General features: G+C 44.2%; 1 protein-coding gene and 1 long non-coding RNA gene across 5 annotated transcripts; one reads left to right on the plus strand and one right to left on the minus strand.

Moving 5' to 3' along the window:
- Nucleotides 1-57,513: 57,513 nt before the first annotated feature.
- LOC129643180 (uncharacterized) lies at nucleotides 57,514-67,078 on the minus strand. Its single transcript, XR_008710128.1, has 2 exons — nucleotides 66,834-67,078; nucleotides 57,514-58,876 (listed from the first exon to the last, which is right to left on the minus strand). It is a non-coding gene; the product is annotated as an uncharacterized LOC129643180 (long non-coding RNA).
- IRF2 (interferon regulatory factor 2) lies at nucleotides 64,090-167,992 on the plus strand. 4 transcript variants are annotated; one of them, XM_055567427.1, is made up of 9 exons: nucleotides 64,090-64,540; nucleotides 125,184-125,279; nucleotides 133,358-133,457; nucleotides 135,132-135,308; nucleotides 135,615-135,661; nucleotides 144,379-144,496; nucleotides 155,822-155,986; nucleotides 164,334-164,380; nucleotides 165,684-167,992. In XM_055567427.1, exons 1-9 carry the CDS (start codon nucleotides 64,538-64,540, stop codon nucleotides 165,990-165,992), a joined length of 1,062 nt encoding a protein of 353 aa, XP_055423402.1. In that variant the 5' UTR covers nucleotides 64,090-64,537; the 3' UTR covers nucleotides 165,993-167,992. The 4 variants fall into 4 exon arrangements, with proteins under 4 accessions (XP_055423402.1, XP_055423405.1, XP_055423403.1 ...); XM_055567430.1 differs by lacking the exon at nucleotides 64,090-64,540 and adding an exon at nucleotides 82,329-82,526 and having other exon boundaries at nucleotides 125,188-125,279; XM_055567428.1 differs by lacking the exon at nucleotides 64,090-64,540 and adding an exon at nucleotides 82,329-82,526 and having other exon boundaries at nucleotides 165,684-167,991.
- Nucleotides 167,993-245,254: the final 77,262 nt, after the last annotated feature.

Genomic DNA, 245,254 nt, shown 5'->3' on the forward strand with positions numbered 1-245,254 from the left:
CCGACTCTTTCCCCTCTTCCCCAGCTTGGAGGACACTGGCCCAGTGGTGGGGAAGGGCAGAGAGGGAAGAGGCAGATTACCTTGTCTTTCTGTGTCACACAGAAAGACACTTTCTGTGTCACACAGAAAGACACTTTCTGTGTCACACAGAAAGACACTTTCTGTGTCACTGTGTCACACAGAAAGACACTTTCTGTGTCACACAGAAAGACACTTTCTGTGTCTGGCCTTCAGCTGTTAAGCGGCAAAACACAAGAACTTAATGTGACAAGTCTCCTTGGGGGCCACAAAGACCTGTGTCTAAAAGCTAAATGAACTGTGTGGGAGTAGGAGGTGGCAACAGAGTGAAAGGAAGTGAGGATGAGGGTTTTGTCACAAGTGCTTAGTAGTAACTCTTAGGCAGAATCTCTATGCCAAGCTCTTTTCAAACTTCATCTCCCTCAATTCTCATGAGAATCTTATGAAATAGTATTATCATCTCCATTTTGTAACTGAGGTTGAAATTTCATAACGGAAAAGATGTTGAACAGCTGGCCTAAGGTTACCCAGCCTGCAGCCGGTAGCGCCTGAACGTGAATCTTGGATTACTGCCTCCCAAGTCTTTGTTCTTTCTACTGTCCCGTTGACAACTTACTTTTCCAAAGGACACCAAGTTAAAAACGCAAGCCAAAGCATGCGCTGACGTCTAGCAGAGAGTCTGCATCCGTAAAACAAGTTGATACTGATAGCTTTGCCCTTGTGAGTGTGGACTTAAATACTCACAACCCAGAAGCTGCGAGTTACGCTTGATTCAGTGGGATTTTTTAAGACTTCAAGCCTGGGAGACAGCATCTCAAGTGACCCTTAGAGAACTGTCCCACGGAGGCGAGGAGGAAAGCCAGATTACAGAGGAGTTTTGTAATAAAAGGCAGGCAGTCCAAACATCAAAAGATTATTGTTAATTAAAGAAAACCAGATATCTCAAGTTAAGGAGTTTAGTGGTTTTCCATGTACGGGAAGATGCAGGAGTCTGGGCTCACTGACATTGTTCGCCTGATGTGCACCTGGGGCTAGTATCCGGTGTTTTCACACCTGAGTTTCCTCAGGGCTCACCGTAGGGAGTGGCTGCAGTCTGATAGCGCTAGATGGTGGGTATTCTTTGCTTCCTGAGCTCCTCTGGGCTCACTGGCTCACCATCCACGGTGGCTGATATGGCTGATGACTGTGACATCCTCTGTTTACTGATAACGGCAGGAAACATTCCATTTCTCCCGAGATACCAAATTAGCATGTGTTTGTGGATTTGGCCAAAGTGTGGAAGATAGGAAAGAATCTCTTATTGGCTGAGTGGGGGGACGTTAGCTGGAGGGAAGAGCAGATGAATACAAGATCTCAGATCCCTATGAACAATCTGAATAAATATATCAGAGGCTCACTTTTCCAGAACCTGCCCTCATAAGGACCCACAACTATAATTCAGCACATCACTTGAAGACGCCACCTTACTCAGGGGCAAAGATTCTGCCTGCCACTGCAGCAGACACGGGTTCAGTCCCTGATCCAGAAAGATCCCACATGCCATGGAGCAACTAAGCCACATGCCTCAACTATTGAGCCTGTGCTCTAGAGCCTGGAAGCCACAACTACTGAACCCTCATGCTGCAGCTCGTGAAACCCATGCGCCCTATAGCCTGTGCTCTGCAACAAGAGAAGCCACCAAAATGAGAAGCCTGCACACTGCAACTAGAGAGTAGCCCCCACTGACCACAACTAGAGAAAAGTCCACACAGCAACAAAGACCCAGCACAGTCAAAAACAAATAAATACAAAAAAAAAAAAATTTTTTTTTAAAGAAGCCAACTTAAAGGAGGGGCAACAAGTCTCAGAATAGAGGGGGAACCCTACAGAGTTGGAGAGTCAAATTTGGTTGAAAATGGGCAGATCCCTGTCCTGGGATTGTGTACCCTGGTTTTTCGAAGTCTCTTGGCAACACATTTTAAACACCATAATTTTCTTTTCTTACATTCCTTTTTGAGTTTCTATCCAGCTGCATTCTTCTTTCTGTTACTTTAGGACACAGATAGCTGCTCGAGCTGAGGGACTGAAGTCAGGAGCATCAATCATGGTGTTGCACGTGGGCGGTAGCAAACAGATGTGAGCAAGAAAACCCACAAGGGGAGTCTGGGCTCCAAGCAAGGAGTAACTGCATGAGCGTGCCGCAGAGTGGGGCACCTGGGGAGCCAAATGACGCTGTGGCTCTTAGGAACTCAAAGTGGAGGTGAGAAACAGGAAGCAGCATTGTGAAAGAACTGCAAGTTCACCGGCTTTGGGGTCAGCAAGATCCAGCCACGGAGCTTAATATCTCTGCTCATTAATTACGTGGCTTTGGCCATCTTAGTTCACCTCTGCGAACCTCAGTTTCCTCAGTCAGAAAATACTTATAACCATACAGCATCCTTGCAGTGTGGGTGGGAAGATTAGAGAGGATACACATAAAGCACACAACTTAGGGCACTCCCCCGGTGGTCCACTGGTTGAGAATTCACCTTACAATGCAGGGGAAGAGGGTTAAATTCCTGGTCAAGGAACTAGGATCTCACATGCTGCGGAGCAAGTAAGCCCAAGCATTCTCACTACTGAGCCCACGCGCCACAACTAGACGGTCCATAAGGGAAGATCCCAAGTTCTGCAACCAAGACCCGATGCAGCAAAATAAATACTAATTTTTCAAAAAGAACGCAGCTTAGGAGCCCGTAAGCAATCAGTGCTGTCTTACATCAAGGCTCATTTATTTCCTATGGGACCCTCCATGGCTTGCCTCAGATTCCTAGTGCTCACAATAGGTTGGATCACTGCCCTACTGCGTATAGGCAAGGTTTGTGCCAGTACTGTGACTTCAAGGTGAAAGCAGCTTTGCAGAAAGCTGGGGGCATGTGAATAATGTCTGGAACCTGCTGAAGTCATTTTCTACTGCTGTGAAACTATTTACCACACACTCAACATCTTACCACATGCCGGCATCTTACCACACACCAACTTCCCAGGTGGCCCTGGTGGTAAAGAACTCACCTGGCAATGCAGGAGACATGAGAGATGCATGTTTGATCCCTGGGTAGGGAAAATCCCCTGGAGAAGGAAATGGTAACCCACTCCAGTATTCTTGCCTAGGAAATCCTATGGACAGAGGAGCCTGGTGGGCTACAGTCCATAGGATCGCAAGAGTAGGACATGACTTGGTGACTAAACCAACACCACAGCATCTTAAAACAGCCCGTGTTTATTCTTGCACATTTTCTGTGGTCTGGAGTCAAGGCACAGTGGCGCGACGTCCTCAGATCGGGGTCAACCAGGCTGAAATCAAGATGCTAGTGGGCTATGCCAGCCACATAAACGTTATGGGCAGAACTCAGTCCCTTACATCTGTTTTCTGGCTGAATGTCAGCTGGACACCACCCTCAGACAACTACAAGCCACCCTGCAGTCCCTGCCATGAGAGCCTCTTTACAGGCAGTTCATGACATTCTGTTTCCTTCCAGGCCAGGAGGAAGATATCTCAGTTCAAGTATCTCCTCCTTCCAAAGAAGGCCCAGGCCCCCTTGCGAGGTGTTCACACTTGCTCAGGTGGGGCTCAGCCAGGATTATCTCCCTTTTTGATTCATTTATAGGCAACCAGTTAGAGGCCTGGGTTATTAATGCATTTGCAAGATCCCTTCCCTTCTGCCACGTGACCTAGCCTGACAGGAGTGAAATCCCACCACATTCTGAGGTCTCATCCACACTCAAAGGGTGAGAATCACACAGTGCATGGACCTCAAGGGGCAGGAATTCTACCTCCTGTGCCTGCTCGGTCACGCCCAGCTCCAAGTCAGGGCCGAGGCTGAGCCCAGATGTAACACTTGGTAGACAACTTGTGAATCAGCTTTGATTCACTTGGAAGTTCACCAGGTGATTTTTCTTCTTGTGAAATTGCTGTATTCTACAGAATCACAGCAAAAAAAAAAAGAAAAAAAAAAAAATCCCAGATACCACACCCGGAAAGAATATTGTCCTTTTGGGAAATATTTTGCCCTGGAGAAAGCCTCTAGTACCATCTCAGACACCTTCCATTCTGTTCTGCAGACATCTTGAGGTTGTAATGTACATCCACAGAAATTCAGGTCATGAGATGTACTTTTTAAAATACTCTCAAGCTAAACATGGGGAAACTAATGCTCAGACAGGATTAAATTCACCTGGTCCCCTGCTCCAGGCCTCATGCAGTGATGTCTTGACCAAAATGTCCACAGACTGGTTGCCTTGGCTATCAACAGAAGTGAAGTCGTTTAAGTGAACTCACTCAGTCGTGTCCAACTCTTTTCAACCCCATGGACTGTAGCCGACCAGGCTCCTCTGACCATGGAATTTTCCAGGCAAGAGTACTGGAGTGGGTTGCCATTTCCTTCTCCAGAGGATCTTCCCAACCCAGGGATGGAACCTGGGTCTCCCACATTGCGGGCAGGTGCTTTACCATCTGAGCCACCAGTTGAATAAGATTCCTGCAGGTAGTCTAATAAATAGGTGAACACCAGAAAATGGAAAAACTACCAGCCAGTGTAGGGTAGGTTGAGGCATTTTCCAAATAAAATTTAATGTCCTGATGACTACCACTATAGAGAATTGAAACCACCTTACACACCACAAGAGTCCAAGAGATGATAAAAATTATTTTCAAATTGATTGAAATGGAATTAATGGAGGACTATTTCTTTTGCTTAAAACCTTTTTTCCCCAAATTTGCAATGAAACAACAAATTTGTGTTAATATTAATAAGCTCCATGGGACAAGCCACATTTTGAAAGTAAGTAACTTGTCGATCTTTCAAGGTCTGCTGCTGCTGCTGCTAAGTCGCTTCAGTCGTGTCCGACTCTGTGCGACCCCATAGATGGCAGCCCACCAGGCTCCGCCGTCCCTGGGATTCTCCAGGCAAGAACACTGGAGTGGGTTGCCATTTCCTTCTCCAATGCATGAAAGTGAAAAGTGAAAGTGAAGTCGCTCAGTCGTGTCCGACTCTTTGCGACCCCATGGACTGCAGCCCACCAGGCTCCTCCATCCGTGGGGTTTTCCAGGCAAGAGTACTGGAGTGGGATGCCATCGCCTTCTCCTTTCAACATCTACTAGGATGGAAATAGCACAAATTGATCCTGCTCATTACCTCCTGTCCAGATAACTGAAACTTGATTGGTCTGCTGGTCTCTAGTACACCTCCAAATGGTTTTTATTTTATTTTATTCATTGAATATTTTCAGCTGTGCTGGGTCTTCACTGCTGCATGCAGGCTTTCTCTCATTGTGGAGCCTGGGCTTCTCATCGCAGTGGCTTCTCTTGTTGCAGAGCACAGGCTCTAGGGCACGCGGGCTTCAGTAGTTGTGGCAGATGTGCTTAGATGTTGCAGCTCCCGGGCTCTAGAGCACAGGCTCAATAGTTGTGGCGCAAGGTCTTAGCCTCTCCACTGCATGTGGGATCTTCCTGGATCAGGGATTGAACCCGTGTCTGCTGCATTGGCAGGCAGATTCTTTATCCCTGAGCCACCAGGAAAGCCCCAAATGATTTTTACATCTCTTTCAGGCTAAGCTTCTCAAGGACACCTGGAAATAATCATTTTCCCTTAAAGAAGGACTCCTTTGTGCTGAAAAACATGTGGGTTTGGGTATGAGAAAGACTTCTTGGAGTCAAAAATCCAGACCTCCAAAGTTAAATGGGAAGAGTGGGTTCTGGGTCTGTGCAAGGGAAGACCCCAGAGTCTGTCCTAGCTCCAGTGAAGGGAATGTAAAGAGCTGAGATGGTGGGGGCAGGGACTAGTTTTAGTAAGAAGTGCCAAAGGCTGAAAGCACACTAGCTTTGGAGGGATCCTCATCAGTGCTGGGGGCAGGGACCAGGGCCAGAGCCCAAGGATGTGAAGTACTCAGATTCTCATGCACAACTGCTGATAATGCAAACTCGAGCAGCCACTTGTGAAATCAGTTTAGCACTTTCATAATGTTAAATACACTCTTACTATATGAGCCGCTCATTCGACTGCTAGGTGTTTATTCAAGAGAAATAGAAATACATGTCCACCAAAAGACTTGTACGTCAGTGTTCACAGCACCTTTATTCCTAAGGGCCTAAAATGGAAACGACACAAATATCCATCAAGAGGTGAACGGATACAGAGATTGAGGAACAGTCTTCACCAATAAAAAGTAAGACTCGCAATACATACAATATGGATGAGTCTTAGAAGCATCGTTGTGAATGCAAGAAACCAGACAAGAAAATGTATACTGTAAGATTTCATTTAAATAAGGATGAGAACAGGCAAAAACCAAGCCCTCAGTGAGAAAAATCTTTGTACCTCCCCAGGGCAGAGATTAGGACAAAGAACCTGCAAAGGGGCAGAAGGAAGGTTTTAGAAAATACAGAATATTTGCCAGCTTGATGGTGGTGATGGCTGCGTAGGTGTATATATTTGTCAAAATGCATCAAAGTGCAGTCTTAAAATGAGTACATTTAAGTCTATGTAAAATAGTCATTATTATATGAATAATAAACCTAATAAGTTTTTTTTTTTTGGCCATGCCATGCAGCTTGTAGGATCTTAGTTCCCTGACCAGAAATCAAACCCAGGCCCTCGGCAGTGAAAGTGCAGAGTCCTAATCACGGGACCACCAGGAAATTCCCAAAAGGGACCACCAGGAAATTCCCAAAAGTTGATTTTTTAAACAATGACTCAGATGCAGGGTTTCTACTGGAGAAAACACTGATGAAGTTCACTGCACATCCCTAGAGACCTCTGAAATGTATGCTGTGTCTCAATTCCAATGGAATTCTTGTTTGATTGAATAAAAATACCGCAGAGACTAAGGTAGAGTCAATGCACTCCTCCTATCCCTCCTGCTAGAAAGCCTGGATATTATAAAGCAAATATAGAAAACTCAGAAAGGGGAGAGAAGGAGGAAGATGGGGGAGGGACATCAGAACCCAGAGAGTGACGTGGCAGTGAGTTTTCTTATTGTCTCATGCATCCTGGATTGAATAACAGAGAAGCTGGCAACACAGAAAGGCCAATGGTACAAATGAAAAAAATAAAAAAAAAAAAAGATAAAAGAGCTTCCAAAGAAAGGGGCAGCCTAGGAAGACAGAAAACAGAAATAACCAGCCCACTCAAGCCAACACTACAGAAAAAACCTCCCCCAACCTGAGCAGCGGGCGCCCACGCAGCAGAAACTCTTAAATTGAGTATAGTTTCCTCTTTTAAAAAAGCCCCCCCAAACCTGTTAACATTTTCAATGGCACTGGCTATGCTTTGGGGTAATTCATAGCCAATGTGGTTATGAAACCATAAGGGCACCTCCCTTGTACAGAGCTCAGATGTCCAAATGGTCCTTCTATTGACTATTGCATTGCTAGGTTGCTAACACAAGTGATTGCTATTCCCCGTTCTCAGATTGGACCTGGATTTTAAAAAATGACCACTTTTCTTTGCCAACCCTAAATTCAGGGTGGGGGTGGGGGGCAGTAATATTTAGCAGTCTGTTAGGGTGACTATGTACCCAAAATATCTTTGGCACGCCCTCAGTGGCCATGTGGGATTGCCAAAAAAATACTCCCGTTTCCCGCTAATTTAACTCACAACTTGGCACAAAGGAACAAAGAAGGGATTCTGTGAATGATGAGAGGTGAGTAACAAGCTCCACAGTTTTGCCAATGGAGCTCTACAGGAATGTCAGAACTGCCCAATTTTTCAAGCTCACAGTAAGAGAAAAACCTTACAGACAAAGAAGGCAGTTCGTCCTTCTCCTGAAAGGACATTTGTAATTATTCAGACAGTCCACTCAAACAAAATGTTATCCTTATAAATATACTCTAGTAAATTAAGTATTGTCCTTATAGATATACACTCTGGTATCTTTTCAGAGTGGAGAGAATCAGCTCACATACAAATATTTGTCAGCAAATTTTAAAATATTTTATTTCAACATTTGAAACACCTTGTCCATTAAGAGTGAGCAGGGAGACTTTTCCTGGTGGATCAGTGGCTAAGACTGCACTCCCAATGCAGGGGGCCCAGGTTCGTTCCCTGTTCACTGCCGGAAGACTAAAGATCCTGTGTGCCACAACCAAGACCACAAATAAATTTTTTTAAAAAAGAGTGAGTGGGTTTTTTACAGGATGGTGTAAACAGTTTGTAAAGCCCTATAACACCAACAATGCCTCTATTACCCAACAGGAATAGTAAAATCTCAAAAGTACATTTTGAAAATTAAACTTGCCATGATCTGTGTTAAAACTGGCCCTGCCCTTATTTCTTATAAGCATAAAATCTATAGCTTAAAAAAGACAGGCACTCTCCCCATATGACATATTAATCTGTAGCACTTGCCTTTCTAGGCACGAACATAGACAGAATAGACACAGGTGGCAGAATAGACATAGGTGGCAGAACTGACGAGTTGAGTGGCGTTGTGTTGGATTGTAACAATAGCTCTGAGGTGTGATATTTCATTCACAAGAAGGAGAGCTCTACCAACTGATCTGGAGGATCATGAAATAACACTGGTTTCATGTTTGTGTTCCTCAGTTTTCACATCGCCTAAAGGTGACTGGAAGGGGTTTTATCAAGCCCCGTTAGAGAATGTGGCTGTCCAGTCCTAAGCTCTTCTATCTTATCCCACCCGCAATAAGCAGATGTCGGTGCCATACATTTGATAACTCTAGCTATTAAAGTCTGCTTTTCTCCCTGGACACGGGTTAGCCACCCACTGCCCATCGCGTATAAAATCAGGAGTGGCGCCGTGATGTTTTCCCAAGGCTGACCTGAGACCACAAGGACAACGGCCAGACCCTTACTCCGGTCTACATCTGCCAAAGAGTAAAATAAAACCCATGTTCCAAGCTTCCTGAATTCTAAGTAATTTCATCCTGATACAATTGGGAGACTCTGGAAAATCTCCACGGAGACATTTTTCTTTTTTTCAGTCTATCTGTTGTGAACAGGAAGACAGGTCTAGTGACATCACAAGTATCAGCAGCACACGACAGGGATCATACACCGGGGTGTTTGTTTCTTGCTGCATTGCTCCACCTAAACTTTTTTGGTCAATGAGTCGTGGCAGAGAGGTAGAGGGGATCCACTCTCAAAGACCAAGTCTCACTCTCCCAGATAACGTGTCCTGAACTCGTTACTGTCACTGTGGCCTTATCTTCAGTAACTAAACACACAACAATAATTTGTTCCTTTAATCATCACACTAGTATACAAAGTACTTAAACGCTTCTACATGCAGGGTCTGCATACATACACCACAAGGAACTATGGGGAAATCCCCATACAAGAGGCCCCTCTCAACTGAGATGCTGTGTGACAGTTGAGCAATGAAAGGTGAGTGACCACACCACTGTGGTTATCTCGGTGAAAAAACAAACCCCTTCAAATGTTATGAGTAACACTTCACAGCATTTGTACTTTCCCTTTGCAAGCCTGGAGAAGGAAATGGCAATCCACTCCAGTACTCTTGCCTGGAAAATTCCATGGATGGAGGAGCCTGTGGGCTACAGTCCATGGGGTCGCAAAGAATCGGACACGACTGAGCGACTTCACTTTCTTCACCTTCTTTCTTTCCAAGCCAGTGGAAGGACACAGCGTTAACCATCATTAACATAGGAAAACACCATGCCATTCATCCTCTGGGCCCATATACAGATAAATAGGAAGATTGAAAAATAGATGACGGAAGAGTGGATAATAAAATAATTCTGAATAAACGATATCACCAGTGCTAATTCTGATTAAAAGTTTTACATTTAGTTGAATTTTTAAACTCTATTGTTTGGTGCATACACGTTTAGTGTCTCTATGTCTTCTTGGTGGATTTTTAAAAATCATTATATATTGTCCTTCATCCCTTTTCTTTTTTTCTGTTAACAATATAGAACCACTCTTGCTTTTACAATTATTGTTAACATGACATATATTTATCTTTCTACTTTCAAACTACCCATTTGGTTGGGTATGAAGTGAGTTTCTTGCAGACAGTATCTGGTTAGATCACACTTTCTTTTCTTTAAAAAAAAAACCTATTCTGCTAATCTCTACCCTTTAATTAATGTGTATAGATCTTATATTTAAGCCAGTTCTTGAAATGCTTCAGCTGAAGCCTGCCATTTAATAATTTATTTTTTGTTTGTTTCCTGTTTTTCTTTTCTTGCTTTCTTCTGTGGTGATTGGGCAATTTTTTTTAAGGTTTATCTTGTTTAATTTTTCCTTTTTTGAGTATATTCCTTTGTATAGGTTTCTTTATGGTTGTCAGGAAGCAACAGTTAGAACTGGACATGGAACAACAGACTGGTTCCAAATAGGAAAAGGAGTACGTCAAGGCTGTATATTGTCACTCTGCTTATTTAACTTATATGCAGAGTACATAATGAGAAATGCTGGAATGGAAGAAGCACAAGCTGGAATCAAGATTGCCAGGAGAAATATCAATAACCTCAGATATGCAGATGACACCACCCTTATGGCAGAAAGTGAAGAAGAACTAAAAAGCCTCTTGATGAAAGTGAAAGAGGAGAGTGAAAAAGTTGGCTTAAAGCTCAACATTCAGAAAATGAAGATCATGGCATCCGGTCCCATCACTTCATGGCAAATAGATGGGGAAACAGTGGAAACAGTGGCAGACTTTATTTTTTTGGGCTCCAAAATCACTGCAAATGGTGACTGCAGCCATGAAATTAAAAGACGCTTACTCCTTGGAAGGAAAGTTATGACCAACCTAGATAGCATATTCAAAAGCAGAGACATTACTTTGCCAACAAGGTCCGTCTAGTCAAGGCTATGGTTTTTCCTGTGGTCATGTATGGATGTGAGAGTTGGACTGTGAAGAAGGCTGAGCGCTGAAGAATTGATGCTTTTGAACTGTGGTGTTGGAGAAGACTCTTGAGAGCCCCTTGGACAGCAAGGAGATCCAACCAGTCCATTCTGAAGGAGATCAGCTCTGGGATTTCTTTGGAAGGAATGATGCTAAAGCTGAAACTCCAGTACTTTGGCCACCTCATGTGAAGAGTTGACTCATTGGAAAAGACTCTGATGCTGGGAGGGATTGGGGGCAGGAGGAGAAGGGGACAACAGAGGATGAGATGGCTGGATGGCATCACTGACTCGATGGACGTGAGTCTGAGTGAACTCTGGGAGTTGGTGATGGACAGGGAGGCCTGGCGTGCTGCGATTCATGGGGTTGCAAAGAGTCAGACACAACTGAGCGACTGAACTGAACTGAACTGAGGAATTACAATATACAGACATGACATCACAATCTATAGATATCCATGTTCAACTACAAGTGAAGTACTGAAAACTTACTTCCATTTATATCTTTTTTTACCCCTACTTTTAAAATATAATCGTTTCAAGTATTTCTTCTACATATATTGAGCATCAAAAAATGTTGTTATAATTTTTGCTTCAACTGTCACATATGATTTCAGAAACGCATGAGGACAGCTTATTATATTTACCTTTATTTTCACCCATTCCATCGTTTGTTTTTTTCTTTCTGAAGTCCCAAGCCTTCTTCTGTTGTCATTTCCCACCTGGACAACTTTCCTTCACCATTCTTTAAGGGTTGGTCTGCTAGTGACACGTCGTCTTAGTTTTCTTTCATTTGAGGATGTCTTTCTTTTTCTTTCCCAAGGATAGTTTCTCTGGACACAGAATTCACAGAGCCTCTTCCATTCTTTTGGCTGTTGAGAAAGGTTGTGTCATTTCCTGCCAACCTCCATGTTTCTGATGAGTAATCTGCTGTTATCTGAAGTGGTGTTCCCCTATAGGTAATGTGTCATTTTTCTCTGATTGCTTCTGGAGTTTTTTCTTTGCTTTTAGTTTTCAAATGTTTGATTATGAGATTGTCTTGGTGTGGATTCCTTTGATTTGTGCTTCATTCAGTTCCGTGAATTGATAGGTTTCCGTCTTTCAGTCACTATTTCTTCAAATGTTTTTTTCGGCTCCCCATTCTTTCTTCTCACCTTCTGGAACTCCAGTGACTCAAGCAGTGTAACTTTTTTGTTGCTCCACAGGTCTTTGAAGCTCTTTTAATTTTTTTTTTCAATCTATTTTCTCTGTTTTTCAGATTGAGTAATTTCTAGTCACTGTTCTTAAGTGTTTATCTTCTATCATTTCCACTCTCCTGTTGAGTCTATTCAGCAAGGTTAAAAAACAACCTTTTTGAGTTATTGTATTTTGCTTGAATTTAACAGGAAAAAAAAAAAACCTGAAATAAAAGTGAATTCAACGCTGACCTTTAGAGCAATTATTTTTTTTCACTCCACGACAATATAAAGCTATTGCCTCAATCCCTTCTCCTCAATATGGAAAATGTTAATAGGATCTCTTAGAGATTATGTCAGGTCTTCAATTTTGGTGACACTCTTGTTCTTTACCATATTAAATATGATAAAATGATCACATATTTCACTTTACATATGATGTTCCTATAAAATATTTGAAGGAATTTTAATAATACAGCAATGAAGTTTTTGTTAATTTTCATTTTTCACTTTGAGACAGCAGTGAGCATTCTTGGAAGTCCTTATGGTCTTGTGGTCCTGGACCGCGAACCTCTTCAGTCTGGTGGCTCTGGACTCATTCTGTGGGTGAGAGTCGGTTTGACACCTGGCAGAGCCTTGTCAAAGTTTCCTTTCTGTTTTATCAATCATCATCTCCTTCTGAAGTTTATAGCCTGGCATTAATTATATCCTTTTCCATGTTGGTTATGCCAAGAAAATTATGCTGTTTCTTTTGGGATACTTTATTTCATTAGGTATTGAGAGAGGTAGACTCTGTGATCCAACTTCATTCAATCTTCTTTAAGAATATAAACTGTCATTTTTGGTCCTTTCTCAGAAATACCAACACCAAGACATCATTAGCTTTTGATATTTTAGAATGTGTTTGTTATTCCCTGGCTATCACTTGTTTAGGTTAGATTTCCCCCTAAATTATTCATTAAGTGCTAATTATATTAAATGAATCCTAAATTTTGGCCTGATTCTTTCTTCTTAAATGGCTCAAAAGTGCTTCCACTTTTTAAAGCAAAGCTGGTCCAATCTGAAGCATTATTCCTTTCATCTACTAAGGATAAATATATTTCAATTTGCTTTTTACTGAAATTTGTTAATACATTTGGACCAATGCATATTGCCTCTTTCGCATACTCCATTTTGCATGACAAAGACACCCAAAGCTCCTGTCACTGTATTTTCTTTCCTTTGCCTAATACTGCTTCCCAAGTTTCTCCTGTTGGCTTCATTACCATATTTCCAGCTATTTTCTATTTAATTTGGTTTATCTCAATGTTTAAAAACATGTTTTAATCTTGTTTATTTTAAAAATTATTATTATTTTATTTTTGCTCACACCATGCAGCATGTGGGATCCTAATTTCCCTACCAGGGATTGACCCTGCACCCCCTGTGTTGGAAGCATGGAGTCTTAAGCACTGAATCACCAGGGAAGTCCTCTATTTAATTTGTAATTTGGCCTATTTTAAAAGTTTTCCGTTTCCACTGTTTTGTTCTGGCAACCTTATATCTAGCAAGTTAATTTCTCTTCTCTGATATCTCTGATGTTTGATGCTGTCAATCTATTATTACTGTAAAGAGACAATTTGTTGCTTCTACAGTGATATTGGAAACATAATAAAGTGATAAAGGTAAAGTTGTTGTTCAGTCGCTCAGTTGTGTCCAACTCTTTGTGACCCCATGGACTGTAGCACGCCAAGCTTCCCCATCCTTCATTATCTCCCAGAGTTGGCTCAAACTCATGTCCATTGACTTGATGATGCCATCCAACTATCTCATCCTCTGCCACCCCCTTCTCCTCCCCCCTTTAATCTTTCCCAGCATCAGGGTCTTTTCCACTGAGTCAGTTCTTTGCATCTGATAGCCAAAATATTGGAACTTCAGCTTCAGCATCAGTCCTTACAATGAATATTCAGGGTTGATTTCCTTTAGAGTTGACTCATTTGATCTCTTTGCTGTCCAAGGGACTCTCAAGAGTCTTCTCCAACACCATAGTTGAAGGCATCGATTCTTCAGCACTCAGCCTTCTTTATGGTCCAGCTCTCACATCCATACATGACCACTGGAAAAGCCATAGCTCTGACTAGATGGACCTTTGTTGGCAAAGTAATCTCTCTGCTTTTTAATACGCTGTCTGGCATGCTGCGATTCATGGGGTCGCAAAGAGTCAGACACGACTGAGCGACTGATCTGATCTGATCTAGGTTTGTCATAGCTTTTCTTCCAAGGAACAAGCATCTTTTAATTTCATGGCTGCAGTCACTGTCCACAGTGATTTTGGAGCCCAAGAAAATAAAGTCTGTCACTGTTTCCATCGTTTCTCCATCTATTTGCCATGAAGTGATGGGATCGGATGCCATGATCTTAGTGTTTTTGAATGTTGAGTTTTAAGCCAACTCTCCTCTTTCACGTTCATCAAAAAGCTCTTTAGTTCTTCACTTTCTGCCATTAGGGTGGTGTCATCTGCATATCTGAGGTAATTGATATTTCTCCTGGCAATCTTCATTCCAGCTTGTGCTTCATCCAGCCCTGCATTTCTCATGATGTACTCTGCATATAAGTTATATAAGCAGAGTGACAATATACAGCCTTGATGTACTCCTTTCTCAATTTGGAACCAGTCTGTTGTTCCATGTCTGGTTCTAACTGTTGCTTCTTGACCTGCATACGGGTTTCTCAGGAGGCAGGTAAGGTGGTCTGGTATTCCCATTTCTTGAAGAATTTTCCATAGTTTGTTGTGATCCACACAATCAAAGGCTTTAGTGTAGTCAACAATGAAGTAGAAGTAGATGTTTTTCTGGAATTCTCTTGCTTTGTCTATGATCCAACAGATGTTACCAATTTGATCTCTGCTTCCTCTGCCTTTTCTAAATCCAGCTTGTACATCTGGAAGTTCTCAGTTCACATACTGTTGAAGCCTAGCTTGGATTTTGAGCATTACCTTGCTAGCACGTGAAGTGAGTGCAAATGTGTGGTAGTTTGAACATTTGTTGGCGTTGCCCTTCTTTGGGATTGGAATGAAAACTGACTTTTTCGAGTCCTGTGGCCACTACTGAGTTTTCCAAATTTGCTGGTATATTGGGTGCAGAACTTTCACAGCATCATCTTTTAGGATTTGAAAGAGCTCAGCTGGAATTCCATCACCTCCACTAACTTTGTTCATTCATAGTAATGCTTCCTAAGGCCCACTTGACTTCACACTCCAGGATGTCTGGCTCTAGGTGAGTGACCACAGCATTGTGGTTATCCAGGTCATTAAAACCTTTTTTGTACAGTTCTTCCGTGTGTTCTTACCACCTCTTCTTAATATCCTCTTCTTTCAGGTCCATACTATTTCTGTCCTTCATCGAGCCCATCTTTGCATGAAATGTTCCCTTGGTATCTATAATTTTCTTGAAGAGATCTCTCATCTTTCTCATTCTATTGTTTCCCTCTTTCTTTTCATTGTTCACCTAAGCAGGCTTTCTTTTCTCTCCCTGCTATTCTTTGGAACTCTGCATTCAGTTAAAGGAAATAGGTGGTTTTAAAAACGTGACTAGTAGGCAAGTAGGTTTTTTTCTTGGGGGTGGGGGCAGTTGTTTGTTTTGTCCTCAAGGCTTTTCACAGACTACAATTAAAAGTTTATGAAAGATGGGGAAAATTATCTGGTGAAAGTTGCATCTTGTGACCTCAGGCTAACCTCAAGCAAGAGGCAACTGATTTGACAAGGACACTGTGCTTCTTAGGTGTCTGCATCTTAGAAGAGAAGCCTGGAGAGGCAGCCGTGGAAGGTTTGCTCCAAATATTAGGAGGGAAGAGAGAATCCGTGTACTCCTCCATTTACATTTTGTTGAATCGCTGTTGCTTAGAAGGAAAATATGAAAAAGATCATTATACTGTCTGTTATAGTCCACATCACACTGGGCAGTGATTTGTTGATTGTTCATTCCCGGGCAAAAACTGTGGGTTCCTTAAGCCAAGAGTTCTGTATGATTCATCTTTCTATCCCAAGAGCCTAGAGCAGTGCCTGGCCCATGGCTCATTTCAATAAATGTTTGCTGAATAATACTTAGAATATTTAAAACGTCTTTCCGTGGCCTTTTGTTGGAGGTTAAAATGTGATTTTTTCCAGGACTTGTACATAAAAGGTGTTACTCGTAATTATATGGATGCTGTTCTAATTTCTGATGAGGAGGATAAAACCTAGATGATTGTAGCACTGTTTACAATGATGGGGAATTGTCTATTCTGTATGTAAACGTCTGTTCCCTGGATTGCTAATGCCTGTGCCCCATTCTGGGTGTGCTTTCTTGCCTCCACCACTTGGGGGCAGCATAGATAATGAAATCACCTCTCTCCCCTTGCACCATGCAGGATCCCGCCACACCATCTATAATACAAAATAGCCCCTTGCTTGTAGAAAACATTGATTTTTATATGAATTTATTTCTTTATTTTCGGCTGTGCCGGGTTTTCCTTGCTGCACGCACGTTTCCTCTAGTTGGAGTGCATGGGCTTCTCATGGCGGTGGCTTCTCTTGTTGCAGTGTTGGGGCTCTGGGGTACGCAGGCTTCAGTCGTTACAGCACATGGGCTCATGAGTTGCGTTTCCCGGCTTTAAAACACAGGCTCAATAATTGTGGCACACGGGCTTCGTTGCTCCGTGGCATGTGGGATCTTCCCAGATCATGACTCGAACCCATGTCTGCTGCAATGGCAGGCAGATTCTTTTGAGTCACCAGAGAATTCCCAGAAAACGTAATTAAATAGCAATGTGCCACCATTTCAGGTTTTAGGATTCTTTTTTCCAAATCCACAGAAATCTCCAACAGATTACCTTAGGCTATAATCCAATGACAGAATCTCCTGTTTTATGTGAGGGATTAGTCTAAGGTTCCTTCCAGCTCTAAGATGACTGGTTTCCCAAGTTGATCGTCTCTCTGCCGCCCACCCCGTTTTTGGTTTTTAAATGTGGGGGTAAGTAGTAGATAAGCAGGTTCACTTTCAGGTCAAGAATGTCTGAAGCCTCAGGGCAGAAACAGGCTGTGAGGAAGAAGAGCTCCAGGACCCTAATTAGGCTTCTCATTGCATGGTGACTCTATTTTCTTTCTCTTTAAAATAATTTTCCTTTTATTGGCCATGCAGCATGGCTTGCTGGAGCCTAGCTCCCTGACCAGGAATGGAACCCATACCACCTGCCTTAGAACGTGGAATATTAACCACTGGATCACCAGGGAAGTCCCTTCTTGCGTTTTTTTTTTTTTTAATTTGCCTTTCCCCTTTTCATCCTCTTCTGATCCAGTTCAAAAAATTACCTAGAAATTAAACATGAAAAACCTCAAAGAAAAAACAAGACAACAACAAAAAGGAAGCTCAAAGAGCCAAACTCTTTGAAGGCTGCCAGGCTGCCTCCCAGAGGTCCCAAAGTCTGGGCACAAGGTTCTCCATCCAGAGCTGCTAGTAAGAGCTGGTGCTAGGGAGAGGTGGTTCTAGAGGCCCTCGCCTGGTGGGCTGCAGTCCATGGGGCCGCAAAGAATCAGACGCGACTTAGCAACTAAACAACAACAGAGGCTGGTAGTCAGTCACCCAGCCGCAGGGCGCTTTCTGCAGCGGGGCACCCCTAACAGGGCCAGGCTGTGTAAGAAGAGGGGTTGATTGGCCTTGTCAAGGAGCCTTATCCCAGGGGTACCCAGGACCTGGGTATTGTGTGTCCCATAGGAAGCCAAGCCTTAGAATCAGGCAAGGTGCCCAGGTGACAGAAAGCAGACCTTGGCCTGGCCATCGCTGTGAATGGTCTGGGACAGTATTCTCTGAAGCTTAAATCTGGGCAAACGGTCTGACAAGAGGAATGTGTTTATAAATCTCATGTCAAAAATCTGAAATGGAATTGTCCAGGAAGATTTGGAGTCTGCCATCCTCAGCTGGATGGTCGGCTGTGAAAAGGGCTGTTTGCACTTTGTCGTGTCCATTGTCATTGCCGATGTCAAAATTAGTCACAGCTTTTGGCTTCTGGTCGGCTTCCCCTCCTTGTTCATATTCCATATGCAGTTCCCTCCATTCTGCCTCCCAATAGGCCACAGTCAATTCAGGGAAATTTTAAGCTTGAAAGTGAGGCATTGCATGAGGAATTTAGACATTGAAATACAGGAAAAGAGCAAAGGGATTGCCCCCTGCAAGAAAAACAAAACCAAACAAAAGATCTCTTGAATACGTGTTTAGGTTGTAACATAAATTTGTCGAGAACACTTTACCCTTAGGAAATGCTCTTACACGGTTGTTGGTGAAGGTCATCAGCGAGATTGTGCCGATGCTACAGTTGCACTTGGAAGGGGCTGGTCCTTCTGTTTCCTGGCTTTGTCTCTTTATTCCTTTGTTGTTGTTGTTCAGTCGCTAAGTTGTGTCTGACTCTTTGTGACCTCATGGACTGCAGCACGCCAGGCCTCCCTGTTCTTCACTATCTCCTGGAGATGACTCAAATTCATGTCCACTGAGTTGGTGATGCCATCCAACCATCTCACCCTCTGTCGTCCCCTTCTCCTCCTGCCCTCAATCTTTCCCAGCATCAGGGTCTTTTCAAATGAGTCAGTTCTTTGCATCAGTTGGCCAAAGTATTGGAGCTTCAGCTTCAGCATTAGTCCCTCCAATGAATATTCAGGGTTGATTTCCTTTAGGATTGACTGGTTTGATCTCCTTGCTTTCCAAGGGACTCTCAAGAGTCTTCTCCAGCACCACAGTTTGAAAGCATTGGTGCTCAGCCTTCTTGATGGTCCAGTTCTCAAATCCATATATGACTACTGGAAAAACCATAGCTTTGACAATTCCTTTAAGTACCCCTCAATGGCACCCCACTCCAGTACTCTTGTCTGGAAAATCCCATGGACAGAGGAGCCTGGTAGGCTGCAGTCCATGGGGTCGCTAGAGTCGGACATGACTGAGCGACTTCACTTTCACTTTTCACTTTCATGCATTGGAGAAGGAAATGGCAACCCACTCCAGTGTTCTTGCCTGGAGAATCCCAGGGACGGGGGAGCCTGATGGGCTGCCATCTATGGGGTCGCACAGAGTCGGACACGACTGAAGCGACTTAGCAGCAGCAGCAGCAGCAAGGCAGAGTCTGAGGACTGTGTGTAGTTTACTTGGGTGGTGATTCCAGGAGGCAGGAGAGTGAGGAGGGGAGGAAGAAAAGCGTAAACAGGGTGGGCTGCTGAGGTTGCTGCTGGGAGCAGTGGGCTTGTTTCCATTGGGATATCAAAAGAACCTCATGGAAACCTGTTTAGAACTGTCCACCTGAAAAAAAAAAAAAAAAAACCAGCTGGGCGGCTTGAGGTTTGCCCATCTGCTCCTGACTTGGATTCATTGAGGTTTCCTCCTGGGCTGTGAAGTGCCCGGTATTTCTGAGCTGCATTTGTGTGTGTTGGAGTTGACCTTGGGGCAGGAAGTTTGGCTTGAACTTGAGCCTGAGGTAAAATGCTGGCGTACAAGGAAAGTCTGTGCTTCCATGAAACCGTCCCCTGGGGCTAGGACTGAAAGGAAAGGTCTGAGAGCTCATGAGGCCCCATTGGTTGAGCCTTTGTTTGACACGGGCAAGGAGGCCCCTGCCTGGACCTTGTGCTTTAGAAGTTGCCCCTCTGGCCATCCCCCAGCTGCACCCATTCCCATCCAGAGCTTGCACCCTCTCTTCGAGACCACATGCTGCATCCTGAGGACCCTCCTTGAACGGCTATGAGTCTGCATGGCCTCTCCTATCTTCAAAGGCAGGTTGCTTACCCAAACAGTAACCAAGGTGCTGCTGTCTAAGGCAGGCAAGAATGTGTGGATGGAGCTTGACTGGGGCTTAGGGCATCCACACAGGGATGTAAACCCCCTCATGTGAGAACAGGGCTGGGGGGACAGGGGAGGGGAGTGGCCCAGAGCTGGGGGGCCAGCTTTCCCTCGGCTACCACATACAGAACACCAAGGAGTCTGAGAATTCGAAACTCAAGCTCCATCTCTAGAGGTCATTCCTATGGGGTATCTGTCAAGGTAGGAGAATAGAGCATGTTTTATTTAACAGTTTGTTGGCTTGATTTATAACTCACAGTTATTTAGACATATGGCAAATGTGGGAGTCAAGCTCCATCACATTCCAATTTTTTGTGGCCTTGAACTAAGATGAAAATTAAAGAGTAGAGTGGAAAAGTTGGCTTAAAGCTCAACATTCAGAAAACAAAGATCATGGCATCTGGTCCCATCACTTCATGGGAAATAGATGGGGAAACAGTGGAAACAGTGTCAGACTTTATTTTTTTGGGCTCCAAAATCACTGCAGATGGTGACTGCAGCCATGAAATTAAAAGACGCTTACTCCTTGGAAGGAAAGTTATGACCAACCTAGACAGCATGTTCAAAAGCAGAGACATTACTTTGCCAACAAAGGTCCATCTAGTCAAGGCTATGGTTTTTCCAGTAGTCACATATGGATGTGAGAGTTGGACTGTGAAGAAAGCTGAGCGCCGAAGAATTGATGTTTTTGAACTGTGGTGTTGGAGAAGACTCTTGAGAGTCCCATGGACTGCAAGGAGATCCAACCAGTCCATTCTGAAGGAGATCAGCCCTGGGATTTCTTTGGAAGGACTGATGCTAAAGCTGAAACTCCAGTACTTTGGCCACCTCATGAGAAGAGTGACTCATTGGAAAAGACTCTGATGCTGGGAGGGATTGGGGGCAGGAGGAGAAGGGGACGACAGAGGATGAGATGGCTGGATGGCATCACTGACTCGATGGACGTGAGTTTGAGTGAACTCCGGGTGTTGGTGATGGACAGGGAGGCCTGACGTGCTGCGATTCATGAGGTCGCAAAGAGTCGGACATGACTGAGTGACTGGACTGAACTGAACTGAACTAAGAAACAGGAACCTTGAAAAAAAATAGGCTTTATATGCTTGGATGACTTTATGTAGAATTCCCAAGTTCATTAGCTTCTGTAATGACTCATGGTTGTTTCTAAAATAAACTTTATATTATTTTTAAAAATCCAGGGATATTATTTAGGTCAGCAATTTGAAGGCACTAGACTGAACATCTCTGTGAACCAAAGGATGTGAATGACTAAACACAGGAGAATTATCACCTGAGGGTTGAATCTCAGGATATGACAGGAGAGATTGTGCTTGTTGACTTAGGGCTGGCTGCAGGCGGGGCAGGGAAGCACCAGGAGTGATGCGTATCTGGGTCAGTTAGGGATGTGGGAAGCAAAGCAGAGAGAAACAGGCCCTGTCCCAGGCAAAGATGAAACTTACAAGAAGAGAAAACATTTTAGAAGAAGGAAAGAGATGGACTGTGAGTTTGAAGAGGGGACCGCAGAAACTGAATGGCGAAATAAACAGGCAATTTATCAGTGTAAAATTTCAGGACTTCCCTGGTGGCCCAAGGTTAAGAATCCACCTGCCAATGCAGGGGACACGGGTTCCAGCCCTGCTCCGGGAAGATTCCACATGCCATGGGGTAACTAAGCCCCTGCCCCACAACTACTGGGCCGGAGCTCTAGAGCACGAGTGCTGCAACAAGAGAAGCAACCACTGCAGTGAGAAGCCCTCGCACCGTAACTAGAAAGCTCTTATCTGAATCAGTGACATTACACTACTCAGTCTACAGATGTGTGATATTTTGGTCTAAATTGAATGAAAGTTATTAGAGATCTTTAAGATTAACCTAGTATGATATATGCAGATATGCAGATGACACTACCTTTATGGCAGAAAGTGAAGAAGAACTAAAGAGCCTCTTGATGAAAGTGAAAAAGGAGAGTGAAAAGGTTGGCTTAAAACTCAACATTCAGAAAACTAAGATCATGGCATCTGGTCCCATCACTTCATGGCAAATAGATGGGGAAACAATGGAAACAGTGACAGACTTTATTTTTTTCCGGCTCCAAAATCACTGCAGATGGTGACTGCAGCCATGAAATTAAAAGACACTTGCTCCTTGGAAGAAAAGTTATGACCAACCTAGACAGCATATTAAAAAGCAGAGACAATACTTTGCCAACAAAGGTCCATCTAGTCAAAGCTTTGGTTTTTCCAGTAGTCATGTATGGATGTGAGAGTTGGACTATAAAGAAAGCTGAGCTCCAAAGAATTGATGCTTTTGAACTGTAGTGTTGGAAAAGACTCTTGATAGTCTTTGGACAGCAAGGAGATCCAACCAGTCCATCCTAAAGGAAATCAGTCCTGAATATTCATTGGAAAGACTGATGCTGAAAGCTGAAACTCCAATACTTTGGCCACCTGATGGGAAGAATTGACTCACTTGAAAAGACCCTGATGCTGGGAAAGATTGAAGGCAGGAGGAGAAGGGGATGATGGAGGATGAGATGGTTGGATGGCATCACCGACTCAATGGACATGAGTTTGAGTAAACTCCGGGAGTTGGTGATGGACAGGGAGGCCTGGCCTGCTGCGGTTCATGGGGTCTCAAAGAGTCCGACACGACCAAGCAACTGAACTGAACTGAGTATGATATAATCAAACAGAAATAGGACTTCCCTGGTGGTCCAGTGGTTAAGAATCCACCTACCAATACAGGGGACACAGGTTCAGTCCCTGCTCTGGAAAGATCCCACATGCTATGGGGCTACCAAGCTGGTGAGCCACAACTTTCGAGCCCACGTGCCTGGACCCTTTGCTCCACAACAAGAGAAGCCATCGCAACGAGGAGCCCTTGCACTGCCACTAGAGAGCAGCCCTTTCTCGCTGCAACGAGAGGAAAGCCAGCATGCAGCAACAAAGACCCTGTGCAGCCATAAATAAATAAAAAAAAATAAATTAAAGTTAAAAAGTTCACATCAGAAGCTAGACCTGTATGTTACATCGCATTCAAAAATCAACTCAAAGTGGATTAATTAAATGTAAGACCTGAAACTGTAAAACTCCTGGAAGAAACCATAGGGGACATCTTCGGGACGTTGGTCTTGGAAGAGATTTCTTGGATATCAGTCCAGAAGCATAGGCAACAAAAGCGAAAAGCAAAAAGAAATAATGGGCTACATCAAACTAAAAGGTTCTGCCAAGCACAGAAAATAAAAACCAAGTGAAAAGGCAACCTATGAAGTGGGAGAAAATATTTGCAATCCATATATCGGAGAAGGGATTAATTTCCAAAACAGGTAAGGAACGCATATAACACAGTACAAAAACAAATAAACAAACAAATCATCTGGTTAAAAAATGGACAAAGACCAGATAAGACATTTCTCCAAAAAGGAGATACATGTAACCAACAGGTATAGGAAAAGCTGTTTAACAACACTGATCATCAGGGTAATGCCAGTCAAAACCGCAATGAGATACCACCTCACACTTCTTCAGATGGCTACAATTCAAAACAGAAAAGACAGCAAATGTTGGTGAAGATGTGGAGAAGCTGGAACCCTTGTACAAAGCTGGAGGGAATGCAAAATGTGCAGCCGCTACGGAAAACAGCATGGAAGTTCCTCAAAAAATTAAAAATAGAACCACCATGAGTCAGCAATACCACTTCTGAGTATGTATCGAGAACACTGAAAACAGGATCTGGACAAAACACTGGCACTCCTGTGTTCCTTGCAGCCCTATTCCCAGTGGCCAAGATGCAGAAACAACCTCAAGACCTATCATACCTATCAATCAACAGATGAATGGATGAAGGAAAACATCCATATGACGGACTATTACCATATTCTGCCTTTAAGAAGAAGGATATACCACAATAATATGTGACAACACGGAAGAACCTTGAAGACATTATGCTAAGTGAAATAAGCTAGTTACAAAAGAACAAATACTGCATGGTTTACTTATACGAGATATGTTGAACAGTCAGACTCATAGAAGCAAAGATTCTTTAGAATGTTGCCAGGGAACGGCTAATAGGCATATTTTCAATTATACACGATGATGCAAGTTCTAGAAATCTGCTGAACAATATTATGCTACAGATGACAATACTGTAGTGTGCTGTGAACCTAAAAATCTGTGAAGAGGGTACATCTCATGGTAACTGTTCTTATCACAACACAATTTTTTAACCAATCACATCAGTGTCATTTCCTTTCATGTTGCCAAAGCCTGGTATTCTTTTGAGAAGCTGCATATAAAGTAGGACTCTTTCTCTGAGTCGATGATGATGGTGACGACCAAGCAGTACATGCCAGTGACTGAGTGCTCCCTATGTGACAAGGTCTCTTCCGAGACCTCTGCCTATACTGTCTCTAGCTGCATTAGGTACTATTATCCTCCCCATTTTACAGATGAAGGGACTGAGGCACAGAGAGGCTCAGGCACTTGACCAAGATCCAGCAGCAAATAAATGATGGAGCCCAGATGCAAATCCAGGTAGTATCCTTCTACTATATGAAGCTTTCAGTATTTTCCTATTTTCATGTTGTTATGAACATATCTGGTTCCAAAAGGGTTTTGAAGCTACTTTAAAACTTTTTAAAAAACTTTAGTATTTCAAACGTTAACTGTTGAATAAGGGGTGAATTCGACACACATTTGATGAGGACTCTGAGAAATTTGAGGATGATGCAATAATGGACAGGTAGGAGTTAATAATAATTTATACCTAAGTCATCAAATAGATTATAACATGAGGCAGAAGATTGCAGATGTTCAAAAATAAGAGATATAAAATGCTGTGAGTATGCAAACGTGAGGAAAATGACCTCTTGGAGTTGTGAAAAGGTTAGTGGAGTGTCTAGGAAGAAGTTCCTTTGCTCCTGAGCTGGGCCTTGAAAGATGGGAAAGATTTTGACAGGAAATTGAATTTTGTGGGCCTGGCCATGTCAATACTCATATATTTTTCTGTCTACCAAGATTTATTCTTTGTGCATTTTTAAAAAGTGCCTGTTGAGCACCTATTAGGTACTCTACTTAGCAAGGCATGAAGGGTACAGGAAACTTATGGCACAGTCTCAGCTCTCAAGTAACTTACACTCTAAAACAGGACCCAGATATGCCTATAAATATAATACAGTTCGATAGACTTGTGCAACAAGTAGCCATCATCTTCCATTTATTTTATAAAAATTTAAACTGAAATATTTCCACCCTTCCCTCACCACCAAAAAAAAAAACCATTGCATAATTTAAGAGGAAGTTTCAGTTTGTAACCTTTAAATAAACTGTAGTAGCCTCTGCTGGTGAAATACTGTTTTGTAACTGTTAGACGAGTCCAGACAATTGGAAAAGAATGGCAGTATTTTAAAGCTGTGCAAAGTACTGTCCACAAATCTCACCAAAGGGAAGGAAGTTCTGTGCCAGAGGAAGAAGATGGCATCCAGACTGTTCTCTCTCTCTCTTTTTTTAATAGTAGGGATGTGCCAACATTTGATTAATATTACCATTGCTAGCATGGCTTCCCAGGTGGCGCTTGTGGTAAAGAACCCACCTGCAAATACAGGAGATGTAAGAGATGAGGGTTTGATCTCTAGGTCGGGAAGATTCCCTGGAGGAGGGCATGGCAACCACTCCAGTTCCTTGCCTGGAGAATCCCATCAACAGGTAGAGCCTTCCAGGCTACAATCCACGGGATCACAAAGAGTTGGACTGAGCAACTTAGCCTGCACACATGCACTGTTGCTACTATTTAGGTTGCTTCCAGCCATTTACAATCACAAGGAATGCTTCCATGGGTCTGTGATAAACATCCTTGCACAGGTGAACAAGAACACATATAAGACAAAATTCAAAAGTGGGACTGCTTGGCGGGGTGCGGGGGTGGGGAACACAGGCCCTTGGTTCTGACCCAGGGGCCCAAACTCCCCACAGGGCTTGTCCCTCTGGCATAGCAGTTATCAAAATTTCTGGAACCTAGCCAGTCTGATTTAGGTCTCAAGTAAGGTTCCCCAGAATCCTTTTCAGGAAAGGAAAAGGCTTCTGAACATTTGAATAGAGGCTTAACCTCACTGACAGTAACAGACTATTCTCTTAAAACTATAAGAGCCCTACAAACACCTTGCAGGCATAAAGCTCCAAATGTCTGCCAACAAATCCTTATGCTGCAAAAGTGACACCCTTGCAATCCCGTTATTCCAAACAGAAGTTTCCAATTCAGTGTCTTTCAAGACAATTTTTTATAGCTGTGTATTTTCAGATTTGTAGTGCAAACAGAGAAACGCTGGGAAGGGGACTAACCCTTGTTGAATGTCACGTGCTCTAAGGACCAGGTACTGCCCATGGCATTCGTGTTAGTTCTCTTTTATCCCACATCAATCATAGTGTGCAGACACTAACCTCTCTTTTGCAGGTGAGAAAAGTCAAACTCTGGAGGAGTTCACAATCCACACAATGTCATCAGTTTCTTTGTGTAAGGGTGGGAATTATAAGCCAGTCTGTGTGATCCCCAAGTCCCTCTCCACCACAGTCTCCATTTTACTTTGTAATCAGTGAAACTGGGATTATTCTGCCCGAAAATAATAAATAGGAGTAATAGTCTCTCTACCTCAACTTAATACCCACGGTCTGCTTTTAGTATTTGGAGGTGTCATTACATTATAAGAGCTTGCATTTATTTGAAGAGAGGACATTATGCTACTCAGTCTACAGATGTGTGATATTCTGGTGTAAACTTAATGAAAGCTATTAGGGGTCTTCAAGATTAACCTAGTGTGGGACTTTCCTGCTGGCGCAGTGGATAGGAATCTACCTGCCAATACAGGGGACATGAGTTTGATCCCTGGGCTGGGAAGATTCCACATGCTGCAGAGCAACTAAGCCTGTGAGCTTAAACGACTGAAGCCCACACTTGGCAACTACCGAAGCTGCACACCCTAGAGGCTATGCCCCGCAACTGGAGAAGCCAATGCAATGAGAAATCTGCATGCTGCAGCGAAGAGCAGCCCCTGCTCAACGCAACTAGAGAAACTGCACGCACAGCAATAAAGACCCAGTGCAACCAGAAACCAAAGAAGTAAAATTTAAAAATAAAATATTAAAAAATTAACCTAGTATAACGAAATAGAAACAACTTGAACTGCAATGGAATTGCTGCATCTGATTTTAAAACTAATCCAGATAAAGCAGATGTTCCAAAAGATCTCTATAATCTTCACCTGAATACTAATACATTTTTTGATCAAATGATATATATTTTTACATATGGAGAAATAAAACCCACCTTAAAATGCTAATGTCATTTTCTCTGCTATTTGTTGAAGCAAAAAAAAAAAATGATGCTGAACTATTGACTATTAGGCAGCAACACAATGTTTCAGGGAAACCAATTGACTTCAAAAAGTAAATAAGATTTTCAAAGATGAGTCAGTCATACATCTGCATACAGCATGGCACAGCAATTAGGGTGTGCAACTCCAGCTGTGTCAAAGCTGTGATGTGAAGACAAGGCGTGTGCAAAAGTAAGAGCATTTTTAGCTGAATCTGATCTGGAAGGCAGGAGACCTAATTTCCACAAACAATTTCTTTCTCTGTTGGTTTGTTCATTCTCCATGTTCTTCCAAAAATATATCAAACTCCCTAATTTAACAGTGTGACTTTGGCAAAAAATCACGTATATGCTTCAGAATGTTTAAAATGGTATATTTAGTTATATATATATATATATATATATATATACATACCCACAATAAAAAACTAAAAGCTTTTCTAAAATTAAAGTGTTTTTAATTAAAATAAAATAGAAGTTAATCAATACTATTTTAAAAATAAAGCTAAAATTAATTCTCCTTCAATTTCCAAATCTATGTGCCAAGTGTGCTATTTCTCCTTCGATCATTTTACTGTGAGTATCTGTTGGTGGGCTTCTGGCTAGTTAATCAAAATAACCTTGGATGAGCATCATTTCTTCTAATTCTCTTCCTCTAGCTACCAGTCACATCCTGCTGTTGCTGCTGCTGCTAAGTCGCTTCAGTCGTGTCCAACTCTGTGCGACCGCATAGACAGAAACCCACCAGGCTCCCCCGTCCCTGGGATTCTCCAGGCAAGAACACTGGAGTGGGTTGCCATTTCCTTCTCCAATGCATAAAAGTGAAAAGTGAAAGTGAAGTCGCTCAGTCGTGTCCCACTCTTGGCGACTCCATGGACTACAGCCTACCAGGCTCCTCCATCCATGGGATTTTCCAGGCAAGAGTACTGGAGTGGGGTGCCATTGCCTTCTCCGAGTCACATCCTACATCCTGCAAACCACACCATACAGCTATTAACTATAGTTCTGCTGCTGCTGCTAAGTCGCTTCAGTCGTGTCCAACTCTGTGCAACCCCACAGACAGCAGCCCACCAGGCTCCTCTGTCCCTGGGATTCTCCAGGCAAGAATGCTGGAGTGGGTTGCCATTTCCTCCTCCAAACTATAGCTCTGCCCCTCCCCAGCTTCCTCAGACCCTGTGTTTTCAGGTACTGTCTCCTGCTGCTCTAGATTTTGTCTCTATGCCGTTGGGTATCTTCATATTGGTGCTAACTGTTGACCTGGATAAGCAAGAAACACAATTAAATTGCTGTTTTCTCATTGCAGATGATCCAGGAATAGGAGAAACTTTGGGTGGCCCATATCTGTCTAATCCTTCTTATTAGCAATGTAACACATGTTCTGTGGCTTAGGAGTTCAAAGAAGGGGGATTTTCTTAATTTATCAGCTGAACCAATATTCAACAGCTTATGAAGAGTGTGCACTTGTTTGGGGTTAAAGCAGGGACAACATGAAACACTTAATGAAAAACTTGCACAAAACTTGGGCTCTTTCCAGCAGCTTCGATATGTAGGAATAACTTTTACACCATGACAACTCTAAAAATAAAACATTTTTAAACATAAAGCTGTTCTTCCAGTTGCTGTTTAAAACTTTATCCCGAGAACTGAGATGCTATTCAATAAAATGCAGCTACAAGTTTCTCAACAATAAGGTTCAATAATTGTTATATGTCTCCTGATGGATTCATTTTTTTATCTTTGAATTTATAATGATAGCTGTAAAAGTAATTGTCAATAGTATTACTATCATTTAATTTCTTTTGAAAAGACATATTTATTTATTTGGCTGCACTGGGTCTTAGCTACGGCATGCGGGACTAAGACCCTGACCAGGGATCGAACCCAGTCCCCCTGCAATGGGAGCACGGACTCTTAGCTGCTGGACCACCAGAGAAGTCCTAAGCATTTCATTTCGAATGAAATAATTTTTATGTATTAGATCTATAATTCTAATAGTATTACCAGAATTTATTTTGTGCTTTATAATGATACCGTAAACTATATTCCCAGCAGCAATTTTATGTTTCATCTTACTAACAAAATTATGTGTGTTTTAAAACTTTGACATTAAAGTATACCTTCAAAAAAATAAAATAAAATATACCTTCAGTAATTGCCACTGTAATGGTCATGTGTATAAAACTTGTGTAAGTAACTATGATCCAAGCATTTTTTTCTCAAAAAAAAAAAAAAGACTTTTAAACTTCTATCAGAGTAGAACTAAGTTTCTTTGATTAGAACTATGATTCTTAAATTGTGTACTGAAGCACTTTGGGGTGACAGAAAACCTACAGAGGCACCGTGGGTTATTTTAAGTTTCTGAGGGCCAGAGACATCTGTTGGATACCACAGAAAGTACTACTAAGCTGTTTAGACCCCACTACTTGATAAAGACAAGTGTTTAGGTATTTCTTTTCGCCTGGGGGCACCAAGTACCAGGACAGGGTGGGAAGAAATCTCTGGAATAGAATGATTAGTGAACTTGAAATATAAGATAATTGAGAATTACTTACATAGTACAACCCTATCACTTTATAAAGGAGAAAACTGAAGTACAACATGGTTAAAACCTGAGTCCTAAATACTCAGGCTTCTAGTTCCCTCATCAGACTGTTCTGTAAAAACACCTGATTATAAAGGTTTGCATGATTCTGTATATGGCAAGACTATATAGATATGCCCGAACCTGGGCACACTCAAGGAGATAGAGAGGGACAGGGGAACCTGGCATGCTGCTGTCCATGGGGTTGCAAAGAGTCAGACATGAACAACAAATATGGCAAGGTGGTAGTGAGATCTTTTTTTCTTTTGCTAAAAGATTTTATTTTGAAAGTTATTTGAAATACAAAGGGCAAAGGAGGATATCTAAGACTCAACGGACATAGATTTCAAATTTAGATTCTTTCCAACGGCCACCAATGGGCTCTGTCATGCCAGAAAGTTGCTTTCTTTGGTCATTCCTATTTCAAGCTCTCTGGAGAAATCTTTTTGCATAAGCCAGGCCATCTTTTTTTCCTTCCTTCCTCTGTTCCTTCCTTTCTTGCTCTCTCTCCCCTCCTTCCTGCCTCTTCTTCCTTCTCTCTGCCTCTTTTGCTTTCTTTCCCAGGAACCTGTGCTAGTTGGAGATGGGTATTTTCTTTAAAAAAACATCAAAGTACATCTAATATGTTCTACAAGGAGGGGCTCAGTCACACATGAAGTGGAAGGATTCTCTGGTTGCTTATCACCTTGTTGCAACCAGGAATCCACACGAGGAAATGGCAACCAGGAATGTGGTCCTTTGTGAAGTCAAAGTTGCTCTTGTTTTGCATCTTGAGTGCTAATCATTGGTTCTTCTGTTCAGGCTCACACAGCTCCTCCTCTGGACCTCGACCTTGGAAGGAGTTTCTGTAAATCTCAGCATTTTTAATGTTGATGGCAATGTCAGAAGTTACTGTAAAGTTGTTTTCATCTTCTTCTCAGTCATTTAGTTCTGTCACACATGCCATCACTGAGCAAATGTCATCTTCTTATCTATCAAATTCACTGAGAAGTTGATGAGTACGTTTTTGTGACAAACTTCTGACACTCCTGTAGGCGTGTTGGCCTCTTGATACAGGATCTATTAGTGCTGAGCAATTTAAAACCTCCCTTAACCAAAACAGTCAGAATAACAAATGAAAGAAAATTAATTATACACCCACATCCCCCAAAAAATAACCCCAAAAGAAAAAAAATGAACACAGGAATTAGATTAAACTGAGTAATTTGACATATATTTTCTCATGTCGTCATTGAGATTTGAATACTCTCAGGTACTTTCACATTCACGTCCTTGCTAGCTTGCCTGGAAGTGAAATAGGTTAATGAACGTCTTGAACTCAACATGGAGATTTTAAAAGATAAACTGCATACAACACAAGACCATGTCCACAGATGATACTTCTATATTGAAAGTTCTTGCTTGAACCCATGTCAAATTCTTCCCTGAACACACTTTGAACTTTCTTATGGCTGTTGTTACGTTTGTTCAGTCACTCAGTTGTGTCTGACCCTTTGCAATCCCATGAACCGCAGCACACCAGGCCTCCTTGTCCATCACCAGCTCCCAGAGTTCACCCAAACCCATATCCGTCGAGTCGGTGATGCCATCCAACCATCTCATCCTCTGTTGTCCCCTTCTCCTCCTGCCCTCAATCTTTCCCAGCATCAGGGTCTTTTCAAATGAGTCAGCTCTTCGCATCAGGTGGCCAAAGTATTGGAGTTTCAGCTTCAACATCAGTCTTTCCAATGAACACCCAGGACTGATCTTCTTTAGGATGGACTGGTTGGATCTCCTTGCAGTCTAAGGGACTCTCAAGAGTCTTCTCCAACACTACAGTTCAAAAGCATCAATTCTTCAGTGTTCAACCTTCTTTATGGTCCAAATCTCACATCCATACATGACTACAGGAAAAACCATAGCTTTGACAAGACGGACCTTTATTGACAGAGTAATGTCTCTGCTTTTTCATAAGCTGTCTAGGTGGACAGCTGTCTAGGTTTGTCACAGCTTTTCCTCCAAGGAACAAGCGTCTTTTAATTTCTTGGCTGCAGTCACCATCTGAGGCGATTTTGCAGCCCAAGAAAGTAAAGTCTGTCTTAGATGAGCCCAAAGTCAGAAGTTCAATGGTACAGCTTATACTAGCTCATGAGAACTGGTTGTGTACAGCCCTTCTGACTCTGCATTCAGCAAAGTCACATCAGCTGGCCATGAGAGAAGTATTCATAGTAAGTGTATTTGGTCCCTAGGGCTGCTTTAAAAAAGTTACACAAAGTACCATAATTCAGAGTTAACTATTATTATTTTATGTGTTTATTAGTTATTTACTATTTAGTATGAATTATTTTCTTAACTGGTATAAAAATGCAACTAATTAATACAATAAAGATATTATCAGCAATTTAAGCATACTGTATTCTCTTAGAGCTCTGGAGGCCAGAAGTCTGAAATCAAGGTGTCATCTTGGGCTCTGTGCCCTGATATTCTGGGCAGAATTCTTCTCTGCCTCTTCACAGCTTCCAGTGCTGGCTGTCAACCCTTGGCATTCTTTGGCTTGTAGATGCATCTCTCCAACCTGAACCTCTGTGGTCGCTGGCATTCTCCCTGGGTGTCTGTCTCTGTGCCTCTTCTCCTCTCCTTATAAGGCCACCGGTATTATTGGATTAAGGACTTCCCTGGTGGCTCAGATGATAAAGAATCTGCCAGCAATCCAGGAGACCTGGGTTAGGAAGATCCCTGGAGAAGGGAATGGTAACCCACTCCAGTATTCTTGCCTGGAGAATCATATGGACAGAGGAGCCAAAGAGTTGGACATGACTGAGCAGCTGGACTGAACTGATCCAAATTCTATGATTTATAATCTTACCCCTTAGCCAGCATATACTGTACATGGAATGTAATGTGATGTACCACATAATTTGTCCAAATTACTGCTAATAGTTTAGTGCAACTTGGACAAAGGGAATAAGGTAGGGATGAGTGGAAGAGGAAAGTGGAGATGCAGGGACACACGTGGGCAAGGATTTGAGGTGGTGCAAATCAGAGAAGTCAATAAATAGGTTAGTGGCACTAGTGGTAAAGAACCTGCCTGCCAATGCAGGAGACACAGGAGATGCAGGTTCACTAGGTTGGGAAGATCCCCTGAAGGAGGGCGCGGCAACCTATTCCAGCATTCTTGCCTGGAGAATCCCATGGACAGAGGATCCTGATAGGCTACAGTCCATAGGATCACAAAGAGTTGGACACGACTGAAGAGACTTAGCATGCATGCAGTATTATAGGCAAGGTTCTGAGCGAAGGTAATAACAGTGGGAAAATGAAAAGGAGGGAGAATAGCAAGGCCTATTTAATCAGTGGAATTTATAGAACTTAATGAATGAATTGTGGAAGAGAGAAGCTTAGGACATTTCCTGGATGATTGGCTTGGATGACTGGTTTTCATGACTGAGGTCAGTCACAGAGAGGAATGCAGGGGTGATGGTCATATTGTTAGCTAGGTATGTTGAATAAATTGGGCAAGGCTGTAGAAATGTGAAGATAGGTACTCTGTAAGTAGGTGGATACACACACAAGAAAATCAGGGTTGGAGCTATTGCGTAAGGTTCGTCAGTGGTTAGCAAAATCCAAGGGAGTGGTTGAAACTGTCCAAGAGGAGAACAAAAAGTAGCAAGAGAAGAAATCCAAGGGGGAAATACGAGGAATTTCATATACAAATAGGATGCAAATAGGATACAAATACAAATAGGATGGCAAAAGAAGGAAAAAACTTCTCTTTTAGGATGGATCAGTAAGCCATCTCCCAAATGTCCTACAATAATACTAACAGCAAGTTCACAAAAGGGTTAAAAAAGGCACTGATAACTTTCATTGATATCGTTTTGTACGTTTGGGAGCTGGCTTACTGATCCATATTAATAGTCAATTTCTTATAAAGTTCAGTTCAGTTCAGTCGCTCCGTTGTGTCTAACTCTTTGTGACCCCATGAGCTGCAGCACGCCAGGCCTCCCTGTCCATCACCAACTCCCAGAGTTCACCCAAACCCATGTCTATCGAGTCGGTGATGCCATCCAACCATCTCATCCTCTGTTGTCCCCTTCTCCTCCTGCCCTCAATCTTTCCCAGCATCAGGGTCTTTTCAAATGAGTCAGCTCTTTGCATCAGGTGGCCAAAGTATTGGAGTTTCAGCTTCAACATCAGTCTTTCCAAAGAACATCCAGGACTTGTCTCCTTTAGGATGGACTGGTTGGATCTCCTTGCAGTCTAAGGGACTCTCAAGAGTCTTCTCCAACACCACAGTTAAACATACACTTTAAAATATGACATGGCTCAGGGACTACCCTGGTGGTACAGTGGTTAAGACTCTGTGCTTGCACTGCAGGGGATGTGGGTTCAATCTCGGGAACTAGGATCCTGCATGCTGAGAGGGGCAGCCAAAAAAATTTTTTTAAGTGGCATGACTTTATTAAGGAAAAATAAGCAAATATGAATATATGTTCTTATGGAAGTAAAAAAATGAATTAGATCTGTATGTATTGGGTTTTACAATAAATCTAAAAAAACAGGATACAGAGTAGGGAGAAATGCAAATTAAATAATATCATACAGTACGTATGACACCATTATCTGAAAAACATACAATATACACACGCGTGTATGTAGATATATACACAGATATATACATAAAAACTCTTCAGAACGTGTGTGTATTTCTCTGCAGAACAGAGCACTACATAAAGGACATCTCTATTTGTAGAATCTCCCTCTATCCCCAGCAAATTTTTTCTTTCAGAATGAAGAAAATAAAGAGGGAAGCAAAAGAGGAAGGAAGGAAGGAAAAAAGAACCTAACTAAAGTAAGTAAGACAAAACTCCAAGGTATAGATTTCAGGAGGTTTAAAATTGTTTTGTATACTTTTCTTCATATTTTATATCAAAAGGGAATACTGATCTCTGGTAAACAATTCAGAAAATATACAGAAGTGCAAAAGAACAAACAAACAAAAACCCTCATCCAAAAAAATGAACTTAACATTCTTCCAGATAGTGCCATATTTCCATTAACCTGCATGTCGTACATATAATTTTTTGGTATTCTTTTTCAAAGGGGCCAGAATTTCTCAAAAATGTTCTTCTGATTCATGAGGTGAATGATATTGAAGTCCGTTCTTTCTCTGAGTCTTTCGGACTAATTAGAATTAATTCTACAGTATTTTCTCACAGCTCCATAATCCCGTTTGTAGATTCCGAGGTTTGTCCTTCGGCTCACACAGTTCACTTGAGGGATATCTCAACCCATCTCAGATCTACTGTCGAACAGAAAACGGCACTCACAGTTCCCAAACCAGGTTTCCCTATCCTTCAGACATTCGTTGAAACCATCACCGCTAACTGAACTGAGAACTCTCAGAACTGCATGCGTCTGACCTTCTAACCCGGAGAAGGCAACGGCAACCCACTCCAGTACTCTTGCCTGGAAAATCCCATGGACGGAGGAGCCTAGTAGGCTACAGTCCGTGGGGTCGTGAAGAGTCGGACACGACTGAGCAACTTCCCTTTCACTTTTCACTTTCATGCACTGGAGAAGGAAATGGCAACCCACTCCAGTGTTCTTGCCTGGAGAATCCCAGGGACAGGGGAGCCTGGTGGGCTTCCGTCTATGCGGTCGCACAGAGTCGGACACGACTGAAGCGACTTAGCAGACCTTCTAACACGCTCGGTCTGTGTAATGCAAGAGAAACTACAGTTCCCGTGGGGCTCTGCTCCTGGGGTGGGGGGCGGGGGGAGCCCGCCTCTAGGGGGGGGCCCGCCTCTACCCGTGCGCCTGCGCATTCTGAGCGTAGACTACAACTCCCAGGATGCATCATCCTGCCGCTCTCGCCGCTCTACTTCCTGCCGGGGCGTGTCCTGAGCAACAGTGGCTCCGCGAGTCCAAGAAAAGTTAAAGATGGGTGGAGTTTGTGGGCTGCGTGGGAAGCTGTTGGGCGCCGCTTATTTTTTTCGATCACACAAAACCTTTGCTGATCTACAGCAAAGTGTACTGGTGCGCGGTTGCCTAGATTTGTGGTGTGCACGGGCTTGACTTCTCAACTGGGAGAAGGGTCTTTCAGGCACCTGCACAGGTGGTCCCGGCCTGCGCTGGTCCTCGCCATCAGCTCTTCCTTGAAGCTGTCCGACATCGCTCCGAGGGCGTGGAAGAGGCTGACAATCCTGGGTTTTCTTGGAGTGGTGGATTGTTTTTTTCAATCTTTATATTTTCGCGGGAAATTAGAAGACTCCAGAGGAGACTTCAAGTCAGATATTTTTACCCCAGTAATCCACGGGCGCGCTTCTTGAAAGATTGTTCCTATAGTTTTGTAGTTTGTTTTGGTTGGGCCTGGGATTTCTATTTTCGTAATATTTCAACTCCTGATTGTTACTGTGCTCTGAAAACAGAAGCGTGGAGGAATGCCTGTATTTAAAGCGAATAGGAAGTCTCCTAAGGAATCACTTGACTAACAGTTTTAATATATATAATTAATAAATGTAATATGACAATAAATGTAATGCGTGGGAAACTACAGCCTCCACCCACCCACCCCCCAACCCCCCGCTGGAAACAGAAGCGTTCCAGTTCAAGAGTGGGGAATATCAGAGAGAAATGGGTTGAAGAGTGAATGGTGGGTGGGAGGTGAACAATTACAGGTAACCATAAATTGCTTTTTAAAAAAAATGTGTTCTTGAGGAGAAAGCTGGATTCCCAGCTCTGGTATTTATTAACTGTAATTTCATCCAGGTTAGTTTACCTCTTTGAATCTCAGTCTCCTCCTCTGTGAAATAAAGATGAATTTTCCTTTCCTCCCCATATGTTTTTGTGAAGGCAAGTTAAAGTATGTGAACATAGTTCTTAAATTCCATAATTACCCCAAAGTGAGCTGGTAATGATAGTTATGTGGCAAGTGTAATGAAAGGCCAGGGCAACTAGGAATGCTAGTTAAGAGTTGAAACTGGGGACCACGGGGTCAAGGCTGAAGAGTAAAGCAAATGAATCTGGGAAGAGCTGAGAATCGGGGAGAAGACAGATGGGTCAGTTGGCAGTATCTCTGACTTGTCGCTAAACTTAAGGAAGGTAGGAGCCACATCTGTGTTGTTCACACTGGTCTGCATGATGTCTAGCATGGTGTCCAACATATGAGGCCTTTGCTCTTGCCTTCCCTCTGCCTGGAACACTCTTACCCCATATATCAGTCAGGGTTCTCCAGAGAAACAGCCAGTAGGATGTATATATGTGTGTGTGTGTGTTTATGGTGTGCATGCACTCAGTTGTGTCTGATGCTTTGCGAGCCCATGGACTGTACCCCTCCAGGCTCCTCTGTCCATGGGTTTCTCCAGGCAAGAATACTGGAGTGGGTTGCCATTTCCTTCTCCAGGGGATCTTCCTGACCCAGGGATTGAACCTGCATCTCTTGCTTCTCCTGCATTGCCAGGTGGATTCTTTACCACTGAGTTGCCTAGGAAGATCAGAACAACCCTGTGTACTAACTATTGTTATTCTCAGTTTACAGATGAAAACACTGAGACCCAGAGACATGAGATAATCTGCCCAAAGTCACACAGCGAAGTAAAAGGGCAAAGGGAAGGCAAACTGGATCTGTGTATGCTGCTTCTTCACTACTTCTTCCACCTCATGGATATGAACTCTGAAATCCTTTCTTTTTCTTCCCTACAATCCACTGTCCTTCCACCCTTCAAAAGAGTCTGTTCAGGAATACTTCAGGATGAGACCCTCCATTTATTCCGCAAGTATTTACTGAGTGCCCACCTTCATACTAGCTTTAGTCACTCACAAAGATTTCTCGAGAGCCTACTGTGTGTTAGGTACTGGTCGGGGTGCTGAGGATACATCAGTGAAAAACCCACACATCGCTGTGCTGTGGAGCTTACATTCTATAAGGGGCAGAAAGATAGTAAACATAAATAAAATATAGGGTGATGGGTTCAAGATAATAGGTGCTAAGGGCAACATAAGAAAAGAGGAAGATAGGTGATGTAAGGCTATCTGTGTGGAGGGCTACGATTTTCAATGTTATGAAAACGCAACATTGAGCAAAGATTTTCCAGGATATGATGGTCAGCTTTATGTGTCAACTTGGCTGAACTATAGTACCCGGTTATTTAGATGAGCAACACTCATCTAGGTGTTGCCGGGAAGCTATTTTGGAGCTGTGGTTAACATCTATAAGTTGTGTGGGAGTCAACCCTCCATAATGGGTGGGGGTAGGAGGGGGAGTCTCATCCAGACATTTGAAAGGCCTTGAAAGCAAAACTGAGGTTTGGCTGAAATAGAAGTTCTGCCCCAAGACTGAAACATCAGTTCCCACCCAAGTTTCCAACCCACCTTAGAGATTTCAGACTTGCTAAGCCCCCACAACTACAGAAGCCAATTCTTTAAAAGAAATCTCTTAGTGTACCTTATGTGTGCGTGTGTGTGTGCGCGCATGCTACCATATGTGCATATATGGGTGTATACTGTACATATATAGTACATATGCATGTATGTATAATGCATACACATATATGAGATGCTGAACACACACAGGGTTGTTCCAATAATGAGGAACTTAAAATAGGTTTAGCCTAGGACCTGCCACAGTGAGCAGGTAAGAGATAGCTATTGTTAATATCATTATCATTCAGTATCAGAGTAAGGACCTTCATAAGAATCATTAAAGTAGAATAAAAGTATAAGACTTAAGGGCCTGTAAGCTTGGGATGCTAAAGTCTGAAGTGACATTAATACACAAGTTTGGGTCCTACAGAGAGTAAGGGGCATATTACATTTTAGGTCAGGGTCCTTTAATTTTTTTTAAAACAGGATGAACATCTTGTAGTGTATGTAGTCCAGAAAACAGATTAATTGACACCAAACCCTTCATTTTGCCCCAAGCTGCCATTTTAACTGTGGGGCTAATTGGTTCCAAGTCAGAGGCCCCATTCATTTGGTTCCTACCAACATTTGAGAGAAAAATGTACATTTTAACTGAGATGTTGTCTCACCAGGGTTCTTTTGTTTTCCCCTGAGGTTGTTGCTTTGGGCAACAAGAGAAATGCTAGATTCCAAAAAAGCTTTATATCTACCCTGACCCAACTCCACGGTAATTATTACCACATACAGCTATAAGCATTTTTTAAAAAAGATACAAGGAAATACACACATTGAAACCAATACACATCTTGTTGATTACCTATTGATATTATACAAACAATTTCTAGTTTTGAGCCCCTCTGATAAAACATAATAGTTTTTATGATATGTGGGTTGTGTGTTCATCAGAAAAATACTAATTTTGAAAAATATAGTGTGGACCTGGTCATTCTATGACATCATGTCTGATTTTAACTTCTTAAGAGGGAAACATTTACAGTCACAAGCCAAGTAGATTTCATGCAGAAGACAGATGAAGGCCGGATGTTTGAGGTTTTTCTTCTGGTCTTTTTGCTTCCCGTAGTATCTGACTACAGCTAGTTATAACGTTTCATGTTTGTTTAAGGAGTGGGCAGATTGTGAAAAAATAGACAGTGGGCTGCAGCATTCTGAGCTGTGTTTTGTTTCTTGATTTCTGCTTTGCTCCCTTGTTATAAGAAATAAACGAGAGTGTTTAAGAATGATAGATTCTTTCAGCAGTTCTTTTTTTAACCCCAGGTCATTTCTTCACATAGGGAAGACTATGGAATTTGGAGTAACATTTATTTTTGAGTATCATCCAATTTGGGATCGCTGACTTTGGTGGGGAACAAGGGTCACCTTGACCTTCCTTCAAGATTATAAAATAATTTCTTGTCTAAATGTTAGGGGTGGGACAAAAAGGGATCATCGTTCTGTGCTGTTTCCCAAATGAAAAAAAATGGATTTAAATGGAGCTCCTCCTTGCTTTTCTGTGTATTTTGTTTTAGACATGTTTATAATAAAGAATCAAAACAGTGCTTTCACATTTATCATTTTCAAATTAAGGGTAATTAAATGTCACTTTAATTCAATGTCAAATTAAGAAGGATTGATACAATACTGCTTCTGTTTTATGTTTTGGTTTTTTGGCCACAAGGCACATGGGATCTTACTTAGCTCCTGACCAGGGACTGAACCTGTAACCCCTGCATTGGAAAGCAGTGGTCTAAAGGTCTTAACCACTGGACAGTCAGAGAAGTCCCTGTCATAGACACAGACAAATTGATAATAGAGCAGAATGAAGATACCAGAAGTATTTCTAAATACGTATGGACAATTGATTTTCAACAAAGGTGTAAAAGGGAATGCTGTGAAGAAAGAGTGGTCTACCCAATAGTGCTGCAATTAGATGCAAAAAAAAAAACAAGAAAGAAAAAGGACTTCAATCTAAATGTTCAGTCGCTCATTTGTTTATAACTCTTTGCAACCCCATGGACTGCAGCACGCCAAGCTTCCCTGTCCTTCACTAATCTAAATATCTCACACAATATGCAAAATCAACTCAAATGGATTATAGACAAATATGAAACCTAAAACAGTGAATCTACTAGAAGAAAACATAGGATAAACATCTATGACGTTGAATTTGGCACAGATTTCTTAGCTACAACACCAAAAGAACTATGCATAAAAATTGATAAATTGTCCTTATCAAAATTAAAATTTCTGCTCTTAAAAGACACTGTTAAGGGAGAAGGGATCGTTGGGGAGTTGGGGATGGACATGTACACCCTGCTATGTTTTAAATGGATAGCTGACAAGGACCTACTATGTAGCACATAGAACTCTGTTCAGTGTTGTATGGTCATCTGGGTGGGAAGGGAGTTTAGGGAGAATGGATACATGAATAGGTATGGCTGGGTCCCTTCACTGTTCACCTGAAACTGTCTCAACATTATTTGTTAATTGGCTATACCCCAATTCAAAATAAAAAGTTAAAATCCAAGTGTAGGCACCTCAGAACCACCTTCCACATTAAAAACAAACAAACAAACAAAAAAAAACAATAAATGTATTTTTTTAAAATAAACTTTCTAAGAAATCCTTTCCAAAAAAACCCACGCTGTCAAGAGAATGAAAAGACTGGGTTAAAAATTTGTAAATTGCATCCAATGAAGAATATACATCCAGGATATTAAAAAAAAAAACTCTCAGAACTCAACAATAAGAAAACAATTTTAAAAATGGGCAAAGATTTGACTAGATGCTTCACCAAAAAAAAAAAGTTGGACACGACTGAGCAACTGAACTGAACTTCACCAAAAAATGTTTCTGGATGGCAAATAAGCACATGAAAAGATGCTCAATTTCATTAGTCAGTAGAAAAATGCAAATTAAAACCATAGTAAGAAACCACAACTGTTGGAATGGTTAAAAAAAAAAAAAAACAATAAAATCTGACTACATCCCAAGTGATGATTAGGATGTGGAACTCTGCTCTGTTGCTGGTGGGAATGTGAAATTGTACAAACACCCTGGAAACGATTTTGCATTTGGTTTGGACCAGACATTCCATTCTAGGTATTTACCCAGGATAAATGAAAGCGTATCTCTATACAAAGACTTGTACATCATTGTTTATGGCAGCTTTACTTATAATAGCCCCAGATTGGAAATAATGCTAGTGTCCATCAACAGGTAAATGGGTAATCAAACTGGGGTACAAATAAATGATATTCAGCAATAAAAAGGATAGAAACCTTTGTACATGCTGCAACATGGATGAATCTCACAAATATTGTGGTACATAAAAGAAGAAAGACAGAAAAGAGTACCTATTGAATGATTTCATTTATGAAAATTCTGGCAAATGAACACAAAGTGACAGAAAGCAAATCAGTGGTTGCCTGGGGAGTCAGGGATGGGAGGGAAGGGATAGGGTGGTATGTTTATTATCTTCAGTGTGGTACATCATACGCCCACTGTACATCATTAAATTGTACACAGGAAATACATAGAGTTTACTGTCTGCAGTTATATTGTGTGCTCGGTCACTCAGTTGTGTCTGACTCTCTGCAGCCCCATGGACTGTTGCCCACCAAGCTCCTCTGTCCATGGAGTTTCCAGGCAAGAATCCTGGAGTGGGTTGCCATTTCCTACTCCAGCAGATCTTCCCCACCCAGGGATTGAACCTGCATCTCCTGTGTCTTCTGTGTTGGTAGGAAGATTCTTTACTCCTGAGCCACCTGGGAAGCCTGTGCTGGTTATAGCTTCAATAATTTGCAACATTCTGCTGTTCTCTTTCAGGGAGTTTGGGGGTAATGGGCAGGCAAAAGAAATAGCAAACTGAGAAGAGGATATGAGATCGAGCGAGGATTTTGGTCTTTTATGAAGCTGGAATATGCCATAGCATGTTTAGATGCTGATGAGCAGAGACGACAAACAGATGCAAGAGTAAGAGGACCTGCCAGAGCCCTTGAGTGGGCAGGAAAGTCTGGGCTGGTATCCTGTGTGCGAGGGAGGCCTGGGCCTGGGAGAAGAGGACAGCTCATCCACAACGGGAGAAAAGACAGACAAGGGTGGGGCTTGCTTCATACGCCACACTGGCTCTTTGTTAGTAATGAAGACGATATCCACAATCACAGCAATGGGAATAGTCAGTAGGCGCCGTATTCATTAATAAAATGAGTCACACCAATTCAGTAGAACTTGATTTTCTCTGGTAAAATTTTCAACCAGGACACCCATGAGCATCTTGTTGGTACAGATTTCTGGGTCTCCTGCTGAAAAAGGGTGATGCCAGCAACCCTAGCTCTCCTTTGAAGCAACACTCCCTTGGTCTGAATTGGAGAAATCAGTTTGATAGAAATAATGAGAAGTCCTCTGCCTGTGTGTTCAGTATAAAATAACACTGCCATTCAAGTTTCCCAGTGTTAGGAATATTTTCATAAGCAAAACTCTCATTCTCTGACTCCTGTCCCTTGTCAGTACTATGGCCGTCATTCTTGCCACCATTACCTAAGCAGCAAAAGCAGCAGCAGCTACCATTTGTTAAGTGGCACCCAGCAGCTGAGCAGTAAAGAATCTGCCACAATGCAGGAGACACGGAGATGTGGGTTCAATCCCTGGGTCAGGAAGATCCCCTGGAGGAGGGCATGGCTCACTCCTGTATTCTTGGCTGGAGAATCCCATGGACAGAGGAGCCTGGCAGTCTACAGAGAGTTGGACATGAGCGTAGCGACTGAACAGACATGAAGTGACTGTCTCACTGCATCTTCACAGCAGCCCTGTTGGGTTGATGTGCTATAAGCCCCTGTTAATAGTCGTGAAAAATGAGTCTTACAGAGGTTAGATTATTGTCCAAGGTCACATCCCAGAAGTTTCAGGGCCAGAATTAAAATCCAAGTCCGTGTGACTCCAAAACCTTTGCTCTTAACAAGAATTGTATGCAGTACTTACCTCCGCTTCTGAATTCGAAGTCTCACTGGTGAGAGTAGATTACATGCATATTTTCCTCCAAGTCTTATTCACTGCAACCATCACCTTTGGACAATAATAAAGGAACTCAGGAGAATGAAAATAATTTAACATCCTGTCTCAGCAACTGTTTTCATTTTTGTCCATTTCCTTTTGATCCTTATCCACGTGTACATATTTCACATAGCTGTAGATGCAATTTTATATTTTGCTTTTATGGTTAATGTTATACCAGGCATTTTTCTTGTTGCTGTTTAGTCTGTAGCAGATGCATAATATTCCATTTCGTTAATGAGCCATGACTTAATTAACAAAATCCCCTGATGAACAAATCTTATTCTCAGTTTTTCAGTTTTATAAACTATGCAAACTGATTTCCCCCCATCTTTCTGTAATTTTTTTTTTAAAGAATAAATTCCCCACCCCCTCAAGAAAAATAAAGAATTCCCAAGAGTGAGATTACCAAACAAGAATTTGAACATGTTTATGACTTTGGTACTTTGAAAGAGAGTGAAATTAGGAAAGTTTGTACCTTGGATGATGGTAGAAAATTCTCATCACTGGCACGAAGAGATGAATAGTTTAATTATTGTTCAGGAAGACCAGAACTGAAGACAAATGGGGAGTGACTGCTCAAGGGTACAGGGTTTCTTTTTGGGGTGATGAAATGTTCTCGAATTAGATAGTGTTGATGGTTGCATGACTTTGAAAATATGCTAAAAGCAATTCACATGTATACTTGAGAAGGGTGAATTTTTATGGTATGTAAATGTTATCTCAATATAGGGTTGCAAAGACTTCAGTCAGACATGACTGAAGCGATCTAGCAAAAAATTAAAGGCAGAGTTTCAGATTTTCCAAGTAATAGTTTCAGCCCTTGTTCAATTGCTCTCAGAGTGTCCTGTATTTGTTTTTATATCTGGGAACAGCATCTCATAGTGCTTAGAAGCATCACCACTTAGCAGCTTCATGACCCTTGCTGAGTGCTGGAGGTTGCGTCCTCTGGAAGCCCACACGGAGATAGAGATTGGGGTGTAGGATGTTTATGAAGGATCGGGACTTATGAAGGCAGGGCAGAAGCAGGGCTGGCTGGAGAAAAGGATGGAAGTGAGCTGCAGGTCTGACATAGCCTCACCCAACCCCGACTATCAATGTCTTGCACTGGGCTGAAATGGCCAGGCCGTTTTACAGGGACCTTGTGCTAAAGTTTGGTACGTGTTGCCCTGGAAGGGTAGGCTCGCAGGCCAGGTGTGCACCGCACCTGTGGCTGACCCTGAAGGAGCTGATGGCAGAAGGCTGACCTCTCTGTTCCTCGAAGGTGGGCAACATAACCAGGCCTCTGGGTGCAACATCTCTGTGTCTATCACAGGAAGTTGCTTTAATCTCCTTTGCCTCCATTTCCTCACCTGTAAAACTGAGATAATATCTACCTGCTAGGATTGTTAGATAATTAAACACGGTAACACACTGCTTGCTGGGCACTTCAGTGAATAAAGAACCTGCCTGCCAATGCAGTAGATGTAGGTTCGATCCCTGAGTCAGGAAGATCTCCTGGAGGAGGAAACGGCAACCCACTCCTGTATTCTTGCGTGGGCAGAGGAGCCTGGTGGGCTACAGTTCATGGAGTCGCAAAGAGCTGGACACGAGTTAGTGACTAGACAACAGCAGCCCACAGGGAACACTAAGAATAGTGCTTGTCATATGAGAAAATTTCAAAAAAGACTAGCTGCTACTCTTGTGTATCATTCTACCATTATTTATAATACTTAAACTTTAATACTATACTACTTAACATATAATAAAGATATTATGCAATACAAGCTTATAGTACTAATTAATTATTAAATATAATATATAAATACTGTATATATAGTATTAGTTACTATCATTATTAATGAATAATACAGTCAGTTTTGAAGAATTGTAGAGTACATACTGAGAAGTTTTGGAAGACTTTTTAAATTTTTACTATTTTTTATGCTAAAGATTTTTTTGATGTGGACCATTTATAAAGTCTTTATTGAATTTGTTACAATATTACTTTTATTTTATGTTTTGGGATATATGGGATCTCAGCTCCTCGACCAGGGATTGAACCTTATACTCTCTGAACTGGAAGGAGAAATCCCAACTCCAGGCTTCCTGGTCCATCACCGTCTCCTGGACCTTGTTCAAACTCATGGCCCTTGAGTCGGTGATGCCATCCAACCATCTTATCCTTGGTTGTCCCTTTCTCCTCCTTCCCCCAATCTTTCCCAGCATCAGGGTCTTTTCCAAGGAGTCAGCTCTTTGAATCAGGTGGCCACAAGTACTGATAAATAGTTGCTGAATAGGAGGAGCTCTCCAATGCAGGGGTTCAAAGGTGGTGGGCCTGGATGTTGCACACAGCAGGGCCTGTGCTTTGGTGGGGAGGGTAGCATGAGGCCATGGGTGCCCCGCCTGCAGTTCAGGTGAGGGGAGGGCACCAGGAGAGGAAGGTAGGCACTTGGAAAGGGAGGAGGAGGAGGAGGAGGAGGGAAAAGGGGAGACTTCGCTTTCAGTTCAGTTCAGTCACTCAGTCGTGTCCAACTCTTTGAGACCCCATGGGCTGAAGCATGCCAGGCCTCCCTGTCCATCACTGACTCCCAGAGTTTACTCAAACTCATGTCCATTGAGTCAGTGATGCCATCCAACCCATCTCGTCCTCTGTTGTCCCCTTCTCCTCCTGCCTTCAATCTTTCCCAGCATCAGGGTCTTTTCCAATGAGTCAGCTCTTCGCATCAGGTGGTCAAAGTATTGGAGTTTCAGCTTCAGCATCAGTCCTTCCAATGAATATTCAGGACTGTTTTCCTTTAAGATGGATTGGTTGGATCTCCTTGCAGTCCAAGGAATTCTCGAGTCTTCTCCAACACCACAGTTCAAAAGCATCAATTTTTTGGCACTCAGCTTTCTTTATAAAGAAAGCTTTGCTTAGTGACAGCTTTATCAAGGGCTGACCCTTGGGTACAGCTCTGCTAGAGGAGGAAAGACAGCTTACACTTTTTACTTTTCAATTTTGGATTCAATTTCGATTGTATCCACATTGCATAGGGGAAAATTTCCAAGTGTTCAAACAGCTTTGCTTTAAAAAAGAAAAAATCATCATACAGGTAAATGGACTTTGTATGAATTTTAACACGTGTAGATTCTTGTAACCAGCAGCACAGTGAGAATACAGAACGATTCTACCACCATGTAATGTTCCTGGGGATGTATCTGTGTAGTCATGCTCACTTTCGGCAGCCACTGATCTGTTCCCCATCACTATAGTTTGAGACAGCTCTGCTTTGAATCGTTTTGTCTTTTATCCTCGCAGAGTTTGCAAAGACCATGGGGTTTTTGTGTCAGAGAGAGCGGAGTCCTCCATTACTAAGTATGGGATTGGGGGAGGTTAACTTAATGAGGCATGGAAAGAAAAGGAAACATTTATAAGGTCCGGCCCAACAAGGATGTCTGTTTTTGCCAGCTTGGTATCTTGACCTTACCCAAAAGATCGGAGTAAAGTTAAGGGCTGGTGTGGTGGGGCAGAGGTTAGGCATGCCTGCTCAGTTACTTTGGTTATGTGTGACTCTTTGCAACCCCACGGACTGGAGCCCGCCAGCCTCCTCTGTCCATGGGATTCTCTAGGCAAGAAAACTGGAAAGTGAAAGAAAGTAAAAGTGAAGTCGCTCAGTTGTATCTGACTCTTTGCGACCCTATGGACTGTAGCCTACCAGGCTCCTCAGTCCATGGAATTTTCCAGGCAAGAGTTCTGGAGTGGGTTGCCATTTTCTTCTCCAAGGGGATCTTCCCAATCCAGGGATCGAAACCGGGTCTCCTGCATTGCAGGCAGACACTTTACCATCTGAGCCACCTGGGAAGCCCAAGAAAACCGGAGTGGGTTGCCATTTCCTCCTTTAGGAAGTTACTACTCTAATGAATAATATAGTCGGTTTTGCCCAGACCATGCTGAAGAGTTGTGATGCAGCATATACACCGAGAAGGCTCTGAAGATTTCTTAAAAATATAGAGTTTTAATTTTTTTTAGACCAGTTTTAAGTTCACAACAAAACTGATTCACAATGGAAAGGTTACAAGTTACTTGGGGAAAGGAGATAACGGGTTTGGCAAATGAAATGAAATGGGCAAAATGTGAAAGAACCAGCACAGGCTGTGTTTGAGAGAAAGTTTTGTTTTCCTTTGTGGGGATGGGGTTGAGACATGGAAAGAGAAAGATTGGGGGAGGTTGAATGCTGTGATCCATAGTGTTTTGGGCAGTTATATGCTGGATAAGGAGGATATTCATAGACATTTCATTGTGTATTATAAAGGAAATCTTCTATGATACTTTCAAAACATGTGTGAAGTCTTAAGTTGCTTTTCTATTATTTTTGGATAAAATTTACTTATGTCTTCTATTCTTGAGGCAGACTTTGTGTTTATTATGTTATATTCATTGTGATATATGGTTTCATAAATGTGATATATATATATACACACACACACACAGGCTTAATAGATACTGTGGGCCAGGCACTGTTGAAGTGGCCTTATCAACCTTATCTCATTTAATCCTGAAAATAACCCTAAGAGATAGGTACTGTTATCAGTATTCTATTTCATAGAAGAGGAAATCAAGATTTAGAGACGTTGAGTAATCCACTCAGAGCTATTAAACAGATTTGAATGCAGGCTTTTGAATGGCAGAAATCAGTCATCTAGCCATTATGCTATATTGCTGCCACTCAGCTTCAGATTTCTCATCTGTTAAGATAGAGAATAATTCCTAACCCATAAAATCATTCTGAGGGTTAAATGAGATCACTATAAGCTCCCTGCACACTTTATTCATGTTCTTTGATTCCAATTTCCATTACTGTGCCTTGCACAGAGAAGAGACTTCAATAACTGCACTACTCTTTCATGACTAAGCATATTCCATGCCCACTCTAGGTTTTATGCAAGACATTTGTGAGTTAATAATCATTGTGTTACCACTGGGGATATGAAGATAAATAAGACAGTCCTTGCCCTGAGAGCTCAAAGTTCTGTGGGTTAAAAACACACAGAGAGCGTTCCCAGATACTGTAGATAAGTGCAGTGAGTGGAAGTCAAGATGCATGGTCTGCCTGAGAGCTGCCTTAAAGGATAATCTGGAGTTCAGAGAGTAGGTGAGTAGGGAAAGGTGGGCTTAGGAAGGCAAGACACCTTTTGGAGAGTGGAAAACCAGTGATATTTGGTGTTTGTGGCTGAGGCATAAGATGCAGGGCAAGAAGTGGCAAGAAATGAGGTTGGGGAGGAAAGTACCCTGGGTGCCCTGCGGAAAACTTGAACTCCATCTTGTCAGTCACTGTTGCCAAACATCTTTGCCCTACTCTTTTTTTTTTTTTTTTTTTTAAACATTTTGCCATATCCATGCCCTCTGTCTTATTATTTGCTTAATATTAAAATTAGCTCTTTTTTACTTAATCTTGCCCTAAGCAATAATATCCCCCAAACCAGTTTTGTTATACTAGTTTTACTTTTCTAATAATACACTTTACAACAAATGGGTTACAATTAAAATTTTAGAAAATATCTATCCATGGATCAGTTAAAAATCATATCAAAAAAAAAAAAAAAGAAGAAGAAGAAAAAATCGTCTCAGATAGCACTGAGAGAATGAATGTGTATTGTGCTTGTTTGGGTAAGCAGTAGGGTCCTTGGAGGGTTTTTAGCAGTGGAATGATTTATTAGATTTACTTTCTTTCTGAAAAATAGAAATTTAAAAATTTTTATATAGGAGAAGAATGAGCAAATAGGCATTTCTCATTATAAAAATGTCCTTTTTAAGATTTAGGGTTTATGTTTGCATCTTTTTTCTTTGGCTCCCAGAGAAAAACTAGTTAGCCAACTTTAGCCACAATACTTCTTCTTTTTTTTTTTTTTAAATTTTATTTTATTTTTATTTATTTTTTTATTATTTTTTTAAATTTTATTTTATTTTTAAACTTTACATAACTGTATTAGTTTTGCCAAATATCAAAATGAATCCGCCACAGGTATACATGTGTTCCCCACCCTGAACCCTCCTCCCTCTTCCCTCCCCATACCATCCCTCTGGGTCATCCCAGTGCACTAGCCCCAAGCATCCAGTATAGTGCATCGAACCTGGACTGGCAACTCGTTTCATACATGATATTTTACATGTTTTAATGCCATTCTCCCAAATCTTCCCACCCTCTCCCTCTCCCACAGAGTCCATAGACTGTTCTATACATCAGTGTCTCTTTTGCTGTCTCGTACACAGGGTTATTGTTACCATCTTTCTAAATTCCATATATATGCATTAGTATACTGTATTGGTGTTTTTCTTTCTGGCTTACTTCACTCTGTATAATAGGCTCCAGTTTCATCCACCTCATTAGAACTGATTCAAATGTATTCTTTTTAATGGCTGAGTAATACTCCTTTGTGTATATGTACCACAGTTTTCTTATCCATTCATCTGCTGATGGGCATCTAGGACAATACTTCTTTTAAGAAGGTCCACATGAAACATTTGTTTATTTTTCTAAGCAAATACAAAGCACTGTATTTGCTTAGAAATTTTGCCCATCTGTACAGTTTTGGGAGCCTTTTGTTTCTGATTTTAAGAGTTTTTGTCTTTTTCTCTTACTTTCATTCAATTTTGCTTTATAATCATGCTTCCCAAGTAAAATCTACAAGACAAAGTGTTTTCAGAGAACTCTAGTTTCTACCCTTCATCTCTGCCTGGTTCCTTCAATCCATTCCATAGGGAATCATTTTGCTTATTTATTTGTGGTTTGAAAGCGAAAGTTGCTCAGTCGTGTCCGACTCTCTGCAACTCCATGGACTATATAGTCCATGGAATTCTCCAGGCCAGAATACTGGAGTGGGTAGCCTTTCCTTCCATTTGAAAACATATGTGAGATGTATCTCCACCTTGCTTTATTCACACTGTATTCTGGAGACCACTCCATAGCAATACGTAGAGATGTTTTTCATTTAGAGTGTGGCTTTGAGGAGAAAAGTAGTTCATACAAAGTAAGTTTTCTGATCACATGAAATTACTATAAGTCATAACAGAAATATTTCTAGGAAAAAACCTTCAAATATTGCATATTAATCATTACCCTTCTAAATAACCCATGGTTAAAGAAGAAATTACAAAGAAAATTTAAAAATATCATTTGAGTAAAATTTATTGACACACATATTAAATTTCTAGCTTACAGCTAAAGCAGGGCTTATACAGAAATTTATAGCATTAAATGCTTATATTAGGAAGGAAGAAAGGTTTCAAACTGTTAACCTAGACTTTCACCTTAAAAAAGTTAAAAAACAAGAACAAATTAAGCCCAAAGCAAGCAGAAGGAAAGAAATAACAAAAATAAAAACAGAAATTATTATACTAGAAAACAGGTGAAAATAAAGTAAAAGCCAGAAGCTGTTTCTTGAAAAGATCAATAAAATTGATAAACCTCTAGCCAGATTGACAAAAAAAGAACAAGTCACAAATGAGCAATTTTTCAAATGAAAGAGGGCCATCACTACAAATATTAAAATGATAATGAGGATATATGATGGTCGACTTTATGCCAGTAAGTTTGATAGTTCAGATATAGACAGCTCTTGAAAAACCCAAACCACTAAAGCCCACTCAAGAAAAAACAGATAACCTGAACAGCCTTCTACTAAAGAAACAGAATGAAAGAAATTGGATTTGTAGTTAAAAACCTCTCCACAAAGAAATTCCAGACCAGATGACTTGAATTTTATCAACCATTTAAGAAATGAATAGTATCAATTTTACACACAGTTTTTATGACCTTAGCTTAGGCAAAGATATCTTAGATAATTTAAAAGACTGGCAACACTAAGTCCTGATAAAGATACAGAGCAATTGGAACTCTTTCTTATCCACTGCGGGTTCTTATCCACTTTCTTATCCACTTATACAGCCACTTTGAAAAACAGTTTGAGAGGTTTTTATAAAGCCAAACATCCACATACATTTTCTATATGATCCATAACTTCATTCCTATGTATTTACTTATCATAGGAGAAAGGAAGAAGTATTCACACAGAGACCTGTGAATGTTTCTAGAGGTTTATTCATAGCATCATCAAAATGCAAACAACTAAAATGTCCTTCAACTGATGAATGGATAAACCAACGTGTCACTATACATCACAAAGAATACTACTCAGCCATAAAAAGGGACTGAGCTATTGATAACCACAACATGGATGAAATCAAAAGGTTTATGTTAAGTGAAAGTGGCCAGATACAAAGGTTATATATTATCTTATTTTCATAGAATTCTTTAAAAGGCAACACTCTAGAGAGAAAAATTGTTAGTGATTGCCAAACCTGGAAAGGAGATTGGCTATAAAAGGTTGAGAACTTTTTGGGGTGATGGAAATCTATTGTATTTTGATTACGGTGGTGGTTACACAACCATATACATTTGTCAAATCTCATCAAACTGTACTTAAGGGAGTGAGTTTTATTTTTATATACTTTGCCTTTATAAACTTGACTTTAAAAATATAATAAAGGTAAAAAAAGAAATGAGGGGAAAAAAGATTAAAAGGACTTCCCTGGTGGTGCATTGGCTAAGATTCCATGCTCCCAATGCAGGCAGTACAGAATGGATCGTTGGTCAGGGAACTAAAAGCTTGAATGCCACATGGTATGGCTAAAAAAAAGACACTGAAGGTGGAGAAACCAATAAGGAGACAGAAGGGATGAAGTTTAAACTAGGGCATGTGTGCATGCTCAGTTGTATCCAACTCTTTTCTGTCGGGCTCCTCTGTCCATGGGGTTCTGCAGGCAAGAATACTGGAGTGGGTTGCCATTTCCTCCTCCAGGGGATCTTCCCCAACCAGGGATCGAACCCATGACTTTTGTGTCTCCTGCATTGGCAGGCAGGTTCTTTACCACTGAGCTGCCTGGACAGACACCTTGATGAGCCTTCCACTGAGTGCTGTGTACAGATTGTCAGAGCTCCAAGTAAAAGGGTACAGCCCATATTGATCTAACTTTTAAAGCAAAGAAATACGGAAAAAATATTACAATGTAGAAAATCACTTATATTTTTAATACATTGAATATATTTGAATACATTTCTCTGGGGTCCCCACTGATAGTCCAGTGGTTAATTTTATTGGGCTGATATCCAAGCCAATTATTGTTATGGTAATTCTCTATGTCTCAGTGCTGAAACATGGTAAACACACAACAAATATTTGCTAAGTGAATCTGTTGAATATTTCCTCTTTGCCAACTTTCGGAGGCTTCTGGATTCCACGGACTGTGAACACAGGTGAGCTTAGAAGGCAAACTCAGAAATGGCTGCACAACTGAAGGCTGTTAAATTCATAATGCCTGATGGAAGGATGGGAGGGGGTGGTGCTACTTGCTACCTGGTTTCAGTGGCTTTGCACCAAACTGATTTTTTTTTTTTAACCCTTTCTTCAAAGTTTCTCTTAAATCCAGCTGCAGTTCTCTCATGCATTCATTGCTTTTTTTTTTTTTTTTTGCATTGCCAGTTGGAGCCACAGAACAAAGACCTGAACCTTCTCTGAAAATGTTTTTTTCTGTTTTAAAAATGTTCCTTTTGTGACTTTGGCAACAGAGCCTGAAAGTAGCGCAGGGAGAATAACCTTGAGCATCGCTGCTTTACGGTAGGAAACCATTTAGCTCTATTGTCACCAGTTCAGTCTGGTTTGGGCACCAAAGTATCATGTTCCTAATCACACAGGAACTTGTGAATTCAGTTCAGCATCTGGTGTGACTTCCCGAAATCACCAGTTAGGACGACTACATTCCTTTAACTCGACTGGGCAGGATGGCACATGTCCTAAAATGTGCTGGAGTCTCCTCTTAGCACCTCCTTCTCAACACCCAGAATTGAAGAGAATAGTCCTGCCTTTCTGGTCACTGTATTTTTCTGTAGACTCTAGACTCCCTGTGTGTGTTTTCTCAGCACCCTGTGCATGGAGCAGGTTGGGTTTGAATGTCACGGTTATTGAGCAAATTTGAAAATAAGTAGGAGTCAGAGTGAGAAGGGTAGCTGGTCTCCTAAGAGGAGAGAGAAGTTAACGGACTGTGGGAGGGGTGAGTCATAGCTGCTCTGAGTTTCAGAAACAGCTCAGCCCCGCCAGCTGCGGGCACTCAGCCTTTTAGCAAGTGACTCTCTCCGTACTCCCCCCATGGGCTGGAGCACGAATGAGCTTGAGGTCCTGCACAGGAAACTCCACATTTGAAAACTGTACTTTAGCATCTTGGTTCTGCTCAGGGACAGTCTTTGAAAACTGGCCATCAATCCAAGCTCCCAGCAGTGACGTAAGCGAGGCACTGCCAGGGTGACAGAGGCTGGAATACACAGAATTTCACTCTCTTTTTGTTTTTGGCATAATTAAGTAGAAGGATCTGCTGACACTGTAGACTGAAAACGAGGACATCCATAATGCTTTATCACATTTCTCGGTCCTGACAACTTTGCATGTACATTCAATACCGGCACCCTTCAATGTGTTGTTGGAAGGGGAAAGTCTGTAATAAAAAGAAGCTGAAAAAAAGGCACAGCAGTGTGGTTTGGTTTCCTGGGCACGTTCCTCAAACTAGTGATCTCATTGGAAAGGAGCTCAGGGACGTCAGAGGTGTGGGGAGTAGGAAAGGCAAGTTCCAGGTTGGGTCAACCATTCAGCATAACCATTAATCAAGAGCGGTCCTGGAGGACTCCTGGGTGTCACGGCTTTGATGCAGGAGGCCATGGCCCGTGACTGGTGAGGCTGTGAGATTGGGTTCAATGCAAGGGAGTAAATGAGGGGATGTTCCTTTCGCCTCTCCATCACCCTCTTCCATTCCTGTATACTCTTAGTGTATCTCACAAGGATCCCAAATTGTCATTCCCTTCATAGTTGCCCAATGGCTCAGGGGCTTCCCTGATGGCTCAATGGGTAAACAACCCACCTGCAATGCAGGAAACACAGGAGAGTCAGGTTCTATCCCTGGGTTGGGAAGATCCCCTGAAGAAGGAAATGGCAATCCACTCCAGTATTCTTGCCTGGGAAGTCCCATGGACAGTGGAGCCTGGAAGGCTACAGTCAGGGGGTTGCAAAGAGTCTGACACGACTAACTGACTGAGCACACACATATTGTGAAAGGCCCTTCAGCTCTTGGGAAAATGCACAAGATAAAGACATTCTACCAGCGCCTCTGAGCCACAGCTCTGACATAAGACATTTGCTCTTGGAATCCTGGTGTTTAACTCTGCAGACTCCAATTCCACCATGTCCCTAAGCTGCTCAGCACAAAGAGAACACAGATAAATACTACCGAGCTCTCACATGAGAAGCCTCAGCAAGGTTGGTTTTATCAGGCCCATAACTCATTTCCTGTGGACATTACAACACGACCAATCTCAGAGTGTCTTCAGAGTAAGGTCCTCAGGTTTGGAACAAGGAAAGAGAAGCGGTCAGCTGCAGCAACTCTGTGCAAACCCTCTTGTGTAACCTTGTATCCAAGGCCCCAAAGTTCCCCCCAGTCAAGGACATCTTGGTTCTGGGGAGGAAAAAATTTAGATGGATACACATGACAATTCAGTGGCAAAAACAAGACCTTGACATTTTGCTTATATTCTACTTTTATGACAGAAAGAAAAGCAAGGCAGAGGGGTTGAATGGATAACAGAAAACAATGAAAATCATACCCATTATTTCTTTTCCTAATTCTCGAGTCTATAATCATCACCCACATAGCCTTCTGGACAGCTAAATACCATTTAGTCTTGCACTTGGTGTTATACACATACTTTGCACAAGTATTTGGAATATGACCAAGTCTAGTATGGTCAATCCTGAACAATCTAAAAAGGAAAAAAAAAAAAAAGAAACCAGAAAGAAAAAAAGTAATAGTTAAGCAGTAAGTGGTAAAGAACCTGCCTCCTGATGCAGAAGATGTAAGAGACTCACTCGGGTTTGATCCCTGGGTGGGGAAGATCCCCTGGAAGAGGGCACGGCAACCCAACTTCAGGTTCTTGCCTGGAGTATCCCATGGACAGAGGCTATGGTCCACACGGTCACAAAGAGTCAGACATGACCGAAGCGACTCAGTTCACACCCACACGCACACAAACCGGGGCCCACTGTCTGCTCCTAAAACGTACAGATAGAAAAGGACATGCGAATGCTGCCGGAACCTCTCTGATTTCATTAAGCGCCAAGCCAGGTTTGGGTCGGCTGACCCTGCCTGTCACAGATATGCCCCATCTCCCCTTCACCCGTCTCTGGGTGCCCATCCTGGTGGGGTGTGACAACCTTCCAAGTGTGTATTTTTAGAATTTTAAGGGGGGGGGGAAAAACAACTTGAACTCAGAGTAATGGAGTTTTGCAAAGCTATAATGTTTTTAAAAGTATGCTGTTCACTAATTCATTTATTCGTTCAACAAACATGGCTTATCTACCCACTATCTCCACTGCTTATTAGACACTCACTTTTTGACCGTTGGATAACAGCGCTGAAAAATCCACAGCGTTTTCTCTCTCACTGTCCCTCGAGGGAGGGAGGGCTTTGCACCCCCATTTCACACAGGTGTTTCCTTATTCAGAAAGAGGGCGGAGGGCTGTTCCAAACATCAAACTCCGTCATCTCAAGAAACAGCATTTTTAGAGCAACTCTGTTCACTTGCTGTCCCTTTCTCCTCGCATTCAAAACTGACTCGGTAGGTCTGGAACTTAATTGGAAAAATATTTTAAATTCCACTAATCGGTGGCCCTTCACTGATTCTTGGAAGCGGAAAATATTGTGCTTTGGTCTGAGGCAGCTCCAGGGCAATGTACAACATCCAGCCTCTTGCAGCCGAGTGGTCAAACAGCTGTGGGTTATTACGGAGCTGGAGAACATTCGGTATTTGAAATGAAATCTCTACACCTGACAGCAGCTTGCAAGAGCATCTAGGCAGAAAGGAGACATGGTTCCCATGAACCAGGGCCTTTGAAACGTTACCCAGCAGGACAAAACCCTCCTGCTGGAAGGCAGGGTAAATCTGCCTGCATGGCTCAATCGTGTCCTGTGCAATCCCTAATTAAATTTACTTATTTGTGTCTCCAATTTTTTTTTTCTCCAAGCAAGCACAAGGCTTGGCTTGCCATCTGCCTACTCTTGCTTTTGAAAAGCCCAATCATGTGATGAACCCTAAGTATTAATGAAGATACTCATTAAATAAAGTAATAAATATTTAGAATATTCATCTCTGTTGAACTTTCCTACATTAGCATCAAAATGCGTAGAAGGATAAAAAGGCATGAGAATTCCAGATAGGGTTTTAATCCTAAAGCATAGAAAAACCAAATTAAGTGTATCCCCAAGGCACATTTCTCTGCCTGGGCAAAAACATAATCTTGGTCCTTAAGAATTAAACCTGACATTTCCTTTGATTTAATTAGATGCAACAAAGGAACAAAGCTACATTTAAATGAATGCCCTTTTTTTTTTTTTTTTTTGCAAATTATACGCACTGTTTTTCCTACCTTTGGGTGGCTTGCCGAGCCTTTTACAGAGTGTTCTGACCTGTATCATCTTCTCTGAATTTCTCAGCAATCTTGTGAAGGAAGCAGGTGACAAAAGTGACCATCATTTCGCAGGTGAGGAAACTGAGGCTCCAAGAGGTCTCAGGGCTGAGAACTGGCAGTGGCACTCTGCACCAGAAATAAGGATTTAATCTCTACTGCTTTCCAGAAGGCACTAAGGGTGTTTGTTAGCACAGTACAACCAATACTTGTGTGTGAGTGCCTGGGTTTAAGTATGGAGATGAAAGGTGGCTGGAAGGTTAGAAAAGAAAGGGAATATAGACAAAAGAGGGCTAAGAATTACTAGAGAAGTTATGCCAAACTGTGGCTCAGGGCAACAAAATCAGCCCCATGTGCCCAAGGGTGAAAATAGGAAACGAGAGGCTGTAATATGTGCTACAGGCCTCCCTGGTGGCTCAGCAATAAAGAAGCTGCCTGCCAATGCTGGAAGCCCGTCCTGGGTCGGGAAGACCTCCTGGAAAAGGAAATGGGGACCCACTCCAGTATTCTTGCCTGGGGAATCCCATGGACAGAGGAGCCCTCGGCTACAGTTTATGGGGTTGCAAAAGAGTTGGATACGACTGAGCGACTAAACAATAACAACAGGATGTGCTACGCTACAGTATGTGCTACGCGTCATGATTTCTCCAAAGAGGGTCCATGAGAATTCTTTGGTCGGCGCACCCTAGCTGGTCAGTATGTTATAGCCACGCGTTCTGGGAAACAAACTCACTCAGAAGGACAATGCAGATAGCAGAGTGCAGTTTATTACACCCGCGGGCCCAAGGCAGAGAATCCTCTTAGCCAAGGACCCCAACCAGTTTTTGTGAAAACCTTATATACCCTAAGTGTACGTGCTCAAACCCACCTCCCCAAATTCTCTGAAACTAGTCTGAACAAAGGAAAAGAAAGATACAATCAAAGTTAACCCATGATTCATATGCCTTAAGCCTACGTAGTTAACAGTGGACAATTAACAATAGCCCTGTGGTCATACCCCAATAAGCATAATAGAAATTATGATTCTATTCGGTTACACAGATAATTAGGGTATTCTTTTAGGCGACGGAGAGCCTAGGTACGAGCCCTGGGGCTCTTCCATGGAGGGGGGGTGAGGGTCGGTTTTCCAGTTGGTATGTCGTTTCCATAGATACTGGGCATAGAGCTCAAAGTCCACAATCCAGCCCAAGATGGAGTCCTGCTTTCAAGATGGAGCCTGTTCTGTCTGTTTCCTCCTTCACATAGGCTTTGCTTTTAGCAGATATTGTAGTCAGTACACGGAGTAACAATAAGACACTCACAACTTCAGGACCAAATGAGGAAGTACCAAAAGATAATGAGTGAAATCAGTAAATTATTGACTAAGGAGATAGAGATGCCCTAGGCTAATCAATGCCGTTATATCAGGACATCTGTACCAACTTATCTGAGGCTGGGACATAATAGGTGTTATTAACCAAGAGGAATAGGAATCAATTGTGCTTGCTTTATCTAGGGAAGGATGACTGCTAACAGGAGGGGCAAGGCTGAACACCACCCTCTCAAGGAAGGAGCTGGATGGCAGGAATTCAGCAGTGGGGGCGGGGGGTGGGGGTATGTAGAGGGAAGAAGTAACTGGCAGGCACTGAAACCCTCTATGTATTACGCAACAGGCTGCTTCATCAGGTGTTCTGGGGCCTGGGAATCCCCACGCTCTGATTTCATGATCATCACACAGCCTCTAAGGGACCTGGAAAATTAGAAGGAGCTGCTGAGATTGGGGTAAGTAGACAGAAAGATCTATTCTTCCTTATAAGGTAATAAACTAGCATTCTGCTTTAGATCTCAGGTCTTCGGGGATAGTTGATGTGAGTCTGTCCTGGATACGACCAATTCTGGGGCTTCTGCATCAGCAAACCAGAACCCTGATCCTTGAACGCGATGAGCATGCCAAGGCTCTTTGTCCATTTTGACCATCCCGTCTGGAGGAAGCCAGTCTTGTTGGATCACAGCTCTGCTGATCTGCCGTGATGACAGAGCACATGGTGATTTTTTCGTTTTGTATCAATGAATAATTTCCTTGCAGCATGACGACAGTTTTCTGGTTCAAGGGCAACTGCAGCCAAATACCTGAAGTAGAGAGAATAAGGGTGCTTGCCTTGGTGTTACCGCTAACCACTTCTTTGATATTTCAAACTATGTAGTCGTAGTCCAGGTTTCCTCATCTATACATTCAAGGGAGTTCAGTATATGATCTTTGTAATTTGCCCAAGGTCACTACACTGATCAGTGACGATTGAGCATTTACCCAGTTACACGTCTCCTACTTGACTTCTCTTCTGTGTAAATTTGGGAGTAGAGCACGAGTTGGTGAGGGCAGGGAGTGTCCCAGGGGAATAGTGAGATCGATCAAAGTGGATTTCCCTTCTCCATAACTAGCTGGAATCAGGTGAGATTACGTACAGACTTTTGTTATCTACATGAAGGCCTGATAGATCAAGAACCATTTCAGCTACAACCCAACCTCCCAACCTTCTTCATCTCACTGGAAACATACAGAGAATGATAATGATGGAAACTCATGTTTGTCTATTGCATGCTGGGGAAAATACTGCACTTGGTCACCCCAAGGATGAGGGATTCATCCATTCCGGCCCCTCCTGTCACCCATTTGGCCAAATACACTGGCTGGAATGCTGTGTTACAAGCCCTCTCTAACCAGGGTGCTACAAGGAATAAAACTAAATAAAACAATGAATGAAATAGACCAAGTTATCTTCTTTTTTTGGAATCAATCTCACCCCAAACTGGAAATACAGGTCACAGCCTCCTTCTGTCTCTCTTTATATAATGATGGTTTATTGTACAAGGGTTTCAGGTAGGAGAGAATGTGCTTCTTTGGTTTGGCGTCCTTCTTTAATGGAAGGCCACATTCTATTCTTTTGGCTTCTACAGTATTGCTTAATCTGTCATTGCTTACTTCTAATTTATCATGACTATTTTCTGAGGCTGGAAGTCTGAGATCAACTTTTTGCATGGATGGTTTCTTCTGAGGCTTCTCTGGCTTGCAGGCAGCTGCCTTCTTGCTATGTGTTCAGATGATCATTTCTTAGTGGGTGCACCTGTTGGTGTCTTGGGTCCTAATCTCCTCTTACAAAGATACCGGTCATTAGATTAGGGCCCACTCTGATTATTCTAAATTAGTTACCTCTTTAAAAGTCCTATCTCCAAATTCAGTCACATTCCGAGGGACGGAGGTTCAGGACTCCAACCTGTAAATTCGGAGTGGCACTCAACCCAGCCTGTAGCGTTTTCTGCAGTACAATAGAAATGCTACATGCTGTTTTCTTCTTGGAAATCCACAAAGCCTATTTGTATATAAAATACTATACAAAGTCTTGAAAACTATTCAGTATTCATCTTTTACCCACCCCACTGTTTCATACATTTTAAAATCAAGGATCCTAAACTGTCTTTTGTCTCATATAGATTGGCTGGTAATATTGAACAATTGGACAGTGATCCTATCTGCCAACTGGTGCCAACAGCCAGGCCAGGAAGATGCATGAGAGATGGAGGAAAGCAGTACAGACTAGAACTCGGGGCCATTTCTCATCAGCACTGTCCTGCTCTCTCCCACCTCTAAGTCTTAAACTTTGAAGGTGCTTGCTGAGTTGCTGTAAATGGATGGTGAGAGATGGTTTTGTAAGTGTACAAGAGGGTTGGCCTTTGCTACGTGGAATTGCCTCTTCCACCTGTACCCAAGGAATCTTCCAGATGCTAGGGCCTGGAGCCTCCTGGTTCACCTCTAACTGCAAGCCAGGGCAAGTGGCCTTTCACCTCGCCCCGCCTCTGCTCTCTTCTTTGTCTTCTTGTTTGTTGCAGGTGAGGAAAGGAGCAGAGCTCTGGATGCCACTGGGGTGTGACAGGCAGCTGGGCAAGCATCCATCCAAGGAAGCTGACAGCTGGTCTGAGTGGGTTGGGGATGGGTGAGAAAGGTTACCCCTGTGCAAGATCAGTGTGTTCTGCGAGATAGCGCAGGAAAGTGCCCCTGCCACACCCCAGTGCCAGAGTGTCAGCCAGCTAGCTGTGTGTACCACCTGCTCAGACCTTCCTGGCCCATACCCACTTTCTGCTTCCCACTCTTGTCTTTCCAGCCTAATCTCTCTGTTCATCCAGAGTTCTTTCTCTGGGCCCCACGTCCCTTTCTGAACAATTCCTGTGGCTCTGGCCTTGCATGAATTATCTGAGTCAGACCCCAGACTCACTCCAGTCCTCAGCCAAGCAAGGACCCTCACTGTTCCCTTGGCATCTGTGGCAGCAGATGGTTCTTTCTGTTCTTGTGGTTCTCTCATGGTGAAGCGTCTCCAGGTACCCCAGGTAGAATCTGTCAGTTTTTCATATCAGAGTTGGACCAGAAAGAAGGCTGAGCACTGAAGAACTGATGCTTTTGAACTGTGGTGCTGGAGAAGGCTCTTGAAAGTCCCTTGGACAGTAAGATTAAACCAGTCAATCCTAAAGGAAATCAACTCTGAATATTCATTGGAAGGACTGATGCTGAAGCTGAAGCTCCAATAACTTTGGCCACCTGATGTGAAGAACTGACTCATTGGAAAAGACCCTGATGCTGGGAAAGATCAAGGGCAGGAGGAGAAGGGGGCGACAGAGGATGAGATGGTTGGATAGCATCACCAATTCAATGGACATGAGTTTGAGCAAACTCCATGAGATAGTGAAGGACAGGGAAGCCTGGCGTGCTGCAGTCCATGGGGTCACAGAGAGTTGGACATGACTGAGCGACTGAACAACATATCAGCTAAGCTTTCACACTGGTAGCTTCACAGCCTAGTGAAGATGGTGAGGTGATTTTATAAGTGTGCGTCTACACAGCGACTGACCTGGCAGGTTAACACAGCGTTGACAGCTTCCCTCTGAACAGGGCACCATGGAAGTCACCTTACATGCAGGGGTTTTGCTCCTCACAATAGCCCTGAATGGTAGAATCCCAATTTTACAGTGAAAACGGGCCCCCCTTCCCCGCCCAAGAGTAGCTTCTCATAGCTAGAAAGTGTCAGAACATTCTCTTGGGCTCCTATCTCCCAACTCCAGGGCCAGGGCTCTCAAAATCAGCCTTAACAGACATCGGTTCAGTTCAGTCACTCAGTCATGTCCGACTCTTTGTGACCCCATGGACTGCAGCACACCAGGCCTCGCTGTCCATCACAAACTCCTGGAGCTTACTCAAACTCATGTCCATTGAGTTGGTGACGCCATCCAACATCTCATCCTGTCGTCCCCTTCTCCTCCCGCCTTCAATCTTTCCCAGCATCAGGGTCTTAGCAGACATAGGTTTATGTTAAAACAGCTCTGAGCCCAGCATTGTCCTCACTCTCAGTGGACTCACTGCATTTCCCTCTAAATTTCGGTTCAAAATCCCCCCACAGCCTCTGTCAGAATGCTCCCCTCGGAGTTCAGTGCTCTCAGTTCCACGAAAACCGTTCCTAACCAAGCCCCACTCACTGAATTGCTTTGGGAAATATTTTGTTTCCAAATGAAAATTGCCACTAAACGTGAGCGGAAGTATCAAGGCATTTCTCTCCCTGGCCAGCTGTGATCTGTTCCTTCTTTTTCAGAATCTCCCTTTCTCATCGCTGCCTCTGACAGACTTCCCCCTGCATCTCACATGATGTATTTGCATTTTAAGCTGGCATCCCTTAAAGACTCACACACATCTTCTTTTCATATTTTTAAGAACAAAAATAATACACCTAGGGATGATCCAATTTAAAAAAGAAAAAAAAAAGGATGTATCAATTTAACTAAGTAGGCTTCATTGTGGGGCTGTCACGGGGGTGTGTATTAGGTAACTTTGGCGTTCTCAGCTTCATGGCCTTAAGAGACAATGAATGAAGGCTTTATAGTCCTGTAAGTCATAGTTTACCAGGTAGATAAGGTAGACAAGTTGGTAAAAGCAGTTCATAGAAGAGGATCCCGGCTCTGAGTAGGCAAGTGACTGTCCGTGGTCCTGCAGCTGTTGTGGAGAGAACAGGCCTTCTGGTTGAAGAGGTGTGCGCTTTGACTCCTCCTCACACTAAGTTCCCGTCCCTTTCATCCAGAGTGGCAGACTGCGCCCGTGGACCAGAGTGATGCGATGAAGGAATGTCTCACCCCCTTTCCTGTGTTCACAAGTTACACCAGAAATTCTGGGCGGTGCTTACTGCTTTGCCGGCTGTGATCTGATGGAGCCATGGCAGGAATGACCCCAGGGAGGGGCTCTGAAGCCTCCTCTGTTGCCTGGAGTCTGGGAGATGGAGCTCATAGTCCCTTCCTCCTGCTCCCTAGGCTCTTGGTGCATAGGTGGGGAGCATCCTTCACACCGACTGCAGGAGGAATGGCCAGGTCCTTGAGCACCAAGCCTGGTCTCCAGAAAACTTCTCATTTCATTGCTGCTGTCTGATGGGAAAGAAGGAACCTTCAATCCAGTCTCTCTCCAGAGATGCTCGTATAGGTTAGAGACGTCTGCCAGGCTCCTCTGTCCATGGGATTTCTCAGGCAAGAATACTGGAGTAGGTAGCCATTTCCTCCTCCAGGGGACCTTCCTGACTCAGGGATGCAACCCACGTCTCCCATATTGTGGGCAGATTCTTTACCATCTGAGCCACCAGGGAAGCCCACATGGATGAGGGTGGCTGTGTTGCAATAAAGCCTCATTTAAAGACACAGAGAACTGACTTGCCTATCATTTTCACATATTGCAATATAGTATTCTTCTTTTGACTTTTTTGCAACCATTTTAAAAAGCTGGCTTAAAACTCAACTTTCAGAAAACTAAGATCATGGCATCCGGTCCCATCACTTCATGGCAAATATATGGGGAAACAACAGAAACAGTGACAGACTTTGTTTTCTTGGCCTCCAAAATCACCTCAGATGGTGACTGCAGCCACGAAATTAAAAGATGCTTGGCCCATGGAAGAAAAGCTATGAAAACCTAGACAGCATATTAAAAAGCTGAGACATTACTTTGCCAGCAAAGGTCCGTCTAGTCAAAGCTATGGTTTTTTCAGTAGTCCTGTATGGATGTGAGACTTGGACCATAAAGAAGTTTGAGTGCTAAAAAATGGATGCTTTTGAACTGTGGTTTTGGAGACTCTTGAGAGTCCCTTGGACTGCAAGGAGATCAAACCCGTCCTAAAGGAAATCAATCCTAAAGATTCATTAGAAGGATTGATGCTGAAACTGAAGCTCCAATACTTTGGCCACCTGATGAGAAGAGCCGGCTCACTGGAGAAGACGCTGATGCTGGGAAAGATCGATGGCAAGAGAAGGAGGGGACGACAGAGGACGAGATAGTTAGATGGCATCACTGATTCAAAGGACGTGAGTCTGAGCAGCTCTGCGAGATGGTGAAGGACAGGGAAGCCTGACGTGCTGCAGATCATGGGGTTGCAAAGAGTTGGACACAACTGAACAACTGAACAACAAAAAACGTATTAATAGAAGCCATTCTCAGCTCAGGGGCTGTACAGAAACAGGCTCCCTGGCTTTTGCCTGTGGGCTGTCGTTAGCTCAGATGTGTCTAACTCTTTGTGACCCCATGGACTGTAGCCCACCAGGCTCCTCTGTCCATGGGATTACCCAGGTAAGAATACTGGAGTGGATTGCCATTTCCTTCTCCAGGGGATCTTCCCAATCCAGGAATTGAACCTGTGTCTCCTTCATTGGCAGGTGAGTTCTTTACCTGCTGAACCATCGGAGGAGCCTGTCGTTTGCTGACCCCTGAGCTAAAGCATGGTGAGCAAATGGGGGAGAGAGTGATCCCAGATGGGGTGAGAGAGACAGAGAGAGGTACGTGTGGACCAGACCCCATGCAGGCATTTTGTAGGCCATGGAAGTGAGTGGATTTTATTCTAATTGTTCTGGGGAATGCCTGAGGCACATTAGGCAGGAGTGTGACGTGATATATTTTAATAACACTTCAGTGCATCTGAGTCCAGAGCGAACGTTCAGGAAACAAAGAAGACTGGAAAGAGATGATAAAATATTGGAATGGGAATGAGAACCCCAACCTCAGAGGTAGTGATGTATTAGGGAGGTAGGGTGTTTAAGTAGAGCACCTAGTCCATACTGTGTACCCAGTAAATGCTCCTTCCCTACACTTCCCTTCCTTCTTTGGTGATAAAAAGCCTGGGAGTATTGGTTTGGTCCAAATCTCTCATCACTCTCAGAAAAATGATTCATTCTACTAAAAATAGGTTAGATATTATCATTAAAAGTGGATGAATGGACTTCCCTGGTATTCCAGCAGGTAGGATTTCGCCTTCCAATGCAGGGGGTGTGAGCTCAATCCTTGGTTGGAGAGCTAATAACCCAGATACCTCACAACCAACAAACCAAAACATGAAACAGAAGCAATATTGCAACAAACCTTCAATAAAGACTTGAAAAATGGTCCACATTCAAAAAAAAAAAAAAAAAACACCCTAAAAAAAGTTGAGTGGACTCACGCTCAAATTTTGTTTATGACTCTGATATATGTGTAGGTGTGTTCATATTTTTGTTGAGCCACATGAAAACAGCTAAAATTTTTCTACCGATTAAGGTTTATCAAGATCACTGGCCTTACTGATGCTCTGAAAACACATTTAGTTTCAATCTATTTAATTGTCCTCATTAAAAGTATTAACGTGTAAATCAAACCATTATCCTGGTGGCCTTAAAGTTACACAGTGATGTATGTCAACTGTTTCTCAATAAAACTGGGGAAAATGTATCCAAAAGGTTTTAAAAAATTATCCTTAGGTACAGAAGAAAAAAAAAAAGTACTTGATCATTTTGCTAGAATTAACAACTAGTCTTTATGTGCCATTCTGTTCTCCCAATCTCTGGATCTCACCTGGCATTGTATTGGCATGCTGCTGCTGCTGCTGCTAAGTCGCTTCAGTCGTGTCCGACTCTGTGCGACCCCATAGACGGCAGCCCACCAGGCTCCCCTGTCCCTGGGATTCTCCATGCAAGAATACTGGAGTGGGTTGCCATTTCCTTCTCCAATGCATGAAAGTGAAAAGTGAAAGTGAAGTCGCTCAGTCGTGTCTGACTCTCAGCGACCCCATGGACTGCAGCTCACCAGGCTTCTCCATCCATGGGATTTTTGCAGGCGAGAGTACTGGAGTGGGGTGCCATTGCTTTCTCCGTGTATTGGCATAAAAAAGTACAAAACACTAACATCAGGAATTTGCCTGATATTGGAAAATTATCAACTTGGAAAAGGAGATGAATCACCCTGAACTCCATATGGAACAACATAAGACCATGAGGTTGAGATGAAGGATGATAAAACTCTAACCAATCCAGAGTCTGTCTGTGAAGCAGATAGTTGTAGAGTTAGTGATGTTATACCGATTTGACTTTATGTACTTAGAAAGGTAGAGGTGGTTGATCACAGTTATTATATATGCAGCAAAGTGTACATGTGACCATAGCTTCTGGCCTGAAAAAGTGCTGGGGAGAATCCTTCCTTGTCTCTTCCAGTTTCTGGTGGCTTCAAGTCAGTTTTCAAGACTTTTGTTTGTCTTTGTTTATATTTTCTTTCAATCTTTTTTTTTTTTTAATCTCTGTGCTTCACTATGGATAGATTGTATTGGTATCATTTCATATTCCCTGGCCTTTTGTGCCTAATCTACTGCTATTCCTATCCAGTGAATTTATTTAAATAAACTTTTGTTTGAGAAGAGTCTTGCTTTACAGGAAAATTACAAAGATAGTACAGTTTCTATATACTCTTACCCAATTTCCCCTATTGTTAACATGTTATCATGATACATTTATTAGAGCTCGTGAACCAACATAATAGCATTATGATGCTATTAACTAAAGTCGATATTTTATTCAGATTTTCTTAGTTTTTATCAATGTCCTTTTTCTCATCTAGCATGCCACCTTACATGTAGTTATCCTGCCTCCTTAGGCATCTCGGTGACGTTTTCATCATGGTTAGATGGAGCGTATTACTTTTTTTTTATTGTTGCCATAACAAATTACTACAAACTTAGAGGTTTAAACCACACAACACAAATTTATTACTTACAGTTCTGTAGGTCAGAAGTCTGACATGAGTCTCACTGGGACAAAATCAGTCACCTGGGCTGTATTCCTTTCCGGAAATTCTGGGGGATACTGTGTCCTTGCCTTTTCCAGTCTCTCGAAGCCGTCTATCAATACAGTCCCTTGGCTAGTGGTCCATTCGTGGAGCAACAAACTGAGCGACTCTCTCCAACACTTCCACCTCTGACCCTGCTACCATCACTTCTCGTCTCTGGTGACAGAGCAGTAAAAGGTCTCCACTTTTAAGAACTCTAGTGATTAGATTGGGTTCACCCAGATAATCCAGGATAATCTCTGCATCTCAAGGTCCCTATCCTTAATCTCATCTGCAAAGTCTCTTTTCCCATAAGGGTTCTTGCCTAGAGAATCCCATGAACAGAGGAGCCTGGCAGGCTACAGTCAATGGGGTTGCAAGAGTCAGACACAACTTAGCAACTAAACCACCACAATGCATTCTGGGGTTTACAATGTGGACATTTGCAGGGGGGGGGGCATTATTCTGCCTACGGCATTGGAGTTATGGGTTTTTGAGACAAAGGCCTCTGAGTCATTGTCATTATATCGTATTGAAGGTTCATGCTATCAACACGATTTATCACTGATGACGTTAAATTTGATCACTTGGATGAGGTAGTTGGTCAGGTTTCTCCACTATAACGTTACCTTTGCCTCTATTTCCATACTATTCTCTTTGGAAAGAATTCATTACATGTGTCCTGCACTTAAGGGATGAGAATTATGTTGCTCAGCTGGTAAAGAATCCACCTGCAATGCGGGAGACCTGGGTTTGATCCCCGGGTTGGGAAGATTCCCTGGAGAAGGAAAAGGCTACCCACTCCAGTGTTCTGGCCTGGAGAATTCCATGGATTGTATAGCCCATGGGGTTGCAGCAGTCAGATATGACTGAGCAACTTTCACTTTCTTTCACTTTTTATGCTCACCTTACTGTCTGGAAGGAGAAGAGAGGTCAATAAACTGCTTGGGAACTGGATGAGGGTGCAGAACCGGGGTGGAGGGTGGGGCAGGTTCAATTTAATCCTGCTGGCCCCTGCCCAGATTTTCCCATTCCTGTGCTTTTCTGGGTTCTGCCTGGAAAATTAGCTCACTTCTCATAGACATTCCTCCCACACCCTTTGCAGACACTGAGGTTTGATCTTCCTTCTCTTTGATATTCCTCTTTCAAAATCCTGTCTCCATATACCAAGAGCACAGACATCTCCCGTTTCTGAATTATGGGTATGAATTTCTGTTACCTGTTCTCCTTGATGTTTCTTGGTCAATTTTGAGAGAAAGGGGTTGGGTGGGTATGTCTTTACTCTGTCGTTCTGAAACCAGAGTCTCCCATATTTTTGTAGCAGAAAACAAGACTCGCCACATGGGGTGGATTCTTATGATTCCTTTATTTTTGTTTCATTAAAGCCTAAACTTGGAGATTAATTACATTTTAATCTAGTGGCTAATAGGAAGAAATAAACTATACAGAAAAGGGTTAAAGGTCATCAAACATCTGGATAAAATACTAGTTTGGTGCACAGGTTTTTTGCCTACATGACCACAAGCTAAAAACATCTGGACGTTAGAATTTTTTTCCTTCTTTAGTTTTCACCAGCTGTCTGGTATCATGGAATGGTCAAGGCCATGTAATTAAAATAACTTGTGAGTAGAATGCTGAGTTAATAACTTGAGGCTACTCCTCTGTATGGGGCTTCCCAGATGACACTAGTCGTAAAGAACTTGCCTGCCAATGTAGGAGGCATAAGAGATGCCGGTTCAATTCCTGGATGAGGAAGATCCCCTGAAGGAGGGCATGGCAACCCACTCCGCTATACTTGCCTGGAGAATCACAGGGACGGAGGAGCCTGGTGGGCTACAGTCCTTGGGGTCACAAAGAGTTGGATACAACTTAAGCGACTGAGCACAGACTTTTCTGTACATCCTGAATGTGGCCAAGGGCAGGTCCACAGTATTCCATCTGCCCGTCCAGTGACACACACTGGAACCTCAGAGCGTTCAAGGAATTCATGTCTGCAGGCACTGATCTGGTGACTGTCTTCCCTTTCATTCCCATGGAATCAAAGTATCGCAAGGAAATAGTTCTCAACCTATAGTTTTAGAGGCTGAGGAGCTGCCTCAGAGATCTTATTAAATGCACATATTTCTTCCACATGTTGGATGTAGGAGTGTTTCTATCCCCCCAACTCCCATATCTAATTTTTAATTGAAAACAAACAGTTTCTTAACTCTAGAAATACATTTGATGTATAATTCAACAAAATCCCTCTGTCTTAAACACCGAATTGGCTGGGACTGTAGGACCAGATGAGTTTGTTAGGTGTTCCGTGTGGGATCAGAGGACATTTTAAACTCTTTCAGAGTTTAAACTCCTGGCAAGAAATTTTAAGGCTAACGACTCAGTATTACACACTCACGGATGAATTTATTTTTAATTACTCATTGTGAACCTGTTAAGGAACAGCTCAAATTCCACCATCAGTGGAAGCCCCACCCCTTCCTTTGGGATCCTTGCTTCCTCGTTTACCACGTGGAACCGTTTCCTTTTGTGCTTGACTGATGATGTGCCATACTGACGCAATGGATGCCTATCAGTCGGTGAATTATCCTTCAGAAGAGGTACAGAGAAAACTGGACTAAGGTCCCTGCTGTTCCTGAGGCCACTGAACTGATGTCACGGAGGCACAAGCACTGTTTTGAGCAGGAACACAGACTTTGTCAAAAGGTATTCAGCGGACCAGACTCCACCAGCTGCTGGCGTCCCTCTGGTGGGCGCATCCGGCCTGCCCCGGGGCACGCCGTCTTGGTTCTGTACAGTGACGTAGGAGAATTCCTCAGGGTGACCAGAGAAGAGCCTTAACAAGAGCAGGGTCAAGCTGGCATGAAGCCACGGCCTTTAGTCCCATAGTTTTACACTTTAGGCAACTCCTGCTCTCTTTTTAGGCTGTGGAGATACACAGAAGGGATCTGAGGCCTTTCCCACAAGGGAGGGCAGCGCCTTCGGGAAGGGAAATGTCAGCCTGCTTAGGTCTCTCCGTTGTGGTTCTGTGGGGTGGCTCTGGGTTAAAGCACTCTTGCCGGAAGGGCCCTGAAGTGACGTAGACTAGTGGACCCTCAAGAAGTCTATTTATAATTCATTATCAAGGGCAGTTTCTCTCTCTTTCTCTCTCACACACATAATACCAAACAAAACAGAAATCAGAAGTCAATATACTTTTTTAAATACATTTTTAAATTTTACTTTACCTTATAATAATAATTAAAAAATTTTTGGCTGCACCCTGAAGCATGTGGGATTGTAGTTCTCTGATCGGGGATCAAACCCACACTGGCTGGATTAGAAGGTGTAATCTTAACCACTGGACCACCAGGGAAGCCCCTCAAAGGGATTTTAATCTTTCTCTTTAATCTGCTCTGTATTTCCAAATTTTCATTTTGTTTTAAGATTATCATCTTTTTCCTCAATACAAAAAGAAAAAAACCAAGTAGCCCACCTGTCCTTAAGGTGACCAACATTCACAGCTTTGTATCTGCATCTTTATCCTTTTAAATTCAAACTTTTTGTGGAGGGGTCCACTGATGTCTTTTGGGCTTCCCTGGTGACGCAGACAGTAAAGAATCCTCCTACAATGCAGGAGACATGGGTTCGATCTCTGGGTTGGGAAGATCTCCTGGAGAAGGGAAAGGCAACCCATTCCAATACTCTTGCCTGGAAAATCGCATGGACAGAGGAGCCTGGTGGGCCAGAGTTCATGGGGTGGCAGAGTCAGACACAACTGAGCAACTAATACTACTACCACTGTTGTCTTTGCACAAAAGGATATCAAACTATGAACATTTCATTGCATCATGATCATCATTCTTTACAATACATCTTGGCCCCTACCCATAAAAACAGATATTCTTAATTTTTTCTTTTTTATTGGTGCCTAATATCTCACTGAATAGATCAACCTTAGTTTATTCAATCATTCAGTTACCAACAGACATTCAAGTTCTTCCTGATTTTGTCATGACAAATAAGTCTGCATTGCTCTATTTTCTACTGTCATCATTCAGTTCAGTTCAGTCCCTTAGTCGTGTCCAACTCTATGTGACCCCATGCACTGCAGTATGCCAGGCTTCCCTGTCCATCACCAACTGCCGGAGTGTACTCAAACTCATGTCCATCAAGTCGGTGATGCCATCCAATCATCTCATCATCTGTTGTCCCGTTCTCCTTCCACCTTCAATCTTTGCCAGCATCAGGGTCTTTTCAAATGAGTCAGCTCTTCCCATTAGGTGGCCAAAGTATTGGAGTTTCAGCTTCAGCATCAGTCCTTCCAATGAACATTCAGGGCTGATTTCCTTTAGGATGGACTGGTTGGATCTCCTTGCAGTCCAAGGGACTCTCAAGAGTCTTCTCCAACACCACAGTTCAAAAGCATCAATTCTTTGGCGCTCAGCTTTCTTTGTAGTCCAATTCTCACATCCATGTATGACTACTGGAAAAACCATAGCTCTGACTAGACAGACCTTTGTTGGCAAAGTAATGTCTCTGCTTTTTAATATGCTGTCTAGATTGGTCATAACTTTCCTGCCAAGGATCAAGCGTCTTTTAATTTCATGGCTGCGGTCACCATCTGCAGAGATTTTGGAGCCCAAGAAAATAAAGACTATCACTGTTTCCATTGTTTCTTCACCTGTTTGCCAACAAGTGATGGGACCAGATGCCATGGTCTTAGTTTTCTGAATGTTGAGCTTTAAGCCAACTTTTTCACTCTCCTCTTTCACTTTCATCAAGAGGCTCTTTAGTTCTTTGCTTTCTGCCATAAGGATGGTGTCATCTGCATATCTGAGGTTATTGATATTTCTCCCCACAATCTTGATTCCAGCTTGTGCTTCATCCAGTTCAGCATTTCTCATGATGTACTCTGCATATAAGTTAAATAAACAGGGTGACAATATACAGCCTTGATGTACTCCTTTCCTTATTTGGAACCAGTCCGTTGTTCCATGTTCAGTTCTAACTGTTGCTTCCTGACCTACATACAGATTTCTCAAGAGGCAGGTCAGGTGGTCTGGTATTCCCATCTCTTTCAGAATTTTCCACAGTTTGTTGTGATCCACACACTCAAAGGCTTTGGCATAGTCAATAAAGCAGAAGTAGATGTTTTTCTGGAACTCTCTTGCCTTTTCAATGATCCAACGGATGTTGGCAATTTGATCTCTGGGTCCTCTGGCTTTTCTAAATCCAGCTTGCACATCTGGAAGTTCACAGTTCACATACTGTTGAAGCCTGGCTTGGAGAATTATGAGGATTACTTCGCTAGCATGTGAAATGAGTGCAATTGTATGGTAGTTTCAGCATTCCTACTGTCATATATGTATTATTATATTAGATATATTATATCTAATGTAATACATTAGATATAATATATAATATAGATATAATAATATATTAGATATAATACATATATGTATTTACATATATAACAATACATATCCGTATAATGTAATAATACATATATGTGTGCATGCACATATAATAATACATATATGTATATATGTATTTACATATATAAACAATATATATTATTTATATTAGAAAATATAATTTAGAATATAAAAAATAGATAAGTACTATTAAGTCAAGAAACAGATGCTGAGTGAACAGATTAAAAAATGTATTAAAATATTACCTGGGAGTGGGGCCACATATAATCTGTGTCTTGAAATAATCATCTTTCCATTGTGGGTCCCATCTCCCAGCTGCAAATGCCCCAAGGTCAAGACCCAGGTTTCTTTCTTTCCCGTCTCCTCCAGACTGTTAAGGACGCCCCTGCAGAGGGCCGGCAGTCCCAGGCCCACACAACCCACTGAGCCCTCACAGTATCTTTTGAGAACAGCTGTCTAGATTTCAGAATGAAAGTTTCCCATGTGTACAATGTTATAAAATGGTGTATTCCTAGGCCAGCCCACGAACTCTTATTTTAACCCATCATGAATGAAAACTGTATACTTATACCATCATAATTTCTTCTTACTTCTGAGGGAAAAGTATTCCGAAGTGAGTTTCCACAATGCAGAGAACCCGCCTCTCCTCTGCGCACATGTGTATGTGTGTGTATGTGTGTGAGAGAAAGAAAGATAAACATCCTTCCCATCACTGCCTTCAGATGAGCTGTTTTCTCTGCCTTCTGATAATCCTATTGTATGTGGCAATAAAGCAAGCAAAATAGGAACTACGATGACTAAAGCTGAAAGTGCCAGAAAGAGGAAAGGCAAAGAAGGAAAAAAAGGTAACATAAAATTATGGTATTTTTCTTAGAATCCTAATTCATATTGAGATGTAAGAATATGAATTTGATTGCTGAGCATCTAAGCATCTAGTAATATTCTTACATCCAAGTGAAATGAAACTTTACAAGTAGGAAAGATTCTTTAGTTGTTATAGATTTCTCTTAAGTCAGTCTTTTTCAAACAGCATATTTAAAACATGATATGAATCAAAGCAAAAGCTTATTCAAATATTAATAATGATCATGGAATATATCACTTATTAATAGCCATTGATCTGGACACATGGTAATTTATGTTTGGTTTTATATGTTTCTTTGGAGAGTCATTAAAAATGAATATTTTGATAAAATTAAAGACTAGAAGAAACTATATAGCATTTATAGGAAAAAATTATCTAGACAGATTTAAAAATTCTTATAAGGATGCAGTGTAAGATATAAGATGTATGCTGCTGCTGCTAAGTCGCTTCAGTCGTGTCTGACTCTGTGCGACCCCATAGACGGCAGCCCACCAGGCTCCCCTGTCCCTGGGGTTCTCCAGGCAAGAACACTGGAGTGGGTTGCCATTTCCTTCTCCAATAAGATGTATAAACCAGTGCTTTCCTTTTTGAATTCCAGGAGAAGAAACTAGCTAAAACAAGTCATTTGCATAAAAATCATAAGCATATCAAGAAATAATTTTCTGAAATAATCTATAAAATATATTAACATTTTTACATTAATAAAAGCAAAATCTATCCTCAAAAATGTTAATTTTTCAGCAAAAAAAAATCACTCAGTTCTGTTACTCAAAGACAACAACTATTAATGTTTTGATATAGTTCCTTTTTTGCCTTATATATATGAACATCTTTGGGGTGACCTTACTGTAAATATGAAACTTTGTTTTCCTTTTACCCTCAATGGAGCATAAATTTCCTACTATTATGTTTAAGTTCATCATAAGCAAAAATACCATTAAGAGTGTATGTGTGGTAAATACTTGTAAGCATTGTGGTAGATGAGAGGGTTAGGGTAGTGTTCCTCTAATTTCTCAATGAGGGAAAAGGCTTGGTCAAAAGTGTCATAAAACATGACATAGGGGCATGGTTAAGGGGGCTTCTCAGGCGCCTCAGTGGTAAAGGATCCACCTGTCAATACAGGAGACACAAGAGACACTGGTTTGATCCCTGGGTCACGAAGATCCCCTGGAGAAGGAAACAGCAACCCACTCCAGTATTCTTACTTGGAAAATTCCATGGACAGAGGAGCCTGGAGGGCTACAGTCCATGGGGTTGCAAAGAGTTGGACATGATGGAGCATGCACACCAGCCACCCAGCCAGTGGTTAAGACTCCACACTTCCAATCCCTGGTGGGGAAACTAAGATCCCATATGCTGTACAGTATGTCCAAAAGATAAAAATAAAACATAAAAAAAACCCCAACATGACATCAACCCTACACATTGTGAAACAAGGAAGGGGTCATGATTCTGTTAGTTTTACACCCCTGAAAAGATGAAAAGTTCTTGTCAAGATAGTAACTAAAAACAAGGAAAATATGGAGACAATCTGAGTAAGTCAGTTGAGGATGAACCTAACGATTGGTCCCTCCTATGGGCTGGCTCTGCCTGGCTACCCAGCAGGAACTCACCCATCTACCCTCCTTCCAGTTTCTGTTCCTTGGTCTTCATATTTCTGTCTCTCCTTCAGTCTTAACGATCCTCACTCACACTTTGCTGTGTCTTCTTTCTTATCTCCAGGTATAGGAAAATGAAGCTGAACTAACAGCCAGTATTTGAGACTTCGGTCTTTTTTTCCTTTTTTTTAAAAAAAAAGCAACAGAAGCTTTTCCCCAAATGAAATCTTCAAAACTTCCTCAAAACTTCAATATGTAAAACAGGAAAGAAAGTGACTTTTTTTTTTGGTTGTCAGGAGATGAAATCCAGTATCCACAGTTAGATACTGAGAAAATATGTGATGGGCTATTTAAACCAATATTTGCTTTCAAATTACACAACATCCAAGGCAAATCGAGAAGTTTTACCTAGAACTTCTGCTAACAAAAATTCAGTTTTTTGATAGCAAAAAAAAAAAAAAAAAAAAAGAAGTTTTTGAAGCTGAAAGCTTTGCTTTTGGACAACAGAAACTCATCTCTATCCCCCTCCCTGTACCCGCCCACCCCTCACCACACACACACATCCTAACTATTCATTACTCACAAGGGGTTTCTGATGGAAAAAAAATTCTGAAAATTTTTCAAAGTCAAAAAAAGAAAAAAATATTCAAAACCATTAAATTTTGGGATAAATATTGATTTTTGTGGTGACATAATCTCTGAGAATTATCATTGTTCACTCCAAACAGTCTGAGGAAAATAGTGTGTGCCAGGAATCCACAGTTGAATGTATCTCCCTTTTTTTTAAGGAAAGTGTTTATGGGGGTGTGATAAAGAGCATGAAGTAAATATTTGCTTCACTTGTAGAGATGAAAATCAGAGGAAATGTTAAAGGGAAAGAAATACTTTAGAAATACAAAAAAGAAATGAAAAATGAGATCAAACTGTTTCTAAATATGCTTAATGTGTTGTTTCCTCAACAAATTCATCATGTAATAAACTGAGAGGTCAGCAAAAGAACTGTTGCAAATTCTAAGAAATCCACAAATTATGCAAATCCTTGCATTTCATTGATGTGGGAAATTTATAGTGTGACATTTTAAAACCACAGAACTCTTCAAAATCTTCCCATTGATCCCACAATAAAATCCATACTCCTTGTTCTGGCCTCTGCCTGTGTCCTCACCCTCATTCAGAACTTTTAAGTCACATTTACCTTCCTTTGGTTTCCAGAATACGCCAGGCCCTTTTGCTTCTCAAGGCCTTTGCCTCCACTCTCTCCCCTGCATCAGCGCTTCATCACACAGTTGGTATCTGTTATATGTTGAAGTGAGTGCCCCTCAAAATTCACGTTGCAGTGCTAACCCCCAGGACCTCAGAGTGTCTTTGCAGATGCAATGAATTAAGATGAGATCATAGCGGAGTATTGTTGTTGTTTAGTCGCTAAGTCATGTCCGACTCTTCATGATCCCATGGACTGTAGCCTGCCAGGCTCCTCTGTCCATGGGATTTCCCAGGCAAGAATATTGGAGTAGATTGCCATTTCCTTCTCCAGGGGACTTTTCCAACCCGGGGATCAAACCCACATCTCCTGCATTGGCAGGTGGATTCTTTATCACTGAGCCACCAGGGAAGCCCATATTGGAGTATGGGGGCCCCTAATCCAGTAAGTTGGTGTTGGACAGGGAGGCCTGGCATGCTGCAGTCCATGGGGTCACAAAGAGTCGGACACGACTGAGTGAGTAAACTGAACTGAACTGAATCCGGCAAGACTACTGTTCCTATAAAAACCAGGAAATTTAGATATAGGTGCACATCCAGAGAGAACACCTGAAGATTCGGGCAGAGATGGAGTGATGCTTCCACAAGCCAAAGAATGCCCAGGATTGCTGGCGAACCACCAGAAGCTAGAAGGGAGCAAGGAACACATCCTTCCCTCTCAACCCTAAGAAGGAACCAACCCCATGGATACCTCGATCCTGGACATATAGCTTCCAGAACTTGAGACAGTACATTCCTGTTATTTCAGCCACCTGGTTTTTGGTACCCCAGGAAATGAATGGGCCCCCTAGTATTTTCTGTCAAAGGTCTTACTTGTTTCTCTCAGCACATGGATACAAATCGGTAACGATCTGATTGGTCTGGTTATGTTGACATCATCCCCATTAGAATATAAGCTCTGGGAGAGCAAGGCTTCCTTTTATTCTTACCCAGAACACAGCTAGGAAATGTCTTGGAGGTGCATCCAAGGTGAAGGAGGCAACATCAAGAGCTCTATGTATGAAATGTCATGCACGTTTTGGATGTAGTGGAGATGAAACTTTTTGAGGAAGTAAAACTATTTATACTCTTTGTCCTTTGTTTCATGACACTCTTGGTCAAGGGACTAAGATACTACAGGCCTCACAGGGCCAAAAAAAAAACAAAACATAAAAAAGAGGCAATATTGTAACAAATTCAATAAGGACTTTAAAAATGGTCCACATTAAAAAAAGAAAGAAAAAAAAAAAAAAAAGAAAGAAAGAGAAACAGAGATATCAGATCCCAAGGAACCAGAAAGATTTTGATTGGCAAATTTTCTGATTGGCAAACTTTCTGATTGGCAAATTTCCAAACATTTTCAAATAGAATAAGGTGTATTATTCAAAGTGTTCAGAAGCTGGGGGGAGAAAGAGAACAGACTGAATATCATCGAGGCTCACATGCTGGCGAGAGAGGAGCGTACAGAAAAGTGGTGGAAGCTGTAACAGAAGATTCTTCAAAAACTCAGATTCAGTGAATTTTGTGGTTTGCTGAATTTATGTTACAAACTGGAAATTTATTTCTTGTTTGAAACAATTGCTTTTTATTATTTTTTTTTTCTGGTTCCTTGGGATCTGATATCTCTGTTTCTCTTTCTTTTTTTAATATTAAAAATTTTTTTTAAGATTTTTTTTTTAATGTGGACCATTTTTAAAGTCCTTATTGAATTTGTTACAATATTGCCTCTTTTTTATGTTTTGTTTTTTTTGGCCCTGTGAGGCATGTGGTATCTTAGTCCCTTGACCAGGGATTGAACTGGCACTCCCTGCATTAGAAGGCAAAGATTTAACCACTGGACCACCAGGGAAGTCTCTGAAATAGTTTTAATTCTTGAAACTATTACAGTAATTGTTTCTAATCCCTTCTGACTTTAAAAGCACTACTTTGCAGTTTATCACCTTAGAAACATAATGAATATTTCAAAGCCATTTGGGATAGGACAGAGAAATGATAGAAAAAAAATTACGAAGTTTTTGAAGCTGAAAGCTTTGCTTTTGGACAACAGAAACTCATCTCTATCTCCCTCCCTGTACCAGCCCACCCCCCACCACACACACACACATCCTGGCACATTTAAAGAGTATTTCTTCCCTTATTTCACCAGAGGAACAGGACAAAATTAATATTTATTACTAAGGATTGGGCAATATATTACTCAATTGAAATTCATGATTTTCAGAGAATAATTGCAACAAATGAACCTCATTTCAGAGTTTCTAGTAAAATGGAAAAAAATCCACTACATGAGGTAATACAGTAGTCAAGAACTTCTCCAATTTAATGCCTATGATCCTTGAACTCAGATGGCTTTTTCAACATCTTTGCAGTTCTACTGTTTCAACTAAAATCTACCATGGCTGTATTGTTTATTCAACATGGAATTCACAATGATATTCTTTGCAGTGCAGAACTATAATCTACGGCTTTGTATTGGGCAACTGCTCTGGCAAGTGCAGAACACTCATTTTCCATGAGTTTATAACCTCTGCTGAATTCTATCAGCATGCAAAAGAGTCTTGGGGGCCAGGACAAAAGTGGTACTAGGGATACTGTGGGAAAAATTAGGGGATCAACTGACAGAGTTATGGGGGGGTGCTGATTTAATCACAGCTCTAAGTACTTAGCCCTCTAGTTAGCATGCCATCATAGCCTATAGTTGTAACTTTAACGTCCAGTTCTAAAGACTGTGATAATAGCTGGAGGTGATGTCAGGGCCATTACTAGGATGATACAATGGAAATTAACATTCCAATTTACTAGACTGTAACAAAACTTCTTGGATGGCAGAGATTTTCATTTGTTATGTTCACAAGAAGAGTTCTTGGGCACTCAATAAATGTTCGTTACTTAAATGATTATTTTATCAAATTAGTCTCATTTATTAGAACAAATAAATTAACCCATTTAAGAAAGGTTAACCTTGACTGTATCTTTAAGTTTCATTCATGGAAAGATCGATTGCTGTATGGCCAAGTTATCATTGTCCTTTCTCGACGCCCTTGAAATGAGTCCTGATGCATCCAGACGATCTTCAGTTCAGTTCAGTCGCTCAGTCGTGTCCAACTCTTTGCGACCCCATGAATCGCAGCACGCCAGGCCTCCCTGTCCATCACCGACTCCCGGAGTTCACTCAAACTCACGTCCATCAAGTCAGTGATGCCATCCAGTCATCTCATCCTCTGTCGTCCCCTTCTCCTCCTGCCCCCAACCCTCCCAGCATCAGTCTTTTCCAATGAGTCAACTCTTTGCATGAGGTGGCCAAAGTACTGGGGTTTCAGCTTTAGCATCATTCCTTCCAATGAACATTCAGGGCTGATTTCCTTCAGAATGGACTGGTTGGATCTCCTTGCAGTCCAAGGGACTCTCAAGAGTCTTCTCCAACACCACAGTTCAAAAGCATCAATTCTTCGGTGCTCAGCTTTCTTCACGGTCCAACTCTCACATCCATACATGACCATTGGAAAAACCATAGCCTTGACTAGACGGACCTTTGTTGGCAAAGTAATGTCTCTGCTCTTCAATATGCTATGTAGGTTGGTCGTAACTTTTCTTCCAAGGAATAACCGTCTTTTAATTTCATGGGCCTGGAAATTAGAAATGCTACCCAGGTCCCAGGAAGTTCCATGAACTCAGGAAAGATGGGAGTTGGTGATGCTTCCCTGTTTCCTGGCTGGTTAATGAAGTAACAAATACAAGGTGGTTGGGGAGAATGTTGTGAGTTTAGTTGGGACATAAATAATTTCTTGTACCCAAGGAACATCTAGAAGGTAAATGCACCCAGAGCTCAGAAGGTATGGATTTTGGAGTTATCACCAGATAGTGATATCTAAAGCTTTGGGTGTAGGCGAGAGCACTCCAAGAAAAAGCATGTAGAATGAGAGAACAGGAGGGGCGAGGCTAGACTGTCTCAGCACACATAATTTAGGGGGCTGGCAGCAGAGGAGGAACCAGCAAAGCAATATAACAGGACAGAAGGATGTCACATAGCATCAGGCCGTATTATGGCGATTATTAAATGATGCAGAGATGCTGAACAGAAATGTTCTTTACAAAAATTACTAACAGGACATACATGAAAATATCTTCAGGTCTATTCCTTATTGGTAAAATTGCAGGTGCCATAGTCTTCCTCCAACTTTTCTGTATTCTGCACAACAAATATCAATTACATTTCTATTAAAAATACTCTGATAAAGTCTACAATATTTTCGAGAACCAAGGGCAAACAACTATGAGTTCCTAAGTAGTTGAGCGCCTCTGTGCTGGGCACTACACAGAGGATAAAACGCCGAACAAGAGGATGGCTCTGTTGTTTTACAAAAAGGAATGGAAGCTGGTTTGACAAGGGAGTGAGTGGTGTGGGGCACAGTAGCAGGAGATGAGGCTGGAAAAGAGGTCTAATGTTAGATTATAATGGGCTTTTTATGTCTTGAAAATAATATGGACTTTATTCTGAGGGCCGTGGAGAAATTTTTGAGGGGTGGGGTTAGGACTGGAATTGTGCTTCACCTGAAGTTGATTTTCTGCTTAACCTGGATGTTAACCCAGATGAGTTCGAGTTCGAGCCAGAAGCCTAGTCCCCAGGCTACTGCCATAACTCAGTGAAGGCTATGCAGAGGGGTGGGAGAGGGGGTGAGGTCAGAGATATTTGGGATCAGTATCAACAGGTCCATGTGATGGGTGGTGTGTTGGGAGGAAGGAAAACATTAAGGACCACAGGGTTTCTTACTTGGGTCCACGGGGTGGGTAAAGACTGACAAAAATTCTGCAGAGTTTGTATATAGTTACTCTAATCATCTATCACAGTCATTGCTTTATGAAATAAGAAAGTGAGTGACTGTAGCAAATAGTATTCTATCAGAGGGGATAAAAAGTAACAGAGTATGGCAGATCTATTTCTGGGACCACAGCCACAAAGCAGAATCCTAAACCCGCCCCTCTCCTCACCACACGTGCATGCTTAGATACTTTTACCCGGCTGTAAAGCTCAAGTGAAAAAGTCCTCTTTCACTTCTGTGAAAGAGGACTGCTGGAGCTATGTTTTTAGGTTAAGTGTTTACACACATGTAGCTATGGCCTCCTAGAAACGGACTTCCTGTGTGAGGGGAGAGATATTTGGGAGAAGGCCAATGAAAAGGCATGTGGGGGAAGGAACAGGTATAACGAGGTCAGAATCTATATTTTAAACCAAGGGACCCCAAAGCGACAGGTCCCAAGTGAACTGTGTTAGTCTGAGCTACCACCCTTTGAAGGGAACTGGTGTAGCACCTGTATTCTTGCATTCTCTAAATCATCCCCATTTCAGGGCATTGAAGACTGAGGCCTTAGGTTAAGCAACTTGACTGGGGAATGCCAGGTAGTAAGTTAAAGAGGCCAAATTAGAACCTGGCTGGAAATACTCCAGTATAAACTTGTCTCCTGGTCCAGCCACAGTGAGACATCTTTCAGGAAAATCCGCTCTTACCCTTGCCCATCTTAGCTGCAGGCAGGGAACTTCTAGGGGAGGGCCTTTCTTATCGCCCCCAGACAGGGTCCCAGACGACAGCAGCCCCTCAAATGGTTACACCCTCAGCTACTGATAAGGGTTTAAATAAGGTTAAGGCCGCGCTGCTTGGCCCAGGTAGTCCACTAGTATCTAAGTAATGCTGTCTTGTCAGTTCATTGCTCTGTGTTCTTTGGAAGTGGGCAGTGTTGCAAAGTGAAGTTTTACTCACTCGGAAAACAGGCTGTAAACACCTGCCCCACCGACGGGATGGCAAGAGCGTTGCTTCCACGAGCCGCCAGCCTCCTCCCTCCTTCCCGACCTTCGGATAGCCCTTTAGGATGGGGAGTCGGTAGGGTACCTGCTTTCCCCGCCTGCCGCCAACCAGCTGACGCCTGGAGCCCAAGCTGGCGCCCCCGGAGCCCCCCGCCCCCGGACCCCCCGGCTCGAGTGGTTTGAACGCCCGGGTGCGCGGGCAGCACACTCACGAGCAGCCGCTTGTTGCTCCCGCGGCCGCGACGTGGGGAAGTGAAAATGAAATTGACTTTTCTGAGAAATGATGAAAGCTGCGCTGCCCGCCAATGAACGGCGGCGGCGGCGAACTTCCGCACCTCCCGGCCGGGCGGCTCGCGGCCTCCCCCCGCCTGCACCTCCCGGTTGCACAAGCTTGAAACAAACACTGGGGAGGAAGGGCGGAGGGAGGAGGGCGGAGCGGGGGGGGGGCGGGAGGGGGGAGGAGGCGGGGGGAGCGCGGAGGGCGGGCGGGAGCGAGCCAGGCTCCGGGAGGGCGGGGGGCGGGGGGATTTCCAGCCTCGGCGCTTCGCAGTTTCCTCTCCTTGTTTTGCTTTCGATCTGGACTGTTCTCAGGCAAGCCGGGGAGTAACTTTTAGTTTTGCTCCTGCGATTATTCAACTGACGGGCTTTCATTTCCATTTCACACACCCTAGCAACACTTAAGCCTTGCGGAATTGTATTGGTAGCGTGAAAAAAGCACACTGAGAGGTAACATTTTTTTCAAATAATAGTCGGGACTGTGCGTGTGTGTTTTTCTCGAGGGCATGTTTAGGACTGGAGGGGATGTGTGTATGTGTGTGTGTGTGTGTGTGTGTGTGCGTGCGCGCGCGTCCTGATGGTTTGACACGATGTTTTGCAGACGGAAAATGCTGAGGTTCATAAATATTAATACTGATTTTTGGAGGAACAGTCGGCGCTGTTATGGATCATCTGGTTTTAGGGGAAGCAGGTTCGGTTGCTGCTGCTGCTGCTGCTGCTGCTGCTGCTGAGGCTGCAAGGAGGAGGAGGAGGAGGAGGAGGAGGAGGTTGGTGGAGGTTTAATTTCACTTTTGGATTTGCAGATGCGGAGAGCTGGCTCCATGGACACAGACCTGCTCTGTGCGATCCTGCGCCCCAGGTGGTGTTTGTGGGGGAGCAGGTCCGCTGGAGTCGGGCCTCCTTTTAAAAACAACATGATCGCGTGCATGTGTGTGCGTGTGTGTGTGTGTGTGTGTTTACAGATGCCGGCGCCACCGGATCCGAAGGACGGGAGCGGGTCGTTCTCTTCGCCCGGCGGCGGCGCCTCTCTCCAGGCAGCCTCTGGCGTAAATAGGCAGGAACCCGCCGTCCGCCCGCAGCCTGCGCCCCGCGCCCGGGCCGGGAGAGGCGCCTCCCGCCGCGGCCGAAGGAAACTTGATGGGGCGCCGGGGGCGGTCCCCGGGGCTCGCCCACCCTCGGGGCTCGGGGAAGGGTCGCGGGCATCGGGTGCCAGCGGCCGGGGGCCGGGCGGGCGGGCTGCGATCGGGGCTGCGCGCGGGGCCTGGCCGGCGCGCCCGGCTTCCTGGGGGCTGGGCCGCTGCCGCCACCGCCCGGGAGGGACGCGGCGTCCTCCTTCCCGCCGGCCAGCGCCTGGCCTGGCCCTGGGGCTTTGTCGCTGCACTTGTCCCCTCGCGGGGCTGGGGGTGGGGGGGCTCGGGCGGCGAGTCCCGGGAGGGGTCAGCGGTCCGGGCCGCGGCCTAGCGCCGGGCGCCTCCGGGTCCCCGCGGGCGCCCCCCGGGGCGGCCTCGCGCGCTCGGCCTGACCCGCCTCGGCTACGGAGCGGGCAAGGTGGGGGCGGGGAGCCTCTGGGGACCGAGCGGCGCCCCGCTGGCAGGCCCGGGGCTGGGGGTGCCGGCGTCCCCTGGGGGTTCCGGGGCGCGGGCGGCGGCGGGGTGGGGACGCGAGTGCCCGCCCCGCGCCCTCCGACCCCGCTCGGGGCGCAGAGTGGCATTCGCCAGCCGGCCGAACGTGGTTGGTGCAAAGCCGTGGCCGCCACTTCCTTTCCGCCTCGCGGACCGGGCTCGCCCACCAAGCGATGCCCGCCGCGGCCCATCGTGGCGCCCGGCCGCTCGCGGTGCCAGGGAGCCAGCTCTGAGAGGGCTCGGGCAGCCTTTTGCAAGTTGGAAGGGTTTCAGGACGCAGCTCACTTCCCCCCACCCCCCCACCCCCAGGACGCACCGGCATCTCAGTTTGGGCCCCAGGTGTGGCTGCGTGGGGCTGCGCCCTCACCCCCTTTACCCCTTCAGAGGGGAAGAAGCGGGAAGGAGGCAGGCAGCCTGAACCGGGCGCATAAACAGCCTTCCGGGCACCTGGCGAGGCGCCGAGGTCAGCCGGTGTCGGCGGGACCCCTGGTCATCGCTGTAAATGTGACCCTTGGCACTGGCAGTGGAGGTGGCCACGTACTGGCGGCGTGGTTTTCGGTCGTCTTTGCCACTAAAGGATAGTGTTTGGAACTTGGGGACATTTTCCCCGCTTCCTCCCTCTCCTGCCTCCTCCCTCCAGTGTGGGCAACAGTAATGCGCCTGGTCCTCTATTCAGAAGAGTGCTGGCATCTTCCCTCTGCCACCGGCCTCCCCGTCGCTGTGACTCGGTCTGCTTTTGATGAATGGCAAGGGAGGGTGGAGGAGAGTTACATTTCCTGTTGTGGATTTTCAGGAATCACCAAGGTTGCTGTCAAGCCTGCATTCGTTTATGAGTTTTCAGACCGACTGCAGATAACATTGAGGACTCAGCAGCGTGCGCTTTGCTTTTTGGAGCTTAAGGGCAGGTACAGAGAAGGGCCTGGTGACAATCTGGAAGGGAAGGTAGATGGTCTTGACGTTAGGCAGATGCAAGCTCCTTGCCACGACCTGGAAGGTGACCCCTATTTACCTTCATGCACCCGCACTCAGGATTTTCTCTCCCCACCCCTATCACTCCTTTTTCGGAGAGGGAAAGGACAAAATCCTGGAAAAACTTGTGTTTTCTAAGGAAACTTCAGTAGATGGAGTATTGAGGACTTCATTTGGTATTTTTTAATACCTTGAAAAATGTATTGATCGATGGGGCAAAGTCCAGAATTTCACTATAATTAGTGAATGGTTATAATTTATAACAGCCTGTTGTGTTAAGAAGTTCGATTTTGGCCTCCTGGATCCAAGTTCTTGTCTATTCTGATTTGTAACTGCTTCTTAATATTAAACATCTACATTTTTCATTCTCAATGAGTTGGTTTTTTTTTTTTCTTTTGTCCTTCAAAAGTTAGAGATAATTCTGCACACTTCAGACTTACTTACCTGTTAAAGTGTCATGATAATCCAAAGTTAAGGGTTTGTGACTAAATTGGAGACGGATTATGGTGAACCAAAGTCCTGACAGCTCCATGAACCATGACCCAGTCTCTCTCTTCCTCTGCTTTCCCGTATACTTTATTAGGCAAATATTCAGTATACCAAAGCTAGTTCAAGATGTTTGAACTTAGTAGTGGAAACTTTAAAACTTTGGGCATTTAACATTGGGGAGTTTGCATCAATTTTCTCATGTCTCTAAGGACACTGTTCTTTTATTCTTGGTGTCATGACATATAAGCTTCGTTGTTTTTAGAGCACTTTGATGAAACTTTCCTTTTGATAGTGAACAGACCAGTGAACTCTAAATGGGATATCTGGGACATGGTTCTGTTATGTGCTTCATGCCAGAAAAAGGCTTAACGCAGATAAGGGGCTTTATTCATTTAATAAGTATTCATAATAAGTATTCAACATTCACTATGCCCCCGACACAGTGCTGGGTTCTGGGGGTTTGACTGAGAGCAGGAAGGGAGTTTCTTTACCTTTTGGGGAAATTGCATTCTAGTGGGTGAGCTGACAATACCTAGCCAAAAAATAAATACAGTAATTACCTTTAGGGGTGAGTTCTATGAAAGGTGATAGTCAAATGTAACTGAATATCTGATAAGGTTGCTTTTGGGAACAAATGAGATACTGTTTTGAAAGAAGGTTGCGTAAGTTACAGCAGTCTACAAATGCGTAAGGCATTCACCTTCAGAATTCTATCAGGTTCTTCTTAACTTCCCACTCCAGTATTCTTGCCTGGACAATCCCCTGGACAGAGGAGCCTGGGGGGCTACAGTCCATGGAGTTGCAAAGAGTCCTGTGGGACTGACCGACTAACCACACATGTATTCTTAACTTTAAAAGTCAGGGAATCATGACTGTGGATTAAACACTGACTTTCTTTTAGAGAATTTTCAGCAAGAAGTGATTTTACTTGTTCTGAGAGAATATAGAGAATGGTAAGGAATTAAATACAGAATAACTATTTTATATAGAGCATTAAAATCTTTAAGACATCTGATATTGTTAGTAAGTTTTTTTCTGTCAAAAGTTAGATGGTGTCCATGGAGACCAAATGATATGGAAATAAAAATGATTGGACCAGTGTATTTTCCCTCCTTATATCAAGAAAAATCCTTTCCAAGCTCGTGTTTTAGTGTGAATTTTCTTCCTTGTTGCTGAAGACTCTTCATTATCTGTTATTACGGATATGCTCTTAACTGATTTTACTTTTTGCTATAACATCTTTATTATTATTATTTTTGGCCATACCATGGGGCATGTGGGATCATAGTTTCCCAACCAGGGATGGAAACCGAACCCCCTGCAGTGGAAGCTCAGAGTCCTAACCACTGCTCCACTAGGGGAGTCCCACTATGCCATCCTTAAAGCGAGTCAGTTAACTTGCACTTATTGGATGCTTACTATGTACCTAACACTATCTATGTGAAAATGATATGTGACAGCATATGTGAAAATAAATGTAATAGATAGTATATGTTTATAATAGATATAAAATAATTAAAGGAGTATATATAAATAACATAAATTGCTGGGAAATGTCCGTTATTCTTAGCAATAAAGCCAGTTCTTGTTTTGGTCTGTGTGGGACACATGTTCCTTTGAGCACAGGGGTTGGAAGTTAGGGCCTCTGTCCCTGTTCACCCTATTTGTGCCCTACTTTTGGCCTGAGTGTGATCAATATTTGGCTATAATTTATGCCCAAGGCAGGGTCAAGCAGTGGCCCTCATAGTGGGGGTGGCTGGTGAGAAAGGGAGTGATGAGATTTGATTAAATCTTGATTTTTTTTTTTTCCAGCAAAGAATGGTAAGTTATCTATAGGATCCAGATTTAAACCCAAAGCCAATATTTTATATAAAATACCAAAGGCAGTACACAGGCAGGAAATGAAGCCTGCAGGTGCCTGAGGCCGGGTGGTGACCCCTCCAGAAGACCCATAGTCACCAGCGGTTTTTCCTCCAAAGATGCTTTTAAAATGATTTCCCATCTTAACAGCTCCATCTTTTGACAAACAGCCTCTGAAACAGATTGTGTTTAGTTAGGAAGACTTTATGGGCCTGTTTTTATTCCTCAGAAACACACTGCAGTTAGAAATCACGGTTGACCTGAGAACCAGCATCAGCAAATCTAGATGATCCAGTTCCAGCCTGAAGCAGAGAAACTCGATGTTGGAGGCAGCTTGGGCAGCCATTCCTTAGGTACACTGTTAGTCCTGTTGGACCTTCTGAGGTTCTGAAACCAGCTGCTATCTTCCTTTGCCCCCTATCAGTAACTTGGAGTTCTGCTGGGGGTCCAGGAACCCCAGGATATGAACCATTGCAGTAACCGAGGGGATTATTTTGTTAAATGAATGCAGACGTTGGGTCTTGATTTCATTTGCTTATTAAATATCTGTTGACAGCCAACATGTCCAAGGCCCGGGATAGTGGAAGGTGCATGGACTCAAAGAGCCCAGAGGCCTGGAGTTGACTTTCAGCTCTTTTGTTAACTCTCCACTCACTTCTTCTTTCTGGACCTTAGTTTTCCCTTCTGTAAAATGGGGTTCTATCATCTTTGGTTCTATCATCTTTGAGGGATGGGACTTATGTGTATCAGAATCATGGAGAGGAAGAGGCTTTTAGAAACCACCCAGACCTTCAGATTTGAGACTGAAGCCCTTTCCTCTCCTTGTCTCTCCCTTTTTGAGAATCCCTTCCCCCACCCCCGAGTAACCCTCTGACATTGACCAGGGTGTCCTGGATCCCTATCCTTCAGGTATGTGGGCCAGAGCAAAGGCAGAGAACCACTGAATCAAGGGTCTCTTCTCAGGGCCGAACCTCTTCATTTTTTTTTTTTTTCATTGGCTCCCAGGACAGGCTATGCAGGACAGCAAGCAGATAGAACTTGTTATCCACCTTTTAGGCAGCTCTTTGAATAGGTACTCTGTGGTCCCTTCCGCACTGACTCTGCCCACATTGACCTTGCTTGTCATACAGAAATGGGATCTGTAGCACGGTTGTGACATTTTGAATTTTCTGCTCTGAACAAGCGGAGGAGGATTGTGTTTCATGAGTCTGTCTCTCTCTAGGAAGGTCACAGAGTCATGGGTTTGTTTGTTGTTTGTTTCTGTTTTGGCTTATATTCCCCTTTATCGGTTTAGTATTCAGCTTTAATAAGTAGGAAAGAACACAAGTCAAGCAAAAAACGGCTCCGTATGTCCCATGCCCTGTGTGCACACCTTGTAGCCCCACACTTATGAGACGAAAAGGCTGTGCTGTTCTTTCTGGTGCTAAGCATTTTTATCTCGGGGGCAAGGCCAATTTAGTTCAACAAAATACCTTGCTTTAGAGTTCTGCGTGATAAAAGCTGGTCCAGTTTTGATTAAGCGTTTTTGAGAGTTAACCAGTTGCTCTGTCAGTTTCATGAATAATTTCTTTTCCAGCATCCTTAGCAATCTGTTGTTGTCTGTAAGAGCATTTGATACACACCTAAAGTGATCAAAGGAAAGACGAGCTTCCCATTTCATCTATTCTTTTTGAGCTTGCAGATGTCAGGTTTTTGTAGGAGCCAAAAAAATATACCTTCTAGATAGAAGATGCGCTCCTGGCCCCATGAGCTTAGAATCCAGCGGACTTTCCCCTGACATGAGGTTGATGTTTTGAGTGAGGAGAAGCTACATACATGTTTCAAGTCATATCTAACGTGTTACTTTTGAAGAGCTTTTCCTGTGCTCCTTACCCTAAAATGATTGAAGGTGATGAGAACAAGGACAGTGGTGGAGGAGAGCGTCCTGGCACCTGATGAGGGTGTCAGTGGGTGTGGGGGGTGGTAGAGTGTGAGTGGGGAACGTGACAGTTGAGGGAATGAGGTGATGAGAAAAGAGTCGAAGGTGTGGAGTAGAATATTGCCTCTTGAATTGCTGAGTGAGAGAGAGTGAAAAGGGAGTCAGACAGGTAGACTTTGTGTCTGCCACAAATGTCATTGAGACGTTTTGCAAGTAAAGAGACAAGCTGGTAGTTAATTGATAGTAAATGCAGAACAAGTTGAAATGCTAGAGGACCCTCCACTTCTAACTTTGGAGATTGGCCTTTTTTTTTTTTTTTCTGGGGGATCAAATTACTAGGCACGGCCAACTTTAGACAAGTAAACAGGAGGCTCTGAGTGGTCACCCTTTGGGCATGGTTGAAACCACGTCAGAGGTGGTATTGGAGCCAGAGAGGATGGAGGAATTGGTGGCCTGACCTGAGGCCTAAAGACTCAAACTCAGTTACCTTTAGAGGCAACCACAGCCGCCTCGAAGAAGATGCATGGTGATGAAATGGATCAGCAATACTCTCATAGCCCTTAAGCTGTCCCCTCCCCCATGCTCGTCTTCCTTGCTGCTCTTTTATTTTTGCCAGGTTGTAGGAGCTAAGTAGGGAGTCCAGGAAAGAGAATCGGCACAGGGTTAAGACTGAGCTATGATACCATTGCTGGTACTGCGGTCACTGTAGTTTGGAAACTAAGCACTTGGTACTGTAGCTGGGGTACTGTACTTTGAAATAAACTTTCTGGAATACAGTTAGGCGGTGTACACTTAATGTCTTAAAAATGTTGAACTCTCTGTTCCAGTAATCCCACTTCTAGGAACCTACAGATGTGAAGTAACCAGAAGCAGAACAAAGATTTACGTACAGGGATGTTTACTGTTCGCTTCTGTTGTAGTGAGAACTCGGAAACACCCTAAATCCCCAACAATAGGAGTACATTTAAATGCGTTACAGTGCACCAGGCCCTGAGTACAGATAGCTGATAAAATTCATGCTTTTGCATTTAATGATGGGAAGGTATTTGGGGTGTATGTTGAATGGAGAAAAAGAGGATTTTCGACTGTGACCTTAATTTTATTTTTAAAACGTGTGTGTATATACATCATTAAAAAAAAACTGGAAGGAAACATTTGGATGGTGTGCTTATGGATGTTTGGCTTTCTCCCCCAAATTTAATACAACAACACAATTACTCTTAGAACCAGAAAAATATACTCAAGACGACTCTGAAGTGTCCCCTCAAACCTCACCTCTGGTAAATGTGGATGAGGACAAGTAAATCGGATGTTGCTAAGGAGGGTGTTGTTCATGAGCTTGGCCATTCCCAGCCCCTCTCTGCCTTGATGTACCGAGCCAGGCTCTAGAATCAGAGCTTTCCCAGCCAGTGAGTGCCTAGATATGCCCTTGTCCTGATTCAGCTCTTAAGGCTTCAAGATACCGAGATTGATGGTTCCTTTGGGAGGTTGGGACGCATTGTTTTATCAGCAACTGTGGAGGGTCTGAGATGTTACCCGCTTCACAGATACGTCTTCTGTGTATGTGACAGAAGCACCTGACGGGGGTAGGAGGCGAGAGTTCTTTCTTGATCTTTACAACCAGGTCAGCAGCCAGAGAGATGCTACAGTGTTGGCCTCCCATACCTAGACCTTGAAGTGATACCATTGAAAACGGATGGAACCTGGGTGTGGATTACCTTCCATAGATGACATCAGAACGACCATCCCTCTCCGCTGCCAATGGTCCGGGGTGGGGGGGAGGCGGGTGGGTAGAGAGAGAGATTGTGTGCATGCTCAGTCACTCAGTCATGTCTGACTCTTTGCGACCCCATGGATTGTAGCCTGCCAGGCTTCCCTGTCCATGGGATTTCCCAGGCAAGGATAACTGGAGGGGGTTGCCGTTTCCTATTGCACGGAAACTTCCTGACCCAGGGATTGATCCCTTTGCACCTTTCCTCTTCTGAGTAAACATCCTCACCTTTTGGAACGTAAGGCTCTTACCAACTACAGGTATCTGTGAGGTCATGGCTTTGCCCCTTTTGAAATGTACATGCTTAGAGAGGTAGGGCCTCCTGAGACCCCGCAAACTTCACCCAGGAACCTAGTCAAGGCTGTAACCATTTGGCCCTCTTGAGAAGAAGATTAGAGAAGTTTGATTATCCTTCTGGAGCAGAGCAGTTAGTTTAGACAAATGGCTCCAGAGCCAATTCCTGTGGTAGGTGAAGAATAAAACGTTTTGAGGGGAAGTGAATGCAACCTGCCCTGTCTTATATACACTGTCTTTGTACCTTGTTGGTTCCTGTATCACAGGTGGCTTGGCTGTTTCACAGGAGCCCTGAGATCCTGGAGGTTTTATTTTCCCCACATAGCAAACTTGACACATCCCCATGGGATTCTCCATGGGGAGACTCTAAATGGGATTGAGACTCTGTCTCAATCGGAGTGTGGTTGAGACTTTCGGACTTTCCATAACTGAAGAAGCCTCCAAATCTGGAATTTGTGTCTGGAAAAAATTTTTAGAATAGTTTTGATTCCTTTGTAGACATGGGAGAGGTTTTTCTGGATGTGTTATGAAACTGGGGTTGGGTGTAACCATTAGGAGTTTAGAGGCAGAATGCCAAAGCACAGCTGAGAAAAAAGAATATTGATTATGACAACACTGTCCAATACAAATAGAATGTGAGCCACATGTGTAATTTTTAATGTTCTAGCAGCCACATTAGAAAAGTAAAAAGAAGCGCATGCTCAGACACTCAGTCATATCCGACTCTTTGGGACCCCATGAACTACAGCCCACCAGGCTTCTCTGGCCATGGAATTTTCCCAGCAATAATACTGGAGTGGGTTGTCATTTCCTCCTCCAGGGGATCGTCCCAATCCAAGGATTAAACCCGTGTCTCCTGCATCTTCTGCATTTTCAGGCAGGTTCTTTATCACTGATCCACCTGGGAAGCCCCAAAAGAAGCAGGTGAAGTTAATTTTAATGCTCTTTTATGTAGTCCAGTGTGTCCAGAATATTATCCTTTCAACATGTAATTAACATAAAACTATTAATGAGATCATTTACTTACTTTTTTTTCATGCTGACTCTGCAAAATCCACTGTATCTTTTATACCTTCAGTACATCTTAATTCAGTCTGGTCACGTTTCAAGCGGGCAGCGGGCAGCGGCCATATGGCTGGTGGCTACCATATTGGACGGTGTAGGACTAGGAAATGAAGCAAGTTGTGAAGAGAAATATAGGGAAACGTAATACAGCGACTCAATCTAAAAGAACCAGGAAAAATACAAGCAGAGTTAGAGTACTCATTTGGTTATAACTGCGTCTCCCTGTGGGTCCCCCGCCAACCCTACCCCCTCTCATCAGCTTAAAATAATAAGATGCTCTGAATCTCTTCAGAAGCAACACACCATGGGTGCCATTCCTTTGGCCATAGTCCCAAACACCTTGACTATTTCCCACCCTTTTGAAGTGCTGTGAAAAGTGTCGATTCCCTGGATTTTCCCGTTTGCAACACCTCCCCGACCAGGTTTTCTGAGACCTGGGATTGTGTCGTATTTCCTTGCATTCCCCACCCGTGCTTGATATGCAGTAAGCACTGGGTAAATATTTGTTGATTTGATTTTCAGCCCAAGAGCGAAGGTTAACTCCGAAGCCTGGATTCCAGCTCAAGATGGATGGGCCGGATCTCTCTTGTGTTACAAACCTAGTGGTGTATGTATGGAGCACGGAAACCCTGGGATTTGTCACTTTGTGTTAGCAGTTATCACTTTGTATTAAGGAGTTCAATATCCAGAAGGTGGAAAAAATGGTCTGGTTTTCTCCTTTGGACCGAGGCCTTTACAGAAATCTTATCACTCGGTTCCTTTGACATTTATGTTCCAATGCTGATAGTAATACCTTCCGGTACATGTAAATAAGCTCTAGTTGCTGAGAAACCAGAGGTATACATTTGGGAGCTGCTACTTTCTTGGTGGGTTAGTTATTAATAATAACTTTGTTATTAACAAACTTTCAGCCCATAACTTAGAGGCAGGGAAGTTCTTTTGAAGTCAAGCCCTGGTATCTTTACAGTTGCTTTCATTTGTCCGCTCTGACTGTAATTGTTGGGGAGAAGCAACAGACATAGCCACAGAGCCCAGGAAATTTATTTTTCCTGAAGCCTTACCTAAGAACTGCTTAGGTAGCTTTTCTCTGTGAGATTAAATACGACCTTCACTGAATCATGTTAGCAGGGCCAGCAGCTAGAAAAATAAAGACTAAACCAAACCTTCAGCAAAGAAATTCCCAGCTGCTCAGCGGGTCAGAGCTTTCTTGATTGCTTTCTTCCAATGAAAACACTGTAGATTAGTTTTAAGTGAATTCTAGTAGGTTTGGGGATTTGCAACTGACAGAAGAACAGGAAAGTATAATCTCACTTTAAAATCATAATCCTGAAGGTAAATCTTGATTGACTCTTTGGGGGGATGTTGGGATTTTGTTCATATGGGAAAACTTCACTCGTGTGCACTGTTGAGCTGACTTGGAATGTCAAGGTCCTCAGGGATGAGGGGACAGAGAAATGAGGTGAGAAGCTGGTGGCCCCAGGGGATGCCCTGGGTTCGTGGGGTGCTCTCGGTGGCCCTGAGGACCGATGTGGATGGCACCCCTTTCTTCTGTCCGTTATAGAAGCGAAGTCCAAAGGTCCCAGAAGGGAATGTGGGTGAACTATTTCCCCTTTGGGGTGTGGCTCTCCTGGTGATTCAGGAAGTCAGGGTGAGTTTAAAATATTATAGGAGAGGGTTTATTTATTTGCCTCTTTTACAGGTGCTTTGAATGCATCGTCTTTTTTTTTTCTCTCAAAGTCAAGGTGCGATTCGGGTTGCAGTCTGGGCAATGGGGTCGGTCTGGACCCTGAATCGAAGGAGTGGACAATTTTGATCATTCATCCAGTTGCCGTTTAGTCTACAGGTGTGTACTCAGTGCTGACTCCATGGGTGGGGAGAAGGTGTAGAAAGGTAGAGAAGTCTTCAGCTTGGAACTGAGTGAGCCAGGCAGATGGTGTGTGTTCCCTGCAGTGAGGAGCCTTGGTCTGGGTGGCCGAGACCTCAGGTTAAAGAAGCGACTTGCGGTGTCTGCATCCTCCATGGGCCACCCGGCACAGTCTCAGGTTGTCCGGGAGACCACAGTGTGGACGCGGCACGTTTTGGGGCCAGCTACGTATGTTTTATTTTCTAAGGGACAGATTCTTAGTAAAGCTTATCACAGGCATAGAACAAGGTCTTGTTTCATCGTTCTGGCTGCTTCTCTACCGTTTTCCCTCCCTGGGTTTGGCACCTTGCTTCTCCCGCCATCATCTGGTGTCCTTTGCCATGAAGTGTCTGAGCCTTGATGATGGTTATCTCCGCTTTCTACTTCCCCTCCCCTCTGAGGGCAGACTGGAACTGGCCGTGCTGCTGCTGAAACACGGCTCGGAATCCCTCCCTGGAGGTTTGTGCCAGGAGAACCTCGCTCCTCACATACCTCACATGGCTTGAGATGACATCCAATTTAATTTTGAAAATCCATCCTTTTTTGTGCATGTGTATATGTGGTCAGTAGATTACCTTCAGGTTACCTGGAAGTAAAGTATGACTGTTGTCCACAACAGTGCTCATGGAAACAGTGACAGCAAGCAGTGAGTTCATGAATGCATGTCTGGTCATTGTTTTTTTTTTTTTTACTATGGTAAAAGTTACATAACACAAAATTTCCTATTATAATCATCTTTAAGTATACAGTCCAAGGGCATAAAATTCATTTACAGTGTTTGCAACTATCAGCACTGTCCTTCCCTAGAACCTTCTTTCATCATCTCAAACAGAAACTCTGTACCCATTAAATAAAAACCCACCTCCCTCTGCATGGACAGCCACCCTTCTCCTTGCCGTCTCTAGGTACTTCATATAGGTGGCATCAGACAATATCTGTCCTTTTGTGCCCGGCTTACGTCACTCAGCAGGATGTTTTTCATGTTCATCCAACATTGGAGCATGTGTTAGAATGTCCTTCCTTTTAAAGACTGAATAATATTCCCACACTTTGTTGATCCATTCATCTCTCGACGGGCCCTCGGGGTTGTCATTACCACTGGCTGTTGTTGAGTCATGCCGGTGTGAACTCTGCTATAAGAAGTATCTGTTTGAGTCCCTGCTTTCAATTCTTACAGTCCAGTGGGTCATTCTAGGTTTAACTTTTTGAGTCCAGTCATTCTAGGTTTAACTTTTTGAGAAGTTTGAGAAGTTTGCCATATCACCTGTACCACTTTAGATTCCCATCAGTAATGCCCAAGGGTTTCAGTTTCTCCATATCTTAGCCAGAATTTCTTCCCTTGAATTTTTTTGGTAATAGCCATCCTAATTGGTGTTTGATGGTCTCTGTGGTTTTGATTTGCATTTCCCTAATGGCTGGTGATGTTGAGGATTTTCCCACGTGCTTCTTGGCCATTTGTATATCCTCTTTAGAGAAATGTTTCTTCCAGTCCTTTGCCTGTTTTTGAACTGGTTGCTTTTTGTTGTTGTTGAGTTGTAGGATTAAGTCATTATTTTATGGGTTCCAAAGTCTGGTCTGAAAACTCAAAAAGATATGGTCTGAAATACTAGTATGGTCTGAAAACACAAACGATTCTCCCTTGTTACATTATGTATATAACATGTAGTATAAAACCAGTGAAAAATTTTCAGAATTTGAAAAATTTTGAGATGTTGTAGAGCTGATAAAGCACCTATTGAAGAATTAAATTATACTGAATGAAGTATATCAGAGTGGACTCTGAAATGGGGAATCAACTAAGAGTACTTCATGTTTACAGCTGGAGAAATCAAGCAGCCTGCCCAGGGTCACGTGGCCGGATTAAGTCCTTAGTACATTTTGTTGAACTCAGTAGTAAAGAGTTAATTTTTTTCTGTTACATTTTGAATCCTAAAGTTCTGGTAAGAGAAAAAACATAATGCTTGAATATGGTAGTGGATTAATTGTATCAGCTACTCATATGGTCATCTCTGATTCATATAAGTACCTTCAATACTTGGGGCTCATAAAAAGACCCTAGGGTTCAGTACTTTTGAGGTATTTTGGATAAAACTGAGTAAAAGCAGCCTCAGAATAACATTCGGGGGCATGCAGATTTATACATAATACTCTCAACAGTGGTTTGATAACTACCATTTGAGCAGATGAAGCAAAATAGTGCTGTTATAACAGGTCTGCTGGGAAAAATGAATGAAAGCATTTGTGTATTTATTGTGAATAATCGACAGAATGAGAAACCATGTATTTGTCCTTAGTAAGAGCTATAGTAGACGACAAACTCAGTGAAATGTCAACTTTACAGTAGCAAATTTATTGTTGGTTTACTTTTGTGTTCTGCTCGAATTTTCTGCTTCACTCAATCCTTTTGAGAATTTGGTCTTTATTGAATAATGTAGCCTGACAAGATCGTATATGGATTATAACTCAGAGTGAATTGTAAATAATTGGGAAGCAGATAGATAGCTGCAAAAATCTGTATTCCCTTCAGGCTTGGGGCCCAGACTTTTAAAAACGTCTGTAAAACTAGCCTCAAGTAGCTAGGAAAACAAATATGATGTTGAAGTTAGGTTGAAGGCTCCTTCCTGCAGACAAATATTTTAAATACAACTTTCAAAAGAGTTAATTCCTTCAACAGACGTTTCTGGACTGCTGGTGTAGAGATGCAAAATTGACAATTCCAGCTTCTCACGGAGCGTATCGTTTAGTTAGAGAGACAGGCAGGGAAATAACCATCTGTAGGAGCAAAAAGAATAAATGATGTGCTTAATGGAAGCACCACAGCAAAGGCTATGAGAAGGAATTGGCAGGGGCTGTATCTGACCAGGGCAATGAGCTTCACTATGCATTTCCACCAACTGTAGGAACAGGGCAGGTTCAGCCAGTTTCCTGTGGGGGCTCAGGGCATCTTTGGTTGAAAGAGCAGTAAGAACAAAACCATGAAGGGTTGGAAATTCCTTCCACTCTTGGTGGATGGAGAGTTCTCTTGTCTGATGGGAGCAGACGGGTCAAGGGAGTGTCAAGGATCATTCCTGGTAGGCACGAATACTTTCTTCAGTGCATGTGTTCCTGTGTTTACTAGCAAGGAAAAGCTTTATTCTGAGTGTAGAGCAAATTTTTGGGGAGAAGGGTTATTGGGGATTTGGAACATCTCTCCACCTCTTACATTTTAGATGATATAGGTGGTGACTTTAGCAGTTGGAAGTCAGAGCTGTGAGCCTCCCTTGCTTAAGATAGAAGAAGGTTTAAGAATGATGCATGCATTTCATTCATAGAGACACGGGCACTGCAGGAAGGACCAGACTCTGGTTTTGATAATAACCAGGCCTGTCTAGGAGATGTTTTTGTACGTTTCTAAGAGGAAGTGATGCAAAGGTACAAAAATATTTTTTGTATCTTCTTCTGTTTGTTTTGATTTGGCTTTTAGTGAGAGAGAAGTTATGATGACTAGGTTCACAATACTTAAGTGAGGGGGTGATAGAGACTGCTGCTGTTAAAACAGACGAGAAACTCAAGTTAGAGAACCAAGATGATGGCCCAGGTGCCCCCAAGCCAGAACTTGGCACAGCAGAAGTGTTTAGGGTGAGGCGTCCCAGCGGTTCCAAGAGTGACTGGATCTGGCTTCATCTCAGCAGCGGGACTTGCAGTTGGCATCGTATCCGCAGTGCGCTTGGCCATGTTATCCGAGTGACGCGATGGAAGAGCCTGGAAGGGCTGGCTCATGGAACCTTAGGGGCAAGCCTCAGTTTGGAGGAAGCCTGGAGGAAGCCGTGGGTCTGGGTGCACCCGGTGGGACTTCTTCCCATCTGCACGCGACCCCCGTCCCTCCCCGCCAGCATAACCAGGTGACAGGACAGAGGCCGTAACTGGTTAACGGCCGCAGTGATAGCATTTATTGGATATGTGCTGGGCTCTTTGCTTACGTTTGAAGGTCTTATTCAAAGGCCCAAGATACTTCTGTGTTGTATTTCAATAGATCACGCTCCAGGTTTATTATCAACAACTGCCGTGTTGAGCTGATTATAAATTTGGGAGGACCGTCGTGGGAGGGCTCAGCAGAACAACTTGTGTATGCCCAGCACTCAAAAAACTTTGGATGAATTAACTCGGAATGATTGACCTAGTTCTCCCATTTGTCATTTCCTGTCCAGACAGACTCCTCTGTGGGACCTCAGAGCCCACGGGTGTTTTCTAATGAGGAGCGAGGCCCCGACAGCAGGTGGGAGACACCTCAGCCACGTGTGCGTGTGCCTCAGCCACATGTGCGTGTGCCCCGGGGTGTGTGAGGGTGTCTCCCCTCACCAGTCAGCAGGGACCCTTGTTAAGGTGCAAGGACAAAGGTCCCTCTGTTAGCCAGCCAGCCTCAGGGAGCCTTCCGGCTGTTTCTCTCCCATATCCGCCCATTTTTCCTGGGGCATAGCTTCTCCGAATTACTAATGGTTCAAACATGCCAGTAAGCTGCTTCCGTCCTTTCCTTTGTTGCTGTGCTCCCTTTGTATGGAAGTTTTTTCCTTCCTTTCCGCCTGAGGCCTGAGATTCCCACTTCAGATGCCCCCTCTTCTTTGAAGCCCTCTCTTCTGAGCTTTGACGTAATCTAGTAAAACTCCCACAAAATGCCTTCTGAAAAGCTCAGGGTCCTATGATTGTCAGGTTGATGAAATGACCAGGGTGAGTCCACTGCAGAGAAGAAACCAAGAACCAGTTGTGTTGATGAGTTCAAGCCTGGAGGAGCGTATTATAACTTCAGGCTCATCCTGGGAAGCTTTGGCATCTTTGATTTGTTTCTCTAGGAAGCCTAGTTTTAGAGCTGGGTGTTTTCTGTTCTTGCCTCTGTCGTTCTAATGTAACCTTTTTGAGGACAAAGATCATGTCCTGATTGGCTTTGTATTCCCCACAGAGCTGTTCATAAGATTCTATGTTTTGAATGAAATGTTAAATAACTGTAACTCAGAAGTTTGCTAACATATTTAACTTGGTTCACCTGCAAAAAATGGCATGAAAATAGTACAAGTTTTCTTTTTTGGGGTTGCATGCTTTAGCAATCTTCCCTGCCCCCTCCCACTTATCTGTTACTTGTTCATATTGTAGTTCCATCATCACAACATGTATTTCATGTCATCTGCTTTCTCCTCCCCATCCCCAGCCCCAGTGGGTTTTCCAGGAGGGGTTCATCCACTGTCTTATCAATCTGTAATTACTACATGATGATTCATGTGCCAAGGACCGTACCTGATCTTTAGGGAAGATGAGTAAGAGACAATTCCTGCTCGCAAAGACTTCACCCAGAGCTGTGCCTGTTTTCAAGTACATGAAGCTGTGAATTTCAGTGGAGTGTAGATGGTAGGAGGGATGAGTCGGGTAAGAAGTCAGAAAGGTGGGATGGGGCTGAGTTCCGGTGAGTCCAGATTTTATTCACTGGTCATTGTGCAGCCACTGCAGAGTTTCGAGCCAGGTGATCAGACATTTGGAAAGAGGCATCTGGCCAGCACTGTGCAACGTGCAGAGGGTGCTCACATTCCAAAACACGGACCCTGGGGACCCTCCTGCTCCTTGGGAGGAATTCTGGGGTGTCCACTTTGCTATCAGGTGGGGTGCTGGCTCTGCTCTTCAGAATTTCTTGGGGGATGTTTTAGGGGAGACCAAGGCACTCATCTCATACTTTTCCTCCTAATAGAAGCTACTCTTTATTTGTTTCTTCCTCATAGCAGCTCTGCCGAGTTGCTATTAAGATCTCTGTTTACAGATGAAGAAACTAAGATTTGGAGAGGTGACAGGGTGTAAGTGGTGAGATTCCCATCAGGCGTGCTTGACACCAGACCTGTGCTGTCTCCAGCACCTTCTGCTGAAGCCAGGGAGGGGAGGGAAGCCAGTGTGGTCCTGAGAAGGGCTGATGGAGAGGGGGACATGTGACAATACAGTGGATGCCAAATTCAATTTCCAGGTACTGTTTGGGACTTGGTTAGTGGCAGTAAGTAGCTTTGAAAAATATTTGAAGACATTTCTGCAGCTTGGAAAGGAAAGATGTGGTCTTTAGTCAGGTCTTAATGTATTTGGGGGCGGTTAGCAGTGCTGACTCTCATTTCCAGTTGGAATTCATCAGTGATTTTTTTTTTTAATGCACTTAGATTTTCATAATTTAGATATATCTGGAAAGTAACTTATCTATGCAACTTCACACAGTTTCTCATTTTTTTTTGACAAGAAAGAATATTACATTAGTATATGTAACAGATTTAGATCATTGTAGTGTGGTGGTTTCTTTTTAATGTTTTAGAAACATTGAAACATCCATGAATAGAATCATTACTGTGGAAAGTCATAGTTTGTGTGTTGGATCTCAACCGGATTTGAGCAAAAAGAGCTGAATTGAATGGCTCTGTAATGTTATACAATACACGTGTGGTGGTTTAGTTGCTAAATCGTGTCGGACTCTGACCCCATGGATTGTTGCCCAACAGGCTCCTCTGTCCATGGGATTCTCCAGGCAAGAATACTGTAGAGGGTTGCCGTGCCCTCCTCCAGGGGATCTTCCCGACCCAGGGTTTGAACCTGGGTCTCTTGCACTGCAGGCAGATTCTTTACTGACTGAGCACCAGGGAAGCCCCATTAATAATAAATATAATAATTATAATAAAAGAGAGAAGAAGAAGGGGAAGAAGGAAGAAGGGGGAGAGGAGGAGGAGTAAAAGAAGAAGCATCAGTAATAACCTTTATTGAGAGTTTACTGGCTGAAGGGACAAGCTCAAAGGAAATCCCTGAAGGAAAAGCCACAGCAAGAAGGAAGCTGTCAGAGACCCTGTGGATGTGGAATGAGGGGAAAAGATAGTGCCCTTCAATCCCAGCCTTTTTCGGAGCAAATTATTTTCAGGCACGTGTCTTTGGAGAAGCATCAGTTTTCACCATCAGTTCAGTTCAGTCGCTCAGTCGTGCCTGACTCTTTGCAACCCCATGGACTGCAGCACACCAGGCTTCTCTGTCCATCACCAACTCCGGAAGCTTACTCAAACTCGTGTCAACATCATCGGCCAGTAAATGGATTTGAAATCAGATGGCAGCAAACAATTTTGTCATTTTAAGCAAACAGGTTTTCTTGGAAGGTTCCAGTATTCTGAATCCCTCTTACTCGACTTTTCTAACTGAAGTAATGAAAGCATCGCCATCCCCCTTTTTCCACGTCCCCTTGTTTGTGTTCCTAGTGGGACAAAACACCCACCATCCGTAGGTCACAGAGAATCCTATGGCGGTGGCAGGTAGGCAGTGACTTGGGTGATGTAAAGAGCTTGGAGAATTTAGGTCCTGCTCATTTCCTGCCGTGTTCTTCCTTCCCAAGCTACTGTGTGTATCTCAACGATCCACTCTGTGGTCCAGAGTTTTCTCACATGCACCATCTTGTTTAACTTCTCCTGTGCTTTCTCGGGGTACTGAGAGACATCTTTTCCGGGCTTTTGGACTGCTGGCTTAACTGGATGGCTCCAGAGACACCCACCTATTCATGCGAAGAGGGACAGTCTGAAATGGACTCCCCACTTAACTCCCAAAAGGAGAAGTCACGGCTTTCAGGCTTTGCCTTACTGCAGAAGCAGTGCTTAGAGGACATGCTGATTAAGGGAAAAATAGGGTCGCTTCTTTTCCCATTGTCCATATGGAAAGAAGGTTTGAACATGCAGTACGAGCCTGAGTCCATATGCTTTGAAATCTGTCCGTGGTTCTTGCTTTGCTGAATTGCAGAATCTGATGCTGCCTAGGTACATGGGTCTGGGGCCAAACACACACAGTGGTCGCAGCATGACTTTAGATCTATGAAGTCTTTTTTAAAAGTCAGTCTGCCCTTCTAGGTCCTTACTGCCTTCTGTGAATTCTTCTAGAAGATACTTTTTTAAAAGGTGATGGATTTTTTTTTTTTAATGCTCTTAGGTTTCTATAATTTAGATATACCTGGAAAGTAATTTATCTGTGCAACTTCACACAGCTTTTTCTCCATTTTTTTAAGAAGAAAGAATATTGCATTTGTCTATGTAACAGCTTTAGATCATTCCTTGTGTGTTTTGTTTTTGTTTTGTTTTTGACGTTTTAGAAAACACGTTTCACACATGGTTAAATTGCCTTGAAAACACTTGGCTGGGTCATGGCTGGGTCAAAGGATATCCTTTAAAATGTCTGATACCATGGTCAAGCTAACTGTCTGGAAAATTTGTATCTGTTTGTACTCCAACCTATAGCACATGCGAGATGTAAAGCACAATTCTAGGTATTTTATAGGGTTCCTTGTCTAATCCTTGCAAAGGCCTGTGGGAACAAATAGGGTTGCTAACCTGCCCAAGGTCACACAGCTAATAAGCAATAGAGATAGCTTTCAGACCAGGCTTGAGTTCACCTCGTGGCCTTTTCTGCTGTGTTACTCATGTGGCAGCTCTTGTGAGGAAATTAGCCAAGGGATGCTCTGATGATACACTCCTCCTTCCTTCTACGAGTTCCTGGGTGCGATGGGAGCTCTTCTTTTTTGCCCTAAGTTTTTTAAAAATTTAAATTTATTTTTAATTGGAGGATAATTGCTTTACAATCTTGTGTTGGTTTCTGCCATATAGCAACATGAATCAGCCATAGGTACACAGATGTTCCCTTCCTCTTGAACCTCCAGGGAGCTCTTTTTTAAACATCATTCTTGCTGCATCAGATAAGAGAGTTGCAAAACGGTTTTCCTGAGGTGAAACCTTTGGTCTTTACACTCTTTCCCAAAGGGTACCCTTCAGAAAGTGTTCTCCGAGAAAGGTCTTTGGGGATCCATCCCCTTTCCTCAGCTGTTCCTTGCTCCGTGTTCGGCTGGCTGTAGGCAAAGACAGGCAAGAGACAGTGTTAGAATCTTACCCCCCTATACACCCTTCTTCCTGCTATCTCGTTCCTCGTGGAGGTGTTGGGAGGACCCACGCCCTGCCCATCAGGGATGACTGTTTGCAGTGGCCTCTGGGGGTTGCTAGCATCTCCTAGGGGGACATTGTCAAACAGAGGTATGAAGGTTTTGCAGTTTTGTTTGGGGACTTCAGCTTTTAAACCCTTGGCTACCAGGCCTGGTGAGACCAGTCATACACACACATACCCTCCAATTATTTTCACCAGTGCAGGCCTGGGGTCATATAAGGTCAAAAGATTTGTTCCTCTTTTAGGAAAAGCCCCAGACAGCTCACTGTCTTCCTGTTCCATCCTTGTTTGTGGGTGATTTGTATTCTTAGTTGCTCCTTTCTCAGAACAGGAGACCCAACAAAACAAAGTAAGGAAATGCTACCACGACTTGGCTCTGTTTTCTTTCTGGGTCTGTAGGCCTGCGGGACTTAAATGCTTGTGTTCCTGAAATGTTCCTGACACAAAGAACAACTGTCAGAACTAGCATGGTGTTCATGAAAAGCTCGGGAAACATACCTGTTGTTATGTAGCATATACGTTTGAGGGCACGTGTAGACGAATCCTGTTCATGCAAGTCTGAAGCCTGTCTCGGATGCTGGAATCTCATAGTAGTGGAGCTCAGGGATGGAGGATCGGCTTTGCCAGGGACTAAGCCAGACTTCATTTTTTTGGGCTCCAAAATCACTGCAAATGGTGATTGCAGCCATGAAATTAAAAGACGCTTACTCCTTGGAAGGAAAGTTATGACCAACCTAGATAGCATATTCAGAAGCAGAGACATTACTTTGCCAACAAAGGTCCGTCTAGTCAAAGCTATGGTTTTTCCAGTAGTCATGTATGGATGTGAGAGTTGGACTGTGAAGAAAGCTGAGTGCTGAAGAATTGATGCTTTTGAACTGTGGTGTTGGAGAAGACTCTTGAGAGTCCCTTGGACTGCAAGGACATCCAACCAGTCCATTCTAAAGGAGATTAGCCCTGGGTGTTCTTTGGAAGGAATGATGTTAAAGCTGAAACTCCAGTACTTTGGCCACCTCATGCAAAGAGTTGACTCATTGGAAAAGACTCTGATGCTGGGAGGGATTGGGGGCAGGAGGAGAAGGGGATGACAGAGGATGGGATGGCTGGATGGCATCACCGACTCGATGGACGTTGAGTCTGAGTGAACTCTGGGAGTTGGTGATGGACAGGGAGGCCTGGCGTGCTGCGATTCATGGGGTCGCAAAGAGTCGGCCACGACTGAGTGACTGAACTGAATATATTAATATTATTATATTATTTTATGTGAGACTCTGACATGATTTTCCTCAAAGCAGCATAAATAATTATTAAATATATACTTTTCTCAATCAGCTATGTTAGGAACTGGCACTAAAGGAAATTAGAACTATATGCATATATTCATATTTTGTTGAGACCATTTAAAACCTCTCTTCTCATAGCTGCAGCAGACTCTCTTCAGACACAACTGAGCAACTGAACTGAATTGAACTGAAGCCACAGCTTCCTTTTCTGAAAATGGGAACAGTGATAATAGTGTTACCTACCTCACAGGGTTATTGTGAGGGTTGAGGGAGGTAATGTATAAAGAGCATAGAGTTTAATACTAGGTGCACATCATAGCTATTGCCCCCATCATTCTACCACCATCTTTACCTGCTGAGGAATCAGGAGAGCATTTTTTTGGGAGGCAAGTTTGCGTTGTTTTTTTTTAAAAGATATTTTTGTGGGGGGCATGTGGACCATTTTTAAAGTCTTTATTGAATTTGTTACAACGTTGCTTCTGTTTTTTGTTTTGGTTTTTTTGGCCGTGAGGCATGTGGGATCTTAGCCCCACCCTCCCCATTAGGGATTGAGCTCATGCCCCTGCATTGGAAGGGGATCCCAAGCATTGGACCACCAGAGGCGTCACAAGTTAGATTTTTCAACGCGTGTATTTGCAGTCCATGGGGCTGCAAAGAGTCGGACACGACTGAGCTGACTGATTTATAAACAGTTCAATTCAGTGCATGTAAACATAATTGGTGGCATGCGTGCAGTGGCCTTTTTGGTAGGAAGGTCTCTGGGGCTCCTTGACCTCGGCCATCATCAGACTTGCTGTGTTTTCTTTCTTCACACTGCCTGGAGGAAGTGTGTGTTGCAAGAATGTCCGAACTGAATCTCTACCCAAGTCCCATAGAACCGAAACAGTTCAAAGGTAGATTAGACGTCTCACATGGCAAGGATACACCTGCCCTTTCATTCAAAATTATTTTAAGTGTAAGGGGGTAAAGTTTCCGGACAGTTCCTTGAGTGAATTTGCATTTGTGCCACTTTGAGTCTTTTTCTTTCACGCAGTGGTTTCTGCAGAGCAGTAGGGCTTACATTAAGTAGAGAATGACTCACGTGCTTCCTCAATGGATGATGCAGTTCTTATGCTGCATATACTATGATAAACAGCAACAAATAAACGTGATTTAACTTGATACTCCTGGAAGTATTCTGTCATAACTTTAATTTTTGAAATCGGATATTTAAAATGTTGTAGGAGAAGGAATGATGGCATTACAAATGTAAGGCAACCTTAGGGAAGAAATTTTTAAGAAATTTTGAATCTTATTTAAAGCTTTTCTTGGGCTTCCCTGGTGGCTCAGATGGTAAAGAATCTGCCTGCGATGCAGGAGGGTTTGATCCCTGGATTAGGAAGATTCCCCTGGAGCAGGGAATGGTTAACCAGTCCAGTACTCTTGTCTGGGAAATCCTGTGGACAGAGGAGCCTGTTGGGTTATTGTCCATGGAGTCGCAAAGAGTCAACATGACTGAGCGACTGACACTTTCACCTTATACTGTAAATAAATATTTTATGTATGACATTGGTAAAGTAAAATGTATACCTATTGCTTGGTGGAACTAATGTAAAGGCAATAATAATTTTTAAATGGCTACCTCAGATGTCAAATCTTAAAATATTCAGCAAAAGCATTCCCTCACTTTTTAATATACAAAAACAATCTGTATTGAAGTTTTCCATTTCAGGACTGAAAATGTGCTGTTACTAACTCAAGCATGGTGCGTGCCTGATTAGTTTATAATGTAAGTACAGTTTAAGGAAGAAGATGCTGATTGTCTTGTATAACATGGGAACAATAATATATTGCAAGGATTGAAATAACTTGAAATTAATTACAGACCCCAAATCCCTTCTTTGCTCTGAAAACTGAAAGTTTTTTATCATGACTCATTTGTCTGTATAGTCTGCCCCAAACTGGCATGAAGCTATTTATAGCTTTTACTAATCCCAATCAGTGTGAATGTTCCTATTTTACTGCAGAAATATTGCTGTATTAGATTAAGTGGTTCTGCTCTAGAGATTGCTGGGGGTGTTATGCTTTATATGTTATATGCACCATATCATCTCTCTACAACCCCAAAGCTGCTGAATTCTAAAATATATACGGTCCAAGGATTTTGAATAAAAGAGCAGTTATCTCCTATGACCTGAAGACCCCCTCATCCTGCTTTTTTTTTTTCCCCCAGGGATAGTCTCTCTTTACATCTGTTTAGAGGCAAGGTATAATTATTAGTAAGGCCCCATTCATACTCAGAAGTGTTCCATTTTGGACCACAAATAATATGGTCACCATACTGACCATCTGTGCATTCTGGGTAATGGAAAAGGCAGTGGTGATGGGCCTCAGTAAGTTTCTTATGAATTTCTATATATACCACTTTGAAATAAATATGATTCCAGATTATATCTTGAAACCCTAAAATAATGGAAAGCAGTGCTTGTAAGAAATAATTTTTAAACTGTAAAAATATATACCCCAGGGCTTTCTCAGACAAATTAATCATTGCATTTATATATACCTTCCTTTTTTTGAAGGGTAGATCAGTATTTTCTTCACTGTAATTGTTTGTGTACCAGCCTTCTTTTACTAGGCTGTCTCCCCTCTCTGTTCCCCCTCTCACTGTCTTTCCTGCCTGACATCCACAGTCAGGTCCTAGTTTATTAACTCAGCATCAATCTTTGCCATTTGCTCTTGAACCTCATGGAGATTCTTGACTAGGGAGGCGGATAGGTTTGGAGTCTGGCCTGGCCTGGGGAGACTAGGAAGTCTTGCCCAGGACATGCTTGTGAAGCTAAGACGTGAGCCGTGTGAGTCAGCGGGTTGCCTTTGAGGATGGCAAGTACAGAGGTCATGGGTTGCCCTGCTGACCCGAGGGTCAGGGAGTAGGCCAGCATCAGGAGGGGAAGCCGGAGCCAGAGCCGGTGACAACGGTGAGCTTTAAAGGAGATCATGTTTATGCTTTTACAAGAGTCTTCTGGTTGCCGGGCAGATAACAGACTGGGGTTGAGAGGTGCAGGGGAGCCATCAGAATGGACTTGATTGGTGTGGGCTCCGCTGAAGGCAGGAATTGTTCTTGACTCCTTAGTTTCACTTTCTGTTCTTACAGTGTTGTAGTTATTCTCCTGGGGAAACCGTAACTATGTGCAGTGCTTGTTACTTGCAGGCCAGAGCAGTTACTGAAATGATCAGTTAAGAGAGAGCAAGTAGAGCTGAAGGCTTTTCAGGCTTCCGTTTTCTCCACGTTGAGGAAAAGTTGTAAATAAGACACAAAAAGCAAAAAAAAAAAAACAACAAAAAAAGCCCCTTACTCATGGTGGGCTTTTCTTGAGCCAAGTGCAGGAAATTGGCTGTTGGGATCAGGAACTCTTGTCATGAAAGAAGACAAAACTATGCCGGCCAGGAATGCCCGCTCTGGGGGCTCTGCTGACAACTGGGACTGGCCTGAAATGCCCCCCAGAGAATCCTGCAGTGTGGGGTTCCCTGAAGACATCAAAACCCGCCATCTCTGGGGGGCTCAGGGACCTGGCCTTCTGACTTCCTTCTTCTGCTGCTGACTTCACCTACAAGGTAAAGCAGTGTCCACCTGGAAGCCAACCTCATGTTTTAAAATCTAAATCTAGCATCTGTTTAGTCGCTCAGTTGTGTCCGACTCTTTATAACCCCATGGACTGTAGCCCCCCATACTCTTCTGCCCATGGGATTCTCCAGGCAAGAATGCTGGAGTGGGTTGCCATTTCCTTCTGCAGGGAATCTTCCAGACCCAGGGATCAAACCCTGTCTCTTTCACTGCAAGCAGATTCTTTACTGTCTGAGTCACCAGGGAAGCCCCAAACCTAAGTAACTTCAATCAAGTATGAGTTCAATTAAATATGAATTCAGATGTTTGACTGGAGATAACTCTTGGATGCTGAAGTCTGAGAGCCTTCTCAAATATGCAGGCTGGCTTTTGGGGTCATCTGTTCATTTCCCACATACCCTATACTTAAAATGTGTGTACCGTCTTCCCTAGAAAATGAAGCTTCAGGGTTCCCTGTTCAGATCGTTGTTGCTTGATTGTGCAGCCCCTTATGGGTGGACAGATAAGGTGATTGATGCACATACTTCATACAGTCATGGTACCCATGGATTAAGAAAAAACTACCAGCAATTTAGTTTAAGCACCTCAGGAGGAATTGGCTACAGTTTGTTATATTTGCAGAAATGCTGTTGCTTCCCACTCTGGACAGTAAATCACTGGCATGTTTGGCTGTCTTCTTTTTTGCCAAGTCTTTTTCTTTGCAGCTAATTTCAGACTTAAAAGTTGCAAAAATACTTACAAAGAATTTTCCTATTTTCCCAACCTCTGGAGAGAAACTTGCCAACCTGAAGTCCCAGCACTCCTGAATCCTTGAATGTATCTATCCTGCAAACAAGGATGACCTCTCCACGTGACCATCAGATTCATGAAATGGGCACGAGAACTTTCTAACCCACAGATCCCATTCAGATTTGCTAGTTGTCTCAATAATGTCCCTCGTAGCAAAAAAAGAAAAATCCTGTCCAGGTTCAGGGGGTCGTGCTTTTGCCATCTTTCCTAAGCATCCGTGAACTTGAGATTTTTGATGACTGCAAGCCAATTATCTTACCCAGCATCTGTCAGTGTGAGTTTGTTGGCGGTTTCCTCACGATTAAATTCAGAAGATGCATTTTCTGCAAGAATATCTCGGACATGACGCTCTGTTCTTTTTGCCTCTTCTCCGGTGGCGTAAGTCTTTGACTTGTTCCTTTATTAGTGATATGCATCCGATCATTTGAGTAAGGAGATTATCTGTCAGCCTTCTGTACTGTAAAGTTATTTTTTCCCCTTTGTAATACAGAATATTTTGTGCGAGGTACTTTGACACTGTATAAGTGTCCTTTTCTCATCAACCTTTCACCCACTGGTTTGAACTTGTGTCTTGACTGAGTAATTACTACTTGGATTGCTGCCAAACGGCAATCTAGTTCCATCATCTTTCCACAATTGTTAGTTGGCACCGTACTTTGCAGAAAAGCTTTCTCTTCTTCCTATTAAGTTTTTTGTAGATCCCTATTTCATTCAATGGGGTATAACACAATTTTATCATTATTTCAGTGCTCCAGTTGTCTCAGATTTGGCCAGTGGGAGCCCCTTCAAGTTGGCTACTATATTTTTTTGATGTGCTCCCAGTGTCCTTTGATCATTTCCTTTCTTTCTGGCTTCCAAGATGGTTCAAGCTCATTTTCAGCTTTCCCTGATTTAGCCCTGGAATCAGCCATTTTCCCAAGAAGCCTCAATGCCCTGCCCAGTTGTGGTGGGGCCATCCCTGGTCTCCAACTTGCTCAGGGATTGCCATGCTGTCCCAGGGTCCAAGTGGCAGTCAGACCTCCTCTGGTAATGCCCTGCATCTTGGCCACCATCCTTGATAAGTAAGGACAGCGCTAGGCCCGGCAGAGATCATAGGTATTTGTTCAGACATTCCCAGTCAAATGTATTAGCTGAGTCAGACAAGATTGCTTATCTTTAGTGTCCAGATATTTATCAGGAGCTGTCATATCAACGAGAACAAAATGAGCCTTGTGGTAATAGTCGAATCTGCATTGGTCAGGGGAAGCTCTTTTGGAAGGATAGATTTAAAACCAGCCCCTGAATTCCCAGAGAGAGGTGAGCTGGTATGTAGAGTGTGGAGGACCCACAGGGCGCTGAGAGACTGAAGCTGTTTGGAGTTTGTGGGCTGGGGTGTTGGCACGCTTTAGAGGTCCTGAACCTAGAAGTGAAGGGGAAGCAGAAGGCCTCATGGGCAAGTGATTGCTCTTCACGCACGCTGATGGCTGTGGAAATTGACAAATACCCACAATGCCTAGCACTTCCGTGGTTTTCGGTACCTTACAAAAGTGTTCCTGTGAAATCAACTCTGAGATGGTGGAGCAGTGGCTTCTATGGGGTTTGTCTGCTTTCCGGAAATAGTTCCCTGGGTTAATCAGTAACCGGCAGGGCAGGGCAGGGCGCGCTTTCCTCCCTTCCTGCTTTCATCAGACCTCTCCAGGTCCCAGGTGGCCCATGCTCAGGCCAGGTGACCCTGCTTTACGGCAGAGGCAGAAACTAAAATGAAACCACTGGAAAATACACCCAGTGATTCAAGTTTGGAAAAAAAATAAAAAGATTCTTTCCTGTTGCTTCTTAAAGAAGGGATGGAGGTGTAAAGGGGTGGAGAGTGGAAAAATATTTTTATTTTGGAGTATGGGAGTGGGGAAACGCTGTTTTCCTTACAAATTACAAAAATAAAGCCGGGCTGAACAGGATATGCAGCAGTCCCTGTTGCTGATTTCCACCAGCCAGGAAGGTACTAAAGGGGGCAGGAAGTGTGACTTGAAGAGGGTGGAGCTGGGTAATGAGGCTCCGATGCTTTCTACTCATCAGGTCAGGAAGTGCAGCCTGACCAGAGCTCCAGGCCAGCAAGGGCTCCCTGGGCGGGCGCTGGGTCAAACTGGGAGGCACTGGGATCTCAATGCCTCTTTATGTGGTTCCCAGTTTGGCCTCATAGTCCACAGGCTAAGTGAGGGCCTAAGACGCCTTCTGTTTCTTTATTTATTTTTAATTTTTCAATTTACTTTTCCATTGGAGTGTAATTGCTTTACAATGTTGTGTTAGTTTCTGCTGTAAAAACAACATGAATCAGTTATATATGTACATATATCCTTTCTTCTTGAACCAGCCTCCCACTCACCCCCCGACTCCCCATCTCAGGCCTCTAGGTCATCATAGAGCATCGAGCTGAGCTCCCTGTGCTATGTAAGCAGCTTCCTACTAGCTCGCTGGCTTTACACACAGTGGTTCATACATGTCAGTGCTATTCTTCTGTTTAAATCGGAGCTCTCCCACCTTCTATGAGCGTGGACAAGTTGCTTGACCTTACGTGCCTCAGTTGCTTCATCTATCAAATGGGCATTTTAGTAGCAACTGCCTTCTAAGGTTGCTGTGAATCAAGTGAAATAATGCCCCTGACCAGCTTAGAACCTGCCAAACACTTAATCCTCGTTAGCTAGTGTTGGGATTGCTGCCGCGTGGCGTGAGATACTCAGGGCAAGCCCTGTGTTCAAGGGCTCACAGGTCTAGGCCAAGGTAAGGATGATTCACAGAAGCTCAGCGCTTACCAGCAGGGCTGCCTCCCCAAAGATGGTTCAGCTTGCAGAGGGTGAGTCAGGCCTTTTCAAACCAACCAGACTGAAAATTGAGAGTAACAGTGTGTCTCAGTGTCAGGTGGATAACCTGCCTTAGCAGGAAACCCACAGGGCTGTCTCTTGCAGACACTTTGTTTTTTTCCCGGCACGGGGCCACTCACAGTGACTTGGAAAGACTACAGCTGGCCTTGAAACTATGTGTTTGTCTTTGGGAACAAATGGTTCTCCCTTCACACCAGGCACATCCCAGGTGTTCAGTAACCACTTACAGCCAGTGGTTACCTTGTTAGACTGTTTGGATACTGGTGCTTTTGTCCCTTAGTGACTCTTTGTGACCCCGTGGAGTATAGCCAGTCAGGCTCTCCTGTCCATAGGATTTCCCAGGCAAGAATACTAGAGTGGGTTGCTGTTTGCTTCTCCAGGGGATCTTTCTGACCCAGGGATGTCTCCTGCATTGCAGGAGAATTCTTTACTTCTGCGCTACCAGGGAAGCCCCAGGACATTGGTACCACTTGTTTTACAGATGAAAAATGTGGGTCACCATCACATGGAAGTCACAGGACTGAGATCTGACCCTGACCTGTCCACTTAGAACATGTCCATTACTGCTGGAGGGGGCTGGTGTACATTTATTGGCTGCCTTCAGGGTACAAAGTACAAGGCTAGATGTTTCAGATAGTTCTACATGTTAACATGTATAGCAATGTTAGCAGAAGTTTGTCTCAGTGGAGTAAGGCAAAATGCAGCGAAGACTGTAAGACAGCATAGGTACATGATAGAGGCAGTGCATATTATGGATTTAAGGGCAGTTTTGAATTCGCCAGTGTGGGCTTTGTGGAGATGGCATTTGAACAATCTCTAAAGGGCTGCCTGACTATTACCAGGCAAGACTTCTCCTGGGCTCTGGCGTCACATATCTAATTGCCCACATATCTAATCTGGCATCTCTTGGGATATCCCAAAGATACCTTAAATTCAATAGACGTGAAACCAATCTCAGTATTTTTCCCCTCTCTCTCTCTCTCTCTCTCAAGTAGAAGTATAGCTGATTTACAATATTGTGTTACTTTCAGGTGTACTGTATAGCGATTCAGCTATACATATACACATAGTTATATATACATAGATATGTACATATTAAGTCTTTTCTATTATAGCTTATTACAAGATACTGAGTATAGTTCCCTGTGCTATATAGGAAATCCTCGTTGTTTATCTATTTTATATACAGTAATGTGTATCTGTTAAGCCCAAACTCCTAATCTATTTATCCCCACCCCCGCAACTGACCTTTTCCCCTTTGGTAACTGTAAGTTTGTTTTCTACATCCGTATGTCTATTTCTGTTTTGTAAATAAGTTCATTTGTATCATTTCATTTTAGATCCCACACATTAGTGCTATCGTATGATATTTGTCTCTCTCTGACTTACTTCGCCTAGAATGGTCATCTCTAGGCCCCGGGCAGCATCACGGATGGACCCAGAGATGATCACACTAAGTATTTCTCCTCTTAAACCTTCCACATTCTCTGTTGCAGAGTGACATTACCACCCACTTGGTCTGAAGAAGGAAGAAAGGAGGTCACAGAGCAGTCTGAAGAGGGAAGGGAGTCAGACATTCAGAAAGAAGAGTGGTGCCCTCTGTTTTTCTTTCTGGGGTGGGGGGCAAAATCATTTGCTGGGATCAATGAGTGTGGAAGTGAGGGTAGAAAAATCTGAAAGTGCTCCCATGGAGAATGAGAAACACTGATGGAGAAGGAACAACAAAAAAGACAGAGACTGTTTGAAAGCTCTGGTGAAGTGATAAACCATAAATCTATAATGGTATTATTATGATGATGACTGGGTACCATTCGGCCAGGGGCTTCCTAGAAGGCTCAGTGGTAAAGAATCTGCCTGCCAAGCAGGAGACGTGAGTTCGATCCCTGGGTCAGGAAGTTCCCCTGGAGGAAGAAACGGCAACCCACTCCAGTATTCTTGCCTGGAGAATCTCAGGGACAGAGGAGCCTGGCAGGCTGTAGTCCATGGAGTCTCAAAAGAGTCTGACATGACTTAGCGACTAAACAGCAACTATTCAGCCCAGTCCTGAATTTTTGCCACGTGAGCAAACAAGAAGAGGGAGGCAGTGAGACCTGTCTGCAGTGAAGTGGTTGGGAGCTGTGTCTGGGAAGGAGTGGGCCCCGAGAGTGGACATTCTTGGGAGACCAAGCAGGGATGCGGAGCGTGGCGGGCGGAGGTGGACCCTCTTGTGGGGGAGCGCACATCTGCACAGATGTGACCTGTGACGTGGATGTTTAAGGCTTCCTCCCTGGGTGGAGACCTTCTGTTCTCTTTTGGCTACATTGAGAACTGTTTTGTAGAATGACCGTTGGCTCACCTGCAGTACTGAAAACCAGAGATATTTTGGTGTCTTTCGAGCACATGTGTGGAGGCTGTAGGTCAATTTCTCTGTCAGCTTACGGTTGTGATTCAGAGGCTAAATTGCCCTGTTTCAGGTGCCAGGGTAGTTTGTGGTCAGAAACAGGGAGATTTTTGTAAAGGAGCTCTGGTAATGTCTTCTAAAAGGTTATAGAAAACATGCCTAATAAGAAATTTGCGGGTGTGCAGTGGTGAATATGCAAAACGGTAGTTTGGATAATTCTCAGTATGGGAAACTGGCTCTGCGGTACTTAGAGGTATTTAGACTTTTAATTTCATATGCGGTTGTATTCCATTGATGAGGAAATCTATTCACCTTTGGCCTCCCAGTTTTCCCATGACTCAGTTGTTTAGTAACCATATGATAAGTATATGTATTACTACATACACTTACCTGCATAAAAAGTATCCTAGGATAATAAAAAATAACATTCTTGACTCACAGACTTAGAAAATGAACTTATTGTTGCCGGGGAGGGAGGGTATGGGGGTGTGGGGAAGGGATAGTTAGGGAGTTTGGGATGGACAGGTATACAGTGCTCTATTTAAAATAGATAACCAGCAAGGACCTACTGTATAATGCATGAAACTCTGTTCAGTGTTATGTGGCAGCCTGGATGGGAGGGGAATTTAGGGGAGCATGCTATGCTATGCTATGCTAAGTCACTTCAGTCATGTCCGACTCTGTGTGACCCCATAGACGGCAGCCCACCATACATGTATATGTGTATATGACTGAGTCCCTGACAGTCCCTGAAACTGTCTTAGTACTGTTAATCGACTATACCTCAATACAAAATAAAAAATTAAAAAAAATAAATAAATGATTCTTAAGTCCTGGAGATTCTTATTCAGTAGTTCTAGGATGGGGCCAGAGAATCTTTTTTTTTTTTTTTTTTTTTTTGATTCTCCGGATAATTGCACATACAGGTTGGGGTGCTGCTATAGGTGAAGAGAAAGTATAGCAAAGTATAAATGTGTGTTATTAGCATTGGTATCTCATTCTACATAAGGCCTTGAACCAGTGTGATGAGGATAAAGATGATGATGATAACAGTCATTGTGATGGTGATTTTTAATTTTCAATTCCAACTTCCTCTAAGTTCACATAATTTTGAACTGAAATTCTTATTTTTTTTCAAAAGGTACATAAAAGTCAATATGAGGAGCATAGGATGTCATGTAAGAGGAACTTACATTTTGGGAAGGACTACTATATATCCAAGAGAAATCACCACTAAAAATTGCTATATTATATTCCTACGAGTGTGTCCCCACTCGTGTGTTTTCCTTTTCCGCACAGCCACCATCCTCAACAGAGCAGTAGCTCTGGCCACTGGCTTCCTTGCCTTCATGTGTGGAGTGGTGCTTGGTTCATGATGAAATGTGGCCATTCAGGACTTTTCAGTAATCCTGCAAACAAGCCCAGTGTCTAGTGGGGCATTTGAGAGCCTCCAGCAAGACCTGAATTCAAATCTTGGTTCCCAGATTCAAATCTGGGGGCTTGGGTGACTTGGACACTTTTTTTTTTTAATGTACCTTTGTAAGCTAGGCTTTCCCTCATCTCTAAAATAGGGATCAGAGATCAGATCAGATCAGATCAGTCGCTCAGTCGTGTCCAACTCTTTGCGACCCCATGAATTGCAGCACGCCAGGCCTCTCTGTCCATCACCAACTCCCGGAGTTCACTGAGACTCACGTCCATTGAGTCAGTGATGCCATCCAGCCATCTCATCCTCTGTCGTCCCCTTCTCCTCCTGTCCCCAATCCCTCCCAGCATCAGAGTCTTTTCCAATGAGTCAACTCTTCGCATGAGGTGACCAAAGTACCGGAGTTTCAGCTTTAGCATCATTCCTTCCAAAGAAATCCCAGGGCTGATCTCCTTCAGAATGGACTGGGTGGATCTCCTTTCTGTCCAAGGGACTCTCAAGAGTCTTCTCCAACACCACAGTTCAAAAGCATCAATTCTTCAGCGCTCAGCCTTCTTCACAGTCCAACTCTCACATCCATATATGACCACAGGAAAAGCCATGGGTTTGACTAGACGGACCTTTGTTGGCAAAGTAATGTCTCTGCTTTTGAATATGCTATCTAGGTTGGTCATAAGCGTCTTTTAATTTCATGGCTGCAATGGGGATAGTAATACTTCACTGACAAGGGCGATTGTGAGGGTTTGCGATGAATGTATTAATATGTGAACTATCCAGTCTGTGCTTCTCAACACTGGCTGACTCTTATGAAGCTGCCCCATGTTGATACGTGAATCAGTTGCTCTGTCCACATCAGCAAAGAGGCCTTTCTTAGTTCTGCTTTGGCCATAAACACCAGCGCTTACCTGCCTGACTTGGCTTGCAGTCTTCTGTCTACGTAAGTGATCCCGCCCTACCCTGTAAACTCTTTCTCTACCATAAAGCTTTCGCTTAGGAACCCATCTAATAATGATTTATGAACTAGTTCACCTAGTTGGCATTTAATCACCCACTGCCTTCTGATCTCTATTGCAGTCTTTTGTTATGATAATTATAGTATTATTAGGTAGCTTTATGTAATTTATATCTCATGCCCCCAGTTAATTTACTAATTCCTCGAGGGTAGTGATCATGTCTTACACGTCTTTGAATTCTCCTCAGCATTTAGCAGACAGTTCCTCGTAATAATGTGTGTTGAATAAATATTTGGTGGTACCCTGGATGAATGGATATCACAGACAGTACATCCATAGGGGGAGAGGGTCCAGTGGTTAGAACTGTGAGAGAGGGTTAATGGGTGAAAACGGACTCGAGTTGGCTTTTGTCGGGAGGGTGACATTTATGTCGGGCTGGCACGTGGCTATGTGAGGAGAAGCAGCAGCCTGCACAGGCATATTTAAAACAAATGATGCAGCTGCAGAAGCGATGGGGCAGGGCACCACTGTGATTGGCTTCTGTGACACAGCCTCCAAGTTAAGCCCTGTGCTTATCAGCAACTTCGCTCCCAGGCTTTTGCCTGCCCTCTTACCACGCTGTGACCCACCGTCTGTGATGCTATAACTGGGAACTGATGTTTGGCGGGGCTGCTGGTGGAAGATCTCTAGGTTTGCCTCTAAGTGAACATGCCTTTATTTCCTCTTCATCCTGAAGGAAATTTTCACAGTATTTAACATTTAAAAAGAGCAATTATTTTCTTTGGGTGCTTTTTAAAATTTATTTTAACTTAATTGTTTTGGTCCCAACACACAGCATGCGGGGATCCTAATTCCCCAGCCAGGGGCTGAACCCACACCCCACGCAGTGGAAATGCAGAGTCCCAACCATTGGACCGCCAGGGAAGTCCTACTTCAGGAGCTTTAAAGGCATCTTTTCCATTATCTTTGTGTTCCATGGTTTCTGTTGAGTAGTCACTATAAGGCTTCTGGGTTTTGTGTTTTTTGAAGATCATGAGCTTTTTTTTTCTTCTTTAAGAACCTGTTTTCCTTCTGCTGATTTTAAGATTTTTCTCTGTTTTTGGTTTTCATCAAAGGTACTACACTATGCCTAGGTGTGGCTTTATTTATAGTAGTCAGTTTGGGATCTGTAGTGAGTATAAGAGAATCCCAGGGATGGCAGAGCCTGGTGGACTGCTATCTATGGGGTCGCACAGAGTTGGACACCACTGAAGTGACTTAGCAGCAGCAGCAGTGAGTATAAATTTGTGGTTAGATGGTAATTGATCACTGTCTCTTGAAATATTGCTTCTGCCTCATTCTTCTCTCTTAGTTTTGTAGAACTTCCAACTACCAATATTTAGATCTTTTGGGCTTCCCTCGTAGCTCTGAAATCATCTACCTGCAATGCAGGGGACCCGGGTTTGATTCCTGGGTTGGGAAGATCCTCTGGAGAAGGAAATGGCAACCCACTCCAGTATTCTTGCCTGGAGGATCCCATGGACAGAATCCCACGGACAGAGGAGCCTGGTAGGCTACATATAGTCCATGGGGTCACAAAAGAGTCAGACACAACTTAGCTACTAAACCACCAGAACTTTTTAGGTTTAAAGTACAATCTATCAGTGCTATGGATTTTTGATCCTTTATTACACATATCCCACTCTTTTGTCTCAGTGCTTTATTTGTGTCTGTTTTGTCTTCTGGTTCACATTTTTCCCCCACTGATGTCAAATGTGTTGGTAAACTCATCCACTGAATTCTTACTTTGAAATGATCAGTAGTTATCCTTTAGTGTAGAATTTCCAGTTTTACAGTGTTCAGTTCTCTGAAAAAATTTTCCATCGTGTCTTTTATTTCCTGTGTTAAGCATAGTTGTTTAAAGGCTATGTCTGGAAACACTGGTGTCTGTGTATCCATTAGTTCTGTCTAAAGTCTGCGTATGTGTCCCTATTGGTCCGTTTCTATTGTTTACTACTTTCCTTGGTTTTCTATTTTGTTGTCTTCCATCCTCGGATTCCTAGCTGTATTGATTGAATGCTGGCCGTTGTATCTGAAAAGTACCAGATAGAATATAAATCTTAGGATAATGCTATCTTTCCTCAAGATATGTTTTGAGGTGACTTCAGGTAGTTCCAGATCATTTCAATTTGATCAAGGCTTGAGATTGATCAAAAAGCCAGGCTTTAGTGTTTGAGGCTAGTCTGTTTCTATTTCGTTTTACACTTTACAGGACTTTTGTGTTTGGGAGTGGGGAGTTCCCCGGACTCCCTTTGCCTAGCTGGCTCCTGACTTCAGTTCTTATGCCTTTTCCTAGCTGGCTCCTGACTTCAGTTCTTATGCCCCTGGTCACTGGAAGTGTCCACAGCCCTGCTCAGCTTCAAAGGCCTGCAGCTTCCTCTCTGGGTTCAGCAGTTGCTCCTAGGCTTGGAGAAGAGCAGCCCCAAATATCAGGCTTAACTTCCTGTGTTCCTTCCTTCCCCCAGATCTTGCCTCCTAATTCTTTACCACCTCGTTAGTTCTCTGATGTTTCTAACCGTATTTTGAAAAACACGCTTTGTTCAGGTTTCCTAGTTATTCACTAGGGGAGTTAGGTCTGAATTACCTACCATGCTATTACCAGAAGCAACCCCCCTCTCTCAGCCCAGAGTTTTATTCTCTAAATCCAGCAAGGACATTAGAAGTCTCTGGTACTGAACATTAACATGATTTAAGTGGTGTTTTAGGATGATTAACATGTCAGTGGTATGCAAATCAGAGAGGGGTTGGAAAAGTCTCTGTAAGTAGAACAGTTAAAAGACCATCCGAGTGTTTTCTGCAGCAAGAGGAAGACAGATGTTAGGGTTTCTGAGCCTGGGCATTGCAGACAGACCTGAACGAGAGTCTGGGTTCCTGGGCAGTTCCCCAACCTATCCCCTCATCTAAAATATGGGTGATAAAGGCCCTACCTTCTGGGGTTGAAGAGAAGTGAGAAGCTCCCAGAAAACCCTGGTTTTCATGGCTAGCATCTAGTAAGTGCTTAGTAAGTGGCCTACTATTCTAAGAGCCAAACTGCAGTTATTTAGGTTAAAATTCAAGATCTCGGTTAGTGGCACTAATCAGGACCAGAGTCAGTATTGTCAGCCTCCTGGGGGATGTGAGTTTGTTCCTTGAAACACAGTGGACAGCTCTTGTGCCTTTATGTAGCAGCCCTGGTGCCCGTCATATTCTAAATACTTGTCGTGCACGAAATTGATTTATAATCAATGCCATGGTTTCAAAGATGATCCCAACCCCAAATCTCAAAGATGTTAGGATAGCTGATTTTTCAAAGTCAAGTTTGAGGGTAGATGCTTCATATTTTAGGTTTGAAAGTGTAGTCACTCAGTCGTGTCCGTCTCTTTTGCCACCCGTGGACTGTAGCCCGTCAGGCTCCTCTGTCCATGGAATTCTCCAGGTGAGAATACTAGAATGGGTAGCCATTCCCTTCACCAGAGGATCTTCCTGACCCAGGGATCAAACCTGGGTCTCCTGTATTGCAGGCAGATTCTTTACCATCTTAGCCACCAGGGAAGTCCATGTTTAGGTTTATAGAAGCATAAAATTTAAGTTTTTCACTTTTAATGCACTGTGTACAGGAAATGAAGCTTACAAAAAAAGTTAAATCAGATTATGAGCCTTTATGTTACAAAAGGATTCCTAGAGTCACAGATAACCTTGGAAATTATCTTTGTGAAACTCCTCCTTTTTCTAGATGATTAAAGTGTCCACCGGAGAGACTGGGTGACCGACCCAGGGACGCACAGTAGTTAACAAAGTCAGAACTGGAACACAAAGGTCCAAGTTCCTGATGTATTTTGGTCCTCTTGGCAAAAATAGCACCTCTTTGTCTTCCCTGTCGAGTTCCCTGACTTTTTCAGCTCTGTTCAGGTTTCCTGTGGCTTGAGTGTTTGTGCCCAAGGGAAACGTGCACCAGAGAAGGAAGACCCAGCTAGCTCCTTGAATTTCACCGATGGAAGCTGGAAAGCACGTGCCTCGTAGGCCTGTGCTAGATCAATGTTGAGTTCCACCTTCCCTTCCTTTCACAGATGCAAACTCAGCCTCTGATAGTCATGAGAAATCTATGTCAAATGGCAACCTTTTTATTCTCAATCATGTGGCAAGACCACTGGTAATTCATTACCTGTTTAGTGTGTGGGAGGGGGAGCCAGGCTCTAAAATCAAGTAAGAAAGAGGAAGTGCTTCCGTGTAAGAGGGTTAGCTTTCATTGTGTATCATCAGGGATGTCTTAGCTGTTAAAACACACACACACACACACACACACACAACACCATGGAACCTGAAATAAGTGAAGCACTTGATAATAGAGTTTTCCCTACTCTGATCGGATACTTGCTGTATTTGCTTTTCCTAAAAATCTGCTTATAATTTATGACAGTCCTGACTAAAGATTTAGAACAGTTTCTATATGTGGGATTTCCATCGAGTTTGGCTAGGTGAGCGGTAAACACTGAGGTTTGGCTGAGCTACATCCTTGTTAGAAAGACGTATGTAAATGGCCTGGGTCAACAGATAGATGACGCTGCAGAACATGACGCACAGAGACTAGTGGAGGGGGCTGTCTGCTGGGATGACCAGACTTTGTAGCAAGAACCAGACTCTTCGCAGAAGAACCAAGTGAGTCTGGAGCCTTGCTCTTCAGAGTGTGATCCAATGACCTATGAGCTTGTTAGAAATTGAGAATCCCAGGGCTCCCCTAGACCTCCTGAATTGAGATTTGTATGTGCGTTAACGTTGGTGGAGCCTTGGTCTAGGTTTTATAATCAGCTCTTATCTTTACTGTTCACAACACTGATAATATCATTGGTTGGTATAAATCTCTAGTTTTCTCTTCACTCTTGGGATGATGACCAAAATCCTAAGCATGGTTTTGCAGGCCTGTGGGGGTCAGCCTGTCTCTGACATCACCCTGTTGTTGACTACCTTCTGCAGCTGGTCCTCCTGCCCCTGGGGTTTTTGCACTGTCTGCTGTCCCATCTTCCTTTAACTATAGACAGACCAGGAGACCTGTCACCTGACTCAGAGCATCTTCTGCATTAAGTTTCCTAAGGTGGCCATAACAAAGTACCACAAATTGTGTGACTTCAACAGGAATCTATTCTCTTACAGTTCTGAAAGCTGGAAGCCCCAGGTTAAAGTGTTTGTAGGGCTGTTCTCCCTCTTAAACCTCCAGGGGAGGGTCGTTCCTGGCCTCTTCCAGCTTCTGGTGGTTGCACGCAGTCCTTGGCTTGTGGCTGCATCACTCCAGTCTCTGCCTCTGTCCTCACATGGCTGTCTGCCCCCTGTGACTGTGTCTGCACGTGGGCTTCTGTGTGTGTGTGTGTGTGTGTGTGTATGCTCAGTCACTCAGTTGTGTCTGACTCTATGCAAGTCCCTATAGGCTGTGTGGCTTCCCTGGTGGCTCAGAGGGTAAAGTGTCTGCCTGCAATGCAGGAGACCTGAGTTCAATCCCTGAGTCAGGAAGATCTCCTAGAGAAGGAAATGGCAACCCACTCCAATACTCTTACCTGGAAAATCCCATGGACAGAGAAGCCTGGTAGACTACAGTCCATGGGATCACAAAGAGTCGGACACGACTGAGCTACTTCACTTCACTTCATAGGCTGTGTAGCCCACCAGGCTCCTCTGTCCATGGGATTCTCCAGGCAAGAATACTGGAGTGGGCTGCCATTTCCTCCTCCAGGGGATCTTCCTGACCCAGGGATCGAACCCACATCTTCTGCGCCTCCTGCATTGCGGCAGATTGTTCCACAGAGCCACCTGGGAAGCAGCCTCTCTCTATGTGTCTGTGTCTGCATTTCCCTCTTCTCCAAAGACATTAGGTTCCTGTGAGCCTCTGATCACATTTTCATCAACTCATTGATATGTAATCTTGTTTTACGTGCTTCTGTTTTAAAGACTCCATATTTATTACATCTTGTAGACAACAAGCAGTAACTCGTGCCTGAAGGAAGTTTATCTCACACACATATTTTCTCTAAAAGTCACGTCACAGCCTTCTTGCACTTAGAGATGGTTGACAGCGTTTCAGATAGCCCACTCTGGGGGCCATTTTAAATGGCAAAATCACCGACAAAAAGGCAGGAAAATGTGAAAAATGTTGCACTGGATAGACTGTGAAAAGGACACGTATTTATAGTGTGAGAGCTGAAATAAGAAGGCAGGATGTCACCGGTTTCACCTTAGTTGGGAGCGTGTGGACCTGCTGACTCAGGATTTCCACATCTCTGGGCATGTCTGTGAAGGGCCAGGGAACACCCCAAGGATCAATTTGGGTGATAGAAATACTTAGTGAGTAGGTACATTTGCAAATATGAAATCCTCGAATAATGAAGATTGATTGTATTTCCCCACACAGGCTTTAAAGATAGAAAGTTTTTTGCCTTATTTCAGGTGACCATTTTTTCCTAAATGGGTTGTTTGTAAAAAAAAAAAAAATACAGGGGAGGAACATGTTATAAATTACAGATGGAAAGCAGGGGCATGTTTCCGTGTTGCTGAGCTAAGGTAGGGCTGCAGAGGTTCCTGGGCCACAGCGGTTCTGCTTTCATCTTGTCCCCTCAGAAGCGCTGTCACCTTGTATCCATGCCTCCTCACCCCTCTCTACTGCCCAGACCTGCCTGCCCCCTCTCTGTGTCTTGAGATCCTTTTAAGAAGGAGGATCTGCAGGGTCAGCTGGGCAGAGCCTTCGCCATGCTTGGTCACCCAGTAGATCTAATATGGACAGCTTTCCCCCATGCTTCCAGAACTCTCTCCTTATCATTCTGTACACAGGAGGCACCCTGGGCTGTGGGAATTGTCTTGTCCCCTGTCTCCTGCTAGACCAGGAGTCCCTAGGTGGCAGGGACCATCTCCTTCCTTCCTGTTCCTGGAGCATCACTCTTGATATATGACCTGTGAATGGAGGAGCGAGTGATTGGAACAGCTTGAGACCCATTCAGAGCAGCCATGTGGGGCTCCCTGTGGCTCTCCCACGTCCTTTCGGGGTGTCCCTATGGTTCCTCTCATTCCTGAAGCCACCAGATGAGTGGACAGGGCCAGCCTGCCGTGGTGACCCCATCTTGGCTGACCTTCAGAACTGGTCCTTGTATTGCACATCTCTTGGAGGGCACGGCTGCATTTAGGTTTTGTAGGATTATCCAAAGACCTATGAGAGCTGGAGTTCCTGCTCTCAGTGAAGTTACTCTTTGGAAAGAGGAGAGGGTGGGCACAGCTGAGAAGTTTCCGTTTAAAAAGGTAAGAGTTAGTAAGAATAAACACAACCTTAGAATAGCTGCCCTATAGCAATGTTTGATTTTCCGATGAGCAGTACAAGATCGTGGGCATTGTGGGACGTGGAGGAGGAGGGATTCTTGCAGCTGGCATGTCTGGGAGGCCTTGTGGGGAGGAGGGCGGAGACTGGATCTTGGAGAATGGCTCAGGATTGGCGAGGCCGGGAAAGAGGAGCAAGGAGGAGGCGGTGTCTGCGACAGCGAGTGGGTCAGAAGTGGGGAAAAGGTCCAAGGGAAAGGCAAGGGCTAGGCTTAATTCTAGAGTCGAAATAGGCTTTACGGGCAGAGAGTGCAGCTCCAGGTGGCTCGTAGTGATGCTTGCCCTCTGGTGCAAGCTGCGGGCTGGGCACAGAGGAGACAGGAAGTCCTTTGCGAGCTGGAAGAGAGCGTTACTGAGACTGTGATCATCCTAGCCCAAAGTCATCGGAACAGAATATCCAGAGCTCATTTCTGGAGGAGAAAATGAGCCAAGGATAGATGAGGCAGCCAAGGGTTGAAGAGTGTCATGTCCTACCGTCCATGATGTCCTGTGGAATTGGAGACGTGGTCGCCATTGTCTCTGCTTTTGGATCGAATGCAGACTTGTGTGTAAATAGGCTGAAGATAAATGAGTGATCCCGCTCTGGGTATATTTAGGTGGGCAAGGGATAGACTGTGTAGAAATGCATCTGGAAGGAGGAGGGAGGGGTGTTTTGTGGGCTGGTGGAGGAAAGGTGACCCCAGGTCAGAGGGGGCCGGTAGCAGTGAAGAAAGATCCTTGAGGGAGCACTCTGAATAAGAGATGCTTTCACATAAAAGTGATGCTGAAGCCAGAGCAGGAGGCTGGTGTGCTCTGCGGGAAGACAGACTACATTAGGAGGGGATGGCTAATTGGTGAAAGACCTTGAAACCAAATGAACTGATACCTTAAGAGCTTGCCGAAACATGCCCGTGTTGGGATTTCGAAGCTTGTCAATAACTCAGATATCCCAAAGGAATGGCTGTGTCCACCCTTGGCTCTTAAATAAAAGATGATGCCAAAGGATACTTGTAAAACACTGGTCCTCTGGGTACCTGATACACTGAAGGTATCTGCCGTAAACACAGCCGGGTTGGGAGGGGGTAAAACCTAGCCTTAGGGTTTCCCAGGTGGTACAGTGGTAGAGAATCTGCCTGCCGATGCCAGAAACACAGGAAATGCAGGTTTGATCCCTGGTTAGGAAGATCCCCTGGAGAAGGGAATGGCAACCCATTACAGTATTCTTACCTGGATAATCCCATGGACAGAGGATCCTGGCAGGCTACGTCCATAGGGTCACAAAAACTTGGCCGCTACTGAGCACGCATGCGCAAACCCCAAGTGTTAGGTATCTGAGCCCTCTGACTGGCTGCGTTTCTTCATCATGGGACCCTCTTAGCTGAGAGCAGGCGTGGTGGCCCTCACTCACCATCGCCCCACGGAGACAGCCCCTCAGGAATGAGTGGGGCAGGACGCTTCAGGGCAAAGCCCCTAATATACTCTCATAGCCCCCCGGCCCCGGGTATATATAAGCTGTGCGATTTTGAGGAAGAGGAGTATACAGTCGGTCAGGCATGGTGTCAGACTTCATCTGCGGATATGACAGTGAGCAGCAGAAATGCCTGATGTTGTGTTTGCTCTTCTTCAGAAAGACACCATGCCGGTGGAAAGGATGCGTATGCGCCCATGGCTGGAAGAACAGATCAACTCAAATATGATACCAGGGCTGAAGTGGCTTAGCAAGGTAAGTGTGTGCGTGTGTGTGTGTATGTATGTGAGTGTGTGTGTGTGTGTCTGTGAGAGAGAGATCCCTACTAAAAGCAGCTGCGTGTGAACTACCCCAAGTAAAATTGTTCTTTGTGTTCAAAATAGTATGCTTATTTATTACAAAAACCAACCAAGCAAAAGTGATTATGAAAATATCAAAGAATCATAAAAAAGATTTATCATCACTTCAGACTGTAGCCTCGACCCTGAGTTAAGGCTCTGGTCTCATGGATGACTGTTGTGGGAAGCATCTGGCTTCCTATTTCTATTTCTATTTCTATTTCAGTGCTTCTATTCAGTGCTTCTTACCCTTCTCCATCTCTGAATATTCTTTCTTGCTTCTCCTGGTTTTCTAGGATTGGAGGACATGGAAACTCTAGGGCTTTCTATTGGGAAAGGAGCATATTCATTTTCTTTTCAGTATTCTCTATGTAAAGACAACTTTTGTTTTTGTCTTAAAAAACTTATTTTACTTTTATTATGAAACCCTGTTTGTGTGCCTACCTGTCCGAAAAAAGCAGTATTCTGTCTTTTACAACCCCCTCCCACATATGTACATAAATACTTTCTTTCTTTTATCAACCTCAAAACCCTCAGTTTAGTTGATCCTTACTCTTAGGGGATGAATCAGGAACCATTGGATGTAAACATAAAGAACGCCTGGAAACATTCAGTTATAATCTAGAAAAGCAATGACTACAGCATACTTTCTTTAAGACAGCCCAAGAGAGATTTCTCTCCCACTACTAGGAGTATTACGGTTCTTCTGAGCAAGTGTCTTTTTCCTCCTCTACCTCCCCGTGTTTTTCTTAAGGACATGATGAATAATTTAGCAGGTCAGGCTTTACCTTTGCATCACGTGCGGAGAGCTGACAGCCAGATTGTGGCTGCTCCTAACAAGTGTACAAAATATTGTTCAGCCTAATTTTTGTATGAATATTGCTCCTTACTTCATTTTTATCTTCAGAGATATCTCTCAATCTTATTTCTTTTTTTCTTCCTCCTCGTTTACCTATTTTTTCATTTATTTTAAATGTAATGTGTATTATATTTGAATGTATCTATTTAAATAAGTCCCTTCTGAAACAAGATGGCATAGAAGTAAACAGAAATATTTTAAGTAAAGCATATGCTCATTTCAAATGACCTGTCCTATATTCTAAGGTCTTAGGGCAAACGATATATTTTTCCAGCCTTGCTGTGTCTGTAGTATTTTAGGTTTGTATCCTGGAGGGGCTTTGTAATTAGCCTCTTCCAAAGAAACAAGTCATCAGTTCAGTTCAGTCGCTCAGTCGTGTCCGACTCTTTGCGACCCCATGGACTGCAGCATGCCAGGCCTCCCTGTCCACTCCCAGAGCAGGCCTGATCCATCGAGTCGGTAATGCCATCCAATCATCTTATTCTCTGTCATCCCCTTCTCCTCCCGCCCTCAATCTTTCCCAGCATCAGGGTCTTTTCAAGTGAGTCAGTTCTTCTCATCAGGTGGCCAAAGCATTGGAGTTTCAGCTTCAGCATCAGTCTTTCCAATGAATATTTAGGACTGATTTCCTTTAGGATGGACTGGTTGGATCTCCTTGCAGTCCAAGGGACTCTCAAGAGTCTTCTCCAACACCACAGTTCAAAAGCATTAGTTCTTCAGTGCTCAGCTTTCTTTATAGTCCAGCTCTCACATCCATACATGACTACTGGAAAAACCATAGCTTTGACTAGACGGACCTTTGTTGGCAAAGTAATGTCTCTGCTTTTTAGTAAGCTGTCTAGGTTGGTCATAACTTTTCTTCCCAAGAGCAAACATCTTTTAATTTCATGGCTGCAGTCACCATCTTCAGTGATTTTGGAGCCCCCAAAAATAAAGTCACTGTTTCCACTGTTTCCCCATCCATTTGCCATGCAGTGATGGGACCAGATGCCATGATCTTAGTTTTCTGAATGTTAAGTTTTGACAAGTCATCAGGTAGATTTTTTTTGTCATTTTGCAGACAAGGAAATCAAGGCTCATAGGTTTAGGAGGATTATATTCTGAAGAATTGGTAATATTGCCTATATTGATTTAGGATGTGAAATTAAAGCAGATGTTCCTGATTTCTGAAGAGAAGTCAGTTGTTTGCCTTTGCTTTTTCCTTTTCAAAACCCACCCACCTGTTTTGGCTAGCTTGACACAGTGGCGTGCTTTAAACATCACCACGTCTCCTGCAAGTGGGCTCTTAATACACTGCAGTTTGTTGTCTGTAGTAGGTTGAGTGGTAGCCCCCCTCAAAGATATGTCCACATCCTGACCCCCAGAACCTGTGGTTGTGACCTTATTTAGAGAAAGGATCTTGGCAGATGTAATTAACTTAAGGATGTCGAGATGAGATCATCCTGGATTACCTGGTGGGCTGATCCAGTGACAAGGGTCCTTATAAGACACAGAAGAGGGACTTCCCTGGCAGTCAAGTGGTTAAGATAATTCACCTTCCAGTGCAAGGGGTGTAGGTTCAATCCCTGGTCAGGGAGCCAAGAGCTCACATGCCTAGCAGCCAAGAAACCAAAACATAGAACAGAAGCAATATTGTAACATATTCAGTGAAGACTTTAAAATAATGGTCTGCATAAAAATTAAAAAAAAAATCTTAAAAAAAAAAAAGGACACAGATGAGGAAGACACACCCACAGAGGGAAAGGCCAAGTGGAGAAGGAGGCAGGGACTAGAGTGCTGCAGCCATAAGTCAAGAGCACCTGGATCTACTGGAAGCTGGAAGAGGCAAGGGAGGATTCTCCTTAGAGGCTTGCTGATGTCTTGATTTTGGAATTCTGGCCTCCACCGAAAAATAATAGGATCCATTTCTGTGGTGCTAAGCCATTCAGTGTGTGGCAGTTTGTTATGACAGGCCAAGGAAGCTTACACCCCCTCTCAGAGCTACTTCTTCACCTGGGCTGTCCACCAAGATACCTTTTGCTCAAACCCCTGTGTCCTTGTATTTTGGATTTTGTTGTTCAGTCGCTAAGTTGTGTCCGACTCTTTTCAAACCCATAGACTGCAGCACACCAGGCTCCTCTGTCCTCCACTATCTCTGGAATTTGTTCAAATTCAGGTCCATTGAGTCGGTGAAGCCATCCAACCATCTCATCCTCGGTTGTCCCCTTCTTCTCCTGCCTTCAGTCTTTCCCAGCATCAGGGTCTTTTCCAATGCGTCGGCTCTTCACATCAGGTGGCCAAAGGATTGGAGCTTCAGCTTCAGCATCAGTCCTTCCAATGAATTTGTAGAGTTGATTTCCTTCGGGATTGACCGGTTTGATCTCCTTGCAATCCACTGGGCTCTAAAGAGGACCAGAAAGTGAATGGATTCTTCTTGGTGCAGCTGAACACTTAGCGCCCCTCAGGCAGTCCTTCGTGTGGAGCCTTACTCACCTGGCTCTTGGCTCCTGAGTGCCTTCCCTGGTGCAGAAGGACAGGAGACCTCCACCCCCTTGTCCTCTGCTGGGCTGGGCGTGGGCCAGGCTGAAGGACAGAGAGGGGGCAGTGGCAGCAGCAGATGGCACCTCCCAGGACGATGCTGTGCCCGCAGCTCCTGGGCTGCCTGAGAGCCCAATGCAGACAGAAACGCCCTGTGGCTGTGGTCACTGTAGATGTTGGGTGGCCTCGGGGCATTTCCTGTCTGTACCCACACCTCCCCAGAGCATCTGTTCATAGGTTTCTGCTAACTTAGGCTTGCTGGCATTCAGCTGTCTGCATAAAATATTTCACTCAGACCCCACTGTTATTCCCTGCCCATTCATAAGCCCAAGAATCCCTACTTGTATTTTGAGTGGTTTGAGGTCATCCCCAATTCTCTTCTGCTGAGGGCTGTTGTGAGTCTTAGAAAAGCTGTGCCACCCTCGGGGCTTTGTCGTTCCGGGTGCTCACGGGGAGGCACTCCAGGCTGGCCATGTACCAGGGCTGTCTTGACCATTGCTGAGAGCTCAGCGCCAGGCCTGACACCCTGGAGGCTCCAAGTAACCTTGTGCTGAGAATGAATGGATGAAGGATGGCTACTTGAACGGGAGGAACATCGATGACTCTGTATTTGTTCTATTAAGATAATTAGACTCAAGAACACTGGGTTGGCGACGGTCACATTGCTCTCAAACGGAGACTCCATCATACCCAGTGCATTCCTAGTGAGAGATAAATAGGTGGCCAGTTAATGCCTTAAATTTGTTTCCATCTCCTGCTTCCAATACATGAAGGGGTGGGGAAGTGAATGAAAGTCTGTTGCTCAGTTGTATCCGACTCTTTGTAACACTGTGGACTGGAGCTCCCCAGTCTCCTCTGTCCATGGGATTTCCCAGGCAAGAATACTGGATTGGGTTGCCATTTCCTTCTCCCAGGGATCTTCCTGACCCAGGGATCGAACCTGCGTCTCCTGCTTAACAAGCAGATTCTTTGCCACTGAGCCACCAGGGAAGATAGATAGGTGGCTAATTAACGCCTTGAATTTGTTTGCATCTCCTGTTTCCAATACTTGAGGGGTTAGGGGCTGATGGAACAGGTGCTCTGGATTCCTCTGGAGGAGCAATAAGGAGGTTTGCACAGCAGCATTGTACCTAGCTCCTGAACGTGGCTGTGGCTTGGGCCAGTTGCTTTTTATTATGAGTATTTGCAAATACACATAGTATGCTTGAATGATCTAACGACTAGAAAGAATAATGTAGCAAATTCCCTTCTAGATTTAAAACTCACATCTAGATTGGATAACTATTAATTGGGAGGTGACTAAAGCAACTCTCTGACTGGGTATATCTGTAAGACCCAAGAACATTTTCTTATGGATTCACAATACCATTACCAATTGGATAATCATAAATTAATCATAATTAGTTATCATTTAAAGTGCCATTACTGCCCCGTTCCTATTTAGAATACCTGACTATTCCCCAGATATCTTTCTAGGATTTATTTGTTCCATCAGAAGCCACAGCAGACCCCTAGGTTGTGTTTGGTTCCTGACTATGAGCAACGCCTGCTCCCTTTTTGCTGTCTCTCCATTGGCTTGTTGAAGAGACTAGGTCTGATCTGGATTTGTCCTCATGCTTGATTTTGTGGTTTCCCTGGGCTATTTCTTGAAGAAGGAAGGAGGCGGCATCCAGGTTCACTGTTCTCATCACTTTGATTGATTCCCACCCTGCTTATTGAAGTTCCTGTTTCTCCGTGGAGGTCTGCCTGGACCCAGGCGCCAAGGCTCCCTCCCTGAGCCCTGGAGGTCATTGGGTAATTCCGACCTTTTCCTGCTCTGCACTTTGAAAGCAGGCTTGTACTTGTGTAAATATCAGGCCATCTCAGAACACAGTGAGAAGTCCAAATGAAAATAGCAAGAGACACTGGAACATCTTATAGATATTGGGGGAGTGGAGCAGCCGTGGGAGATAAGAAGGCTGGATTCCGCTTGGGGGTCAAGGTATGTTTGTTCTGCGTTGCTCAGAATTATCTCAGATGTTCTCAACTTGAGCCGGGCTCATCTGTCCTGCCTACAGGTGGGCAGAGGTCTCTACACCTGCTGTTGTGTTCAGTCCTTCCATACACAGTGTGTATAGCCACCCTGGGAAAATGTCTATTTAGGTCCCTTGCCCCTTTCAAGGGGATTCATGGTGGATGATTGCTAGGTTCAGTCATTACTTTCATGGTTTCATGATTTGGGCATGATTTCTGGGAGACTAGATTTGGAGGTATGTGTGTGTTTGTGTGTGTTTGTGTGTTGTTGCTGTTGTTGAATCACTAAGTTATGTATGCTTGCGCGCACACACAGGCTTGAAAAGATCTGCTTATCAGAATCAATTTTGTGTCTCAGGAGATTTCAGATTGTGTCACCCCAGATCTCCTTTGATCTATAAAAAAGTGCAAGAGTCTGATTCTTTAAAGGTCTGTATCTTTAAGCATAAACCTTTAGATTCTGGTTGTGTACTTCAGAAAAAATTCTTTCAGAGATAAATTTATGGGTTTTTTTTTTCCCCCTGGGAATGTTAAAAACTGCATTGAGTGATTTTGTGCTCTGATATTCGTCTACCATAAAAAATAAAGTTTCACTCAACCCTCTTCAGATCACCGCCCTTTTGAAACTGGCCAACCTGAAACCCCGCCCTCTCTCAGTGGATGATACAGTGTGAACACGGAGGGTTTTATGAAAAACCTCTCACTTTCAGTTCTTCTTTATTGACTACGTTTTATATACATGGAATTTTCCCCTTTAACAGTTCTGGGGAACCCTCAAATGTTCTGACATATTTTTAGTTCAGGCTTTGTGATTGGTTCTGTGGGAGGCATCAAGTCCCTTTTGGGTCGGTGGGGCCCGTTTGTATCTTTCATTGTGTGAAACCAAAGAGGTGGGAAATCCCTCCTGACATTTACTTTGCTGCTTCAGTGTATTGTGCAGGGATTTCCCCCCCCCCCCCTCCCTAGAAACGATCAGACCTACCTTGAGAGCTTTAAAAAAATACAGTTTTCTTGGTCTTTAATCTGCATGGAATCCAAGTCAGCGGATCTGTTGTAGGTCAGGAAATCTAAATGTAAACCCTGGGAGACAACTGGCAGTGTGAGTTAGTGATTGAATATGGGATCACATGACCTAGGTTCTGAATTTGGATATTTACTAATATTACCGTGAGTTCCTTGAATAGATAATTTAAATCTGTTCCTCAGTTTCCTTAACTGTAAAGCGGAAATAGTAACATATACCCAGCTCCTTCAAGTGTTGCAAGAACCAAAACTGAGACCATGTGAACATGCAAAGTAAATTGGGTTTCACATAAGTAGTTTTACTATTTTGTTTCCAAAGCACTAGTTTCTAGTCATACATTTGCCAGGGTTGATTTAAGCAGTTTTGAGTTGGGATGTAAGAGAGATGGAGAAGGTCTTCTATGACAAGAACTGTACTTGAGGGACTTTTCTTCAGAAAAAGAGTGTCATCCTCACATAATTGGTACATCTTTGTTTATATTTGTTGCTTTCTCCTCAGGCAGGGTAGTAGACACAGGGATTAGAACAAAATCTTTTTAAACTTTTTTTTTAACTTCTCAATTTTGTTTTATTTTATTTTATATATTTTTGGCCACGCCATCTGTCATGTGGAATCTTTATTTCCCCAGCCAGGGATCAAACCTGTTCCGCGCCCGCCGCCCCCCGCCACCACCCTAATCCCTGAACCTGAGTTTGAGTAAACTACGAAAGTTGGTGACAGACAGGGAGGCCTGGCGTGCTGCAGTCCACGGGGTCGCAAAGAGTCGGACACGACTGAGCGACTGAACTGAACCCCTGGAAGGGGAAGTCCCTAAAACAAAATCTCTCATTTCTGTTGGCTGCATGAGAAGATTGAGAGATTCAGTCTCTGACAATGGCCTCAGACACCCCGACTTCCCTTTAGCAGTGAAATGAGTATTGCTTTGGAGAGTTGCCTAATTTTAAAAAATTTCTTTATTTTTAATTGAAGGATAATCACAGTATTGTGTTGGTTTCTACCATACATCAGCATGGATCAGCCATAGGTATATACATATGTCTCCTCCCTCTTGAGCCTCCCTCACACCACCCACCCCTCTAGATTGTCCCAGAGCCCCAGGTTGAGCTCCTTGCATCATACCTCAAATTCCCACTGGCTGTCTATTTTATACATGTTGGTATATATGTTTCCATGCTAGAGTTGCCTAATGTTTAATTTACCTAAGACAGCTGGAGTTCCTCTTTACCAAGTGACAGAAATAAATCATAAGCCATAGACATTTCAGTCAGTGGCCATTTACCTGTGGTCCTGTAAAAAAGGAGGCACAGATAATGAAACACATTGGCATTTCCCAAATCATCACTTTTGACCTTGAAATTTATTTCTAGCCTACCAGACTCCACCTGCCTCTCAGTCTCACCTGGTAGACTGTCAAGGTTTGGGTCATAGTGAGGAATTGGGTTTGGTTTACCATAGACATTCAGCAAACCCAGTGATTTTACTTAATGGGGGAGTCTTACTAGCTGAAACTAGCTAGAACCCTCTGCAATGATGGCCTGAAACCCTTGGCTGCAGTTCTTATTTACTTTTTTTTTTTTTTTAGGAAAAGAAGATTTTTCAGATCCCCTGGATGCATGCTGCTAGACATGGGTGGGATGTGGAAAAAGATGCACCCCTCTTTAGAAACTGGGCCATCCATACAGGTATGAATCCCACATCGTCTCCAGAGGCTGGCACTGTTGCTTTTTCTTTTGTTGGTTTCATGCTTTTTAAAAATCAAGGTATAACTGACAAATTAAATTGCAGGCTATTTAAAGTGTACTTTGTTTTTTGGTTGAGAATATTTAAGTTCTACTCTCTTGGCAAATTTCACTTATATGATAGACTGTTAGCTATTGTTTCTTTTTATTTTTACTGCATGTGTGAAATGCCTTGGCTTATGGTTTCATGAAGATAGTGCTGATAAACCTGTGACTTGTCTTCAGACACATCCAGGACATATGAGGTATAGACTTCATCACTCAGAAGTGATGCTCCACCCATTCCATAGAAACTGAGTCTTTAAATTTCCTGGACATGTGGTTTTCTTTTTTAATTTTTTTAACACCAAAAATACTGTATATTGGGATATATCCGATTAACAATGTTGTAGCAGTTTCAGATGAACAGTGAAGGAACTCAGCCATATAAATGTGGTTTTCTGATGAAGTTCCCCAGGTGTGTACCAGGGGGATGTAGAACTGATTTATTCTGGAGCTGTAAACCTTGGTCGAATTATTTCCCCCAAAGGTAGTTGAGATTATATTTATTAATAATATAACTAGAGAGCTGTTTCTCTTACTATTTATTTAGCTATGTATTTCTTACTATTTATTTATTTAGCTTATTTTTGATTAATACTATTTATTTAGCTATTTATTTCTTATTATTTATTTGCTGTTTGTTTATATAGCTATTTATTTATAATTTCATTTAACTAGGGAGCTGTTTGTTTGAGAGTCAGTTGAAAAGGAGACCTTCCAGTGACTTATGCTTGTTGGTCTCCTGACCTCCTGAAGCGAAGTGAAGTGAAAGTAACTCAGTCATGTCCGACTCTTCTCGACCCCATGGACTATAGAGTCTATGGAATTTTCCAGGCAAGAATACTGGAATGGGTAGTCGTTCTCTTCTCCAGGGGATCTTCCCAACCAGGGATTGAACCCAGGTCTCCCACGTTGCAGGAAGATTCTTTACCAGCTGAGCTACCAAGGAAACCCTCCTGACCTCCTAGCTTTTTCTTTTCCTTACCTTGATTCTCCACATTGATTTCTACCCTTATTTTCTCTGAAGCTGTTTTGTAGACCCAGGGTGACCAGTTTGGTCCCAGTTTGCCCTGAAACTGGGAGAAGGCAATGGCACCCCACTCCAGTACTCTTGCCTGGAAAATCCCATGGATGGAAGAGCCTGGTGGGCTGCAGTCCATCAGGTCGCTAAGAGTTGGACACGACTGAGCAACTTCACTTTCACTTTTCACTTTCATGCATTGGAGAAGGAAATGGCAACCCACTCCAGTATTCTTGCCTGGAGAATCCCAGGGACAGGGGAGCCTGGTGGGCTGCTGTCTATGGGGTCGCACAGAGTCGGACACGACTGAAGCGACTTAGCAGCAGCAGCAGCAGCCCTGAAACTGTTGGGTTTTAAAACAAAAATTCCCGCATCCCAAGAACCTTCTCAGCTCGAACAAACCAGGACGTTTGTTCACTGTAGGTGTGGCCTGGAATGAAAAGCATTCTCTCTATGACCCGCCAGCAATCCTGTTTCCAGAAAGTTTTACTCTGGAAATAATTTTCCCTCTCTTTTTTTCCTCTTAACCTTCATTCTTTTGACTATTTTTTTAGGAAAGCATCAACCAGGAATAGATAAACCTGACCCAAAAACGTGGAAGGCGAATTTCCGATGTGCCATGAACTCTTTGCCTGACATTGAGGAAGTCAAGGACAAAAGCATAAAAAAAGGAAACAATGCCTTCAGAGTCTACCGGATGCTGCCCATGTCTGAGCGACCTTCTAAGAAAGGTAGATAAAGATATTTACCGGCTAAAACAACTGTTGCTTAAATAGTGCCTTTGTGATTTCTTGATTTCCACAATCGTAGCCACAGCAAGAATACAACCCTGTTCCCATTGTGGATGTTAATTCTGCCTTTACTTGGCTGGGTAAAATGACTCTCAGGGCCCCCAAGGAAAGGAAAAGAAACGTTTGGGATCTTGACGGTCTACAGATTACAGCAATAAATGCAGTGAGAGTTTCAGAAAGAATTTAACGTAGGGGAAATGTCTCCATTCTTCATGGATTAATCCTGAACTGTTTTTGTTGCCACAGGAAAGAAACCAAAGACAGAAAAAGAAGACAGAGTGAAGCACATCAAGGTAATCTTTGTGCAGAGAGGAGGCCAAAGTTGTGATCATACAAGTGATTCATAGTCTGTCTCATGAAGACAAGTGATGTGGTCTCTGTGACGTATTTAATCTTGCTTCCTTTGCTGTTGTGATTTCTGTGCTTTCATGTCTCCTCTTTGGCATGTGCCCACTTGTGGGCTCAGGTACACACACCTCCCCTGCTTCATCCAATTTCCCTGAACAATTTATGAATGAACTCACAAATCCACGCTGAGCCTGGCAGTCTTAGGCCTCCATCTGGCCCCCACAACTCTTGCCAGCTGATCACTTAGCTCCAGCTAAGCTCCAGCAACCTGCTACTATCTGACAATATCAAGATGTTTTCAGGCCATTAAATATATTTTAAAGTATATTAGGTATTATAAACTTATATTAAATACCTACATTTATATATGTATGTGCTTAGTCACTCGGTTGTGTCCGACTCTTTGTGACCCCATGAACAGTAGCCCACCAGGCCCCACTGTAGCCTGGCAGGCTACAGTCCATGGGGTTGCAAAAGAATTGGACGTGACTGAGTGACTGAACACACATGCACACACACACATATATATATGTGTGTATATATATATATTTATGTGTGTGTATATATATATATTTATCTGTGTGTGTGTATATATATATATTTTTTTTTTTCCCCTTGATAGACTATTAGTTTGTGCTCTGTTCAGGCCCTCTATTTGTGTGGATCTCAATATAGAACTAGCTTTCATAACTCCCAAAGGTCTTCCATAGGGATGTGTTTGTGTGTGTGAGCTTTTCCGTCGGCTGTGTAGTCTGAAACCCCCTACCCTGTGAGCGTCTTTGTGTGTTGATTGGGGGGTCCTTGTTCAAAAGCCATAGAATTGCCAAATATCCCATGAGAAACTGAAGATGAGCTTCAGTTGCTAAGCAAAGAGCAGACTCTACAGTCCGGGCTGGTAGACCATCAGAGAGACAGTGGTCTGCTTCAGCGCACCCTGTCTGCAGATGAGGAGACGGTGGCGTGAGAAGGTTGAGTGACAGGGGCCCAAGGGCAGCGGGACATGTGGCCAAGTTCACATGCTAACTTCAAACTGAACTTAAAAGTGATGCCAAGTACTCTGATTTCTACTCCAGAATAACTGTTGAAGGAAAATCCAAATTATCCAGACAGCGCAATGTTTAAAAGCAAACCACTGAGTCAAAATAGTCAGAAAAACACACACAAAAAATATACTTCAGTTTGACTTGTGAAGGTAATTAGAGGGGAAAACTTAGGTAAATTGTTAAAATTTCAGACACATTTACTTCTACAATGGAAAAGAAATATTTTAGCTAGAGTGTTTCAGCAGTGAGACCTCTAGTTTCCACTTTCTGTATTTTTAGTTGGTGACTTACTGTAAATATAGCACAGTATAGGCCTTATATTTTAACTTTTTATTATGGAAAAATTTTATACACACAGGAAGGAAGCAAGTGAGTCAAATGTACTTCATAGACCGTCACCCCACTTTCAACATCAATCAGCTCATGGCCATTTTATTACATTAGTACCTTTGTCTACTTCCCTGTATGCATGAAACTGCAGATACTCAACCATTTTTGACTTGCAAAAATAGTTTCATATGATTCAGCCCAATATTTTAAAGCAGATTCCAAACATCATTTCTTTCACAACTACTTCAATAAATATCTTTAAAAGATAAATGTTCTTTAAAAATAATCCAGAATCATTATTACATCTGAAAAAATTAATAGTAGTTCTTCAGTATCACCAAATATCCATCCAGTCAGTGCTTAAAAATTTCTAATTTGTCTCATAAGTTTCATTGTTTTTATACAGTCTGATCACTTGAATCAAAATCATATAAAGTTCACATGTTGTGATTTTTGTATATGTCTCAAGTCTTTTTAACCTATGGGTTTCCACTAGGTTACTTTCAAAAAATTATTTTTTCTTGCAATTGAAAAAATCTTGTTGTTTGTTATATCAGATTTCCCACCATTTGGATTTTTTTTAGGGCCTACATTCTGATTATTCTCGTTTAGTCAGAAAAGTGTAACTTCCACAAATATGTGATTTTGAAGAATCCTCTACAGTCTTAAGTACAACTCTGTCATATTTACTGCTATTAATATTTTCACAGCATCTAGCTTAGTCACTGGTACAAAACAGATAATTAATACATATTTGATCACTGCGTAGATACATGAGTATTTGTTGACCAAGTAGATGCATAAATAAATATATGGGGAGGGAGTGGAGGGTTAGAATGCAGATTAAATTTCATAATCTCAGTTAATGGAGAAATAAAAATGGAGTAACAGATGTTCACTTTTCAGTTGACTTTGCTCAGACATACCCTCCAGAAGCAATGACTATTAGGTGCCAATGATCGTAAGATGTACTATTATTTTTTTAATCTGTAAGCAAGGAAAATTGCTTGCAGTGAAATCTTGACATACATAATTGATCAGAAGGCACGTCATACTTCAGGGGTAGGGAAATGTGAGGAATGTGCCCCTCACAAGTCCATCAGTGTGCGAACTGATGACACGTGGTGTTCTTAGCAGGAAAGGTCATCTGCAGCCCTGTCCCAGTGACAGTGTCTTCCATGTGGCCAGGCCCCACATTGACACAGGGGAGCAAGTAAGAGCTTTCCTCGTAGGTTCAGCCATGTGGGTTAATTCCATCCCAGGAGAGGGTGCAGTGAGAAATCCTGCTGTGATGTAGACTTGCTTAGTACCTGAATTGTGTCCCTCAGAGAGACATTGTTCCTTCAGCAGAAGATAGGCGATTCATCGGAAGTAAACACAACTTAACTTTTGAATATAAATCCCCTTGCATCTGACTTACAGCAAAGGCTGGGAACATGGAGGAGGCTGGTAGGCTTTCCCAAGTGCTGTGGCTCATGGCTGCATAGTGTTTATTGAATGTTTCTGTAGAGCGGTTCAAAGTTCATTCCCCAGATTGTCTGGAATTGTGTAAAGGATTTTACTGAGATGTTCATACATTACTTTTTATTGTTTGTCAAAACAGCTAAGGTCTGAGTTCATATGTCCTGTGCATATATGCAACTGAATAGACTAGGTAGGTTTCTTCTACAGAGAAAATTTGTCTTATACGTATGCTTCCCTTGTGGCTTAGTATCTACCGGCTAATGCAGGAGACGTGGGTTGGATCCCTGGGTCAGGAGGATCCCTTGGAGAAGGAAATAGCAACCCACTCTAGTATTCTTGCCTGGGAAGTCTCATGGACAAAGGAGCCTGGCATGGTCCACGGGGTCACAAAGAGTCAGACATGACTGGGTAACTAAGCACAAGCATGTAGTAACTAGATATGAAAATTTGCTGTTAAAACAAGCTCTTCCCAGTCTTCCTTCAATTAAAGTTGAAGTTTTTTTTCTTTTTAAGATACCCGAATAAATACTGCTGCTGCTAAGTCGCTTCAGTCGTGTCCGACTCTGTGCGACCCCTGAGATGGCAGCCTACCAGGCTCCCCTGTCCCTGGGATTCTCCAGGCAAGGATACTGGAGTAGGTTGCCATTTCCTTCTCCAATGCATGAAAGTGAGAAGTGAAAGTGAAGTCGCTCAGTTGTGCCCGACTCTTAGCGACCCCATGGACTGGAGCCTGCCAGGCTCCTCCATCCATGGGATTTTCCAGGCAAGAGTACTGGAGTGGGGTGCCATTGCCTTCTTCTTTAAATTATTTTTTTCATTGCATTATGGTTGATTGAGTTGAAGTTTTAACTAGGAAGGAACATGCAGAGCATACTGGCCCTCTTAGAATATTTCTTGGGCCATTCAGGTAGTCTGTTATCTCCATGCTCTTTGTTTCCTCGGGAAATAGCTTCCCAGAAACTGGGAGACCCAAGGCCCATTGACCACGTAATATGTGCAGAAATGCTGCCTCCATATCCTCGGATGTTGGAGTATATGCTGTGCACTCAGTGAGCCATTTTACTTGAACTAAGCCCTGCCTGCGTGGAGGTAACTGGCTGTCTAAGGAGATATTCGCATAAGAAGCACAGTAGAGAGCAGTACTAGATGGCACTTCATCAGAGCACATCTGTGTTTCAGAAAATGTCCCAAGGCCACAATGAGTAAGGATAGAAGTGGATAAAACAGAGGGGTGTAGCTGACATTCTGGAGCTCCTACCATGCTCTCAGCTTCAATTATTACCTGTTTCGTCCTTCTCACGATGGGCAGGTTGTCTCCCTTTTGCATCAGCAGCAGTGGAGGCACAGGGATGTTGGGTGATTTTCCCAGAGTTGCACTGCTTTATGGAGTTGGGATTTGATTCCAGGCGAGTCCAACTCCAGAACCTGTGCCCCATCACCTTCCTCAGTGCCTCTTGGCCTCTTGGAAGCTGTGGGCTCCGAGCCAGGCCTTGGGGGACACGCCAGTACATTGGTGGATATCCACCACCACCAACAGCATCGCACGTGAAGGTCTGGAGGTCAGAGTTGCTGTTTGGTCTTCATTGGGTAGGGCTTCCCTGGTGGCTCAGATGGTAAAGAATCTGCCTGCAGTGCAGAAGACCTGGGTTTGATACCTGGGTGGGGAAGATCCCCTGGAGAAGGGAATGGCAACCCACTCCAGTGTTCTTGCCTGGAGAATTCCAGGACAGAGGACCTGGTGGGCTATAGTCCACGGGGTTGAAAAGAGTTGGAAATGAGAAGTCAGGAAACCAGCTTCATTAGAGCAGGAGCCTGAGTGAGGCCTCATGGGGAAAGAAAGCATGTAGGTAGGATGGATTCGAAATGAATACTTGAAAACTGTAGACTGCTTCCAAATCAAAGAATTGGTGCTCTTAGAGAAAATATAATCAAGGACAGCCTGCACAGTCACTTGGTAAAGAGCAGGCCTGGTCTCTGTTAGTTTTGAGTACAGACCTCTAGATGGGAATTAGAGAAAAACAGGTATTAGCTCAGCAGAATTTTATTTTATTTTTTGGCCACCTTGCACAGCATGCTGGATCTTAGTTCTCTTACCAGGGATTGAACCCGCGCTCCCTGCATTGGAACTGCGAAGTCTTAACCACTGGACTGCCAAGGAAGTCAGCAGATTTTTCTGATAGAGTGCTCAGATCCAACAGTGACTTAAGCTGGCTTACCAAACAATATGCTCCCTGTTGCTGTCCACAGATAGACTGAATGACTACCTGTCAGGGCTCATCCTGGAGTAAGCTTTTCATGGGTGGCAAGGGACCTTCAATTTTTAAACCTTAATGAACTGAAAACCCATGCCAGCAACCCACCTAAACTTACAACAGATGGAGTCAGAACTTCTCTGGAAGCAGGGAACAAGTGAAAGGCTCGCCCAGCCAACCCTGGTGCCCCCCTCTCCTCTTGGAGGCTCTTGAAGGGACTGCTCAGAGCACAGTCTGCAAAACTGGTTGGCCAACTAACCTCCGTGGATGTTTTTGTGGCATAAGGCACAGCTGACCTCCTTGGGAAGGACTTGGAGCATGGTGGACTTGATATTTAAGGGAGGTCTTTCTCACAGTGATGGGAAACAGTCAGGGAGGAGAGACTGCAGTAGACAGTTTCGCTGAAAATAGTGGTTGGAATGGAGAGGAGACATTTCTCTGCAAGAGGATGCTGAGGATGAAGACAGGTGTGGATCCAAGAGGCAGCCCTGAGTTTTCAGGCCTCATGGAGAGATGTTAGGACAGAAAGAGGAGCCAGGTTGGCTTAGGACTCAGCAGGCCAGGTTATGGTACAGCCAGGTGTGGTACAGGACAAGAATGAGCATCACAGAGGACCAGGAGATGCTGTGGGCAAAGGCCGTTCGTGACCTGAGGGATCTCTGTATATTTGTTCTATAGAGAAACGTTCACCTATTTTTGTAATTTGGGCTCTTGCCTGAAAAAAAAAAATAGTTTAGTTTTAGATCTTCCTATTCTAATAATTTCAAAAATTTCAGCTGAATGTAGTGAGGATCCCTGTTTTTCTGCTCCCTGGATGGAAACCTTTCAGAGAGGTGCAGGATGCTTTTCACTAGACAATCTGCTGTCTTGTCCTTCCAGAACCAAAGAGAAGGTTTGCATGGAGGACTTGGAAATCGATCGGCTGGTTATTTTGGATGTGGGGACGGGAGGAGGTAGTGTTCATAGTCTCAGTCTCCATTGGTGGTGGCGGTGGTGTAGTCGCCCAGTCGTGCCTGACTCTTCGGGACCCCAACGATTGTAGCTCACCAGGCTCTTGTGTCCATAGGATTTCCCAGGCAAGAATACTGGAGTGAGTTGCCATTTCCTATTCTCTTCTGTTACAGAAGTTGTGCAGGATTCAAGGCAGGGATCTGGGGAATAGAACAATGTTGGCAGTAGTTCTTTCTCAGTCTCCATTGGAATTAGTACAGGATCCAAGGGTTTATTAAGACAGAAACTACTGGAATTGGACCATGTTCCCTGACCAAAGACTGGGTTCAGCTCCTGTATCGCCTCAGATTAAAAGGAGTGTGATCTTAGAAAACTAATTTCGTCTCTGAGTCATAGTTTTCTCAAGTGTAATGTGATAAAAGTCGCACTTGCCACTAATTAAACTGTAGATCATGTGAAACACTTTGACGTCTCCACATTGAGAAATCAGAATAATTTAGGTTTTTAAATATATGCAAGTCTGACTGCCTCGTTACTTTTATAAGAAACCTAAAGTGGAAAATGACAACAAAAGAGACCCATGAAAATGAGCAGTTCTTTCCATAATTCCCTAAAATGTTCTTAGTTCCTTTTGGGAAATCAAAGAGATGGAAGAGGAATAAGATGACACATGGAGCTTGTTGGAGGTGTTGAGGGGGTAGAAAGGGGGCCATTGAGAAAGCCAGAGAGGAGGGGGCCCTTAGCAAGGTGGTGAATCCGGTAGATTTTGTTGTCAAGAAGGAAGAGTTGCAGGTCTTCCTGTTGGATGTCAGAGTGTGGGGCTGAGGGAAAGAGACTTGCAGAAAGATGCTTGGATTTGGGAGAGTGGAGTTTTATCTGTGACCTTGGATAATAGCGAGTGTTTATTTAATTATAGATGACAGGTGCATATTCATCGTATTTAATCTTTCCATCATCCCTGTGGGAATGTTGTGGGTTCTATTATTGTCCTCAGTTTACAGCTGTCCACAGCATCCTAAGAGACCGCTGAAGAGGCTAAAGCCCTGTAACTAGTGAAAGACTTGAACTCCAGGCTCATGTGACTCCAAAGCCAGACTGTCTCATCGTCATCTTCTCCGGGAGCTGAGAGTTCGCTTCCACGAGTGGAGTGGCAGCCAAACTGCAGGCTTTTCCGAGCCACAGTGAGGGGGCTGTGGTGGGAAGGCAGGTGCACAGTGAAGAGTTTAGCTCTCAAGGGAACGTGACGCTTCAAGTCACAAGCAAGCGAGTTTCTTCCCAGAAAGGATAAACTCTTTGGAATTTGTAAAAGAGATGCTACACGGAAAGAGGATAAACATTCTACCCAACAGGGCAGTCCCTAGTCCTTCCTGGGCAGGGGTAGGGTGGGTGGGTGGGTCAGCGTTTCATACATCTGGTCAACCCTGCCGTTTGTGATTTTTTTTTTTTTTCCCCCCAAGAACTGAGCTATACAGTGAGGTAATGTCTTCAAAGTCACGGATATCGTGGTGGGAATTTGCTGGGTGGGACTGTGGCTTCCCTAAGGTTTACAGAGCATTCGTGATTGAGTCCAAGCAGCACATGCATTGATAAGAGTACTCTGCATGCCTTGGAGCAGCCACTTGAAATTTTTCAAAGCAGAGTCATATCCATCTCACGTGATCTTCTGCTCCCGTCTTCTGTTCTTTCCATCCTTATACTCCCCTCTCCAGTGTGGTTTCCCCAGGAGTTGTATGTGGTTTTTTGGTCTGATTCTGTTGCTGTCGTAGATAGCAATAGCTTCTCTTCTCTTGAAGAGAAGCACTCTCATCAAACCACTGAAAGTCAGTCTGTACCCCAGCACTGGCTGTCCCAGAGCTGTTGGTGCTTTCAGAGGTTGGAGGGCTCTGGTGCACTTGAGTAAAGCAGAATTGAGAGCCAAACTTAGGCAGAGGAATTGGTTCTCCTAGATTCATTAGTATCAATATGTAGACTCGCGGAAGGCTTGAACAGGCACCATGGATGTGGGCTGCTCCACTGGCCTCCACGGAGTCGAGGGGTCTTCAGCTGGGAGTCTGGCCCGTGTCACCGGCCGCCCCACCCCACCCCTGGGGCAGGATGCTCAAGTGGCCAGGGTCCAGGGCAAAGCCTATATGAGAAAAATTCATCCACCATGTGCTCTGAGTTCCTGTCCTTGGGCTCATAGTTGAGGCAGAGCTTTTCCTCCAAAAGTATAAAAGGATTCCTCCCTTAGAGAGACGGTCAGGAGCTGACGCATGCACGCCCTCCTTCAGAGAAGGAAGAGTTGGGGTCTCCCCAGCACGGAGCTTTTCTTAGATAGTAATGCAGCTTCCTTACCCAGGGGTCATCGGGTTGTAGAGGTAAGCATTTCAGGAAGGTAAGCCAGGTGCAATGGTGTTACCTCCTCCAAGGAAGAAGGGGAAAAAAAGGGAACACTAGAGGAGACATTCTAGGCAGAAATGTGCTTTTTAAGCTCTAGCTGATTGAAAACATGCACTTGAAACACGCACTTGGGAGACGAACCTGACCTTGGCATTAAAAGAAAGCAGACAGGGTAGAATTTAAGCTAAGCAAAGGAAGGGAAAAGGAAGTGTTCTCAATTCTTTTTTCTTTTCTTCTTCCTAGCAAGAACCAATTGAGTCACCTTTGGGGCTTAGTAACGGAGTAAGTGATCTTTCTCCTGAGTATGCGGTCCTGACTTCAACTATAAAAACTGAAGTGGATAGTACGGTGAACATCATAGGTAAACTGTTTTGACATCTCATTTCTTTATACACACAAGTAGCCCCTCCGGGGTCGAGAATTTGTAAAACGTGACTTAAAATAACATAGGCTGTGGGAGGAGGGCTTGGAACTGTCTCAGAATGCAAGTTCAGGCCCTCGGATGTCAGGGCTGAAAAATACAATCCTTTGAGGATCAGATAAAGGAACTGAGGTGGATGGACCTCAAGAAAATAGGTAGATGAAAAGAGATTCCACCCCCCACCGCCCCTCACCGGCGGCTAATGACCGGCAGTTCTCAGTCTTTGCATTTTTGGTTATGTGGACAAATGTGTTATTTATTTAACTTGGGAACAAGGAGTGGGGGAGACTGTCCCCACCAGTCCTCACAACATCTCCTGGATGATGGACCTGCCACAGAGGTGGTGCTCATCTCTCAGAGGCGGAAACAGAAGTGCGTGGCCGGAGGGCATGCTGTAATCCCGCGGAGAGGTCTGAGTACCTTCTGTGCCGCAGAAGCAGCGCTGTGCACGGGGAAATAGATTGGGAGCAAGGCAGGACCAATTCCTAGTTTCATGGAACTGCAGATAACAACAGCTTTACCGTCTATGTTAAATGCGCCAGAGGGACAGACTGGAGAGATGAGATGATGCTGCTGGGGGAGGAACTGCAGCAGGGGGCTGGCAGCAGACTTGGCCCCATGGACCCCGATGCAGGAACACACTTGGAGGACCAGAGGGAAGGCCAGTGCACCTGGGGAGGGCTCATGAGGCGCTTCAGAAAGGAAGTGGGGTGGGCTTATGGGGGCCTTTGCAGACCCTGGGAAGGAGGTTGGGTTTTTTTCCTCAGAGTGCTGGAGGGTGTGTGTGTGTTATGTGTTTAAGTTTTTAAAAATTGAAATATAGCAGACACTAAGGCTCACAGATGTTGCATATACATGCATCATGTAAGCCCCACCCCAGGAGGCTTTTAGGCAGGAGGGTGACAAGCGTGGATTATATCTCAGTAAAACCCCACCGGGGTGCTGCCGTGAGTGGATGGTGGGGACCCTTTGTAAGAGTGGAGACCAAGCCTTGAACTTGTATTCTGACTCCAGCCCAGGAATCCAGAACCTCCGTTTCTTTGCCCTCAATACCTTTGGTTTCATTTCATTTTGCTCCATTTTGTAACCAAGTAGGGCTTCTAACACTGGTAAGAATGGGAAAGATGAAGCAGAGCTCCAAGAGTCAGCCTCACATCTGAGGACCTTCATTTGTGGGTTCTCAGTGGCTTCCCCGATGGCTCAGCAGATAAAGAATCTGCTTGTAATGCAGGAGACACAGGAGACACGGTTTCAATCCCTGGGTTGGGAAGATTCCCCTGGAGAAGGAAATGGCAACCCACTCCAGTATTCTTGCCTGGGAAATCCCATGGCCAGAGGAGCCTGGTGGGCTACAGTCCATGGGGTTGCAGAGAGTCGGACATGACTGAGCTACTAAGCACAGTGTGGAGTTTGGACCGGAAGTTGCAGCCGCTGCACATGGGGTTTTGGAGGTTGGAGACCCTGCACGTGTAGTTTGGAGGTAGAATCACACGTGCAGGGTCTCCCTTGCACTTGGAGTCTCCAGCAGCGTGCAGGGTGAAGGAAGAATGACGCATATGCTGTATCTCGCGACTGGACGGCCTTGCCTTCCTCGTTGGGATGCGGCCCTTCTGCACAGAGACAGATGGCCCCACAGTCATTTTGAGCTGAGCGAGCTGTCGAGCGAGCAGCCTTCTCACTTCCCCTCTGGAGCAAGGCCGCTTGTCTGACCGGAAGTCCGGCTTCCTCCCCCAGGGCTGGGAGCTGCTTCTCCAGCACCTGGGTTTTGCTCGTCCCTATGTCAGCAGACTGTCCTCGGAAAGCTTCGGTCCTCTGAGCTCTTTTTAAAAAGCAAGATATTTGCCAACCCTCCAGGCGCGCTTTCTTAAGATTCAGCTTATTTTGAGGGAGCTGTTTGACTTTTGAGCTCCCCTCCCTTAAGGAGGGAAATTCAGCCTCAAATAAAATGCCAGACAGAAGCCAGATTTGGACCAGTTTTCTTTACTCCCAACCTTTTTTTTAACATTCTGGTTGCGTCTTCAGTACATAAATTCTCTGTCAGGTTGGTTGTTCTTCGCCCTTAGGTGTAGTGGGCGCTGCATGGCGTTGGTATGATTTAATGAGTCGTTCCTTCTGGGGCAAAGATGAAGGTCAGGTCTGGTTAGAGAATCACAAACCAGATTAAATGATTCTCTTCCAAAGAATAAAATCATAATGGATGGCAGTAAAATGAGTTTGAATATCTCTTTCTAACTAGTCAGTGGCCCTTGCAAAGCTGTGTAATGATAGATGTAGTGGATCCATGCAAGTATTTGAAAGAAGTGGGTACTTTGTGATTATTGCTAACAGAACCACTAGTTCAGATTTTAAACCCTTCTCAGAGCCTTGTCTCCACTCTCCCAAGTGATGGTTAATTAGCCATTCCAGCCTCTGTGATGTGTGGACCAAGATGAAAAACATAGCTGTTTCTGATTCCAAGGCTCCTGTGGCATTGGAGAGATTCTTTTCTGGGCTCTCTTTACTTTCTAAAAAAATGTTTTATTTAAAAATGACACCATTTCTTGCTTTCTATTTATTGGTCTCTAAACCCAGAGTTCCTTCCAGTTTTGTATCCAGGCACGAAGATGAAAACTTCAAGATGTTTTCATTCCCCTCTTATAAGCCCATGTTTATGAGATTAAAAATGGGAGCTGAAATGAGTCCTTAATACGAGAGCTTTTTCCTCGTTGTTGGTTGGCTCTGTCCCTGGGGAAATAGATTGAAAATCAGTATCTTAATCCCGTGGAGGCCAGCCAGCCAGTATATTTTTATTCTGGAGATGGGCGCTCTGTGTGGTAAGCAAATCCAGTAAGGGCGTAAACAGCGAAATGTACTGTTACCCTGACAAATGAACTCTTGCTGGATCTCAGCTGTGTTTCACTTTTATTCTTAGGGCAGCAGGAAAACACACACACACATACACACGTGCACGAGTGCACACACACTCACAGTCAGCGGGCAGTGTCCTGGGCTCACCTTCTTGTCCATATCAGCTGAATGTACTTCCAGATTTAGCTGGCTGTGCACTCCAAGAGGGGGTGCAGTGTCTCAGTACTTAAACCAGGTCTTTTCCCGTTTCCTCCTCCTGAGCATTTAATGCACAGGTCAGCACCCTCCAACACCTTTACCTGCTACCCCTTTAAGAGGAGGGAGGAAAAAAAAACACTCCTTATTGTTATTTTTACTTTTCTTTCACATTGAATTATTTCGTGTGTGTGGCAACTTCTGTTTTTAGGAAGTGGAAGAAGCCAGAAACATGCTGGATTGTTCTGATAATACCCTGCTGGCCTACTGCCCGGGTCAGCAGGGCCTCTGCTGAGCTGTATTGAAATCACCTCCAGGCCAGTGTGTAAAGTCTGCAGGTGCGGAAATTCTGTCTCCCTAGCTTAGGTGGGGCTTCATCACCCCCATTGTGTTCCTTGATAAAGGTAACCCCACCCTGCAAGAAAGCAAAGACTGCTGTGAAATAAGGAAGGCTGTTCATGACCCTGAAGTAAATCAAGCAGGCCTTGGGTAACTAGACATAGACAGTTAGGAAATAATGCGATTTGGGTTTTGCCTTGATTTTGGTGGCCCAAATCACACGGTCTTAGGATGTACCTTTTTTTTTTTTTTTTTTTTTTTTTGGTAATTGCTTCCAAATTTTACTGACTTCATCTAAAGTAAACCTAGAGTAGCTTTTTTTTTTTTTTTTTTTTTCAGCCACGCTTAGAAACTTTGAGTATCTACAGGAGCAGAAAACAACAAAAAAGGTGCAGAGGAGATTGAGAACTAAGAGACCAAACTTAGGGCCTCACAGTTATAACTTAAGATCGGCAGCCTCTGGCACCAGATTTCATAATTGTTTGAGGATGGCCTGCCAGTGCAGGAGACGTAAGAGATGCGGGTTCGATGCCTGGATTGAGAAGATCCCCTGGAGGAGGGCACGGCAACCCACTCCAGTACTCTTGCCTGGAGAATCCCATGGACAGAGGAGCCTGGCGGGCTATGGTCCATAGGGTTGCAAAGAGTCAGACAAGACTGCAGTGACTTAGAACGCACACAAAGATGATGCTCAGGCTGTAAGGTTGTCTTCATTTTTTCAGCTCCTTTGTGGCCCGTTCAGTTTCCCATTTTCCCTGATGCTTCAGATATGAGAAATTCCATCTACAAGATAAAAAAGTAGCTTTGGGGTGGCTCTTTTGATGGAAGGCACCCCTCTTGAGAAGGGGCGAATAAAGGCTGTCCATGCTGATTCTCAGTGGGCTGGGCCTTGTCCTGGAGGCTCTTGGGGACAGGGTCAGAGACCCGATATCCAGTTTTGTCAGGACCCTGAGAAAGCTCTTGGCCATCAGGTGGTCCGTGTATGAGGTGTAAATCGAGATCTCACAGCGTACCAAGACACAACCGATAATACATCTTGTTTTTGTTCAGTGAACTGGACCTTGGAAAACCCAGGGTGACAGAGGTGACTCAGCACAGGACGTGGTCTCCGTCCCGCGTGCCCCTGCAGCCCGGGGAAGTGGAGGTGGAGGTTCTATTTATTTATATTTTCAACCTTTAAGGAGTTTTTATTTACCCAAGCAAGTTGTCAACTTTTCATGAGGCTATAGATGTTTTTCTCCTCCTCCCTCTCTCTTGCCACCTCTGCCTCATTTATAATTAACTGTCTAATCCCGTCTTCCCTGGTCGTGTTTCTCAAATCCGTCCTCTTCTATTTCTGATGCGACTCCCAGTCACCTTCGCGCTGGCCCGAGCTCTGCGTCCACGCTGCCCCTTCTCCACAGAGTTGTTTGTCACAAAGTGCCAGTCTCACCCTGTTGCCACTGCCCTGGCCCAGGACCAAGGCCCTCACATCCACAGGCTCCTGGTGACCTAGTCCCTGTCCACCTCTTTTATACCTGTGTTTGAACTTGAATGACTCTGAACGGTTTGATTTCTATGTGTGCATCCAGGGAGAAAAATGTTTAGGGCATGGGTTCTGTTTCTGTGGGTGGATGCTAAGGCTCTGTCTGCATAGCAGAGTGAGGATGGGGCATTTGGTGGCTTCATCAGGGAGGGTATGCCGCCAATCCATGAGGTCTTACCCGGGTTTCTGCTCCCAGAGAGTTGACCCTTGAGACAAGTTGATTAACTCAACCGAGTTTTTACTAGAAGACACTGTTTGCTCCCTTTTGTAGCAGAGCAGCACAGGATGCTGTTTTCTGGTGGGAGTGAAGAGTGTATACACACCCGTCACACTCTGGCTCTACCCTGCACCCCTGTATACCTGTCACTGTCGGGGAGCAGTGTGCTCCATGTGGGGACAGAGCTCCCTTCTCTGAAAGCACTAACCTTGTAGACACTGTCTCTACCACCCTTGAATGCCTAAACCAAATCGTGGCCAGACTCTTTTATCTAAAAGGAAAACGGAAGAGTACCAGATTAAAAGTTAACAGGATGGGGCTCAAGACCTAGTTCTGCAGGTTTCTGTCTGTCACGTGACCCTAGGCAAACTCCCTAACTTCTCTGAGATGCACATTTCCTCGTGTCTAAAGCAGAAATGATAAAACTGATTCCGCCCACCACGCAGGGTTGTTGCAAGCATCTAGAGGGTATCTCCAGAAATCACTGTGTGATTGAAAAGTGAAAGTGAAAGTCGCTCAGTCGTGTCCGACTCTTTGCGACCCCGTGGACTATCCAGTCCATGGAATTCTCCAGGCCAGAATACTGGAATGGGTAGCCTTTCCCTCCTCCAGGGGATCTTCCCAACACAGTGATCGAACCCAGGTCTCCCACATTGCAGGCGGATTTCTTTACTAGCTGAGCCACCAGGGAAGCCCAAAGTGTGGTTAGAAGACGGTAAAATGATACTATGCTTGTGATATTATCAAAATCATATTAAAATAGATTTGATTAAGAGAAGTTTTTTCTTATGTTACATCATCAGGGCTGGTCTTCACAGTTTAAGTTCTCAAACTTCAGATGAGGTCAGAGAGAAATTTCTCTCCGTGGTAGCTTGCAAATGGCCTGCTTTTCTATGCCTTCAGCTGGACCCTGCAGCCGCCTGAGTGACCTTGACAATTTACCCGACTTCCCTGGTTTTCAGCTTTTTTTCAGCTGCCAAGTGGTAGGACCAATCCACCTTCAAAGAACTTTTCCATTCCTAGCAGGCTACTTTTAAGATCTTTCTCTGAGGCATGGGGGCAACAACTTTCTTGGTGGAGCCCTGCATTAAGTCAACAGTTATTAATAATGTGAGAATGACCTTTTAAGGAATCAAACTGGCTCATCAGTAACAAGCCATGAATAATATTGTTGTAAGTCTCAGCAATGAAGTCCCGATAAAATTACATTCCTGCGGGTGTCTCTTTTCCTGATGTGCTGACCTTCATAAGCTAGAGGAGCTTAGTGGATTCCTTGCTCCTCTAGCCATTCGAGAATTTCCTTGGCACCCAATATAGAACTGTTGAAAAGCAATTTCACTATTGGTTATGAGCCCAGAGTTTTATTAAGGTGAGATTTGAAAGTTTTTCTCCTAAGAGGGGCTCAGAAAGCCCTGGGTAGCTCAGTTTGAACTTCCTTAACTCTTTCTTTCAGGAGACAGTGCTGCTGAGTACTGGAGAGGGAAAGCTGAATTTCCACCCTGAGACTGCCACTTAACCATCTGTCTGACCATTGAACTCTCTGTTAGCTATTTGATTCTCCACGATGTTTTTCCACCTGTGTAAGACAGGGTGATAATCATATCTTCCCCATGGAGTTGTAAGGTCTCACAGGTGATCATTCATGGAGGGGAAGACAAACTTCAGGGCCCAGAAGATGTTAGGTTTTGTTCTTATTGGTTATCAGGATCATCCGGCACCTAGAGGGCTCCCATCCCTATCCTTTCATGCTGTAGCACAAGGGTCCCCGACCTCTGGGATCTAATGCCTGATGATCTGAGGTGCAGCTGATGCAGTAATAATAGAGATAAAGTGTACAAAAAATGTAATGCACTTGAATCATCCCCAAACCAACCCCCAACCCCAGGTTCTTGGAAAAATCATCTTCCACCAAACCGGTCCCTGGTGCCAAAAAGGTTGGGTACCGCTGCTTGAGCAGATAGCTAACTTTGCTCTTCTTGTGACTTTTCATTCCTTAGGAATCAGTGGCTCTGTTTGTGTGGTCCCCTGGGGGTTAAGTTTGGTGATTCAGGGAAATCAGTTCGCATCTGTCTCTATAGATGGGTAAAGAGAAAGAGATTGATCAAGGCTGGTGTGTAAAGCCCATCCAGAGAGCATCTCAGATGTGTGGGACCTCTGTGCTTCTCTCTTGGACTTGCGACTTACGAGTTGGAAAGTTTCTAAAGTGTCCTTGGTTGTGTTCAGATGGAGAGCGGCGCTCGTCCCTGTCCCAGGCACAAAGCTACACACTCTCAGGGTGATGCTTGGCCTTAAACATTGTGGACTCATTAACTGGGTACCATATGTAGCCCAGAAAGCAAAAACTTAATTTTCTCTCTTTGTCACTGGTATTCAGGATACACTTAAAAATTGAATTAGAGGTGCTTATCTACTTTTGGTCTGAAAGCATGTATATTAAGTGAAATACAGTAAAAGCAGCCCTCTTTGAATGTGTGCAGCTCTGTGAATTTTGATGGATGTCCTCTGTGGTGTGACCACCGCTATATTTAAGACATAGGTCACTTTCCTCACCCCCAAATGTTTTTATGTCCCTCCTGCAAGCCCCTGGTGGCTATGGCTGCTCTGTCTTTATCACTTCACCTAGATTTTTAAAATCCCACTTGCCAGGAGTCCTGAAATTCTGTAGAAGACATCTATTGTTCCATCCGGTACTCACAAATGGTCCTGAGCTCCCGCAGGCCTCTGGCTCCTGCCTGGGAGCCTTGCTCTGTTTATTCATCTCTTTACTCAGCAGAGTCATCAAGCTGCTCTGCGGTCCAAGCCGCGAACGTGTGCTGTGACTCGAGACACAGAGTCCTCATGCAGGTTCTCGGCTCTCTCGGGAGCCACAGCGTGGTTGGGAGATGACATGCACGAACACAGAGTTTAATAAAGAGACAGAGAATTAATGGGCCACGTGAGGCCGAAAGTCAGGACACGTCCCAAGATCATGTCACGTTGTCGTTTTGGCCGAGCTTCGGGGACAACGAGCGAGGGGCCCACAGGAAGAAGAGGGCAGCTCTGTTCTGGGTTGGGGGGGGCAGGAAAAGGCCCCCCGAAAGCAGAAGCATCTAACTCCTGCCTGCCATTCACCCTCCCCTTCTCCCCTCCCGCTCGCTGAAGTCTTTGATTTCCTGGAACTGGAAAAAAATATTCCACTTCCTGAACTTTCATCATGGGCCCTCTGCTTTCTGTTCCTTTTCACGACTGTCCTCGGCTTATTCTCTGGATCATTGCGTGCTGGCCTCCAGCCCTGCTGGACTTCTCACAAACCAGATCCTGGCCTAGACTGTGCTTCCTCGTCTCTTCCTAGGGCCTGAGAGCCAGGCCTTGTACAAAGATGATGTTCCAGAAGTCTCTTGTCAGTTGAATGACTGAGTTGGGCCTTCTGGGGGAATACCTTGAGGGAGAGAATTCCTGGTCAGAACAAAGGGATGCAGTTAGGAAGATGCTTGAATGGCCACCATTGTTTATATTCCCTAGAGTGATAGTGCAAGGGAGAAAGGACTTTTGGAGGATTGGAAGTTAAAGCGGCCTTGATTTAAATCAAATTTATAAAAGATCTTAGCGTGTAAGATCTCACACACACACACACATGCATGCACAGACACACCGGTTTTCATATCCACCCCCTGTTAGGAAAAGGAAAGACCCCATCTTGCTTTCCTGCCATCTTATTTTCCTTGGGAGAAGAGGCAGAAGAAACTTGAGAGAGGTGAGTGTCAGTGCTCAGTCTGTGTCTGGTGAGCAGCATAATGGATGCTCTCAGGCCCGAGTAGGATCATCCAAAGGATAAAATAAGAGTTTGGGAGTCTGCCTGCCATATTTAGCCTGCCCTCCTCTTCTTTAATTTTATGCGACCCCCTCCAGGAAGACCTTGGTGGCATCCAGTTTCCATTCCATTCCTTTTGCCATGACTTTGAGGAGTCTGTTATCACATCCGCAAATCTCCTTTCCCAGCTTCTTCAGCACCTTTCTTTTCTTTGCTAGAAAATCCATGGATTCTCACTCCCTTCTAAAACCTCCCCTGTACGGAAATCGGGTTATGTTCTCCCTACTTTGTGCTGGTCATTTCATCACCCCTCATTGCCCAGGCAGTTCAAACAGAAACCCATGTATAAACAGAAATCAAAATACTTGGAGCAGTGAATGCAGGAACTGGCCCATGATGCTAATAACTTCTCCAGGAGACTGGAATGTGGCTGCCTTCCCGCCCAACCTGAACCTTTTCCAGGTGGCCAGGGACACAGAGCACTGCCCGTAATCCGAGCCGAGTGACTTCAGACGAGCCACTGTACTTCTCTGTGCCCGAGTGTCTTCATTTATAATGGGATAGCAATGCTTTTCCTGACATTCTCATGTGATAAAATGTTAAAGTAACTTATGCACGAGCGTTACGTTGATTATGGGTACGGAGTGCTTTGAGAGAGGCCCTTGGGAAAACGTCGATCCTGTTTGCTTATGGGTGCCAGTTTTCAGGGATAGCCCATCCAGTAAGTTGCCAAAAGAAATATATGGTCTGCTGTCTTTGAAAGTGGGACAGGGCATTAGGGGCATTCAGATTAAAACCACAGTGAGGCATCACCAACATGTATCAGAACGAGTAAAGTCAAAAAAGTAGCGATGACAGCAAAATCTGGCGAAAATGTGCATCAGTGAGCTCTTCCGTACATTGCTGGTGGGAACGTAAGATGGTATGGCCGTTGTGTACGCTACTTTGGCAGTTTTTTGTAAAACTAAACATCTAATTACCACGTGATCCAGCAATGGCACTCTTGTGCCTTTGTCCCAGAGATGGATACTTACGTTCAGATAAAAACTGTGCGTGAATGGTCATAGCAGCCTTATTTATAATAGCCAAAGAATGGAACATACTACAGGTCCTTCAGTGGGTGAATAAAAACGGACCATGGTACATCCACATCATGGAATATTACTCAGCAGTGTGAAGTAACCAACTACTGATAAACACAACAACTTGGATGAATCTCCAGGGAATTACGCTGAGTGAAAACAACCCATCTCAAAAGGTTACCATGTGAGTTCATCCGTGAGGCATGCTTGAAATGAAAAAAATTATAGAAATGGGAAACACATGAGCGGATGTCAGGGGTTAGAGGCAAGGGGAGGAGGCTGAAGGACAGTGGATAACGGTTAGAGAAGATGCTTGTAGTGATTTGACTGTTAGGTGTTTCGACTGTGGTGGTGGCTATGTGAAACCATGTGTGTAATGAAATTGCCAGAACTAAGTATACACACAGACACACACAAAGGAGTACATGTGAAACAAGGAAATCTGAACAAGATGCGTAGATTATCAATGTCAATGTCCTGATACTGTACGATGGTTTAATAAGGTGTTACCATTGGAGGACACATGGCAAAGGGTGTACAGGATCTCTGTATTATCTCTTACAACTGCATGTGAATCTCCAGTGATCGAAAACTGAAAAGCTTGATTTAAAAAAAGATTGAGGCAGGATTCAGAGCCAAGGTGGTCCGAATTCATCTCGTTAAGCGTTTTGAGGAGCTGATGCTGCGAAGGTGTGTTAGAACTGGGAAGGCAGTCTTTTCGATTGTTCTGATATGACATCCTTTGCCTGCAGAGGAGGAAGAGGGCGGAGAGTATGAACAGAGCATCCCACAGCTAGACATGACACAATACGGTGGATTTTGGTGGTCCTTCCTCTTTGTTAAAGTTTGATGAGCTCTCTGGACCCCAGGACCCAGAAACTAGCACAGCAGCTTCTTTTAGAGGAGGAGCAGAGAAGAGAAACGGGTCAGGTTCGCAGCATTGCTTCCCTCTTGCGCCCTGGGGCTAGGTCTGGATGCGGCCCCTGCTCCTGCAGCCTTGGCCCTGGGCGGGTTGAGTTTGGGATGCTGCCACACGTGAGCACCGTTGGCAGGGCTATTTCAGCCCTGGGGAGCCAGGTTATTGGCAAGCTGCTTCTCCAGAGACATTAACCCAAAGTGAAGGCTTGTTCTTATTTCATGGCAGATGACATTTGATAACTGGGACTCCAGCTCCTGGGCTCTCTCAGGGGAGGTTTTCTTTCTTGAGAGTGCATGCCAGGATGGTGTAGGCTGGTGATGGTGGCACATGATGGCCGTCTTTTCTTTAAAGTCGTAGGACAGTCACATCTGGACGGCACCTATGAGGATCAAGAGATTGTCGCTAACCCACCGGACATCTGCCAAGTTGTGGAGGTGACCACCGAGAGCGATGAGCAGCCGGTCAGCATGAGTGAGCTCTACCCCCTGCAGATCTCCCCTGTGTCTTCCTACGCAGGTAAGGGGCTGGGTGGGTCAGAATCTCTGCCACTGAACGAGGAACAAGGCAGGGAGGTCCTTTAGTCTAAGGTCACCCATTTCACCAACACAGCAGAGAACCTCTCCTCCTTCCTAAGGATTACTCAATTATTCTGTCTTTAATGTTCTCAAGCAACATCTTCTTAGACACTTTTGTTCTTAGTTCCAAGTCTTGGTCACATTTCACTTGATCACCCGTAACATATTCACGCATGACTAATGAATAAGAAGATTTCTTTGGGGGGAGAAGTATGTTCGATTTTACAGATGTTATAGAAAGATGTTGCAAAAAACCTGAACGAAAGTTTTGGCCAGTATAACAGTTCATCTGCATCTGTTTTATTTGCACACATTATCAGAAATTTGGAAGGGTGTTTTTCATGGAATCTGAGTTTGTCCCACCTGGGTAGGACCTTAGGAATCCCCTCTTCCAGTTCCTTCATCGGAAGTGAAGGGATTGCTCCAGGCCCATAAGTGTTTGGGTCAGAATTTGAATTGAACCTGCAGACCCCACGTTCCACCAAGTTTCCTTGTCATCTCTACATAGGTTCCGCTTCTTTTTCAATTTAGCACAGCTTCTCATTGAGCATTTTGAACTCTCCAGGGAACGTCCCCAGACTGGCAGAAATTGGCCCCGATGTCAGAGCGTTAGGACCAGATTCAGTGGGCTCTCCCATCCTTAGAGGATAAAGTGGTGGCTCCCTTCCTCCACCAACATTACGTCTTACCCTCCTTCTGATGATCTCCACTTGACTTTTTGGGACTCAGTTATAATTATGAAATGTAAGGTCTGAGTCAGGGTTATTCCTTGCAGATATTACAGGTAAAAAGTGGATGTCCTCTGATGGGTAACCCCAGTCGCTCAGGTCAGGAATTCTTCCCAGTGCTCTTTATGTGCTGCCAAGTAGCGTGTCCTTCAGTCTGGGCACCACCCCAGTGACTGGCACAGAGTCGGCTTCAGAATTAGGTGGATTCATGTGACACATTGTTTGTACATTAGCAGCCCCTAAATTAACCTTCTGTTTCCTGAACCCCAACTTGCTTCCATGTCAACTTAATTTTTTTTCAATTGTGGTGAAATATCCGTAGTATAACATTTACCACTTTAGCCTTTTTGTTATTTTTTTGGGGGGGCCATGCTGTGTGCCATGTGGGATCTTGTTTCCTCGAGCAGGGATGAACCCATGCCCTCTGCTGTGGAAGCGAGAAGTCTTAACCGCAGGGCCGCCAGGGAGGTCCCCCCACTTCAGCTATTTCAGCGGCATTCACTAGAGCTCTTTCACTTTGCAAAACTGAAACTTCGTGCCCGATATACAGTAACTCCCCATCCCCCTCCCCCCAGCCCCTTGGCAGGCCCCCTTATACTTTCTGTCTCTCTGCATTTGGCTACTCTATGTACCTCATATAAGTGCAGTTATACAGTATTGGTTCATTTGTGACTGGCTTATTTCACTTCGCAGAATGTCCTCAAGGTCCTGACTTTCTTTTGTGCTGCAAACATAAAAGGAAAGTGAGAAGCAACCTTGGCTACAAGAGGCCTATAATCTGCCAAACAGGCTAAGCTTGTCATCAGTTATTTATTCATGAAACATATTTTGAACTCCTGTGTGTACCATTCCCTGTAATAGGAACTATGACGATACTGTTTGTTGCGTGTGCGTTGTGCCCTGGAAACTGTAAGTGCTTGATGTTGACTGGTTTATTTAATTGTCAGGAGAATAGCCCTGGGTACTGTCATTATTATGTCTTTAAAAATTAAGTATCTAAGGCTGCTGGGGTGAAGCAGTGTGTCCAGAGATGGACAATCTGTAGCACAGTGGGACCCACGCGTGGCTGATGCTGTTCTTAGCCCTTGCACTGCGATGCTGCCCTGCAGGAACTCGTGGGGCTCTGCCATTCAGAGCAGTCCACATGCCAGGATCTCAAGGGCCAACCAAAGGAGGCAGAGCCAAATGTTTATGCCCTGATTTTACAGTGGAGATAACTGAAACCTGAAACACTCAGCCACTTTGCTTTTGTTTCTCTGACCATGGCTGCAAATGTGTGACTTTGCTCTGTGTCATGCATTGCAGGCATTATTACATCGTTTTTTTTTTGTTTGTTTTGTTTTTAAAGGGGTTAGTGCTTTAGAATCAACTTTTCTATTTATCTGTTGAGTAAGAGTTTTCTGAAGTGTTCTTGGGGATTCTGGAAGGGCCTCTTCTTGCTGTTCTGCCAGCAGTAGCATTTTGCCTTCGCAGAAGAATCCCAAGAACAGCTGATTCATGCAGAGAGAAATGAAAATGTCATTACCCTTTTCAGGACATTTGCAAGATGTGAAAAGAAGGATTTTAGTGCCAGGCTGGCAGGCAGCGGGGGTTTGCTCAGAGCCTGGTGTTTCAGCCTGGCCTTTATTTCTTTCCATTGTTTTCATTGTCTGAATTCTCCAGAACCCTTTGCGGGGAGGCTTAATGGATAGAGCCAAGATAAGTCATCACTACCGCTTTTCTAGAACCCAGGACACACCAGAACTTATCTGTTACTGACCATGGGTAGCTAAAATCTTTCAGTCAGGAATTCCATAGCTTGCTGCTAGGAAAGACAGCTTCTTGGTTGTATTCCTTTTTAAACTTGATGGTCTCCACAAAAAAATAGGCTGTTTGCCTCTTTTTCATGACAGGGTCCCTTTGTTTGAACTATTCAAGTGAATTTCAGCCTCCTCTAACCACTTTCATTCATTTAGGAAACTGGTATTTGGAGGCAGTTGTTTGCTCTTTTTTTCCTCCCTACTGATCATTGAAATAGAATCCCAGTAGTATTACAAAAACCACATTCATTGTTGCAAGTCGGTCTTCTCCGTGGTCTAAATATGATGTTGAGCAAGAAGAGGGACAGTTTCTTTGAGTAGACGTACTTGCCCTGTGGGCTTCCCTGGTGGCTCAGTGGTAAGTAATCTGCCTGTAGCGCAGGAGACATGGGTTCAACCCGTGGATTGGGAAGAGCTCCTGGAGGAGGAAATGGCAACGCATTTCAGTATTCGTGCCTGGGAAATCCCATGGACAGAGGAACCTGGTGGACTGCAGTCCATGGAGTCACTAAAGAGTCGAACATGACTTAACTACTGAGCACACACGCTTGCATTATGTTGTTAGAAGACAACATGAAATTCTAGTTGGATTCATAAAACTTTATTCTGGGAAGGGATGTCCCAAACCCCAACCTTGGGAAACTCTAGAGAAGAGTCCTTTTTATTTTTAAAGATTCCGGTGTGTGAACAGGGATTATTTATTATGTTGTTGGTGGCTTAGTAAGAGAAATCACAGTAGTACTGGGCGGAAGGCTGGATGAGAGGATGGAGAAGAAGGCAGAAGACAAAGGATTGATTTGTGATAACTGAGAGAAGGGAGACCAGCCACTAGCAGAAAAGACTTTGGGTCCTTCAGGAAACCGGAGCAGGCTTGTGTTTTGTTGGGTGCAGCAAAAATAAAAGTGCTTTAAGAAGACTCTGGTTTGAAGGACTTCCCTGGTGGTCCAGTGGTTAAGAATCTGCCTTCTAATGCATGGGATGCAGGTTTGATCCCTGGTCGGGGAACTAAGATTCCACATGCTGTGGAGCAGCTAAGCCTGTGTGCTGCAACTGGAGAGAAGCCTGCATCCCATAACAAAGGATCCCACACGCCACAGCTAAGACCTGATGCAGCCAAATACAGAAATAAATAAATATATATATATATATATATTTTTTTTTTAAAGAGGGCTCTGATTTGAACCTTTTCATTGAGACTTGTAGTGAAAGTCATGGAGGAAGTGATCGAGGGAAAAGAATCCTTGTCAATCTTATTAATAAAACTTGTTGAACAAGTCTTCCAGAAAATGTACCAAGATGTCATTGTGCAAAAGGGCTGTGACAGAAGACGTGTTGTCTCCTTCCAAATCATGTTCCTAAGATGGTCTGACAATAAAAACTGGGCTAAGGGGACTCCCCTGGCGGTCCAGTGGTTAAGACTCCGTGCTTCCACTGCAGGGGGCATGGGTTAGATCCCTGGTCAGGGAACTAAGATCCTGCATGCCAGGCCACACAGCCAAAAAAAAATAGAGCTAAAAAAAAGAAAGAAAGAAAGAAAGAAACTGGGCTACGTGGAGAGTGAGCCTAAGACTAGCGTCATTGTAGAACTGCAGGTCCTGGAGGGAGCACCCAAACCCACTCTGGGTGCTTCTGGGAAAACAGAGACCAGAAAGATCAATCAAACTGCTTAGGTACCTGTTATTACTCTGTAAACACTACAACTTACTCAGACTGTGCTTAAGAGGCAACTCCCCATTTTTTTTTAATTCCATTTTACTCAAAGCAAATAAAAACCCAAACTGAAACTAATGAAAAGGAAAAATAAAACAACTCATATTGATGTGTCAGCGACAACATTGATCTGGAAGCAGCAGCTGCTGTGAACTTGTTAGTTCTGTGAAAATACCAGTGGTGAAGTAAAACCCAAGAAAACACAAAAATAGGTATGCGTGGCCCCCAACAAAGCACTTTGAGCCAGTGACCCAGGAGTCGCTCTAAGTACCGCTGTTCTTCTAGAGAGAAGGGTTTGATATCCTCAGGCTGGGGCTTCAAGCATCCTTTGCTCCTAAGCTGAAGGCACTCGAGGCCGTTCTTTTAAATACTAAAAACTAGAAAAATCAGGAACTTCCTGATGGGCCAGTGGTTAAGACTGCACGCTTCCAATGCAAGGGGCAGGGGTTCGATCCTTCGTCCGGGAACTAGGATCCCACATACCGTGCGGAGCATCCAAGAAAATACTTTAAAAAAAAAATAGAAATCTCAGTTTGCTAATATGGAGATTCTTCAAAACTGCTTCAGAGGGAATTGACCTTCCTTTAGAAAGGATGTTCTTCCGCAGACACTTGTGTCGGCTGAAAACAGAAGTTCGGAGCATGTGTATCTCCTCTTGTCTCCAGCAGTTTCCCTGAAGTTGTACTTAAAGGTGGATAACATTCTGATCCCGTTTATGGTCATGCCAGGTCCCCGCACAGAGTCTTCCCAGAGACTGCATCCCAAGCCCCTCCCACGTTGGTGACTCAATTCCCTGCTGGTTTTTGCCCATTTCCAACAAGCCTGGTGGCATCCTGTGTTTATTTGAAGGGGAGAGGAACAGAAGACGAGGTATTTCTGGAGGGTGATTAGGAGGAATTGGAGGGGCTGGACCTACAGGAAAGGAAGAGAAACCTCGACTTTGGAGCCCTAAGAAGCTAACGCTCAAAACGGAATGGGGATCTTGAAGTTTCGTGGGAGGTCGGAGCTGCAGGAGAGCCTCAGTGCCCGAGGCCCGGGCATCAGAAGGCTGGTCTGTCTTCCCTCCCTGTGCTGACTCAGACCATCACACTTGAGCTGGTTTCTCAACATCTCTGTTCTGCTTTCTTCTTGGGAGTGGCAGCCTCTGATTTCTGTCTCCTCTTAGGAGTCCTGGGCTAGTTGGAAGATTAAGCCAGGAGGCGTGCTTTCCCTTGCCGTTGTTTTTACAATAATGTGTTTTGGTGGGGAAGGGTCTCTTGTGCCTGGCGTTGCTGGTTTGCCCCGATAAAGAGGGTCAGGGCTTCCCGGGTGTCTGCTCCCTCTGTTGGACGGGCCGGTTTTCTGGCTGCGGGTGGTCAGCCGTCTGCAATGGCTCAGGCCTGGGTGAAGTCACTGAAGTACAGTGACTGAGAACGGTGCTGAGAGGCCCCAGGATGGGCCCCGTGTCATCACTTTCAGCTTCTTTGTTTGAAGAATGATTCTGTGCCTCAGTTTGTCCGTTTCTTCCCTAGCCTTTAGTTCGTGGAGGGGGCTGGTCTAGGACTGGTGCTCTGTGGTCAGAAGGGCTCTGTCTGAGCTGGGGGGCTACCTGGTCATAGCCATGCCACCAGCAAGGTTGGAGGCTGGAAGCCAGGGCCTCTGGGGTTTGGAGTGGAAGGGGTAGAAGCCACGAGAACACACAAGATCTTCTGCCCAATGAGGGTAGGGTGGGGTGACAGGACCTGCTTTCTGACTTAGGGTCCTTGAGAGACTGAACGAGACCTGCAGGCAAAGTGCTGGCCCACGGCTCACTAACCCCATACTGCTACTGCTGCCGCCGCTAAGTCGCTTCAGTCGTGTCCGACTCTGTGCGACCCCATAGACAGCAGCCCACCAGGCTCCCCCGTCCCTGGGATTCTCCAGGCAAAAACACTGGAGTGGGTTGCCATTTCCTTCTCCAACGCGTGAAAGTGAAGTCGCTCAGTCCTGTCCGATCCTCAGTGATCCCATGGACTGCAGTCTCCCAGGCTCCTCCTTCCATGGGATTTTCCAGGCAAGAGTACTGGAGTGGGTTGCCATCACCTTCTCCGACTAACCCCATAAACATTCACTAATATGGCTTCCCTTCAGGCCTTGTCTGTAAAGTGAGTGACCCCAAGGGTGACCTCTAAGTGTCCTTGTATTTTGGAAGTTCTCCCTTCTGTGCATTCATTTCTTGATGTTGTGAACCCTGAAAAACTGCACGCCATCAATTTAATATTTGAAACACTTAAAATTTTTTTTTACTTAAAAAACAAAAGTAGTTTGCTTAAAAATTTTTTTTTAATTATTTTTACTTGAAATCTTGGGGATTCCCTGGTAACTCAGTGGTGAAGAATCTATTAATACCTGCCGATGCAGGAAACTCAGGTTTGATCCCTGGTCCAGGTAGATCCCACATGCCGCAGAGCGACTAAGCCTGTGTACCACAACTACTGAGCCTGTGCTCTAGAGCCCAGGAATTGCAACTACAGAAGTCTGTACACCTGGAGCGCGTACTCTGCAATGAGAGAAGCCACCGCAATGAGAAGCCCACGCACCGCAACTGTGGAGTAGCCCCTGCTCCCTGCAACTAGAGAAAAGTCTGCACAGCAGTGAAGACCCAGCCCAGCCAAAAATAAATAAATAAATAATTGAAAAAAAAAAAAGAACACTGGTAAATTACTTGGAAAAAAAAATATCTTGTATTCTGTGCACAGGTGATGTCACCCCTGGTTGTTGCCTGATCCTGTTCCCCTAGCATGTGGTACAGATCCAGTGTTGAAGGAGGCTAGTGAGCTCAGGACAAAGGCGCTCCAGCATTTACTGGATGTGGGCTGTGTGCCTGGCCCCAGGCTGAGCACAGCATCCTCTTTGGAAGGTGCTTCTATTCCCAACTGTGCCTCCGTGAAGTCAAGTCACTTGCTCTGTCTCTCACAGCCGGCAGGCTGAATCAGGGTGGTGACTGAGTTGGTCGTCTGTTGCCGCCTACAACTACAAACTTTGTGCCTGAACACAACACACTTTATCATCCCACAGTTGCTGAGGGTCAGGAGAGCAGGCGTGACTTGGCTCGGGTCTTCGGCTCCGGGCATTCTCTGCAGAGACCCGCAGTCCAGTTCTGGGCCGGGGCAGCTGTCGCATCTGAGGATGGGATCTGGGAGGGTCTGCTTCCAGGCTCACACAGCGCGGGGCGGAATGTAGTTCCTGGCAGGTTGTCAGCCTGAGGGCCTCAGCTTCTTGCTGGCTGTTGGCTGGAAGCAGCCCCTCGGTTGTCTGTCTGGGTGCCTCCCTGCCGTGGCAGCCTACCCCCTCAAGGCCAGCCGGGGAGGTCGTTGCCTCATTAGATGGGGTTTCAGGCTTATGTAATGTGATCGCATACAGCCTGTCGCCTCCGCCGTGTTCCGTTGGTTTCAGAGCAAGTCACAGCCCGGCCTGCCCTCCAGAGGAGGGAACCCCACGAGGAGGTAAACACGGCAGCTGAGCCTCACGGGAACCCCCCTAGAATCTGTGCATCCACAGCAAGCCAGGGGGAAGATAAACCCCTTTATCCTTCCAGGATATCAGCACTGAGGGGCTGGGAGGAGACTGGGCTGGAAAGAAGGGACCTGGGGAGACTGGGATGGGATTTAAATGAGCCAGCTGCCGCGGATGGTGTGGGGCCTGGATGGAGCAGCCTCAAGGAAAGGGCTTGACATGGAGGCAGGAGCTGGCAGAGGACCAGGGGGGCAGACAGGCACCCGGGGGCCCAGCATCCCACCCCGGGAAGCAGAGACCATGAATAAACGTAGCTTGGCCCTGGGAAAATGAGCCACCCCTCCACCCTCAACCTTTTCTCCAAAGGGGCAGAACTAGAGAACTCCAATTCTGCCCCAGTACCTCCCAGGCACACGCGTTTGACCTGAGCAAAGGAGACGGAGGTTTTGAGTTTAGTGACCCACTTCTTTGGAAGAAAAAGTTTCTGATACATATATATATTTTAAAACACTGCCTGAGCCTCCAAACGGTTTGAGCGGCAGGAATGATAGGCCTGTGTTTTTCTCTCTGTGAACAGAAAGCGAAACTACGGATAGCGTGCCCAGTGACGAAGAGAGCGCAGAGGTAAGCATGGCGGGGCCGCTCGCGCCAGCAGACTCTGGGACAGAGTCTTCCCAACCAGCACGGTGGTTTCCGCGTGGCTAGTGGAGGTTCTTTTCTTTTGATCATGAGTTTCAGTTGTGGCTTTTTTTTTTTCTTTCCTTGGTGGTGGTGGTGAAATATGCATAACGTAAAAATTGACAGTGCTTTTGCATTTCAACTTACAAAACGAGGCTTTGGGGAACTGAACGGGAGGGCAGAGAGTGAGAGATGTCTCAGTAAGAAAGGAGGCTGTGGCGGCAGGAAAAAACCAGGAAACGCTGATGTTCGTAGGGCCATAAACATCCTACTTCTCGGGCAGAAATAGAAGGTCCAGGTGGCCCCGGGCAGTGATGAGAGGTCAATGTCAGGAAGCGCTTTAAGCCGGAGCAGCTCTCTAGGTCCCTAGAGTCCCTGCCACCCGCGATCTATGCCCACTGGCCAGGTGTGTATTCAGTCGGATTCTGAGTCCCTCTCCTGTTCTCCTTCCCCTGGCTGGGCTCTGACAATGCCAGCCAATGGCTCTGATGGTGAGCGAAGGCATTCCTGTGAAGCCTGCCTTGTGTCTGTGTTTGAGTCAGTTACAGACAGACTGCCTAGTGGTTGTTTGATATAGCGATTTCCCAGGGTGCGAACTGCTTCCGAGGATAGCCTGGGAATTCTGAAAAGACAGCAGGCACAGGTGCTCACACATTCAGACCCTGTTTCTTCAAGGTCAGAATTCTAGCTCCTTCCCTGAATGGCACCCACAGCTTGAAGCCAGCTGTTGGCAGCATGTTGGAGCTCTGAACTGCACCCATTTGAAAGCGATCCAGGGGCATTCCCTGTCTCTTATTGAGCACCTCACTTGCCTTCCTCTGAAAAACTCAGCTGGACTCAGGGATCTGGTGGGGCCATCGTGAAGACCTGGCCGCCCTCTTGCACCAGCCATCCTGGCCCAGAGCTTCCTAACAATCAGGCCAGGCAGCTGGCGTTAGAGGGGAACCAGAAACCAAGCTGCTGCCTCATTTTCCTGCCTTCATAGAATAGTCTCGGCTAGATTTCTGGGAGGTGGGCGACGGGCATTGATGATTAAAAATAAAAGGTTGGGGGGGAGAGAAACCATGTTTTGGGGGCATGTGTTGCTGGGGATGGATCTCAGTTCAAGGATGTGGAGTCACTCAGCTTCTTGTTTATTCCATGCCTCTTAAATTCAGATACTTAACACGTGGGGAGAAGGGGCCGTGTTTTAAAAAGCCACTGGAGAAAGGGCAGAGGAAATACCTGTCATCATTCTTTTCTTTGCAAGGGTCGGCCACACTGGCGGAAGAGGAGTGTTGAAGGCAAACAGTACCTCAGCAACATGGGGCCGCGGAACACGTACCTACTGCCCAGCATGGCCACCTTTGTCACGTCCAACAAGCCCGACCTCCAGGTCACCATCAAAGAGGAGAGCTGCCCGGTGCCTTACAACAGCTCCTGGCCCCCATTCCCCGACCTCCCCATCACCGCCCCCATGAGCCCCACGCCCAGCAGCAGCCGCCCAGACCGGGAGACCCGGGCCAGCGTCATCAAGAAGACATCAGACATCACCCAGGCCCGCGTCAAGAGCTACTAATAAGCCTGCGACTTCCCCTGGTGGTTGTCGGGATTTCTTGGCTTTGTGTTTATCGTTTGTTTGTATTTTATTTTTCTCTCTGACATCTGTTTTAGACGAATCTTAAGGGAAAAAGCCTTGACAAAATAGAACATTGATTGCTGTGTCCAACTCCAGTACTGGAGCTTCTTTTTAACTCAGGACTCCAGCTTCTTGGTAGACGCGTTATCTCTAGAGCCTGCTGGATCTCCCAGGGCTGCTCCCTCAAGTTCAAGGACGTCATAGGACCAACCCCCATACGGGCAGTGAGGTGCTGCGTTGCCTGTGGTCAAGGCCAGCATGGTGGAATGGATGCCTCCACACGGAGGAAGAAAATGTGAACTAGCTGGAATTTTTTATTCTTGTGAATATGTACATAGGGCAGTACTAGCGACGTTGCAGTCTGCTTCTGCACCTTATCTTAAAAGCACTTACAGATAGACCTTCTCGTGATCCTGCTCTGTTTCACAGCACAGTCAGCAACCCCCTTCCCTAGCCTTCTTCCCTCCTCCCCTCCCAGCCCTGACCCTTCATCCCTTCCCTTCCCTTCCCCTCCCATCTCTTTCCCTTCATCCCCTCCCCTCCTCTCCCATTCATTTTCTTTCCTCCTCTTCCTCCCCTCAAAGGCCGTGTTCCACATCCCTGAGGAGGAGAAGAAGAAAATGAACTTCTCCACCAATGTCCCATTTTAAAAGACTGCTTTAAAAAAAACAACAACAAAAAAAAAGAGAAAATCTTTCTAATCTGCTATGCTTGAATGCCACGCGGTACAAAGGAAAACTATCATGGAAAGATTATGCAAATTATCAGATTTGAAGACAAAAATACTCTAATTCTAACCAGAGCAAGCTTTTTTATTTTTTATACAGGGGAATATTTTATTCAAGGTAAAATTCTAAAGAAAATATAATTGTTTTTTATCTTTTCTACAGCAAATTTATAATTTTAAGATTCCTTTTCTTGTTTATCGGCAGTTATTACATCCTTGTGGCACATTTTTTTTTTAATTTTGTAAAGGTGAAAAAGCTTTTATGAGCTCATGTAGCAATCAAATTATCCTGTGGATTGATAATAAATGAATATGATATATAGTTAAATTTTTAATGGGCATCACGCCTGGCTTTGTGTGTACCTTAGAGGACAGTCATGGGACAGGACTGGCCAGGGTATCATTTCTTCTGGCGGACTGGAACTTTCCCCCTTTCCTTTTCCTTTGTGTTAACCATTCAGTCATGTCCGGCTCTTTGTGACCCCATGGACTGTAACCCACCAGGCTTCTCTGTCCATGAGATTCTCCAGGCAAGAATACTGGAGTGGGTTGCCGTGTGCTTCTCCAGGGGCTCTTCCAACCCAGGGATTGAACATAGGTATCCTGCACTGCAGGCAGATTCTTTACCATCTGAGCCACCTGGGAAGCCCTGAGGATACAGATGCCTTCCTTTGCTGGGTGTTTGCCTGCAGCTGGATCCTGTGCTGAGTGCTGTCTTACATGACGATTTCACCTCCTCACTCATCAAGGTTGTGCACAGGATAGAGATTTATCTCCGTTTCACAGGGAAGAAATGGAGACTGGAAAGGAAAATGCCTTTATGCAAAGCCTCACAGGTAGTAAGCGTCCGAGGCTGGTGTGATTATGGATGGAGTCTTTTTCCCCCTTTCCACTGCTCTCTACTGTTAGCAAATTCCATGCACATCTGTGTTTTTCTTGTTCTTAAATATATGATTAAAATTCTGTATTTATGTCACATCCTAAGCTCACGGATAAGACATTTTTGGTAACAGGAGATATTTGTTCATTCCTCCTGGCTCAGTCTTCTTTCTAAGACCTGGGGCCTCAGCCCAAGGCCCTGCCCTCAGAACTTGAGGCATATCTTTCGAGTGAGAAATGTGAATTGCAGAATCCCAGACTCCACCACCGAGTCCGTGACCTCAGGAAAGCCACCCGGCTCACCCCTCAAGCTTCCACCGTGTCCGTAAAATCAACTTACGGAGCCTCAGCCTCCCTCCCTGTTACCTCTGGGGCTTGTGTAGGAGATTGCTGGGTTAATGTTTGAAAAGGTTCCTTCAGTGAAAGGACAAAGGGCTAATTTTATACCTCCCTCTGTGTGTGGCTGCAGATAGAATTAGTGGCCATAAAATTATCCAGCCCTGAACAAAAAATGAACTGAAGCATGTTACTGGTTGCTGTGCTGTGGCTGAAATGCCAGGCTGGACGGTTGGCTGCCCCCATGAGGAGCACCCGGGTGACAGTGGGTTTACCTCCCCTTCACGAAAAGCCTCTGCAATCTCGGCGAGAGGAGAAGCCGCAGGGAGGAGGGGTGCCAGTCTTCCTTGGCCCCGTGCCCTTCACTGAAGACCTCACCTTCTCCCAGGTTCTGGACAAACAGGTCCAGTTCTTTGCAACTTGGATCTAAATCCTTCTACTCAGCCACCCTGCTTTAGAATCAATTAACCAATAGCGGAAGGCGGCTCTCGGTCATGTGACCTGGAGATCAAAGGGCAAAGGAGAGCCTCTTGACCTCTTTCTCTTTTCCAAACACAGAGGGAGCCCCCCCTACCCCCCAACTCACTTCCAGGCCTCTCAGCAGCTCTGCAGGGCCCAGAGGCCACTCCGTGCGCTTCTGCTGACACGGTTGTGACCGGACAGGCAGCATCTCGTCAGGTGAGAGAAGACAGAGAACTGAAAATGCACCTGAGGGGCCTAAAGATAACCATCCATGGCCAAGAAGATGCAGGTTCGATGCCTGGGTCGGGACGATTCCCCTGGAGGAGGGCATGGAAACCCACTCCAGTATTCTTGTCTGGAGAACCCCACGGGCAGAGGCACCTGGCAGGCTGCGATCCATAGGTCACCAAGAGTCAGAGACGGCTGAGCACGCACACAGAGCATAGCCAAGAAGGCAGGAGAACCAGAATGGTGTTTAAATTATTTCTGAGAAAGGGCATGTTCTGTCATGTTTGTCAGTGTCACTTGCCAGGAGTGTGGGGAAGGAGCCCCGTGCCTGGGGTTGGCCTGAGGAAGAAAAATCAGTGAGACAGGGCATCTCAGGGACGCAGCCTCAGACCTCATTGTCTGTTACAGGAAGTGCTGGGGACACATGCTGCTTTTGGCTGGTGTCTGTGAGAGCTGATATGCCTTTTGTGATGGGCTTGAGTGTGTGTGTGGATATGTTTTATGGTGGGCTTGGTGTGTGTGTGTGTTGATATGCTTTTATGATGGGCTTGGTGTGTCTATGCACTGATACACTTTTATGATGGGCTTGGTGTGTGTGTGTGGATATGCTTTTGTGATGGGTTTGGGGTGTGTATGTGTGTGTGGATATGCTTTTATGATGGGTTTGGGGTGTGTGTGTGCACTGATACACTTTTATGATGGGCTTGGTGTGTGTGTGTGTTGATAGGCTTTTGTGATGAGCTTGGGGTGTGTGTGTGTGTCTGTGTGTATCTGTGTGTGTGTGTGTGTGTAACTGGCAGGTTCAGTGTCTTAGTCTCTGCTCTAGCACCTGGGCCATCCCCTTAATAATGAGGAGCCTGTTTAGCTGTGACCTGTGCATCCAGTGGCAGGAACTTCCGCCCAGTCCGAAGGTTGAAAGAACCCAGCACATCCTGAACCGCAAAGGGCTTCCAGAACACCGTTTGCAAGTTTCTAAATAAATCCATGTCAGCCATAGCATTTTTCCATGTTTTGATGGAAGTAACTGCCAAAGGAGGTGTTTAGTCTGTTTAAATGTATTTATAGAGAAGAAGAAATACACACAGAAGAGAAATACAAATCTACTGGCCATCCAAACCCCAAAATAGTATCTCCCCCCCCCCATCCTAAATCTAAAGTATATTTGGCTATCAGGTAACCACTAGTGAGATCAAAATTTTAGGATTGAGGAAGATGAGTGATTGGGTTTCAGGATTCTGAGTTTTCCAACTTGTGTTTTTGGAAGTATTTTGCATGTGAATGAAAATGAAGGTTAAGCCCCAAATGGCCTCCTGCCCTGATGGAACATTAGACATTCCTTTTGCTCGAGGCTATTCTTTGAATGTTGAATTCATTAGGTTTTAAAAGCCCCCTGTTATTCTAGCTGTGGACAAACAGACCCAGATAAAAGGTGAACATAAGAACCCCCGGCGATTCTGCCAAATTTCTACTGAGGAAAGAGAAAGCACACTAGGAGGCTTGCAAGCAGGTAGCCCAGAGGGGTCCTGGCATGCGGTGTCAGGTACCCAGTGTCTCAGTAGCAGCCTTGGTTTGCAAAGAGAATGGAGGCAGAAACTGGTTTTTACTCCATGGTGTTCGGCTACCTCCTGAAACACCACCCCCCTGGTGCACCCTGGGCCAGGATGGTCGGAGCTGGAGGACTAGAGCCTGACCCACCGAGGGGCCTGGGAACCAGCTCTCCACCTGTTCTCAGGCTGCCGTAGACCACTCCCCGAGGGGATCCCACTCTGTGGGACTGGAAGCTTCTCCAGGTTGTGTCTCAGTCATGTTGGCCTTCCAGATGTGGAAACTAGGCAGTCACCCCCCCACCCAGAAGCTTCTCCTGCTCCCCTGGGATCCACACACCAGTGTCAGAAGAACAGGGCCGGGCGCCTGGGCTCCGGCCCTCGGGAGGGTGGCTGGCCACAGACCCAGGGAGGAGCACCCCGGTTGGGCAAAGCTTCGGGTCAGGAGACACAAGAAGATGTGGGTGTGCAGTTCTCTCCTGAGGCTGCCGACCCTCTGGACCCTGACACCATCCCCTGCCCGGCTTGGGCAGCCCTGGCCTTGCTGGGCAGACAGACCAGGGTTTTGTTGAGGTTTCCTTCTGCGGCCATGCTAACAACAGGTGCAGGGGTTCTGCTACCGAAAATAGAGCCTGGAAGGAAGGAAGTGGCCAGGCCTAATAGCCGGTGTGAGCAAAAATGTGAAGTCTGTCCAAGAACTTGAGTCATTCCATGGAAGGGTTGGAAGGCTCGAGATGTGGGACATGTCAGAGTTCACACGGTCTAAAAGCGTTTTCTGGAGTCCTTTAGGCAATTTCTTAAGAAGAAAAGCAGCCCAGGTGGTGCCTCTGTTCCCTAAGCATGCTGCCCTCGGGCGGCTTGGTCAGTTTCCCTGTATCTGCTTTGTAAACACGTTCAGACGGGCGCTTGCTGTTTCTGAGGAATGCATTGTGCTCGATTGTGCAACTCCAGCTCCGTTAACCCCTCACACGCACAGCCGGAGAAACGGCACCGTCACAGGGCACAGTTGGTTTTAGCAACACAAATGTTTTTGCAGGTGCTCAACAAACTCCAGGGTGACGGCATCGCTAAGTTTTGGTTTGGGTTGAGAAGGATGTTTGAAAATCTAAACATCCAAGCATTCAACCGCATGAATCATCGGGGAACGAAACTCTCCAACATAATCCATCTACTGGAAGCTTGGGTCGTAGAACTGAGCATGCTCACATTCTCCAGTTCTCAGTAATGCATCAGATCAAAGACAATATTTTGAATCACAAATTATACTTGAACTCAATGTCTGAAATTTCAGGATAATGTTAGCCGCTAGAGTCTGGGGAGGGGAGGAGGGGAGGGGGGAGTTGTTTATGGTTTGTGATAGCTAAGCATTTATTTATCCCTAGAATTAACATGATAAATATTCTCAATAGAATTAACTTTTCTGTCTCCCAATGACATTATAAGCAGATTTCCCTTGCGTTCCCAAAGGATCTAGTGCTATAACTTTTCTCTGGGAAGCTCCTGTATCAAGTTTTTAAAATTTAATTATGAAATGTGCTATTAATTATATTTCACACCCTGAGCTGTAGCATATTCAGTGCATAACCAAAAAAGAAGACTGATAAAAGTGTAGACGGCAGCCCAAGGCCATTGCTCAAATTTCACCCTGATGGCTTCTGCGATCATTCACAAGACAATTGTGACGTGGGAAGGAAACCCCAGGCTGGTTTAAAAGATTTGTGTTTGCAAACTTTAATTTGCAAGATGGATTTAAAATAATATAATTTCAAATGCCTTCCTTTACCACCTCATGAATTTAACTAGGGCAACTAATCATCTTGGTTTGCTCAGGTCATGGGATTTCAGTGCTAAAACAGAAAATATCAGGCAAACCAGAAGGATTTGGTCACCCTAAATTTAATGCTGAGATTCAGAGAACACATATCACTTTGCTTTCTTTGAGGATTTTCTAAACCCGGGTGAAAGCTTCGTGAAGAGGCATAACTGAGGGTATATTGTTGATGACCTTGTTACTAATGCAGTAATTTAGGAGTAGTGTTCAGGTAAGAGGGTTTCCCAGGTGACGCTAGTGATAAAGAACCCCTCTGACAATGCAAGAGAGGTAAGAGATGTAGGTTTGATCCCTGGGTTGGGAAGATCCCTTGGAGGAGGGCATGGCCACCCACTCCAGTGTTCATGCCTAGAGAGGCTCATGGTCAGAGGAGCCTGGTGGGCTATACAGTCCATAGGGTCACAAACAGTCGGACACAACTGAAGCGACTTAACATGCACACACCAACATTCTGTTAAGAAAAATAGATTCATTGATTCAACACTATTTATGGAGTTCCTACTGTCTGCACTAGGGTTCTAAATGTTAGAAGGCTATACAGAAGTGAGCAAAACAAAGTCTGTGTTTGAATAGAGATTAAATTCTAGTAGTGGTGGACATCCAACCAATAAACAATCTTTGGTGGTGGTTTAGTCACTAAGTCATGTCCAACTCTTGCAACTCCATGGACTGTAGCCCAGCAGCTCCTCTGTCCATGGCATTATTAAGCAAGAATACTGCAGTGGGTTGCCATTTCCTCCTCCAGGGGATCTTCCCAATCCAGGGATCAAACCCATGTCTTTTGCATTGCAGGTGGATTCTTTATCAACTGAGCCACTAGGGAAGCCCAAGCAATCTTTCAGTTCAGTTCAGTCAGTTCAGTTGCTCAGTCGTGTCCAACTCTCTGCGACCCCATGAATCGCAGCATGCCAGGCCTCCCTGTCCATCACCAACTCCTGGAGTTTACTCAAACTCATGTCCATCGAGACAGTGATGCCATCCAGCCATCTCATTCTCTGTTGATCCTTCTCCTCCTGCCCCGAATCCCTCCTAGCATCAGGGTCTTTTCCAATGAGTCAACTCTTCGCATGAGGTGGCCAAAGTATTGGAGTTTCAGCTTCAGCATCAGTCCTTCCAATGAACACCCAGGACTGATCTCCTTTAGGATGGACTGGTTGGATCTCCTTGCAGTCCAAGGGACTCTCAAGAGTCTTCTCCAACACCACAGTTCAAAAACATCAATTCTTCGGTGCTCAGCTTTCTTCACAGTCCAACTCCATACATGACCACAGGAAAAACCATAGCCTTGACTAGACGGACCTTTATTGGCAAAGTAATGTCTCTGCTTTTGAATATGCTATCTAGGTTGGTCATAACTTTCCTTCCAAGGAGTAAACGTCTTTTAATTTCATGGCTGCAATCACCATCTGCAGTGATTTTGGAGCCCAGAAAAATAAAGTCTGACACTGTTTCCACTGTTTCTCCATCTATTTCCCACATGAAGTGATGGGACCAGATGCCATCCATGATCTTCGTTTTCTGAATGTTGAGCTTTAAGCCAACTTTTTCACTCTCCTCTTTCACTTTCATCAAGAGGCTTTTTATTTCCTCTTCGCTTTCTGCCATAAGGATGGTGTCATCTGCATATCTGAAGTTATTGATATTTCTCCTGGCAATCTTCATTCCAGCTTGTGCTTCCCCCAGCCCAGTGTTTCTCCTGATGTACTCTGCATAGAAGTTAAATAAGCAGGGTGATAATATACAACCTTGACGTACTCCTTTTCCTATTTGAAACCAGTCTGTTGTTCCATGTCCAGTTCTAACTGTTGCTTCCTGACCTGCATATAGGTTTCTCAAGAGGCAGGTCAGGTGGTCTGGTATTCCCATCTCTGTCAGAATTTTCCACAGTTTATTGTGATCCACACAGTCAAAGGCTTTGGCATAGTCAATAAAGCAGAAATAGATGTTTTTCTGGAACTCTCTTGCTTTTCAATGATCCAATGGATGTTGGCAATTTGATCTCTTGTTCCTTTGCCTTTTCTAAAACCAGCTTGAACATCTGGAAGTTCACGGTTCACATATTGCTGAAGCCTGGCTTGGAGAATTTGGAGCATCACTTTACTAGCGTGTGAGATGAGTGCAATTGTGTGGTAGTTCGAGCATTCTTTGGCATTGCCTTTCTTTGGGATTGGAATGAAAACTGATCTTTTCCAGTCCTGTGGCCATTGCCGAGTTTTCCAAATTTGCTGGCATATTGAGTGCAGCACTTTCACAGCATCATCTTTCAGGATTTGAAATAGCTCAACTGGAATTCCATCACCTCCACTAGCTTTGTTCGTAGTGATGCTTTCTAAGGCCCACTTAACTTCACATTCCAGGATGTCTTTAAGAGTCAATAAATACTATGGAGAAAAATAAAGCCGGACCAGGGAGAATGGGAGTGATGGAGATATTTAGAGCTCTCATTTTAGGGCTTAAAGGATCCATTTAAGGGTTGACAGTTGTAAAGCCCAGCAGTTAGTGGGAGAGATGGGGAACAGTGTGTATCATCGGGGTTCAGTTGCAGGAAGCAGAAACCACTCTGGCTATTTTCAGCAGAGAGGCATGGACTGGGGAGAAGCAGGTGTGCGTGTTTGGGGACGGCTAGAGGGGCAGAGAGCAGGCTGCCTCACCTCTACCTCCACTGTCAACCTCAGAAACCAGGAAGCTGCCGCTGGAAGTACCTAATGATCGTGAGGATGTGATGTTTTAGTGGAAATTTGAGAACCAAGAAGTCCCTGTCAGCCCCAACCTATCTCTGGTGTGTGTGTGCTAAGTCGCTTCAGTCGTGTCCAACTCTGTGCCACCATATGGGCTGCAGCCCACCAGGCTCCTCGCTCCATGATTCTCCAGGCAAAAGTACTGGAGTGGGTTGCCGTGCCCTCATCCAGGGGATCTACGTGACCCAGGGATGGAACCCACGTTTCTTACGTCTCCTGCATTGGCAGGCAGGTTCTTTACCACTAGCGCCACCTGGGAAGCCTTCTTCAGTTCAGTTCAGTCGCTCAGTCGTGTCTGACTCTTTGAGACCCCATGAATCGAAGCACACCAGGCCTCCCTGTCCATCACCAACTCCCGGAGTTCACTCAGACTCACGTCCATCGAGTCAGTGATGCCATCCAGCCTCCTCTGGGGGCCCATTAAATTAGCGACTAAACCTTGAGACGCAGCTTTAGAAAGTCCCAGTGTCTCACAATCACGTTGCCCGATGATTACAAGTGAATGCGAAGGAAGGTGGCTTCTGCCTCCATCCTGACTCTCAGTCTCACTCACGCGCAGATAACGAACTCGTCCAACCAGATTCGCAGTTTAGAAGCCCAGATGCAAGAACAACTAGGAAATAAGGCTGTCCATTTCCAGCGTTGGTGTCAGAGGAAAGCAGAAGAGAAAAAGTTGGGCAGGACTTCCCTGATGTTAAGGTTCCTGTGCTTCCAATCCGGGGGGATGGATTTGATTCCCTCCCCCACCCAATTTGGGTATGGGGACTGCTGAGTGCTTGTTTGGGATATGCATACACCTCAAGGAATTCACTCTGCCAATAACACCAAAGGAAGTAAAAACTCCCAAATAAGAGCATCCAGAGACCAGAGTCATCATCCTGTACTTCCCGTGTGTATGGGACTGCAAGGTGGTGTAGTGGAAAGAGATTGGGTTTTTTGAAATCAGATGAACCTGGGTTCAGTTCTCACTTGCTGCTGACTTTTCTGAAATCTCTTAATATCTATACAAAACAGGATTTTTTGTATATAAAAGAAGACATTAACATCTTACTCACATTCATTTTGATTCATTTTGATATTTGGCAAAACTAATACAGTTATGTAAAGTTTAAAAATAAAAAAATAAAAAAAAAAAAAAACATCTTACTCACAAGAATGTTGTGAGAAAGAAGATCTTGTCATTAAAGTCTGGGCTGTGTTGTATGCACTCAGTTTTATCAAGCACATAATGTGGATATAAAATAGCCAGGATCCATATTATAGAGCGCTGCTTCCAAATGACCTATCCCCTCCAGATTTATATTAATTCAAGAATTTATCACTGAGGATTCTAGAGCTCAAACATGTGACCCCAATTTCTATGTAGCCCAAAGTTAGTGGGGTTCCCCCCCTACCTCCTGGTCCAAGATTTGTTGGGCAAGACTCATTTTATGATTGAGTGGGCTTAGAGTTAAGAAAATATTAGGAGTTGAAAGCAATCAGAATCTGTCAGTAGGGACTTTTATTTTTAATATCATGGACTCAAACACATTTTTAAAATGCCTTCTAAAACCACCAGGTAGAGTTTAATTAACTTTTGATTATTGAGGTGATCCTAATTGACTTCATTCTGGGTCAGCAACATGATTTTCATCATAGACCAGTGGGCACGCTGATTCCCACCAGGTTTGTAGGATGCAGGACATATTGACTCAGCAAGTTTGAAATCACGTGCATTTCCACGAACTTATAAATCAGACAAGCACACTATTAAGCTTTTGTGTTTCTTGATATTTTCCTGCCCTATCCTAGAATGTTATCCTAGGTTATGGACAGGATGAAGGAACTTGGATGTGACGGAAGCTTCAATAGAATCTAGACATAGATCAGGTGCAGCTGCAGGAGAAGTCCTTTCCAGGGGGTATCTGTTTGCCTCAATGGATCAACACGGCGATTGAGAAGCTTCCTGGGAGAAGAGCTAGAAGAGTGTGTCAGAGACTAGATTCTGGGAAGACAGTGTAGGCTGAGGCTGTGGCCAGCTGGAGCCAGAAAGATGCTAAAGGCGGTGGGCGCTGTTCTCAGTAGCATCGGGACTGCTGCTTGTGCCCATAAAGATACTCCATCACCCTTGAGAGACGTGTAGCCCAAGGCGAGAGAGTGGCTGAGGGTATGTCAGCTGCCATCTAAGGACCCCCAGCCCCCTTTATGTTGTTGTTGAGTTGCTAAGTTGCGTCCGACTCTCTGCAACCCCATGGACAGCACTGCAGCACGCCAGGCTTCCCTTATGCGGAGGCTTGTTTTTTAGTTTCCTGGTTCTTTTATTTTTAGTGGTTGGGCGAGCAGTGGCCTGAGCCTCAGAAGCAGATCAAGTAGAATGATGGGAACCACCCTGGAGAGGGCAGAGGCAGGTCACCTGAAAAAATAAACATAGAAGAAATAACAAAGGAAATGTGCCAAATGAAGAAGGAAATACAGTAAACACGGCATGCAGTGAATATAACATAAAATAATATGACAGCTTTGAGACTAAACAGGAGTGGTATCAATAAATGGAACAGACTTTACTGGTTTCTTCTCTTATAGCGACAAATGAGCCAGGTATCAAATTAGCTTACAAAGCAATGTTATATTTAATAGACACGCCTCGATCACAGTGATTCAAAAGACCAAAAATTAAGAAACAGGTGAAGTTCTAACAGAAAAATAAAAGCAGTAAGAAAGAAGGGTGATGATTTTTATATCAGATAAAGTGAATTCAGGCTAAAAAGCTTTACATGAGAGAAAAAGGCATGCTATCTAAGGCTGAAAAATCACGATTCACAATGAAGATAAATTATGAACATCTCTGCACCAAATGGTACAGCAACCAAGCATATAACGCAGAAATTACTAAAATGAGAATAGAAAGAGATGGAAACATATTAGTAAAATGAGACTTCAACACACCATGCTCAGCATGGCAGGTCTGGAGGAAATAAAGATAAAAGTTTTAAACAATTTAGTAAATAATAAGGTGGAACTTATGCATGTATATTCAACACTATACCCTAATAGTAGTGATCATATCTTCTTTTCAAATGCAATGGATATGGATAATTTTGAAAAATTGATCACATATTCATTTTATGGTCTCATTAAATTAACCCTCTGAGTGAAGGGGAACTGAGCTCCCACAAGGTGACTCTTTCTCCTAGAGCTTTGTGTAAATTCCTTCCAGGGACCTGCATCTTGGCCTGGTTTGACTTTGTCCTCCTCTAGGTTCTTGTCGCATATTTCCAAACTGGGGGACTTACTATTTCTTTTAAAGCTACGAATTTTTTTCATAGGCAACAAAGCAAAGCTCTTAATTGCTAAGCAGGAAAGGGAGCGGCTTTGCTGTGTGAGCGCTTGGAACCATCATTAAAAGTTTGTTTGCTTTATAATTTTATTAAAAAGAAAGAATCAAAGAACACCCAAAGCAAAATAACCACACACGGACACGCAAAACTGCAAAGTGCTTTTATTGGAATTATTCCTCATTCTTTTATCAAATGGGAGTCTGTCTTTCACAATAGCTGTGTGTTCACCCTCATTCAAATGAGCCTCCTGAGAAAAGGAGGTTTCGTGTCTTAGCACAGCCATGAAAAGACACATTTGTGTATGAGCCCTCAGGAAATGAAGTCTAATCTAGAAGAAATTAGCCTCATGGTAGTTCAGCCAGGAAGCTTAAAATAAGCATAACCATTGTCTTTTTCTTCCTTTTTAGATTGGTTTTCCCTCCATGCTGTGACTTGAACTCTGTGATCTCCAGGTTTGAAGCTGGAGGAGGTGTTGGGATGACAAAGAATAGAGGCAGACACAACTTTCTAGCTGGTGGCCATAGCTCCAGCTCTGCAGAATTCTCCAAGGGCTTGGAATATTTGAAAGCTGCCCTATTTTCTCGAGTTTAACACAGTTTATTTTCCCATATGTTAACATTTATGAAATTGGGATCTGTAACGCAAGCCCTGTCAAAAAGATTTGCCTGCTGCTGGGCGGAGAAGTGAGGTGCCAAGACAGTTGGCACTGCCTATGGCCACACAAGCTTTGCCAGCGTAGAAGTATCTCTTCATCCACTTCACCACTCCTGGTTCACTGTTTGCGTGTGGCACCACACGCTATTAACATATCAGTGGATAAGTGTCCTAGTGGTCACCGAAAATGTCTTCAAAAAGCTTACACTGCTTTACTGTATTGAAGCAGAAGTCACCTCGTGTGCACATACCAAGCTTTATACCTTGCCCCACAACACAGGGTACATTATAAAAATTTTCAAAACTGGGGGAAATTGGTGTGACCCTTTCATGCATCATAAAAAAACTATTATTTAGGCCTCAAAATCTTTTAAAGGTTTCTAGTGACTTTCAACAGAAGCTGTTTAATGCTCTTTAAAAAAGGAAAAACGAAATTATAAGTTTAACCAAAGAGGAAATGCCAACACACCCCTAGGGTTCTCTGTGATGCCTTCAAATTACATTGTCAATCTTAACTGTGCGGCAAAGGCCAAGGTATTTAGTATGACTGAAAGACAGCGTCTCCTCGTCAGGCTGTGAATAACTGTAGGTGTCCAAAATAACTTGGGAAAATATTTAGTTTCTGATTCTGAAATAAGCTACAGAGACTTCCCTGGTGGTCCAGTGGCCAAGACTCTGAGCTCCCAATGCAAGGGGCCTGGGTTCAATCCCTAGTCAGGAAATTAGATCTCACATGCTGCAACTAAGACCCAGCGGAGTCAAATAAATATTTTTTAAAAAAGAAATAAGCTGCAGCTAAACTCTGGTAATAAAAGCAGCATATAATCGTGAAGAGTAGGAGGTGTGTGTCTAGAATCTTTTCTATTTTTTTTTTGCAAGTGGATGCTCAGTTGTCCTGGAACTGTTGGTTGAAAAGACTATCTTTTCTCCACTGTGTTTCCTTTGCTCTTTTGTCAAAGATCAGTTAGTTATATTTATTGGGGTCTGTTTCTGGGTTCTGTATTCTGTTTCACTAATTCATTTGTCTATTCTTTTGCCAACACCATGCTGTTTTGATTGTCATAACTTTCCAGCCTTGAACCCAGGTAGTGTCCATTCTTCTTCTTCTTCTTCAATATTATGTCGACTATTCTGGATCATTTGCCAGGAAGTCAAACAAATAGTCCAAATGCTAATCACTGGGGTTCTTAAATGTCTTAACAATACCGCTAGACAACTACGTAACCGCCAAGATAATATTACAAAATCTACTGTCTTTTGTTTTCCATTTCAACTCCTCTCCACTTAAGGAAGGATCCTGTGTACGCACAGCTCACTTTCGCTTCAGTAACTTTGGGGAGTGGGGGCTGTCTCCTTCCTTTATCAGTCTGTCACAGGGACTCCTTGGACTGAGAAGTTCACCAAGTTCCTCACATTGCAGCCACAGAAAACAAAACTCACCGGAAGCATACACTTCCCTTCTCTTCCCAGCAATAATTTCTTTATCCAATCACCAGGAAGTCCTGTCCCCTATCAGCGGTGGAGGGCGGTGCGGTGTCGCTGTGTATGTATGTTACCCACAATGTGGCATAATAAAGGCATAAATAAGATGCAATAGAAAAGGGTTTCTCCCATGACTGCCCTTCCAATCCCTAAGCTGCCTGATAAGCTTCCTTTGCTGCCTTCTTCGTGCAGGGACCCCTTGTGCATGTTCTGGATGCTGGTGCTTCCTCTCCCAGGAGGGCAGTTCACCCTGAGGGATACCGGGGAGGTGGGGAGTTGTGCCCATCTGCATTGGTGCAACACCCCCTCCGCAAATTCCGCACACTTTTCTCTTTTAGAAAAGTGATTTATCTCCCCCAAATGTTTTTTCTTTATATTATAATGATGACTCTGATTCAGGAATACTCCAAGACAGTAAATTCAGTGAAAAATGTGTCTATGCTCATACCTGGTGCGCCAGTTACTGTTGCTGTACGAGAATTTATCCCTGACATTTAGCAGCTTCAAACACCCATCTACTGCACGTTCAGGGATCCTATGGGTTGGGAATTTAGACAGCAGGAATGGCTTGGCTCTGTTCCATAATATTGTTACCGGTGAATTTGAGGTTCTTGCTTCATCGTGAAAGAAATAGCGGTCCCCAATCTTTTTGGCACCAGGGACTGTTTTCATGGAAGATAATTTTTCCACAAAATAGGGGTAAGAGATGGTTTGGGGATGATTCAAGTGAATTTCTCTTCAAGAAAATTAGAGATACCAAGGGAACATTTCATGCAAAGATGGGCTTAATAAAGGAGAGAAACAGATCAGAAGATATTAGGAAGAGGTGGCAAGAATACACAGAAGAACTGTACAAAAAAGATCTTCATGACCTAGATAACAATGATGGTGTGATCACTCACCTAGAACCAGACATCCTGGAATGTAAAGTCAAGTGGGCCTTAGGAAGCATCACTATGAACAAAGCTAGAGGAGGTGATGGAATTCCAGTTGAGCTATTTCAAATCCTCAAAGATGATGCTGTGAAAGTGCTGCACTCAATATGCCAGCAAATTTGGAAAACTCAGCAGTGGCCACAGGACTGGAAAAGATCAGTTTTCATTCCAATCCCTAAGAAAGGCAGTGCCAAAGAATGCTCAAACTACCATACAATTGCACTCATCTCACACGCTAGTAAAGTAATGCTCAAAATTCTCCAAGCCAGGCTTTAGCAATACGTGAACCGTGAACTTCCAGATGTTCAAGCTGGATTTAGAAAAGGCAGAGGAACCAGAGATCAAATTGCCAGCATCCACTGGATTACTGAAAAAGCAAGAGAGTGCCAGAAAAACACCTATTTCTGCTTTATTGACTATGCCAAAGCCTTTGTGTGGATCACAAAAAACTGTGGAAAATTCTGAAAGAGATGGGAATACCAGACCACCTGACCTGCCTCTTGAGAAATTTGTATGCAGGTCAGGAAACAACAGTTAGAACTGGACATGGACCAACAGACTGGTTCCAAATTGGGAAAGGAGTACGTCGAGGCTATATATTGTCACCCAGCTTATTTAACTTATATGCAGAGTACATCATGAGAAACACTGGGTTGGAAGAAGCACAAGCTGGAATGAAGATTGCCAGGAGAAATATCAATAACCTCAGATATGCAGATGACACCATCCTTATGGCAGAAAGCAAAGAACTAAAAAGCCTCTTGATGAAAGTGAAAGTGGAGAGTGAAAAAGTTGGCTTAAAGCTCAACATTCAGAAAACAAAGATCATGGCATCCGGCCCCATCACTTCATGGCAAATAGATGGGGAAACAATGGAAACAGTGACAGACTTTATTTTTTTGGGCTCCAAAATCACTGCAGATGGTGACTGCAGCCATGAAATTAAAAGACGCTTACTCCTTGGAAGGAAAGTTATGACCAACTTAGACAGCATATTAAAAAGCAGAGTCATTACTTTGCCAACAAAGGTCCATCTAGTCAAAGCTATGGTTTTTCTAGTAGTCGTGTATGGATATGAGAGTTGGACTATAAAGAAAGGTGAGCACCAAAGAATTGATGCTTTTGAACTGTAATGTTGGAGAAGACTCTTGAGAGTCCCTTGGACTTGAAGACGATCCAACCAGTCCATCGTAAAGGAAATCGGTCCTGAATGTTCACTGGAAGGTCTGATCCTGAGGCTGAAACTCCAATACTGTGGCCACTTGATGGGAAGAACTGACTCACTGGAAAAGACCCTGATGCTGGGAAAGATTGAGGGCGGGAGGAGAAGGGGATGACAGACAGAGGATGAGATGGTTGGATGGCTTCACCGACTCTATGGACATGAGTTTGAGCAAGCTTCGGGAGTTGGTGATGGACAGGGAAGCCTGGCGTGCTGCAGTCCATGGGGTCACAAAGAGTCAGACATGACTGAGTGAACTGACTGAACTGAAAGTGAATAACATCTATTGTGCACTTTATTTCTGTAATTACATCAGCTCCACCTCAGATCATCAGGCACTATTAGGTCTTGGAGGTTGGAATGCCTGATTTAAGTGAGACCTGGCAAAATAGGGAAGGCAAGAAGGAGAACTAGGTGGAGGAGACTGCACTTTTTAAATACAGGGAGGTAGGGAAGCATGGGATTAACGTGAGTACATCTGTGTATCTATAGTACTGGGGTTGGGCTCAGGGCTGAAGGGAGAGAAGCTTGAAATGCACATGGAGTCTGAATTTGTTTGAATATTTGACTGACAAAGCAAAGGCTCAGGAAGTCTGTTTATATCTGTCCCTCCTGCCTTCTCCCCGCTTCCCACCATTAGTCTATATATATATTTTAAATATTTTGTGTTTACCCCTATAATTTTCCTGTCAAAAGAGCCTCCCATGATTTTGTGGCATTGGCACTCTTGGAGGAAATAAAAATACAGAAGAGAGGGCTCTAGATGTGCATACTTTCCCAATGTTTGCAGCTAGGGTCCTTCAAATGATGCTGACACCTCTGCCTATCACAGAACACTTAGAGAAAGGTCTCACCCACAAAGCAGCTATAGGGTGGGTGGGCCTTCCAGTTGCATACGCCACCTCGTGGAGGTTAGGAGCGTCTGTAGATTTACTTACACCCATGTCTTGACTTTGGAGCCGTTCCTAATCCACGTCTCTTCCTCCTCCTCCACGTCCTGTGCAGTCTATTCTTCTTCCTCCTCTCCTTCCCCTACTTCTTTCTCTGTGTGTCTCTTTCTCCCCTTCACCCCTGCAAATCCACCCTCAAGAAGTGAAGACGATGCTCCAGCTGGGAAGGGACTGTGAGTGTCCATCCCTCGGGAATGGAAAGCCCCGGGTGTGGCCCCAGGCCCTGGGTCACTGAGCACACAGGCAGCTCCCAGACCTCGCGCTGTCCCCACCCTGTCCATGCTCCACATCCTGGACTCAGGGTTGGCCTTGGCCTTTGTTCCAACAGGCCTGCACATTCCTCACCGTGTTTTCAGACTCTCCGCTGTCTACCTGCCTGCTGGTCATTCAGGAGTAAACTCAGGCATGGCTGGATGTCAGGGGAGAAACTGATCATTCAGTTCAGTTCAGTTCAGTTCAGTTGCTCAGTTGTGTCTGACTCTTTGCAACCCCATGAATTGCAGCACGCCAGGCCTCCCTGTCCATCACCAACCCCCGGAGTTCACTCAAACTCACGTCCATCGAGTCGGTGATGCCATCCAGCCATCTCATCCTCTGTCGTCCCCTTTTCCTCCTCCCCCCAGTCCCTCCCACCATCAGAGTCTTTTCCAATGACTCAACTCTTCACATGAGGTGGCCAAAGTACTGGAGTTTCAGCTTTAGCATCATTCCTTCCAAAGAACACCCAGGACTGATCTCCTTTAGAATGGACTGGTTGGATCTCCCTGCAGTCCAAGGGACTCTGAAGAGTCTTCTGCAACACCACAGTTCAAAAGCATCAATTCTTTGCTGCTCAGCTTTCTTCACAGTCCAACTCTCAATTGATCATTAAGAGGATTCAAAAGACAGCCCCAGAGACCATCAGGGAGACTGAGGCCACATGGCTGGGGAAAGACAGCAGGTGCTGGGGGGACCCGTCAAGGAGGTTCTTCCACTGATGCGGAGTGCCTTTCTTTCTGTACAATAAGCAAGACATAGCCAGCATTCAGGGAGCTGTTCCGGAGAGGGACGTGCCACAGGAAGGTGGGGGGGAGGGCTCTGTCAACATCTCAGAAAGACCCAGAAACAGGTCTGGGAAGGAGATACACATGTACAAATTTTTTCAATCACTTATTCAAGAAATAATAATGATGGAAGGATGAATTAGGGTTGTGGGACTAAGAGATATCAATGACTATGTATAAAATAGATAAGCAACTAGGATACACTGTATAGCATGGGAACCATAGCCATTAAATTGTTACAACCTATAACGGAGTATAATCTGCACAAATACTGAATCCCTCGGCTGTACCGGCAACATATATTACAAATCAACTGTACTTCAGTGAAAAAAAATAATGAGAAATGAGTTACACACAATGGATTAGTATGTGCCGATAGATCAGATCAGATCAGTCGCTCAGTCGTGTCCGACTCTTTGCTACCCCATGAATCGCAGCACGCCAGGCCTCCCTGTCCATCACCAACTCCCAGAGTTCACTCAGACTCACGTCCATCGAGTCAGTGATGCCATCCAGCCATCTCATCCTCTGTCGTCCCCTTCTCCTCCTGCCTCCAATCCCTCCCAGCATCAGAGTCTTTTCCAATGAGTCAACTCTTCGCATGAGGTGGCCAAAGTACTGGAGTTTCGGCTTTAGCATCATTCCTTCCAAAGAAATCCCAGGGCTGATCTCCTTCAGAATGGACTGTGTGCTGATAAGGTACAGATCAAATACCTAAGTGAACTGGATTTAATGAACATTAAGGAACTCTTTCTGGAGCAATTATGAATCTCTCTCTCTGGAAGGCTTGAAAAAAATGGATCCATTAAACTTGGTTGACACGGGGGCTTATTAAAGGCTGGAGGAGGAAAGAATCAGGGAGGTAATTCTCACTGTGAGGCCCCTGGCTGGGGAAGCTGCACCTACAGAGGTAAATATTTGCTCACTAGTAGGTTCAGCAAATCACCAAGCTGACACACCCATCTGCTACCAAGGTCCAGAAGCTGGTACGGTGAGAAGGGGAGAATCAGGTTGGCCTTTGTGTTCTAAAGGAAGGACATGAATGGAGTACAGTGGACCTTGACCTTCTGTTAACACGGCAGAGCAGTGTTCTCCACGATCCACTGAAATCCCATCATCCCTCCGCATCCGCAAACCCATCAGGTGGTGTTTTTCCATGGACCTTATTCCAGCACAATGCTCTGGAGAAAAGCTTGGGAAGTCGACACTAGTTCAATACAGTACAGGATGGGGGGCTGGGGGGTGGAGAGGAAAGAAAAGGACTCATATGCTTTTGAAAAATCGTTGCCAAAAGATAAGCTTGTTTATGCAACCTCCAGCATGGGTAGGGGCAGGGAGGACTCTGTGCCACCAGGACTAAAGAAAGAACTTTAGTCAGCAAATAAATACACAGTTCATACAAGCCAGCGGATAGGAAAAGGACTGAGTCTGTGAATTGTCCGAGAGAAATAATTTTTGAAGGCAGATTTAGGGCGAGGTGTCTGACTTAATTTCGTTGGTATGGAGTGATGATTTGGAGTCTACATTCACACACAAAAAAAACAATTCATCTCATGAAGCACCAGACTACAAACCGAGGTCTCTTCATAGACCCTGATCAGTGGATTCAAATGATGGTGTCCTACATCCTGGGGGCCAGATGGCTCTGCTGCTGGCTTCACACCAACCTCTGGGTAACAGAGCCTTGCCATCAGGGAAGCTGGGTAGGCATTGAGGCCAACTAGGGGGAATATGAAATGAGTCAGTCATTCTGTGAGTCCTGGCTGTTACCAGGAAGTGATCTAAAAAAAAAGAGAGAGAGAGAGAATAAATATGCATATTGAAAGCTGGAACAGAGATCTTATACTGAAAGGCTGTTTGGAGTAGTTCATTCACTTAAAGGTACGAAAACCCACCTTCTCTCTGTGTGGAGACACTGAAAGCTGGCTGGTTTGGGGCTCTGCGTGTGACCAGATGGTGCCCGGGGACCACTTCCAGATGGGGCAAGCTCCAGGGGAGGAAGCCTCTACTTGAATGAAAAGCAGAGACTTTACTGAAAGTTTCTCAGCGACAAGCTTTCCATCATTAGTGGCCAGGAGGCAAGTTCCAAAACCCTCCTTAAGGGAAACTTGAAGAGATCCAAAGACACGGTCCTAAAGCCTGGGGAATTCATCCCGAGGCGGATGGACACAGCGGCAACCTAGGGGGTTTGGGTGTGGGACTCACATCCAGCCACAGGCAGGGTTTTCTCAGCAGAGGGCAACACACTGGCTCTGGGCTGGGGGGCACCTCTCCCAGGAAGATCTCGGCCAGAGGGGATGGTCTAGGGTGTCTGAATATCCAGATGACTGTTGATGACATTGGGTGAAGCTCAGGGTAGGACACCATGAGACCTCTGATTAAGACTAAAAAGTTGGCTGAATGCTTATGTGTGAATTTTATTTTTAAGTTGTGACTTCCTTCCTGTCTTTTGTGGCCAGTGCCTGAGCTGGAGGAGGGAGAGTTGTTATCACTCTGCAAGAGAAGTTTCCCCAACTTTCTGGGTAGATTCTTGAAGCAATAGACATCTGACCCCTGTCGAGAACTACTGCAGGTCACCCGAGCCCTCCACTGCCCCACCCCAACACAGGCCCATGGGCCCAGAGACAGAATATTATATGCACATCTCTCTGTCCATTTCTCTTCAGAGACCCCAGAGGAGTGTGAGAAGCTAATTTCTGCAGCAGCGTTTGCTGTCCCACAGCTGAAAGAGGAACTAAAATTGAAGGCAGAATAGCGACATTTTGAAAATGTATATGGAGTTCACTGAGCTGTCTCAGCTTAGAAGTCTTTCAAAGCTTCTAAGAAATCACCACTAGGGATATATTGTTTTCAGACCCTTAGGATGATCTGTCTGGTAGCTGGTGTAAAATTGAAAAATTGTCCAGGGAGCATTATTGACTTTTTGATCAGCTGCTGAAAATATTGTAGATGTGAAACTCCAAAAGTTGCACCAGATTCCTCGCCGGAAGGAAACCTCTTCTGAATTGCTTCCCAGTGATGGGTTTTCATAACAGGGTTTTTAAAACCATTTTTCTGTAAATGATATCTACGTAAAAGGGAAGACTAGGCTAAAATAGCATATTTTATCACCTCAGATCATCTCATTTTCTCTCTCATTCCTGGATTCTGAGTTCTGTTTGGCTTAAATGTGTAAAGCTTTCGACCATGAAGATATTTCACAGAACTGGTTCAGGAGGACAAAGTGTTGAGATAGACGGAGTTTTTAGCCAGCAGTTTCCCAATAGCACAAGATTTCCTTTTTTTTTTTTTTTCTTTCTCATTCTTCTTCAGAGGAGAGCAATGTGTGTGGGGTGAGGACCTGACTACAGGGCTGCCCAGGCAGGAAACACTGTCTCAGATCATGAAATTTTAAAAGGAAGAGATTTTAGAAAATGATATATATATATATTTATGGTTTGCTTCTTTCATTTTGTTCGATGCCACAGGCTTCATGCTTGTAGCCGCGCGAAACATTGCAAATCCCAAAGTGAACCCATGAAATCAACTTTAGTGGTCACTCTTTTCCTAAAATGATGAGGATTTTTTTTAGAAAAAAAAAAAGGTTTGTGTGTTTTTTCAGTTGATCAGAAGATATTTATAGACCCTCCCCTGGGTGCAGAGTGATGTAATGGGTCCTGAGGTAAAGCAATTAAAGAGCAGGCTTGGGATCTGACCAGCTGTATTTATAACCTTTTGAAAGAGGAGGTCTCATGTGTAATGTAAGACACTTGCCCCTTGGAGCCCAGCAGATCGGGGTGCAGACAGAAGGAGGAGGAGCCCAGGGGCCCACTGTGGGGGAGATCAACAGAAACCCCAAATTCAAACTTATACTGTGTTCTGGGAAAAACAATAAAAGCAAGTGACCCAGGCCTCTCTCAACCTCTGAGAGATACTGGCAGGGAGAGGGGACACAAGCGGAAAGACGGCTGTGACGAGTGGTGACGATCACAGCCCCTGCTCTGTTGCCACTCCTGTCCCAACCAGTCATTCAGCTCTTGTCTTCTTCTGCCCCAGCCCTCTTCCTGCTCTTTAGATGCTTGGGAGTTATCCCAAGGTAGATCTAGAGGCTGCGGGTGTTACGGAAATAATTTGGCTTTGGAGTAAGTCAGACCTGGGTTCAGATTCTCTGACTGTACCATTTATAATGTTGGACTTTATTTTCCTACTCTGAAAAATGGGTGCACCTACCCCAGCAGTCAGAGTAGTTAGGAAGACTGCAGTGGATTCTGTGTGCGAACACACAGCGTGGCGCCTGGCCCAGGACAGAGACTTGGTGAAGATTACTCGTCTCTCAGCCCTTGTAGGGATGGCCAGTCTCTGGGGTTCACCCATATTGACGTGCGGGTGGAATAGACCGGGCATGGAAACTGGTTGTGTTGCTGACTAGATGCAAGGTCCCCTGTGTCCCTGTTTCTAAGGAAACCAGAATGATTCCACTGGTGTTTTGCAAAGAGGAGTGTGACATGCAAGTTATTACCAGCATTGACATATTTCCTGCCAATCCCAAGGAAGAAAGGAGTAAATGGCTGAGAAGAAGAGCGGTTTGGTCATCAGATGGTTAAATGTGGTGAGGTAATGTTCTGTTAGAGGTTTTGAAACATTCAACGTATGTTCTCTTTGCTTCAGATAGACCCGAGTAGAAAGCATCTGGAGATACACGCACATCTGTAGGAAACACCTGTGTGTGTGGAGGAAACAGCACCCTGCTGTTCCTCTATAGTCTCTCAGTTCCATTCCCACCTCCTTGTCCTTCTCTATAGAGGGGATGGAAGCCTGCAAACCACATTTCCCAGATCCCCCAGCCAGCTGGCTTCCCAGTGAGCTCTACCAATGGCAGACACTGGTGGGAGACTGGAAGGTGAGTGGAAGGAAGAAGCCAATTTAAAAAAAAAAATTTTTTTTTGCTGAAGTCTTTGGCAGTGGCAGCAGCAACAGCAGTGGGTGATGTGGGTTTGTGCTTAGGTAGTTGAATTTCAGCAATGGAGGCAGTGGTGCTCCTAGACCCCGGCTCTGGAAGCAGCAGGATCATGATGGGCAAGTGTGGATGGGAATTCAGCCTCCTGGCTTCTTGAGAGATGTTCCAAGAATAATAGCAGTGGAGCAGTGACTCTATGAGCAGCCTCAGTCACAAACAATGGTGCGTTCTGGATAAGGCCTTTTTTTCCCCTCAATACTACTTTTTCTTTTTTTTTTCTTGGTCAGCTCTAGGATGGTGCTCGCTTCCTGCAGTTACTAATCTCTGAGTGATCTCAGCTTCTCTCTTTTTTCCTCCGGCCCTTCAAAACATTTATAGCTGATTTCTTATGTGAACGCTCTTCTATCTGAAAGTCCTAGAGTAGTTTCTGTTTTGCTAACTGGACACTGACCCACACAAATAAACTAAAAAAAAAAAAAAAAAAAACTGAAGGCAAATCAAATTAAAATTTCAACATCCTTAATCTCCTATGCCTACATTTTGGAGCTTACAGTGAGGAAGGGATAAGCAAGATTTTATCCCTAAAATTGGCAACAAAACTCAGTTCCTCATCATATGTCCTGCAGGTTCTACTGAAAAAGAAAGATTAGTAAGACAAGTGTTCTACAACAAGACTTGCCTATGAGAGATGCCTGTCTATAATCAGTCTGTCAAGGACCTTAATAATAGGTACTCCCTCTCCAGGTATTTTTTATACTTGGCCTTTCAAAGATACTATTTCACTTAATTACCATAATAACCCTAGAAATTAGGTACTGTTCTCATTTCATATATGAGGTTAATACCATTAATGGAACTGGTTTATTGTTTAATGGCTGCTTATGCCTCCCTTTCTAGAACACATACTTTTTGCAACATGACCTAGCCACTCCTCCCATTCAGCGGCACAGTCTGTTTCTTCACTCCCTAGAATTTGAGATGAACTTGTGACTTATTCTGGCCTGCAGAATGTGCCAGAAGAGACCTGCGAGTTCCAGAACCCAGGCTCAAGAGAGCTGGCAGCTTCTGCTTGCTGTCCCTGGGAACATGGTCCTATAATGGCCCTGAAGGCAGCAGGCTTTGCTTATCGAAGGATGATAAATCATGTGGAGAAGACACATCAGAGCATTTAGAGTTATATAAGGACAATGTTAGAGTTCAAACTGATTACTTGAGGCCAAAACATCCCTTCCTCAGTCTAATTCCTCTGGTGACTCTGGGAAGGAATTGAGCTCTAACCTGGTTAGCATCATCTGATAAATAGGGCTGGCCCTGGGCTTAGGCAAGAGGAAACGGGTACCACTGTTGGATACAGGCAGATTCTGACCACGACTCCAGGCCATGGGGACAGGGAAAGGGGAGGGCTCTCTCTCTCTCTTTTTTCTAAGAATTAAAGCTTCTTTAAAAAAAAAAAAAAGTATGCATTTATGGCTGTGGTGGGTCTTTGCTGCTGCGCGGCTTTCCTCTAGTTTTGGTGAGCAGGAGCTGCTCTCTAGTTTCAGTGCACAAGCTTCTCATTGTGATGGCTTCTCTTGTTGCAGGGCACGAGCTCTGGCACACACCGGCTGCAGGAGTTTCGGCTCTTGGGCTCTAGAGCACAGGCTCAGTTGTGGTGCTCGGGCTAAGTTGCACCAAGGCATATGGGATCTTAGGGATTGAACTCGGGTCACCTGTGTTGGCAGGCAGATTCTTTACTGCTGAGCTACCTGGCAAGCCCAAGAGAGGGCTCTCTTAAGCTCAGAGCCTAGTTGAAGGCCTGGATCTCCTGTCTGAGTTCAGACTGGAAACTATAAAACGTCACAATAAAAAATGCGGTAACGTCTGCATGTGACATAAGCAGTGTGACCTCTGCCTCTTTTTAACTGAACCCCAGGAGCAGGTCCAGTCGTGAAGGACGCTCCTCAGGATTGAATACACACTCCAGGGCAGGTTTGCAGCGGAATGATTAGGAAGACCCTGCTCTCGGGGCAGCTCTAAGCACTTCCCTTGTCCTCATTCTCCGTAAACACCAGCGGCTTGGATATTTAACTCAACAGATCTTAGAAGTAATTTTCCTTGGTAAAATAAGAGGTGTTCCACACATGTGAGTTGGTTGAAAGGACTGTATCAGACATTCTGGCTCTCGCTTACAAAGGTCATTATGATCTAGAGAGCCTAATTAATAGTGTATGCCCTTCCCAGTGCTGACTCTGGCTTCAGATTTGAAGCAGGACCTGTAGGAACATTCTCGCACAGGACTCTGTCTAGAAGTGTAGCTAAATCTAGTGCTCGAATATTGTCACATCTGCCTGAAGTGAATCTGTTATACAAGGAATTTGTCAGCGCGCCAGGAGGACGGAGAACAGATACCTCACTGAGTTTACAGAACTGGTTATGCAACTCTCTCGTGCCTGCTGCCTTTAAATGTTTATTTTATGGAATTCAGCCTGAGACTCACTTTCCTTGTCAGATATGTGTGTGTGTGTTGTGTGTGTGTGTGTGAGAGTGGTGTGCTCAGTTGTGATTGACTCTTTGGGACCCTATGGACTGTACCACTGAGAAATGAGGATGAAGACAGGAGACCCCGTAGCTGTCCCCAACCTCTGCTGCAGACACACAGGCCCACGTGATGCCCGCGAGTGAAGGTTTATGTCCCTTAGTTTAAGGAGGTTCTCAGAAGCTGGAATAAAACCTGAATCCATTGTTAAGCCTCCTGGTTGCTGCAGCTACAGTGGTCTTCATTTCTCTGCCCCTTTACGTTTCTACATATTGGTTTTCCCACCATTAAACCCATTAGGGTCAGCTGCCTCGGTTCTTTTATTGGAAGGACTTATAAGATGTATGAGATGGTATTGAGATAGGAGAAAATTAAAAAGGGCATCTCACCAATCCAGGAACCAACTTTTTTTTTTTTTAATGTGTGTGTCTGTGTTTGAAGGGTCATATGTGTGAAGAATCTTTTCCAGCTTTTGAAAAAGATACTTCAGGCAAGGCTAACATCCCTGTAGCCAGCAGCTCCCGCTAAAGCTAAAATTTCTCCCCCCTGGCCTGAGCCAAGTGCTCTTCTTTATTTCAAAGCTTCAGAAAACCTGCCCAACTTCAACTTATTTTGGCACTGAGCCCATTATTTTGTTTGCTTTTAATTATCTTTCAGGACCACCACACCGGGTGATGTACTTCTTTTTTCTGCCCCGATCTCACATCTTTGTACCACGAATACACCACTGAGTGACACTCTATTTCTGCGTACGCCAACTTTGGTTTTGGTAAATGAGAAAATGCTTGCTTTTTGTTATCTGTGGTGTGAAATTCCTTTGGGGCGCCCCACCAATAAAATAAATAAGACCATCAGGAGTCCTTAGACTCACTAAAATTCCAGACTCTCTAAAAACAATATTTTCTGTCTAATCTTAACGTTAACAAAACGATCGGTTGGGAGCCAAAGCATGGCTGCAGGATGAGCTATTTTGGACACTAACTGCATGAGATTTAGAATAACCAAGTCACTGTGGACATTAAGGTGTCAACGAGAAGTGTCTGTTTCTCTGACGCGCACTTATAAATGCCTCATAATGGTGTATGTGTGTGATGTGTAAGCATGCACCCCAAACAGCAGAGAAAATCGAAAGTAACATGTCATTACCATGAGCAGTCATGCTGAAAAGCTATAGTCAGTTTAACTTGTTATCACTCTTGGCCTTGAACTAATCTTTGTGGCCACTCTGTGAGAAACCATCATAAACACAAAATCGGCATGTGATAAATGATTCCAACAGAGGTGTGACTGGCCAGCAAACAACGTTTTCAGAAAGGGCCTTTGCTCTTTGTTAGGGGCAAAAAAATATGTTTCCTTGGAAGGATAATTGCCTCTTCTTTAAAGGCCAAAGGGTGGAGACAGGGGAGCTGATTGAAATTTATGCCAGTGGAATGCAGGAGAGTTGCATTTATAAGGTGTTATAAAGCTTAACATTCAGAAAACGAAGATCAAGGCATCTGGCACCATAACTTCATGGGAAATAGATGGGGAAACAGTGGAAACAGTGGCAGACTTTATTTTGGGGGGCTCCAAAATCACTGCAGATGGTGACTACAGCCATGAAATTAAAAGACGCTTACTCCTTGGAAGGAAAGTTATGACCAACCTAGATAGCATATTGAAAAGCAGAGACATTACTTTGCCAACAAAGGTTCGTCTAGTCAAGGCTATGGTTTGTCCTATGGTCATGTATGGATGTGAGAGTTGGACTGTGAAGAAGGCTGAGTGCCAAAGAATTGATGCTTTTGAACTGTGGTGTTGCAGAAGACTCTTCAGAGTCCCTTGGACTGCAAGGAGATCCAACCAGTCCATTCTGAAGATCAGTCCTGGGTGTTCTTTGGAAGGAATGATGTTAAAGCTGAAACTCCAGTACTTTGGCCACCTCATGCGAAGAGTTGACTCATTGGAAAAGACACTGATGCTGGGAGAAATTGGGGGCAGGAGGAAAAGGGGACGGCAGAGGATGAGATGGCTGGGTGGCATCACTGACTCGATGGATGTGAGTTTGAGTGAACTCCGGGAGATGGTGATGGACAGGGAGGCCTGGCGTGCTGCGGTTCATGGGGTCACAAAGAGTTGGACACGACTGAGTGACTGAACTGAACTGAACTGATGCTCACCCAGCTGGGTGTGGCCTTATTCAGGAAAGCCAAGGAGATTTTTTTGGATGGATTAAACTATGAGTGATTGTCCATTCATAAAAACTTGGACCAATTATCATTAGGTTTCATGCCAGTAGAATGGTTCTTGGATGTTTAACCAGAATGCTTAAGGAACCAGGCAAGGGGCTTCTCAGCTCATTCCTCCATGGACCCTGCTAGCCCTTGAAAACAATTCTCTGTCAGCTCCACGGTCTTTGAGTTGGAACCACAAAGCCTGAATTTAACATTTTAACAATTTTTTGACTCAATGACTGTCCACCCCTCATCTATCCACATATTCAATGATTCCAGCCTTTGCTATATTCCTACTGCGTGCTACCAACTGAATTTTATAGATGAGCAATCGAAGCTCGGGTTTCCCAGATGGCACTAGAGGTTAAGAATCTGCCTGCCAATGCAGGAGTCTAAGAGACGCGGGTTTGATCTCTGGGTTGGGGAGATCCCCTGGAGGAGGAAATAGCAACCCACTCCAGTATTCTTGCCTGGAAAATCCCATGATCAGAGGAGCCTGGTGGGCTACGGTCCATGGGGTCGCAGAGTCGGACACAGCTGAATGACTGAGCACAGATCAAAGCTCAGATAATACATAACTTCCCCAAAGCCAAAAGCTGTTAAGAAGCAGAGTTGGGATCTGGGAGCGTTTTTAAAGTTCCTTAGACTTTAAGCCCCATGCTTTTTATTCATTTAATTTCAACATCTAGCAAAAATTTTAAAACTGGTGATAATTCACCTTTAGTTATGGGTCATTTTACTCTTAAATGAACATTTCCAGCTATTCTACCCAAATGGATAAGGGTATCTTTAGTGTTACCTTCCTAAGTGTCTTTGGTTTTTATCTTCTATAGGTCAGGAGGAGAAAAATAGGTTTGAGATTGTAGATTGGGAGCATTAGTTCAGAGTGGGCCAAGCCTTAATTGCAGTATCTCTTACGTTTTTAATGATACCACAGGGTAGGAAAAACATTTTCTCTACCCTCCTACCTTCGGTATCTGGTGGCCTTGTGAATTATATTGGCAAAAGACAGATTAACGAGAGAAAAAAAAGATTCAATTGATTAATTTTTCTCATATTGATTCATGATTCTCTAAACAGCCTCTCACTGCTTGATTCTCTTGGCATCCTAAGAAATCAGCCTTTTAACCCTGCATACATTGATCAGACTCGATGGCCACGTTACAGAGGTAGGAATGAGCATCTCAGGAGGATGTATAGGCCCAATTCACACATAAGAAACCTCTGTGATCCACTGCTGAAATGCAACCCCTACTAGAGTGTAACAGGACACTGGGTACATCAGTAATAACACTGTGTTAAGATAAAAAACAGGAAGATTGAAAAGCCCATGAAACCCCGTCCAGACTAGCAGGGAAATTCCATGTCACTGGGTTCTGCCCACACAGGTGGCAGCCCTGCTCTGCGGTGACCCCATCGTTCTGCGGTGTCCCCCTCTGTTTTGTGTCTCTCGGTGCCTCTGAGGCACTGTCAGAAGGATGACCCATTGCACCAGGCTCCGGGCTGGCTGCAGGTGCCGATGCAAAAGTCAACACCAGCCCTGTCATAATGTCTAAAGGTCAGCAGCTGGTTCCCCTGGCATTTGGGGTCTGCAGGGGTGGATAGGCTCTGTCACTACCCCCAGCCACAGGGCCCAGATCACATCCATCCCACTGGCTTCCATGGGGCCTGGGACCGGGCTGGGCCCTAGTGGCCGTTGGGGGACAGTGTTTGAGGACGCAGAAGCCCCTTGGATGGGTGCAGTGGTGGCCGGGCCTTCAGTGTGCTCTGTGAAGTGCTTTCTTCCCATCCTCTAGAACGAGCTCACTTAGCCTGCCTTCCTTCCAGCATTGAGCACAGTGTGCAGAGCAACCACCGTCCCCTGAGAGGTGATGGAGGAGACAGGACCACAGTAGGTGTTTTGACTTTGAGCAGACCCCCTGGGTGTGTCCTGCAGCGGGAGTGGGGGGGGCCGGCCTCAGATCTGGGAGCCCCTCCTCTGCTCCTGTCCATTTTGGGGAAGGTGGGTCTCAGGCAGCCTCCTTCCTTCGGGATCCGTCTGTCCTCTGATCCTCCCTGTGGTCTTCCCAGCTTTGCACCGTTTTGCTTTCTTCTACCGGAGAAGCCTGAGTGGGAACAGACACCACACAGATGTCCACGGCCTCCTCCCCAGTGTCACAGAGCTACATGCTCCGAGCTAGTGGTTTTGAGGAATGCTGAAAAACATGTGGTTTTACCCCAACTTCCAAGAATTAGAGGCAGATTCTAGGAGAGTGGGGACTGTCTGAACTTAAAAATAGTAAGCAGTACAACACATCTGGTGATGAGGTACTGTTGCCCATTAAAAGGACAAAATAGGAGTTGGTCTGTGGGCAGGGTGTGTACCTTACAGGCGGTCCCCAACCAGGCCCCGCCCTGGGGAGGCTGCTTGCCCAAGAGGTTTGGGGGGGTTGTTAAAAATTCCCCCCTCTACTTCTAAAGTCCATAAAGAGCAGTGAGCATCCTGGTGGTGACTCACTCCCCCTGTCATCGACCCCCATTTTTGCCAGAGAGAAAATTCTAGAACTCAAGCCTGCCCAGACATTTCACTCCCCATGTTTAAATCCAGCTTGTTGGTTCCCAGACTACACAGGTTATACAAACCCCCTTAAGATTAGGCTCCAGCTTATCTTTATACCAAATTACTCACAGCTCCTCAGACAGTCCATGTTCTCACTTGCTCTTGGGTTTTGTTCTCTCTGTTTTTCCCAGTTCTCTTTCTCTGCTTGACTAACTCATACTTCAACATTCAGGCACTGGGATATTTCTGGGGTGGCTGACCAGTGCTGCCCACCCATCCGAGGTAGGGCTTGGCTTGACCAAACACGTCTGTGACCTGGCCTTAAGCCTACACTTTGAATTGTCTTTTTCCTTCTTTGTGTTTTCCATTGCATTATCAGATGTTCAAGGGCAGGAACCACAACTCTTTGTTCTCCAGAGTACAAATGTTTCTTTCAGCAAATATGCATTAAGCTCCTATTTTGCTAAGCTCTTTAGATACAATGGCAAAATAATAATAATAATACAAATATAAAGCCATGTTTGTGGCCTGTAGTAGTTTGCTAAGGTTGCCAGAAAAAAGCACCCCACATTGGGTGGCTTAAATAATGGAAGTTTATTGTCTCACAGGTATTAGCTACAGGGCTTTGGGGAAGAATCTGTTCCCAGGCTTTTCCCCTGGCTTCTGGTGGTTTGCTGGCCATCTTCGGTGTTCCTTGGTTTGTGGAGACATCACCTCAGTCTCTTCCTTCATCTTCACATGGCCTTCTCCCTGATCTTGTGTGTCTGTCTTCAAATTCCCCCTTTTCTTTTTTTAACTTCCTTTTAAGTTTTTTTTACTGGAGTATAGTTGATTTACAATGTTGTGTCAATTTCTGCTATACAGCAAAGTGAATCAGTTATAGATATAGAAATATGTATCTGCACTCTTTTTTTAGATTCTATTCCCATATAGGTCATTATGGAGTATTGGGTAGAGGTCCCTGTGCTATACAGTAGGTCTTTATTAGTTATCACATTTTATATATAGTAGTGTGTATATTTCAGTCCCAATCTTCCAGTTTATCCCTTCCCCCTTTCACCTTGGTAAACATAACTTTGTTTTCTACATCTGTAACTCTATTTTATAGATAAGTTCTTTGTACCCTGTTTTTTTAGATTCCATATGTAAGCAATATCATATGATACTTGTCTTTCTCTTTATGATTTACTTCACTCTCAATATGACAATCTCCAGACCATCTGACCTGCCTCTTGAGAAACCTATATGCAGGTCAGGAAGCAGCAGTTAGAACTGGACATGGAACAACAGACTGCTTCCAAATAGGAAAAGGAGTACATCAAGGCTGTATACTGTCACCCTGCTTATTTAACTTATATGCAGAATACATCATGAGAAATGTTGGGCTGGAAGAAGCACAAGCTGGAATCAAGATTGCCAGGAGAAATATCAATAACCGCAGATCTGCAGATGACACCACCCTTATGGCAGAAAGTGAAAAGGAACTAAAAACCCTCTTGATGAAAGTGAAAGTGGAGAGTGAAAAAGTTGGCTTAAATCTCAACATTCAGAAAACGAAGATCAAGGCATCTGGCCCCATCATTTCATGGGAAATAGATGGGGAAACAGGGGAAACAGTGTCAGACTTTATTTTTCTGGGCTCCAAAATCACTGCAGATGGTGACTGCAGCCATGAAATTAAAACACGCTTTTAATAACTTTCCTTGGAAGGAAAGTTATGACCAACCTAGATAGCGTATTCAAAGCAGAGACATTACTTTGCCAACAAAGGTCTGTCTAGTCAAAGCTATGGTTTTTCCAGTGGTCATGTATGGATGTGAGAGTTGGACTATGAAGAAAGCTGAGTGCCGAAGAATTGATGCTTTTGAACTGTGGTGTTGGAGAAGACTCTTGAGAGTCCCTTGGACTGCAAGGAGATCCACCAGTCCATTCTGAAGGAGATCAGCCCTGGGATTTCTTTAGAAGGAATGATGCTAAAGCTGAAACTCCAGTACTTTGGCCACCTCATGCGAAGAGTTGACTCATTGGAAAAGATTCTGATGCTAGGAGGGATTGGGGGCAGGAGGAGAAGGGGATGACAGAGGATGAGATGGCTGGATGGCATCACTGACTCGATGGACGTGAGTCTCAGTGAACTCCGGGAGTTGGTGATGGACGGGGAGGCCTGGCGTGCTGCAATTCATGGGGTCACAAAGAGTCGGACACGACTGAGCGACTGAACTGAACTGAACTGAGGTCCATCCATGTGCTGCAAATGGCATTATTTCACTCCTTATGGCTGAGTAATAGTCCATTGTGTGTGTGTGTGTGTGTGTGTGTATACCACATCCTCTTTATTCATTCCTCTGTCGATGGACATTTAAGGTACTTCTATGTCCTGGCTATTGTAAATAGTGCTGCAATGAATATTGGATTGCATGTATCTTTTCTAATTACGGTTTTCTCCAGATATATATGCCCAGGAGTGGGATTGCTGGATCATATGGTGGTGTGATATTCAATATAAGTGTTACATTCAGTTTGCAGATGAGCAGTTTGAGGCTCAGAGATATTAAATAACTAACAAGTGTCACATAATCTCTAAAGGGTAGAGACAGAATTGAAAGCCAGATCTGCTCAACTTAGGCTCATTCTCCCTCCCTAACTGTCGGTATCCCCATGTTATACAGGTCATGATCAACTATCATTGCAAACAGACATAAACAGGTCAGGGAGGCATCAGAGAATTCATACCCCACCCCCCACCCCATTTCATAATTCTTGAAATGAATCCAGAAATCTGGCCCAGTATGAATCACCCATGTTCATTTCGTGAGAAAAGTGTCCCTAAAATGCTAAGAACATAAACATGACAATATAATTTAGTGAAGCTTATGACAGAGAATCGGCTATAATGTTGACTAAAGGAGACCTTTGGGCATATTCCTCTGTGCAGGGAGACACTGACGGAGTTCTGTGGAGACGGCTCCTCTCAGTGTGAGGAGTTACACGCTGTGATTTCCTTGGAAAGGGCCGGGCTGTGTTTTTCTGCAGGTTTTGCAGTCATTCCTGTCTTTTAGTCTCAAGGACAAAGCACCGTCATTAGTTAACTACCGGAGCTATTGACTCCCTTTTCTTCAGTGAACACTGCCGGCAGGTTCTTTCTGCTGCCTCCTCGCAGCCATAGCAACCGTTGTTGGGTAATCCATGGTTGCCAGACTCCTCAACTGAAGTGAGAGTTAAAAAAAAAAAAAAAAAACCTAATGTCATATCCAGGACAAACAAGAAAAGTCCTTTCACCCACACCAGACTCTTTTATAGCTACAGTGTTCACGGTGTAGAATTTGTATGCCCTCATCTGCCCCTTCCTACTGCTTGGGAAAGTATAGTTCACATGCAGAGATCTGTCTCTGTTTAGAGAATAGATGGAAAAACAGTGATCAGAGATATTGCCCAAAAGATGCTTGTTGGGCCAGAATCCATAGGCGAACGAATCCAGTTAATCCCCATTGCTGCCTTAAAGGTAAGTATTAATGTGGTTCTCATTTTACAGATGAGAAAGCTGAGCCCCGGGTGAGTCAGGGTGGAGCTGGGATTTGAACCCGCCGTGAGGGATCCTGATTGGCCTGCCTTCAGTTTGGTTTACACGTCATCCGTGATGTGTGTTCATTTCATTGCCAGCTAGCTGTCTGGCTCTGGAACCTATTCTCCTTCACATAGAACATACAGATTTTGAGGAAAAGGGTAAAACCAAGGCAGACTTTCTCCTGCTGGGAGAAAGGGAGGGTTCCCTGCAGATGAGGGAAGTAAGGAGCCGCGTTGCCGCCTCAGCTGCAGGTCCCAGCCAGGGACCCTCCGTACGTCTCTGACCGATGCTGTAAGAGTGAACAGCTGGAATCTGGTCACACGCAAACATTCAAAATCCGCTGCTGTAGCGTGACACTCTGTCAGGACGCTTTATAAGTGAAGAGACAGTGTGGAAACCAAAGGAAGACAGTCTTCTTATAAAGTTATGTTTATTTGCTTCAGGGGCTCTGGTCCCCAAAGTGGGTTCTCCCAGGCGCCCTTCCTGTGGCGGTGCGTTATTTCCCTGCAAGGAATTCATATTGTTATTAGGAATATTATTGTATTTTATATAATAATATACCTGTGTATTATATTGTATGTATTAACATACTAGGAATAATATTTTAATTGAACTGTTTGGACCTTATTGAACCCTCAGAGGTAGGATAACATTCTTAAGCATGTAAAGAGGTCTTATAAATCCACACAGAAACAAAGAGGAACAACCCCACACAAAAAAGAAATTAGCCATTCACAAAAAAAGGAAATAAAAACTGCCCCAGACTATAAGAAGATAGACAGTCTTGTTCATCATAAAAATCATTTAAAATAAGTGAGATGCTATAGTTACGTACCAAACTGTCAAACCAACAACAGATTTAAAACTCAGTGCTGACCACAAGGAACTCTGCTCAAAGTTATGTGGCAGCCTGGACGGGAGGGGTTTGGGGGAGAATGGATACATGTATATGTATGGCTGAGTCCCTTCATTATTCACCTGAAACCATCACAATATTGTTAATTGACTATACCCCAATACAAAATAAAAAGTTAAAAAAAACACAACTCAGTGCTGTTCAGAGTATGAAAAAAAATAGAGTTTATATACTCTGTAGTGAGAGTATACATTTGGTTCAGTTATTACAAAAGAGCATTTTAGGAAAAAACAAATGTAACCTTTAAAGAGGTATATACTAGACAAATACACATGTACATACATACACACTTACATAAATGCAAATGTACACACACACACACTGCATATCTTTTGACTCAGTAACTAAATTTTCAGGAATGTGACCTATGAAGTGAAACTCAAAAAAGGCGAGAAGCAGCTGCGCAGCGAGCGACCAAGGAGATACCCCATGTCCAAGGTCAGTAGCGGTGGCTGTGAGGAGATACCCCACATCCAAGGTAAGGGGCAGCAGCTGCGCTTTGCTGGAGCAGCCGTGAAGAGATACCCCACGTCCAAGATAAGAGAAGCCCAAGTAAGATGGTAGGTGCTGAGAGAGGGCATCAGAGGGCAGACAGACTGAAACCACAATCACAGAAAACTAACCAATCTAATCACATGGACCACAGTCTTGTCTAGCTCAATGAAACTATGAGTCATGCCATGTAGGGCCACCCAAGACAGATGGGTCATGGTGGAGAGTTCTGACAAGATGTGGTCCACTAGAGAAAGGAATGGCAAACCACTTCAGTATTCTTGCCTTGAGAACCCCATGAACAGTATGAAAAGGGAAAAAGATAAGACATTGAAAGATGAACTCCCCAGGTCGGGAGGTGCCCAATATGTTACTGGAGATCAGTGGAGAAACAACTCCAGAAAGAATGAAGAGATGGAGCCAAAGCAAAAACAATACTCAGTTGGAGATGTGACTGGTGACAGAAGCAAATTCCAATGCTGTAAAGAGCAATATTGCATAGGAACCTGGAATGTTAGGTCCACGAATCAAGGCAAATTGGGAATGGTCAAACAGGAGATGGCAAGAGTGAACACTGACATTTTAGGAATCAGTGAACTAAAATGGACTGGAATGGGTGAATTTAACTCAAATGACCATTATATCCACTACTGTGGGCAAGAATCCCTTAGAAGAAATGGAGTAGCCATCATAGTCAACAAAGAGCCCAAAATACAGTACTTGGATGCAATCTCAAAAATGACAGAATGATCTCTGTTCGTTTCCAAGGCAAACCATTCAATATCACGGTAATCCAAGTCTATGCCCCGACCAGTAATGCTGAAGAAGCTGAAGTTGAATGGTTCTATGAAGACCATTTAGAACTAACACCCTTTTAGAACTAACACCCAGGAAAGATGTCCTTTTCATTATAGAGGACTGGAATACAAAAGTAGGAAGTCAAGAAATGCCTGGAGTAATAGGCAAATTTGGGCTTGGAGTATAGAATGAAGCAGGGCAAAGGCTAACAGTGTTTTGCCAAGGGAACGCACTGGTCATAGCAAACACCCTCTTCCAACAACACAAGAGAAGACTCTACACATGGACATCACCAGATGGCCAACACTGAAATCAGATTGATTATATTCTTTGCAGCCAAAGATGTAGAGGCTCTATACAGTCAGCAAAAATAAGACTGGGAGCTGACTGTGGGTCAGATCATGAACTCCTTATTGCCAAATTCAGACTTAAATTGAAAAAAGTAGGGAAAACCACTAGACCATTCAGGTATGACCTAAATCAAATCTCTTATGATTACACAGTAGAAGTGAGAAATAGATTTAAGGGACTAGATCTGATAGAGTGCCTGATGAACTATGGACGGAGGTTTGTGACATTGTACAGGAGACAAGGATCAAGACCATCCCCAAGAAAAAGAAATGCAAAAAAAAAAAAAAAAAAGGCTGAGGAGGCTTAACAAATAGCTGTGAAAAGAAGAGAAATGAAAAGCAAAGAGAAAAGGAAAGATATACCCACTCGAATACCGAATTCCAAAGAATAGCAAGGAGACATAAGAAAGCCTTTCTCAGGGATCAATGCATAGATGAAAACAATAGAATAGGAAAAACTAGAGATCTCTTCAAGAAAATCAGAGATACCAAGGGAACATTTCATGCACAGATGGGCTCAATAAAGGACAGAAATGGTATGGACCTAACAGAAGCAGAAGATATTAAGAAGAGGTGGCAAGAATACACAGAAGAACTGTATAGAAAAGATCTTCATGACCCAGATAATCACTCACCTAGAGCCAGACATCCTGGAATGTGAAAGCAAGTGGGCCTTTGAAAGCATCACTATGAACAAAGCTAATGTAAGTGATGGAATTCCAGCTGAGCTATTTCAAATCCTAAAAGATGATGCTGTGAAAGTGCTGCACTCAATATGCCAACAAATTTGGAAAACTCAGCAGTGGCCACAGGACTGGAAAAGGTCAATTTTCATCCCAATCCCAAAGAAAGTCAATGCCAAAGAATGCTCAAACTACTGCACAATTGCACTCATCTCACATGCTAGTAAAGTAATGCTCCAAATTCTCCAAGCCAGGCTTCAGCTATACGTAAACCGTGAACTTCCAGATGTTCAAGCTGGTTTTAGAAAAGGCAGAGGAACAAGAGATCAAATTGCCAACATCTGCTGGATCATGGAAAAAGCAAGAGAGTTCCAGAAAAACATCTATTTCTGCTTTATTGACTATGCCAAAGCCTTTGATTGTGTGGATCACAATAAACTGTGGAAAATTCTGACAGAGATGGGAATACCAGACCACCTGACCTGCCTCTTGAGAAATTTGTATGCAGGTCAGGAAGCAATAGTTAGAACTGGACATGGAACAACAGAATGGTTCCAAATAGGAAAGGAGTACGTCAAGGCTGTATATTGTCACTCTGCTTATTTAACTTCTATGAAGAGTACATCATGAGAAACACTGGGCTGGAGGAAGCACAAGCTGGAATGAAGATTGCCAGGAGAAATATCAATAACCTCAGATATGCAGATGATACCACCCTTATGGCAGAAATTGAAGAACTAAAGAGCCTCTTGATGAAGGTGAAAGAGGAGAGTGAAAAAGTTGGCTTAAAGCTCAACATTCAGAAAATGAAGATCATGGCATCCAGTCCCATCACTTCATGTCAAATAGATGGGAAAACAGTGGAAACAGTGGCGGACTTTATTTTTGGGGGCTCCAAAATCACTGCAGATGGTGACTGCAGCCATGAAATTAAAAGACGGTTACTCCTTGGAAGAAAAGTTATGACCAACCTAGATAGCATATTCAAAAGCAGAGACAGTACTTTGCCAACAAAGGTTTGTCTAGTCAAGGCTATGGTTTTTCCAGTGGTCATGTATGGATGTGAGAGTTGGACTGTGAAGAAAGCTGAGCACTGAAGAATTGATGCTTTTGAACTGTGGTGTTGGAGAAGACTCTTGAGAGTTCCTTGGACTGCAAGGAGATCCAACCAGTCCATCCTATAGAAGATCAGTCCTATATTCATTGGAAGGACTGATGTTGAAGCTGAAACTCCAATACTTTGGCCACCTGATACGAAGAGCTGACTCATCTGAAAAGACCCTGATGCTGGGAAAGATTGAAGGCAGGAGGAGAAGGGGAGGACAGAGCATGAGATGGTTGGATGGCATCACTGACTCAATGGACATGAGTTTGGGTAAACTCCAGGAGTTGGTGATGGACAGGGAGGCCTGGCGTGCTGCAGTCCACGAGATCTCAAAGAGTCACACACGACTGAGCAACTGAACTGAAGCTTAAAAAGATAATCTTTTAGAAATCAGGGAAAATGCAAATGAAATACGATGGGATTCATTTTTATCAGAGAGGCACCAATCCAAAGCTTGGCCGTACAAAGCATGGATGAGGTGGTAGTGACACACACACACCCTCTCATTTGTTCACTGGTGGAGCCGATTGTGCAGCCACATTGGTCCAGTTTAACAGTCAGTTCAGTTCAGTTCAGTCGCTCATCATGTCCGACTCTTTGCGACCCCATGAATCTCCCAGAGTTCACTCAAACTCACGTCCATCGAGTCGGTGATGCCATCCAGCCATCTCATCCTCTGTCGTCCCCTTCTCCTCCTGCCCCCAATCCCTCCCAGCATCAGGGTCTTTTCCAATGAGTCAACTCTTCGCATGAGGTGGCCAAAGTACTGGAGTTTCAGCTTTAGCATCTTTCCTTCCAAAGAACACCCAGGGCTGATCTCCTTTAGAATGGACTGGTTGGATCTCCTTGCAGTCCAAGGGACTCTCAAGAGTCTTCTCCAACACCACAGTTCAAAAGCATCAATTTTTCAGCGCTCAGCTTTCTTTATAGTCCAACTCTCACATCCATACATGACCACTGGAAAAACCATAGCCTTGACTAGACGGACCTTTGTTGGCAAAGTAATGTCTCTGCTTTTCAATATGCTATCTAGGTTGGTCATAACTTTTCTCCCAAGAAGTAAGCATCTTTTAATTTCATGGCTGCAGTCACCATCTGCAGTGATTTTGGAGCCCCCCAGAAAAAAGTCTGCCACTGTTTCCACTGTTTCCCCATCTATTTCCCATGAAGTGATGGGGCCAGATGCCATGATCTTCGTTTTCTGAATGCTGAGCTTTAAGCCAACTTTTTCACTCTCCTCTTTCACTTTCATCAAGAGGCTTTTTAGTTCCTCTTCATTTTCTGCCATAGATCTTAAAATTAAAAAATGTGCTTTCTCTATGATCACCAATTCTCCTTCTTTGAGTCTCACCAGAGAAGCATTTGCACATGTATGCAAGGAAGAGATCAAATTCAGCATTGTTTGTCTTAGCAAAAAACTAAAAAGAGCCCAGATACACAGCAGTAGGGAATTAACTCAATAAACAGTGATTTGTCCTTATTATGGAATTGACCCAACAGTTACAGAGAGGGTTCCAGAGCTTCATGTGGGAACATGGAAATAGCTCCAGGAGTTGCTGCCGAGTGAATACATACAGCATGTGAGCATCTGCGTGCCACTCCTAGCCTCGTAAATAGAAACCATTTACCACTATATACTTTATTTAGATACATGAAAATATATGTAAACACACTGAAAAAAAGGAGGTTAGGCATTAACCAACTACAGTAGTTATCTCTATCTGAAAGACAGTGACTAGAACATCACTGTCTAGTGACCACTTGGTCACTAGAAAGACTAGTTGGTCATTCACGGGGACTTTGGTCGTAGCTGTACTGTTTTAAGTTTTTACCAAGTGCATGTGTTGGCTGATTGCATATGTAGTTTAAAAATATTTGAAAGAATGATTGCAAAGCTTTGGCTACACTAATATTTATGGAGGCATTACTTGGAGTAGCAAAAATTTGGAAATAACCTAAATGTCCAGCAGCAAGAAATATTTCATTGGATATCTCATGACGGATTACAACACAACCATCCAAATAATATTTACAAATCTAGTAAATAACAGAGGGGGAATGTTCACAGTGATTGTCAAGGGGAAAAGGCAGATTAGCCAACAGTGTGTACATTATTAAATACCTGTTAACTGATGAGTCCAAAGCAGGCATGTCCGATCACAAAATGTGAGAGTGCTAGCCAAAAAGCTTTTTAAAGCTTCATTAAGACCAAAGTCAACAATATCGGTGATTGAAATGATGATCCCCAGTAAGATGATGGAGTAACGGAGGCCTAGAGAAATTGAGGAGGAAGAAAGTGTGGCCAGGCAAAGTGGAGGATGCGAGTGAAGGGCTAATGGCGCCACTGGGGATGGGTCCATCACAAGTGCTCTTTGTTCAGGACCCGTCGGGAGTCCAGGATCAAGCTGGGGTCAGCCCAGCTGTACCCAGATCTGCCGCTTCGCTGGATGTGATCAGTCTAGGGATGGTCTGGTCCCCTTCCTCTTCCTACTGGAAGATATTTTCAGAGTGTGACCCTCCCCTTCCCACTTTGCTGGATGCATGCATGCTCAGTCACTCAGTCATATCCAACTCTTTGTAACCCCATAAACTGTAGCCCACCAGACTCCCCTGTTCATGGGGTTTCTCAGGCAAGAATACTGGAGTGGGTTGCCGTCTCCTCCTCCAGGAGTTCTTTCTGACCCAGGGATGGAACCCACGTCTCCTGCATTGGCCGGAGGATTCTTTACCACTAGTGCCCCCTGGGAAGCCCTCGCTTGGCTGAACAGTAACATGCCTCCCAGGCGCGACTCCATGGCACACAGAGCCCCAGGCCACCCTTGAGGGCAAAGCTAGGTGGTTTACACCTACAAGCCCCGTTCCAGTGGCTCATCGAGAAACGGCTCATCTTCATTCAGTCATGAAAACTGTCACACAATATGGCGAGGGCCCCCTTTGAAAGTCAAAAATGAATGTTAGAAATTCTGTTCACATAGCAGAATTAGTCAGAGAGAAACTGTTCAATGGAATAGATTTTACATTATGGAAAAGGAACAGAAAAAAAGAAGAGAGAACAGAGAAAAGAGGTGGATGGGAAAGAAGAAAGAGAGAGAGAGAGACTATAAATCTAGGGGAGAAAAAGACCAGAGAGGTCTCCATAGTCACAAATGATGATGCTCTTCAGGTTTAACCGTGCCCCTCCCCCGCCGCCCCGCCCCAGCAGCACTGGAACTTGAGTGAGCTGATATCCTCCGAGCTGGTGGAGGGTGGGAAGAGCTCATCTTAGTAAGATGAGCTAAGGGGACACAGAAAGAGTCCAATTTGAAAACGCAGGTGGAAAGTAATCTGGGTCCTAAGTGCCAGCAGCTGTTGTTAAAACAATTAAGCAACCAAGCAAACAATCAAATCGGCATCTCAGCATGAGTCTGGGGCTAGAGTTCAGTTCAGTTCAGTTCAGTTCAGTTGCTCAGTCGTGTCCGACTCTTTGCGACCCCATCAATCGCAGCACGCCAGGCCTCCCTGTCCATCACCATCTCCCGGAGTTCACCCAGACTTACGTCCATCGAGTCAGTGATGCCATCCAGCCATCTCATCCTCTGTCATCCCCTTCTCCTCCTGCCCCCAATCCCCCCCAGCATCAGAGTCTTTTCCAGTGAGTCAACTCTTCGCATGAGGTGGCCAAAGTACTGGAGTTTCAGCTTTAACATCATTCCTTCCAAAGAACACCCAGGGCTGATCTTCAGAATGCACTGGTTGGATCTCCTTGCAGTCCAAGGGACTCTCAAGAGTCTTCTCCAACACCACAGTTCAAAAGCATCAATTCTTCTGTGCTCAGCCTTCTTCACAGTCCAACTCTCACATCCATACATGACCACTGGAAAAACCATAGCCTTGACTAGACGGACCTTTGTAGGCAATGTAATGTCTCTGCTTTTGAATATGCTATCTAGGTTGGTCATAACTTTTCTTCCAAGAAGTAAGCATCTTTTAACTTCATGGCTGCAGTCACCATCTGCAGTGATTTTGGAGCCCAAAAAAATAAAGTCTGCCACTGTTTCCCCATCTATTTCCCATGAAGAGATGGGACCAGATGCCATGATCCTTGTTTTCTGAATGCTGAGCTTTAAGCCAACTTTTTCACTCTCCTCTTTGACTTTCATCAAGAGGCTTTTAAGTTCCTCTTCACTTTCTGCCATAAGGGTGGTGTCATCTGCATATCTGAAGTTATTGATATTTCTCCCGGCAATCTTGATTCCAGCTTGTGCTTCTTCCAGCTCAGCATTTCTCCTGATGTACTCTGCATATAAGTTAAATAAGCAGAGTGACAGTATACAGCCTTGACGTACTCCTTTTCCTATTTGGAACTGGTCTGTTTTTCCATGTCCAGTTCTAACTGTTGCTTCCTGACCTGCATATAGGTTCTCAAGAGGCAGGTCAGGTGGTCTGGTATTCTCATCTCTGTCAGAATTTTCCACAGTTTATTGTGATCCACACAGTCAAAGGCTTTGGCATAGTCAATAAAGCAGAAATAGATGTTTTTCTGGAACTCTCTTCAATTTTTCCATGATCCAGTGGATGTTGGCAATTTGATCTCTGGTTCCTCTGCCTTTTCTTAAACCAGCTTGAACATCTGGAAGTTCATGGTTCACATACTGCTGAAGCCTGGCTTGGAGAATTTTGAGCATTACTTTACTAGCATGTGAGATGAGTGCAATTGTGCAGTAGTTTGAGCATTCTTTGGCATTGCCTTTCTTTGGGACTGGAATGAAAATTGACCTTTTCCAGTTGTGTGGCCACTGCTGAGTTTTCCAAATTTGCTGGCATATTGAGTGCAGCACTTTCACAGCATCATCTTTCAGGATTTGAAATAGCTCAACTCGAATTCCATCACCTCTACTAGCTGTGTTCGTAGTGATGCTTTCTAAGGCCCACTTGACTTCACATTCCAGGATGTCTGGCTCTAGGTGAATGATCATACCATTGTGATTATCTTGGTCGTGAAGATCTTTTTTGTATAGTTCTGTGTATTCTTGCCACCTTTTCTTAATATCTTCTGCTTCTGTTAGGTCCATACCATTTCTGTCCTTTATCGAGCCCATCTTGGCATGAAATGTTTCCTTGGTATCTCTAATTTTCTTGAAGAGATCTCTAGTCTTTCCCATTCTGTTGTTTTCCTCTATTTCTTTGCATTGATCGCTGAGGAAGGCTTTCTTATCTCTTCTTGCTATTCTTTGGAACTCTGCATTCAGATGTTTATCTCTTTCCTTTTCTCCTTTGCTTTTCACTTCTCTTCTTTTCACAGTTATTTGTAAGTCCTCCCCAGACAGCCATTTTGCTTTTTTGCATTTCTTTTCCATGGGGATGGTCTTGATCCCTGTCTTCTGTACAATATCATGAACCTCATTCCATAGTTCATCAGGCACTCTATCTATCAGATCTAGGCCCTTAAATCTATTTTGCACTTCCACTGTATAATCATAAGGGATTTGATTTAGGTCCTACCTGAATGGTCTAGTGGTTTTCCCTACTTTTTTCAATTTAAGTCTGAACTTGGCAATAAGGAGTTCATGATCTGAGCCACAGTCAGCTCCCAGTCTTGTTTTTGCTGACTGAATAGAACTTCTCCATCTTTGGCTGCAAAGAATATAATCAATCTGATTCGGTGTTGACCATCTGGTGATGTCCATGTGTAGGGCTAGAGTAGAGGAAGAATAAATGTGGGGAGAGGGAGGCAGAACAAGGAAGAAGTTATTTCTGATGCAGGAGGTGAACCTCAGGTGCTGGAAATGATTCTAGAAACCATGAGCTTGTGAGTTCATTTCTTTTTAAAATTTATTTATTTTTTGGAATTTGGAGGATAATTGCTGGACAATGTTGTGTGGGTTTCAGCTGTACAACAATGGGCCTCAGCTCTAAGTATACATGTACCCACTCCCTCCTGAACCTCCTTCAATTCGTTTTCTTTCATCGCTCATTTTTCCTCTGCTGTTTTAAAATCTCTTTCCCCCTTCCTGCTTTTATACCTGCATGAAGTAGTTATCCTCCATGAAGGGGACAAACGGTTTCGAGTCCCTTCTTGGTTTCATAACAGGTGGCGGCTTGCATGGGAAGAGGCAGGTGGGCTGGGAGAGAAGCTGTTTGCCCACGATCTGCAGACTTGGAGAACTGCAGCCCGGATATTTGGGAGGACTGGTGAGACCTGCATGCCAGCTTCAGAGATCAGAATAACACCTTGCTTTGTTTCTGTGGTCAAGCTTGCAAACATATTTAAAACTTATCTGGGTGATTTGTCAATGGATTTACTCAAACAGGTTACGTCCTCACTCTAAGTAATAGGTCTGTGCCTTTGAGCAATACTGACACCCAGTGTTGGAATTTTTAGAACTGAAAGGGAGGAGGAAGAAGAAATGCTAAATATAACTGCTCTCATTCACTGAAGTTCACTCCACCAACTGAGGTTCAGCAAGGCTAAGTGTTGATGGACTGGTCCTGTCTTCTTGTTCTGCACAAGGCTCACAACTCAAAAGCCAATGTGTGCGTCAGGGGTAAATTTTGGGAATTGAGTGTCCTTTTTTTTTTTGTAGAAAAGATTGTTTAGAGGCCAAAAAGTATTCAGTAAGTAGGATACTAATTTTTTTGGTTTTCAAAATTAGTATTTAACTTGCTGAAGATTACAAAAATTTAAACATAAGCTATTTCTCCCTTAAGTGTTTAAGTTCAACTTCCAAACCTCATTGTTTTATTTATTAGTACAAGTAACATTCTCAACAATCATACAGTCAACTGAAAGAACAATGCACCACGTAAGACCTGTGAGTTTCAGTTTTTTTCAGGGACCTTACTGAGGGTTAAGCCCAGGAAACAGCCTCTTGGTAGCTCAGAGGAACTGATCTAAAGGGGTAGGGGAGGAGCCAATGTATATATGAATTTTTTTTTGGCTAGGAAAATACATGTAGTCAAACGTACATCTTTAAAAAAAAAATCTATTTATTTGGCTGTGCTGGTTCCTGGTTGCAGCCACATAGGATCTTCCATCTTTTGTGGCATGCAAATTCTTAGTTACAGCTTGTGGGATCTAGTTTCCTGACCAGGGATCGAAACCGGGCCCCCTGAGTCGGGAGCAGAATCTTAGCCACTGGACCACCAGGGAAATCCCCAGACATACATCTCGGTAAAAGATGACTGCTTATCTCTCAAAGAGCAGACATCTCAGATTAATGATCTTTGTGCTTTTCTGTGTTTGGGAAGATACAAGAATCTGGAATCATTGGAATTCTTCCTGCGATATGCATCTTAATTATCTGTGGACTCCTTTATCCAAAGCACAGAATGCCTCATTCTGATTTTCTCCATCCTGAATTCCCACCAGGGTGCACAGTCAGCGGCCACTGCACGGGTCGTGACTTAACCTTTTACACACCTGGTGATGAGTGACACTGTTCTTTTTTTGTTGTTCACAATATCCACTGTTTGGGAAAATCTGTCAATAAGCATATGCATATAAATACTTAAAAAGAAATCTGAATATTAAAGAAGTGGGACAACGCTCTTATATTTAAGGAAGCTAATTATGTTTTTCATGCCTGTGAGTGTGTGCGCTCAGTTGCTCAGTTGTGTCTGACTCTTTGCAACCCCCTGCGAGGCTCCTTATCCATGGGATCCCCTCAAACGCCATCATTTCATTTAAAAATTTATTATATTCAGATGTCTTTTTGAGCACGTCTAATGGAAAACCCTTTCCAGATATCTTATAATAACTTTTAAACATCAGATAAAGAAAATATGCATAAGACAGTTTTTTTAAGTTACTTAAATGACTCAAGATTGGTTTCAAACTGAAAATAATTATCTTGTTCCTTTCCAGTTAAAATCGTAAGTCTTGAACAGATGGTAAGTCATCTTTTATCGTGGTGTTCTTAGATTCGTCAATAATGCTTCTACTGACATTGTCACCCTTCACAAGACCTCGTTTGTTGTGAATTAGTGCTCGGAGGTGCTTCCCAACTTATTTCCACGTTGTCACAAGTTGGCGCTTGCCATGGGCATTTGCCATCCATCTCTACAAGGATTAAGTCTTGTGCTGCTGCGGTGCTGGCCTTCAACACCACCTGCAGGAGTTCAGGGAGGAGAGCAGAAATGTGCCGCTCCGTGCTCAGGGAGAAGCTGGCAGGACAGGTCTTCAGATGGTCAGATATTCTCAGGAGCTGATTTTATGACCCCAATTCTTGTATCTCCTCCTGAGAGGGTAACAAGCAGGAAGGCCAGGGGTCTCCAAATGGAGGAAATAGCCTGCAAGTGTCAGACATTTTTCTCTTAAGCGACAGGAGGAAACAAACTAGCTATATTTTTTTCCTTCTCTATACACATTTAAAAGGAGGTTTCTCTTAAAATACTGTGTTGCCATAATGACACCTGGTTTTGCCTGAAGTTAACTATTCTCAAACCTAGAGATAACCAATGCCTTTTTCTTATGGAAATGTTTGTCTTAAGCTATGCTAATGTCTATGCATTTACCCCCAAACTCTGTCTTCAAGTCCATTCAGATTCCGCTTCTTGGCTCAGAACCTACTTGACAAACCAGTTATGTTATACTCACATATTGTTCCCCTAATCTATGTAAATGGAACTATTTGTGAGGTGGTCTGCCCTTCTTCAAGATTCAAGTTAATCATTTTATGGCCCAGGATAAACCATTTGGTGCCAAGATTATCCCAAAATGCATCTTATGGGTAAGGGGCCTGGTGCCATTCTAAATTTTAAGACATTCCTTTAATTTCATTAACAGACTGCTAGCTGGGAGTCGGACACGACCGAGTGACTTCACTTTCACTTTTCTCTTTCATGCATTGGAGAAGGAAATGGCAACCCACTCCAGTGTTCTTGCCTGGAGAATCCCAGGGACGGGGGAGCCTGGTGGGCTGCTGTCTATGGGGTAGCACAGAGTCGGACACGACTGAAGCGACTTAGCAGCAGCAGCAGCAGTGACTATATAACATCCAGCTGAAGACTAGCAGGGGGGTACTCTTCTGCCCCCTTCTGATGCCTATGTCAGAAGCTTTCTCTGTCTCCTTTATACTTTAATAAAACTTTATTACACAAAAGCTCTGAGCGATCAAGCCTCGTTCGTCTCTGGCCTCAGATTGAATGCTTCTCCTCTAGAGGCCAAGAATCCCAGTGTCTTTGCGTGATTCAACAACAACCTTTCACTCCTATCTAGGAAAGCACTAAAATCCTTCTGTTAGTCACTGTTCCTCGTGACTAGCAGAAGCTTCATGAGACTAGTAGAAACTTTTTGGAAAAATATGTGCCTGATTGCACGTATTCCCCCCTTACCAAAATCACATATATGCCGTCCTCCCGCCAACCCCCTGCATCTTTGGAACAGTTTCTCAGAGCTATCTGAGGTTCTGTCTCCCTGCTTCCAGTCTTCATTCTGCCCCAAATAAAACAACTCCCAACTCTCACTTGGTGTTTGTTTTTTTTCTAAATCATCGTCCACATGGCAAATGCTGACATTCACTCAACTACTGGGGTCCATGGAGAAGCTTCTCTAGGCTGGAAGTGACTGCCCAGCCCCGCCTGACCTCCCAAAGCTGATGGCGCCATGACCATCCCCAGGAGCCCACCGGCAGCCCCGTAATAGGCTGCGGTGCTCTCCCTGGCTGGAATCTGGCCCTGGTTATGGGCCTGAGTGTGGACTGAAAGCAAAACCTTAAAATGAGAATTATCACAGGTCATGCTTCAAAAAAAGGAGATTATAATTTCTGTCATTTGGAACAAATGAGTTACCAGCCTTTCAAAAGTAGTAGTCAGGTTCCACACTAGCATTCTCACAAGACTACTCACCCTACACTCAGATGGGCACAGAAAAGGTGCTTCTCTCTGGCTCGTCTGATTTTCTTTAGGAGCCACCCCTACAGGACAATAGGAAAAACCAACTACAGTCTGCTTAGAATGAATGAACTTACTCTGGTGCACTTCGTCTGTCTGCAGTAATACAAATTGCATGGAATTCTCCAGGCAAGAATACTGGAGTGGGTGTGCTGTGCTGTGCTAAGTCGCTCAGTCGAGTCCGACTCTTTGCGACTCCATGGACTGTAGCTTGCCAGGCTTCTCTGTCCATGGGGATTCTCCAGGCAAGAATACTGGAGTGGGTAGCCATTCCCTTCTCCAGGGGATCTTCCCAACCAGGGACTGAAGCCAGGTCTCCCATTTCTCCTGCATTGCAAGTGGATTCTTTACCATCTGAGCCACCAGGGAAGCCCATAAACTGTCCCAGTTTCAGAAAAATGTTCAGTGCCTTTAACAGAAACTCTCAGGCTCTCAGTTTCCACTGTCTTCCCTGGCTCTTCTTCAAGATGATTCCTGTGTCCTGGATGGAGTGACCATTATAACTCATCCTCCATATGAGACACTTTAAAAACACAGACACACACACTGGTACAACAAGCCGAACGTATAAAATAGCACACTTTCCACAGCACCACCCACTGCTCAGGGAACCACCGTTAGCAGCCTCTTTCCAAACATGCTCACTGCAGATGTGCAAACAGAAAGAAACCCGAGACTTGTGGGAGATACTTTTGTAATTAATAAATAGAATCACAATATGCCCCTTATCCTATATGATGTATAACACACATGCCAGGCCGACTCGGGACATGTTTGAGATAGAAAAGAAGCATTAGAAGCGTGTGTGCTCATCGGGTCCATCTTGTTGCGACCCCATGGACTGTAGCCGGCCAGGCTCCTCTGTCCATGGGATTTCCCTAGCTAGAATACTGGAGTGGGTTGCCGTTTGCTTCTCCAGGGGATCCTTCTGACCCCGGGATGGAAGCTGTGTCTCCTGCATCTCCTGCATTGCAAGTGTATGCTTTACCACTGAGGAGTGCCATTAACAGGTATTCTGGGATGACAAGCATGAAGGGGTGAAGACATATCCCTGGTAATGGAGGAGAGGCATGGCTCTTGTGATCTCATGGCAGAAAGACTGATTGCATCCATTTTATGTCCTTTATTTACACACCAGTTTATGCAACAGAGTGAGTGGATGGGGCTCCCTCCTGCCCTGGTCCCTCTGTTGGGCTCCTAGCCTCATCTAGCCCTTTGGGGTGTTATGTTGCAGCCCACACTGGAGTCTGGAGACCTGGTCGTTTTCTCTGATGTTGCTGTCTGGAACCCCCAAGGCTTTTCTGAAGTGACCTGAGATCTCTGTTGATGAGTGGCATTCTTAGCACAGCTGCGTTCCCTTTTGGTGGCATCTAGGACAATTGGGCTTCATCAAGCCACAGGCAGGCCCAGGGCATCCAGAAGCCCTGCCTTGGGTTCTTCTGTCACCCGCTTGCCATTACCTTGCACCATTTGGATGTAGTGTTGAGCGGAAGGCTGTGTTCTGCAAGGACCTGGAGCTTCCCCTTCCTCTGCCCATGTTGCCGCTAAAATCTTGGCTATCTCTGCCCACACACCAAAGCTGAGTTGAAAAATATGGAGACAGAGTTTGGAGAAAATAGGAGGGTGGCTTTAATCCTCAGCCGGTAGAGGGTAGAATGCAGTAGGCGCCTGCCTCAAACCTGTGCCCCCTTTCCATGAGGAACTGGGGGAATTATACAGATGAGGGCTTGCAGTCAGGGGTAGGTGATGAGCAACAAAGTTGTAAGGATCTTGTATTCTTCCTCTTGCGTTGGTTGGCATCAGGTAGCCTGGTAGTTGGGGCCATTGTCTTTTGGGCATTGTACCCTGACCTTCTTTCTGTAAGGCAAAGAGAGAAAAACTACGAGGAGTGGTCTGCAAAGAGGGTGCTATAAAGCACCAGATACAGAATGTAATTAGCATAGAGGTCAAGGATAGTACGGCTTCCCTGATGACTCAGTGGGTAAAGAACCTGTCTGCAATGGAGACACAGGTTTGATCCCTAGGTCAGGAAGATCCCCTGGAGGAAGAAAGGCAACCCATTCCAGTATTCCTGCCTGGAAAACCCCATGGACAGAGGAGCCTGGTGGGCTATAGTCCACAGAGTCAAAAAGAGTCAGACTCGACTGAGCACTGGTGCAGAATGTAGCTCGTGGAGTTAGGGGCAGAAAAGCAAACTTAGTTACAGACAACGGGTCAGTTACAGTAAAAACTAGGAGTGATCAGGCCTGCTCATTGTTCTCTTTACCCTCTTTGTTCTCAGGAAAGAGAAGAAAAGCTCATTCCTCCTTTTTCCTTTTCATGGCAACACCCAGAGATGTGGATTTCCAACCCTGAGGTTCCAGCTTCCCTTCAGTGATCTCGGCGTTTCTACAGCTCCCCTCTTCCTAAGAGCTGGTCCTGAGAGAAAAGGCAAACCAAAGCCCCAGAGCTTGTCCTCCTTTACCTCCTTCCCTTCCTCCTGCAACCCTTCAGTTCTGGAAAGGACAGGCACTGGGCTTCCAATTTCCTCCTTGTCACCGCATCCTTCTGCCCAAGGATTACAGCGCAACCAGCTTAGCTGTCACAGAAGGATGGGGGCGGGTGCAGGTTCTCTATCTGTGTGGAAAACGATCTGGGTCATCTAATTTGGTTTTGACCTACTAAAAATAATTAAGAAAAGTCTCTCTCTCCCAATAGAAATCAGTTCTCAAGCTGACTATGTTACTGCCGACACAAAGATGGTCAGTGTGGAGCAAAGCTGTCTTCTTATGGTAGACATCTGCCTTTCTCCCCAGGCACTCAGCTCAGGCTGTCAAAGGGCACAAGCCTTGAGTACTCGCTGTGCAGCAATGGTAGCACTGGGGGATACCCCCACCTGACACACTCTTGGGCTGTTTTATGGGCGACTTACAGCCTCTGGGGTCAGGACCGGAAAGAAGGAAAGAAAAGTGAGAAAGGGGGCTCCCGCCGCCCACATCACTGCTACTGTTGCAGCTTATCAAAACAAGAGCCTCAAACAGTTGCTGGAAAGTACCTTGAATGATCCCTTCATAGAAACAAGAGCTTCACAGTCAATTCTGGACACCTTGCAAACCTCTTCCACTAACTTTTCTGCTTGTCCTCCCATTATCTTGCTTCTCCCCGCAGCTGAGTTTCAGATCCTATTTCTCTTGGATTTGACTCCTTCTTCCAGTGTTTGTGAAAATCAAGTCCTGTTCCCAGAGGCTCGGGAAAAGGCTCAGACTCAGTGGGGGGAGGACCCAGTCAGAGCATGGAAGAAGCACAGGATTTGGGAGAAGGTAGACCCACATCTCAGGTCAATGGATGTCTGACCTACAACCATTTACTTAATCTGAGACTCAGTTTCCCTATCTGTAAAATGGGGTTAATATTATGTACTTAATGGGCTGTTGTGGGAATTAAAATATGCTCCTGGGTGTGATATCAGCTCTCTGTTGGAGAGACATATTGCTTGGACAATCTCAGCCTTCCTCAAACCATGCAGTTGCCTGCAGGTGTCACGGCTAGGCTCTTTTGCTGATTTTTTTTTTCTGGCCACTTCCTGTAGAGTCTCAGAAATAGACTTTAAATTTATTCTTGGGAAGAACTGCTTTTACACCTAATTTCATGTGTAAGAGTTGATGAACATGTTCAAGTGCAAAGAGCTCAGGACCATGAGTTCAAAAGCCAGCTAAAAGCCCCAACCGATATTCTGACTTTGAGAAAAATCACCCAACTTTCTGGCGGTGGGTTTCCTTGTGGGCAAGTGGAGGCTTAGGACCAGGTGGTCGCTGAGGTTCCTTCATCTGTGACATGCTCCGATTTTGTCTAACGTTTAAGAATGCAGCTGGCTGGTGTTTTTCCCTCCAGAATGTTCTCTGGCCAGCAGTTTGGTCACTGACTCCTCAGTCTTGCTCTTTACCGACTCAGATTCCCAGTCCCCAGCCCTCAGCTCCCAGGTCCCAGAGTCCCTTCCATAGGCTGTATCCTCCAAGTTCCCTTTTCAGTTCAGGCTTGTAAGGGAGGTTATACTAACGAGAGCCGGCAGATTCAGCTGAAACAGGAGCCTTGTGGCTGCCCATTATTCTGAGGCTCTTCCTCTCCTTTTCTTTTGTATAGAACACAGTCTTTCACACTTTTCCTGCCTGATGCTCCAATGACATTTGACAGCTGTCCTAAACAGAGGCACCTTGGATCTTCCAAGACACCCATTCAAGACATTCTTTTAGGGCTTCCCTGGTGGCTCACTGGTAAAGAATCTGCCTGCCAATGCAGGAGACATGGGTTCAATCGCTGGTCCGGGAGGATCCCACGTGTCATGGAGCAACTAAGCCCATGCGCCAGAACTGTCGAGCCTGTGCTCCAGAGGCCGGGAGTCACAACCGCTGCAGCCTGTGAGCCCTAGAGCCCGTGCTCCAAAACGAGAGAGGCCCGTGCTCCAAAACGAGAGAGGCCGCCACAATGAGAAGCCCGTGCACCACAACTAGAGAGAAGCCTTCGCTTGCCCAAATTAGAGAAAAGCCAGTGCAGCAAAGAAGATCCACCACAGCTAAAGATAAATAAATTATTTATAAAATACATGATTTTAAACAGTAGCCAGATTCACAGTGCATTAAAGATTCATACTTTTTTGGGGAACTTTTTATTTTGTATTGGAGTATTAGTTCAGTTCAGTTGCTCAGTCATGTCTGACTCTTTGCAACCCCATGGGCTGCAGCACACCAGGCCTCCCTGTCCATCACCGACTCCCAGAGTTCACTCAAACTCATGTCCATTGAGTTGGTAATGGCATCCCACCATCTCATCCTCTGTCATCCCCTTCTCCTCCTGCCTTCAATCTTTCCCAGCATCAGGGTCTTTTCAAATGAGTCAGCTCTTCGCATCAGGTGGCCAAAGTATTGGAGTTTCAGCTTCAGCATCAGTCCTTCCAACCAACACTCAGGACTGATCTCCTTTAGGATGGACTGGGTGGATCTCCTTTCTGTCCAAGGGACTCTCAAGAGTCTTCTCCAACACCAGAGTTCAAAAGCATCAATTCTTCAGCATTCAGCTTTCTTTATAGTCCAACTCTCACATCCATACATGACTACAGGAAAAAACATAGCCTTGACTAGATTGACCTTTGTTGGCAAAGTAATGTCTCTGCTTTTTAATATGCTGTATAGGTTGGCATAACTTTCCTTCCAAGGAGTAAGTATCTTTTAATTTCATGGCTGTAGTCACCATCTGCAGTGATTTTAGAGCCCCCAAAAATAAAGTCTGACACTGTTTCCACTGTTTCCCCATCTATTTGACATGAAGTGATGGGACCAGATGCCATGATCTTAGTTGTTTGAATGTTGAGCTTTGAGCCAAAATTATCACTCACCTCTTTCACTTTCATCAAGAGCCTTTTTAGTTCTTCTTTACTTTCTGCCATAAGGGTGGTGTCATCTGCATATCTGATATTTCTCCCGGCCATCTTGATTTCAGCTTGTGCTTCATCTAGTCCAGCATTTCTCATGATGTACTCTGCATATAAGTTAAATAAGCTGGGTGACAATATACAGCCTTGACATACTCCTTTTCCTATTTGGAACCAGTCTGTTGTTCCATGTCCAGTTCTAACTGTTGCTTCCTGATCTGCGTATAGGTTTCTCAAGAGGCAGGTAAGGTGGTCTGGTATTCCCATCTCTGTCAGAATTTTCCACAGTTTATTGTGATCCACACACTCAAAGGCTTTGGCATAGTCAATAAAGCAGAAATAGATGTTTTTCTGGAACTCTCTTGCTTTTTCCATGATCCATTGGATGTTGGCAATTTGATCTCTGGTTCCTCTGCCTTTTCTAAAACCAGCTTGAACATCTGGAAGTTCACAGTTCGTGTATTGCTGAAGCCTGGCTTGAAGAATTTTAAGCATTACTTTACTAGAGTGTGAGATGAGTGCAATTGTGCAATAGTTTGAGCATTCTTTGGCACTGCCTTTCTTTGGGATTGGAATGAAAACTGACCTTTTCCAGTCCTGTCACTGCTGGGTTTTCCAAATTTGCTGACATATTGAGTGCAGCACTTTCACAACATCATCTTTCAGGATTTGAAATAGCTCAACTGGAATTCCATCACCTCCACTAGCTTTGTTCGTAGTGATGCTTCCTAAGGCCCACTTGACTTCACATTCCAGGATGTCTGGCCTAGGTGAGTGATCACACCATCATGATTATCTGGGTCATAGTCAATAATGGGGTACAGTCGAATAAAAATGTGGTGATAGTTTCAGGTCAACAGCGAAGAGACTCAGCCATACATATAGATGAATCCAAATCCCCTCCCATCCAGGCTGCCACATAACATGGAGTGGAGTTCCGTATTTTGTGCAAAATGATAATGATATTAAATGCCAGATCCAAAATCAGGAAAAAAAAAAGATTCATATAGCGATGTCCCAACTATTGTCTCTTTGTCAACATGTCTCTGTCTTAGAAAAGCCTCCACATGGCACTGTCTCCAACAGACTACTGAATGGCTTGAGAGCTCCAGCTCTGGCTTCAAAGCTAAGACGGATGAGAACCTACTATGTGGTACTGAGAACACCACTCAGTGCTCTGTGGTGACCTAAATGGGAAGGAAATCCAAAAAAGAGGGGATGTATTTAAACAGCTGACTCACTTTGCTGCATAGTAGAACGAACACACCATTGTAAAGCAATTAAAAAAACACCACCACCACAAACTAAGAGAAGATGAAGTCACAGGCCAGCCAAGCTTCTTTAGGTTGCCTGCTTGAAAAATGACAAATGCAGTCATGAGAATGACTGTCATAACTCCAGTATTTCCAGTCATTATAGAACAAAATGAAGTAATCTAAGCCATGCTATTCAAAGTGAGGTCTAAGGTGCAGCAGCATCGCCAGCTGTCACCTGGGAGGTTATTGGAAATGCAGAACCCCAGGCCCCACCCCAGAAAAACTGAATTCAAGTCTGCATTTTAAGAGGATGTACAGACTTCCAAAGTGTGTAAGTGTTTCAAAAGCCCTGATGTAAACTACCTTGAGGGCTTCCCAGGTGGCTCAGTGATAAAGAATCCACCTGCCAATGCAGGAGATGAGGGTTCAATCCCTGGGTCAGGAGGATCCCCCGGAGGAGGAAATGGCAACCCACTCTAGTATTCTTGCCTGGAGAATCCCATGGACAGAGGAGCCTAATGAACTACAGTCCATGGGGTCTCAAAAGAGTCTGATACAACTGAGCAACTTGAGCACACGCAAACTACTTTGAGGGACTTCCCTGGTGGTCCACTGGTCAGGAATCCACGTTCCAATGCAGAGGATGCAGGTTCAATCCCTCATCAGGGAACTAAGATCTTACATGCCACAGGACAACTAAGCCTGAACACCAAAATGAAGATCCTGTGTGCCACAACTAAGACCCAATGTAGCCAAAAATAAATGAATAAACAACTTTTAAAAATATAAATAAACTGCCTTGAAAAATTAGAGGAACTCTGTGTTGAAATATCGAGGATTCACATTGCTAGCTCTTCAAGTAAACAATATCTTCTTCTAGGAAGATATTGTTACTTGTGCTTTAGACTCAAACATGACAGAGACAAATATAGGAAGACCTTCCCCTCTTTCTCCTTCCTTTCAAGTGGTAACATGTAAAGCTGCAAAAATTGAAAAACTTAGTGCAGGTGAGGAGAGAAACATGAGGTTCCCTTGGATGAAAGAAAGAGCTCACAGACTTGGGAAGGGATAAGGGAGAGAGAAAGATGAAAACTTCTAGCTGAGAAGTTTCTGAGATTAGTGACATTTAATGAAATTTTGCCAAGTGGTTGATGACTTTGCTCTCACTGCTTTTGGAGTTAGATTTATATTTCTTTTGGATGTAGTACAGCAGGAAGATGGGTCGTAAAGTGATAGAAAGAGTCCCAGAATTTTCCAGGATTCACATGTAATCTCTCCATAATTCTACTTCTTAGGCCACCAATTTGCAAGGAATAGTGCTGGGAAAATATAAAAATGTGATGTTCAAATATTTTTAATGTTCAAAGATACATTGGATGTCATTAATCCAATGATCTCACATTATAGATGAACGTCCTTTTGTCCAGGGACTCCAAGGTCATGCTCAAATTCACAAAGAAGAGACAGGCTCAGATGTTGGGCTATACCCTTGACATTCATCACAAATGAAGTAACACTGCCACAACAAAACCTGAGGTCTCAGTTCTTCTGAAAACTTGAAAGCATAGATATATCTGGTCTTGTGCACAGCTTGGGCAGAAACACGAAGCTATCTGAAAATTACCAACTCCCATGAAACTCCCAGTTGACACCCTATCTTTGCAGATGGCGAAGTGGTTGTGAAGGGCAGGCAGCTAAGAGTGAAGTGAAGATGCCAGTGAAGTGAAGATTCCTCCCCCGCAAGGGGGCTGAGCGCCCAGGAGCTCTTCCATCTCCACCGGAATCATCTTCTTTCTCAGCGCTGGGCTCTGAGCCCTGCAGGGGCTTCTCCAGCAGCACCGAGGGCGTGGTGGCCAGTGCTCCCAGCAACACCTCCTTTCTCTGCAGCGCTCCGTTCCTGGGCTCCCAGAAGCAAGCTATGTCCTCCCAATCTCCTTAGTTACTGTTCTGGAAGGTTCGAAAGGGTCGTACTCAGATGCGCTGCTTCAGTGACCAGAGAACATCCATCTGCCCCAAATGTTTCTCTGCTTCATGCTAGAGCCCAACTCAGGTGAAACCTACTTTTCCTCCCAGAAACGAGAAGTGGAAACCCTGGAGGAGCTGGAGGAGAGGCTGGAGGCTGGGGAAAGTGGAGGCCAGGAAGAGTGGTTGCCAGGACTAGTGTTGGGGTGAGGGCCGATGGGGCACTGGCCAGGGTCAGGGAAGGGGCAGTGGGGCCTTCAGAGTGACAGTCACTGAGGGGTAGCCCTGCCGGAGGTCAGAGACTGAAGTGGTAAGGATGGATTTTATTTATTTATTCTTTTGATGGATTGAGGGCAGGAGGAGAAGGGGATGACAGAGGATAAGATGGTTGGATGGCCTCACCAACTCGATGGAGATGAATTTGGGTAAACTCTGGGAGTTGGTAATGGACAGGGAGGCCTGGAGTGCTGTGATTCATGGGGTCGAAAAGAGTCGAACACGACTGAGTGACTGAACTGAACTGAGCTTTTGATGGCCATCAGATCAGATCAGATCAGTCGCTCAGTCGTTTCCGACTCTTTGCAACCCCATGAATTGCAGCAGGCCAGGCCTCCCTGTCCATCACCAACTCCTGGAGTTTACTCAGACTCACGTCCATCGAGTCAGTGATGCCATCCAGCCATCTCATCCTCTGTCGTCCCCTTCTACTCTTGCCCCCAATCCCTCCCAGCATCAGGGTCTTTTCCAATGAGTCAACTCTTCACATGAGGTGGCCAATGTACTGGAGTTTCAGCTTTAGCATCATTCCTTCCAAAGAAATCCCAGGGCTGATCTCCTTCAGAATGGACTGGTTGGATCTCCTTGCAGTCCAAGGGACTCTCAAGAGTCTTCTCCAACGCCACAGTTCAAAAGCATCAATTCTTTGGCGCTCGGCCTTCTTCACAGTCCAACTCTCACATCCATACATGACCACAGGAAAAACCATAGCCTTGACTAGACAAACCTTTGTTGGCAAAGTAATGTCTCTGCTTTTGAATATGCTATCTAGGTTGGTCATAACTTTCCTTCCAAGGAGTAAGCGTCTTTTAATTTCATGGCTGCAGTCACCATCTGTAGTGATTTTGGAGCCCAGAAAAATAAAGTCTGACACTGTTTCCACTGTTTCCCCATCTATTTCCCATAGTGTATGGTATATTTCCAGACAGGGCTTATCAAGGAGGAAAAGAAAATGGGCTCCCTGGAGTAACACTCTATGGAGAAGTCTTTCTCTCTCTCTCTTTTTTTCTTTCTTATTTTTTAAATTATGAAAGTATGATAACACATTTACAAAAGACTTGGAAAATATAGAACAAAGTTACATCTTGTTCCACTGCATATTGCAATTAGTTTTTTAAGTAGATAAATATAATATTTAGTTGGGGTTTCAAATATCAACTCTCAAAAGTTAATAGAATGAATATACAGAAGGGTAGAAAGATATAGCAGACCTGAAAAACACCATGAACAAATTCAAAATAATCAAGATTTATATAATTTTCACACAACAGTAGGATACAGAATCTATTCAAGCTCCCATAGTATAAAGCAGGAGACACTGGAACAGATCATGGACATACAATAAGGTGCAAAAATTTCATGGTCTGAAGGTATTGAAATCATATAGAGTCTATTCTCTTATCACTGTGGAATTATGTTAGAAATCAATATCAAAAGATACTGAAAGGAACCCAAATATTTTCAAGTTCAATGTGACATTTCCCAAGAAAGATCTTTGACTTTTAGCCATTCAAAGCCTCAATGAAGTTAGAAGACCGAAAAAAACACAGAAGTTGATTGCAGCGAAGAAAGCACTTAAAAGAGAAATGAATATCAAAAATACTTTAAAAATGAAGTGGTATGGATGGATTTTAATTGGTAGTCTGCCTCTGTCTTAGGGAAAAGAGACTAGTATGAACTGATCTCAACTTTGATTTTGCAGAAGTAACTGAGTGTTTTCAAGGAGAATGAAGGACTATGGAGGGCAGTGGACAGGGCTCAGCAGAGTCAGAGAAGTGAAAAGTCACAACAAATGAGAAGATGGGATTTGCCCCATATGATACTAAGAAATGGAATATTTCCTGTCACATCAGTACACAGGGACATCACAGTCATCAGTGATGGCAGCCCTCCAACGTGAGCCCATGAACCCTGAGGACATTCAGGAAGGAAAGGAATGCCTGCCATTTAGCAGCCATCAGTCTGCAGCCACTCCCTATTGTGAGCCCCGAGCAAAGGCAGGAAATGAAAACACAGGATACCGGCCCAAGGTAGCTGAGGTGCATATCATAAGAGTGATGTCAGTGAGCCCAGACTCTTGCATTGTCCCATACAGAGAAAAGCACTAAATTCCTTAACTTAAGATATCTGGTTTTCTTTAATTAATAATAATCTTTTGATGTTCAGACTGCCTGCCCTTTGTTTCAAAACTTCTATGAAACCTGGCTCCCCAACTTGCCCCCTCCGAGCAGTTCCCTCAGGGTCACTTGAGATACTCTCTCCTGGGCTTGAAGTCCTAAAGATTTCTGCCAAATAAACAGAACTCTCGACTTCCAGGCTGCGTGGTTTTTTTTTTTTTTTTTTTTTTTCCAGTTAACAAAACTCATCTGGGTTTGTCAACTGGCATTTACTGAGGTTAGCCTCCCGCATCCTGCAGAGGCGGGGAGCCAGGGACCCCGTCTTGGGCTGTTGGCTGGAACGGCCAATCCTTTTGCTAGACTTGAGTTTTCTCAAGTTGGCATTTTAAGGGCTGGAGGGCTTAGGGTCACCTAGGGATGCAGCCCTGAGCTGTGAGAAACGAGGTTAGTATTTTGTTCAAGTCTTATAAGACCAAGTTGAGGCTTCATTGAGAAGAGGGCTCAGAGGAGCCTGGCTGGAGTTTGGACCAGGAGTGACTTTTATGTTAATTTAGCTTTGATTGGACTATAGTTACTTTACAATGTTGTGTTAAGGGAGACATTCTTCATCACTGGCCTGAGGGGGTCCCCGTCATGTTGACAATCTTCAACAGGGGCTTTTCAAGCTGCAGTTCCCTCTGATTCTGAGAGCAGCCCCGCTGAGCACAGATAGCTGATATTCAGGGTTGCTCTGTGCTGGGCACCCTGACCATGTGACTCCTCCTCCCTGGGGGAGCGTCTGGGAGAGCCGTGGCTGCTTTCCAGCCCACCCCAGATGCTCAGTGCGGGGAGATGCCAGCCAACTCAGAGGAGCCATGGAAACAGACTGGCTTTGGCACTGGAACCTGATCTGGATTGTGATTCTGCCACTCGTGTGGCTAAGCTTCCATGTCCTTACCTATAAACAAGGGAAGAGCCTGTCTCATTGGGCTACTGGACTACATGGACTCATTCTGTAAAGTGTGTAATGTACAATAAATGCTCATTCCTTTCCTCCTCTTACAGAAGTTCAGAAAGTGCCTGATTTAATAAACAGGCTAAAGACCAACATTCCCCTGTAAGTTAGTTGTTTGTAACTTAGAAACAAAATACATTATATTTAGGTTCGTGGGACACAAACATTCATCGATGCTAAATATAGATGGTTTGCTGCATGCTTACAACAAAATGTGCAGAAGCAAAAAACATTTTTTTTTTGCCAGCCAGTTAGATGTGCAAGATGTTTACAAGGACATGAAGATTCTTCCGGAGAGCCCACAACCCAGGCACCTGTAATTCTTGTCACCTCACCTGGCATTTTCTCTAAAAGTTAAGAGAAAAAATTTTAGTGCCTGGCAGACTTGAGTTCACGCCCAGACTCCTTCATTAGTAATTGCAATGTTCCAAAGCCTCAGTTTCCTCATCTGGGAAATGGGCTAATAACAAGGGTTGCTTATGAGGACCAAATGAGAAGACATGGGGAAAGTGCTTGGTGGAGCGTCTGGTGGAGTTACAAGCCTAAGAAACCCCTCAGGACTTTCATTTCTGCACTGCAAGACCTTGTGCACATTCAGGGTTCAGGGAAGGTCTGTCTGGGGAACTGACCTAAAGCACGAGGGACAGGAGGGGACTCACCCTGCCTTTAACTACTGCCACACTTACGGCAGCCGTGCTTTACGGCAGCCACTGAGACGTGGAGCTGGAGGCACGCTATGAAAGGTAATCGTCTACCAGGCATGCGTGCAGATTCTTATGGAAACCTGTATGAGAAGCCACGTAAGCTACAAGGGCTCCTTCACACTCTAACGCATCCCAAGAGTCGAAGCTTTGGTCTGGGCTTTATTGAGAACTGGATGGCACCCAAAAATAGAGATTCACAAAGAAATTTTTATTTCATCTCACTGAAGACTTTTTGGAGGATGGGTGAGATTCTAGAAAACATTTGCCCATTGTGCGGCATCCAGAAAGCAATATGCCTTGTCCTGCAAGCCTGGTGGGCATTAGAAATGTGATGATAGTGGCAACATCCCCAGAGCCCTTAGCTGCCTCCTTCATTCATTCATCAAACAGTGCTCCCATTGTGTGCTTAGCACAGTTCTTGGTACTGTGGGCACAACAGCTCTATGATGACAAGATACAGAGTAAGTATCAATTTAACTTGAATGGTATGCTAACCGTTTTGTAACTATTCACCAAATGTTGTGCTCAGTCGCTAAGTTGTGTCTGACTCTTTCTGAGACCCCCATTTCCTCCTCCAGTGAATCTTCAAGACCCAGGGATAGAACCCACGTCTCCTGCATTGGCAGGCAAATTCTTTGCTGCTGAACTACCTGGGAAGCCCCACTAAATGTTACCCTGTTTTAATTATAAGATGAAGGATAAGATGCCTGATCTATCTTCTTAAAACATCTATATACCAGGTAAGGCTGAGTTAAGAAAGATATTGCCTTTAATTTCCATTTCTCTATCGGTTAGGGGTTTCAGTTGTGTCTTGTTATTTATTCCATTTGGGTCAGTTCTGTGCCTAACTGAATGCAATGGGATCCACATATTAATATCCTGTCCTTCTTTTGGAACCTCAGCTCCACTTACAGAAGAGTCAGGGAACTGTAGCTCTTTAGAGATGCCCTGGCTATTTCGTCTAAGTAGTTCTGCCTGCTAATCTCTAAACCATCGCCCTATTCATTTTCTTCATAGCAATTATGTAAAACAAATCATATAGAGTACCTTCGCTCCCTGTCAAAATTTTCACTCACCTTTCCCAATTTTTGTAGACATTCAGGATTTAGGTAGAATTGACTAGTAATATACATTTTGCATTGTGTAACTTTTCTTTCAAATGTAATCGAGCATTTCACTTCCCCCCTTATTGCTTCATCCTTAATGAAGTGACATCTATATAGAACTAGTATTTGTAAAGAGATAGTGTCAGCTGATTGCCCGTGGTCATACCCACTTGTGTGGAATCGCATTCTCAGACCAATAGCCAGAGGATAGGTGGACAATACGAGTTCCTGTTTTCAATTTCTGGCAGAATTTCACTCACAGAAGCTCTGTTTTACCAGACTGCCAACTTCTCCTACCTTAACTAATTGGTTCTCTGACGCAGTATTCTGTGTCCAAGAAATGGATGGAAAACTCAGGTTTCTGATATATTGTTAAACAGTGTATTTCCTACTCTTCTGTTACTTGGAGCACTTTACTTGTGGGGACTGTTCTTCCTGAAATGTGATGAGCGACTTCCAGTCCCTTCTAGTTTCTGCACAGGATTTTTTAAATTAATTTTTATTGGAGTATAGTTGCTTTACAATGTTGTGTTAGCTTCTGCTGTAGAGCCAAGTGAATCATACATCCCCTCTTTTTTGGATTTCCTCCCTATTTAGGTCACCACAGAGTATTGAGTAGAGTTCCCTGTGCTATGCAGTAGGTTCCTGTATCTATTTTATACATAGGAGTGTATATATGTCAATCCCAACCTCCCGATTCACCCCTCTTTCCCCCTTGGTCTCCATGCATCTATTCTCCGTGTCTGTGTCTCTGTTTCTGCTTTGCAAATAACATCATCTATACCATTTATCAAGATTCCACATATATGCATTAATATATGATATTTTATTTTCTCTGACAAGCTTTTTGGTTTTTAAAGTTCTTCCTATCTCTGAATGAATATAGATTAAAAGGGGACGGGGATGGGAGTGGAGTCACAAAGAAGAACTCCTGTGAGATTCTCTGGTTGTTGCAGGGTTCAAATCCTGGGTCCCAGAAGGAGAGAGCAGACTGCAGGGATGTATTAATACAATATATCTTCCAACGTCTTTCACGTGCTTTCAGTTTCCTGAACTGAAACCTGGACGTGCTTGAGGTGAAGACTGTTGTAGGTAGGTTCCCTCCACCCAGTTCTGCCTGCCGTGGCATTCACAGAGTTTGTCTACATTTTCCATTAGATGATCTGTCCATCCTAGTTTTGGTGGTGGTAGAAGTTTTTGTTTTTCCCTGGGCAATTGAGGAAAGCTACATTTAAGGGTTGCCAAGCAGATCTCATTTAAAAGCAATAATATATTAATATTATAATATTATTTTATGTGAGACACTGACATGATTTTCCTCAAAGCAGCATAAATAATTATTAAATATATACTTTTTCTCAATCAGCTATATGTTAGGAACCGGCACTAGAGGGAATTAGAAGAACTATATGCGTATATTCATATTTTGTTGAGACAATTTAAAGCCTCTCTTCTCATAGCTGCAGCAGACTCTCTTATTTTCCTCTGTGCTCTCTGTCCTGATTAAGGGAGAACCAACAGCAAATGCCTATTTCTCTTTAAATGAATCTCTCCCCTTTTCTTTTCTATTTTCAACTATTTCTGAACAAATAAGGGCTAGAGAAACATAGATTTTAAAAATCTTGAACGAGTTAATGAAAAGGCTACTCTGCTTTCCCAGGGGTTTTGGTGATTATTATGGAGAAAAGAGAACCACAGGAGTTAGAAAACCTGTATTTATCACTGAGCCATAGAGAACTTTAAATATACATTTGAAAATATTTTATTATATAAAATACATGTTTAACATATTATATATAATATAGAATACATTTAACAGGTGTTTATATATGATTGGAGTTACAAACTATGTATTTATTACTCAAAAGCAGAAAAGAGACTTTAATATAGACAATGTATGGGCTTCCCAGGTGGCTCAGTGGTAAAGAATCTGCCTGCCAATGCAGGAGATGAGGGTTAGGTCCCTGTTTCGGGAAGATCCTCTGGAGTAGGAAATGGCAACCCACTCCAGTATTCTTGCCTGGAGAATCCCATGGACAGAGGAGCCTGGCAGGCTACAGTCCATGGGGTCTCAAAAGAGACACGACTTAGGGAGTAAACTGTGATTATATATAAAACACAATAAGTAAATATACATTATACACAAAATAAATATATGTGCATTTTACACTATACTTACATAATACATATAAAATATATATTTTGTTAGAATATATTTTAAATATATGTTTTAAGCTATCTTTGTTAAGGTAAACACATGTTTTGTAACTCCCTTCTTTCTTTTAAATGTATATGTGCATCTCCACCGCATTTACTTTTAAGACAATAATCTAGGGACCAAAATGGAAAAAGTTCAGCTAGTGGTTGCCTTACAGACTGTACACTGGTACAAAATCTGGATGGGATGCAATGGGCTTGTTGAGCAAATCCTTGTAATAAGCCATTGACATTGGTCCCCCTAAGGCCGTTTGAATGGAAAGCCAGCTTGGAGCCAAGGGCTTAAGGCTTTATTTTGAAAGTAGAGCTCCACCTAGTGGCCATTCGAAGGCTGGCCGCTAGGGTCCTAAGAACCCGCCCGTTCAGGAAGCGTCTCTGAATTTGTTTTCTTTCTGCTGTTATGTTCTACTCCTGTACTTGCGCTAGATTTTAGTTTCCCCTCGCCCTCTGGTGGGGAACCCTTCCGTGTTGTCCTTACGCTGTAGGACGAAGACAGACCCTTCCCAGAATGTCAGCAGATAGAAGGACAGTTGGAGGCTGGTGGTGGGAAGAATACAGGGCAAAGACTCCCAGGTCTCTTTCTGGCTGTTCATTGACTGTATACTTGTTTTCCCCACCAGGGCTCAAAGCCCTTATCTATGTAACCAGAGGCCTGAAGGCCGAGTCTCCCAAGGGGAACATGTGCTTCTGAGATTCTGTGGGTCTAGAGGGGAGTTGGAAAGAAAGAAGGACTTCAGACCTTGGCATCTGCTGTTTCCCAGGGGGAGGAGCCTTCTTCCGCAAACTGGACTCACTCTGAGGTGGAGTCATGGGCCTGGCCTGGGACCATGAGAAAATGTCCAAGCACAAGCCTTCTTGGACAGTTCTGGTCACTCTAGGGAGGGCCGCCCATGTCCTCTTCACAGGGACCATGGGCAGCAGGTTTTGCTGATGGACGACTTCTTGGAAGACGTATCCAAGGGGGAAGAAACCCGGGATTTTAAATGGGCAAATATTTAAAATCTGTCAAATTAACTATCTTTTAAAAAAAAAAAAATATGCTCAGCTAAGGGTGTGGCAGGATGGGCAGATGGATGGGAATATAAACAGGTTGACCTTATGGGGGGAACTTAGTAACATCAAGAGCTCTGAAAATGATCATTACTCTTTTCTTGGAAATTTCAACTATGGAGGCAGAAATATAGGCAAAGATTACAATACAAAGCTGTTCACGTAACCTTCCATCACATTAGAGAAAACGACGCAATCTAAACATTTAGGTTCGGGGAAGAGGCTTAATATGGAGGTGTTCAAATGTTATATCTGTTATTTTCCATGGAGCCTTTCTTCAAGGGGAGTGTATAGTCTAAGGTACAAACGGATTGATCCAAGTGGGGAAGGGGGTTCTGTTTTGGCGCCCCACTGGACTGAGGACCTGGTTGGCCCCCACTCTCCACTGTGATACTTCCTGAGGCATTTGCAGGTGCACACAGGACTCCAGGGCACAGCTCGGTCAAGCTCAGGATGCTGATGGTGGCCCTTCCTTCTGACGGGTGGAATTCTCCCTGATTCTTTCCTTGATACTTCTACATTTCTGTACTTGCCAAATATCTCATCATGACTATTTTCCTTTTTTTTTTTTAACTGCCACTGAATATTTATCTTAAGAAATTAAAGTAATGGTAGTTTATTATTTTAGAATTGGATGTATAATGTCACACATATCTACATCCAACTTGTGTCAGCCTGGCCAGCATATTCCTTTCTTTTTGGCAGAACTTCAGGCTTATATGAGAAACCTGAATCCACAAAAAAGCACTATTCAGAAAATAAAAACCACTCACAGTCCCACCACCTAGAGAAAACTATTTTTTTCATTTTAGTGTATTTTTCTTTACAGCTTTTTTTCTATGTGATATATACGTAGGTATGCATAATGTAGGGCTTCCCAGGAGACTCAGTGATAAAGAATCTGCCTGCTAATGCAGGAGATGTGGGTTTGATCCCTGGGTCAGGAAGATCCTCTGGAGAAGGAAATGGCAACGTACTCCAGTATTCTTGCCTGGGAAATCCCATGGACAGAGGAGCCTGGTGGGCTACAGCCCATAGGTCTCTAAAGAGTCAGACACAACTTAGCGACTAAACAACAACAATAAAACATAATATATGTATTATTAAATATGGTATATAAAATAAACTTCTGTATCTTACACATAACATTTTATTTATTATAAAGTTTTACATTCTATTCATTTATATAAACATTATATTGTATATTCCCAAAACATTAAGTTTTGAAAAATAATGGTTAATGGTTTCTCAGTATTCAATTCTCTTGATAAAATGTAATTTCATAAGCAATATTTTTGCTGTAATAGACCATACTAATGTGAACATATCTAAACACAAAATCTTTTCTGCTTCTAATTACTTCCTTAGATTGAATTCCTAGAGAGAAGACGGTTGGGCCAAAGATTATGAATGTTTTTCAGGTAAAAGAGTGCTATGGTTAAAAGTCCCTCCCGTCAGTGATCATAATACAACACTTAAAAAAAGTCCTCCCAAGAGTAATGACCTTTACTTTGGTATTCATTGATTCGGTATTAGAAATATATGTAAAATGTGGCCTCTTCATTAGGAAATGTCTGTTTATTTAGACAATAATTATAAACCTACTAAATGAATTTAATGCTTTTTTATTTGTTTCAAATGGAGCTATAATCTGTCAAATGTTAAGGAGTCTTTGCTTTTATCCTTGTCTAGTCCTTTAGAACGCTATGGACTGGGGCCCACCAGGCTCCTCTGTCCACAGAATTCTCCAGGCAAGAATACTGGAGCAGGTTGCCATTCCATTCTTCAGAGTCCATTAATGAATATTGAATAGTTAGTTAAAGAAAGTAACCGGTTTTCTGTTACTAGCTGCAGTCAAGCGAAGACTGACAGCATTCAATTTGGGGCAGAGAATTAAGGTGAAAGTGAGCATACAGCCAACCCCACCAAACTTACTGAGTGCAAGCAAGGAGGCAGTCTTGCTCATGGGGAGTTACAGGCTCAGGCGCTGAGGGAGCCAGTGGGAGAGTCTGGAAACAACAACGGGGTGATGAGACTCTCCGAGAGAGGGTGGGAGAGACCTGCTTGGATGGCTGTCCCTGGACCCGGTTGCATCCTGCCCCTCCCAGGGTGTACTGAGGTCTTCACTGCAACACACCCCCACCCCTCCACCCCCTCCCAAGGATAGTCCGGGGCTTCGCCTAAGCCGGCTCAGGCCAGCTTTCCTCCTGGAAAACCAACAACGACAACCTCCTTGATTAACAGTCCTGGAGTCTCCAGTTCCTGGAAGGGCAAATCAGATATTCCCTGCCCCTGCTCTATGCAGGATAGGGCCAATGCTTAACATTTATATCAAAGTGCTTGACCCAGATGAAAGGAACGGGGTATTCGTGCCCCAACCCCAAGGAACCGGACTCTAGAAGGCTGTGCTCTGGGTGGATAAGTGACTCCGGCAATCTTCTTGCTTGACCCCTGAACCTCTGGATCTGAGCTTCTAGAGGCCCAGGTGACTGGCAGCCTGAATACGCCGCTTTGCTCTGAAGTATCATGGCATCTGGTCCCATCACTTCATGGGAAATAGATGGGAAAACAGTGGAAACAGTGTCAGACTTTATTTTTTTGGGCTCCAAAATCACTGCAGACGGTGACTGCAGCCATGAAATTAAAAGACACTTGCTCCTTGGAAGGAAAGTTATGACCAACCTAGATAGCATATTCAAAAGCAGAGACATTACTTTGCCAACAAAGGTCCCTCTAGTCAAGGGTATGGTTTTTCCTGTGGTTATGTACGGATGTGAGACTTGGACTGTGAAGAAAGCTGAGCGCCGAAGAATTGATGCTTTTGAACTGTGGTGTTGGAGAAGACTCTTGAGAGTCCCTTGGACTGCAAGGAGATCCAACCAGTCCATCCTGAAGGAGATTAGCCCTGGGATTTCTTTGGAAGGAATGATGCTAAAGCTGAAGCTCCAGTACTTTGGCCACCTCATGCAAAGAGTTGACTCATTGGAAAAGACTCTGATGCTGGGAGGGATTGGGGGCAGGAGGAGAAGGGGACGACAGAGGATGGGATGGCTGGATGGCATCACCGACTCGATGGACATGAGTCTGAGTGAACTCCAGGAGTTGGTGATGGACAGGGAGGCCTGGCGTGCTGCATGCGATTCATGGGTCGCAAAGCGTCAGACACGACTGAGCGACTGAACTGAACTGAGACGGTGTTTGATTCAGGAGAAGCATGAGCCCCCATGGCCGCCCCCATGCCTGTGGCAGACATTACCAATCAATCCCGGCACGCTGCAGTCAACCAGCCATCTCATTCACAGCGGTGCACCGTCTTCTCGGAGAATCCGCCATGCTTGTCTTCATGATTAAGCGGGCCTTGGTGTCTGAAGACCGCGCAGTGTAAAATGGTTCCTTTGGACCCTGCTTTCTCTGAGTTCTCTGGGCGTGGATCGTATGCATTCCACAGAGCTACTTCAGCTTCTGAAAGTCAAAGGTTAATACACGGGGAAGGTGAAAATCAACTTTAAAATCGTTGGTGAAACGCGGGGCTGGGCAATAGGAAGTTAGAATTGGGCTTCTGGAGCAGCCTGGGTTTCCATAGAAACAAGATACTGCCGAATCAAACTCGGGAAGAAAATTACCCACACTAGTTTTTAAGCCTGGAATGAAGCCCGAAAAGGGTATTTACTGATGGTGCAGGCAGAGTGAGAATTTTGACGGTAAAGCCCTCCACAAAAGACCCAGCCAAAGTGAACGGGAGCTGCTGCTGCTAAGTTGCTTCAGTCATGTCCGACTCTGTGCAACCCCATAGAGGGCAGCCCACCAGGCTCCCCCGTCCCTGGGATTCTCCAGGCAAGAATACCGGAGTGAGTTGCCCTTTCCTTCTCCAATGCGTGAAAGTGAAAAGTGAAAGGAAGTCGTTCGGTCGTGTCCGACGCTCAGCGACCCCATGGACTGCAGCCTTCCAGGCTCCTCCATCCATGGGATTTTCCAGGCAAGAGTACTGGAGTGGGGTGCCATTGCTTTCTCCGGTGAATGGCAGCGGCTCCCCATAAAAATCATGAGGGAGACCCCACAACAGCCTCATGTGCGCTAGGGGCGGGGCCAGGTACAGGAGGTTGTCCAGCTCTGAGAATGAAAGGTGGTGTAACTCACTAAGGAAACCTATCCCTCTTAAGATGGGCTTCACTGATGCCTCAGGCGGTAAAGAATCCGCTTGGAATTCGGGAGACCTGGGTTCCATTCCTGGGTTGGGAAGATCCCCTGGAGGAGGCCATGGCAACCCACTCCATTATTCTTGCCTGGAGAATCCCATCGACAGAGAACCCTGGCGGACTACAGTCCATAGGGTCGAAAAAGAGTCGGACATGACTGAGCAACCAAGCACAGAACAGCATCACCCCTAAGAACCCATTAGTCAGCACAGGCTAGTGATTTAGGGGGGGAAGTCCTTGGGGTTTCATGTAAATCAGTATCACACTTTGCAGGCCCAGGGCCCCCAGATGATTGCTGCTGCTGCTGCTAAGTCGCTTCAGTCGTGTCCGACTCTGTGCTACCCCATAGACAGCAGCTCACCAGGCTCTCTCGTCCCTGGGATTCTCCAGGCAAGAACACTAGAGTGGGTTGCCATTTCCTTCTCCAATGCATAAAAGTGAAAAGTGAAAGTGAAGTCGCTTAGTCATGTCCGACTCTTAAGGACCCCATGGACTGCAGCCTACCAGGATTTTCCAGGCAAGAGTACTGGAGTGGGATGCCATTGCCTTCTCCCAGATTATTGCTGACAGAGCTAAGAAAGTGGAAGAGGTGATGTGGCTTTGCGGCGGCACCGCCTGGCGCCCCCTGTGAGCCATAACCATGGCACAGCAGCCTTGGCAGCTGGAGCCTGGTCTCCCAAAGCCTGGCAGTGGCAGGGGCACGTGTGCTCACACCTTCCCTCCGGGAGCACGTGTGAACCTGTGGCCTGTGGTGGCTGCCGTCCAGCTGGAGCAGCAGAAGCTGAAAGGAAGTGCAGCCTTGAATCGGGTGGGAGTTGTCTGGAACACCCACTGTTTGCTCCCCCTTTTCTCCCGGGCAGGAAGGACTGGGCTCCTGGCTGCGTGCTTGAGTGCTAAGTCGCTTCAGTCGTGTCCGACTCTTGCAACCCCATGGACTGTGGCCCACCAGGCTCCTCTGTCCATGTGATTTCCCAGGCAAAAATACTGGAGTGTATTGCCATTTCCTCCTCCAGGGTATCTTCCCAACCCAGGGATCAAACCCCAGTATCCTGCATCTTCTGTGTTGGCAGGCAGATTCTTTACCACTAGCGCTACCTGTTCTGCCTATGACAGAGTATCCCCACTTGTCAGGAGCAGTCCCCACAGCTGACCTTGACGTTCATAGTCTTGCCTCATCATTTGAAGGTTCTTGGTTTCAACTATTTGGAAGTGATCACGAGGGTTCTTATCATGTGACATTTGCTCTTGGACGTCTGTGCTCCTGAACTTGAGCCAAAGCCAGTGCCTGGCCAGTGAGAGCACCTCATCAGCCTCCAGTTGCCAAACCAAAGCAGGGCTCCTTTGTTGATCTCATTTGATGATCCTCAGATATTTCGACAGAGGGCAACATGCTTGGATGGCATCATGGACTCAATGGATATGAGTTTAAGCAGACTCCAGGACATGGTGAAGGACAGGGAAACATGGCCTGCTGCAGTCCATGGGGTCGCAAAGAGTCGGACACAACTGAGCTGCTGAACAGCAACAAAATATTTCCTCACAATAACCCTTTGAAATTGGCATTATTATTCCAGGGTTTATAGTGAGAGAACTTATTATATACCATAGTGATGTTTCCAAATTCAAGGATTATTTACATACACCCCATAAAAAAATGTAGGTGTTTTATATTCTTAGCAGATGCAGGCTCCTTTGGAAGCCTGAGGCTTTAAAAAAAACACTTTGGCCACTAGAGGGAGATAGCTCTTTGAAAAACTGAGGCCATTTCTCCAGTTTGTGGGGATAAACAGATGAAATCCTGTTTGTGTTTGAAAATGGTATCCAGGGCAGACCTCACAGGTGGACAAAGAAGCGGGCAAGTCCAGCGCTCAACCTCAGTGCAGACCTCACCGAACAGGCCTCCCCATCACTCACAGCTCCCTCTTCCATGGTCATCACTGCCCCTCAAAGCAAAGGTCCTTTTTACTTAGTCCTTGGCAGCTTATCATTAGACAAACAAACAAGCAAAACTTCTCTGTCTTTCTGCCTTAGGGTAAACTTTGTGGAGAAAAAGCTCGATAAGTTGTTAGAACTGATTCGGTGTAAAAACATAGAATCCCAAAGATTTCAAGTGCGGTCACAGAGAGCCTAAAACAGGCCACTGCTCACTCAGACTATGTTCAACAATATTATTCTGAAATGGGAACCCAGGCATGTTTTCTCTCTTAGAGAGTCCTGGGTTTCCTGACATAAGAGTTGCTCCTGACATCTCCTAGTTTAAAAAGTGCAACTTCTGTAGTAAAGAGGTTGCTCTCAATGAGGTTAAATGTCTAGTATGGAGATCATGCTAGGCCAGATCTGCAGGCAGGGCCCAGGAAGAAAGAAGCTGAGTGACTTTAGCCCAACGCCGTGTGTGGTGAATCTCAGAGATGTGAAGGTTTATTGGATAACAACTTGTGCCCGCCTCACCTCCTCTTATACTCATGCAGAGATTTTGACTCAAACCTGGAAGAACTGGCCCCAAAACCACAGGTACTAATAGGGATTTGTCATATTGCTTATGTGTTTTGTGGGCTTCCCTTGTGGCTCAGCGGGAGACCTGGGTTCCATCCCTGGGTTGGGAAGATCCCCTGGAGAAGGGAACAGCTACCCAGTCCAGCATTTTGGCCTGGAGAATTCCATGGACTATATAGTCCATGGGGTTGCAAAGAGTTGGACACGACAGAGCGACTTTCACTTTATGTGTCTTGAAGAGGTGAAAGGGTCTCCACTATGAAATCACTTGGCATGTTAGTTGTTTTCACCAGGCAGATCAGTCTTGATTCGTCATCTTCCTAGAAATGACATCCCTATCAGGCTCTTTAAAGGTTTTGTTGACTGTACTTCTTCCTTCTTTTAAGTAAAATACATTTACTTTATTGGTAAATGGTATGTTCTTGATCAAGAGGCTACTTCAACAAACTGATAAGGTTGAGTGAACTCTGTAGATTGTGTCGGCTATACTTCTATAACCAGATTTAAAATTAAACTTCAGTTACAGGCTGCAAACTTTGACTTGAAATATACATTCTCTGTGATATGTACATTTAGTTCTTTTATAGCAGGAGGTCAGAGTGCTGCACATATTTTGCATAATAACAGCATTTGGTGTTCAAAATTAGTCACTGTTTTCAAGAAGATAAACTGTCTCTGTAATGAATTCTTATTTGCAGATTGCTTCAACCCTTGGATCTCTTCATTGAACAGACTCCCAATAACTGGACATTTGAGGTCAGCCTCTTGCAGTCAGGGAAGAGCTTGGGTCAAACCAAGGCCAAACTTCTCTGCCTGGATAAACATAGGTCTAGTAAATATCTTCCTTGGTGAGCTGGGCCACTTCTGGTTCCACCTGACCCAATTAAGGCAGATGCATCATTAACATTAGTTAAAATTTCTCCGGGAGGGAGACTGGAGACTTCTTTCTGGAACCCAGTAGCAAGGCCCTGGTTTGAAAACAGATACTGGGATTTCCCTGGTGGTCCAGGGGTTAAGACTGTGCCTTCCAATGCAGGGGGTGCAGGTTCGATCCTGGGAAGCTAGGATCCTACCTGCCTTGTGGCTGGAAAAACCCAAAACATAAAAAACAGAAATTATTGTATCAATAAAAGACTTTAAAAATGCTCCACATTAAAAAAAAGTCTTAAAAAAGAAAGAGGTACTTTTTGTGACTTGGCAACTAGTAGTCTTACTGGTGGCTGTTGGTGCAAAGATCTGTCTCACTCACACCCCCTTATGAAGCTGGGGGTTCATTGAAAGGATTCTGTGGACTAGAAATGGAGCTGGCAAGGACCCAAGGCCGAAGTGAGACTGGGTCCACCCTTTTCATTCTGTCTTTCTAACAATACTCCACATAGATGCGGCCACACCATGCCCTGTAGACTAAGGGCAAAGTATATATCTTCACCTGATACATTTAGAGTTTTCTCCCAAAACATATGTCATTATCCACTTCTGGAATTCAAAAAGCTCTGAAAGTGTGAAGATTTTGATAACTTGAGGAAAATCCTGATCTTATCTGAACTCGCTGGATGGCATACACTCACCTTGATCTAATGGGAGGTTATTTGTGGTCTTTTCTTTAATCCCACTTAGTGTGAACGCACATTCATTTTTCTGTAGAAATATTGAAAGATTTGATAATTGGGTGATGCCTCGGATGCTGCTGGAGTTTATATGATATATTTATTCTACATGTACCATGTTACCTTTTCAAATCAGAAAAACGCTCAACTCCCTAACGTACCTGGCCCCAAGGTTTCAAAGCGCCTGTGGACCATTACGAGCAGGAAAGAAATATATTACAGGCAAATAAACAATGAAAGGGGGTAGGGTGGGAAGAGAGGTGGAATAAATGAAGCTGAAATTTTAAAAAGCATTATTATGGGAGATGATACCTACTCTGGACTCATTATTTTATTTACCTTTGTGATCTTTCATTCCTTTCCGTATTTGACATGCAACCTTCTCTTCTCCAAAATGAACAGATTACCACTAGATGATGTCTGCAGTCTCTTTCATATTCACAACTCGATAAGTCTGTGATTGTAGTTGCTTTTTTCAAAGCAGTTCTTCCCATCTGGCAGCAAACAAGAAGAGACAATTCTCTCTCTCTCTCTCTTTTTTTTTTTTTTTGTAGCAATTCCTTATCAAGGTTTACATGCTACTGCATTGTCCCTTCATATTTCACGTATTTAATGTAAACTCCTGCGACTAACCATTTTTTCAGTTTTCTTGAAAAACATTGAGGAATTTCTATTGGTTTAACGTGAGTTTTACATTCAGCTTTTATGTAATTATTAAATAATCCATTTTACTTTCCTCAGCCTACACGATGATTTCTGTTTATCCAGCAAAGACATAAAGAGAGAACCTTAGGTCATTTGTACAAGAGTGTTTGGGCCAGAGCTCAGAATTGCGTACTCTTGACAGCCATGCTGAGATCACTTCCCTAGTTCTATTCTGAAGATAAAGTTCCTTTGTTACCTTGGATCGTGGTTTGAATTAGGTTAACTTCCCTCTTTTTTTCTGATTTATATGATGAGGTGATTGCTTAAAGATGGCAATTCTCCTACGGTACTGATCTTGACAAATGGTGCTACTCCGTCATCGGAGGCAGAACCTTGGGAACTATCCAAGACCCCTTTCTCTTACCACCCACATGTTCAATTCATCACCAGGGCTGCTGATGATTTTTAAGTTATAATATGTTTCTGGCCTGCACAAAATCCAAGGGCATAATATAAATAGCACCCTTGTCCCAACACTCATGGTTGTGAAATTGTAGCATTTTGTCCTACATGGACCTTTGGTGTTTTTATTTTGTTTCTTAAATGAATAGAACATTGCAAAGTTGAAACCCTCAATGCAATTCTCTCTGGTCTCATTCTCTTCTGTCCTTTCCAGAGGAAACAGCCCTGATTTTGATGTTTATCGTTTCCATGGTGTTGGTACTATTATACAGAATATTCTGCTGGATGTTTTTATGTTAATATTGTAAACGGTGTGTATTCATCTCCAACTGATTTTTCTCACTCATTGTTATTCTTGAGATCTTCAAGAACTAGACATCTACTTCTCATTCTACATCTATATCTTTTGGGGCTTCTGTGGTCGCTCAGACAGTAAAGAATCTGCCTGGCAAAGCAAGAGACCTGGGTTCGATCACTGGGACAGGAAGATCCCCTAGAGAAGGGCATGGCAACCCACTCCAGTATTGTTGCCTGGAAGTTCCATGGACAGAGGAGCCTGGTGGGCTACAGTCCATGAGGTCGCAAAGAGTGGGACATGACTGAGCAGCTAACACTTTCAGTTCTTTTGGATAGCTATATACTGTTCTGTTCTTTGAATACTGATATCACTTATTCATACTCTTATTAACGGATTTTTAGATTATTTCTACTTTTTTGCCATTACAGACACTGTAACAATAAATACCCATGTATCTATCTCCTTGTACAAGCTAACCCATGACAGCTTCTCTGGTGCACAGTGGAGTTAGCTTAGCTTTTGTGATTTCCTTTGACAAACTTTTTTTTAATGGTCACAGTGTTATAAGCTTTCTGTCATCACTGGAACCACTAAAACATATTTTGATACACAAAAAAATCTTCTGCCTATTTCAGTAAGAAGATTTAGAAATTCTACCATGAGAAGATGCAGAATAGCTCTAGATGGCCCATCATCAGGGTCAAAGTAGGTACAGTCCTCCCGTGGTGTCTGCCGCCGGTTGTTTCCAGGACTCTCCTGCATCCCCAGGCCAAAATCCATGGATGCTCAAGTCCTTTATACAAAATGCATAGTGCGTGTATGCTCTCGCTTCAGCTGGGTCCAACTCTCTGTGACCCCATGGACTGTAGCCCAACAGGCTCCCCAGTCCTTTGGGTTCTACAGGCAAGAATCCTGGAATGGGTTGTTATGCCCTCCTCCAGTGGATCTTCCCAACCCAGGAATCGAACCTGTGTCTCTCTTGTGTCTTCTGCCTTGGGCCCCATCCTTTTGTTTTATGAACACTTTCTCTCACTTTCTGGTTCTACTAATTTTCGCATCCGTCAATGGACAGTGCCTGAGACAGTTACTTCTGCAGTGTCCTAACAGCGATTTCCCCCTCTCAGTTTAATCAAGACAAGCTGAAGATATTTAGGGTTTATTATTATTTTTTTCTTTCACACAGACTTTGATGTTTCTTCCTAATCTCACAAAGTGAATGTGTTCTCCTAAAATACAAAGTTATAAAAGAGATCTGGGCTGGAATTGCAGTTCTGACTCTTTGGGTTATTTGACCTTAGGCGTCTCTGAACCTCAATTTCCTTTGCATTGTAGGGATATAAATACCTGCCTTACAAATGATCAGAAGATCTAAGTGAATTAGTGCATGCAAAGTTTTTTTTTTTTTTTTTTGGGCTGCACTGAGTCTTCGTTGCACGGGGTGGGCTTTCTCTAGTTGAGGCGCTTGGGGGCTTCTCTTGTCACAGTTCTCAGGCTTCTCTTGTAAAGCACGGGTTTGCCCTGAGGCATGTGGGATTTTAGCTCCCCAACCAGGGGTTGAACCCATGTCCCCTGCATTGGCATATTGGCATGTGGATTCTCAATTCCTGGACCACCAGGGAAGTCCCACATGTAAAGTCCTTAATATCAAGAAAGGTGGATGTTATTATTCTTGCCTCCATCAGCACCCATGTCGCCTCCTCGTGGCTTCTGGATCCTGCTTTCTAACATGCAGATCTGAAGATGACATGACCTTGTTCAGGCCTGTCTGTTGCTGCCTGTCATTGTCAGCAGGGGTTTCCAAGCCTGGCTTTGGATCAAAATGGTATGAGGGGCCACTCCTTCGAGGTCAGCCCACCCTCGTGTTTCAAGGGTGTACTATCTGCTGCCTGTTTAATAAAGTTCTGCTTGCTTGAGCTGTAACTGAAAAAAAAAAAAAATAGGAGGCATCTTTAAAGTTCTATAATAACCCAGTCTTACCGACTAGAATTGTGGTGGGATGGGTTCAGTCCTCATTTGCAATCTGGAGCAGTGAGTCCAGGGTCCACCACAGGAGACAGGATTCTGCAGCCCCCACTGAGGCTGATCATATCAAGAGAGAGCCCCTGATCCCCACCATGAAAGGCCCAAGCATGAGATTAGGACTCAGGCTTGCAGCTCTTGGCCATTCCACTTAGTGTCTGGGTGATCGTGCTCCCTTAGCTACCTTGTATATACAGGGTGTGTACTTGTGCACCTGTGTGCTCACTCAGTTGTGTCCAACTCTGCTCCTCTGTCCATGGGATTCTCCCGGCAAGAATCCTGGAGTGCATTCCTCCTCCAGGTGATCTTCCTAATACAGGGGATCTTCCCGAATGCAGGCATCTCCTGCTTGGGCAGGCGGACTCTTAACCACTGAGCCACCTGGGAAGCCCGAGTACATTCTTGAAGACCATTTAACTTAAAGCTTGCACAGATAAAACTGCTTTCCTAGTAGGAAGCCACAGAATGATTGTTGTATGAATTTTCTTTAATGCTGCTTTTTACTCTTTTTTAAAAAAAATGTTTAATTCTGATACATTGCAGAGTGTTTTTCCTTTTGTTTTGATTCGGTACAGATATATATTGTGAAAAGATGATCACAATAAGATTAGTTGACACCTCTATTGCATCATAGGCAGAGAATAGAGGTTGAGTGACAGCCATTCTAGAATTGATTAAGGTCAGACTACTTCCAGTTCCTAGGAAGCTTTGACCAGAACCTTGCAAGCTTCACCAGGATCCAAGCAATGTTATAATGATAATAATAGCATTCATCAAGTGCTTGCTATGGGCCACGCGCATTTTATAAGCCTTTATATTGAATTTTCTGCCAAATGAAAGACCCACAGATGCCTGGTATCTGGACTTAGTGCTTTGTCTCCTGACCCACCTGTGCTTGCTGCCCTGTATTGACCTCCTGGCCAGCCTCCCAAGCCCTCCTCTGCCTGGTCCTTCTTGGCATGAAGCCTCATGGTTGCCCCTAGCTGTGCTTGTCCATCTCGAACTCTTGCCCACCAAGTCTTTCTCATTGCTGCCCTTCTAGAGTAGTGCTGTCTCAGACCAATGTGTCAGTAATGACCCCTGACTCTCTTGTCCAACTCTGGAACTTTCTGACTCTATGATTCTGCTGAGAGGTATCTCCTCCTACAGTTATGTTTGAACACAAGCACCTTGAAATATAAAGTAAGTTCTGTACATAGATGGATACTAAAACAATCAACGATTGACAAGTAGACAGATAATTTGTTGTTAAATGCTCTGGAGATGGGGGCACTGCTGAAAAGTTCACAGGTATCTCCACCGAAGTTTACTGTCTCCTGTTGATACCCTGAGTTAAGAGGTTCACGTTACTAACTTCTGAGGAAGTCACTCTGAGAGTTTAAATTGGGCAGAGATGAGGGATAACAGCAAATTAAGAGAGCACCCTTTTCCTTGACTCCTCCCTTTGGTTAGCCCAGCTGAGAAGTTAAGAGTTGACTTCTGTCATCTAAAATTCTACCTTTCCGTGGGTGTTTCTATTTCTGGAATATTCACCCCAAAATAATACGGTTTGTCGACTAAAAATGATGGACAACATGAGAGTTGCTAGTTAAGTTTTATTTGGGGCAAATTGAGGACTGTAGCCCAGGAGAAACTAGCTCAGATAGCTCTAAGAGGCTGCTCCAAAGAGGTAGTGGGGAAGGACAGTGTATATGTGATTTTGGTAAAGGGATAACACGTGCAATCAAGCATATATGTGTGTGTGTGTGTGTGTGTGTGTGTGTGTGTGTGTCTGTGTGTTTGGTAGAAAGTTTCTGCTGGTCTCCTGAAGCTTCTGCTAGTCACAAGAATCAGTCACCATGCAAACCCCAGGGTCCACTTTCCTATCCATCCAGGTGGAAGCCAAGGCCATAAATTAGTACCACAAATCCACTGAGTCCCATTTGGTGCAAACTAGAGTCGGACATGACTGAGCGACTTCACTTTCACTTTTCACTTTCCTGCATTGGAGAAGGAAATGGCAACCCACTCCAGTGTTCTTACCTGGAGAATCCCAGGGACGGGGGAGCCTGGTGGGCTGCCATCTA

This window comes from Bubalus kerabau, chromosome 2, assembly GCF_029407905.1.
Source record: "Bubalus kerabau isolate K-KA32 ecotype Philippines breed swamp buffalo chromosome 2, PCC_UOA_SB_1v2, whole genome shotgun sequence".
NCBI classification, from domain to species: domain Eukaryota; kingdom Metazoa; phylum Chordata; class Mammalia; order Artiodactyla; family Bovidae; genus Bubalus; species Bubalus kerabau.

Excerpts from the sequence above, each read along its gene's own strand:
- IRF2 (XM_055567427.1), top strand. Across the intron at positions 135,309-135,614 it reads TGAGCGACCTTCTAAGAAAG|GAAAGAAACCAAAGACAGAA; the intron begins GTAGATAAAGAT and ends TTGTTGCCACAG. Across the intron at positions 144,497-155,821 it reads TAGTACGGTGAACATCATAG|TCGTAGGACAGTCACATCTG; the intron begins GTAAACTGTTTT and ends TTTTCTTTAAAG.